Genomic DNA, 288,358 nt, shown 5'->3' with positions numbered 1-288,358 from the left:
TATAACTTAGGTATCGCTTCAATTCCAAAAAAGTCCAGCAATTATCTTTTCAAATATTTCTTCTCCCCTATTCTTTGTATTCATGCTTCTGGAACTACAATTACACATAGAAATGCATTTTTCATTGTAACCTCCACTCTTCTCTTCATATTTGCAGTTTTTATTAATAGATATCTGTGCCACATAATGGATGGTTTCCTCAGGTCTATTTTCTAATTTATACATTTTCTCTTCAGCTGTCTATTATTCATTGTTTAGTTTAGCTGTCTCCTATTAATTACATCAAGCATTTTTGACATTAAGCGTTCTTTTGTTTCCAGAATTACTTTTTGGTTATGTTTAAAATAAGCCTATTGTGTTTTATAATATCACGTTCTTGCTTTATGGTTTTATTCATTTCTTTTAACATTTTAAGTATATATTATAAAGATTCTATTACCTTCCATTGTTAGGCAGCAAATCATCTGTGTTTGCCATTCTTCCTTTAAAAAAAATGGCTGAATCTTTTATTTGTTTTTAGCTATTTGTTTAAACTCACATTCAGTGCTGACCATTCCTGTGGGTGCTCTGAGTGCCCTGGTGCATGGAAACACCCGCACAGAGGAGTCCATGCTTGCTTTTTCCAAGAGATCCATGGGTTCTACCCACCCAGGACCAGCTTCTGTTACTTGTCAACGTAGGGTCCCTGATCTGTGTACTTAGCGTGAGTTCAGGTGACCACACCTGTGAAGTACAGGGAAGTGCAGGGTTTCTTTTTCACCCTTGACCTCACCAAATGTCAGGGTTCCCTGTGGCTTCCCCAAGTGAGTAGACAACAGTCTTCCATGACTTCACGTATGGGGCAGCATTTTGTAACCTGTGGATTTATGCAGCTAGCTATCTTCCAGTCCTCATGCACGCTGACCATGGCCCCAGCTACCTGTCTGCACAGATGTGAAGATCCATCTCCCCCCATAGTCAAGCATCATTCTGATTTTGTGTTTCATCTTTTTGCCTGAGGATTTCTCTGTCTTAAGAAACTCAGCTCGGCCGGGCACGGTGGCTCACACCTGTAATCCCAGCACTTTGGGAGGCTGAGGTGGGTGGATCACAAGGTCAGGAGATCGAGACCATCCTGGCTAACATGGTGAAACCCTGTCTCTACTAAAAGAATACCAAAAAAAAAATTAGTTGGGTGTGGTGGCGGGTGCCTGTAGTCCCAGCTACTCAGGAGGCTGAGGCAGAAGAATGGCGTGAACCCGGAAGGCGGAGCTTGCAGTAAGCCGAGATCGTGACACTGCACTCCAGCCTGGGTGACAGAGCGAGACTCCATCGCAAAAAAAAAAAAAAAAAAAAAAAAAAAAGAAAGAAACTCAGCTCTATAAATAAACCTTTATTGTTACTGTTGTAGTTGTTGTGGCTGTTTGATTGATCTACCATGTGTATGCATTGGAAAAGGAGGACGGCCTTTCCTGTGTCAGCTCAGCTTGCGGCACTGACCTGAAATCACTGATTAACTCTCAGCACCCACTGTTATCAACAGCGAGCAAAATCCCTGGGGATGGAACACACGGAATGACTAATCCTTGATTACAATAAGGGGAGTAGGAAAGGTTGGGACAAGAATGCCTAATTAATATAATGGGTTTAACCAACAGGATTTAAAATTTTAGGTGATAAAATTTCAAGTCCATTGGCTACCTCTCTAGCCTTTTGCTGACATTTCCATTCAACATGATTCAAAAACATGCACTGAGTGCATAATTTGTGTGCAATATCTGTTGTGGCTCTAAAAATAAACCAAATGAGCTGAGGAGGTACCTAATACCTATGAGTGATAAGGTAGTACACAAGTAATTAAAACCTGAGATTAAATGTATTAAGTACTCAAAGCAAGAAACTCTGTGTTATATGAGTACAAGGAGGGAGACGGTGTTTCTGGCTGAGGAGTTGGAGAAAGCTTCATGGAAGATGGCAAGCAACCTTTATGACTGTTTGGATTGCAACTCCTGGAAATGCATAGAAGATCACATTTACAAAATATAATGTAAAATGATAAAATATAAATAAGATTTTATAAATGAAGTAAAATAAAATATGAGCAAAGGGGTAGAGGTGAAAGCGGATGGGATGTCCAGGGAGCAGAAGGCAGTTTGCTTTCACAAGAACAAAGGGACTTCAATAAGAAGAAAACAGAATATGAGGCCGGCTGCAGTGGCTCACACCTGTAATCCTAACACCTTGGGAGGCCGAGGTGGGTGGATCACCAGGTCAGGAGTTCGAGACCACCCCAGCCAGCCAACATGGTGAAAGCCCACCTCTACTAAAAATACAAAAAAATTAGCTGAGTGTAGTGGTGGGCACCTGTAATCCCAGCTACTCAGGAGGCTGAGGCAGGAGAATTGCTTGAACCGGGAGGTGGAGGTTGCAGTAAGTCAAGATTGCGCCACTGCGCTCTAGCCCAGGCGACAGAGTGAGATTCCATCTCAAAAAAAAGAAAGAAAAAAATAGAATATGAGCTTTAAAAGGCAGATCTCTTTTTAACTGCAAAAACACTTCACGAGACAGTAATCGTGCTTTTGGTTTCTGTTGATTAAATATACACAATGATAAAGAACTGGGCTCAGTAAATACTTTAAATGTAGAGTTGACTAATCCTCATGCAACCTTGCACATGTTTTTAAAATTGGGTAAATATGAGCAAGACAATGATTCAAAGTAAGACAAGCACAGACCCCATGCAGTAACTCCTCAGCCTGCAAGTTGGGAATACTGTTTTAAAATGTCCCATGATCTACCCCGAGGTTTCAATATCCCTGTGTACCCCATCAGAGGACTTGACCAGGTAAATCAGTGGCTAGAATTTCAGGCAACTGCACAGAGAAATTTTTAAGCAAAGAGTCTTCCTCTTACCCTAAAATTTGGCATGTCCTGCCAGGATTTAAGGCCACCAGCCTGTTCTCTTTAGGTCAGGGACAGAAGGAGGAAAAACAAAAGAAAGAAAATGGGAAACTGTTTCAGGGACACAAAGCAGAGAGGGGGCAGGTGGAAGGTGGGAGAGAGAAAGCAATTGCAGAAGGAATACTCCCTGCCCCATCCCACTATTAGAGGTCAAGGCCACAGACACAAATCTCCTTCCCATCTGCCCTGTGACTTACTACCTCTCCAAATGACCCTTTCCCATCCTCTTTTCTCCCTCCAGCACACACATGCACCTGTGTGCGAACACACACAGCACTCCCCACTGACTCTGGAGAGGCCCAGAGAGGATGCATCAAAGTGAAACTAACTACAGTCCCTTCGGAGCTGCTTATCAGTCATGCCTAATTCCCAAGTTACATCGTAACCATGGTGCATGCAATTGATTACATGTTTGATTAGCTTTATTGTAAGTTTCCTTTAACATCAATACTGAACTCTGTTCTGTGAACTCAGCCTTCGTTGTCTGGGGTGCTGTGGTTACTGGAAGGGGAAGGAAGGGCCAAGGCTCAGGTAGTCACATCCAAAGGAACTGCCTGCAAACAAACCAGCCACGCTGGATTTAACTGATGGAACCAAGGGTTGGGCAGTTCTAGAGACAGGGAGCAAAGCCAGGGTTTTGGAAAGTACGTAAATACTGAGACCAGGGAGGGGCGGGAAGAGGGCAGAGCAGGATGGAGACCCTTTCTCAGCAGGGACAGAGCAGGAGCAAAGGTGAGGTGGAGGCAAGGCCCAAGCTGATTCCACGTAGGGCACCTGGGTAGGGGTGTGTACTTATGAAACTGAAATAATACTGGATCCAGGAGAAAAATGTAGTATATTTGAAAAGATTTGGAAATGGCAAGTGTGCTCTTCAGTGATTAGAACCGGAGGAAATGCACCCATGTCCACAGCAGCCTTATCATAGCAGCTGAAAAATGGAAGCAACCCAAGTGCCTATCAATGGATGATGGATAAACAAAATGTGGTCCATCCATGCAACGGAACTGGATTCAGCCTTAACAAGGAAGGAAATTCTGACACATGCTTCAACATGCTTCACATGCCTCAACATGCTTCACATGCCTTGAGGACGTCATGCTAAGTGGAAGAAGCCAGTCACAAAAAGACAAATACTGCATGATTCCACTCATACGAGGTCCCCAGAGTCATCAAATCCATACAGACAGAAAGCAGAATCGTGCGCGCCCAGGGCTGGTGGGAGGGGAGAGGGTGACATGTTTAACAGGGACAGGGTTTCAGTTTTGCAGGTGACAAAGCTCACGAGCTGGATGCTGGTGGTGGTTGCACAATCGTGTGAATGGACTTAACACTACTCAACTGTACATTTGAAAGTGGCTAAGATGGTTACTTTTGTGTTATCTGTATTTTACCATAATAAAAAAAATATCTAGAGAGAGGTTGGGATGTTGGGAAGAAGGTGGCTAACGATCCTTTAAAGGGGTTCACAGAGGTTCCAGTTGAGGGTACGGGCGGGGGACATCTGTACCCGAGTGACTGTATGTCCTCTCCCCATTCCTGCAGTAATTTTGGCTCTGTTCCTCCACCAGCCCTCCCCTCCACATCCCCTCTTCCAGTTCCAATCACAGCAGCCTGATATTCCAAGAAGGCACAAGGCAGGCCGTGAAGCTGGAGTTCAGAATCATTTGGTGGGCTGGGTGTGGTGGCTCACACCTGTAATCCCAGCATTTTGGGAGGCCGAGGCGGGCGGATCACGAGGTCAAGAAATCGAGACCAGCCTGGCCAACACTGTGAAACCCCGTCTCTACTAAAACTACAAAAATCAGCCGGGCGTGATAGTGTACACCTGTAGTCCCAGCTGCTCAGGAGGCTAAGGCAGGAGAATCACTTGAACCCAGGAGGCGGAGGTTGCAGTGAGCTGAGATGGCACCACTGCACTCCAGCCTGGGCAACAAGAGTGAAACTCTGTCACAAAAAAAAAAAAGAAAGAAAAAAAGAAAAAAATCAAAACAGAATCATTTGGTAAAGGGTAAATTAAAATGTAGCAAAAAGGGGACCACGTTGAACGTGAAAAATAAATGTCTTTGGATATTTCTGTAAATAACCATTTTCTTAAACGTCTACCATGTGCTATTCTGAACTGCTTTGATGTTAAAAAAAAAACTGTATTGTTGTAAAAACGTGAACATTGAGAAATACTTTGCATTATATCCTGGCACCTTGGTGTATATGATCTAACTTGACACTCGCCGAAGCTCAGTTGGAGAGGTCAAAGCCTGTCAGTCAGGGCTGGTCTGAGCCGAGCTGGCACCAGGGAGCCCAGGCTGCCCACAGCGTCCTCGAGTGATGGGAGCCCCCGACTGCGCCGAGGCCCTGGCATCCAGGCCTGCTTAGCGCTGATCCATATGTCTCTCCCCGACACTTGGCAGCTGCTGAGTGGCTTTAGATGGTAGTGGTGGGAGTGATTAATCATCCCAGTGCACCTTTGATCACATTTTAATAAAATCATAAATCAATACCTGACAGTGAGCTAAGTCCTCAGAAGTCATGGGCAGTGGCACCAGAGCAAGTGCCAAGCCAGACATATGTTGGAGCAGTCAGGGACGCCCGGGCATAGAGCAGGATCTAGCAGACGAGGCCCCACCAGAGTGCCTGGAATTCATAATGACATAGCCCATCCCTCACCCCGCTTTCTCTGGAGAGCTCAGTGCTATATTTGATGTTACCATCTGGGCTTGGGGTTCGATTCAGCCTGTAAGCACCTGTACAGCCACCCCTGTTGATAAGACATTGAAACCTTTCCATGCCGGATGATAAACATCCACAGCCCCAAACCCCTAAATGACCTTCCCAACCCAGCCATTCAAACCTTTGACCCCATAGACCTCAGCACCATCCAGCAACTAAAAGCTTAAGCTCAGGCCCAGCAGGGGCTCCGGAACCTTCTTTCCTGCACTGGCAGAGTCCTTTCTAGAGCAGTTGCTTGGCTGTCCCGAGAGTTGGATATTTTTAATATCATCCCACCTGGGCTGCTATAATTTAAATCACGCAAATGAAAGCAGATTAGCCTAAAAAGATGCAGAAAGGAACAAAAAAGTTAATTCTGACATATGAGTATTCCTATACAAGAATTTTATTTGCAACACTTAGAAAACTCCATTTATCGGTCTAGAAATATACTCTTTTGAACAAATGTGCACAGTTTTTTTTTTTTTTTAATGTTTCTAGCATCAGACTGGCTTCGCTTTGGAGTTGCAGTATTTGTAGAAGAGACGAATAACGATTTTCTGCCTGTCCCCTGGCATTTGACATTCCAAAGTCCTATCTTCTATGTCCTCTCAAAAAATTCCCAAAAAATCCAAAGATAATATAAGTACATAATTCCAAAAAATAAATGTAATGCCTTACTTTATTAAAGGAGCTATAAATAATTTATAATAAAATGGTGTCTGTTTGATGTTTGAACACAGCTATCCCCAAAATAATAAACTATATTGTCTGGCACATACATATAATGAGTACATTTGGATTCTGGAAAAATAAGACTAGAAGCTAATTCATTTAAGTACAGAAAAGCAAAAGAGAAAGGTAAGGGCAAACACCAGAATAAAAGCCGTTTGAGTTGGCATATAAAAAAAACAATCAAAAATACTCTGTGCTTCAAGGACAGAAAACCAAACACCGCATGTTCCCACTCATAGGTGGGAACTGAACATTGAGAACACCTGGACACAGGGTGGGGAACATCACACACCGGGGCCTGTCATGGGGTGGGGGGCTGGAGGAGGGATAGCATTAGGAGAAATACCTAATGTAAATGACGAGTTAATGGGTACAGCACACCAACATGGCACATGTATATCTATATAACAAACCTGCACGTTGTGCACATGTACCCTAGAACTTAAAGTACAATAAAAAAATAAATTATAAAACAAAACACTCTGTGCTTATATGTAAAATGGAATTCGGCTCTAGGCTCAAATGTTATAAACAAATTTTGCACAAATTTTGCACCCTTGCATAATATTTTAATGTCATGCTCAACAAGAACAACTCTTTCTTGGACAGTGCCGTTCTGCACATTGAGGGACATCCTTGGATCTTATCCTCTTAATGCCCATAATGATCCCTTGGTGTGACAATAAGGAATGCCCCCACCAATTTCCCAAATTCCCTTAGAGGGTGTTATTAGCCCCAGTGTGAATCCATAATCCAAATGGACACCATGGAGACTGAGACCTCACCTCCTAGTGACATGTTTGCATGAGTGTGCCATGACTGTCCACAGGGCTTGGGTGGGAGGGAAAGCCCAGCCTTTTCTCCTGATGCCGGATGTTGGAAGAAAAGGGAAAGGCAGAGAATCACGTTGAAGGTTAGGTTTCAAGCTTGAGTGACCTGGATAGTGGTGCAGCCAGCAGTTGGCTGAAGTCAGCTCACACCAGTTCACTAGAGCCAATGGTGTGCCGCTCCTTCCAATGCCACCTTCAGTGACAACATGTGACACCCTCAGAATCAGCCTTGGTGGAAGTATTTACACCGAGGAATTCAGGGTATGTTTTTCATGAGCCTGTTAACGTGAGGAGGAAATTTGCTTCATCTACAATCCCTTTTCCCTCTCTCTCTCCCCAACCAGCTGCCTCCCAGACACCTCTTCCACTGCAAGGGCAGAGCTGGGGGTAGACCTCCGGCAGCAATGTTCTAAGCTAAACACTTACCAGCACACCATGCGAACAGCCATCAATATAAATGAGTAAGAGAAGAAGGGAATGTTTTAGGAGAAGATGATGAATTCAGCTGTAGACATTTTTTTTTTTTTAAGACACAGGCTGTAACTCTTCACCCATGTTGGAGTGCAGTGGTGCAATCATAGCTCAGTGTAACTTCAAACTGTTGGGCTCAGCCTCCCAAATACCTGGGAATACAAGCAGTCACCACCATGCCCAGCTTAATGTTTTATAGAGACAAGGTCTTCCTGTGTTGCACAGGCTGGTCTCTAACTCCTGGCCTCAAACGATTCTCCTACCTTGGCCTCCCAAAGTGCTAGGATTAAAGGCATGAGCCACTGTGTCTGGCCGGCTTCAGACATCTTCAGTTTGGGGATGACAGTGTTGAATGACTAGTTAGTCTACAATTCACTTAGTAAAACAGAAATTCTTGCCAGACAATTCTCATTTTTTCTGTCCTAGAGAATGGGATGACTGCTGTGGTCCAAAGCTTAGAACATTGCTTGCTGGAGGTCTAACCCCAGCTCCACCCTTGTAGCTGGAAGAAGTGTCTGGGAGGCAGCTGGGTGGTGAGAGAGAGAGAGGAGAGGGAAAAGGGTTGTAGATGAAGGAAATCCCTTCCTCATGCTAATGGGAATTGATAAAAACCATCCTCTTGACCAAACTCTAGTCCAGCTCCTCTGAGCCCTCTCTTTAACCAGGCCTCAACTTTGGCTATAAAAACAGCAGACACTCAGCACAAAAGATTTCATCCCCATCCCCATTCCATGCTAAAAGACTTAAAGGACACTAACAGCATTTTTTTTTATTATTATTATTATACTTTAAGTTTTAGGGTACATGTGCACAATGTGCAGGTTAGTTACATATGTATACATGTGCCATGCTGGTGCGCTGCACCCACTAACTCGTCATCTAGCATTAGGTATATCTCCCAGTGCTATCCCTCCCCCCTCCCCCCACCCCACCACAGTCCCCAGAGTGTGATGTTCCCCTTCCTGTGTCCATGTGTTCTCATTGTTCAATTCCCACCTATGAGTGAGAATATGCGGTGTTTGGTTTTTTGTTCTTGCGATAGTTTACTGAGAATGATGATTTCCAATTTCACCCATGTCCCTACAAAGGACATGAACTCATCCTTTTTTATGGCTGCATAGTATCTAACAGCCCAAGGTCAAATCCCTGGTACTGCTAAAGTGACCCTAGCACTGCTAAAGTGCCTGCCTGAGAAAGCTCAACGTTGCTTGGAGGGTTACTGTCCGTTCCAGCTGATATCTGGTGACAGGCCCTGGGAAGCCCTTACGGCAGCTACTGCATAAAGCTTGCAGTTGCACATCCTTTCTCTCCCCCTTCGTGATGATCTTCCACCACCCAGAAGGTCTTCTCAGATACCTGGGGGCTTCTCTCAGAAATGCAAACATTCAGAAGAATATCTCCCACTCTCCACCTCCAGCCCAGTGGGCTCCTTGCTCTAATCAGCACAACCACCTCCTGTCACAGATGTGAGAAGTTTGCTTCTCCTTTCAGACAAGCACCAGGTAACAAACCCAGTCTCTGCTGGAGCCCAGCTCACCTGCCCCCTTTCCCTTTAGGGCGCTCCGTCGCCTCTGCACAAATCCCAGTTGCATTCCGACCTCACTGCAGCACCTGCCCCATTGCAAGGGTCACTACTGAGTAAAGGCCACACTCCCCCTTTAACCAGCGCCTGGCTTTATCTCGCGCAGCATTCCTGTCCTTTCCCAAAATGCCACACTCCAGGGTTCTTGTTTTGTGGTTACTTTTTTCTTCCACTACTGCCCTTAAACAGTGCCTGGCACAGAGCAGGCTCTTAAAGAAGTCCTTTTAAATGACTGAATGCGCCAGGTTTTACGTCACCCAGAGTCCATTGATAGAGAAAGGCAAGAGGGGATACAGACACACCCTGTGCCCCACCCACTCAACTGCCCCGCCAGACCAGGCAGTGCCCCGGGAGCAGGAAGACTCACTCCGAATGGATCTGGAAGCCTGCAGGACACACAACCCAGGGTGGCCCCACACGGGAGCTGCTCCATAATGAAGCTCCCCACTGTGTTTCCATTCATCATTGTCTGGGACCGGCCTGCACTCACCAGCGGGAGAATATTAAGTTAACAGGAACACATTCAGCGCTGGTGTAAATTAAAAGCCAAATCATTCTATAATCAAATAGTCATTATTCCAAAAGGAATGACTCACTGGGAACACTTTTATCGGTATTTATTGCCCCATTATATTATAATGGGCTATTTTAAAAAATACATTATATTGATTAGAACCCAGTGTTGCATTCAGACAAAATCACAGAGGTCCTGTGTATATTTTCATTTATCCTATAATTTATTGCTCGCTGCTCTTTTATTTTTCCCTGAGCTGCAGGAACAGTTCAGGACACAAAGATCTATTACCCTCCCCGCCAGGGAGTAATACATGGGGACTCAATGAACCAGTTTTGAATTGGGCATTATTCTTCACTATACTTAGGGAAATCAAATATTGCTACTGAAATGCACCTCCTGTTTTCTGGGATTGAGAACACACAGCCTCTACTTGCCCCACAGTGGGGAGGAAACAGAGTATTCAGGCCACTGTAATTGTGGAAGGAGTCACGGGAAGTGGAGACAGGAAAGGCTGTGAGGAGCCAAGGGAAAGAGGCGAAGAGAAAGGCGGACAGGAGAGAGGACGAGAATGAAAGAGAAATCAACAGGGGGAAAGAGAACAACAGGCAGAGGGAAAAGGAAGTAAGTTTGCTGAATTCTATATTAAGAAACTGGTAAATGTCCTGTAGGTCAATAAAACCATAAACTTTGAGGTTATCTTTGCTATTAGTCAGAAAAAAATGAGAACCCTTTGTCAGATTTCTGCAAGTTAACCGCTAATTTTACAGGGTTGTAAAACACCTGGGTCTCAATCAATTGCTAGTGAAACACAATTACCCTTCCCATGAGTCAGATGACCTTCAGGTGGACATGATATTCACAGGTTGTGAAACCATGTTTTGCCCTTTTTCAAATGTTAGGCTACTTTTTCCTGAAAATCCTCTGCATGAAAAATTCTACCGCCCTTAGTGTGTCTCACACAAGGATAACTTCAACCCAAGCTGTGTTCAACCTGGCCTCCAGGTCCCTGTCCTTAGGGCGGGACCCATCCTCTGCTTCCCGAATAACCAACACTCCTTTCCATTGCCCAGAAACCATCCCTGCTACCTCGTGAGGAATTAACTTTACCCAAAGAAAGGCCTGACCTCTGTCCCAGGTCCTGGGAGAAAGTCCCTGAACTCCTAGAAGGTCCCAAGCGACAGGAGTGTCTGTTCACGGTGGGCCCCTCCAACCATCTGGCAGTTTATACCCATGGGGTGACTCAGGGTGGGGCCAGCCAGAAAGAACAGCCATATCATTCGAGGATTGGTGCTTTGAGCTGTGTGACATCTGCTGACATGGTTTGGATATTTGTCACCCCCCAAATCTCATGTTGAATTGTAATCCCCAGTGTTGGAGGTGGGGTCTGGTGGGAGGTGACTGGATCATGGAGGCGGATTTCTCACGAATGGTTTAGCCCCATCCCTTTGGTGCTGTCCTCATGATAGTGAGTTCTTACAAAATCTGGTTGTTTAAAAGAGCATGACACCTTCCTCTCTCTCTCTCGCTCCTGATCCAGCCATGTGAAGTGCCTACTCCTGCTTCACCCTCCACCATGAGTAAAAGCTTCCTGAGGCCTCCCCAGAAGCAGATGCCACTATGCTTCCTGTACAGCCTGCAGAACCTTGAGCCAATTAAAGACACAGGCATGCATATGTTTATTGCGGCACTATTTACGATAGCAAAGACTTGGAATCAACCCAAATGCCCATCAACGACAGACTGGATTAAGAAAATGTGGCACATATACACCATGGAATACTATGCAGCTATAAAAAAGAATGAGTTCATGTCCTTTGCAGGGACATGGATGAAGCTGGAAGCCATCATTCCCAGCAAACTAACACAGGAACAGAAAACCAAACACTGCATGTTCTCACTCATAGGCGGGAGTCAAACAATGAGAACACATGGACACAGGGAGGGGAACATCACACACTGGGGTCTGTTGGGGGGTGGGGGACAAGGGGAGGGAGAGCATTAGGACAAATACCTAATGTATGCAGGGTTTAAAACCTAGATGACGAGTTGATAGGTGCAGCAAACCACCATGGCACATGTATACCTATGTAACAAACCTGCACATTCTGCACATGTATCCCAGAACTTAAAGTAAAATGAAAAATAAAAAATAAAATTAAATAAATTACCCAGTCTCAGGTATTTCTTTATAGCAATTCAAGAACAGCCTAATATATCAGTTCAAACTGAGAAGAGAAGGGAAAACGGAGGGGAGTTTGCCACAAAATCAATGATTCAATCACCCATGCCTAGGCGATGAAGCCTCCATAAACTCCCCGGACTCAAAGCACAGGTGAGCTCCCAGGTGCAGAGACTCTGCACCATCACACACCCACGCTGAGAGGGTGATGGGAGCCCCCAGACTTCATCCTCTGCGTCTCTTCCTTTGGCCGGGTCTAGTTTGTATCCTTTTGCGACAATGAAACTGTGATTGTAAGTACGGCACTTTCTTGAGTTCTGTGAGTTCTTCTAGTGAATTACTGAACCTGAAGGTTGTCACGGGAACCCCATATTCCTAGCCACGTGGTCTGAAGTGAGGGTGGTCCCTGATATCCCCAATCTTGTGACTGGTTTCAGAGACTTAGGCCAACGTGGCAGTCTTAAAGTTTGTGCCCTGAACCTTGAGTGTCACTAACTCTGGGTACCTTCTTTACTAGTTATCCTTAGGTACAGAGCAAATCAGCACACACTTGGTATAGCAGGACCAGCCGCAGCCAAAACTCCTCAGACACCGGATTAAAGAAGTGGTCTATTCGGCCGGGAGCATCGGCAGACTCGCGTCTGAAGAGCCGAGCTCCCCAAAAAAGAAATCCTTGGCCTTTTTAAAGGCTTAAAACTTTAAGGGGTCCACGTGAAAGGTCGTGATAAATCGAGCTAGCATGGGAAACGAGACTGGGGTCTACATGCATCAGCTAACAGAACAGAAAGTTTTGCGATGCTTTTTCATACAATGTCTGGAATTTACAGATAACGCAAGTAGTTTAGGTCAGGGGTTGATGTTATTATTATTACTTTTTTAACTCCTAGGGCCGGGTGGTGGTGCCAAGGTTGTCTGGCTATTTATCTTATTTTTGTTTCTTTCCAACTTTTTGCTTTCTCTCTTTCCTCCTGTCTTGTGAACTAGGCAAGGTCGGGGGAGGAGGGCAGCAGGAGTAGTAGTGGTCTCCTTCCTTACTGGTAGTTTAAAACAATGCACGTATATTATGACCCAGTTTGTCTATCAGGAATCCAGGCACGACTCAGCGGGCTCCTCTGCCGCACCAACGTATCTCATCGGGTTGCACTCAAGGCATCGGCCAGGGCTGGAGTCTCATCTGAGGTCTCGACTGAGGCTTCGCCTCTGAGCTCACAGGGCCGAGAGCAAGATTCAGTGCCTTATGAGGTGGGGCGAGATCTCAGCTCACTGCTGGTTGCTGGCTGGAGGCCACCTGCAGTTCCCTGTCCTGCAGGTCTCTGCATATGGCAGCGTGCACCATGAAAGCCAGCAAAGAGGCCGGGTGCAGCGGTCTGCATATGTCAGTGAGTATCATTAAAGCCAGCAAAGAGGCCAGCTGTGGCGGCTCACACCTGTAATCCCAGCACTTTGGCAGGCTGAGGCGACAGACTGCTTGAGCTCAGGAGTTTGAGACCAGCCTGGGCAACATGGCAAAACCTCGTCTCTACAAAAAATACAAAAATTAGCTGGGCAGGACATGCACCTGTGGTCCCAGTGACTCAGGAGGCTGAGGCTGGAGGATTGCTTGAGCACAGGAGGTCAAGGCTGCAGTGAGTGGTGATCATGCCATTGCACTCCAGCCTGGGTGATAGAGTGAGACCCTGTCTCAAAAAAAAAAAAAAAAATCCAGCAAGGGAGCGAGGCAAGAGAGTCAGCCAGCAGGACAAAATGTGTAACATCTTCTAATCTTACATAACATAATCATGGAAGCAACATTTGATTGTTCTGTGGAGGGCAGGGGCTTCCACAAATGAGATACTGGTAAGTGCGGATAAGGGGCCCCTCAGCATCTGGCTGCTACACCTTCCATCAGGGAACTCCCAGGTTGAAACCATTAAAACTTAATTTAAACCACGGATGACCCAGAAGAAAGCCTAAGTCTGCAGAGAGAAAGTCTGCTCACTCAGTAGCAGCCCACCCTCTCCCTTCCTCCATTCAGCCCTTGGTTTGAGGCCCAGGGATTTGTAAGGAAGATGGACCTGGACATAAGTCTCAAGACAGCAGGGCCTCGGCCATCAGGGTTCATGTGAGGTCCCATTCTAAGTTCTGAGGACATGAAGACGAGTAAAACAAAGTCTGTCCTTATAGGCCCAAAATGCAAACTTCAGGCCAAGGGACGCGTCAGTCAGTAGACACCTGGGGAGTAACAAGATGTGTTTTAGAAAGAGAATGTGGGCTGGGTGTGGTGGCTCACACCTGTAATCCCAGGACTTTGGGAGGCCGAGGCAGGAGGATTGCCTGAACTCAGGAGTTCGAGACCAGCCTGGGAAACATGGCAAAACCCCGTCTCTACTAAAAATTCAAAAAATTAGCTGAGCATGGTGGCCGGTGCCTGTAGTCCAGCTATTCAGGAGGCTGAGGCACAAGAATTGCTGAACCCAGGAGGCAGAGGTTGCAGTGAGCCGAGGTTGCAGTGAGCCGAGATTGCACCAGTGCACTCCAGCCTGGGAACCAGAGGGAGACTCTTTCTCGAAAAAAAAAGAGAGAAAAGAAAGAATGTGGGTGGCAATGTGTAGGAGGGACTACAGTATTTTTCATCTTTTTGAAATTATTGAGAATTTCATTTCTGTCTTCAAGCCAAAGTCCCTGAAGTCCCTGAAGCCAGGAGATCCTCCAGAAGGAGCAGACGTGGAAAGACTGAGTCTTCATTCCCCAGGTTGCCCCAGTCCTGTCGCCTCCCCTGGTGCCACTGTCCCACCCAGCATGACTGCTGGGAAAAGCTGGCATCCATGCAGGACAGCGGCTTTCTGCAAAGACACATTCCAGCCGTAATGGCTCGACATCAGACTGGGTGCCCGGAAACACGCCATGCATCCTTCTCTCCGAAGACGACTCCAATAATGAAATTGTTGGAACCGAGGGGGCAAGAGGAGGCCGTGAAGTCGCCTCCTTGTCGTACAGATGAGAGATAGAGGCCCAGACAGGAGAAGTAATTTGCCCAAGGTCACCTGGCTTTTACTGCCAAGATTTGTCTACAAGCCAGTTGTTCTGCGGGCTCCCAGGCAGGGCACTTTCTGCATTTTTATGATTGTAGAGGAGCACTCGCCCTCGGCTTGGCCCTGACTTCAGTTATCCGGATTAATGGCACCGGGAGGCAGAGGTTGCAGTGAGCCGAGATTGCACCAGTGCACTCCAGCCTGGGAGACAGAGTGAGCACCGTTCTGCTGGACCCAGACACACTCCGTTCCACGTGTGGCAGCACGGAGAAATAAACCCTGTGGCTGCATGCAGCCCGGCCGCTGGGGACATTGCCACCACACAGGGCGAACTCTCCAGTCTCTCCCAGCCCCCAGGCATCCCTCACGAGGCTGCCCCGGGGATCTGGGCCTCATGCTTCTCTGAAGAGCAAAGTTGTTTTTCTCTCTTGATGTCCCTTCCTCCTCCTCTCCCTCTGGTTCTTCCCTCCCTCCTGTTTCTATTAACCCCCACACTAAAGAAAGCTCATTTTAATTATTTTTATACTCAATTTTATAATTCCAGTTTTTAACGCTGAAAACTGAGAAGAAAAACATTTTAGATTTATCTCTTTTTAAAACACTTTTAAGTTGTTTTTACATATACAATAACTTCATTTGCATTACAAAGGATATTCTTAATTTATTATTTATTCCCTGAGGTTTAATCAGTCTCAACAAGAAGTCTCCCATTCACGTCCTGAAAATCAGTGCAAAGCCGCTTATTACTGAGTATGAATGCATTAATCAGATACTTTTCTGGTATTTATTCAACCCACAACTATATATACTGATTGCCCACTATTCAGGTCAAAGCTTATTAAGTGGATGAGTCTTATTTTCAGGAAACAATTTGCCTCTTCTGATAGAAGATCCCTCATGTCTCCAGGAAAGCCTCACTTATTTAATAATAACTAATACAAAATAAGTTAAAGATGCTGTTAGAAAAAGGCGGGAAATGAGCAATCAAATGTCCTAACAGAAAAATAACACTCACCAAAAAAAATGCTGCCATAAAACAATTAAAAATAGTGACCTGATATTTCCTGTGCTTTTTTTTTAATCTTAAGAATTGCCCCTATTAAGGAAAAACATCAGGCGGACGGACACTCAGTTACTCAGGAAAGAGCATGAGATGGTAAGAACAAGATGAAGCAGCAGTGGGCAAACTGGGAAAATAAGTTGGAGAAGAAAATAAAATCATTGCAGAAATTAAGATGAAATTGGAATGAGACCAGGGCAAACCACAGGCATAGATACTGGTACAGCCACTAAGTGATACGAGGGATAAAAAGTACACAAGTGATAGAGTGAAAAGAAAAACTGAATCATTATTATTATTCTGAAATGGAGTTTCGCTCTTCTTGCCCAGGCTGGAGTGCAATGGCGCGATCTCGGCTCAACGTAATCTCCACCTCCTGGGTTCAAGCGATTCTCCTGCCTCAGCCTCCCGAGTAGCTGGGATTACAGGCATGTGCCAGATTACAGGCATGAAATGAGAATTTCATTTCTGTCTTCAAGCCAAAGTCCCTGAAGTCCCTGAAGCCAGGAGATCCTCCAGAAGGAGCAGACATGGAAAGATTGAGTCTTCATTCCCCACATTGCCCCAGTCCTGTCACCTCCCCCGGTGCCACTGTCCCACCCAGCATGACTGCTGGGAAAAGCTGGCGTCCACGCAGGACAGCGGCTCTCTGCAAAGACACATTCCAGCCGTAACGGCTCGACATCAGACTGGGTGCCCGGAGACACGCCATCCATCCCTCTCTCCGAAGATGACTTTAATAATGAAATTGCTGGAACCGAGGGGGCAAGAGGAGGCCGTGAAGTCACCTCCTTGTCGTACAGATGAGAGATAGAGGCCCAGACAGGAGAAGTAATTTGCACAAGGTCACCGGCTTTTTTTGTATTTTTAGTAGAGATGAGGTTTCTCCATGTTGGTCAGGCTGGTCTCGAACTCCTGACCTCAGGTGATCTGCCCACCTTGGCCTCACAAAGTGCTAGGATTACAGGCGTGAGCCACCACACCCAGCCCCAAAGACTGAAATTAAAACGACTAGACAGAATAGAATATATGCAGAAAACAAGTAAAAGCAAGCCGATGCATGCATAATCAAATTCTTTTTTTACAAAAAAAGAAAATCAAAATAATGGAACAAATTAAATGTATAATCGAAGAACTCTTTCATAAAATAAAGATTTTATGTATACATTTAAAAGAAATACAATGTAACCAGGGAAAATTAACCCAGAATTGTTGACCTTACAACATGGGCTATTAAAGTTATTGAACTTCAAAGATTAAAAAGGAATCCTTCGTGCAGTCAGACAAAAAAAGTCACTTCTAAGGGAAGAAATTGGGCTTGCCTCAGAAAAATTCAAAGCCAGAAGACAATGTAACAACACACACTAGGCCTTCAAGTACAGAGAGTGTAAGCCAAGTATTTTGTATCCAGCCAAATGGTCCTTCATTCATAGATGACAGACAAAAGTTTTTTAACAGGAAAGAATTCGAATGATATTGCTCTTATGAGTCTCCTTCAGGAAAGTGCTGGGGTACGAAATTCAGCTAACCTGAAGATTGGTTAGGAAGTTAAACCAGACAGGCCAGACACAATGACTCATACCTGTAATCCCAGTGTTTTGGGAGGCCGAGGTGGGAGAATCACTTAAGTTCAGGAGTTCAAGACCAGCCTGGCCAACATAGTGAGACCCCATTTCTACTGAATCAAAATTTTTTTTAAAAGTTTTCAAAGGAAAACTAAACCAGACAGGCTAACAAAGAGCCTTGGCTGCATTTAATTGTAAAATAAACGCTAAAACATACATGAGGATTAGTGACAGAGCAGAATATAAATATTATGGGTCCAGCAATGTAGAAATGATGCACAGAATAAATAAATAGGAGTGGAAGAGGAAAGAAGGTAGACGATAGAAAAGGTATACTGGCCAGGTGTGGTAGCTCACACCTGGAATCCCAGCATTTTAGGAGGCAAGGCAGGTGGATCACTTGAGGTCAGGAGATCAAGACCAGCCTGGCCAACACGGTGAAACCCCATCTCTACTGCAAATCCAAAAATTAGCTGGATGTGGTGGCATATGCCTGTAATCCCAGCTACTCGGGAGGCTGAGGCAGGAGAATGGCTTGAACCCCAGAGGTGGAGGCTGTGGTATCAATGAGCTGAGTAACAGCTGTGATTTGAAACTCCCAGGCCAAGTAACAAAAGAACAAAGTTAACACTGAGAAAAATAACATTAGCTACAATTAGGTGAGGGTGGGTGGAGGAGAAGAAACATGATCCTTTCCTTACGGCTTTACAAGGGGCAGGGACTAAAAGAGGAAGGTGGTCTATGCAGTTACCATTCTAAAGACAAATAAAAAATCTTCCTGTTGGAACTTCACAAAACACAAAACAAAATGCAGACGACACAGTGAAAGACTTATAAGAACAAATAGCCCAAACGTCCATCAGCAGGAAAATGGATAAACAAACTGTGGTGTAGTCACGTAACAAAACATACTTGGTACTAAAAGTCTGCTCATGCAACACACGGGCGACTCTCTCAGCCATTCTGCTGAGCAAAAGAAGCCAGACACAAAAGCGTGTATGTTCTAGATTCTACTTACAGGAGGTTCTGCAGCAGATCGACTAATCGAAGGTAAAAAAGAATAATAATAATAATAATAGCCATTCTCTCACTGTGGGAGAAATCAGGGCTGGTTGTGAAAGGCCGCGGAGAACTTTTGGAGAATAGAGATTGTTTACATCACTCTTTCACCCAGGCTGGAGTGCGGTGGCATGATCACCCCTCACTGCAACCTTGACTTCTTGGGCTCAAGCAATCCTCCTGCCTCAGCCTCCTGAGTAGCTGGGACTTTGGCATGGGTGATTGAATCACTGCTTCTGTGGTAAACTCCCCCTCCACTTTCCCTTCCTTCCCGTGTTTGAACTGATATATTAGGCTGTTCTTGCACTGCTGTAAAGAAATACCTAAGAATGAGTGATTTATAAGAAAAGAAGCTTGGGCCGGGTGCAGGGGCTCACGCCTATAATCCCAGCACTTTGGGAGGCCGAGGCAGGTGGATCACGAGGTCAGGAGATCAAGACCATCCTAGCTAACACAGTGAAACCCCATCTCTACTAAAAATACAAAAAATTAGCCAGGTGTGGTGGGGGCCACCTGTAGTCCCAGCTACTCGGGAGGCTGAGGCAGGAGAATCACTTGAACCCAGGAGGCAGAGGTTGCAGTGAGCCAAGATTGTGCCACTGTACTCCAGCCTGGGCGACAGAGAGAGACTCCTTCAAAAGAAAAGAAAACAGACTTAACTGGCTCACGGTTCTGCAGGCTGTACAGGAAGCATAGCAGTGTCTGCTTCTGGGAAGGCCTCGGGAAGCTTTTACTCACGGCAGAAGGTGACGCAGGAGGAGGCACTTCACAGGGCCGGAGCAGGAGCAAGAGAGGGAGAGGAAGGGGCCATGCACTTTTAAACAAGCAGATCTCACAAGAACTCACTCACTATTGCGAGGACAGCACCAAGGGGAGGTAATAGGGCTGTGGGCTTCGTGGATCTGCACATTTGTAAAAGTTGCAGACCTCAGTCTTGGTGTAACTGGCATGATAGGAGGAATGCATCTCCCAACCTATCGCCTTTACAACATCATTCCCCAGTTAGGGAGCCGCTTTCTGTTCACCACAGAGCCCCACAGGAGGGTGGCACAGAGGCCACTGGCGGTCATCTCCCTCTTAGCATGGGGCATGTGATGAGCTTCCTGATGGAAAACATGGTCCGAAGGCAGATTCTGAGAGGAGAGGACGGAGGCAGGGAGTTTTCAGAGGCCAGGGCAGAACAGAAGAGGTGGGAAGTCCTGGAGCAATCTCTAGCTTCCTCGCAGCATTTATTCAGACCCATAATGAGGGATTTGAATGTTTGGGCCAAATGTGTCACATCCACAATCCATTCCTTTATTTTCTATTCAAGCACTTGTTCATTCACACTTCTGCTCACCTACAAATAATTGTGTACCTGCCATGTGCCAGGAATGGTCATAACTAATGAAAACAGATGGAGATGGTAACAGCAGCACACAGCTGTCTGTTCTAATGGAGCTCACAATTGTGCATGGGCACGTGTGTGTGTGTGTGTGTGTGTGTCAGGGCAGCGGGGAGACCACCATCACCCAATAATCATACAAATAAGTAGAAGATTACAGTTCCGGTACAAGCGATTAAAACAGGTGCACAGGGCTGTGAGAACTGAAACCTGAAGAGATGTGGAGGAATTAATTCTGCCCAGCTGCAGAGGGCACAGCACAAACCTGACTAGGCAGGTCCCTTTAGGCCACATTGTGCCAAAGGATGGTGTGTCCAGCACAGTTTTGTTTGTTTACTTTAAGTTCTGGGATACATGTGCAGAATGTGCAGGTTTGTTACATAGGTATACCACATGTGCCATGGTGGTTTGCTGCACCTATCAACTTCTCATCTAGGTTTTAAGCCCGGGATGCATTAGGTATTTGTCCTAATGCTCTCTCTCCCCTTGCCCCCCACCCCGCAACAGACCCCAGTGTGTGATGTTCCCCTCCCTGTGTCCATGTCTTCTCATTGTTCAACTCCCACTTACGAGTGAGAACATGCAGTGTTTGGTTTTCTGTTCCTGTGTTAGTTTGCTGAGAATGATGGTTTCCAGCTTCATCCATGTCCCTGCAAAGGACATGAACTCATCCTTTTTTATGGCTGCATAGTATTCCATGGTGTATATGTGCCACATTTCCTTTATCCAGTCTATCATTGATGGGCATTTGGGGTTGATTCGAAGTCTTTGCTATCGTAAATAGTGCTGCAATAAACATACATGTCCAGCACAGTTTTGGCAACTAGTCTCTAGTGGTGAAGCTCACAGCTGAGAGGATGACCGCAGTGACTCACGTAAAAGGAAAGCCAAAGGCTACAGAGGGAAGATGCTCTGGAGTCAGAACACCTGGGGCACACCTGGCTTCCTGCCCAAGCTCTGCCCCTTAATCACCATCTGACCATGGACAAGTCACTCAGCATCCTGAGCTTCAATCCTCTTATCTCCGAGCCTGGACTATGCACCTCACAGGGTTTTGCGTAAATTAAACCAGGTAGTGTGAAAACACTCAGACCAGTCTCTAGGACAAGGGAGGAACTCGATGACTGTTGACTAAATCTGATCAGCACCCTTCCACCCCAATGGAATAGGTCACTCTTCCTATGCCACTGTCCTTTCCTCCATGCTGCTTCCTTCCATCAACTATCACTGTCTCTTTGGAGGCTCCTTACAATTAGTGGCTGTGTTTGCATTTTGAGGACTCACACCTGGGACGAGTTCCTCATCCTGACACTCGATGCCTGCCACATTCTGGCCTGACTTCCTCTGAAAATACAGTCTTTATCCTGATGAGGAACTGGGGTCTTCTTGTTCCTCAAGATGTTTGCTCCTTCCCATCTCTGCTGAGTAAAGTGCCATTGAGCACCTAAAGGTGTGTGACTCTGCGTTCAGCACTGAGGGATAGAAAGGAAGTGTCAGAATGAGTCCATGCCTCCAGGGAGCAGAAACACACCAGAAACTCTGGGTGATCAATTGAATGTCACACTGCTGGGCCTGACTGATCCCATAGCACTGGAAAGAGAGCACCCAAGAAGGAGGACAAAGAAGGCTTCACAGAGGAGGAGGCTGAGCTGCACCATGACACTGAGGTGAGATCAGGCAAGAGGAAACAGAAGGATGTGAAGGCAGTTTCAATGCAGCGAAGGCAGAGGGTTGTGCAAGAGCTTCTATCACTGTTCGGCATGTGCATGAAGAGGCGCTGGGAACCAGGCCCTGGTGGGAATGAGGACCCGCTAGGGGGTGTCTCGCAGGCCAATCAGAAGCATGCTGCCTTCCTCTCCACCACCCCAGTAATAAAATGGAAGAAATAGAAAGTGACTCTCACAAACTCGAGCTGGACGCATTTCCGAGGGACTGAGTAACTCCCAAATTTGAGGGAAGGGCTGAACAGCCAAACCACAGGAAGACGGAAACTAGACAGTCCTGGCCAAGCTCCCATCGCTCTGCACAATCACCAGGGTCCCAGCTCCAGTCTGCGTGGCCACCGCTCACCATTCCCGTTCCCAGGAGGACAACTGTGATTGGCCTGAGATGGAAACAATGCTGTCCCCAAATCAGTCAGTGACCACAAGTCAGTGCATGGGGAGGACAAGAAGGCTCAGAAACCATGAGCGTCTCCTGTGTACTGGGGCAGTTTCCAGGGAGTAAGTCATCATTGGCTGAGGAGACCCCCTGCACAGGCGATCTGCTGCACCCCAGGTCAAGGCTTAGCTGAAGCCCTGCCTCTAGTCAGGGGAGGGCACATATCACCATCTCCCCATAATGACTAAAGAGGGAAGAGTGCAGCCTGGGGTGATGAGTGTGAAGAGGCTGATTTTATGGACAAGCTAAGACTGGACCTTCAGAAATAAACCCCCTCTTCCTGCGGACCCACAAGTGGTCTTCTGGGAAGCACTGGATACCTGCCAGCCACAGAAGGTTATCAAGACTGTGCAAGCCGGGCACAGGAGTTTACAGCTGTAGTCCAAGCACTTGGGGAGGCTGAGGCGGGAGGACTGATTGAATCCAGGAGTTCAAGACCAGCCTGAGCAACATAGCAGGACTCTGTCTCTTAAAAAAAAAAAAAAAACTATTCTGAAAAAGAAAAATATTTTAAAATCATACCTGTGGCAGCATTTAGTTAGGAAAGCTCAGCTTATTTAAGTAATATTTAATTTGATTGTGAAAAAGCTTATTTATATGTTGTCTCTTTTCCTATATACTCAGTATGGGTTTTTTAAAAAGATAAACTTACGCATATTAAAATCTTAATGAGGCTAGGTGCAGTGGCTCACACCTATAATCCCAACACTTTGGGAGGCCGAGGTGGGCAGATAGCTTGAGTCCAGTTGTTTGAGACAAGCCTGGGCAACATTGTGAACATTTTTTTTTTTGTAGAAACCCCACCTACCAAAACCAAAACAAAACAAAAACAAAAATTAGCCAGGCGTGGTGGCATGCACCTGTAGTCCCAGCTACTCAGGAGGCTGAAACAGGAGGATCACTTGAGCCCAGAGGTTGAGGCTACAGTGAGCCATGATCATGCCACTGCACTCCAGCCTGGGCAACAAAGTGAGATCCTATCTCAAATTAAAAAAAAGACTTCATGCAGTCAACCAGGACACAGCCTCTTCCCCGCTGCATTTCTCTCTGGGCTGGCAAAGCTGTCTCCTAATGCCAGCAAGTCACTTGGCTGGGGATAGAGCTCAGAGCCCTGCTGGCTTCTCAGACTGTATAACCGTCACCACCAGAGTGCCCAGTCCACGCATCTGCATGGAGCCAGCCAGCGGCATTTCCAGTACTTTCTCATTCTCTAATAGCATTATTTCCAATAAGTCATAAAAAAAAAACTTTTGAAATATGTTTTTGGGAATATTGAGAAAAAGCTACTTTCTAAGTAAGGCAGTAGTAAAGAGAGGAGAGAGAGGAATATAAAAATAAAAATAACTGGCATTCACATAGACTCATGTATCATGCAGAGCACTAGAATGGAGGACATTTCCCAAGGTCACAGAGTAAATTATTAGAAGAAATGGAACCAGAGCTCTCCTTTTCTGACCAGGTGCCCTCGTGGAACTGCTAAACTTGGCTCATTGAGAATCAATGAAACAAGATCTTTTTCTATTCCTCCGTTGCTTTCCGTCCTGTTTCCCAGATTCCTCGTTGAGAATCCCAGGCTTAGGAAGCCCTGGGACACAGCACCCCAGTTGAAGTCACCCTTCTCATGGGATCAGCTGAGGTCTCACCTTCTATTTAAAGCCATTTTCTCTCCACGAGGAAAATCATCTGTGCATTCATCCAAGATGTGAGCACACAGTCCCAGGGGCCCTCAGGATGGTTCTCCAAGTAGCCTCGAACCGACCCATTTCTCTCCTTTTTCCCAGCATGTAGCTCTCAGAATAACTGTAAGATGTGCTGGGGATGTAACATCCTGAGACAGGGAGGAACTGCCTGAAGCAGCCAGGCCTTGTCCTGTTCCTCCTAAAGAATATCAGATCTTGAGTTAGGGAGAGGCTGCCCGGGACAGCCCCGGCTCCGTGCCTGCCTCCCCTGGGAGCAGGATGTCCTTCAAAGCTTTGCCCAGCCCTGCACTACATTACCCAGGTGGGCTGTTCTTCAGGGTCCCTCGGCCGTGGTCTAAGTGGGGCACACGCAGTTGAGACTCCATCAGCCCCGGGATAGCCTTCTTGAACCTTGGGGGACAGGCTCACAATGGATCTGAGACATCTTCTGTCCCTGGCTGCCAATTTCTAAGGAATACCCACCTCACATAGCTGGTTTCGTGTGAGCGTGTTTTGTTTCACAGACTTGGGCAGTTGGTAAATCTGTAGCCCAAGATGGCATGGGCAGAAGCGATTGGACTCCTACTCCTGGAAACTGGCAGGGTGATGATCTTCGCTTTCTACCCTGTCTGGGAGTCCTCCCTTGGGATTAGTGATTAGCAAACCTGCTCTGCACAATCCCGGGGTCCTGTTTTGAGATTCTACTTGCTGCGGGGACTTTGAGTACCAATTATGGCACCGGTCAGGATGCTGACGGAAACAGCATGCTTGAATAAAAGCAAATGAAGAAGGTTTATGGGAGGGGTACCCCCAAAGTTGCTGGCCAGGTTAAGGGAAATCAACAAAGGAAGATGAGTGAACCTGGAGCCCACATCTTTAGGAAGCCATGGGCATTCCTTAGCCTGAGATGGAAGGGGAGGGCTTGGTTATCCGAACCTAGTGAGAGCTGTAACTGTTAGAAAAGGTGGAGCCCAAAACATCAGGTGGAGAAGGGCAAACATTGCCATACTGCAACCCAGCAAAGACGTCCCAGGGCGGTACATAGCCTGGCCTCTCCTCCCTGCTTTCCACCTCCTGTCGGTGCCTCTCGTTGGTGGAATACAACGCGAAGCCACTGGACAAAGGAGCCTGAATGTGTCCGGAGCCCAGCCTTACACGGTGCAGAGCGGTGTGTAAGAATGGAGGCAGGGAGAATGGATCTGGAGAGACAAGCAGAGCACACCCAGCTCAACAGCGAAGTCGCCAAGCCCAGCTCAGTTACTTTATCCAAGTCACAATTTCTCTGGGCCTGTATTTTCTCTTCTACACAATGCCTAGCACACAGCAGTTCCTCAAACAGCAAGCGTTTGCTGAATGAGTGAATGAATGAATACACGGATGAATGGGCAGGGAAGCGGCCCCTGTGATCCTGAAATGAGTGGCACCTCCGCCTCCACCCGACAGCACTAGCACCCCACTCTCATCTTGGGTTGTTTTGCACCTTCCTCTCCCTTTGTCAGTATCTAGGACCTGACTATATTCAATAGTCATCTGAGCCGTGGATGCTGCAAGTGAAGGGGATCCATGCCAGGCCTCGGTGTTAGGATGGGTGGTAGAGCCAGGGTCCCTCAGGGCTCACAAGCATGTGCCGGGAATCACACCAGCCAACACTCACCAAAGGACAGGAGGAAAAGCCACCATGGGTGGGATATCGAGGGTGGCTCCCGCTGGCTCCCCCACCACTCCTGGTGATGTTCTCCCCACGACTGTCTTATAATAGGACCTGTGGCAGTCCTGGGGAAACACCAAAATGACGGTGGGGAGCTTTGTGGAACATCGTAGGCCCAGATCCCTACAACTAGATAGGGCCAGACCCACCCATGATCCCTGAGCCTTAGAAGATTGGTGAAGACCCTGAGTTCCCAGAGAATGTTTGCTCGTTGTAAATATGTCTCTGGGAAGGATGAAATGTCCTCCGCAACCATCACACAATAAAAGTTGGCTGAACAGAAATGCGTCTGTTGAAATGGGTGGAAACCCACAGTGCAAGGTTAAGGACTGTCCTGGGCAATCCCTGCTGCCTCTAGCTGGGCCCATGGGACAATGAGAAGTGAGGGAATGAGTTCTGCCTCTAGAACAGGAGACATTTACACCCTGGCACCTGAGCTTTGGGTAGTCTTCCTGTGGAGTGGAAGCCCTGTGCTAAGTGCCCAGATTGGCCCCAGCTGTCTCTGTGAGGGCACCTGCACAGTCTGGGGGTCTCTGGGACCCTGGTCCCCTCTGACATGAAAGTTTTGCTCTGGGGTATGCTCCCTCAAGCCCCCAGACTCATTGCCTTGTAGAAAGATATTAGATGGCCAAGCTCCAGACACTGAGGGAAAGGCAGGTATTTGTGCAGTAGCTACCTCAGCAACGTTGGTTATAACCAGCCCAGCCCAGCTTGTAGGACATGAATCTGAGGTAGCCAGTCAAATGAAAGGCATGTTGTAATTACTATTTTGTTCCTATGCGGCACTGAAGCTGTGACTCTCGCCTTGGGGTGATGTTAGAGGCAATGGGGTGATTTCGAGGAAAGATACTCTGGCCCCCAAATTCCTACTGCAAATGCCTGAAATTCCTTCTTTTCAGTTTCAGCCCTTTGGCTGAGGGCCAGAATAGTAAATCTTTGAATAATGTTTGTCTTCCATTAGAGCCTTAAAAAGTCTTTCAATAAATTCTTATTGCTTGTATTTCTTTCCTTGGGGTCCTGTGAATTGTATCTACAACCGGGTCCGAGGGACTGGTAAGAACTGCTAGGGAGACAGGCACATGGTCCACAGTCATCCACCCCCTCTTCCTCGGGAGTAAAGCTGTTCCTTCAACTGAAAACACTTCCTTAGAAGCCACATGGCAGAGACACAGGTAAGTGATGAAAAAGCGCACCGCTGTTTTAGAGACACAAAGTGTTGTATTTTGTGAGGACACCCAAAGTACCACTTGTGTAGACCCACAGCAGGAAGGAGTGAACGGAAAAGTAGCTGAGACAGGTTTCAATCAGCTCAAGAAGTTTGTTTTGCCAAAGTTAAGGATGTACCCGTCACACGGCCTCAAGAGGTCCTGACAACATGTGCCCAGGGTGGGCAGGGCACAGCTTGATTTTAAACATTTTAGGAAGAAAAGAGACATCAATCAATATGTGTAAGCTGTACACTAGTTAGGTCCAGAAAGGCGGGACAACACGAAGCCTGGGAACTTTCACATCACAGATAGATAAGGGACAAACGGTTGCACTCTTCTGAGTCTCTGATCAGCCTTTCAGTGAATATGCAGTTCACAAGTGAGAGAAGGTAGAGGAAGAGTCACTTGTGCCTTGGTCTGGCTCAGTGAATCTGTATTTTTCCATGAATACAGGGCAGAGGAAGTCATCAGACACACATTGGTCTCAGGTGAGCAGAGGGATGACTGAGTTCTGTCCCTGTTTGGCACCTGTGAGGATAAGCTGTCAACTCACATTGCCAGGATGAAATTCCACACAACTGTTTTAGGGTAAAGCTCTTGAGGCATGGCTGGGCACAGTGGCTCACACCTGTGATCCCAGCACTTTGGGAGGCCGAGGTGGCTGGATCACTTAAGGTCAGGAGTTCAAGACCAGCCTGGCCAACATGGTGAAACCCTGTCTCTACTAAAAATACAAAAATTAGCTGGGTGCAGTGGCTCATGCCTATAATCCCAGCTACTTGGGAGGCTGATGTAGGAGAATCACTTGAGCCAGGGAGGCGGAGGTTGCAGTGAGCTGAGATCATGCCATTGCACTCTAGCCTGGGTGACAGAGCAAGACACTTAAAAAAAAAAAAAAAAAAAAGATCTTGAGACCCACAAGGATTCCCTGTGAGCAAATGGTGAGGGAGCTGTGCAGCTTTTTATGTTTGTAGCCGTCTTATTTAGGAATAAAATGGGAGGCAGTTTTGCCTGAAGCAGTCCCCAGCTTGACTTTTCCTCTTGGCTTAGTGATTCTGGGGTCCCAGCATTTATTCTCCTTTCACAGAAGTGACGAATACCACAGGGTGAAGGCGGTCTCTTTCTCTCTGAATCATTTCTGTTTTTACTGAACGTCTTGCTGCACCACTTGCTGATTTCGGCGTTGTCTGTCCTTTTGTGTAAAGCATGGCGGTGTACTGAACAGAGGCTGAAGCTGTTCTGAGACACACAGGGAGTCACAGTCATCCTTGCAAAGGGCTGCTGGCGTTTCCAGCGAGGCCGAGGGCCTTGCGGTGTGAGATGGAGGGTAGGCCGCAGTGAGGCCACAAGCAGCAGGAAGGGACCCCAGGAGCTTCTGGCCTCAGTGGCAGCAGAGCTGCCCCAGGCTCGGAGCAAAGGGTACAAGTCAGGGGCATCTACGCAGAGACCCTCAGAGCCACCGGACTTTCTGACCTCCAGTATTGAAGCAAGGCCACTAAAACCCCGTGGAATCATCCATTGCATTTTTGCTGAAGCGGGAATTTGAACCTTTTATACCAAGAAGCTGCAGCCAGGGAAGGAGGCTGTCAGCAGGGGACACAGCCTGGCTGACTTTCAGCTTCCACACCGCATCGGTGCGTGGCTGCCGGTCTCCAATTATTGTCACAAGTGCATTTTACGAGAAAAGTTGTGTGATAAAATTATATGAGGATTGAGGGCATTGTCAGGACACTTTTAAACGTGCCTGCAATTCGTATATTTTGCTCAAATTCAACCCACGTATTCTAAAATTTATTAGGAATTCTCTTACCAACTTATAAGAAGCCCCAACCTAGAAACGGCCACCAGCATTCAGGCTGGATTCCTAGATGAGAGCAGAGCTCTGAGTGACTGACCATCTGGCTGTTAGGAAGACCCCAAGAAAAAAGTGAAGGAGATGCAGGTAGTGACTTAGAAAACAGAAACATAACCCTGGAGAGTGGAGAACTAAGTTCTTTGAAGTCTAGAAAGAAACAAATCTTTTTTTTTTTTTTAAGTTCTGGGATACATGTGCAGAACGTGCAGGTTTGTTACATAGGTATACATGTGCTACGGTGGTTTGCTGCATCTATCACCCTGTCATCTAGGTCTTATGCCCCACACGCATTAGGTATTGAGAAACAATTTTTTTTTTCTTGAGATGGAGTATCGCTCTGTCGCCAGGCCGAGTGCAGTGGCACGATTCTGGCTCACTGCAAGCTCTGCCTCCCGGGTTCAAGCGATTCTCCTGCCTCAGCCTCCCAAGTAGTTGGGATTACAGGTGCCCACCACCACGCCGGGCTAATTTTTGTATTTTTAGTAGAGGCGGGGTTTCACCATGTTGGCCAGGATGGTCTCAAACTCTTGACCTCATGATCCGCCCACCTCGGCCTCCCAAAGGGCTGGGATTACAGGCATGAGCCACCATGACTGGCCGAGAAACAAATCTTTTAAGAACCAAAACCTAACAGCTGATGAATTGTGGGCCCCTGGCACCAGCTAGACAGTGTTTCACAGAGTCAGCCGTGCCACAGAGGGTGGGACCAGGCCCTATTCTGTGGCACCACATAAAAGCTCAAGAAGTGTTTCCTGTGGGATGAGGAAGTGTGGGGGATGAGGGAGAGAGTTAGGGAGGGAGGGGGAGAGTCTTTACAAACATATGTATAATATTTAAGAGAGCCTAGAAAAATGGACAACCTGATAAAAACAGACTAGATAATTCCCATCCTGAGCCCCTGTGCACTGGTTAGTATTCAATAAATGTCTTCAATGATACATATTTTTTAAATTACAACACTTTAACAAAACACTTTTCAAAGTTAGCAATGTGGCTGCCTTGTGTTGCCATGAATTTTACTGCCATGCACTAGCATTGTGACTTCATGTGCAGCCTTAGTTAGCCTCCCCCAACTTTGATTTTGTCACCTTAAAGAAAATATTAGGAAGTAATGCTTCCCTGTCTCATTGGGCAAGGTTGCTTCAGGGCTGTAATGATGTACGGGAAAGTGCTTTGTAAATGATCAAGCCACGGGCAAGTACAATTCGCATTGCTAAAGTCCATAGCATATGTGTTGAGCCCCCAAAACCTTACAACAGCTAGCACAATAATATGCACATTTTAAACATTCAATTAATAGTCCTGGATAGGATTTTTATTTAATCAAATTAAAGGTCATGTGGCGGCCTCAATAATAGACTGGTCGAATCTGTGAGCAACATGCAAAGCCTTTTCAAATCTGCAATTCACAGTGGGGAAATCTTTAGTCATATTTTATAAAGTAAAATTTCTCATCTATGATATATATTGAATTAGTCATCTTTGGGAATGTATATGTGCATAAGGTACATATTATATTTTGAGAATAAAATTCAAGCCTCCTAATTTTAACCTCAGCGTCAACTTTAAAAAAGGAAAGGCCAGGTAAGGCACAGCCACTATTTGCATGTAAATGCCTGCCCTGTTTGAGTTCTTCATTAGTCAAAACAAGGTCATGTAAAGGTCTTCATGGTGGGCTCACACTGTGAAGACTTGGTGGTTTAGGATCTTCACTGAGATTTGCTGCCAACTGCAACAGCAACCACAGCACCTGATATGGTTTGGCTGTGTGTCCCCACCCAAATCTCATCTCAAATTGTAATCCTTGTATAATCAGGGGAGGGACCTGGTGGGAAGTGATGGGATCATGGGAGCTGATTTTTTTTCATGCTGTTCTGGTGATAGTGAGAGTGTACTCACAAGATCTGATGCTTTAAAAGTGGCAGTTTCCCCTGATCTCTGTTTCTCTCCTGCTGCCACGTGAGATGTACCACGTTTCCCCTTCGCCTTTCGCCATAAGTTTCCTGAGGCCCCCCAGCCATGCAGAACTGAGTCAATTAAACCTTTTTTCTTTACAAATTAACCAGATTCAAGTAGTTCTTTGTAGCAGTGTGAAAATGGACTAATACATAAAATTGATACCAGCAGTGGAACACTGCTATAAAGATAACTGAAAATGTGGAAGCAACTTTGGAACTGGGTAACAGACAGAGGTTGGAACAGTTTGGAGGGCTCAGAAGAATACAGGAAAATGTGGGAAATTTGGAACTTTCTAGAGACTTGTTGAATGGTTTTGGCCAAAATGGTGATAGTGATATGGACAATGAAGTCCAGGCTGAGGTGGTCTCAGATGGAGATGAGGAACTTGTTAGGAACTGGAATAAAGGTGACTCTTGCTATCTTTTAGCAAAGGGACTGGATGCATTTTACCCCTACCCTAGAGATCTGTGGAACTTTAAACTTGGGAGAGATGATTTAAGGTATCTGGCAAAAGAAATGTCTAAGAAGCAAAGCATTTGAGATTTGACCTGGCAGTTTCTAAAAGCATATAGTCATATACATTCGCAAAGAGAAGATCTAAAATTGGAACTTATGTTTAAAAGGGAAGCAGAGCATAAAAGTTTGGAAATTTTGCAGCCTACCATGTGGTACAAAAGGAAAACCCATTTTTTTCTCTGGGAAAAAAAAAAAAAAACTCAAGCTGGCTGCAGAAATTTCCATAAGTAATGGAAAGCCAAATGTTAATAGCCAAGATAATGGGGATAGTGTCTCCAGGGCATTTCAGAGATTTTCACAGCAACCCCTCCTATCACAGGCCCAAAGGCCTAGAAAAAAAATGGTTTTGTGAGCTGAGCCTAGGGCCCTGCTGCTCTGTGCAGCTTCAGGACATGGTGTCCTGCATCCCAGTCACTCCAGTTCCAGCCATGGCTAAAAGACAGCAAGGTACAGCTGAGGCCATTGCTTCAGAGGGTGCAAGCCCCAAGTATTGGTGGCTTCCACATAGTATTGGGCCTGCAGGTGTGCAAAAGACAAGAGTTGAGGTTTGGGAACCTCTGCATAGAATTTAAAGGATGTATGGAAATGTCTGGATGTCCAGGCAGAAGTCTGCTGCAGGGGCAGAGCCCTCATGGAGAACCTTTACTAGGGAAATGCAGAAGGGAGATGTAGGGTTGGAGCCCCACACATAGTCCCCACTGGGGCACTGCCTAGTGGAGCTGTGAGAAAAGGGTCACCATCCTCCAGACCCCAGAATGGTAGATCCACCAACAGCTTGCACTGTGCACCTGGAAAAGCTTAAGGCACTCAACACCAGCCGTGAAAGCAACCATAGGGACTGAACCCTGCAGAGCCACAGAGGCAGAGCTGCCCAAGGCCATAGGAGCCCACCCCTTGCATCAGCATGCCCTGGATGTGAGACATGGAGTCAAAAGAGATTATTTCAGAGCTTTAAATTTAATGGCTGCCCTGCTGGTTTCTGGACTTGCATGGGGCCTGTAGCCCCTTTGTTTTGGACAATTTCTCCCACTTAGAATAGGAATGCATGTACCCCCACTGTCATTTGGAAGTAACTAACTTACTTTTTATTTTACAGGCTAATAGGTGGAAGGGATTTGCCTTGTCTCAGATAAGACTTTGGCCTTGGACTTTTGAGTTAATGCTGGAATGAGTTAAGACTTTGGGGGACTATTGGGAAGGCATGATTGGTATTGAAATATGGGAAGGCATGATTGGTATTGAAATATGAGAAGGACATGAGATTTGGGAGGACCCAGGGACAAAATGAAATGGTTTGGTCTTGTGTCCCCACCCAAATCTCATTTTGAATTGTAATCCCTACATGTCAGGGGAGGGACCTGGTGGGAGGTGATTGGACTATAAAGGCAGTTTCCCTCATGCTGTTCTCATGATAGTGAGGGGGTTCTCATGAGATCTGATGGTTTAAAAGTATGGCACTTCCTCCTTTGCATTCTCTCTCTCTCTCTGTCTCTCTCTCTCTCCCTCCCTCTCTCTCTCTCTCCTGCCACCATGTAACATGTGCCTTGCTTCCCCTTTGCCTTCTGCCAGGATTGTAAGTTTCCTGAGGCCTCTCCAGCCTTGCAGAACTGTGAGTCAATTAAACAACTTTTCTATATAAATTACACAGCCTCAGGCAGCAGCCCCAGTCAGGGACTTATAGATAAAACTCCCATCTCCCTGGGATAGAGCACCTGGGGGAAGTGGCGGCTGTGGAGGCAGCTTCAGCAGACTTAAACCTCCCTGCCTGATGGCTCTGAAGAGAGGAGTGGACCTCCCAGCACAGCGTTCAAGCTCTAAGGGTCAGACTGCCTCCTCAAGTGGGTCCCTGACCCCCATGTATCTTGACTGGGAGACACCTCCCAGTAGGGGCCAACAGACACCTCACACAGGAAAGCTCTGGCTGGCATCTGGTGGGTGCCCCTCTGGGATGAAGCTTTCAGAGGAAAGAACAGGCAGCAATCTTTGCTGTTCTGCAGCCTCCGCTGGTGATACCCAGGCAAACAGGGTCTGGAGTGGACCTCCAGCAAACCTGCAGCAGAGGGGCCTGACTGTTAGAAGGAAAACTAACAGAAAGGAATAGCACATCCACTCAGAGACCCCATCCGAAGGTCACCAACATCAAAGACTAAAGGTAGATAAATCCACGAAGATGGGGAGAAACCAGTGCTAAAAGGCTGAAAATTCCAAAAACCAGAACACCTGATCTCCTTCAAAGGATCACAACTCCTCCCCAGCAAGGGAACAAAACTGGATGGAGAATGAGTTTGATGAACTGGCAGAAGTAGGCTTCAGAAAGTGGGAAATAACAAACTCCTCCGAGCTAAAGGAGCATGTTCTAACCCAAAGTAAGGAAGCTAAGAACCCTGAAAAAAGGTTAGACGAATTGCTAACTAGAATAACCAGTTTAGAGAAGAAACTAAATGACCTGATGGAGCTGAAAAACACAGCACGAGAACTTCATGAGGCATACACAAGTATAAATTACACAGTCTCAGATTCTTTTGCACAGTAGTGCAAAAGCAGACTAATACAACGCCTTTCCAAGCCCTTCCAAGCCTCGGTCTTGCATCAGAATTAAGCCCAGCCTCATCAGTGGGACATTGAAATCTTCCATTACTTTAATTCTTGCCACGTTGTCCCCAGAAGCCCTGACACCACCCTTCCGGGCTTTGTGTAATAGACTGATTGACTGATGGGTTGATCGATTCAGTTAGAACCGGAGACCCCACAAGGAAAGCACCAATCCCCAAGCACACTCATGTGTCACAGTTTAAAGGTTGACAGAAAAATGGACCCAAATATAATTTTCAAGAGCTTTCACCCTTGAAAGCAAACAGCCTATAAAAGCAGGTTTATTTTGCCAACCCCAGTAACTGACACTGCATCAGCAGTTCATCAGGGGAAGAGGCTATTTTCTTGTGACCTTGTTCAAGACCCTGTTAAATTGGTGGCAAGTACACAGATAATAAAGCATAGGGGTTTACAACTGTCCTGACTGCTCCTGCTGGGACAATGTTGTTTCCTTCAAGTCATCGCCCTCTCAGTGACTGTGACGGGAAACAATCCAAACCCAGGATCCAGATCCAGGAGAAGGGAGAAAAGTCAGCGCAACCAACCGAGCCTTGTCCCCACTTCCAGCCCTTCAGTTTTCCCAACACCTTTTCCTAATCACATGACTTCCTCATGTAATGTCTTCACTGGACCCTTCCTGTGGCACTCACAAGCCCCACAACCTGGTCACCATCTGACTTCCAGCCCCTCCTGTGACAGAGACACCCTAAGCTTCTGTGGGCCTGGCCTCAGGCCTGTGCCCTACGCTGTCCTTCGGTCATGCCACTTGCCTGCCTAGAATCTCTCCCTCCTTTTCCTTCGCCTCCTGAAATTGTGTATAAACCAGGGATGTGTTGGACGTTGCTTTTGATCCTCAGCATCCTTCACCCTGCACTGGAAATAACATTTCCCAGACCCCTTGCCAGCCAGATCCCAATTTGATACCTCCAACGAGAAACTTGTGCAGGACTTGGCAGGCAGGATAAAAAGAGGATGCCATTATTCTCAGTGGCTTGGAACTTGCAAGATAAACAATCACAGGCTCTCAGTTCACCTGCTGGTGCTGTATTGACAGCATTCATTGGCATCTTCAACATCTCTGGGTGTCCTCCCAAGACTCTCCCACTTTGATGCTATTAAAGGTATGATTTCCAGCAATCTCTACACTTCCAGATTTCCCGAAAATAACCTCCCTTGTCTTCACTTCCTCAGCTTTCCAGTGGTTGTTTAATCTCACAGTTCTCAATATCGAGTCTCTTCCTACTTTATAAATCAAAGTTGCTTCTCTCTTCTGGCTGATCCTAACGGAGAAAGTGGAGAAATTTGAACATTTTTAACAGCTAGTTTTAGAAATGCTTTTAGGAAGAAGATCTATTTGCTGGGAGGACCTCTTGAAAAGTACTTAGAGTAGAAGATGAGATATCCAGGGTCAGATGTGTAGATGGAATCTTTTCTCTAGAGAGTCAGGAGGTGATGGAAGAGGAGACAGGCTGGAGCCAGAAGATGATACTACCTCCCCAGAACCTTCAAATCTTCAGTGAACTAGAGCTTAAGAACAGCATACCACAAATATATTTCTTGTAGACAGTAATTTTAGAAGTACCTCTGTACACAGGAGGCCCAATGGAGCTGGGAGAGCCTGAGCCTGGGAAATCAGCAAGAATCCCGGAGGAGGATGTTCTGCCCAACTCCCCCGCTTAAGTGCCAGGGTCCTGCTGCTGTGCCAAGTTCCTGGGGGCTCACGGCCCACCTGCCCACAAGTTCCCATTCTCTTCCCTCAAGGAGCTCTGCATGACCTTGGGCCCTGCCTGTTGTCCAGCCTACTCTGATCAATTATTCCTGGGTAAATGCTGCCAACAATGTGTGCCTTCTTCCACAAGCATTCTGGAAATGATAACTTAACCCAAGAAGAGTCAATTTGATGGAGACATTTCAGGTACAGCTTCAGGTAATGAGAGATAGTTGGGACTTTCTGGTATCCATAAGGCCAAGTTACGGACAACTCTTAAGCATGGAGAAATTATTATAAACTGTAGAGAGAGAAAGCATTAACAATAAAAGCAACTGATTGAAACACTAGGGGACATCAATGAACAACGCAGTATATGCTCATTCCAACACTACGCACCCCACATGACCCCACAGACATATTTACCCAGATCCAGAGGCTCTGCTTGGAGAGTGTGCACATGGATGAAAACTCCTTTCCCTAGAAGGACACTTCTTGCCGTGAGTTGCCATGCGGGTTATTTCCTCTGGAGAAATCCGTTCTGAATTTGGTGGTAACTGACTTCACCTTGCTAGAACCAGGGCACTTCTGACTTCACAGAATCCCTGCCAACACTACTAAATGCAGATAGGTAGATATAGGTAACCCACATGTCTCTGGGGCACCTTTTTCCCCAGACTATGTGCTATGGAAGATTTGTTATGAGACGAGAAGAGTTGACAAATTTAAATAAGTTTGGAAAATGCTCCCTATCTCACCGTCATTTCACAGATTTACAAGGTACATTAGCAAAATACAGACTAGAATCAAGCAATAAAGAAACGCTTTTAATTGCCAATTGTCTAATGCTCTCTAATATTTTCTAAGCAACAAATCCTTTCTCAAAGTGTCCTGTGAAACAGGGATTCCAAGGATCCCTCTTTTGGAAACTACTCCGGAGCAAGTATGGTCTAGGTTTTATGAACCCCTGTGCCTGTTTACCTGCCCCCAACATTTGGCAAATATTCCTCTAGAAGAGGAGAGGCTACTCTGCAAGTTGTAAAATATATGTCTCATCTCCACAAGCTGCAAGCAGCTTCTCCCATCCCTCCAGACCAGAAGTTTGCTTAGACTAGGCATTTTGGAGGCAGGACATCTATTTGCCCTCTTGTCTCCAGAGAAGTTGACCTCTTCCTTTAGACTGTCAAGAAACTGGCCAACAGCCCACAAGATTCAGGGACAAAGGTGAGGCTTTATTTATTATGGAGGAGCTGAGTAGCCTTCTACGTGTTTTTACTTACAAATATTAATTCTTGGCCGGGCACGGTGGCTCATGCCTGTAATCCCATCACTTTGAGAGGCCAAGGTGGCTGGATCATTTGAGGTCAGGAGTTCAAGACAAGCTTGACCAACATGGTGAAACCTGGTCTCAACTAAAATACAAAAATTAGCTGAGCATGATGGTGGGTGCCTGTAATCTCAGCTACTCAGGAGGCAGAGGCAGGAGAATCACTTGAACCTAGGAGGCAGAGGTTGCAGTGAGCCAAGATCACGTCACTGCACTCCAGCCTGGGCGACAGAGTGAGACTCCCTCTCAAAAAAAATAAAAATAAACAAATATCAATTCCTTTATTTATTTTAATTTCTTTTTATTCTAATATAGTAGAGATAGAGTCTTGCTATGTTGCCGAGGCTGGCCTTAAACTCCTGGCCTCAAGCAACCATCCAGCCTTGTCTTCCCAAAGTGCTGGGATTACAGGCATGAGCCACCAAGCCCAGCCTAGTAATCCTTTTAATCCTCATGGAAACCCTATATGGTTGTTAGTCAGTTCAGGCTGCTATAACAAATTAGCGCAGACATAGACTGGGTGTCTCATGAAGAATAGAAATTTATTTTGGCTGGATTCAGTGGCTCATGCCTGTAATCCCAGCACCCTGGGAGGTCAAGGCAGAAGGATTGATTCAGCCCAGGAGTTCAGGACCAGCCTGGGCAACATAGTGAGACCCCATCTCTACACAAAATTTAAAAATTAGCCAGGTATGGTGGTGCATGTCTGTACTTCCAGCTACTTGGGAGGCAGAGGTGGGAGAATCACTTGAGCCCAGGAGGTTGAGGCTGCAGTGAGCCGTGATCACGCCACTGCACTGCAGCATGGGTGACAGAGCAAGACCCTGTCTCAAAAAAAAAGTACAAATTTATTTCTCACAGTTCTAAAGGATGGAATTCCAAACTCAGGCCACCAGCATGGTCAGTTCTGGTGATGACCAGAACCTCCTCTGGATTACAGGTGGCCAACTTCTCCTTGTAACCTCACATGATGGAAGGGATATGGGAGCTCTCTGACCCTCTTTTAGTTTTACTTATTTATCTATTTATTTTATAGAGATGAGGGTCTCACTATGTTGCCTCAAGAAATCCTCTGGCCTTATCCTCCCAAAGTGCTGGGATTGCAGGTGTGACCCACTGTGCCCAGCCTGAGGTCCCTTATGTAAGGGCACTAATCCCATTAATGAAAGTGCCTCCCTCATGACCCAAGGGCCTCCCAAAGGCCCTGCCTCCTAACACCATCACTCTGGAGGTTAGGATTCTCACACACAAATTTTGGGGAGACACCAACATTCAGGCCATAACAAACGTCTATTCCATTATCTTCATTTTGCATATTAAGAACCTAAGGCCCAGAGAGGCAAGTAACTTGCCCAAAGTCACACACCAAGGGGCAGGGCTGGGATTCGCCCTCAGAAGAGCTAGCTTCTAAGCCTGTTCCTTCTAACCAGGAAGCTTCTTCTAACAGCTGCTCCTTGGACAGCCTTGGTTGGCTTCAGTTAATCACCCTTTTGCCCCAGGTTAATTGAGGTGTAATTTACATACAATATCATTCACCCATCTTATGTGTTCAGTTGTACTGTTTTGGCAAATATGTAGTCATGTAACCACCATGACAATCAAGATTAAAAACATTTCCATCTCCCCAAAAGCTCCTCCATGCTCCTTCACTGTCAGCTCCCTCTCTCCTGACCCCCCAGAGCAAGGCAACCACTGATTGTCTATGGCTATCGTTTCCTCTGTCCGATGAATGGAATCACGGTACTTTTAGTGTCAGGCTTCTTTCACCTGCTCTAACACTCCTGAGATTTATCCCTGTTGCCATGTGGCCAATGGTGCACTCTTTTTCATTGCTAGATAGTAGTCCATTGGATGGCTACACTAAGATCTGTTTACATGTTCTATTGTTGGTAAACATTTGGGTTGTTCCCAGTTTGAGCTATTATAAATACACCTACTGTGAACATTCACTTACAAGTCTGTGTGGATGTATGTTTTCATATAGGATGGCAGGATCATGTGATAAGTATTTTTTTTTGAGACACAGTCTTGCACTGTCACCCAGGCTGGAGTACAATGGCACGATCTCGGCTCACTGCAACCTCCACCTCCCGGATTCAAAGGATTCTCCTGCCTCAGCCTCCCGAGTATCTGGGATTACAGGTGCCCGCCACCACACCCAGCTAATTTTTGTATTTTTAGTAGAGATGGGGTTTCACCATGTTGGCCAGGCTGGTCTCAAACTCCTGACCTTGTGATCTGCCCACCTCAGCCTCCCAAAGTGCCCGGCCCATGATAAGTATTTTTTAACTGTAAAAGAAACTGCCAGATTGTTTTCCAAAGTGGCTGCACCATTTTCCATTCCCACCATCAATACATGAGAGTTCTGCTGTTCCATGCCTTCACCAAAGCCTAAGTATTGTCTGTCTTAAATCTTGCCATTCTAGGTAGTGTAAGGCATAGATCAATGTGTTTTTAATTTGCATTCTCTGATGACCAGTAATGCTGAACAGCTTTTCATGTGCTTGTTGACGATTCCTGTGTCTTCTTTAGTATAGAGTCCATAAAAAAAACCTTTTGTTCATTTTATTTGGCTGACTTTTATTATTGGGTTGTAGAGTTTTTTATATATTCTGCACTAAAGCAAAAAAATAGGTTTTTAAAAAAATATCTTCTGTACACATATTCTCTCAGCCTTTGATTTACCTTTTCATTTTCTTCGCTGCACCTTTCTATGCAGCAGGCTATATGAATTTTTTCCACTTTTCAGTTAATATTTTTTGTGGTTGTTCTCTTTGGCACAATGTCCAATCCAGTGTAACAATATTTTTTTCCTGCTTTCTTCTAGAGGTCGTATAGTTTTGACTCCTATAACTAGGCCTCACTCAACCACTCTTGGCTATCTTCAGCCACTCATATATGAACACAAACATGTACATCCTGAGATCTGACTGTTACGGAGAAAAGATTTAGGAATAACTTATTCACATATCATACTTGCCCTGATCACAAAGGCCCACTGACCACAGCTACTGATGCACAGATCTGCAGTATATTCTGCCGAGGACATAATTTTCTTCCGCTTTTGAGTATCTCTTCCATCTGGATGGATGGATGGATGGATAGATAGATAGATAGATAGATAATGTAAATCACAAAGCATCTGGCATCTGAAGCAGGTCCCAATCAGTCTAGAGGTTTATTTTGCAAGGTTGAGAACATGCCCAGGAAAAACAGACACAAGTCACATGGGATCTGTGGCCTGTGCTTTTTCCAAAGAGGATTTTGAGCACCTAATTATTTAAAGGGGAAAGAATGAGCAGGAGGGGCAAGAGGAACAGTCAATTATGCATTCATCTTACACTCAGTAAATCTGCATCTTACAAAAAACTGAAGCTGGACCCCTTCCTTATACCTTATACAAAAATTAACTCAAAATGAATTAAAGACTTAAATGTAAAACCCAAAACTATAAAAACCCTAGAAGAAAAGCTAGACAATACCATTCAGGACATAGGCATGGGCAAAAATTTTATGATAAAATCACCAAAAGCAATTGCAACAAAAGCAAAAACTAATAAATAGGACCTAATTAAACTAAAGAGCTTCTGCACAGCAAAAGAAACCATCATCAGGGCAAACAGGCAACCTACAGAATGGGAGAAAATTTTTGCAATCTACCCATCTGACAAAGGTCTAATATCCAGAATTTACAAGGAACTTACATAGATTTACAAGAAAAAAACAAACAACTCCATCACAAGTGGGCAAAGTACATGAACAGAACACATCTCAAAAGACGACATTTATGTGGCCAACAAACATATGAAATAAAGCTCGACATTACTGATCATTAGAGAAATGCAAATCAAAACTACAATGAGATACCATCTCATGCCAGTCAGAATGGTGATTATTAAAAAGTCAAGAAACAACAGATGCTGGTGAGGCTGTTGAGAAATAGGAATACTTTTACACTGTTGGTGGGACTGTAAATTATTCAACCATTGTGGAAGACAGTGTGGCGATTCCTCAAGGATCTAGAACCAGAAATACCATTTGACCCAGCAATCCCACTACGGGGCATCTACCCAAAGGGAAAGAAATCATTAAATAAAAAAGACACATGCACTTGTTTGTTCACTGCAGCACTATTTACAATAGCAAAGACATGGGATCAACCCAGATGCCCATCAGTCATAGACTGGATAAAGAAAATGTGGTACATACACACCATGGGATACTATGCAGCCATAAAAAGAATGAGATCATGTCCTTTGCAGGGACATGGATGACACTGGAAGCCATTATCCTCAGCAAACTAACACAGGAACAGAAAACCAAACACCACATGTTCTCACGCATAAGTGGGAGCTGAACAATGAGAACACATGGACACAGGGAGGGGAACAACACACACTGGGGCCTGTCAGGGGTCAGGGGGAGGGAGAACATCAGGATAAACAGCTAATGCATGCTGGACTTAATACCTAGGTGATGGGTTGATGGATGCAGCAAACCACCATAGCACACATCTACCTATGAAACCTGCACATTCTGCACATGCATCCCAGAACTTAAAATAAAAAAATTTTTAATCTGCATTTTACATACAATAAAGTTAACATCAAGTAGAGGAAGAAATTAAATATACATTTGTCTCAGGGTAGGTGGAGGGATAATTTCTAGCCTTGTCTTTGTCCCGTACCTATGAAGATAAGCTGTTAATTTACATGTTAGGGGGAAGGAGGCCACCTGGGGAGATATGTGGCCTTCTATCTTTGCAGCTATCTGTTGAGGAACAAACGGAAGGCAGTTTTTTGCATGACTCAGTTCCCAAGCTTAACTTTTCCCTTTGGCATAGTGAGTTTGGGGTCCTGAGATTTTATTTTCCTTTCCCAAATAGATGGTGGATAAATAGATAAATAGATGATGGATGGATAGATTAGATAGATGATAGAAATGATAAATAAATAGGATACATTTAAATATCTCTTTTTTCACAAAAGCCCTCCTGACTTCCGTTCCTCTTATCCCAGGGCAATGGCACAAGTTAATGGGTTCTTAGTATTCTTTGAAGGAAAGACCTTAAGAAATAGGATAGCACCAATTACACCACCATTGATGGATAGCGAGAGGGTGCTGGGTTTATTATTTACCTTCTACAAGCAACAATAGCATTTTATAAAATTGTTATTTGTGATTTGAGAAAAATTCTAAATTTAGAAGATTGATTTATACAAAAATTACTATTGCCATTTTGGTCATGTCTTTTATCTTCTTAGTGGTTTCAAACACTAGTAGAAAACTAAAAAATATATATGATTACATGAAGCACAATTCCTTTTTATTAATTTGCCTAAACATTTTTTTTAACACGAAATGTGGAAGATCTTCTCTTTGCTCCCCTTTCAGTCTAGCATGAACACCAAAGCATGGACAGCCCTGAAGATGGTCTCTTTAGGGGATCCATGAACACCTTGAAGGCTGCAGTGAAAGTTTACGTTAAGACCAAGTCATTAGCAAGTGAATTGTTGGGAATAAACGCTCAAAATCCTAAGGAGATTGAACATTCAAACAAAGAATTCTTAGCAAAGCAATTTTACTTCCGTGCAGAGGGGTGCCTCCTTGGCCAGTCACCATGAGAGCACACCCGAACAAAGAGGCATGAGAGCCTTTATTCCTGATGCAAGTCCTGCCCCGCACCCTTTCCCCATTGGCCGGGGTCGGGTCGAACAATCTGAACTAATCCTGGTTGGCTAGATATTTGAACTTTCTTTAGATAAGGTGAGCACGTAAGGGAGAGAGGGGGAAAAAAAAGAGGAAGGGGTGTCTGCAATGAGCTAGAGAGCTAGTCTCCTTTCCAAATAAGGAAAGGAATGGGAGCTGGTACTGATAAGCCTGTACTGTGGCATGTCCGGGCATGTAACAAAGGCAGAAAAGAGAAAAAGGAAAAAGGGGTGGGGGGGGGCAGGGTACTACCAATTAAAGAAGAAAGGACTGATCAGGCTGTGTGAAGGGAAACCTCATCATATTCCACAGCTTGATCTCACTCACACCAGAAGATACTATTAAAGTTGTGCCAAAAGCCTTGAGATTTAAGAAGTCTGCAGAAGGGAGGCCTGAAAATACTGGTCTCCTTTACAGTTGTAAAATTATAACCCAGGTAACAAACCTGCACACGTACCCCCTGAATCTAACATCAAAGCCAAAATGATTTAAATAAATAAATAAAACTGTAAAAATAAAGAATTTACAGTTGCTAGGGTGTAACTACAGTTTTATCCTCCCCAACAAGAGGAAGAATTCCAGGACCCAAGGAGTTAGATGGTACAAAAGGCAACCAGTCAACAAGACACCTTAGCAGTACCAGCTGACCTGTCAGGATGGTCCGTGTTGTCTCCAGGAGGCACCAATAATGAAATCACAGCCCACCCCAACCCCAAGTGAGATGCTTTCTTGCTTTGATCTCAGGACAGAGAGCAGGACAAGTACCCTAAGGTCTTCCAAGGTACATACCCTGCATTTCTTCCATTTGTGCTGCCTCCAACTATTTAAAGTCTCTATTTAAGGTGTTGCCCATAGGCCAGCATCATCAGCATCACCTGGGAGCTTATTATAAATGCAGAAACTCAAGCCAGACTGAGTTTAGCCAAACTCAGCGCAGAAGAAAAATTGCACTGGGCAGAGGTTAAACAGGGTAGGGAGACTGTATTCAAGAGTATTGCAATCAGGGCCAAGACAAGTGCAATAGAGGAGAGAGAATAAACTCCACTCTGCTGAAACAGAAGGCAGGGGACTTTGAGTGCTGGGTGAACTAGTGGAGAAGTCTTGGAGGATGTTATGGGAGAGACTGGTCAATGTGATTAGGCATCTGTGTTTGCTAATTGGAGCTTATCAAAGTTAGGCTCCCACCCTCCCAGAGAGACTGGACAGCCACTGGAGACCTGTCTTCCTTGATGATTATATCTCAAAGAGATGGCTCCTAGGTCCTTGAGAAAGTCACTCTTGGGTTGTAAAACTGGCAAGAGGCTGGAAGAAGATTTACATCTCAAAGAATTTACAATTCCAAGTTTCCTAAAGTAAATGTTCTAAAGAAAGGGAGGTCAGGGACCTATAGGAGGAAAAAACCTGTCTAAAGGTCAGTCCAGCTGAGGGAACATGAAGGCTGCTGTGGTTACGGCTACAGACATACTGAATCAAACTCTGTGGAGACAGGGCCCAGGAATCTGTGTTTTGGCAAGCTATCTGATTGTTTCAAAGGGTGCCAACTTCCAATTCTTAAATACAATAACCAGAGTAACTAGGAACATGGTATATTAATTTGCTAAGCTTAACAAATGTCATTCTTTGTTTCCAGCCTTATTGAGGGGTGATTGACAAAAATAATTGAATATATTCATAGTGCACTTCATGGTGATTTAAGTATACCTTGTGTAATGATTCTTGCAATCAAGCTAATTAACACATCCATTGCCTCACATAGTTACCATTTCTGTGTGTGTAATGATACCACTGGAGATCTATTCTCTTAGTAAATTTCAAATATAAGATACATTATTACTAACTATAGTCTCTTAGCAAATTTCAAATATAAGATACATTATTACTAACACCATGCTGTACATTAGATCCCCAGAATTTATTCATCTTATAACTGAAAGTTTGTACCCTTTAATCAACAACTCCCCATCTCCCCCGTCCCCAGGACCTTGACAACTGCCACTCTACTTGTTACTCAAAGTGCAACGATTTTGATTCCACATATAGGTGATGTCACACAATATTTGTCTTTGTCTGGCTTATTTCCCTTAGAATAATGTCCTTCAAGCTCATTCACATTGTCACAAATGGCAGGATTTCCCTTTTTTTAAGGCTAAATAGTGCTCTCATGTGTATATATATATATACTACAGTTTATTTATCCATTCATCCATCAATGAACACTTAGGTTGTTTCCACAATTTGGCTATTGTGAATAGTGTTGCAGTGAAAACAGGAGTACAGATATCTCCTGGACATACTGATTTCATTTCTTTTGGATATATACCTAGCAGTGGAATTGCTGAGTCATATGGCAGTTCTATTTTTAATTTTCGATGAATCTCCCTAATGTTTTCCATGATGACTGTACCAATTTACATTCCCATCAACAGTGCACGAAGGCTCCCTTTTCTCCCATCCTCACCAACATTTGTCTTTTTGGTAACAGCCATCCTAACAGGAATGAGGTGATATCTCATTGTAGTTTTGATTTGCATTTCTCTGATGACCAGTAATGCTGAGCATCTTTCATATACCTGTTGGCCATTTGTACATCTTCTTTGCAAAAATGTCTATTAATATTGATATGGTTTGGCTGTGTCCCCACCCAAATCTCAACTTGAATTGTATCTCCAAGAATTCCCATGTGTTGTGGGAGGGACCCAGGAGGAGATAACTGAATCATGGGAGCCAGTCTTTCCCATGCTAGTCTCATGATAGTGAATAAGTCTCATGAGATCTGACAGGTTTATCAGGGATTTCCACTTTTGCTTCTTCCTCATTTTTCTCTTGCCGCTGCCATATAAGAAGTGCCTTTCACCTTCTGCCATGATTCTGAGGCCTCCCCAGCCATATGAAACTGTTCAATTAAACCTCTTTTTCTTCCCAGTTTCAGGTATGTCTTTATCAGCAGCGTGAAAATGAGCTAATGCAAAGATCCTTTGCCCATTTCTTAATCACGTTGTTCAGGTTTTTTTGGAGGTGACACAAAAGCACAGACAATAAAAGCAGAAACAAACAAGTGGAACTACATCAAATTAAAAAGCTTCTGCAGAGCAAAGGAAACAATTAACAAAATAAAAAGGCAACCTATGGAATGGGGAGAAATATTTGCAAACTGTATCTCTGATAAGGAGTTAATAGCCACAACATATAAGAAACTCATACAAACTCAATAACAAATGTCATTTTGATGAACTATCTTCCCCCACAAAACTATCTTTCCCTAGTAGGCCAAGGGGAAAACCTCAGGGATGATATTTCCATATTAAGGAGATAATTCTGAAGCTGGAATTTGGAAGGGCTTGTTTTTTGTGTGTTTCATTTCATTTCAATGAGAACTCACCCAAGAAAATTTACTATCATTCAAACAGGAATTTTCCTTGGGACTCTAGACGCGCACACCTTGGTAAAGGCAATTCTTTTTCTTTAATGTTCTGTATTGCTTTTAGTACATTAAGGGTATTACTTTCCAAGTGCTACAGGGAGATGTTCTTTATAGGTTCAGTAAATCACAGGATAAGAACTAATTGAAACTTGCTTGCATACCTTTGTGGGCTAAGTCTTGCAACAGGAAAGCAATCAGCCAGCAATTAAAATGCTAATACAGGGCTCACCCCAGTTGGGTGCTCTTGCCAAAATGCGTGGGCAGCTCCAGCAGAATTCATAACAGCCAGCTTGGACTGGACTTAATTTAGAAGCCATCGATTTACCAGAGTTGCAAATAACACTGCAAGAGCACTTTGCCAATGAAAAATAACGGTGACAACAACGATAATAACAAAAGAACAGTTTGTTATGATGCAAAGCAAATTATTGTCAATGATCTGAGCCTAGTCAGCTCAGTTGTTCAGGATTTAGTACAAATAAAACCAGCATCTTGGGTTCATCCCCTAAGGCTTGCTCTCCTAGGGATCCAGCCCCTGAGCAAAGCTGCAGGTACCACATTCAAACATTCCAGACCGGAAAAGTGACAGAGGCGTGTTGAAGTGGGTCCATCTTATGGACTCTGGGGTTGAACTGACCTCAGTTCAAATACTGAATCTGCCACTTGCTAGCTCTTGGTCTTTGTCAAGTTATTGCTATGCTATCTGCCTCAGTTTCCCCATCTGTATAATGAGGATATTAACAATACCTGCCTCATAAAGTTACGGTGAGAGTCAAATGTGAGAATGTATAGCAGTTAACATAGTGCTGGTACAGAATGAGTGTTTATAAAACGAGTTCTTGTTGCCACTGTCATTATTCATCTCTCCGGACGATGCCCTTTCTCAGGTCCTCACCCTCACATGCTCTGTGCATCTGCCTTACCTGCTGCCCTTTGCCTTGTACCTCTTATTGGGTTTTCTTCCCAAAGCCCTCCATGGCTGCTTCATTGGGAATCAATATTCCCACCTCACCCCTGTTTAGGAAGACCCCTTGGCACTGTGTTTCACAGCCTGGGGCAGGATCCAGATGGTCCCACACCCAGTCTGGCCTTAGAGTCTCTGTCAAGGCCTCTGGGTTTCCAAGCAGGGAGCTTAACAGGTTCCTATCAAATTTCCCTCTTACTGAGGGCAACTTTAAGAGCAACAGATTTACATAAACTCTAGTTCAATTCAACAAAAAAATAAACAGAGTCCATCATGATGGGTGAGGCACCGTGCTGGGCAGGCTGTTGCTGCCCTTTGTAGCTCTCCACTCTGAAATCAGATGGTGCAGTAAACAGGATAATGCCCTCCACACACGTACACAAAGGTGGCCATGTCCTAACTCCCATGACCTGTCACTATGTTACCTTTTGTGACAAAGAGAGCTTTGCGGATGGGATTACATTAAGGATCTTGAGGTAGGGGGATTATCTTGGATTATTCAGATGGGAATAAAAGGGGATTTGGACCCAATTCCTTGGTACAGCTGCTTTAACCTGTGCAGTCACATTTTAAATGAGAGTTCATAAAAATTGGTTTGTGATGCAAGAGTTTTCCTGGAGAAATTCTCAAGAGCAAAAAACTGAAGAATAGAATACATCAACTGACACAAATATATGGAAACTTCCCCCTTTTTTTCTGTTGCTTACCATTGTGAGTTAAATTGTGTCCTCCAGAACGATACGTTGACATCCTAAACTTCTCCCCATCACCTATGAATGTGACCTCATTTGGAACTAGGGTTTGCAGATGTCATCAAGCTAAAATGAGAGCATACTGGATTAGGTGGGCCCTAAGCCCGCCTGACTAGTGTCCTCATAAGGAGAGAGACAATTGGAGGCAGAGACAAATACACAGGAAAGAAAACTGTGACAACAGAGGCTGAGACTGGAGTGATGCATCTACCAGCCAAGAGACAGCGAGGATTACCAGCAACACCAGATGCTAAAAGGGGCCAGAGCATGACCCTGCTGCAACCTTGAGCCCACACTGCTGGCCCCCAGAACTATAAGAGAATCAATGTCTGTTGTTTTAAGCCACGAAGCTTGCAGTATTTTGTTATAGTAAGAACCTTCCCAGCTGGAGGCTTTAGAGAATACAAGTCCCTTAAGTTGTCTTGGCTACAGCTAATTCAGGCTGAAAGCTTCAATGTCAACTTCGCCCCAGGTAGGAAGAACAGCAGCAATAACAGCTGTCAAGCGTCCAAGCCATCCTACAAGCTGAGAGGAGCCCTCCTAGGTTGCATCGTCCCACTAAGTACAGCCAGAAATTACTGCCTGATCAGCAAGTTGACCCTCTTAGTTTAAGAGAAATAACTCATAAGAAAGCAGCTGCATGATGCTGAGACCCAGGGGATGGCTTTTCTTCAATACTTTTCAGCCCTATCCCACTCTACTGCTTCTTAAGAAACTAAAATTGTCTAGATTCTTGGAGCTGAGGTTTAAGTGACACATATTTGTCACGAACTGGTAACCTCAGGCACATTTCTTAACCTCTTTCTCCTGGGTTTCTTCATCCATAAAGTGAAACCATAACAATGGCTCTTCCTACATACAGGCTTGGTTATAAAAATCAAATGGTCATGATATTTTTACACAGCCATTAATTATTTGAGTTACATTGCATCTACCCTGGAAGATCCTGAGCAGGGGGAAATAAGCACATTCAGAAACAGTGCTGGATCAATCGTGGATCTGTGCCCTAACAAAAAAAGCTCTATGTGATTTTCAGCCCAGACTTGTGATTTGATTCACCAAGAGTTTCTCCACTTTTTCTGCCTAAGCCACCCACTTTAATGTTTCCTTCCTTTGGGGATCTATAAAGCTAATACTATTTTAATCAGTATGATGGTGAGAGGTGACGGTTGGGGATATGTCGGAGTTGGCAGCAGCCAATGGAACAGGCGTTCTGCAAAACAAAGACAGGAACTATGCACCAGCACCTTCTCATCTTCCCTTCCTCCTGGGGCCCCTGTGTTTACCCCATCCTATTCCCAGACACATATCCTAACACTCTATCTACTTAAAGTAGTATATAAGTGATTGCTCTTAACTAACACCTTACTTGAAAACAAGGTATTACTCCTCCCACTCTTCTTAGCTCAAGAAAGTTTCTCTGAGGACCTAATATCCTCTGTTCTTTTTCAAATTGACATATAATAATTATACATATTTAGGGGGTAGTGTTAATACATATATGTATAGTGATCAGATCAGGGTAATGTAGCATATCCATCACTGCAAATATTTATTATGTTGGGAGCATTCAATATCCTCCTTCTAGCCATTTGAAACTATATCGTATATTATTAACTGTAGTCATCCTACAGTGGTATAGAACACTAGAAATTCCTCATATTTAGCTGTAATTTTGCATGCTTTAACAAATCTCTCCCTAACCCCCACTTCCCCCTACCCTCCCCAGCCTCTAGTGCTCTCTGTTCTACTTCTTCTTACTTCTATGAGATCCACTTGTTTTTAGCTTCCACATATGAGTGAGAACATGTGGTATTTAACTTTCTATTCCTAGCATATTTTACTTAACATAATGTCCTCCAGTTTCGTGCTTAGTGCCACAAATGATAGAATTTTGTTCTTTTTATGGCTTAGTATTTCATTGTGTATATATACCACATTTTCTTTACCCATTCATCTGTTGTTGGACACCTAGGTTCATTCCACATCTTAGCTTTTGTGAACAGCACTGCAATAAACATGGGGGTGCAGGTGTCTCTTCGATGGACTGATTTCCTTTCCTTTGGATAAATGCCCAGTAATGGGATTGTTGGAGCATACGGTAGTTCTATTTTTAGTTTTTTGAGCAATCTCCATACCGTTTTCCATAGTGGCTATACTAGTTTACATTCCCACCAACAGTGTATAAGAGTTCCCTTTTTCTCCATATCCTTGTTAGCATTTGTTATTTTGTCTTTTTTTTAATAGTTATCCTAACTTGGATAAAATGATACCTCATGATGGTTTTGATTTGCATTTTCCTGAGGATTAGTGATGTTGAACATTTTTTCATACATTTCTTGGCCATTTGTTGTCTTCTTTTGAAAAACATCTATTCAGAAAATTTGCCCATTTTTTTTTTTTTTTTTTTGCTGTTGAGACATTTGAGTTATTTCTGTATTCTCAATATTGACTCCCGTCCCCCCAGCTTTTGGATGAATAGTTTGCAAATATTTTCTCCCAATCTGTAGGTGTCTTTTATGTGCCAAATCTTTTTAGTTTAATGTAATCCCATTTTTATTTTTGTTGCCTGTGCTTTTGAGGTCTTATTCATAAAATCTTTTTCCAGACCAACATCCTGAAGCATTTTCCCTATGTTTTCTTCTAGTAGTTTTATAGTTTCAGGTCTTACATGTACATCTTCAATTCACGTTTTTTTCCCAAGAGAGAGTTCTTGGATCTCACGCAAGAAAGAATTCAAGGTGAATCCATAGAGTAAAGTGAAAGCAAGTTTATTAAGAAAGTAAAAGCAGAGCAGCCTAATTCATTTTGAGTTGATTTTTGTATAGGGTGAAAGGTAGTTTTATTTTTCTGCATATAGACTTCTGTTCTTTCACCTGGGCCTTATGAAAAACATTGTCAAGCCCCTTCTTGATAATAATCTGTTGGGTCAATTTTCCTTATACAGGGATAGGTGGGATGCAACCCTTGAGCAGGCAAGGAGACAATCATACAAAGAGAGGACTGGTAAGTAGAGAAAAGGACCAGAGGTATAAGCATTAAGGAAAAGGTAGAGAAAGAAGCCTGAGAGAAACAGGCAGCAGAGAGGTTACAGTGAGATCCAGCTAAGAGTGGTGGAACAGAATCCACAATAGAGTTTAAATCATAAATGAATAAAGTTATAAGAGATCATATTTCTAACTATCAGCGCTGCAGAGATTTAAGTGAATAAGAGAAAGACTTTAGTCTCAATTTTCTAATTAAAATCTTCCAGATGTCAGGCACAGTGGCTCACGCCTGTGATCCCAGCACTTTGGAAGGCCAAGGTGGCTGGATCACCTGAAGCCAGGAGTTCACGACCAGCCTGACTAACATGCTGAAACCCCATCTCTACTAAAAATACAAAACTTAGCCAGGCATAGTGGCAGGCACCTGTAATCCCAGCTATTTGGGAGGCTTAGGCAAGAGAATCACTTGAACCTGGGAGGCAGAGGTTGCAGTGAGCCAACATCACGCCATTGCACTCCAGCCTAGTCAACAGAGTGAGACTCTGTCTCAAAAAAAAAAAAAAAAAAAAATTCCAGAAACTACAGTCTTGATTTTAAATAAGTGCTTAATAAATGTTTGAATAAGTGAACAAAACCAATCACATATTACATACATATGACCATGGAGTAGCTCATCAAAGTATAAGAATGTCTACCATATTAATGGAGGCTCAACTCTCTGGGATCCTGTAACATTAGCAGAGCTAGAAATTGTTTTCCTATCCACCCAATCAAAAAAGCATAAATAGAAGGGTCCTGGGATGAGATGGTAAAAAGTATCTTTAGTCCTGAAAGAGTAGGGACATTCCTCATGTAATCATCAACCTCCTCAATGCATCTGTCTCCAGGAAAGTGTCTTTCAAAACTACAGACCCCTCCTCCAATACTCTGCAGTGACATGATCTTGGCTCACTGCAAACTCCGCCTCCTAGGTTCAAGTGATTCTCATACCTCAGCCTCCCAAGCTGAGATTACAGGTGCGCCACCACACCTGGCTAATTTTTGTATTTTTAGTAGAGACAGAGTTTCACCATGTTGGCCAGGCTGATCTTGAACTCCTGGCCTCAAGTGACCCACCTGCCTCGGCCTCCCAAAGTTCTGGGATTACAGGCATGAGCCACCATGCCCGACATAGGTAGAAAATACTTCTATATCAGTATAATTAACAATTTCACGTGGAAATTATAAAAATGAGGGGAAAGGAAATGTCTGGCAACAAAGAAAACACATGTGAAGCAAATTTTAAGATTAATAATTTAGAAAAGGGGAAGGCTCCTGGAGACCAGCATGTCAATGATGAATTCATGAGAGAGGGGAATCTGGAGTCTTGGTCAGGTCTTAAGGAAAGCCCCATCCCCAATCTCCCAAAGTCCTGCCCTATAGATGCTCTTCCCAGGCACCTGCTACCAAGAGAATTCCTCAGTTTGATGCATAAGGTTATCTACCCAGGCTGGGATACACTCTCCTCAGGGTGCCCGCACCACCCTCTACACCCTGCTATTTGGACTAACTCCATTTGTTGTTAATCTGCCTCTGCTACTAATGGGCAAGCATGCCAGGAGCAGGAATCCTGTGTTTTTCATGCTTGTCTCTCCAGTCTCCACCATCATGTCAGATACAGTCTCTATAGATGCTTGAGTAGAAATAAGAGAACAAATACCAGCAGCTCCTCCTGCCCCCCATGAAAATCATACCTTTGTGATTTCATTTTCGCTTTTGAAGCCAAAATGATCAACTCACTGGCTAAACAGTATCCTATCCTGTGATGCCATCTTTTCTAAATTTCATAGATTTCTGTGCTTATCAATAATTTAAGTGGCTTCTGTAGCAGTCAGGCAAATAGTGGACCATACTGGTTGAATCCAGACAGAAAAACAGAGTAGCCATCACCAGGAGACCTTAACTGAATTGTTCACGGAGCTAAACTAATAATCTCTCCTTCCACCACAATTCCCACTTCTCTACTTCCAGAAGAGAACATGGAGACACTGGTAATCCAACAAATGACCTCAGGCTAATTAAATCAATAGTCCCTGCAAATGAGGTTTTTAAATGAAAGTGTTTTAAAGACCTTTAAAAAACTGGGATTCATTCCCATTGGGGCTAACATTTGAGGATAAATGCACAAGTAGGAGAGAGGAAAGGAAGGAAACAGAATCATCTTCGGTCCTCTAAAAAGTCAATTACCATTGGAAAATGCGAAACAGAATATGTAGAGATTCTCTTCTATTCCACTGAGCATGCATAAATGCTTTCTTGATGCTTATCAACCATGCAGGAATCAACACTGAACGCAAACGAGAGTATTTGTCTTCCTATAGTAAATATGTATACACATGATTTTGTTTCTCAAAAACTATTATGTCAGGTCTATCTGGTTCTAAAGGAAATAAAAACTACTATAAAGAGCCTGCTGTATTACATCCTATTGCCACAAAAAGAAAACAAAAATAGGCTGATTGCCTTACTGACTCTGGGCCAAGGGCCAATGTCCTTGAATGTGTTTGACCTTGAGAAAATCCCTTACCCTTTCTAAGCTGCAATTTATTCATAACATGGAAATAGCAACAGTGCAGTAGACAGCTCACAAAAATATTATACATGGATTTAAAACTGTGCAACCTTAAACAAAGGTGATAAACTTTAGGGATTCCAAAAGGCGTATTTTTTTCACATCTTAACATCTCTGAAATCAGGGTGTCTTATAGTCCTGCAATCACTGTCAGCTGAGGAATGGTGCAATGGTATGAATGTACATGTTCCTCCAAAATTCATATGTTGGAACTTAACCCCAGAAGTGATTACATTAAGAGGAGGGCCTTTGAAAAGTCATTAGGCCATGAGGACTCCACTCTCAGGAATGAGATGAATGCTCTTTAAAAAGAGGCTTCAGGGAGCTGTCTGGCCCGTCCATCTCTTCTCCATGTGAGCACACAGCGTCTGCCCCTCTCTGGCCCTTCCTCCAGGTAAGCAGACAGCAAGAGGCTCCATCTATGAAAAGAGTAAGCTTTGTGAAGCAACAGAGGCCAAGTCTGCTGGTGCCTTGATCATGGACCTCCCAGGCTGCAGAACTATGAGAAATAAATTTCTCTTCTGTATAAATTATCCAGACTAAGGTGTTCTGCTATAGGAGCACAAAGGGACTGAGACAGATGGTCACACCATGGTTGTCATTGGGGTTTGTGGGTGTGTAAACCCTAACTTCACCCTGTATTCACTTCTGTTGATAGCATGCAATGTCTGTACCACGTGTTGAGTTTAATTCCTAATAAAATGAAACCACCTTTGCAAAATTATGACAGTAAGAGAAATTTGACATAGTTGACTCCATCTTGCTTCTGACCTCCAAGCTATTCTTGGTCATTCCTGCATACAGGCCAAGCTAACTTTGGGAGAAATTTAGTTTATAGTTTAATCTTAAGGCAAGGATGATAATAGCCCTCCCCAAAATGAAATCACCTTTCTGAAACTAATGAAAGGCCACAAGGTTCGGATTATAAGAGGGGCTTGAATTCTGCTAAGAGGTAGGTGTAGTTAAGAGATAACCAGCCATTGTTCTGAGGTCACAAGATTTGTAACACAATTGGTCACACAATTTGTAACTTCCCCAATTACTCCTGTAGATAACATTACTATTATAGAATCTAAGATTGGCCTTTGAGATTTTTTTTTTTCAGACTTGTGCATTCCTGAAGACTGGCTGCCTCCACCTGAACCTGAGACTCATGACAACCTGTCCTGCGGTCCCACCCAGAGGCAGACTCAGCACCCGAGGACTGTTTTCCACACCCCTGTGATTTCCTCCCCAACCAGTCATCACTCCCCATTCCCTAGACCCCTGCTCACCAAATTATCCTTGAGAAACCATACCCCAGCCTTCAGGGAGACTAATTTGAGTACTAACTCCAGTTCTCCCACATGGGCCAGCCTCACACCAATTCAACTTTCTTTACTGCAATGCCATGGTCTCAGTGAATTGATTTTGTCTGTGCAGCATGCAAGAGGAATCCACTGGGTGATTACAAAATGTCTTCAAAAAGATGACAGGTGGGAGGATGGGAGGACACAGGAACTCTGTGTACGTCCTGCTCAACTTTTCTATAAACCTAAAAATCCTCTGAAAAATAGTCTATTGACTAAAAAATTACTACCTTAAGAAAAAGTGACATGGTTCCACATTAAACAGAACGCTATTGGGTACTCAGAAAGGCGTGGAAGCAGAGCAGCCAGAAATAAATGTGATATTAGCAAAGCAAATATTCATCATCGGAGAAGGAGCAACCAACCTCAAAACATGCACCAGCAGTGAGAGAGACTTGAAAATCTAGGAGAATCAAGAGGAGCAGTCCTTCTAGAATGCATTTTTCTGTTGTTTCATTTTTTGTTTTTTTGAGACAGAGTCTCACTTTGTCCCCCAAGCTGGAGTGCAGTGGCAAGATTTCAGCTCACTGCAACCTCCACCTCCTGGGTTCAAGCAATTCTCCCATCTTAGCCTCTTGATTAGCTGAGATTACAGGTGCCCACCACCATGCCCAGCTAATTTTTGTATTTTTAGTAGAGATGGGGTTTCACCATGTTGGCCAGGCTGGTCTCGAACTCCTGACCTCAGGTGATCTTCCCACTTCAGCCTCCCAAAGTGCTGGGATTACAGGTGTGAGCCACCATGCCAAGCCTAGAATCCATCTTTACTGATGCTCTTCAGGGCATAGAGGACATTACCGTGTTTGCAGCCCTGGATATTAGTGACACGAAGTCAAAAAATGATTCTAAAGCATCAGATACTGGATGAGAAGACATCTCAGGACTATCCTAACCAATTTTACTTTTTTATTTTTCAGACCTGCACAGAGTGATAATTTTTTAAATTTGTCTAAGTAAGGCTAAAATATGTCTTTCAATAAATACAAAATTTCTAGTAAAGAATTATGTTGTTTAATTGGCACATTACTTTTTTAGTGAGACAAAAAATAAAAAGCTCCTTATAGCATAAAATGACCTGATTTCAGTGAAAGATCACACATGCAAACAGAGACACATGGAAATGAAACTCTGTCTTTATTCCAGTCACAAAATTTGGGGTAGGGATTTGTTTGTATGTGTGAAGTAGTTTGTCTTTAGTCAAAATAGTAATAGTCAGTATCATACTCCACGTAATCACTGGATTTTGGAGAAAATTCATGTTTATATAGGAAATCAGATTCTCCATTGGATGATGGAGTTGACACCACAGAGGATATTCAAAGGCTCTAAGAGGAAAAATATCTAACTTATTTCTAAGCCACGGCAATACCATTAAAGTTATTACACAACATCCCACATGGACATTTGACAGGAATAAAATTTGTTTGGATGCCTACATTTTAATCTGTCTACTTTTTAAAAAATAATCGTATGACCTCATACATATCTTAAAATGAAGAAGTATCTTAAAGGGGCCTCTTCAAACTCTCCTCTCCTTCTCCATACCATTATTAAAATCTTCTAGCAAGAGCATTGACAAAGAGGCCAAAATTCTATACCCAGGGTATTTGATGTTTGACTACTGAACAAATCCTAAAGCCAAAGAAATAAACAGTAAAAATTTTTTATTTATCATAAGTTCAGTGATAAAAATTTTCAGAAAGGCAGTTGGACATAGCTTAAAATTACATCTTAGCAGATACAGATATCTACTAAGTCTAAATCTCTGTATTAGCTTCCTATGGCTGCTATAACAAATTATCACAAACTTTTTGCTTAAAACAACACAAATTTATTATCTTATAAATCTGGAGGTCAGAAGTCTAAACTGGGTTTCACTAGGCTAAAAACCAAGGTGCCAGCAGGGCCAGGCTCTTGTTTCCAACTTCCAGAGCCATGCTCTTTGCCCCCTTTGACTCGTGGCCTCTTCCTTCATCTTCAAAGCCCAGCAGTGCAGCATCTTGCTTCAAGCATCACATGGCCTTCTTCTTCTGTAGCCAAGTCTCTCTCTGCCTCCCTCTTAAAAGGACACTTGTGATTGCAGTTAGGGCTCACCCAGATGATCCAGGCTAATCTCTCCAACTCAAGACCCATCACTTAATTACATCTGCAAATGCTCTTTTGCTATATAAGGTAACATTGACAAGTCCAGGGATTAGGACATGAATATCTTTGGGGAGCATTCTTCAGCCAACCACACTCCCCTACAAGACAATGAATGTATAAGGGGTAAGAACTGCCTTTCCAACTCCATCCACAGGACGTTGTAAGGTTACCAGTGCTCAACCAAGTTTGCCAGATGAATGCATTCACTTAACTACCCATCCTTCTACAATCACCACCTTAACTTTTGAGTTTCCATAGCTAGTCTTTGACTTTTTTTTTTTTACAAATATATATTTGCCTTATAACATATTTTGCATATGCACTTTAAAAAGCATTGGTGAGGCGGTACGTGGTGACTCAAATCTGTAATCCCAACATTTGGGGAGCCTGAGGCAGGAGGATCACTTGAACCCAGGAGTTTGGGACCAGCCTGGGCAAACTTTATAAAAAAAGAAAGAAAGAAAAAAAGTATTGGTGAGCCATTTGTTTTTATCTCAAAGTTTCCTTCAAACTCTCTGGCTTTTGGTGATTTCAGAATAGGGATTTATTTTTCCCATTTCCTTCTATCTTCTTTGTTTTTCCATTCATCCTATAAATTTTTCTCAAAACATCTGGCCCAGGGTCACCAGGCCCTCCTGGAGAAGCCTAATCATGTGGCTTCCCCCAATCAGAACTAGCCTGTATCATATTTCAATTGCCAGCCAGTTTAATCATCCCTTCTGTCGGGAAAGTTAGGCTTATGGATAAATCAAAGCAGCTTTGCAACAAAAGTCAGGGACAGTATAACTTCCCGGGAAGAACTTTGCCTTGCAAATATATAGCTTTCTCCATCATAAACAAGGTCACCAACACTACCTTTCACCTTGATGAGAAATTCAAATTTTCAAAAGAAAAATATTGCCCTACAGGTAGAGGAATTTTAGCCAATCTTAGAGTCTTTTAAAAATAAAAAACATAATTTCTCCATCATAAATTTGTTCTGGTTAACCCAAGAAGACCTGTAGTGTTTTATTTGTGTAACCAAACATCTTAAATCTCACTGCTGACTACAAGTCCCTAAATCTAACTGTTTTTGCTGACAAGAAAGGAAAGTCTGGAAGGTTCAGATTCTGCAGACATTTTTCTTGGCTTTGGTATTCCTCACCAGTGGCTGCCAATTTGATGCTGTCACCTTTGATCACTTTGTTTGTTTGGCAGGAGACTGTGAAAAAGGACGACTTGTGCCCCATTCATCCTGTGAGTCTGAACCATGGTCAGCAATGCACGAAGGAAGGAAGGCAGCAAGGGCCAGGAGAGGTGGGGTGCAGGGCTGCGTGCAGGCTCAGGGAATCACTGCACCATAAATACATGTGTGGCAGAATACATTTCTCAAAAGTGTCCACAGAATAAAAATATCTCCCAGGCTCTTCTAGGATCTTACCCTTCCCCATTGAGAGAGGAAGTCTATTTACCTTGAAGATACAAGGGACTTTAACTGCCTCAATGAATAGAATCCAAGAGAAATGATGCTGGGTGACTTCCAGAGCAGGGTCATAAAAGGCAATGCGCACTCTCAAGCACAAGTTGTCTGTGCTCTTGGAGCCCAGTGACCATGTTGTTTTAAATCCAAGTCCCCATGAAGTATGTTCCATCTGAGAGTCCCCGCTGAGGTGTCAGACAACATTCAGCAGCAACTACCAGAGTGAGTGAGTGAGTGAGTGAGGCTTCTGAAGATTCCAGCTCTGGTCTTCAACCTGCCCTCACTGATGGTGAATGGAGTAAATACAAGCTATCCCCATCAAGACCTGCACAAACTGCACACGCATGAGTGACATGGCTTGAATCTGTGTCCCCACCCATATCTCATGTTGAATTATAATCCCCAGTGTTGGAGGTGGGGTCTGGTGGTGGGTGATTTGATCAGGAAGGCAGTTTTTCATGGTTTAACACCATCCCTCTAGAGCTGTGCTCATGATAGAGTTGTCAGGAGATCTGGTTATTTAAAAGTGTGTAGCACCTCCCCACTCTCACTCTTCCTCCTGTTCCAGCCACGCGAGACATGCCTACTTCTCCCTTTGCCTTCCGCCATGATTGTAGGTTTCCTGAGGCCTCCCAAGAGGCCAAGCAGATGCCGGCATCATGCATTCTGCACAGCCTGCAGAACTGTCAGCCAATTAGACCTCCTTGATTTATAAACTACCTACCCATTCTCAGGTATTTCTTTATAGCAATGTGAGAATGGACTAATACAATGAGCAATATAAATGGTTGCTTTTTAAGCCACTAAGTTTGGGGTAATGTATTACACAGCCACAGTAAATGGAACAACATGGAGGCTGGAGACCAAGATAGGTCAAAGCAAGGCCCATGGGCAGAAGACAGGGGCCAGCAGAACAAGCCAGCAGGCAAAGCACATCAGGAAACAGGGTAGTGAGCCAAAGTTGATTTTGAAAGATCATGGGAACTGGAAAGAACATGAGGCCAAGAATCCTCTTCTATTTCTCCAACTTCAGGAAAAATCATTTTCATGCTGAAAGCCTATTTTTATAATCGATGACTACTTATATGTGGGTTAAGAAATTTTAGGCTGGGCGCAGTGGCTCACACCTGTAATCCCAACATTTGGGGAGGCCAAGGCAGGAGGACAGCTTGAACCCAGGAGTTCAAGACCAGCCTTGGCAACATAGCAAGACCCCCATCTCTACCAAAAAAAAAAAAAAAAAAAAAAAAATTTAATTACCTGGGCATGGTTGTGCACACCTGTAGTTCCAGCCACTTGGAAGGCTTGAGCCCTGGAGGTGGAAGATACAGTGAGCTATAATCACACCACTCCACTCCAGCCTGGACAACAGAGCAAGACCCCCATTCTCAAAAAAGAAAAAAGATTTTAAGTCTCCAAAGTTAAGTTCCTATTTTATATGACGAAACAGCCAAGTTTTTGCAAAGGTCATGATTACATTACCAGTCCATTGTTATATCCCATTTCTCTCTCCTAAGCTCCAGGTGGCACCTGCCTCTGCCTGACCCACAGGTACCTCAAATTTAGCATATGAGAATGAGCTCATCTTCCTACCTCCCTCCACAAGCACTCCTTCTGAATTCCCTATCTCGATTAGCGGCACCACCATGCGCTTCATTTGTTAGGCCAGAAAATGAAGTGGCATCCCAATTTCCTCCCACTCTTTCTTCCCAAATGTTACCAACCGTCAAGTCCAGAGAGGTGCCTCCTTACCTCCTGTTTGCCTCTCCTCCCCACTCACAATGCCAGGACCCGGTTCAGGCATTCATTTTCACTGAATTTGCTGAATTCTCTCATCCCCCCTGGAGTCCCTGCCTCTACTCTCTCCTCTTTTTGGCCCATTGGCCATTTCTGTGCAGAATGACCTTTCTGCACAGAAATTAGATCAGTCATCTTCTTGTTGAAAGTCTTTCCTGAGTCCCTATCAGTACCAACATAAGACAGAAGAACGGCAGGCAGGACCTTTCCAAGGTGGGTGAGTCCTAGCTCCATCTTCAGTCCCACCCCTGTCTCTCCTGTCTCAGGCTGTGGTCTCCAGGAACAGACAACATGCCTTCTCCGACTCTCCCATCCTTCCTGCCTCTATGCTCTCAGGCTGTGCCCTCCAGGAAGAGACAGTGTGCCTTCTCCGACTCTCATATCCTTCCTGCCTCTGTGCTCTCAGGCTGTGCCCCCTAGGAACAGACAATGTGCTTTCTCCAACTCTCTTATCCTTCATGCCTCTGTCCTCGGGCTGTGGTCTTCAAGAACAGACAATGTGCCTTCTCCAACTCTCCCATCCTTCCCTGCCTCTGTACTCAGGCTGTGGTATCCAAGAACAGACGATATGCCCTCTCCAACTCTCCCATCCTTCCCTGACTCGGTGCTCAGTCTGCAGCTCTGCTGAGTGCCTTCCCTGCCCATATCCTCCAGGCAAGCTCAGCCTCACACCCAGTCCCATCCCAAATGCCCCCCTTATCAAGCTCAGCTTGACTCCCTTCATTGTACTTGAGTTGCCTCCCTATGATCTCGCTATCATCAGAGCATCCATTTATTCTAGTACATGTGCAATCAGATTTCAATTGTCTGCCTGCATGCCTGTCTTCCAACAAGATTTTAAGCTTCGAGAGTTCAGGGATCATGTATGTTTACCTGTATCTCCAGTACTTAGCATAGCACTTCTTCACATACAATAGGCCCTTACAAATACTTGATGCTTGACAGAAATAACAAGAAAAATAAAACCCACAGAAACTAAAAAGGATTGAAAGAAATAATGTATGAACAAATGGATGAATAAATGAACGAGCATAGAAATGGGTGATGCTTAAGAAACTGAGCCAAATGCTGGCTCTGCCATTGAGTTATTTACAACTTGGACTCTTTGTTTCCTTTCTCTAAGCCTTAAGTCCTTCATCTTACAGGGAGAAACTGGGGATACCTTATCCTCAAATTCCCTTCCAGTTCTCACTTCATAGGAGCGATGAGAACTCCCTCAGCTGGACCAGAGAGCACTGCCCACAGAAGTGGTTCCCAAACAGCCAATCATTGGAATCACCCGGGAAGCTTGTGAACACCTGAGACTCCTAACCCCAGCACAGACCCACTGAACCACAACCTCACAGAGGGGACGTGAGTGTTTTGAAAAAGCTCCTCAGATTACCCTGAGGCTCAGCCAGACTCCAGAAGCCTTGGACCAGCAAATACAGCAGGGTGTCTCAGATATGATCACTTGCAGACCCCAGAGAAAAGGCTTGATCAAATCTGCACTGAAAGTTAAATAAAGAGACCAGTGGAACAGGACAGATAGTCTAGAGAATGACCTATAAGGACTCCCTGAAAACACTGGTATATTTAGAATGATGGTTAGCCGAGAGCTTCTATCTCACTGCAGTAAAGCAGGGCAGTGTGTGGATGGCCACTTCTGTGGGTTGAATGTTTGGTGACAGAAACCCAGCCAGAAGAAGCAACGTAAAATGGCCCCAGTAGGAATTACAATTGAGAAAAAGGTTTTTTTAGAGCTCTATAATAAAAAGTTGACTTAGTTAAAACTGACGTTTTGTTGATATATGTATACATATATACATATACATACACAGCCTTAAGGCCTCTGTTCTGTCTCTGTAAAATTTCTCCATCCACTGGATCCTGTTTCTTCATTTGCTTCTGCCTGTCCCTCCTTCCTCTTGCCACCCTCAGTGTCACAGGTAGCAACTATCTGGGCCAGCGGCACAGGCAGTAAAGGAATTTACCAAGATAGTCGTAGGTAAAGAAAGGCAGATTATCAGAGAAAGTGCAAAGTTGCAAGAAAGCAGTGGGCAGATCAGCAAGAGAGGAGCTGAGTTCCAGGAGACAGAGGATTGCTGGGGATTTTATAGGATGATGCTTGTGCTGGAGAGGGCTACACGCAGTTCTGATAACCCTAAGGTTGCAGTGAGCTAGCTTGCATTCTTCTATCAGCGAGGTGTTTGTTTGATAAGTCGAGGTGTTTGATGATAAGTTGGGTGGGAAGATCATGGGTCATGTGAGTTATCTGTGCAGGAGGGCTACGTGTCCTGGACCATTAAGAAAGGCAGACTTACAGCTCATCTGCTTTTTCTTTTTGCTTTCCCCTGCTCCCACCAGCCTGACACCTCTTCTCTAATTAGGACTGCATACTCAATGCCATATGAGGGACCCAAAAAGGGAAATTTCTGACAGCCTGGGATCCCTTGGGGAAAATGGAACAGATACCAGACTCTTTCTAGAAGGATCATTGGTTTTTCTTCATGGAACTCCAAGAGTCATAAGTGGACAGATAAGACTCTACTGCCTTTTATATTGCTTTTCCTGATCTCTTTGGCTTTGGGGATACCAAAGACTGGATGGTACCATGAGTGGATTTGACCTCAACGCATGTGTGGTGTCTGGCAGTGTGATGGCAGTGAGAGCTTCAGTGCTGGGAGTAGCTGAGGACAGTTGTTTGCAGGAGATGGTCATTGCTGCAGGAGGCTGCTTGGTTCTTTGGACATTTGGATAAGAAAAGCAGGGTGCAGGCCCTAAAAACTGCATGCCTTCTTGGCCTTGTTCTTTAAAGGGCTTCACTATAAAGCTATGATCTAATTAAGAGACAAGCCAAGTTGAAAAGACAACTTATCCATTTTAATCATTCAACCACATATGGTTGGCTGGTAAATAGCTTATTCTGATACAAGAATCTTGGGTGCGTATGGAAAGATTGTGAAAGAGGGTGTCTTGCATCAACAGCTGTCTTATTTATGATATATAAGTAGAAATACAGCAAATGTTGTTGGAATCTGTTATTTTAGTACCATTTCTCTAATAAAGCTAAGTATTTTAGAGGGGAAAAAAAGACCACTTATCAAACTAAATCAGTCTTTGAAACTCTTTGTAGAAGAAATTTACATCTTTAAAGGAAATCTCCATTTGTAAGGGCATCTCTGTCACTGCACTTAAGCCACTAGGAATGTTCACTATGGGAAGACAATGGCTTAGAGTTTACATAAGAAACCTTGCTTTTGTTTAGATCCGAGTCCTGTGTCTTTGAGAGGTAAACTTTCTATCTTGTTTCTCCTGAGTCCTGCCTTTGGAGATGCATGGAACAGATATGCAAGAGATTAATACTCTAAGATAGGGAATAAACTTTTTGAAAACTGGTGAGTGAAAAGTCTTATAAATTCATAAGATCTGCTTCTGTGCATCTGTTATATGCTTATATACATACATATACATCTGTTATATACATACATATAGACAGATGTATATAGCATCTGTCTATATGCTTATATGTGTCATGAGTATGTGACATTTCACTACCAAAACATATGAAAGGGCTCTAATCAATTGGCTTAAGGAAAAATCAAGTGCTTAAATCAAATTTTTATTTTAAAAAATAGAAGCTAGCTCAAATATCTTTTAGTTCATGTGACTTTGGTAATCTTTGGTAAATAAACTAGTTTCAAAATTCTCTTGAGTAATTTGAAGTCTTAAAGTCATGTTAAACTAAGTAATCCTGAGACCACAGTATTGCAGTAAAGTTTAACTGACAGAAGGCCAACCCACACAAGAGAACTGGAGTTACCACTCAAATCAGTTTCTCTGAAGCCTCGGAAGTTAGGATTTTTATGGACAATTGGTGGGCAAGGGGCTAGGGAATAGAGTTGCTGATTGACTGGACATGAAATCACAGGGGTGTGGAAAATGGTCCTCGTGCACTGAGTCCACTTTTGGGTGGGGCCACAGGACAAGCTGAGTCATGAATCATGAATCTGGATGGGGCCCATCTGAAAAATATCTCAAAAAGCAATCTTAGGTTCTGCAGTAGTAATGTTATCTATAGGAGCAACTGGGTAAGCCACAAATCTTGTGACATCTGGCCACATGACTTCTGAGCAGCAAGGGGTTATAGAAACTATACCAACATTTATCAGAACTCAGGCCCCTTCCATAATCCTATTCTTGTGGCCTTTTATTAGTCTCATGAAGGTGATTTTCGGTCCCTAAGCCAGGAGGGGATTAGTTTGGGTGGGGGACTATTAGCATCCTTGCTTTCAAGTTAAACTATTATTGGCAGTGGTGAATCCATATGGGTCTTCAGCAACTCAATTCTTGCCTCCTCAGAAGAAAGAATTTGACTGAGGGCCATAAGGCAGAGTGAGAAACCAAGGCAAGTTTTAGTGGAGGAGTGCACATTTATTAAAAAGTTTTAGAGCAGGAATGAAAGGAAGAATACTTGGAAGACAGCCAAGCAAGCAACTTGAGAGAGTTAAGTGCTCTGTTTGACCTTTGACTTGAGGTTTCATATGCTGGCATGCTTCCAGGATTGCATTACTTCTCCCTTGATTTTTCCTGGGGGCAGGCTGTCTGCATGTGTACTGGCCTGCCAGCACTTGGGAGGGGCCACATGCACAGTGTGTTTACTGAAGTTGTGCAGATGCTCATTCGAGGCCTTCTTCCCTTACTAGCTGAGCATTCCTAGAGGAAGGTCATATACTGGTTAAACCCTGCCTCTTTGCCTTTTAATGCATATGCTTGAGCCCACTCACCCAGCTCCTGAGATCTTACTGGGAAGCCGCTAGCACCAGCTTCAGGTTTTTTCTATCTATTAGGAGATTGCCTTTCTCTGGCACCAGCTCTAACCAATTATTATTTTAAAGAGCCAGCTTAGCAATTGCCTATCACCTGATGGTCACCTGACATTCCTGCCCTGCTCATGCCTGCCTGACTACCTACTGTATGTAATGCAACCCTCCCTATAAATGCCAAGTGAAGCACCCTAGATGATGCAGTTGATATGTTTTGTATGCAAGCCGTGGGGGATTTGCTTTATGATGACAGGGACTTTCACCCAGGGAATATGCCTGTTACCCAGGTCATGGTAAGTGCTATGGTGAATAGGGCCCCTTCTATATGGGCACCTCATGTTATTCTGGCAGAATCTAACAATTGGAGAAGCCTTATCTTACAAATGCTAATAAAAATATTAGGTTAATTAATGAGAGGGAAGAGTCATGGACCTACCCCAACAGGGTAGAAATATGTATACAGTTATTAAGAAATGCAATGAATAAAATGGAAACCGATGAGGTTAAACAAAAGGTCTTAATACAACAATACAGAAGACTGGGTGAACCAAAGGGAGCCCCTGCTGGTCTCCCAACACTAAGGGGCCCCAAACAAGTTTTCTGTATTTACCCCCAGATTAGAGATTTCTCTTTTTAATTAGAGGGCAAAGATTGCAATGAGAAAGCTGACCAACAACTGTCTGGGGCAATGTTGATGTCAAGCTAAGATTGACAAAAGGGTCCCCAAGTCTCTTGGCTCAACCACATGACCCCTGAGCAGGAAGGGATGATAAAAACCATGCCTACATCTTAGCAGAGTTTTAAGAGTTGCTGGGGACCCAAACCCTTTTTCACAACAGAAGGTAAAATGGTCTGGGGGTAGATAAAAGAAGTTCCTAGGACTGGAACATAAAAATGTAAGGGTTGATAGGATTATGAAAGTGAAAATGTTTACACAGGCTTTATGGAGAGTAGTTTTGTCTTCTTTAGTTAAACAGTCTCTAAAAATGGATATAGTATCCAACTGGGGAATGTTTCCTCTACCTGGTACTATAAAACAGAAGGTATGGGCCAGACGCGGTGGCTCACGCCTGTAATCCCAGCACTTTGGGAGGCTGAGGTGGGCAGATCATGAGGTCAGGAGTTCTAGACCAGCCTGGCCAACATAGTGAAACCCAATCTCTACTAAAAATACAAAAAATTAGCCGAGCGCGGTGGCAGGCACCTGTAATCCCAGCTACTTGGGAGGCTGAGGCAGAAGAATTGCTTGAACTCAGAGGGCAGAGGTTGCAGTGAGCCAAGATTGTATCACTGCACTCCAGCCTGGGCAACAGAGTGAGATTCCATCTCAAAAAAAAAAAACAACCCAGAAGGTATGTAAAGCTGCCCTGTGAAAAATATTAATTAATATTAATTGGACTAAATGGGAACCAGTAAGATTGTCCAAGCCCACAGAGAGTGGAGAAGCTGAAGTGCTGGTCAGGACAAATTCTGCACCTGGTGGCCCTTTGTGGAACATTTACTGGGGCTTACAACAAAAGCCTATTAGCGCCTCCCAACTTTGACTACTGGTACTTTGGACTAGAGCAAGGGTCCCCAACCCCCAGACCGTTAGCCAGTACCACTCTGTGGCCTGTTTGGAACTGGGCCTCACAGCAGGAGATGAGTGGCAGGTGAGCAAGCAAAGCTTCATCTATATTTACAGCCGCCCCCCATCGCTCGTATTACTACCTGAGCTCCACCTCCTGTCAGATCAGCAGCAGCATTAGATTCTCATAAGAGCAAGAACCCTATCGTGAACCACACATGCAAGGGATCTAGGTTGCATGCTCCTTATGAGACTCTAATGCCTGATGATCAGTCACTGTCTCCTATCACCCCAAGATGGGACCATCCAGCTGCAGGAAAAGAAGCTCCGGGCTCCCACAGATTCTACATTATGGTGAGATGTATAGTTATTTCATTATACATTACAATGTAATCATAATAGAAATAAAGTGCACAATAAATGTAATGTGCTTGAATCATCCCAAAAACATCCCCCCGACCCCAGTCGTCCATGGAAAATTTGTCTTCCACAAAATGGTCCTTGATGCCAAAAAGGTTGGGGACCACTGGACTAGAGAATTTCCACTTGAGGGGCACTTACTGCCTTGCTATGAGATGTTAACTGAAGCTACCCTTATCCTAAGAGGAACAGCAATGCCCAAAAGGGTTCCATGATAAGACGGACATGGTTTACATAGGATCTTGATACCTGGGGAGGGCACAGAGGAGATATTCACAAGCAGGAGGCCTTTTTCCCCTAGGAACTGTGTGAGGAGCTGCTGGAATTTACAGTGCCTGATAAATGCCTCTCACGTGACTGACAAAGAGCTGTGTGGTTGGTGGAGGGCAGCTCCAAGGTAAATGGACAACATCTTGTTTAGAAAGCCGCTACTGTGATTGAAGATGAGTCAGGAAAATCTTTTTCCTTTTGAGCTATTTATAGCTATTTATAGCTCAAAAGGAAATATGGTATGGGTATCCACCATCTTGTCTCACCACTGCCCGAGACACAGACGTGGCTTCTGTTAGTAAGTCCCTATTAAACGTTTCTTCCTAAGGTGGGGGAAAAAGAGTCCTAGACCTACAGGTATACTAACTTATCACAAGTTAATTTCCAGCACAAGTGCCCCTGGAAGACCAGCCCAGTTAACTGGACACCTGTGTGGGACGTGATAAGCCTCATCTTCCAATTTGTACAGCATATAAAACTTGATTCAAATTGGATCATAGACGTAACTGTGAAAAGTAAAACGCTAAACCTTTTAGGAGAAACACAGCAGAATACTCCCATGGGGGAGGGAAAATTTCTTACACAGAACACAAAAACCTCTAAACATAAAAGACAATATTGACAAATTCGACTGCATCACAATTAAGAACTTATTTTTTCTGCCCCATTCTCAGCAACTAAAAAGAAACTTTTATTCACCAAAAGATACCACTAAGAAACTGAAAAGGCAAGACATAGACTAAGAGATACATATATTTGACAAAGGACCTGTGTACACAATATGTAAAACTTCTACAAATCATTAAGAAAAAATCAAATGACCCACTTTTTTAAAGTAGGTAATAGACTTAAACAGGCAATTTACCAAAAAGGATGTCCAAAAGGCCAAAAGCATATGACAAGTTGTCAGTATCATTACTCATCAGATAAATGCAAATTAAAGCTACACTGAGTTATCACACACCCACCAGAATGACTAAAATTAAAGACTGACAGTACCAAGTGTTGGTGAGGATTTGGAGCAACTGCAGTATCTACTGATGCTAAACATGCCATTACTCTATCACCCATCAATACCACTTTTAGATATATGCCCAACAGAACTGAGTGCATACGACTGCCAAAAGTTATAGCCATGAATATATTACAGCTTTATTTATCATTTGCATAAAACTGGAAACAAATCAATTGCCTATGAAGAGTAGAATGGATTTGAATTATTGTGACATAATTATACACTGGTACAGTGCATAGCGATAACAAACTGGTCTACTCCATGCACAGCATGGTTGAATCTCATAGACATAATCATGAGCAAAAGATGAAAACACAAAACAATTGTACATATAATGATACATAGAGGTAAAACTTATCAAAGGTGAGGAAAGTCAGAAAGCTCTTTATCTATGGTGGGGAACTGTGCAGGAAGAAAAGAAGAAATAGTGCTGACTTAGGAAAGAGCCACAAAGGAGGCTTCTGGGTGCTGTAAGCATTACTCTATCTTGATCTCAAAGTGGTGGCTATGCCGATACACACACACACACACACACACACACACACACACATATACACACACATCTATATATATGTACACACACACACACATATATATACACATATATATGTACATGTATATATATATATCTCCTTTTCATTTAAGATTTGTACCCTTTGCTATATGTAAGTTATACTTCAAAATAAATATTTTAAAGTTAAATCTTATCAATTTAGCACATTACTTGGCCTCAATATTAGCATAAACTCAAATTTAGGCAAATTTAGGTACCAAAGTTGCACAGCAGTACATAGTTATAAGGCGTAACCCAGGGACCCGGAACATGCTCATGTCTTTTAAGATTGCAATTAAAATGAAACCACAAACACATTTGCTTTATAAAATTCACAGGCCCCTGAGAATACAGCACATACTGCCAGGATGCTGTCCATTCTGGTTTTGGAAATATTTAGAAATATGGCCTAGCATTCAAACTACTGTGGTCAGCTGCTTATGAGATCATTAGCACCCCCTCCCAGCCTTGGCACATCTTGGCACAGCCCCATGTTTTGTCTTTGAGGGTGCTGTCAGGGGTCATTTTGAAGATAAAAGCATGTTAAGTTTAGTCCCAAACTTCATTCTCTATTGTTAAAATTTAACCCTGGAAATACCTAACTTTTTCTCAGCAGTCCTTGTGGTTCATTAATTTACCTAAATCAATGGAGCAAAAGAGAAGAGATACAAGAGAAAGAGCAAGTCTAGGCTCTGACTCCTGGCCATCTGACTGCATGGGTTGCTCCAGACTCCAGCAGAATCAAGAATTCCCAGACCTCATCAGCTTAGTCGGAAAACTTTCTCAACTGGATGGCAGGAAACATGGATTCAAACCCTGTTTTCTGCTCGCCCTCACTGGGTTTTAGCTTTTGGACCTGGAAGACAGAGATGACAGCACTTGCCCCTACTGACCTCAGTTCAAAGCAATGATAAAAAATGAGACATCTTTTCAGAAGCAAGGTTGCTTAGGGTGATAATACCATCTTCACTGTCATCTCCACAAGGGTGGAATTGGTGAGATTAATGGACGCAGATTGGGCATCATTGTACACCTCTGTAAGAAACCAGGTTTAAATACTATAAATAAGTAACTTGCCCCCAAAATAATGGCTTTCTTTTACTTAATCCCCAATGTGATAGTAAAAATAATGATTATTTTACTGGTAAAAAGAAATTTTAATTTTAATAGGAGCATTTTTAATACTGATGCTCCCCCATGTTTTTTAAATGATCCCATTGACAAAAACTACGTCTTCCTGCTTCTTATCGTCCAATACTCCCCAGTGCGATCAATAGCACTTAAATGGCACAGTGCTGATGCCTTTACTGACTGTGGCTAACTGCCACTGCCATAAAGTCACCCAAGTCAAGTTTGCTTAAAAAGACTCTAAATCACTTGTCTCAGGCAAGTTTTGGGGAACTTTAGTACCTTAAAGTGTTTTATGAGAAAGAAAACAAAAAAGGATTCCAGCAACTATAATTTTAGGACCATCTTATACACAAATCCCCCCAGAAGGGTGTAAAGCCTGACATGGAAGAAGGTACATGGCAATGTGGCCCCTCCTACTGTTATTGCACATCTGTTGATACTTCCTTTTATCCTTAAAGTTTTGGCAACACACGTGTTGTCCATTACATGTACATTTAGGGTTGTTATGTCTTACAAAGAATCGATCCCTCTATCATATGCCATCCCCATTACCCTTGGTAATAGCTCTTGTTGTGAAGTCCACTGTATCTAAATTAATATAACTATTTCAGCTTTCTTTGAGTTATGTTTTTTAATTGTTATTATTATTATTATACTTTAAGTTCTGGGGTACGTGTGCAGATTGTGCAGGTTTGTTACATAGGCATACACGTGCCATGGTGGTTTGCTGCACCCATCAACCCGTCATCTACATTAGGTATTTCTCCTAATGCTATCCTTCCCTTAGCCCCCTACCCTCCAACAGGCCCCAGGGTGTGATGTTCCCCTCCCTGTGTCCATGTGTTCTCATCGTTCAGCTCCCACTTACGAGTGAGAACATGCAGTGTTTGGTTTTCTGTTCCTGTGTTAGTTTGCTGAGAATGGTGGTTTCCAGCTTTATCCATGTTCCTACAAAAGACATGGACTCAACCTTTTTTATGGCTGCATAGTATTCCATGGTGTATATGTAAGTCATGTTTTCTTGGACTATTTCTTCTATCCTTTAACTTGTCTACATCTTTATGTTTAGAGTGGGTTTCTTGTAGACATCATACATTTGGGTCTTACTTTATTATTCAGTCTGACAATCCATCATCTCATAATCTGTTTAGACCATTTATACTTAATGTAATTATTAATATGGTTGGATTAATATCTACCATCTTAGCTGTATTCCATTTGTTCCTATGTGTTGTTTTATTTTCCCCATTTTCTGCCTTTAGATTAATTTAATATTTTTATGATCACATTTCATCTTCACTATTGGCCTATTTATATCTTTTTATTTTGTATGGTTGTCCTAAGGTGTACATCTCTTTAATGAATTAGATCCTACCTTGAAATATTATGCCACATCCTGTGTCATGTGAGGACCTTAAAACAGCACACCCCTAATTTCTCCCTTCTGTCCTTCGTGCAGCTGGCACATATGCTATAAATGCACAACAAATTGCTATTATACTTGCTTTAGACAATCAGTTGTTTTTCAGAGCAATTAAAAGAAGAAAAATGAATTTTATATGTGCCTTTATTTATACCATGTCTAGCACTTTTCAATTATTATTATAGACACAAATGCAGTCACGTTGGGGGTTACAGATTCAGCGTATGGGTTTGGGAGGGACACAGGGCAGTCCATAACACGCAGTTTCTGATGAGTGATCTGCTGTAATTTTTATGGTTCCTCTGTATGCAATGTGTCTTTATTTCTCTAGCTGCCTTTCTCTTTGTCTTTGGTTTTCACACTTTGAATAGGCTATGTTTAGCTTTGGGTTTTTTTTATATTTATCCTTCTTGACTTTCTTAGAGCTTCTTGGATCTGTGGTTTGATGCCCACCATTAGCTTTGGAAATTCTCAGCCATTATCTGTTCAAAAATTTTTTCTTCCCCATTCTCTCTCTCTTCTTTTGAGATTCCAGTTACACCTATTTCATGTCATTTCATATTGTCCCACAGCTCTTGAATGTTCTATCCTGTTTTTTGTTGTTGTTGATTTGTTTGTTTTTAGAGACAGGGTCTTGTTCTGTCACCCAGGCTGGAGTACAGTGGAACAATTATGGCTCACTGCAGCCTTGAATTTCTAGGGTCAAGTGATCCTCCCACCTCAGCCTCCTAAGTAGCTTAGCTGGGACTACAGGCTTGTGCCACCACATCTGGCCAATTTTTTTATTTTTTAATTTTGTAGAGATGGGGTCTCACTATGTTGCCTAGGCTGATCTCAAACTCCCAGCCTCAAGTGATCCTCCTGCCATGGGCTCCCAAAGCATTGTGATTACACCCATGAGCCACTATTCTGTTTAATTCGTTCATTTTTCTTTTTTTTTTTTTTTTTTTTTGAGACAGAGTATCGCTCTGTTGCCCAGGCTAGAGTGCAGTGGCATGATCTCAGCTCATTGCAACCTCCACCTCCCAGGTTCAAGCAATTATTTTGCCTCAGCCTCCCAAGTAGCTGGGACTACAGTTGCACACCACCATGACTGGCTAATTTTTGTATTTTTAGTAGATTCAGGGTTTCACCATGTTGGCCAGCCTGGTCTCAAACTCCTGACCTCGAGTGACCCACGCACCTTCACCTCCCGAAGTGCTGGGATTACAGGCATGAGCCATCGTGCCTGGCCTCTCTTTGTGTTTTGATTTGTGTTATTTCTATTGACCTGTGTTTAATTTCACTCATTCTTTCTTTCTCCAGCTGTATCAAGCCGGCTGGTAAGCTCTTGGAGCATTTCCATTTGACTTTTTTCTCAGAGTTTACCTACCCAATCATGCACATTGATCACATTTCCCACTAGAGCCTGTAGCATAGCTTCTAAAATGTCTTATCTATAGTTCTAACATCTGTTTCATGCCCCAGTTTGGTTCTACTGATTGCCTTGTTTCTTAGTGTGTGGTTTTTTCTTGCTTCTTTATGCCTCATAATTTTCTGTTGAAAGCTAGATAGCTCGTGTAGACAGTAGACAACAAGGTAAATAGGTTTTATGCCCAGAAATGGGCCTTTTGCTAGGCCTTTAGTGTGTGGGCAGGGAGTTAGCTGAACTAGTTAGGACTCTGCGTGGATTGCAGTTTTGTTGTGACTGTGGATACCCCGGTACACCACAGACTTCCAACCCCTTTAGTGCCACCTTGTGTTTAGGGCTGGGGCTGGGTCACAAGACGTCAGCTCTATTCTCAGCCTTGAGTCTTCTTTTTGTGCTCACACGGCAAAGAGGGTCTTTCCATGCTGTGATGGTTAATATTGAGTGTCAACTGGATTGGATTGAAGGATACAAAGTATTGATCCTGAGTGTGTCTGTGAGAGTGTTGCCAAAGGAGATTAGCATTTGAGTCAGTGGGCTGGGAAAGACAGACCACCCTTAATCTGGGTGGGCGCAATCTAATCAGCTGCCAGCATAGCTAGAATATAAGCAGGCAGAAACATGTGAAAAGAGAGACTGGCCTCGCCTCCCAGCCTACATCTTTCTGCCGTGCTTGAACATCAGACTCCAAGTTCTTCAGTTTGGAACTTGGACTGGCTCTCCTTGCTCCTCAGCCTGCAGACGGCCTATTGTGGGACCTTGTGATCATGGGAGTTAATACTTAATAAGCTCCCCTTTATATCTATATATTTATTCCATTAGTTCTGTCCCTCTATAGAACCCTAATACACATACCCTTTCCCTGTCAGCTTTGCTTGTTACTCAACACTCAGGCTGGCAGGAGGCAGAGGGGTGCATTTTCTCTTGTTCTAATTCAGCCTACGTCTTAAACAAGACTGTGTCCCTAGTTCTTGGGAATGGGGTCTTCTCAGTGACCCTACCCTGCTCCTGGTGGCAGGAGATCGCTAATGGTCAGAGCCCAGGATGCGTTCCTACCCCTCCCTCAAGGGAAGAGGGTTTTTCCCTGTCCCCTGCCCTCCTGATGCAGGGGATCTTGGCTAGGGTTCTAGGGTAAGGGGGTTGCAGCTTTCCCCTGTGTGGCTTGAGGCTTTTTCTCTGCAGGGGAGATGGGGGAGGAGGACCCAGATGGGGGTCCACTCTGTGCTGCAGCACCTGGGTGGCCCCTCCCCAGGTCGGCCGGCCGTGAGGCAGGCTTCCTTAAGACTGTCTCCCTGTCGCCAGGAGGTCTGGGGACAGAGTCCATGAGAGGGCACAAGTCCCCTGCAGCTCTCAGGGGGTTCATATTCTCATGCTAGCCCACACTAGGCTTTAGCAATTCATTAGAAATGTGAATTAATTCCTTCAGACTTTCTCATAGGTGTCTGGCAGCATCTGCTCGAGGCAGACAAGTGCTCATGCCTCTTCTCTCCTTAGACATCCTTGTCTCCCCTGAGGTTTCAGGTTAGTCGGTTGCCCTGTGACTTAGCTCTTTAATGAATTCAAGAAACATTGTGAATTTGGAGATTGTCAAACAATTAACTTTTTTGTTGTTGTAAGAGTGGGAGTAACATTCTTTCCAGCTTCCTATAGCCCAAGCGACAGCAGGGGTAGCCTTCACGGAAGATTATTCTTTCTTAAATAATAGTCTTAAAGAATAGTCTTCACTGCAACTTATAACAGTAAAATAAATAAATGGTAAAAACTTAAGTGACTATCAGAAGGGAAAAATGTTCAGCCTGGGCAACACAGTGAAACCCTGACTCTTAAAAAATAAAAATAAAAAACAGCTAGGTGTGGTGGTGTGCTGTGGTCCCAGCTATTTGGGAGGATGAGGCAGGAGGATCACTTGAGTCCATGAGTTTGAGGCTGCAGTGAGCTACGATCACGCCACTGCACTCCAGCCTGAGCAATAGAGTGAGACCCTGTCTCAAAAAGAAAGGGGCTGGGAGGGGGAACTTAAATAAATTATGGTACATTTTGGGGGACCAAGGCAGGTGGATCATCTGAGGTCAGCAGTTTGAGACCAGCCTAGCCAACATGGTGAAACCCCGTCTCTATTGAAAATACAAAAATTAGCTGGTGTAGTGGCGCGTGCCTGTAATCGCAGCTACTCGAGAGGCTGAGGCAGTAGAATCGCTTGAACCCAGGAGGCAGAGGTTGCAGTGAGCCGAGATCATGCCACTGCACTCCAGCCTGGGTGACAGAGTAAGACTCTGTCTAAAAAAAAATAATAAAATAAAACTAATTAATTAATTATAGCACATATATGCCCTGGGAAACTAAACCACATAGAAAAAAATTAAGACAGAGCTACATATCCTGGAAGAGAAAAAAGCCATGCTATAAGTAAGCAAATAAATATAAGTTACATAAGTGTGGAATAATGCTATTTAAGGAAAAGAAGAAGGCCGTGTGTGTGGACGTGTTCAGCGCAAGAAACACTCTGAAATATTAACACTATATTCAGTTCTGCTTGTCTTAAATCCTTGTCTTAAAAATGCACATTTGTTCCAATGTGTTTGACATATTAGGGAACAATTTGAACATAATGAGAATTTTGCATTTGCTTATTTTGTGATTTTGTCCACCAGAAACACAAAATATCTGCAGAAATCTGCTCCCAGCTTAACCAAGCACGAGAGGAACACACAGGACACGCACGTGTGCGCACACACCCTCTCAAGAATCTCCTGGCTGCCTCAGCTCACACCATTGTTACAGGCTCCATCCATCCACATTTGGTGTCACAACTGTCCTTCCACATCAGAGGACCCTCCCTTCCACCACTTCACGATCATTCACAAACTGAAATCTTTCTGACACGCGTGTTCACAAACAAAATTCCAACTTTACTTTTTTGAGACAGGGTCTCATTCTGTCACCCAGGCTGGAGCGCAGCGCTGCAATCTCAGCTCACTGCATCCTCAACCTCCGAGGCTCAAGCAATCCTCCCACCTCAGCCTCCCGAGTCACTGGGATTACAGAAGTCCACCACCACGCCAGGCTAATTTTTATATTTTTTGTAGAGATGAGGTTTTGCCATGTTGGCCAGGCTGGTCTCAAACTCCTGGGCTCAAGTAATCTGCCCACCTTGGCCTCCCCTGTGAGCCACCATGCCCAGCCCAACATTCAAGCTTTTTAAAAGTGCCATATTGATCGTAGCATGTTGTATTCCTAAACCATTTAACATGTAAACAATTGAGCTACTGTTTTTATTAAGTGCCATTTTTTTTTTTTTTTTTGAGATGGAGTCTCACTCTGTCACTCAGGCTGGAGTGCAGTGGTGCGATCTCAGCTCACTGCAAACTCCAGCCTCCTGGGTTCATGCCATTCTCCTGCCTCAGCCTCCCGAGTAGCTGGGACTACAGGCGTCCGCCACCACACCCGGCTAATTTTTTACATTTTTAGTAGAGATGGGATTTTACCGTGTTAGCCAGGATGGTCTTGATCTCCTGACCTCGTGATCCGCCCACCTCAGCCTCCCAAAGTGCTGGGATTACTGGCGTGAGCCACCGCACTCGGCCTAAGCGCCATATTTCTTAACATGTCACTGATAGTTTTGAGTGTTATTCCTCTAACTCATTTCTCATGGAAGCCCTGTCGCTTTTACTGCACAATTTTGCATAACATGGTAACTTTTAGGAATGCTTATAGCAGAATTGATTGTATGAATTCTGGAAATGAATTGGGAGAGTGAACAGAATGAATGTCTTGCTTTTTTATTATACATATCCATGTTACAGGTAAAATAAAAAACAAGCACAAAACAGTTGAGCAATAAAGGGCTAAGGAGCAGAGCCTCAAGTGTATCCATGCAGGCCATCTGCTGCACAACTCTGGGGAAGACAGACTGCCGTGTGCCCGGCGCCCCCAGAGGAGTGGCAAGGAAAACCCTGAGTTTGCAAAATGGTTTATAGTAGCCTCCTCTTAGAGACTGACAACACTCATCAGCATATTAAAGGCTCCAAGAGGCTCTCCAGCAAAGAAATGTGTGTAACTGTAATCAACCTGGAGATTCTAGAACATACATGACCAATGAGACACTTTTTTGGTAGCGCATCCATTACCAGCCCATGGGCTAGAGCACAGGGCTCAGTCAAAACCAACCCAGAAAATAAAGTCTGCCCTCTTGCTATGGAATGAGTGAGTGAATGAATGAGTGAATGAAAGTCTGAAACACAGAAAGAATAAATTTGGGTGGGATTAGGAAGAAAGTTGGGAAAAGAGGAAAGGAAACCAAATAAGGATGTTTTCAAGCTGCAGGCTTGGAACTTTTACCTGTTGCTAACTTTCCAGAATCCACTATTGGGCTCTGCTGGACAGAGTATCAGAGGAAGGAGGTTTCTCCTGCATCTGACTCAAGTTGGTGCCCATTCACTAGGAGCAACTCTTAGCAAATACATGAGTTAGGGTCACCTTTACGCTTGCTTTCAGATCAAAATATCTGCTTATTTGACTTGACAACTCCTGAGTCTCTTCTTGTGTCCACTGAATTTGCAGACATTTTTAAATTTTTTTTCTATTTTTATTGAGCTATGATAGACAAATAGAAATTAAATATATTTACAGTGTACAACATGATGTTTTGATAGATATATACATTGTTAAATAATCACCATGATCAAGCTAATTAACCTATCCATCACCTCACATTTTTTGTGAGTGTAGTGAGAATATTTAAGATCTATTCTCATAGCAAATCTCAAGTATACAATACAGTATGATTAAATGGAGTCACTGTGCTGCATGTTAGATCCCAGAACTTGTTCATCATACAACTGAACCTTTGTACCAGGTGACCAATATCTCTCCATTTCCTGCAGGAATTAGATAAATTTCCTCCAGGAGCTCAGCCTCACACACTTTTACAAATCAATGGGCTATGATTTTTCCTAACACTTTATGAAATAATTAGCCTTGCTAAGAAAGCTCCAAAGAGAATATTCTGAAATGAAGCCTGTAGACTGAGGGGCACTGGACCTAGTTTCTTGTGAAATATACTGTAGCATGGCAGCCATACTCAGGAGCAAAGCAGGTGGCATTTCTCAAGGCCATCAAACAAACCAGCCAGCGTGGCTGCCCCTCCTGGGGGCTTCCTGGCCCCCCTAAGCTGGCCAGAGCACTCGTGTTCATGAAGCTGAAGATCTGTTTTAAACCCCACAATTAAAGCTTCTCCATGGTCTCAGCTTAAGACTCAAGTGTCTGGAGTGAAACCATCTCTGAGAGGGAAAATGGAATATTTAAGCAGAAGTAACTTCTCAGGCAGCCTTAAATGGTTCTGCTTGAGGGAACACACCCAACCATACAAGAATGCTGCCCATTCCGAAATCTAAAATGTAAAAGGAAAAGAACCATTGTACTTGGACTGGGCGAGGTGGCTCATGCCTGTAATCCCAGCACTTTGGGAGGCTGTGATGGGCAGATCACTTGAGGTCAGGAGTTCAAAACCAGTGTGGCCAACATGGTGAAACCCCGTCTGTACTAAAAACACAAAAATTAGCCGGGTGTGGTGGTTCGCGCCTGTAATCCCAGCTACTCAGGAGGCTGAGGCAGGAGAATCACTTGAACCCAGGAGGCGGAGGTTGCAGTGAGCCAAGATCGCGCCACTGCACTCCAGCCTGGGCGACAAAGCGAGACTCTGTCTCAAAAAAAAAAAAAAAGAAAGAAAAAGAAAAAGAAAAAAAATGCTGTGTTCGGAGGCCCAAGTGAAGTAGGTTTGTTAGTTTATGTTCAGTACAATTTGGGGGAAACTTGACTTAGGTTGCAGTGCTGAGGCAGGAAAATAGGGTCTGGAGGCACGGAACCTAAGGCTGATTCACACTTCAGCTATGACAGGAGATATCCTCTCCATAGGGAGCACCCCGAGGAAATGACTTTGTAAGTTTACCACTTCATCCTCTCCCAGGGATGTACTTGGTGTACATAGGGCGTATACCGAGTAACCAGTGGAAACCTCTAGAGGGTACTTAAACTCCACAAAATTCTGCAATGGGGCCCTTGAGCCCCTATGCTGGGGTGCACTCCCATACTGTGGAGCATACTTTCAATTTCAGTAAATCCCTTCATTCCTTCCTTGCTTTGTTTGTGCGTTTTGTCCAGTTCTTTGTTCAAGATGCCAAGAACCTGGACACCCTCCACCGGTAACAGCGCTTCAGAAAGAAATGACCAAAATTCTTATTTCTCAAGTTCGTTAGAATCTGGCCTCTGTTGCAGATATTACTGCAGATGAGGAAGGTCCCGCTAAACTGAAGGTACCACAGAGCAGATATCAATTGTCATCCCTCTTTGCCTACCCTTGGCCAGAGCTTACAGCCCGCAGATGATGCATAAATGTTTATTGAGTAAATGAATAAGTGAATGCTGCCTAGGTACTGTATGCCACCATGTTCTCACACATTACATCATTATTCCAATGAGAGCAATCTGGTCCCTTTTTTGTAATTTCTTTAATGAAACTTAACTAGACAGAAAATCGGGCATCACTTGGAGGGCAAGTCAGGTTAGAGGATGGGTTAGGAATGATTTTTTAGGGTTATTCCTAAATTTCCCAATAGGTCATTTGTTGTTGACTGCACAAAAGAGGCCATTGGGGATTATTGTTATCAGCAAATGTTCTGATGTCATTTAAATCTAGATTTGGTCCCTGCTCTGCCATTCATTGTGTTTGTAACCTTGGGAGATGCACAGAAGCCCAGTAAATGTCAGTGCCCTCCTCTGTGTGAACAAGAGCGGTACCCACCTCATGGGGCTAGTGGGGGGATGACGTGGCTGGCACAGCCGAAATATTTTGTGAAGTGTTTGGCACACACAAAATTCTCAATGCACATCAGTTATTATCAAAAAGTGTCAAGTTATGGAGCCAGCTAGCTGCTCTTCTACATGCCTTCAATGCTCAGAGCTCTTACAAAAAGGTGGTTAGACTCTTCCACTAATTATACTATTTCCCAGAAAGGAAATAACATGCTTAAGATGATTATTATTATGCTTATAATGTACCAGGACATTGTTCTGAGTTATAAATATTTTTAATCTTCACATCAACCCAAGAGATGTCTCATTGCCATCCTCCTTTTTTAGATGAGAAAATGTGAAAATAGAGAGATTAAGTAATTTGCCCAAGGTCACACAGCTTATAAGCAGCACAGTCTCACACCTAGGCAGTCCAGCTCCAGAACCTGGACCCTGACTCCACTCCACTCCACCTCCCCAATAACTTCTAGCATTTACTCCAACTGATCCGTTATCCCACACAAAGAAGACATGTTGGTATTGTTTTTATTACTCAGGAGAAAAAGAAAAGGCATATTATTTCCAGGCATCAGCCAGACCATTAGAAAAAACTCCATCTGTCTGTGCCTCAATCAGCCAGAAAATAACAAAAAAGAAATTCAAAAAAAGAAAAAAAAACACTTAAAATGTTTGATTGGCAAGATTTCAACATGCCTTAAGAAGGCCTCCAGCTAAAAATCATCTTTGGATCTAATCTTCAATTACAAAGGGACAAATTAATTCCCTCCAGACGGCAGCAGAACTTAAAAGTATCCCCACTTGCCTCATTATTTTTCAATCTAACTGAAAACAAATCAAAACCCTACAAGAAAATAATTTCAAATGTCTTACTATTGTGAAATCTAACTGCATCAAAAGAGCCATGTCTCTTCCATCTAATCAGAAATGGCATTTCTCCTTCCCCACACTGCCGGGTCAGAGTAAGGGAGTGGGCCTTCTGACACCCGACGTCCAGGTCAGGCAGCGTGCAGAACTGGACAGAACAAGGCTTCTGGGGCACACAGGCAAAGCCAGGCATTTGTTGTCTTGGGACTCACGCAGAAATTCTAAGGATGGCTGTAGCCAGGACATGGTAAGAGCCACGGGGCTAGAGTGGTGGGCAACACACAACACCAAGAGTGGGTGGAGGTGGGGAAGGGCCGAGGCGGGGAAGGGCCGAGGCGGGGAAGGGCCGATGGGAATCAGTGTCATTAGCAGAATCCAGAGATTCTGTAAAAGTCAACTTAGAACATGGAGTCAAGAGAGTTTCATTCATTCATTACAAACTATATTTGTTAAAATAGACGACCTTAACTTTGAGCTTATTTCAGTGTGGTGATGGATTTTTCATCCTAACTGCCTGCGGGGTTGGCACCTCACTTTGTAATCTACCTGGTCATGATTTTATTTCTATCTGGTTTGCCCTAAGAACTGCCTCCAGTGTTTACGTGCCCATACAGAAACACACAGAGAGTGCAGCACCACAAGAGTTGGTCAGATTTCTCAGAGCCTTTATTCTAGGTGTGTTATGGCCCTCCTAGGTAATGACAGGGAATGCATTTACAGAGTCTGCTATCATACCCTGGAAACCGTCTACTTTGCAGCACCAGCTATGTTAGTCGGAAAGCTCACATCATTTGCCTTGAGAAAAGCTTTCTGACAATGCACACACTTTCTTTTAAAACATGCTAAAGCATACTATTTTATTTCAGGGACTTAGGTTGTATTTTGTGTTTCTGAAATCTAGCACCTCTGCATATTTGAAAATAATGGGACATTTTTCATTGGATTTTGGAAAATTGTTCCCCATGTGTATTAGTCCATTCTCACACTGCTATAAAGACATACTAGAGATGGAGTAATTTATAAAGAAAAAGAGGTTTAATGAACTCACAGTTCCACGTGGCTGGGGAGGCCTCACAATCATGGTGGAAGGCAAAGGAGAAGCAAAGGTATGTCTTACATGGCAGCAGGCAAAAGAGCGTGTGCAGGGGAACTGCCCTTTATAAAACAACATAGGATCCCATGAGACATTCACTATCACAAGAAAACACAGGAAAGCCCCGCCCTTATGATTCAATTACCTCCCACAGGGTCCCTCCCATGACATGTGGGGATTATGGGAGTTATAATTCAAGATGAGATTTGGGTGGGGACACAGCAAACCATATCGCCATGGGATTCCAACCTCACTACAAAATGGGCAAACACTTGGTTAAGAATTCTTCCATATACTACTCTCCTTTATAAGTAAATGGTTATGGGAAGGACAGAAAGAACTATTTTAAAATTAGACTGAAGGAGAAAAACAAAATTATTGTTAGTTTCATCACAATTCTAGTTGTTAGAACAAAGTTAAACTCCCAAAGAAAATACTTGGACGTTTCTTTTTTTTTTTTTTTTTTGAGATGGGTTCTCACTTTGTCACCCAGGATGGAGTGCAGTGGTGCGATCTCGGCTCACTGCAAGCTCCGCCTCCCGGGTCCATGCCATTCTCCTGCCTCAGCCTCCCGAGTAGCTGAGACTACAGGCGCCCGCCACCACACCTGGCTAATTTTTTGTATTTTTAGTAGAGACGGGGTTTCACCATGGTGTGGATCTCTTGACCTCATGATCCGCTTGCCTCGGCCTCCCAAAGTGCTGGGATTACAGGCATGAGCCACCACGCCCACCCCCTTGGAGGTTTTAATTAAATATTTTACACATTTGAAATCTTGCAATGGTGCTTTAAGTGTCCATGTAGGCTGTGAACGGCTTCGTACAGATAGATAAAATTTTCATTTTTGAATGATGAAATGTGATAACAACACCTCCTCATCTTTCACTTGAAATCAAAATGATCACTTTTTTTTTTTTTTTTTTATAATTTAAGGATGGTGAACTTAGGGGACCAGAAGACTTCTAAATTGGCTTCTACACATCCAGTGATTTAAATGTAACTATTTTGTTGGGATTTTATAACTAAAATTATATTTGTGTGTATAACTAACTAATCTGTAAATTATAATAAATATGTTTGCAATTATTTAAATGTTAATATTTTGGTCCAACTTTTTAAAAAATAAAATAAAAATGATAATTGTTAATATGCTTTATGTTCCAAGCACATAAAGTTAATATCGTTTTTCCATCTCCTAGCTCCAGAGCTAGGAGATGGTTCAATCAGCAAGTCAGATAAGACTTGAAGTCTTATCTTGAAGAGATAAGGACAGGAAGTCAGCAAGGAAAACCGGAATTCCAGAAGGTAATTAAAAATTCAGTTATTGAGAGAAATCGGTTTCTTCAAAAGACCAGAGTGCAAGGCAGGACAGGCAGTACCAGGGAGCAGAGGTGTGGAGCCTGCTGCATGTGTCGCCCTTACTTACACCCTCACTGTGGTCACTGTGGTCACTGTCCTGATGGGTTCTTCCCCAGGAGACTTTCTCCAGACTAAGGCTCATTGAGAGCTGACAGAGCCTAGCACCTGAGAGATGCCCTGTCAGTCCTAGAGGATGGATGGGGGTCGGAGGGAGGAAGAGATGAGTTTACAAGCTAAGGATTGAAGGAAACTGGCCAAGGGAGTAAGACGGCAAGTCAGCTACTGGGTACCGAAGTCAACGGGGATGATTGTCAGAGAGATGCAAAGCAAAACCACACTGAAATACCATCTAACATCTGTCAGAATGGTTTTTATTAAAGTCAGAAAACAACAGATGTTGGCATGGATGCAGAGAAAAGGGAACACTCATACACTGTTGGCAAGAATGTAAGTTAGTACAACCCCTACGAAAACAGTATAGAGATTTCTCAAAGAACTAAAAATAGAACTTCCGTTTGATCCAGCAATCCCACTACTGGGCATCAACCCAAAGGAAAGAAGTCATTATATAAAAAAGACACCTGCACCCGTGTGTTTATTGCAGCACTATTCACAAAAGCAAAGTCATGGAACCAATCTAAGTGTCCATCAATGGTTGACTGGATAAAGAAAATGTAATATATATACACCATAAAACACTACACAGCCATAAAAAAAGAATGTAATCATGTCCTTTGCAGCAACACAGATGGAGCTGGAAGCCATTATTGTAAAAAGTGAACTATCACAGAAACAGAAAATCAAATATCACAAGTTTCTCACCTCTAAGTGGGAGCTCAACAAAAGGTACACATGGACATAAAGATGGAGAAAATAGACTCTGAGTCTCAGTGACCCCTCACTGAGAGAGTGAGGGGGGTGAGGGGGGTGAGGGTTGAAGAGTTACCTACTCAGTACAATGTCCAGTACTTGGGTGAGGAGTACACTAGAAGCCCAAACCCTGCCATTATGCATGCAGAACCCATGTAACAAACAAGCACATGTGCCCCGAATCTAAAATCAAAATTATTTTAAAATTCAGAGTGGAGCCAACAGTGGTGCCAATTTGATGCTGAACTCAAGAGGAATCCTTGAAACCCCAGGTTCCTTACCTTTAACCTGGAAATGATAAATTACTGTAGAGTTGCCATGAGGAGTAAATGTGATCAGATACTGTAAATGTTCAGCAGAGTGTCTGACTCACGGCAAACACTCGTGGTGGTTGTGCTGGTGTGAGGAGTGATCATGGTAACAACGGTAGTAGTAGTGGCAAAGGTAATGGCAGTAGTAGAGGGAGTAGTGGCAGCATGGTAGTGGTAGTAGTCATGAGGATGGTAATAGTGGCGACAGTGGTAGTGGTGGTGGTAACAGTTGTAGTAGTAGTGATAGAAATGGTAGGAGTAATGATAGTAGGAATGGTGGTGGTAAGAGTTGTTATGGGGTGGTAGTAATGGTAGTAGTGATTTTAGTATGTAGCAGCAATGGTAGTGGTAGTGGCAGTAATGGTAATAGTGGCAGTAGCAGTAGTGGTGGAGGGAGAGGTAGCCATAACTTCCCTGACACTCTCCTACCACCCTAGCAAGATTAAGGTAAGCCCCTAAGCAGGGGTAGCCCACAGATGGGAGAAAAGAGTGCAGAGAAGGTAAAAAGTAGTACTTGGAAGTCTTGTACCTAACCACTGTGATAACTAAATAAACAACAAAGAAGTCTATGTACAAAAATATTTATTTCAATATTATTTGAAGTTTTTTTAACTGTGTAATTGCAGGTCCACTTTCTATCCCTTTCTCTCTAGTCTCTATCTCTGGAAATTTGGAATAGGGGAGGAAAGTTGTTTTCCATCCTGTGGGAGCAGAGAACCCATTCCAATCCAAATGCTGATGAGGATGCAGAGAAACTGGGAACAACCTTATTACTGGTGGTAACATAAACCATACAGCCACTCTGGAAAATGTTTGAGCCATTTCTTATAAAACTAAACATGCACATATCACATAACCCAAAAAACATATTCTTGGGCATTTATCCCAGAGAAATGAAAACATGTTCACACAAAGAAACTTGTATGGAAGTGTTCATACCAGTGTTACTTATAATAGCAAAAACCTAAAATGGAGGGAGCATGGCAGACAGGAGGCAGGACTAGATTGCAGCTCTGACTTGGACAGACAGAGCAGCATATGGAAGCTCACACTGTGAATTTTTGCTCCAGGACGACTGCAGGAATAAATCAGGAAACCCAAGAGGACCCACAGACCCTCTGAAGGAAGTGGATGGCTCCTGCAGGACCCGGGAGACACCCCAAATACAGTGAGTGCCCAAACTGTGGAAGTGGGAAAGGGAGATCATCTGCCGCCACATACACACCCCTAGTGGGGAAACTGAAGGTCTAGATTACAGGAGAAGATTCTGACCCTGCCTGGAGCTGAGTCAATTTAGAGAGCTGAGCAAAATACAGGGGTAGAGGAAGCAGCGGCAAAAGCCCTGTGAGCTCACTGGGTCCCCTAGCAAACCATTTCTGCCTGGCCTCACAGGGGTCCTTCAGCAGGGTGGCCAGAGGCACTAGTAAAAGGCCACAGGGAGAAGGGAATCTTCAGCTGAACTTTGTAACAGTTTGAACTGATCAAGAAGTGTCCTGGCCAGAACTTGGGGGAGGGTATGAATCCGGTGTGCAGACTCCACAAGCAGGGGAAGAAGCAAAGCCATACTTGCATTCACAGCTGGGAGGTGGGTAGCCTGGGGCAAGTTCTCTGCCCTGCTTGCCCACTGTCTGGAAACCGACTCAGTGCTGTTGGTGAGGGGCACAGTGGGAGTGAGACCAGGCCTTCGGATTCTTTGGGAGCTGGGTGAGGCCTGTGACTGCTGGCTCTCCCTCACTTCCCTGACAACCTGCACGACACAATAAAGGCAGCCATAATCCTCCTAGGAACATAACTCCATTGACCCGGGAATGTCACCCCCATCTCCCACAGCAGCCACAGCAAGACTCACCCAAGGAGAGTCTGAGCTCAGACATGACTAGCCGTGCCCCCACCCAATGGTCCTTCCCTACCCACTCTGGTAACTGAAGACAAGGGCATATACTCTTGGGAGTTCTAGGGCCCTGCCCACCTCCTGTTCCTCCCCATAATACCATAGCTGATGTTCTCTGGAAAGTGCCACCTCCTGGCAGGAGGCCAACCAGCACAAAAATAATGCATTAAACCACCAAAGCTAAGAACCCTCACAGAGTCCATTTCACCTCCATGCCACCTCCACCAGAACAGGTGCTGGTATCCACAGCTGAGAGAACCACAAGATGGTTCACATCACAGGACTCTGTGCAGACAACCCCCAGTACCGGCCCAGAGCCTGGTAGACTTGCTGGGTGACTGGATCCAGAAGAGAGACAACAATCACGACAGCTTGGCTTTCAGGAAGCCATATCCCAAGGAAAATGGGGGGAGTACTACATCAAGGGAATACCCCATGGGACAAAAAATCTGAACAACAGCCTTCAGCCCTAGACCTTCCCTCTGACAGGGCCTACCCAAATAAGAAGAAACCAGAAAGCCAACCGTGGTAATATGACAAAAGGAGGTTCTTTAACAGCCCCAAAAAATCACAGTAACTCACCAGCAATGAATCCAAACCAAGAAATCCCTAATTTACCTGAAAAAGAATTCAGGAGGTTAGTTATTAAGCTGATCAGGGAGGCACCAGAGAAAAGTGAAGCCCAATGTAAGGAAATCCAAAAAATGACACATGAAGTGAAGGGAGAAATATTTAGTGAAATACATACTATAAATATAAAACAATCAAAACTTCAAGAAACAATGGATACCCTTATAGAAATGCAAAATGCTCTGCAGTCTCAGCAATAGAATCAAACAAGTAGAATAAAGAAATTCAGAGCTCAAAGACAAGGTATTTGAATTAACCCAATCCAACAAAGACAAAGAAAAAATAATAGGAAAATATGAACAAAGCCTCCAAGAAGTTTGAGATTACATTAAACAACCAAACCTAAGAATAATTGGTATTCCTGAGGAAGAAGAGAAATCTAAAAGTTTGGAAAACATATTTGAGGCAATAATCGAGGAAAACTTCTCCAGCCTTGCTAAAGACCAAGACATCCAAATACAAGAAGCACAAAAAACACCTGGGAAATTCATCACAAAAAGATCATTGCCTAGGCACATTGTCATAAAGTGATCTAAAGTTAAGACAAAGGGAAGAATCTTAAGAGCTGTGAGACAGAAGCACCAGGTAACCTATAAAGGAAAACCTATCAGAATAACAGCAGACTTCTCAGGAGAAACCCTACAAGCTAGAAAGGATTGGGGTCCTATCTTCAGCCTCCTCAAACAAAACAATTATCAGCCAAAAATTTTTTATCCAGTGAAACTAAGCTTCGTATATGAAGGAAAGATACAGTCTTTTTCAGAAGAACAAATGCTGAGAGAATTTGCCACTACCAAGCAACCACTACAAGAACTGCTAAAAGGAGCTCTAAATCTTGAAACAAATCCTGGAAACACATCAAAACAGAATCTCTTTAAAGCATAAATCTCACAGGATCTATAAAACAAAAATACAGTTTGAAAAACAAAAACAAAAAAATAAGTATACAGGCAACGAAGAGCATGACGAATACAATGGTCCCTCAGATCTCAATACTAACATTGAATGCAAATGGCCTAAATGCTCCACTTAAAAGACACAGAATTGTATAATGGATAAGAACTCACCAACCATCCACTGCCTTCAAGAGACTCACCTAACACATAATAAGGACTCATATAAACTTAAGGTAAAGGGGTGGAAAAAGACATTTCATGCAAATGGACACCAAAAGCGAGCAGAAGTAGATATTCTTGTATCAGACAAAACAAACTTTAAAGCAACAGCAGTTAAAAAAGGCAAAGAGAGACATTATATAATGATAAAAGGGCTTGTCCAACAGGAAAATATCACAATCCTAAACATATATGCACGTAACACCAGAGCTCCCAAATTTATGAAGATATTACTAGTAGACCTAAGAAATGAGATAGACAGCAACACAATAATAGTGGGGAACTTCAGTACTCCACTGACAGCACTAGACAGGTCATCAAGACAGAAAGCCAACAAAGAAATGATGGATTTAAACTATACCCTGGAACAAATGGACTTAACAGATATATACAGAACATTCCATCCAACAACTGCAGAATACATATTCTATTCAATGGCGCAAGGAACTTTCTCCAAGATAGACAATATGATAGGCCACAAAATGAGCTTCAATAAATTTAAGAAAATTGAAATGATATCAAGCACTCTCTGAGACCACAGTGAAATAAAACTGGAAATCAACTCCAAAAGGAAGCTTGAAAATCATCCAAATACATAGAAATCAAATAACCTGCTCCTGAATGATCACTAGGTCAAAAATGAAATCAAGATGGAAATCAAACAGTTCTTCACACTGAATGACAATAGTGACACAACCTATCAAAACCTCTGGGATACAGCAAAGACAGTGCTAAAAGGAGTGTTCATAGCCCTAAACACCTACATCAAAAAGTCTGAAAGAGCACAAACGGACAATCTAAGGTCACATCTCAAGGAATTAGAGAAACAAGAAAAAACAAAACCCAAACCCAGTAGAAGAAAGGAAATAACCAAGATCAGAGCAGAACTAAGTGAAATTGAAACCAAAAAAAAAAATGCAAAGGATAAATGAAACAAAAAGCTGGTTCTTTGAAAAGATAAATAAAATGATAGACCATTGGCAAGATTAGCCAGGATGAGAGAAAATTCAAATAAGTTCAATAAGAAACAAAATGGGAGATACTACAACTGACATCACAGAAATACAAAAGATCATTCAAGGCTACTATGAACACCTTTACAGGCATAAACTAGAAAAGCTAGAAGAGATGGATAAATTCCTGGAAAGGTACAACCTTCCTAGCTTAAATCAGGAAGAATTAGATACCCTGAACAAACCAATAACAAGCAGCAAGATTGAAATGGTAATTTTAAAATTACAAAGAAAAAAAGTCCAGGACCAGACCAATTCACAGCAGAATTCTACCAGACATTCAAAGAAGAATTGGTACCAAACCTATTGACACTGTTCCACAAGACAGAGAAAGACAGAACCCTCCCTAAATCATTCTATAAAGCCAGTATCACCCTAATACCAAAACCAGGAAAGGACATAACCAAAAAAGAAAACTATAGACCAATATCCCTAATAAACTTAGATACTAACATCCTTAACAAAATACCAGCTAACCAAATCCAACAATATATCAAAAATATAATTCACCATGATCAAGTGGGTTTCATATCAGGTATGCAGGGATGGTTTAACATACAGAAGTCAACAAATGTGATACACCACATAAACAGAATTAAAAACAAAAATCACATGATCATCTCAATAGATGCAGAAAAAGCATTTGACAAAATCCAGCATCGCTTTATGATTAAAACTCTCAACAAAATCAGCACACAAAAGACGTACCTTAATGTAATAAAAGCCATCTGTGACAAACCCACAGCCAACATAATACTGAATGGGGAAAAGTTGAAAGCATTCCTTCTAAGAATTGGAACAAGACAAGGACTCCCACTCTCCCCACTCTTCTTCAACATATTTCTGGAAGTCCTAGGCAGAGCAATCAGACAAGAGAAAGAAATAAAGGGCACCCAAATCTTTGTGTGACGACACAAAGAGGAAATCAAACCGTCATTATTTGCTGACGATATGATTGTCTTCCTAGAAAACCCTAAAGACTCCTCCAGAAAACTCCTAGAACTGATAAAAGAATTCAGCAAAGTTTCCAGTACGAAATTAATGTACACAAATTGGTAGCTTTTCTATACACCAACAGCAACCAAGCTGAGAATCAACTCAAAAACTCAACCCCCTTTAGAATAGTTGCAAAAAAAAAAAAAAAATTTAGAAGTGTACCTAACCAAGGAGGTAAAAGATCTCTACAAGAAAAACTATAAAACACTGCTGAAAGACATCATAGACAACACAAGCAAACGGAAACACATCCCATGCTCATGAATGGGTAGAATCAATACTGTGAAAATGACCATACTGCCAAAAGCAACCTACAAATTCAATGCAATTCCCATCAAAATACCTCCATTATTCTTCATAGAATTAGAAAAAACAATTCTAAAATTCATATGGAACCAAAAAAGAGCCCACATAGCTAAAGCAAGAGTAAGCAACAAAAACAAATCTGGAGGCATCACATTGCCCAATTTCAAACTATACTGTAAGGCCATAGTCACCAAAAGAGCATGGTACTGGTAAAAATAGGCACATAGACCAATGGAACAAAATAGAGAACCCAGAAATAAACCCAAATACTTACAGCCAACTGATCTTCGACAAAGCAAACAAAAACATAAAGTGGGCAAAGGACACCCTTTTCAACAAATGCTGATGGAATAATTGGCTAGCCACATGTAGAATGAAACTGGATTCCACATCTCTCACCTTATACAAAAATCAACTGAAGATGGATTAAGGACTTAAATCTAAGACCCGAAACTATAAAAATTCTAGAAGATAACATTGGAAAAACCATTTTAGACATTGGCTTAGGCAAAGATTTCATGATCAAGAACCCAAAAGCAAATGCAATGAAAACGAAGATAAATAGCTGGGACTTAATTAAACTAAAGAGCTTTTGCACGGCAAAAGGAACAGTCAGCAGAGTAAACAGAAAACCCACAGAGCGGAGGAAAATCTTCACAATCTATACATCTGACAAAGGACTAATATCCAGACTCTACAACAAACTCAAACAAATCAGTAAGAAAAAAAAAATCCCATCAAAATTGGGCTAAAGACATGAACAGACAAGCCTCAAAAGAAGGTATACAAATGGCCAACAAACATAGGAAAAAATGCTCAACATCACTAACGATCAGGGAAATGCAAATCAAAACCACAATGCAATGCCACCTTACTCCTGCAAGAATGGCCATAGTCAAAAAATCAAAAAATACTAGATTTTGGCATGGACGCAGTGAACAGGAAACACTTCTACACTGCTGGTGGGAATGCAAACTAGTTACAACCACTATGGAAAACAGTGTGGAGATTCCTTAAAGAACTAAAAGTAGATCTACCATTTGATGCAGCAATACCATTACTGGGTATCTACCCAGAGGAAAAGAAGTCATAATACAAAAAAAGATACTTACACAAGCATGTTTATAGCAGCACAATTCACAATTGCAAAAATGTGGAACTAACTCAAATGTCCATCAATCAACAAGTGGATAAAGAAACTGTCATATATATGTGCATATGATGGACTACTACTCAGCCATAGAAAGGAATGAATTAATGGCATTCACAGTAACCTGGATGAGATTAGAGACCATTATTCTAAGTGAAGTACTCAGGAATGGAAAACCAAACATCATGTGTTCTCACTCATAAGTGGGAGCTAAGCTATGAGAAACGCAGAGGTATAAGAATGACACAATGGACTTTGGGGACTCAGAGGGAAAGGGTGGGAAGGGGGTGAGGGATAAAAGATTACAAATAGGGTGCAGTATATATTGCTTGGGTGATGGGTGCACCAAAATCTCACAAATCACCACTAAAGAATATACCCATATAAAAAAACATCACCTGTTTGTTCCCCAATAACCTATGGAAATTTTAAAAAAAACACTAAAATGTCTTTCAATAGGTGAATGGGTAAACAAACTCTGGTACAGCCACACAGTAGAATATCCCTCAACAAGATAAAGGAGAAACTTTTGACACACATACAACAGCCTGGATGGATCTCAAGTGCACTACGCTTAGCAAAAAAAAAAAAAAAAAAAAAAAAAAGTCCATGGCAGTATGTAATGGGTTATGTACTATATAATTCCATTTATATAATATTCTAAAAATGACAAAAGCATAGAGATAGGGATGGGACTACTGGTTGCCAGAGGGACAGGGACAGGTGTTGAGGGGAATATGAGGGTCGCAGGAGGGAGCTTCTTTGTATTGATGGAACACTGATTTTGGTGAAGGGTCCATGAATCTATATGTGGGATAAAATCACACAGAACAATACACACGGACACACACAAATGAGTGCACATAAATAATGAAATCTGAACATGATCTGTTGTCTAGTGGCAATATTGTCCCTACATGGCTTTTCTGGTTTGGGTGCTGATCTATAATTAGATAAGATGTCAGCACTGGGGACAGCTGGGTGAAGGGTCTCCTTGCACTATTTTTGCAACTTTCATTAGTCTACAATTATTTCAAAATATCAAGTTAAAAAAGGATGCCTTCTGCCCAACTAAACTCATATAATCCAACTCTCTGCTTGACATTTCCATTTGGATATGTCAAAGGCCCCTCAAATTCAACAAATCTGGAAACCAAACCATCTCTGCTTCACTTGCTGTCCACCGGCCCCAAGCCTGGTCCTCCCAGCTCAGTGTCAATTCAATCCATTCTATCTAATGATGAAGACCAGAAACTCCACAGCTGTCCTTGACATCCCCTTGTCACATCCTCTTCCTGATATCTAACACATCATCAAGTCCTATTGATTTTAACCCCTAAATATCTCTAGACCCTGAGGGCTTTTTCCACTTCCACTGCCACCACCCTTGGCTGCCACCACCTCTCACGAGTATGACAGTAACAGCCGTTCAACGTGACCATCTCCATCCAGATGTCCTTATTCCAACTCATTCTGCAGAGAAGCAGTTTTCACAATGCAAATCCAAGCATGTCCACCTTCTGGTTTCAGTACTTCAGTCACTTCTAATTGCTCTTAGGATAAGGACAAACTGTTCCACACAGCCTTAGAAGTCCCAGAGGTCTAGCCCCTAAATATTTCTCCTTAATAGCCCCTAAATATTTCAGGGTGAGCATCCACTTACCCTGGCCCCACCAGCCCTGGCGCCCCCATCCAGTCAGCCTCCTTTGCTCCCTGGAATGCACTTTGCTCTCCTTGACAAGGCACCTCGGTGCCACCTGCTCCCTCTGTCAGAAGGTACCTCCCTTTTCTCCCCAACTGGTTGAGACCTGTTCTTCTTTCAGAACCCAGCTCAGTGGTCACTTCCCTGGGGAATCCCTCCATGACCACTGCAGCTGGACCAAATCCCCCATTCTTCTGTGGACCAGCGTTAAGTGCTAGTTTTTTGCATTGTTGTTTAATTAGGCGATGAATGTGTTCCCTCTCCCTCCTCCCCGGTCCATCTCTAACTACATGAACAGAAGCTGTGTCTTCGTCTCCCGTGGTGTACATTGCTAGCTGTGAGCCTGGCACCTACAGTCACGACATTGGGGCTTAATACTTATTTATTTTTAAAGAAGTCATAAGATAAATTCAAAATTGAGAGGTCCAGAGATATACGAAGTCCCCTTATGAGGATAGGTGAACTCTCAAGCAAGAGAATACCTTAACATACCTGAACAGATCCTGTCCTTAGAGAGAGGGTGAGAAGGGGCAGGCTCTACAGCACCAGAGTCATGGTGGCGGATGCTACTTCTCCTCACTTTTGTAAAGGGGAGAGAAGAGAAACCCCTGCTTCGTGAGATGGCTGCGTGGAATAATTGGTCCACACTCACTAGGGGCTTAGCCTGGAGGCTGAGTGTGGTCAGTGTTCTGTACATGTCAGCTTAGTTATTATCTTTCTAAACAAAACCACCCAATGAGATAATTAGGATAAGCATTCCTTACAGATGAGGAATCCAACGCAGGGCGATTAAATAATGTGCCCAAAACTACCCATAAATAAACGGCAGGATCAGCAGGAAACCATGCCGTCTGACTCTTTGTCCAGTGCTCTCTCCGCTTTCATCACCACCTGGTGTGGCCTCTAATTGTTGATGTGGGTCCTAAGATGCCTCCCCAGAATGACAAACAGCCTCCACCCTCGGTCTGGCCAGGACTTGCCTCCTCCCCATTCCTGTAGAGCTGTGCCACTTGCCCACAGCAGGTGTTCACTGGGAGGGAGGGAGGGAGGGAGGGAGGCAAGGAGGGAGGGAGGGAGGGAGTGAATGAATGAATGAATGAATGAACCAATGAGCACTTCAGGTGAAACTGAGATACGAAAACATCCACTGGGAGACTTCCCCTTCATCTCCCCACCCTGATCCAGTGGCTGTTCCTATTTGGGAATGTGGACTACTGTGATCAGATCATCTGATTCCAAGCCAGAAACCCAAAATTGTATATGCTAGCCCCTGAAATTTAAATGTTGGAACTAATTTTTTAAAGTTCTAGACATTTTTAAATGTGTGTACCGGCCAGGCACGGTGGCTTATGCCTCTAATCCCAGCACTTTGGGAGGTCAAGGCAGGCGGATCACTTGGCGCCAGGAGTTCAAGACTAGCTTGGCCAAGTGGTGAAAACCTGTCTCTACTAAAAACACAAAAATTAGCCAGGCGTGGTGGTGCAAGCCTATAATTCCAGCTACTCAGGAGGCTGAGGCAGAAGAATCACTTGAACCCAGGAGGCGGCGGTTGCAGTGAGCCAAGATAGTGCCACTGCACTGCAGCCTGGGCGACAAGAGTGCTACTCCATCTCCAATAAAAAATAATAAAAATAACAAAATGTGTGTACCAAACAAACATCATTGGATGGAACCTTATATCAAGAATTATGTCTACTTAACTAACCAGACTTCATTCCAACAGGTATCCCTTTTGATTTGTGAGATTCAAATAAAAACACCTCATTAATAATTAATAAATGTGCTACAAGTCCTGCTTTTGTTGCTTTCTATAATGTCCTATCTTCGCATTCCCCCACTCATTTCACCATTTTGCTCTCCAAGTCTCTACCAGAAAAGAAGATCCAAAAAGTGAGAAATATCCTGAAATATCGAAGCCCCAGGCCATCATGTGGGAGCTGTCGCCTAACTAGACATTGAAGGAAGGTCATGTTTGCTGAAAAGAAACAGCATGTCCATCGTATACTATAATCAGCTACAAATGTCTGTGTTTTCAAAGCGTAATCATTCTCACCCTGAGGAAATGGAAAAGTATCAAAATCTTGGAATCAGTGCCATCTTGCCTGGACTTTTTGCCTCTCAAATCAACTTCAGTAGGAGTGCCTGATGGTACCTGTAATGTTGACAGACTGGAAGGACAAAAGAAAAAAAAATCCTAGGCTAATTTTGAGCACCAGTGGAAAATATTTTTTGAAGTGAAAGGGGAATGTATTTAATAGGATGCTAAGAGACTATTAAACACAGAGGGGAAAAGATTTACTTTAAATAAGCTATGTATGTGACACCACAAAAGACCACTGCAACTCAGGAAAAAATGTAATGATTTCAATGGAGAGCCATTTAAGTACCTCTGCTCAGTTGAATCTTTGACTTCAGTTTCAGAACAAAGCCAAAATTATCTGACACTTCTTGTTCTTGAGTGAATTTCCCACAGCACTGTCCTGTGATTGGCTGGTCAGTACCAGGAACCAGGTTCCCACCGGGCTCAGTTCCAAAAGCTTCCTCACCCAGTACATAAGGGAGAAATGTTGGGAGGGGCTAAAGTCAGAAAGGAGTCCAGAAAATCCAATGACATAAAATGCTAAGACTGTGAAATGCCTGGGGGAGTCTATGCAGCCTGCCCAGGTCTCCCAGGAGATGGGGGTGTAGCTGCAAGATCCAAATGGGTATTGGTCCCAGCTGCAATTTGGTGTCATCTAAAGGCCATTGTCCTTTGGGGATTAAATATTAATAAGAACAGTTTTTGTTCCTGTGGTTGGCTGAGACTTCCAGGATCTCCCCATTTTAACTGCCCGATCTATAGAAAAGGAGTCACAAAAACGCTGGGGACATCGGGACTCACCACCATCTCTCCACTTCTTAGTGATACAAAAATTGCACCTGACAAAGTTAAACAGACAAGGAAGATTTTATTCAAGGCTATTGCAGTAGGGTAGAGAGGTCAGAGATGAGTCCGAACTCAACTCTGCTGAAACAAATGGCAGGAAAGTTTTTAAGAGCTGGCCAAGGAGGGACGGGCACAGTGGCTCATGCCTGTAACCCCAGTGCTTTGGGAGGCCAAGGCAGGCAGACAACTTGAGGACAGGAGATCAAAACCAGCCTGGCCAACATGGCAAAACTCCATCTCTACTAAAAATGCAAAAATTAGCCAGGCATGGTAGCAGGTGCCTGTAATCCCAGCTACTCGGGAGGCTGAGGCAAGAGAATTGCTTGAGCCCAGGAGGCAGATGTTGCAGTTAGCTGAGATCGTGCCACTGCATTCCAGCCTGGGCAACAGACTGAGACTCTTTCTCAAAAAAAAAAAAACAAAGCCAGGTGCACGTGTAGTGGTGCATGCCTGTAGTCCCAGCTACTTGGGAGGCTGAGGCAGGAGAATCGCTTGAGCCCAGGAGGCAGATGTTGCAGTTAGCCAAGATCGTGCCATTGCACTCCAGCCTGGGCAACAGACCGAGACTCTGTCTCAAAAAAAAAAAGCCAGGTGCAGGTGTAGTGGTACATGCCTGTAGTCCCAGCTACTCGGGAGGCTGAGGCAGGAGAATCACTTGAACCCGGGAGGCATATGTTGCAGTGAGCTGAGATTGCACCACTACACTCCAGCCTGAGTGACAGAGATTCTGTCTAAAAAAAAAAAAAAAAAGAAAAAAGAGTTGGACAAGGGGAAGACCCGGGCCATCTGTGTTTGCTAATCACCTTTACTCTAAGGGAAAGGAAACTCTCATATCCTCATGACAGTTAGTAGTTTACAACTTGGAGCAAGGTACCTGCAGAAGTTAGACTCCCACCTTCCCAGGGAAACTAAAGATAGGAATGCTATCTTCTCCTACAATCACATGTCAAAGGGATGGCTCCCAGGTCCTGGAGAAAGGCATTCCTGGGTTGTAAAACTGACAAGAGGCTCAAATGGGCAGACGGACAATTTACAAGTTTTCTAAAGTAAATGCTGTAAGAAAGGGAAGTCAGGGACCAAGAGTCAGGGAGAAGCCTGTTTGAAGTTCAGTGCCGCTGAGGAGGCATTGGTCACCTCAGTCCCCTCCGCTCTCCCAAGCTCAGTACACCTCTTGGGAGAACAGCCTGAGCAACAGCTAGTTGCATTATACCCAATGCGCACCATCATGAGGGACACTACCACAGGGCAGGGCTTTATTTGTTTCTCTTGTATTTGTCAGCAGAGCTGATCTAATGTGAAAGGATTTGGAAGTGAGCGAATAATTTTTCCTGAGGTCTCTTTTCTCATGGACTTTTTCTCTGAGGTCTGGCACAGTTTTAGGCTGGGTGGGGTGAGACAGTCACCTGCTATGATAATGCCTCAGACATATACCCAAGAAGATGTGAGTCCTTCCTTCTAGGACACACTCCACTGCAATTTCTGCTGCTATATGTTTTAGTCTTCTCTCAATTTAAGCAACTGTGATGTGTTTTGAATCACTTTCCTGTGAATATTTATCTGTAGCTTTGCTTATCATACGCCCCCTGGCCAATGCCTAAGATGCTCCTCCCGTGTTTGCTTTAACTCATCTTCCAAGGCCCACCTCCAGTTCCACCATAATCCAGCAGACTCCCATGGCCTTATCTACTCATCATCGGTTCCAGTCTCTCTTTCAAAATGGGCTCACTCTCCACCCTTCCGCCTCCCGTAACAGGTGATCTGCAGGTAAAAGGACAGAGACAAGAAGAGAGCATATGAAAGTATTGAGCAGAAAGTACAGATGAGGTCACATGAGTAGACAGTAGTCATGACAAAGCCAGCATCCAAGTCCTGTGTCAGATTGCACAAGCCCCGCACACCCCAACTCAGGACACAGCAACCCGGGGGTCAGGTGTGCCTCTCCACAGAGCCAAGCTCACCAGTGCTTGTCCAGCCCCAGATTTTGCTTTTCCTATTTTGTGGCTGGGCGCTCAAGCTTTGCTCCTTGCAGCAGGAATGAAGCTGTGTCATCAGGGCACCAGGACACCTCACCAGAGCTCTCAGAGGGCAGCTTCAGAGAGCCCTGAGACCAAGTCAGAGGGACCAAAATGCTCAGGGAACAGTCTCCACTTACCATGGTCCCGGGGCACGAGCTCCTCTAGGCCAGTTGCACAGCATGCCTGGGGAGAGGGTCAAGGCGGGGGCAACCCAAGGGGTGTGTGTGCGCATGTGTGTCCCCGGGGATGGGTGTGTGCATGTTATCATGCATGGGTGCATGTGTACGAGTGTGTCAATGTGGGGGGTTGTCCTGAGTATGTGTGTGCATGCCATATGTATGCAAAGGTGTGTGCATGTGTGCATATGGGAGGTATGTGCACACATGTAGAGGTGCTTGGGGGGGTGTGTGTGCGCACACGTGGAGACAGGAATATGCATGCATGTTTGTGGTCAGAAAGAAAGAAGAGGTAGACATTTAGAAACGCTTATTTTGGCCAGGAAACAATTGTCTGAAACCAATTTGGCCAAAAGCAAATTGGCCAATGTGATCTTTTTTTTTCAAAAATTAATATTCCCAGTCTCAAGTTTTTCAAGTTTCTTTGCCTTCATTCCTCCAAAAGTGGAGCTCAAGACAAAACTTACACACAGTTTATTTGGGATGTGACCTTGGGGGTGCAGGAGTGGAGAATCAAGAAGAAAGACCAATACTAGGACTGCTGAGAATTGACCCGAGCTCTGCCTCATGCTCCATCCTGCTGGAGGCTTCCGAGGAGCAGCTCAGAACGTGCTACAAAGTTGCCCACCTGAGAAGTGAAAGGCAGAAGTACTTATCCATAAACTCCACTTACCATGGCCCTGGGGAGTGAGCTCCCCTAGGCCAGTTGCACAGATATGAGTGCTTTCGGCAGCACCACAATGTCGGGGGAAGGTCCCTGGGCAGGAAGCCAGGGCCACAGTTGACACTTCAGGTGAGGCATTGTCAGAACAAAGCAGGAAAACCTGTTTGCCACAGCCGTTTTCCACCACCAGGGATGGACTCAGAGGCCGGGCCTGGGGATGGGAGGTGGTGGCCCAAGGTGCCTGATACAGCAGATGGTAAATCTTGCAACCCTTTACATGGAAAGGCATAGATGTGTCGATGAAGAGAAAGTCTGTCAAACACTTGAAGAGATTTATTCTGAGCCAAATATGGGTGACCAATGGCCCACGAAACAGCCCGCAGGAGATTGTGAGAACATGTGCCCAAGATGGTTGGGGCACAGCTTGGTTTTCTATGTTTTAGGGTGACAAGACACAACAATCAATACACGAAAGATGCACATCGGTTTGGTCTCAAAAGGTGGGACAACCAGAAGCTGGGCTTCCAGGTCACAGGCAGAATCAAAGATTTTCTGACAACTGGTTGAAAGAGTTATTATCTAAAGGCCTAGAATCAATAGAAAGGAATGTGTGGGTTATGACAAGGGGTTGTGGAGACCAAGGTTTTATCATGCAGATGAAGCCTCCAGGTAGCAGGCTTCAGAGAGAATAGACGGTAAATGTTTCTTATCAGACTTAAAGAGTCCATCAGTCTTAAGGTCTGTGTTGATGTTAATGCTGGTCAGCTGGGCCTCGATTTCAAAAGGCGGGAGGGTATTAATGAAGCAGGCCTGACTCTTCCTTCACATCATGGCCTGAATTAGTTTTTCAGGTTAACTTTGGAATCCCCTTGACCAAGAAGGAGAGCCCATTCAGATGGTTGGGGGTTCTTAGGATTTTATTAGTTCCTGCTGGTAACACTTTATGCACACACAGCCCAAGTGACTCCCATAGAAGCAGGACAAAGAGAACCATTATCTAAAAAGTAACACACCCACCAAACGATTTTCTTACTGCCTTCTGCACAGCAGGGACTGCGGTTGCCTCCTCTCCTCCCAAAGGCACTTCTGTGGTTGAAATGAAATAGAAGCAATTAAACAAATACAAATTACTGGCTCTTCGGGAGCTCCAGGGGTACACAGCAAAGCAAATAGGACCCTGGCCAGATGAGGGGAGCACCAGGAGATGGTGCAACGAAGCTCAACAGGGCACAGGCTGGAGAAGAGGTGTACTTGCCCACTGCTGAGTCCTGCTAGTGCACCATGGTGGTTTGGTACATTTCCACCCTCCAGAGGGAGGACCTTGGTGGGGCAGGCTCCAAGAGCCTCACTGCCTCATCTGTGTGAACACGTAGCCTGTAGGTAGGAGATGTGGTAGGGAAATAGAAATGAAATTTGCCTAGAAGATGGCATAGTGTAGGGTAGAAAGACACAACATACACACACACACACACACACACACACAAATATTTTGCCTCAGAAACTGTATTAAGTGTGAAAACACTGTTAACACTGTCCATAAAAGAGATCAGGATGCTTTCCAAGTCAGACTAACAATGGCCTCTTACTGTGTGATTGGAGAAGAGGAAATTATTACAAGCTTTTTTTCTATTAATTCTTCTACATAATATAATTGATAACACATCAAGCTTTTCCTTTAAAACATTCATCTTATCCATGTGCTTCATAGTAAGATATTCTTAGCCTGCTCAACTTTGGCTCACAGCAAAGCAATTATTTATTTTAACATTTGCATTTAAACCAAATGGTCTTAAAATTCATCAAGGCAAGATCTCCAATATCACAAAACTGAGGGCAATGCTATCTCAGCCCAGCTCTGTGAAGCAATCTGTCCTCCAAATAATGAGACAGTCTATGATCAGCACAAATTATAGCTGACTTTATTGTATGTTTCCATTTAGATATGATTGTAACACCATTAATGAAAAAATATCTAGCAGTTGGCTTTCTATCAACCATGAAGTCAACCTCAAGCAATTGTGAACCAAGAAAATTCCCTTTGCTCTAAGGACACTGTGTCCATTTTATTAGATCAAATGGTTTTTGGACCTCTAAATAAGGCAGCAATGTTCACTTTTGACAACATTGCTCACACAATGCAATGTGCACGGGGCCTGTAGCACCAGATAGCTTCGGTTGCAAAAGGTCCTCCTTCTCTTTCAGTAAAGCAACTGTTTCTTAAAGCAGCCAGAGCCCAAGAGCTCTTTACATTCAAGGGAACACTCCCTGGGTGAACTTCAATTAGTGGTGAAATATAATCCCGGATAAGTCAACGAGGATGACAGTTTATTCTTGTAGGACTTGAATCAATACCCCTGGAGCTCCCGAAGAGCCAGTAATTCGTATTTATTGTTTAATTGCTTCTATTTCATTTCAACCACAGAAGCACCTTTGGGAGGAGGGGAGGCAACCGCAGGCCCTGCTGTGCAGAAGGCCGTAGGAAAATCATTTGGTGGGTGTGCTACTTTGTCAGATAATGGTTCTCTCTGTCCTGCTTCTATGGGAGTCACCTGGGCTGTGTGTGCATAAAGTGTTACCAGCAGGAACTCATTATTGTCTTTAAACTACACACTGGCTTCAGCAGCTTTTGTTTTGCCTCCAGCACACTAGAATAGACCAGGGAGAACAAGATAAAGGTACTTCACGAAGACCACTAACCACTAATGTTGTTTTTATGTGCTGGGTCACTGTTACAAAACCCGAAATGAAGATATGTACTTGGGCATAACAAGCCCTGAGGTCAGCCTCACACTGACCTCGTGCAATCCAGGAGGCTCCAGGCTGTTGGAGTTCCTGCTTCCTGGAAGGATCCTTATGACCTATTTCCACATAAACTCATAGACCTGCAAGACAGCTTGGTGATCATCAGACTTTCTCAGTGTAGAAATGGGGAAGCCACCCAGATCATGATGGCAGGACACAACTCCTAGAAGCCAAATGTTCTGAATTCCCATGCTGGGCTCTTTTTCCTAGGACCAGGGTTTGAGAATTAAGCTCTCATTTCTCAGACACTACTTATTCGGAATGGGCATCCATTGAGGTTAAGGTCTTGGTATGATTTGGTTTTGTGTCCCCACTAAATCTCATGTCAAATTGTATCCCCAGTGTTGGAGTTGGGACCTGGTGAAAGGTGACTGGATCATGGGGGTGGTCCTTCATGAATTATTTAGGACCATCCCCTTGGTGCTGTTCTTGTGATGGTGAGTGGGTACTCGTTAACGAGATCTGGTTGTTTAAAAGGGTATCACACCTCCCCCCACCGCCCCCCCCCCACATAAGATGTGCCTACTTCCCCTTCACCTTCTGCCATGACTGTAAGTTTCCTGTGGCCTCCCCAGAAGCAGAAGCCACTATGCTTCCTGTACAGCCTGCAGAACCGTGAGCCAATTAAAACTCTTTTATTTATAACTTACCCAGATCGCTTCTCGGCCTTTTGGCTAAGATCAAGTGTATAACTTACCCAGTCTCAGGTATTTCTTTATGACAGTGCAAGAACAGACTAATACATGTCTGGATGCTAAAAAAAAAAAAAAAAAAAAATCCCAAAATCAATTTTTAGATTAAATATAAAACTTAGCTCTGAATTTCCTGTGAGTTGTAAGTATTATATAAGTAAATATAAAAGAAATGTTTGCTAAAATTAGAACTATCATACAGTCCAACAATCCCACCACTGGGTATTAATCCAAAGGAAAAGAAATCAGTAGATGGCAGGGATACCCATACTGACATGTTTATCATAGCACTAGTCCCAACAGCAAAGATGTGGAAGCCACCTACGTGTCCATCCACAGATGAATGGATAAAGAAAATGCGGTACTTATACGCAATGGAATCCTGCTTGGCCATAAGGAAGAATGACATCATGTCATTTGCAGCAACGTGGATGGAACTGAAGGCCGTTATCTTAAATAAGCCAAGCACAGAAAGACAAATATCACATGTTCTCACTCATGGGAGCTAAAAGGAACTTGACCTTATGGACATGTAACATAGAATGATGGATACCAGAGACTGGGAAGGTTGTGAGAGGTGATGGAGGAGGAAGAAAGGATAGTCATGGGTATAAATGGACAGATAGAAGAAGTTAAGTTCTAATGTTTGATAGCAGACTAGGGTGACTGTACTCAGAAACAATATTATATGTATATTTCAAAGTAACTAGAAGAGAGGACTTAAAATGTTACCAACACATTAAAATGATGAACACTCAAGGTGATTGATATGGTTAGGATCCATGTCCCCACCCAAATCTCATGTTGAAATATAATCTCCAATGTTGGAGGTAAGGCCTGGTGGAAGGTGTATTGGTCCATTTTCATGCTGCTGATAAAAACATACCCGAGACTGGGAAGAAAAAGAGGTTTAGTGGACTTACAGTTCCACATGGCTGGGGATGCCTCACAATCATGGCGGAAGGCAAGGAGGAGCAAGTCATGTCTTACATGCATGGTGGCAGGCAAAAAGAACTTGAGCAGGAAAACTCCCATTTTTAAAACCATCAGATCTCATGAGACATATTCACTATCACGAGAACAACATGGGAAAGACCTGCCCCCATGATTCAATTACCTCCCACTGGGTTCCTCTCACGACACATGGGAATTGTGGGAGTTACAATTCAAGATTAGATTTGGGTGGGAACACAATCAAACCATATCAGGAAGTGACTGAATCATGGGGGTGGATTTCTCATGGATGGCTTAGCACCATTCTCTTGGTGCTGTTCTTGTGACACTGAGTAAATTGTCATGAGATCTGGTTGTTTACGTGTGTAGCACCTCCCTCTTCTCTCTCTCCTTCTCTATTTGTAGTGCTGCTCCCCGTTCGCCTTCCACCACGACCATAACTTTCCTGAGGTCTCCCCAAAGCCCAGCAGATGCCAGCATCGTGCATCTGGTATAGCCTGCAAAACTGTGAGTCAATTATACCTTTCTTCTTTATAAATTATTCAGTCTCAAGTATTTCCTTATAGCAGTGTGAGAATGGACTAATACAGTGATGGGTACCCCAAATATTTAACTTGATCATTACACATTCTATGCATGTAACGAACACACAAACTCCACAAATATGTAAAGGAGAAAACAGAAATAGGTTTGCTAACAGTGTGAACAGATTGCAGTTTACTGAATTTAATAGAACAATTTTTTAATACAGAGGAATTGTTAACATACAATAAACCAAAATCAAATATAAACCCTTGTGAATCCATTCATTCATTAAAACAGAACCTTGGAGTTTGCACGATGAATACACAACACATTGCTAATCTCACTAGTGTTTTGTGTAAACACGAAGGTGACAACGGTTTGAATGAATACTATCACTCAGACTTGGCACAGATTCCTTCTGGCCTTGCCCCCATTCGCCTGAGTAATGAGTCTCAGCTGTATTTACATATACTTCTACCTATAATCACCCTCCTTACAAAAGATAGGTTAGCTCAGACATGCCCACACTTGGAAAAAGTTGAAAACATTATCGAGGCCTGTAACTAATTCAAGAAAACAAGGCTATCACAAAGCTATATATGTGTGTGAATCAAAAGTGGAGGTGGGAGAGTAAGTGCTTTCAGTTTCAGAGGCAGCACCAGTCACTCAGGCCCACTATAAAAGGGGAAACCTTCACATAGGATGGAAGAATTTGAAGAAAATGGGAGAGCTTTAATAGCAGAAAAGAATGAAGAAAGCACCCCAGGTAAGGACACAGACAAAAAGATTAAAAGCCATATTTAGGCAAGATACAATGATTTGGCTAGATCAGAATGTTCACATAAGTAACAGGACTTATAAAAAAAAAAAAAAAAAAAACTTTGTGGTGCCTTTTAAAAAAAGGCATGAGGCAAGGCGCAGTGGCTCACGCCTGTAATCCATGGGGTGGACCATGAGGTTAACAGATCAAGACCATCCTGGCCAACATAGTGAAACCCCGTCTCTACTAAAAATGCAAAAATTAGCTGGGCATGGTGGCACACACCTGTAGTCCCAGCTACTCGGGAGGCTGAGGTAGGAGAATCGCTTGAACCTCGGAGGCAGAGGTTGCAGTGAGCTGAGATCGCACCACTGCACTCCAGCCTGGCAACAGAGCAAGACTCCGTCAAAAAAAAAAAAAAAAAAAGACACGGGACATGAACGCAGTGAAAAATCACTAAAATATGAGTAAAATGGCAAGTCTACTCAATGAAGAAGAAAGAAAAAAATCACTTCACCAGAAAACTTAGACTTAGTAATTCGATTTAAATTGTGGTGACAATGACAGGAGTCACCAGTATATACATATGTCCAAACTCAAACTCACCACGTCATCTACATTAATTATATGCATGTTTTTTGTGTACCCACTACTCAATAAAGCTGGGGGTGGTGGGGAGAGAAGCACCTATAGGAATTCAGATTTATCAAGATGAATTAGCAAGACACTAGCGACTTTATAAAAGGTTTTTTAATTGACAAATTGAATACAATTATGATGTACAACATCACGTTTTGATACATTATGGAATGGTTAAATAAAGCTATCTAATGTATGCATTACTATATATATATATATATATATATATATATATATATATATATATATATATATATATACACACATTTTTTTCTTTTTTTTTTTTTGAGACGGAGTCTCGCTCTGTCGGCCAGGCTGGAGTGCAATGGCACAAGCTCGGTTCACTGCAACTTCTGCCTCACAAGTTCAAGCAATTCTCCCACCTCAGCCTCCCAAGTAGCTGGGATAACAGGCATGTGCCACCACACCTGGCTAACTTTTGTATTTTTAGCAGAGACGGGGTTTGGCCATGTTGGCCAGGCTGGTCTCGAACTCTTGACCTCAAGTGAGCCACCCACCTCAGCCTTCCACAGCTGCTGGGATTATAGGCGTGAGCCACCACACCCAGCCTCACATACTTACATTTTTTTGTGTGGTGAGAACGTTTCAAAACCTACTCTCTCAGCAATTTTCAAGTACACAATTCATTACTATTAATGAATAGCTGTCACCATGCTGAACAATCGATTTCCTGAGCCTATTCCTCCTAACTGAAATTCTGTATTCTTACAAAAGGTTTAAAAATAAAAGTTCTTTAAATATCAACGAAAAATAAAAATAAATTTAAAAATTAAAATGAGGTAGATGTCTAACTGACATAAAATACATTAGTAGTATATGAAAAAGCAATTTACAAACCATCATATACCATATAAGCCATGTATGCATTGAATATTACTAGAAAAAAAGTCAAGCCCATACATGGAAGTATTTACGTGGCTGGCCATCTGTATAGTGGTATGTCAGAACTTTTTACTTTTTTTAATTATTATTATTTGAGACAGGGTCTCACTCTGTCACCCAGGCTGGAGTGCAGTGGTGTGATCCCACTCGGCTCACTGCAACCTCCACCTCCCAGGTTCAAGGGATTCTCCTACCTCAGCCTCCCTCAGCCTGGGATTACAGGTGTGCACCATCACACCTAGCTAATTTTTGTTTTCTGTTTGTTTGTTTGTTTGTTTGTTTGGTAGAGAAGGTGTTTCACCACGTTGACCAGGCTGGTCTGGAACTCCTGACCTCAAGTGATCCGCCAGCCTCGGCCTCCCAAAGTGCTGGGATTACAGGTGTGAGCCGCCGTGCCCGGCCTTTACTTTCTTTAAATAACTTTTGTGAATGTTCAGAAATTCCACACAGTGAGCAGCTATTTGTTCCCAAATCAGCTATACGTATATACATACATATATGTACACACACACACATATGTATATACATATACGTATATATGTATATATATAAAGTTCCCAAATCAGTTCGCTTGCTGTCTCTATATATATACACATATTAAAAAAAGATAATTTTGTTTTTAATTAAAATTAAATTGCAAAATTAAATTGCAAAATTTAGCTCTGAGTTTCCTGCCGAGCTAAATGTCTCCCTTTACAGTTTTACTGCAAGGACAGGAAATTGGGCGGACAGTTGGCACCTTGCTCACCAGGCTGCGGGTCGGGTGCCACCTGCCAGCTCTTCCCAGCCGCACGTCCCTCCCTGCCGGGGCGCCCCCAAGCTGCTCGGCTTCTCTTCCCCGCGAGGGTCTCCCGGCGGGTCCGGGGGCTGTTCCCACCCACGTCCGCGTGGCGCCGCCGCCCAGTGGGGCCGCTGGACGCTCTGGCCGGGTAGCGCAGAGCCTAGACCCGGCCCCTAGTCCACCATGGGGATGGACTCGTGCGGAGTGCGGGAAAATCGCCCACTGTGGGGCTGCCCGGGAGGGGGACGTTGGGGCAAGAGGGGGCTCAGGAACGTCTGAAGAATGCGGAGCCCGGTCCTCGATTGGCCACAGCCTGCGGGAACCATGCGGCCCCCAGCGCCGGGGATGGAGCTGCCTCTGCGGACCCCGAGCCCCCACTCCCTGCTGGGGCCTCCGCCATCTCCAGCTGCGCCCACAGCTCCGCGGGCCTCCGGGTCTTTGCGTCGGAATCTCCAGCCCTGGGCGGCTCCTTCCAAAAGCCCCGCGGATCGCGCTCTGGGATCTGTTTTGATTCCACACCTGGGGAATCACCGCAGGGGCTCAGGCCGCGCCCCTACTCGCCTGGCCCGGCCTTGGCGAAGGGGGCAGAGATCAGCGACATCCTTCAGGCCGGCAGGCATTCACGAAGCGTCCCCTCTGCGCGCTCTCCAGAGACCCCGCCCCGAGGCGAGCGGCCCCTGGCCTGGGTCCCTCCCCCGCGCGCGCCCGGCCCCTCGGCCCTGCGATCCCCGCCGTCCCCCAGCAGAGGCCGCGCCCAAGAGAACGGCGGCCTCCACCGTTCCCTCTTCCCGGAACAGAAGCCGCCTCTCCCCTCTCCCTGAGACGCCGTGTGGCGCCCCCCACCCACCTCACTGTAGGGGAGGCTCCCGCCACCGGCCTCCCAGGCCCAGGGCAAGCCCCATGAACCACGCGGGACAGGAAACCGGGTTGTGAGCGTCCTTAGCCCAAAATGCCTTCTGTTCTAGAATCAAGGGGAGGGCGTCCCAGCTTATCAGAGTTGGCCCCTAAAACCAGCACGTCATATGAAAATCACCAATTGCCAAATGACTAAAATCCCTGAAAGGATTTCCCTCTTCCACATCCACAAACCATCCCCAGAAAATGCACCACAGCCCCTTGCCCTGAGAACTCGAGGAAGGCGGGCGCTGGCAGCCAAGTCAGGTGAATGCGGCTCCGGAGTCCCTTTGGCTGGGGGAAAACGGGATCTCACCTCAAGGGGGACGGGAATTAGGACGTCTGGGCCCGGAAGAGGGAATCGGTGTCCGTGAGTCCTCAGGATATCCACGCATGCTGGAGGAACGCTTCCACATTTGGACGCCCCCACCCAGCGGCCTCCGTGGCACACACCGCAGGGCGGGCGGCGAAGAAGTCCCTCCTGTTTTACTCTTGTCTGAAGGGTTCCCATCTGAGAGTGGGAATCCCAGCCACTCTGGAACCGCGTTCACCTGGAATTTAACCTTGTCTCTAACGGTCTCAGAAATTAAACTAAATGTTTGCCAGGCCCTCACCTGCACCATATCTGAATCTGACAAGCTACAGGTCGCCAGCCTTTCGGTTGCACGCAGCTTGCAGGTGTGAGCTCCCCCACTCTGCCCAGGGTCCACCTTACTCTGGGTTTTACAGTCTCCCCCCAAGTTCTGCTTTCCCTCGCCCGGGGTTACATGCAGAAAGGGAGAGCTCTTCCAGAGGGTAGAGACTCATCCATCCCAGGCTGGAAACCCCCAGGGGCCCTGGCACCTGCAAGATGCTGAGTCTTGCATGGGAAGCAGCAGGGCCTGTGAACCGCTCACTGACGTCACACCCCTGAGCCTGGTGTTGGAGACCAAAGAATTACCACTATGTTGATGCCACAAACAATAGCTGTTTGTTAGAGGACATTGCTTGGGAATTGTTGCAAGATAGTCTTGCTGCCGTTAGTCTTCCAAAACTCATATAGGTCATTTATCAATTAAATAATTTGCCCATGTGGACTGATCTCATCTGTCACGCTGTAGCAAGCTTTTGGGATTCTGAGCTGTCTCCCACTTGCACACATTTATGATTGTGTAATTCTGGTCCTGGGATGTGGGTGCTTCTTCCTATCTCTGAAGCTCTGGCTAAGCTTTGGGTGAAGGGGAGTTGAAAATGCACGAAAAGACGCACACACACTCAAGCTTCACCAAGCACCAGCCTTGTGCGGCATGCCGCGCCTGGCAGCACCAAACAGCTCCTGGGGACTGGCTGCTGCCACACACCCCGACGTGGCGGCTGGAGGAGCTGCTGGGATGGACCCACAACTCACATCACTCCCGTTAGGGTCATTCCAGTCACTGATGAAAGGGGAGACGGCCCAATGCAAAAGACCACAATTCCTCATCTCCAGCCTGCCCGCTCCTGGGAATGGGTGAGAGCTCACAAGCACCTGGGCATGAGCATGCAAGAGTCAGTCACAGAGCACAGGATGGGGGCCTGGGAGGCCTGCGGGCAGCCCAGTCTCCACAGATGAGGACCCAGCTGCAGAAAGTCCAACTCCTGCCCTCCTCCCACAATCAGGCAACAAAAGGTGGGAGTGTAAGGCCCAGGGCGCTTTGCAGAGTGCCTCGAGGGACTCCAGTTGTCAATGTCTGTGAATGCACAAGCCTGGCCCAAGGACATTCAATAAATACAGGTACTCACCCAGGTGACATAACAGCAGAGATACCCAAGAGGACTCGTGCTACCTCCCCCAGAGCCTGGAGCATAAAGAACACGCTAGAAAGCCCTAACTGACCTCCTTCTCATTCTGTGTCCAAAGCTACAGCCTCCCCACATCCTCACAACACTAAGCCACTAAGAGCCGCTCTACTCGGCCTTTATCGGCCCCAAAGCTCTAAAACCAGACAGAATCTTTAATATTGCCCAGCTCAACATTTCAATTTAGTAACCTTCTCTGATGCCAGCAAACAACAATAAAACTCAGAGGTCAGCTTAGGGTTGGCAGCAGGTGAGTTATAAGCCAGCGTTGGAGGGAGGGAAATAGGTAGGTCTATGCCCTCTGAGACCTTTCTAGACATTGCTGAGCTTTTACTCACCTGCAGCCTCAGCAGTACAAGGCATTGAGCGGGCAGAACCAGAGGCAAACGGCCTGGGCTCGAATCGCCCGGTGGGGAACAGCAGTCTTTGCGAGCCATCACCTCCCCTCCCTCCTCTCAAATAAATCTGATTCACATCGAGTCATTCACAGATTCACTGAATTTATCTCCCCAGCTAGATTGCAGAGAAGGGGTGGTGTTTGCTCCAGATAGAGTATGTTGAGTTGATACAGCTGGACCAGCTGTAAGGAATGGCCCTAATTGATACCCACGGGGTAGACAGGATGGAGCAGAGTCAGAATGCTTTGCAGGGGACCTATCAACCACCACCCTCCCTGGTAACCTGATTATTTGAAATTGCATGGAGCAGAAAGAGGAGTAGAGTTTGCCAAATTGTGTTTTCCAGAAATCAGTTTTGCAGGATATCAATTGTAGTAATGGGGGGGGGGAAAGGGTGTCATAATTTGGGAAATGCAGGGTTTGTGGTGCTGGTTATCATCGTTAAGTGGAGGCTTCTGAAAGCTGTTAAGATACAAATGTGCATTGTGAAGCTCCATTAAGCAGGCAGCACCCCTCCCACGGCCTCTGCGGCTGCTGCTCTGACCTGCGGCACTGCGGTGGCCCCACACTGGCCCCTCGCCTGACCTGACCGTGGCCTGCTCTCTTCCACCACCACACCAGCCCGAATGATGCTGTCCGATCAGAAGCGCAATGAACTCACCTTTCTGTTCAAACCCTCCAGAAGCTTCTCAAGCCACTTGAGAACAGAGCTAAAAGCTTTACCTTGGCCTGGAACACCTGCACACGTTGCCCTCCCTCTTCCTTTTTTTTTTTTTTTTTTTTTTTTGTTGTTGTTGTTGTTGTTGTTGTCGTTGTTGCTGAGACAAAGTCTCACTGTATTGCCCAGGCTGGTCTCAAACTCCTGGGGTCAAGTGATCTGCCCGCCTCAGCCTCCCAACGTGCTGGGATTACAGGTGTGAGCCATTGCACCTGGCCCCTCCCTCTTCCTCTTGCTGTTTCTCAAACCCCCAGGTTGATTTGTCCACCAGGTCCTTTGTCCCGTCCCTCAACCTGGATGCTCATCCCCACGTTGCCCAACTGCTCATCCCTCACCTGCGTCAGCACTTCCCCAAGAACCCCCTGTGCAAACTAGCACTGTCTCCATGCTCCATCTCCCACCATGCTTTCTTTTTCTTCTTCATGCCAACTACTGCTTAATAGAACACGATCTGTCTCTCTCCATGAGAATGTGAGCCCCACCAGATCAAGGTCTTGTTCTTGTCCACGTTGTTATTTCCAGCACCTACCAGTGCACATATTAGGGATTCAATCAATGTATATTTGACAACAGCGTCCATATCACAGGTTCTTTCAGAAGGCTGGCATTCCATTTCCACTCTTCCTGGAAGTTAGAAAAATCTTAGCTCTTGCCCCTGCCATGCTAACCCCTGTGTAGCTTTGGGTAAGTGACTGCACCTCTCTATAAAGTCAGAGGGTTGGGCTCAATCCGGAGTCACCAGCTGAATGTCCTCAGGGGCCAGCAAGGAATGACACTGTGTGATGTAGACAAGGGGTCAGACAAGAGGGAGTGGTAGAGACTGGGGTAAACTGGAGAGTCTACATGAACACCTAAAAATATTTAAAAATGTTAAAGGGCAGCCTACAAGAAATACTTCTGCAGCCCACAAATCAGCAATGCTACGGCCACACAGTCTCTAAAGCTCACTTTACATAAAACTTCTCACTTCCAAGATTTCCATGAACTGGGACAAATCATTCCCTCAAAGAAATCTGATTTCATTTGGTTGTCTGCAATATAATTTATTGTAGGGTACAGGTTTCAGGGATCCCCAAAGTAGCTGGAGAAATAGGCACAGAGGTCCTTCTAGGGATCTCAGCCAAAGGATTCTATGCCCTTCAGCCTAGTGACTCCCATTAATGAGACGAGCTACCATGCAAGCACAGACTTCTCCTCTGTTCCTCCACTCTTGGCTCAGTCTCTAAGTGCCTGCTTTCAAATTCCTATGGGAGGATCCTTTGGGCCTATCTCAGAGCCAGCTCCAGAGCAGCAATGATCCAAGAAGGGCCAGGACATGAAGTCCAATCCTAGCCATATGAGCACACTTATTAATTAGACAGCGTGATATAGTTTGGCTGTGTCCCCACCCAAATCTCATCTTGAATTGTAGCTCCTTAATTCCCCTGTGGTGTGGGAGGGACCTGGTGGGAGATAATTGAGTCACGGGGGCGGTTTCCCCCATACTGTTCTTGTGGTAGTGAATAAGTCTCACGAGATCTTCTGGTTTTATAAGGGGAAATCCCTTTCACTTGGTTCTCATTCTCTTGCCTGCCGCCATGTAAGATGTGCCTTTCACCTTCGGCCATGATTGTGAGGCCTCCCCAGCCACGTGGAACTGTGAGTCCATTAAACCTCTTTTCCTTTATAATTACCCAGTCTTGGGTATGCCTACATCAGCAGCGTGAAAACAGACTAATACACAGTGGATGGGGGTGAGCAACAGAACTTCCCAATACAAGATCAAACTGGACAGTTTCAAGTTTCTGAGTTATATTTTCTCTGGACATTTCTGGTTTTCCATCTTTCTATTGGCACCCTCAGGCTGTAGTTCCTGCTTTCTTCCCCTCCTAGCTCGAAGATGGGGTCTTTCCTGGTGCCACTCTGGTGGGCATGGCTTCCCACCAGCACCCGAGGGGCTGCCTGCCTCTGTCTGGCTGGCATTTTTCTGTTGGGTGGGAAGGGAGCCTTGGCCACTGAGCACATGGATACAGCGTTCTCCTGTGACCAGCAGTTTTGCCTCCTTGTCATTCATTCTCAGCACATATGAGATGTCATGGGACTTTATGAGTGCTAAATCAGTTTTATTGGCCATATGATTTGATTGATCTTGTTAGACCTGACAAGAAATCAATTGGAAAAAAATATATGTACCTTCCCGGAATGTGCTCTCCACTTTAAGGTAAAAGAACAATCTAACACTCAAAGAGGAAGATCCAAGAAGCAGCCTTGGTAAAATATCACCATCCTTGTGGCCTGGAAAGAGGCTACTTTATGACCTCCAGAACCCAGAAGGAAATGAGGAGGGAGGCAGATGAAGGGGACTCCATAAATTTAGGAATGTCACCTGCAGAAGGCCCTGAAAGCTCAGAAAACAGGAGCTGCACTGTGCCCAGATGTTCTCCAGGCTCCTACCACAAACACCAGAGACAATGGCATAGCCATGGAAGTCACAGGAAAGAGACCTGAGGGGACCCCTGGGGAGGTGGCAACATCAACATCCACCAGCTGTCCCATGTGATAAAAAGAGGAAGGTTGTCTTGAATCACAGTCATGCTGACTCTGCCATTCTCTGGCTGGGTGACCTTGAGCCAATAATTTTCCCTCTCTGGCCCTCAAACATGCTCATTCATAAAACAGGGACAGTGCAAATATCACACCAGACAACCCTGCAGCATGGCGTGAGGCTGACATGAGATCACATGTGCAGAGCACCGCATAGCTGGGAACATACCAAGCCCCATACACGCTCCTTGCTTCCTTGAGGTGCCAATTATGAAGGTTAGTCCAGTATTGATTCAACAGAGAGGCAGAATGACCCAGTGGAAGGAACCAGGCTGTGGAACTTAACAGACCAAGGTTCAAGTGCGGATCCTGACAGCATGACCAGCTGTGACTCCCTAGGCCACTATTTCAACTTGGTTTCTTTGTCCATAAAATGGCCCTGTATCAGAATCACCTGTATTGCTTGGCAAAAGTTCCCATTTCTGAGGCCGGGTGTCTGTAATCCCAGCACTTTGGGAGACCGAGAAAGTGGGATCGTTTGAGCTCAGGAGTTCAAGACCAGCCTGGGCAACATAGCAAAACCCCACCTCTCAAAAAAAAAAAGTTAACCAGGCATGGTGGAGCACGCCTGTAGTCCCAGCTACTCAGGTACTAAGGTGCGGGGATCACTTGAGCCCCAGGAGGTCAAGGCTGCAGAGAGCCATGATTGTGCCACTGCACTCCAGCCTAGATGACGCAGACCCTGTCTCAAAAAAAAAACAGTCCTGATTTCTGGGTCCCAGGCTCACAGAATCAGACCCTCTGGGGGTGAGACCCTACACACTAAATTTCTAACAAGCTGCCTCCACCCCCACTCCGGGTGGCTGGATTGCGCAGCAGATTTGAGAACTACCAGGCATGTTACAGGCAGGCTGGGAGCACTGGCACTGGCTCTCCAGTGGAGTCTTTCATAAGAGGGGCTGAATTACCAAAGGTCCCTTGTAAGCCCCCAATTTACCAGTCAGACATCTACGCAGGGGCTGCAGTCACCTCTGTGCCCTTCCCATCCCTAGGCCTCCCTATCCTGCTGCCAGGGGGACTCTGTGGGCTTGAAAATAAAATTCAGGGGAGCTTTTCGAGACTCCGACATTTCAGAAGTGAAAGGTGGGAGGAAATTGAAAAGCAAGAGCAATCTCCTCCCTCTGTGGCAGACACTCACCACCCCGACCACTGCCGACACTGTTCTCTTCATTCCATTCCCTTTCTCACGTTTAATCCTTTTGGTCAGATAAGACTTTAGAAATTAATCCTTAGAGTCTGATAGGGTCATTTTACAGGTGAAGAAGAGATTAAGAGATCTAGGGATTCTGGTTTTAAATTAATTTGGGTCTTTAGCAGCAAAATTCAGAACAAATGAGAGATTAATATTTTCAAAATGCAAATGTCTAAAGAATTCAGGGGTTGTGAGTCAGTCTCACGTCTCTGTTAAATGGACAATTGAGCACCTTTTCTCTAAGCCTCCTCAACAACTGTGACAATGGGGGTGAATGGGGAGGTAGATGGGGAGAAGTAGCTACCTGGAACACGGGACACGTCTCGTGACACCAGCCTGGGTGGAGTGCCAGAGTGGGATGGATGGATACGAAAGGTACCCTGAGGGTTCTAGGACAGTGTTAGGCAGGAGAAGAGTGGGCTACAAGGTAAGATGGGCTGCGAGGAAAGAGATAAAATGATTAGAATGAGAACTTCATCTAGATTCTTTGGCAACAATGAGACGCTACTACACACCTATCAGAATGGCCAAAAATCAGAACACTGACATTACCAAATGCTGGGGAGGGTGTGGAGGAACAGGAACTCTCATTCATTGCTGGTGGGAATGCAAAACGATACAGCCACTTTGGAAGACAGTTTGACAGTTTCGTATAAAACCAAACATACTCTTACCATATGATCCAGCAATCTCACTCCTTGGTATTTGCCCAAATGAGTGAAAACTTAGGCCCACAAAAACCTGCACATGAACATTTATAGCAGCTTTCTTCATAATTGCCACTACTTGGAAGCAGTCAAGATGTCCTTTGGTGGGTGAATGGTTAAATATACTGTGTCGCACCCAAACAACAGAATATTATTCTGCACTAAAACCAAAGTGACTTGTTGGCTGGGTGAGGTGGCTCATGCCTGTAATCCCAGCACTTTGGGAGGTGGAGGCAGGTGGATCACTTGTGGTTAGGAGTTCAAGACCAGCCTGGCCAACATGGTGAAACCCCATCACCACTAAAAATACAAAAATTTCACTCCAGCCTGGGCGATAGAGCGAGACTCCATCTCAAAAAAAAAAAAAAAAAAAAAAAAAAAGATACAAAAATTAGCCAGGTGTGGTGGTGCACACCTATAGTCCCAGCTCCTCAGGAGGCTGAGGCAGAAGAATCGTTTGAACCTGGGAGGCAGAGGTTGCAGTGAGCCGAGATCATGCCACTGTACTCCAGCCTGTCTTAAAAAAATAAAAAAGTGAGCTGTCAAGACCTGAAAATACATAGAGGAAACTTAAATGCATATTGCCGAGGGAAGGAGGCCAATCTCAAAAGACTACATACTGTATGATTTCAACCTTATGGCAGTCTGGAAAAGGCAAAACTATGGAGACAGTAAAAGGATCAATGGTTGCCAGGGGTTGGCGGAGGGAGGGAGGGGTATAGGTGGAGCCCACGGGATTTTTAGGGGAGTGAAACTATCCCATATGACACTATAATGGTGGATACATTTGTCTAAACCCATAGAATGTACAACACCTAGAGTTAACTCCAATGTAAACTGTAAACTTTAGTTAATAATAATGTATCAATGTTAGCCCACCAATTGTAACAAATGTGCCACATGAATGCAATTATTATATTGCATAATTATTATATTATTGGATAATATAATAATATTACATAATATTAATATATTAGTAATAAGGGAAACTAGGGGTGGGGCTTGTATAGGAATGCTCTGTCCTTCCTGCTAGATTTTTCTGAAATCTAAAACTGATCTTACAAATAAGCTCTATTAATAAAAAAAGAAATTAGGGCAGCCATGGTGTTTCACACCTGTAATCCAGGACTTTGGGAGAATCACTTCAGGTCAGGAGTTGGAGACCAGCCTGGCCAACATAGTGAAACCCTGTCTCTACTAAGAACACAAAAATTAGCCAGCCATGGTGGCACATGCCTGTAATCTACTCGGGAGGCTGAGGCAAGAGAAACGCTTGAACCCGGGAGGCAGAGATTGCAGTGAGCCGAGATCGCACCACGTCACTCCACCCTGGGCAACAGAGAGAGACCCTGTCTCAAAAAATAATAATAATAAAATAAATAAATTAGAAAGAATACACACGCAGAAATTTTTTAAAACTGTGTTTGAGCTGGCCCCGTACCCATTAAAAGAAATAATTCTTTCATCCCCAAGTCCACAAACTCAGGCCAGGACTATGCTTCCCGCAGCTCTGCTGCACTGTCTATGGGGAAGACTGTCAGCAGGTAAGCATCACTGGGAACAATGGATCTTTGAGCAAAAAGATCTGGGCTCCAAATGACCAAACTGGAACCAGTCTTCAGAAAAGCAGCTTGGTTCAGAAGTAGCCCCAAGGTGCAGATGTGGAAAGCGGTTTTCTCCTAACAGGAAGCATAGGAAGATACCTGCCTCCTCCGTTATTATTAAATATTTACCCAGGAAGATGGCGGGGAGAACATCACATCACTTTTCAGTTACTCCCTGGGGAAGAAGGCTGAGGGCCTTCTCCACATGGAGGTCTTGGGCCTGGGAAAAGCCCTCTCTGCCTTTCCAACCAGTGGACATTAGAGGAGCAGCCTGTGGGCCCGGGGTGAGTGGAGCCCTTGGTTATAAGTGGGAGGACAAGCTGGCCTCCTGCACTCAGCTTCCTGGGTACCGCACAGCCACCAACAGCAATGGCCACTCCTCTGCTCTGTCCCAGCACCCCAGCCTGGCCAAGAATAAGAGGAAAAAATGAGGAGGAGGAGATGAGGGGAGGGGGAGGAGAAGGAGAAGGAGGGTGAGAAGGGGGAGAAGGGAGAGGAAAGGAAAAAGTGAAAAGGAGGAAGAAAAGGGAGGAAGGGGGAAGAGAGCAACAAGAACAGCATCTAACATTGGTTGAGCTCTTACCATGAGCTATTATCATTGTTTTAAGCACTTTACATATATTATCTTCTTGACAACCTGGTGAAACAGGTACTATTATCTCCATTTTATGGTTCTGGAAAATTGTCCAAATTGGAAAATCCTGGGGTGATGCACTTCTATTCATAGCAACCACGATCTTTTCTTTGCTTCTTTTTATTTCAGTAGCAATTGAAGTTTGCATGGGTCCTTCTATCACTTTCACGAAGTCCTGTCCCCCCTTTCCTTACTGTTTTCTCGTTTCTGACCTGAGATTAGAGATTGTCATGGGTTGTCCAGGCCCAGTCAGCTCCCATGACTAGTGGCTCCAGGTTCCACAGACCACCTGTGGGTGGGACCATGCCTTTCAGAGGATGCCTGCAGCTGAGAGCCACGTGTGGCCTGATTGGCCCATCGTGGGCCTTCCAGGTTCTACGTTATGTTCTCTAGATCACTCATTTTTGCCATACTTGAAATCAGATGGCCTAGGCTCTGATCTTCCTGAGCCTCATTATTCCGCTGATAAAATAAGAATAATAAACCACGCCTTGAAGGTCATGCAAATTGATTACATTCGACTGTGAAACTACTTTGTAACCTTCAATGTTCTGCACAAGTAAGGATGATGATGGTGCTGGTGCTGAAGGTAAGAATAATGATGCTGCTGATTGTGATGACGGTGATGATGATGATGGTGGTGGTGATGATGGTGTTGGTGATGGTGGTGGTGATGATGGTGTTGGTGATGGTGGTGGTGATGATGGTGTTGGTGATGGTGGTGGTGATGATGATGTTGATGATGGTGATAATAATGGTGATGATGATGATGGTAGTGATGATGATAGTGATGATAATGATGGTGATGATGACGGTGATGGTGGTGATGATAATGATGATGGTGGTGACGATACTGACGACAGTGATGATGGTGGTCATAATGATAATGGTGATGGTGATGATGATGATGGTGATGATAGTGATGATGATGGTGATAATGATGGTGATGAAGATGGTAATAGTAATGATGTTGGTGATGATGGTGGTGATGATGATTATGGTGATTGTGATGATGATGATGGTGACAATGATGGTGATATGACAGTGGTGATGGTGATGATAGTAATGACGATGATGGTGACAATCATAGTGACAATGGTAATAGTGATGATGTTGGTGATGATGGTGGTGATGGTTATGATGGTGATGATGATCATGGTGACAATGATGGTGATGACAGTGATGATGGTGATAGTAGTGATGATGACAATAGTGATGATGGTGGTGATGATGATGATATGATGGTGACAATGATGGCAATAGTAATGATTATGATGGTGGTGATGGTGATGATGGTGATGGTGATGATAGTGATGATGGTGACAATGATGATAGTGATGACGATGGTGATAATGATGGTGATGATTATGATAGTGATGATAGTGGTGATGGTGATGATGGTGATGATGGTGATAGTGGTGATGGTGATGGTGGTGATGATGATGGTGATGATAGTGATGATGATGATGATGATAGTGGTGATGGTGATGGTGGTGATGATGATGATGGTGATAGTGGTGATGGTGATGATGATAGTGATGGTGATGATCATAGTGGTGATGGTGATGATAGTGATGGTGATGGTGGTGATGAAGATGGTGATGATGATGATACTGGTGATGGTGATTATGGTGATGATGGTGATGATGATGGTGCTAAAATTTAGGCGATGTTTCCATGCCCCAATTGTCTTTTCTTTTCACCCTCTTTGCTATTATAGGGCATACCTTCCCACATACCTGTCTTTTCATTTGGGACAGTCTCATTTCCTTTTATTTCCCCGTTCCTAATTTTGAATTTTCTCCAGCAGCACATCACAGTCCTGTTGTCCTCTGTCATGCACCCTCTTTGGATGTCTCCCAAATGCAGTCATCAGCTTCCTTCATCTCCTCTCTTTGTCTTGTTTGTCTGTGACAGACTTTAGACTGTGGCGTAACCAGGACTGGAAGCAAGATCTTTATATTACTCTCCTGCTGCCTCCCTGAGCCCACAGCACAGAAATGTGTGTCATTCGTTCCCAGCTGGGCTACCTCCCCATGATGTCCCCTCCCCTCCCCCCAATCAATTTGTTAGAGGCAAAGACAGAGTCACTGGTTGTGGGTGCTCAAGTCTTATGGTGGGAGTGGGAACAGACCCCCTGCCCCTTTCTATACATAATGGTAAAGGCAAGTGTTGTGAAAAAAAAAAAAACGGTGGCAAATTAACTTTGAAGTTTGTGTTCCTTAATGACCTTCTTTTATCCATCAAGTTTCAAATGCTGGCACCTTCTGCATACCTCACTTCTAACTGACAGAGCCTGGAATTAAATGCAGCTTTAGGCTCAGTTGGTGCAAAAAACAGTTATCTGTCTTCCAGCAGCCTTGTGGAACACCACATTTCTCACCTGCTGCTGCAGTAATGAGCCACACCTACTGCATACATCTGGAAGACTCAGGTGATACTCGGTGGAGAGTGGCCTCTCCACTGGGCTGAGACTCAGGAGAGCTTGGTTCTCCAAATCACTACTCTCTTCAGAACACAGTTTCTCTGACTGTAAAATAAAGAAGTACTTCCTACTGAAGCCTCTAGCTCCCTGGTCCACATTCCTCAAGTCCTAGCTCAGGCTCAGCAGTCCATGTAAACCTACAGCCTGAAGCAAATACTACCTGGTATACACACACGCCCCAGCTCACACACATACACACACCACAAACACACACCAGATGCATACACTAACATACACACTACCACCCCCATCACCTCACACACAAACGCAACACACACTAACCACACACATACACACACCAACTCACATACACACACACCAGACATACACACTAACACACACTAACCCCACACACACACACAGATGCACACACTAACGTGCACACAACCATCACCTCACACACAAACACAACACACACTAACCACACACACATGCATACACACACCAACTCACACACATACACTAACCCACACACTAACCACACACGCACACACACACACCAGATGCACACTGTAACATACACACTACCAGCACCATCACCTCACACGCAAACAACACACATTAACCACACACACACCAACTCACACACTAACCGTACACACACCAGATGCATACACACACACTACTACCACCATCACCTCATACATGAACAACACATTAACCACACACACACACGTATACACACACCAGCTCACACACATACACATACACACCAGGCATACACATTAACCACACAAGCACAGCAGATACACACACTAACACACACACTACCACCACCATCACCTCACACACAAACACAGCACACACATTCACTACACACACACACCTGCGCGTGGGCATCTGTGCGCACATCCCGCTGGAAATTAGAGGGTAACCAAGGATGGCCTGGGAGGAGGAAGGCCTCCGAGAGCAACCCTAGGGACGCGCACAGAAGGGCAGCTCTCTACCCCTCCCACACCCCACACAGAATGGTCCCTGAAGGTTAAAGAAAAGGAGTCGCATAGGCTGAGCTCATCAAGGCACACGGTGAAACCTGCTCCCCTCTGCAGCGGCCTCCTGCCCTTGGGCCCCACAGCCAGCAAGGGAGCCACCTCTGGTCTGCAGGGGGATGCAGCCAGCTCTGAGACAGCCTCATCCATGGTCCTGGGAGGCATCTGCAGGGAGCTGTGGTTGGCGCGTGCCATGCACCATTGCTGACCGACTTATGAACTGAGGGCCACCTCTCCCCACACCACAACCAGCCTCCTGCCAGGGCCCTGAGAGCCAGGCCAGCCAACACCCCCCCAACCCCCGCCCATTCCAGGCAACCCTGGCTGAGTTAAACATACTGTACAGTGGATTTCACTTTCAGCCAGTGTGATTTGTCACAAAGGTATTTTTCACTAGGTGACAATATATGCCAGTCAAAGGGTGGTCACCGACTGAGTATACTGGTGCTGTGGATAAATCAGTTGCTTTGTGTCTGGGTGGGGCGGCGATCTGTCAGAGTCGACGGGTGCTAGATCTGGTTCAGTGGCTGATGTATGTGAGTCCGGGTGATAAATCTGGTCTGGCAGGTCGTCTATTTCTATTTCCAGCGGGTAATTACACTTTAATGTGTGATATATCCTTTTCGGGGTGAGGTGTATTAAATCCCTGATAACTGCGTATTTACCTCCCGTGTTATGTATGCATACAGCCATTAATATACATTTCCAAGTTTCAAGCACCCACTTTAGCATGCCAAAGATCCCTGGCTCTTTCTGAAGTTCAGGACTGAATGGCACCTCATAAAACGCCACTTCATTAAGAATCAACAGGAATAACCCAACCAGAAACATTTTTTATTGATGAAGGTTGAACAGAGAAATATCAAGTTCACTCATCACTTTTCACAGAGGAAGGAGACAATGAAATCTTTATTGGAAAGTTCTGTGTGTCAGGAATGCACTTCATCTTGTCGGGGAAGCGCAGCCAGGAAATATATGGCCCGATAGGAATCATCAGCACAGGAGGAAGCCCCAACCAAACACGGCGTCTCAGCAGCTTCCAGGGCTCTGTGTCCAATGGCTTCGACATTTCCATTCCTTGGTGGCTTGTTTTTGTCAGTCAGTCTGACATTCAGTGCCTTCCAGAAGCCCTTGGATGCTGAGAGAGTTGAGCCTCTTGAGTACCCTATTCCCTGCCCCACACTGAGATGGCTCCAGGTGACAGATGCCTGCCAGGCACGAGCACCTGTGGAGGGCTGGGGAGAGGGACACGTCAAAAGGAGACGCAGGCCCTGTGAAGGGAGGCCTGGGGTGATGTGATGCCACAGAGTCCTCTCGTACCTGCAATTAGCCCTGGGAGGTGGCCACCCCAGGGAGGGGTGACCGCAGTGGCAGTGACGCCCCCGCAGAGACAGAACCTGACAGCCCCGCCCCCAGCAGTTAGAGCAGCAGATCCCTCCTGGGGGTGCTGGGTGTCGCATCTCCACACCCCCTACAAAATACACAAAGTACATGCCACTAGCTCTAATGAGGCTCTTGGCAGTTTCCCAGCAATTTCCGTTTCATTCGACCTTCAGAATTTGCAGAAAGAATGCTATGAATGCACTCCTAATGAGAAGGATAGAGATCAAGGTCAAGCACCTTCATGAAGCCAGTGAGCTCGGTTTCCAGCACCCCATTCCCCTCCCCGTGATTTCCCCTTGGCTCCCCCAAAAACTCACCCTTCCCATGAGACCCTAGTCCTGCCTGTCACCAAAGAAGGATGTAAACATGAACAGCATAGGAGAAATGAAGAAAAGAATCTTCCCTAAAAGCCAGCACAACCTTGCAAGCAGATGGGAAGACCGTGCTGGGTGGGCTGGGAGCTGGCCACAGCCGGTAATTATGCTTAGTAATTAGTACATTCCTGACACACAGGATTTTCCAATAAAGATTTCACTCTCTCCTTCCCCTGTGAAAAGTGGTGGCCACCTGAACCTTCATCTTTCCTTGAAGTTCTCAATGTATGTATGTATGTATTTTTAGGGACAGAGTCTCTCTGTCCCCCAGGCTGGAGTGCAATGCTGAAATCATAGCTCACTGCAGCCTCGAACTCCTGGGTTCAAGCAATCCTCCCGCCTTGGCCTCCCAAAGCATGAGGATTATAGGTGTTAGCCACTGCACCCGGCCTAGATTTTGATTTTCCAAGGCTATCAGTTATCGGAGTAGAAACACCCTGCTCCTCCTACAAAGCTGTGATGCAGGAAGAGAAAAAAACAAAGAACCTTTTCTTCTTTTCTCTTAGACCAGCGTGCCTCACTGCAGGCCTTGCTGACACTGGAGCCCTGAAATTCCTTGTGTGGGGCCATCCCGTGCGTCATAGGACATCCAGCAGGTCCCTGGCCTCCGCCCACTAAATGCCAGTCACACCATCAAAACTGTCCCCAGACATGAGTTAAATGTCTCCTGGGAAGCAGAACTGTCCCTAGTTGAGAACCACTGCCTTAGGCTAATTATTTTCTGATGGAACATAGCTAAAAACTAATGAAAGGCAAAAATGATAATTATGGAAAACATGAACAGCATAAAAATAACCAATCTGAAGTCTAAGTTTACTTTCCAAGAATCTCATTCAAATCCTCAAAGAACTTCATGACATCCAAATGCCCTCACTCCAGGGCGGCTGCGATGCAGCTCTGGTGGCACAGGCTGCCTGGCGTCCCCTCCCCTGTGCCGTCTCTTCACATGGGAGCAGAGTACCCGTGCTCTTCTCGACACTGTCAAGAAGCAATGCCTGCTCCCCAGTTTAGAAAAATGTGTTTTGAAAAGGCAGAGGAGGTGGAGAAAAGAAAAAAGTAAGAAGAGGAGGAAACTGTTATAAACATTTCAAAGATTTCAAAGGCAAAATTATTTTCTCTTTAATAACTCATAATTACCACTATGCAGCCATAAAAAAGAATGAGTTCACGTCCTTTGCAGGGACAAGGATGAAGCTGGAAACCGTCATTCTCAGCAAACTAATGCAGGAACAGAAAACCAAACACCACATGTTCTCACTCATAAGTGGGAGTTGAACAATGAGAACACATGGACACAGGGAGGGGAACATCACACACCGGGGCCTGTCAGAAGGTGGGAGGCAAGAGGAGGAGAGCATTAGGACAAATACCTAATGCATGTGGGAATTAAAACCTAGATGACGAGTTGATAGGTGCAGCAAACCACCATGGCACATGTATATCTATGTAACAAACCTGCACGTACTGCACATGTATCCCAGAACTTAAAGTAAAATTAAATGAAGTTAAATTTAAAATTTAAAAACTCATAATTCCCATCAGTTTAATACAAGTATTTTCATTTTTGTATATTCCTATCCAGCATGGGTCCAAGTGCATGTGTATTTTTATGTAAGCATACATCAAACGCAAGCAATGTTGTAGCCTGATTTTCTCACTTAACCTTGTATTATAAGCATTTTCCCATGACGCTATATCATTTTTTTGGATTATAATTCATATTAGTTGAGCAATATCTCGATAATGGCAAATCAGCTGAGCTAAGCTGGGTTTTGCTGGGATGATCATCAGTTCTGGACTGTCCATTGAGGTTTATCTTGTGCTCACGCGGAGCCCACTGTGTCTGGGAGACTGTCCTGGCGCTGTACTGCAGGTGACTGCTCACGACACAAATCGCTTGGGTCTGGTGGTCCTTCCCTCTGAATGTGACTTCCAGGCTAACTGCAGGAGGGAGGGGAGCATAAAGAATAGCACACCAGTTTTTCCTGCTTCCCCCTGGGTGACACAGTCACTTCCGCTTCCAGTCCATTGGCCAGAATCTGTCACCTCCATGGGGCTGGAAAATAGTCTTCCACGTATCCAGGAAGGGAAAAAAGGCTGGAGCTACCTGAGCCCTGATGCTGCCTGACCAACTTTAGCTTTGCCGTAAATGAACTCTTCGTTCCCAGTGCTGACCTTTGTTTTCAAAAGTCAAACTTTGATGAACCAAACTCCCCATTCCCTGTAGGAGACTCTCAGTCACTTAAATCTTTGATCTCAAACATGTCGGTCCTCAGAACAGCCAGGGCGAAACTCTGAAGGGACGGGGTGAAGCCTGGGAATCCCCGTTTTTAAAGGGCTCGGTGATTCTGCTCACCGGCCAGGCTGGGGACCACGACTTGAGTCCCAAGTCATCTTCAAGGCTACAGTAATTGTGCTTCTCCACTCCGATCTCCAGTGATCCATCAGATGGATTCCTAGGCTCACGGCTTTCGATCTCTGGTGGAGCCTGAGAAATAATTACAAGGAACCTAACCCAAGCATCGATTGAACCCTGAATAAACAGGATGCACTGTGCATACAATTTCAGAAATATATGTAATGCTATTGTGATTTATCAAATAGAGATTCACTAAGCACATTCCTAAATATGTAGTGTAGTTCTGATTTTATAAATTATTTCAAGATAGACTGTATCAGTCGGGGTCCCAGAAGGAAATAAATGGCACACTCAAAGGGGGAGATTGAAGAGTTTAACAGAGGGAATATTCCTAAAGGTGCGGGCAGGGTTATGAGACATCAAGAAAAGACGGCGAGGCTGTCAGAGCCAGTATCAGTGGAGAATCTTATCATCCCCAGTCAGAAGGGGTGAGGGAGGGAACAGTCACCGCAGCCCAGAGAACAGTTCTGAAGGTTTTCCTCAGAAACAGATAATCGGATTTCCTCAAATATTCTTTCTGCATCATTGAGATCATCATATTTTTTTATTTTTTAATTTGTGAATATGGTGAGTTACACTGATTTTTGAATGTTAAACCAACTTTACATTCCTGGGATAAACTCCTCTTGGTTGTGGTATTAGGGTTCTCCAGAGAAACAGAATGAAAAGAGAGAGCAATTGATCAATCAATAGATCGATCGATCAATAGATAGATGATTGATAGATAATTGATAGATGATAGGTAATAGATGATACATGATTGATAGAAATGATAGATGACAGATAACAGCTGATAGGTAGATCAGATAGAAGATAGATAGATAGATAGATAGATAGATAGAGGATTTGCTACGGGAATTAGCTCACGAAATTATGGAGACCGAGAAGTCCCACACTATGCCATCTGAAAGCTAGACACCAGGAAAGTAGGTGATATAATTCAGTCTGAGTCCTAAGGCCTGAGGGGAAGAGGAGTGGTTGCTGGTGTAAACCTCAGAGTCCAAAGGCTGGAGAACCTGCCGTTCTGACGTCCAAAGCCAGAATAGGGGATAAATTGGCCCTGCTTCTACCCAGGTCCTCCGTCAGATTGGATGGCGCCTCCCACATTGGTGAGGTGGGTCTTCCTTACTCAGCCCACTGATCCAAAGGCTAATCTCTTCTGCAAACCTTCACAGGCACACCCAGAAATCGTGCTTCACCAGCGAACTGGGCGTCCCCTAACCCAGTCAAGAGAACATCTAAAATTAACCATCATGGTCATGGTGGGGATATATAAATTTATACATATAATTAACATATAACTAGATAAATATACAATTTTTATATATTTGTAGATTCGCGTTACTAACATTTGAAAGCATATGTGCCTCTGGGTTCATGATGGATAATGACCGGCAGCTCCAGTTTCTCGTGAAGCCTCTTTCTGGCGTAGGAATCCATGCAATGCTTGTAATGCTGGCCTTATAGAGTGAACCGGCAGCTGTTCCCTCCTCTTCAGTTTTACGAGTTTGTGTAGAATTCATATCATTTCTTCTTTACATTTTGGTACAATTCACGAATTGAGCTATAGTTTTCTTTATGTGAAGACTGTTAATTACAAATTCAATTGTTTAACAGACTCAGGAATATTCAGTAGATCTAATCCTTCCTGAGTCAGTTCTGATAGTTTGTGTCTTCCAAGGAATTTTTCAATTTTATCTAAATTGTAGAATCTTTTGGCATAAAATTGTTCACAATATTCTCTTATTATCTTTGTAATGTCTGCTGAACCTGTAGGATATTCCCTCTTGTTCTGACAGCGGTAACGTGAGCTTTATCTCTTCATTCCCCAAACAGTCATGCCAGTGATGTATCAACTGTGTTGATCTTTTCCAAGAACCAACTTTTGGCTTCATTGATTTTCTCTACTGTTGATCTTCTCTCTATTTCACTGATTTCTGCTCTTATCTTTATTATTCCTTTCTTCTACTTACTGAGTTCCATTTGCTCTTCTTTTACTAGTTTGTTAGGAAAAAATCACCTGTGAAAATGTAATTTCTGCATTACACTGAAAACATTCTCCTATTTGCCACTTGCATATGGTTAATTCAAGTTATAGCAACATGCACTGTGGCAAAACAAAACATTCTGTCTGCCAAAGGGGACAGGTTTCCTTTAAGATTAAATTGAGGCCAGGCGCAGTGGCTCATGCCAGTAATCCCAGCACTCTGGGAGGCTGAGGCAGGCAGATCACAAGGTCAGGAGATCGAGACCATCCTGGCTAACACAGTGAAACCCCGTCTCTACTAAAAATACAAGAAAATTAGCTGGGCATGATGGCAGGCACCTGTAGTCCCAGCTACTCAGGGGGCTGAGGCAGGAGAATGGCATGAACCCGGGAGGCAGAGCTTGCAGTGAGCTGAGATCGCACCACTGCACTCCAGCCTGGGAGAGCGAGACTCCATCTCAAAAAAAAAAAAAAAGATTACATTGAACACGCTCTGTGTCCGATGAGTGTAACTAACACGCTCTGTGTCCGATGAGTGTAATCCTACAGAGGATATGCAGCCTCCATCCTCAGGGAGCTTGTCCTCGTTACCTCCCCATGACCTTCAATCTACATCAACTCATGCTTCCCTTAAACGTTAGTGATAAGAAATTGTATATGTTAGAATATGTCTGTTACAGCAGATCACATAGTTCTCTGAGAGTTATGAACAATGTTTGCCATGGAAAATTGAATTCACTTGCCAACCTTGTTACAATTAAATCAGTAACTATGACCTAACCAATCTCTTGAGAATGAAATTACCTTTATATAAACTGAATACATTATCTTGCTAGCTTAAAAATATCTTAGATTATGGGTCTAGGCGTTTCTTATTGAAAACTAAACAAGTAAGGTTTAATTGGAGGTATGAGCGTTCATTTCAGAAAACAATGTGAAATCTCGTTCCCCACCGTGAGCACCTCGCAAACGGGCACCCAGTGAAAGTGTCTGGATCCGATGGTGGCAGCAGCTCTCCTCTCTTTAGGAGGTTTTCTCCAAAGCCTTGGAATCCTCTGGCACCCACGCATGCGGGCTGGCCCACAGCACAGGACAGTGAGCTGCAGCTCGTGGGGTGCAGTAACCCCCACCTGCCCACCCGCCCGCTAGGAAGTCCCTCCTGTTCTTTTGGTCTCCGCAGCTCTCTCAGGTTTTCCTGCACTGCCCAGGGGGACTGGCTTCTCCCTATCAAGCTGCTTGCCTGACAACAAGTCACATCATCTTCAGGAAGCTTTGGCGCCAGGAACCACACAAGGCTTTCTCTTTGCGAGTAGGTTTGATGTGATGAGGAGACATAAAGAGAGATGGTGGAACCATCAGGCAGGCTGTGCTAGCCTGAGAGCACAGGAGTTATGTGAAGAGAAGGCTTGGCCCCATCTCTGCTCCGCAGGCATCAAGTTTGAGCCTCAAGAAGTTGCAGTATCAGCTCCTTTTCAACACCATTGTCTTAGTGATGTCGTCACAATGACCCTTCCCTGCTTCTGCTCCCCATTCCTTTCCCTGTGCCTCTTTCCTTCAACCACCGCCAATCAACACCACCATCTTCTCAGAAAGAAAGACATCATTTGTGTCTCTCTCGCAAGCCCTACAGACCTATGAAGGTAAAGGAAGCTGCACACATATTTCTTCTCTCTTCCATTTTATAGGGAACATCTTAAACCAAAAGTTATTAAGCATTTATAGTGAGCCAGGCACTGCTGAGCATGGAAACTCATTTAATTCTCACAAGAATCATATAATGTACATACCATTATCGTCTCCATTTTACAGGAGAAGAAACTGAGGCACACAGGAGGTAACGTAACCTGCCAAAGATCTCCTGCCTGGCAAGAAACAGAGCTGGGACTGGGTCTCAGTCTCCCAGAACTCCTACTCAGCCCCACACTGCAGGTTATATGTTTTTAATATCACTTCAATGTATGTTATTATCTATCTAATTATTGAAAATATTATGTTGATAGATAGTGGAAAATATAGAAGGACACGTCTATGAGTGCCATTATTCTCCATGACAGGATCCATGCTGATCCCTGTGGCCTCCTGGGAACTCATATCTGTCACATAAAGCAAGAACTGCCAGGTGCCTTCCAGTTCTACTGCCAGCCCGCAGGCCAGAGCGGGCCAGTGGTCTCCGCGACCTCGGATTTCTTGTTGCCACCGCAGGCCGTAGGCGGTGTGGTTTTGGTCATGGCACGGTCAGAATGCCCACACGTTCTTCGCCGCCACAGCACACGCCCACGGGAATTGACAAGCCAAAGCCAAGCTCCCAGCCAGGCTGCTTTACAAAGGTCGCCCGTCCTGTCTGTCGTAACGCCAACTTCATAAGGTCAGCGCCGCCATCGTCTGTCACCCTGGCCTGCTACTCACCTAACGAGGTGCTGCAGTGAACAGGTGACAGGCAGGTGCGGAAGGAAAGCCCTGGGAGAGGCGACACAGAGGACGGGACACGGCTCGGAATGGCGGGCGGCATGCGGCCTGAGCGGGATGGTGTGGGGCTCACCCCATATCATCCGTAATGGGACGGAAAGTCTTCCCTCGGGTGTGACGGCCGCCCCAGCGGATGCAGCAGGGATTCTATTTTGGAACAGAGACGCCCACCTCTGGTTCAGATGCGACCTCCTGGAATATTCAAGCACCTGGGCCAGGCCCCAGTGCTGCATGTGTGACACACAGACCTACCCCACGGCCACCTCAGGCCTGAGGACCCTCGAGACCAGCGCCGGCCACACACCACACGGGCAGGGCAAAGCTGAGAGGCATCCTCTCCCTTCCTCCACCTCACCCAGCACACACCCTGCCGTCAGATCCCTGAGCCCATCCTTCATCCCTTCACCACAAACTCACCAACCTGCCCACAGTTTCCAAGGCCCGCTTCCCCCGGAAACGTGTGGGCATGTAGCTCTCCCAGGAGTGTGCCCAGCCCTCCACTCCCTACAGGAGTGCCCACGGGCTTGGCACCCAACCTGCTCTGATCGCCTGCTCAGCTGCCCCACACTGCCCTGCCCTCCACTCCCAGCACCATCCCTCACAGAGCCCTGGCATCACCCAGCTACCCGGGGGCCCAGATTCAGCCTAGGCCAAATCCTACAGCCCCCATGAGCCTCGGACGCCTTCTCCATACCCGTCAGCCCTGCTTTCAGGTCCCACAGGACAGATGGGCCCCCTCGCTCCCTGACCCCCACAGCCCTGCCCTCCCCAACCACACATCCATCCACCTCTCCACCCCTCTCCAAGCGTAGAAGTGAACAGAGTGATGACGATTCAGGGAACCTGGTGGCCATTTTTAGGGACACAAATAAAATAAACCCAAAAGCAGGCGGAGTGGAAACACGGAGCAGTGGCTGGGGGGTATGGGGAGGCAGTGACAGTGGGAGGCCACAGTGGAGTCGTTCTGAGAGTGACGCAGCCAGACGTGATTATCTTTCCTGAATCTGATGTACCTCATGGTGAGGAAGGGGACAGGCCCAGGAGGATCCTTGCATACATTAGCTGTTAGCTGTGAGAGTCGCTTCAGAGGTTCCCAACAGAACACTCTGGAAGCATATAGTTCTACAGGGGAGCTGCAGCGTTCTCTTGTTTCAGAGCTGCTCAGGTCAGAAACGCAAACACTTTGAGCTTCTCTGATGAGGCACGAGGCCCCAGGGCCCAAGGGGCAGTGGCTCCACTACAGAGGAGAGAGCCGAGTAAACCAGGGTGATTTAGTTCCTACATGTGGCCCAGGCCTGCTCCAGCTGCACAGAGCTGGTTCTTACAGGCTCTGTTCTAAATAAATCATCCTGCAAAACAGCCTGAAACCAAAACAGCTTCTGCAGCTCTAAACTAGAACGTTTGGACAGGTGATTTCGTTTTTTAAAAACAGTCCAGCTGACACTGCCAGATGGTTTCCAGACTGCAAAAAGAACCTTTGCAAACATATTCCTAAAGCCACACAGCCTCCTGCCCTTTTGCCCCAGAAGTCACTCTCCCATGCGGAAAAAATTGCCCAGGAAGGCACTGAGTCCTCTCCGGGTCCCTGCTAGGGGCCCAGCCCTGAGACAGGCATGGAGGGGGAAACACAATCTGACCGCGTTTCATGCAGCGCATACTAGAACTGCAAATGTCAGACGTATTTTACATTTTCCCACCTGAGAAAAAGTTATTAGCTCCAAGCATGACTGAGAAAGTTTTTTCATTTAGGAAAGGACACAAGAGAGGCAGCTGGAGTCCTGGTTCAGGACAGGGCCACTGGGCACTGCACCTCCAGCTCCTCACCAAGAGAAGGTGCAGGGAAGAGATGGTGTGGAGACACTGGAGGCCATGGGCTGGGGTGGGCAGGTGTCTGCAGGGAGGGAGACGGATCCACAGGTCACACAAAACCACCCCACCAGAGTACTGCCGGTCACACCTGCTCCATGTCCCTCTCCCCAGCATGTCACCCCTGACACTGAGCTGGTTAGGGAATGAAATCCACACTCACACGGTCTCAGGAGGTCTGCTGTCACTTTTACAAATTATATACATATAGACATGAGAGACATTGATGTTGATATGGGCTGGCTGTGTCCCTACTCAAATCTCACCTTGAATTGTAGCTCCCAGAATTCCCTCCTGCTGTGGGAAGGACCCAGTGGGAGATAACTGAATCATGGGGGTGGTTCCCCCATTCTGTTCTCTTGGTAGTGAATGAGTCTCACGAGATCTGATGGTTTTATAAAAGGAAACCCCTTTTGCTTGGCGCTCACTGTCTCTCTTGCCTGCTGCCATGTAAGATGTGCCTTTCACCTTCCACCATGACTGTGAGGACCTCCCACCCACAGGGAACTGTGAATCTGTTAAACCGCTTCTTCTTGACAAATTACCCAGTCTCAGGTATGTCTTTATCAGCAGTGTGAAAACAGACTAATACACATGTCAATATAGACAGAGCTCTAGATGTACACATAAATACAGATATAAATATAGACGTCGGCATAGGCACAGATGTAGATAAATATAGACATAGACCAAGGTAAAGGTGATGTCCTTTTCCCCTTTACTGTGTGTATGTCTGTGTGTGTCTGTCCGTCCCCATAAACCTGCCCCCCGCCCCCGCAATCATCTGTCCCTCTCTCCACCCCTCCCCAGTGTACAAGTGAATAGAGTGATGACAACTTGGGGAACCTGGTGGCCGTTTTTCAGGACACAAATAAAATAACAAACATAAAAGAACGTGCGAGTGGAAAACATGGAGTGGTGGCTGGAGGGGGAGCGGGGAGCTGAAACCACCTTCTGAGCAGTGGCAGGGAGAGGCCACCCCACGGAATAGTGCTGGGGCGGAGTGATGCAGCCTGGCAGAGAGAGACACACAGTAAAAGGGAAAAGAACATCAGACCTTGTCAACCATTACAGGTTAAACTGTGTCCCCCCAGCCCCCAAAATTCATATGCTGAAGTCCTAACCCCCAGCACCTCAGGATGCGAACTTATTTGTACACATGGTCTTTGCAGAAGTTAAAATACGGGCAGTAAGGGCAGGCCCTACTCCAATATGACTGGAGTCCTTATAAAATGGGGGCGTCTGGACACAGACACCCAGCAGGGAGGGTGTCAGGTAGAGACGATGACGGCATCTACAAGCCAAGGAGAGAGGCCTCAGAAGGAACCAGCCCTGCCCACAGCCTGGTCTTGAGCATCAGGAGCTGCAAGGCAAGAAATCTCTGTTGTTAAATTAAAGCATCCAGATTGTGGTGCTTTGATATGGCAGCCACAGCAAAGTCCAGTGCAGGCAGATAACAGGTCCTCTACTAATATCTGAAGGACTAATAAATCATGTAATGGTTGCTACTTGGGGAAGCTCCTAAAGGGGACTGAAGCGCATGGTGCTTCTTTGTCATCCTTTTCTCATCTTCAGGAGCAAGTGGGCCTCACCATCTGACCCTGGCTCTGAAGCAAGGCCCAGCCCAGGTACCAGCATTCTCCCGGGACAGGCCCTACACTGCGCTCAGGAAGTACACAAAGCACCCACACGTCCCTGAGCTTTGCTCCCACTGGCAGGAATCCTGCTTACTTGTTCTTTCTTGTGGGTACTGTTAAAAGAAAAACTTCAGCCAAATTAAATTTAAAGGAGTTTAATTGAGCAATGAATAATTCATGAATCGGGCAGCCCCCAGAATCACAGCAGATTCAGAGAGACTCCAGGGGTGCCTCGTGGTCAGAACAAACTTACAGACCAAAAAAGTAAAGTGACCTACAGAAATCGGAGGTGAGGGACAGAAGCAGCTGGACTGGTTACAGCTCGGCATTTGGCTTATTTGGACACAGTCCGAGCACTCGGCAGGGAATGACTGGTTGAAGTGTGGCTGCTCCGATTGAGCAAGACTCGGTGATTGTGACAGGCACACACTCCTAAGTTAGGGTTTCAATCTTGTCTACCTATTAAGTTAGGTTGCAGTTTGTCCACAAGGACTCAAATACAGCAGCACAGAGTCCTTTTCAGGACACATTTAGTTCGCTCTAACAGTACAGATTAGAGACAAAGAAAGCTGTAACTGGATTTCTCCAAGGTGGACATTTTCTGCCCAGAGAAAAGTAATAAATCAGGGAGAAATGCACCCTTTGTATTCCACAAAAAGGCAAAAGGAAGTTGTCCTTGGTGTCCACCTCGCATCTTTGGTTGTCTGAAAATGCCTATTTGCCATTACTGGAAAGGTGGCCAGGCTTCCCTCTGCCCGTGGCCCTGTGCCCAAGCTCCAGCACCTCAGGACAGGGTGCTGCTCAGACACCTGAAGGTCCCCACTTCAGCCGGGGCCGAGCGCCGCACTCCATGGCATATCAAGAGCACCCCACAGGCTGCCAGCTTCTGTATCTTGGTTTCTTGAAGCATCTTCCTTATCGTGATTAAAGGAAGCCAACGTCAGATTGGATCTATCCACACAGTACAGGCAGCCCCAAAGATGGCACAGCCTGTGGTTGAGGAATCTACAGGGACTGCCGGCAATGCCACAGGATGGGCTGTGGACACACAGGATTCTGCGAGCCGGGCTGTGTACTGCACACCAGGAGGTCTGGTGGAGTTTAGGAAGGGAGAAATCCATGCAAGGGAGATGGGATCCTAAAGGCCCAGGAGCATTTAAATAGGCAGAGAGGAGAAACTGAGGCTTCCAGCCATCAGTGGAGACCTTGCTTCCCATCCCCCAGGCTGTGAACTGCGTGATCTGAATGGTCTTTCTTACTTAAGATGCTCATCATGCTCTATGCTTGAATTCCTTCCTACTCCCAGCTGCCCCCCACCCCCGGCTACAGAGCAAAATTGCCACTCCTGAGCTGCACTCAGGCTCTTGACAACCTGTCCCCAAACTCCACCTCCTGCTCATCTCTCCACCTTCCCTCACCACCATCCCCACTCTCTGGCTACAGCGCTCAGCTTCCTCTAGCCCCACCCGTCTGTGTCTTTGCCTCTCTGTACAAGGCCATCTGGGAAACTCCTACATCCTCAGAGGTCCTTAAAGCTTCAGCATTAATGTGACCCCAGAGTGGAGGCTCCGATGCCCATGGAAGCCCCTCTGGATTCTCCCATGCTCCAGGTGTGCACACCTCTGGGCTGCTGGCTGTGCCGCCATCACCTGGCTGCATCTGCCTCCTTTGCAAAACTGTGAGCTCCTATGTCAGAAAGGTTCCAGGAAGCCAACTCTGAGTGGAGATGAGCTTACAGGGGGTATACTGGGGGCTGCTCTTGGGATTTGCAGGAAGGGAAGGGGAAAGGAAGAGAAGGGAAAGGGGCCCCACTGGGCCAAGGGAGAAGTTGCCTGTGGCTGTGACGCAGTCTGAATGGAGACCTCAGCCGATGCTGCGAGGCAGGCATGGAGGCAGAGACAGCATTTTAGAATTGTCCAGGTTGAAGCAGGAGGCGGTGATCTTACTGCCCCTTTTCCCCACACTTCAACTAGTCACTGACTTCAGGAAGTGGGGGTGGCGAGGGGTGGGGGTTAGGGTTAGGGTTAGGGTTAGGGTTAGGGTTAGGGTTAGGGTTAGGGTTGGCTCTCTGCAGCCCAGGCAATCCCAGAGGGAGCCAGCAGCTGAGAGCTGTCTGCTGGGGGACCAGCTCTTTATTCTGGACAATCCGGGTGACACATCACAGCATCCACCACTCCCCAAGGGTAAAGTCTGACTCACTCAACTTTGAAGTCTTATTACTTAGGCACGATGTCTTTAAAAATGGAATATGACAAATTTTTGTCGCCTTAAATTAAATATCCTCCCATCAAGGGCTTTGCTTTCCTCTCATCATCTTCAGGAAAGCAGACCTCGCAAGGCTATCTCAGGTGTCCCCCGAGGCCAACGCTCACTCCCCAGGCTCTGATCTCCAAATGCCCAGCTAAAAAGGAGCAGTGGATTTCACCTGCTGCCGAAGCCTCTGGCTGTGGAGCCTGTTGGGGACAAAGCACGCTCACATTTCTCAGATCGCGAAGGGCCCAAGGCGGGCAGCACTGCACACGTTTCCAGAGCCAGAGCTCCATGCCCAAGACATGCAGAAGGCATGAAAGTCAAAAGAACATATCCCACCCAATATCCTGGCCCCAGTGTTTAAAACCCGACCGACACAGATTACATGCTCTTTTGAAAAGAACTTCAGTTAAATCTACTGGTCAATTTTAGACTGCTGTGGAGGCAAAGTGAAAAAGATCTGCCTGGTATCACAGCCCAATACTTTGTCGTCAGTAATCTACAGAGGGTCAATGCACTAAGCCTGAGGCTGCACAGCTATAAATCGCCTTTGTGGAGTCATAAGCTAAGTCTGGGGCAGATGCTGGCCTTGGGGGAGCCAGCCTGGAGGAGGAGGTGCGATTGGTGTGCGCTTGGGCTGCATCCGTGGAAGCATCTGGAACACTGGGCCTTTGACCTGCAGCGACCACTCCAGTGAGAGCCCTGCAGTCCCAAGAGGTGGCCACCTCCTCGGAGCCCCCAGCCGCTGTCATCCCATCCTCTGCTCTTGATAACAGACTTTATGTGCACGTGTATTTATAGGCAAACATGTTGTCTATGCTCTGAGGGGGAGGAGCTGTGTTTTTTCCAGCTCTCTCTTTGGATGAAAAGTGCCTGAAGTCACAAGTGTCATTCCTCTACATCATCACACCAGTGGGGCACGCCACCATTTCCCCCCAGTCCTGCAAACTGAGAACCACGCCAGGATTAGCCCCAGGCTAAACCACCCAAAGCTTCTACCCAATATTCAAAGCCCCACCCAATACCATCTTTTCCCTCTCTTCTCTGAAATTCTACACCATTTATAGATAGATCAGAGCCCTCCACCTTGATTGCATATTAATTTTTACAGTTTCCTTTGTGTGAACTATTTCCTCGATCATTAAAATTATGAAATCCTCCAGGTAGACAATGTGCCGAATCTTCCTTGTCCCCACAGTGCCTGGCACAACGCTGGGTGTCTTGGCACTCAGGAAAGCGGGCCGTCAGCTTTGTGTCTGATCAACAGATAGAGATGGGGAGCCAGCCCCAGTCAATGTGGAGTGGGGAGCACGTCAGGAGAGGTCCAGCCAAGGACGCAGCTGCCGTACCCCAGGCTTGCACACTCTGGTGCAGAGCCAACATCAGAAAACACGGGATGAAGGCAGCCACGGTGACGGGAAGTTAGCGTTGCCATGGGGGTGGGGAGGGGGCTCACCAGGTGGACATACCTGAGCCTCACAGTGGGGGCCCCCTCCCTCCACTCACATCCTTTCCTGAGCCTCTGTGCTGGGGTCCCTCAGGTGCAACCTGGAGACCCCGCTTAGCTAGGGGTGGGTACAGCCCAGGGAGCTTAAACCTGGGAAGATCCAGGGCTCAACGTTAGATAGCAAAACACACCTCCTCAGCCTCTTTCCTCAGCCGTGTGGACGACTGGCCACATGTCTGACACATCGGAACCGTCCACCCATCCTCTGGCATCATACCCGATGGCAGAGCTTCCCAACAGGTGTGTGCCGGCATCCCAAACTCTGTTCACCTTTCAGTTCCTAAGCCTGTGACCTCCTTCTCTCCTCCCCTCCTCCCCTCCTGCCAGGGAACCTCAGTGTTACCGGGTGTTGACAACAGCCAGGAAGACCTCCACCGACACTCTCCGGAGTCACCGCTGTGCCCTCTCTCAACCCCAACCCAATACACATGTGCCCACTCACTAATAATCAAAGGCGTTGGAGAAATGTTTCTAAAATCATTACCCTCCATTTAAACACTCAAAGCCTGACATGCTGCGCAGCGTAGAGAATCGTCATGAGACAATCGCTGCAAATTGGCACAGCAAGTTCTTCATTTCCAGGCCATCCTGTGTCAATAAGATATTAGCTGCATCGCAGCTGCAAATGTCTGCATCAGCTCCACTGGTTCATTTACCACAGCCCTATTTTAACCCACGAACGTAAAAGCTTTCCGAGACCCACACACACCTTCATGCCTTCCAAAACAGTGAGTCCTGCTCGGCTTCCAGCCCCACCTTCAGCCACACCGTGACTACTAAGGCCGTGCTGAGCTCGCCTTCTTCCTTACCATCAGTAGACTTTTTTTTTTTTATTTATTTTTTGAGACAGGGTCTGGCTCTGTCACCCAGACTGGAGTGCAGTGGTGCCATCTCAGCTCACTGCAACCTCCACTTCCCGGGCTCTAGCGATCCTCCCATCTCAGCCTCCCAAGTAGCTGGGACCACAGGCACGCGCCACCAAGCCTGGCTAATTTTTGTATTTTTGTAGAGACGGGGTCTCACTATGTTGCCCAGTTTGGTCTCAAACTCCTGGCCTAAAGCCTAAATCCTCCCGCCTCGGCCTCCCAAAGTGCTGGGATTACAGGCCTGAGCCACCACGCCCGGCCCCAGTGGCTATTTCTGTAACTGGTGGGCAGCTGCTTCCTCCTCCTTCGCACTTGTGGATCTGGTGTGCAAGGAGAGAGACGCTGGAGACTGTGAGAGATCACAGGCTCTGGGAGAGGGAGGCTTGGCCTCACAGCAGGGAGCTGGGCAGCGGCCTGACGCCACAGTCGTGGTCCAGGGCATTCGGGGACCCACTTCTCAGCACGGTCCTAACAGCTGAGGGCTGCTGGATTCGCGGCCAACAGACGGGTACAGCGCCCAGGGTCTGCGTCTGGGTTCTTGTTTCCAAAGAGCGCAGAGGGGCTTATGGGCACGTTTACTCCAAAGGCAAAATCACAAAATCCTTCGCTCTCTCAGCCAAATCCCACGTGGTTCATTGCTACTGCACGTAATGAAAAGATTTTAACATCACTTAAAAGGGCTGCTGCAGGCCGCTTTTGCTCCATTCCTTCAGATTTCAACCCAAGGGACCTCTGAGAATGAACAGCCGTGCATGGGTTCAGGACTTTAAACCCCCAGCGCTCTGCAGGCAAAGGGCGGAGCGCGGCTGCGGCCCCGACGCGGGCAGGAGTGGGGGGCGCGCGCCCTCTGGCGTCCGCCTCGGGGACGCGCGGGCCTGGAAACTACGGCCCAGGTCAGAGGCGCCCACCGAGGGCCGGGGCGAAGGGGGAGCGCCCCAGCCTGCAACCCCCGCCCTCCAGAACCTTGGGGGGCAGAGCACAGAGCAGAAGGCACCCGGCACCCAGAGGGGTCCGGGCCAAGCATCCCCGCGTCCCCTCACCGCGCCTGCCACCAACCTTGACCTCAAGTCACAGCCTCCATTTGGAGGCCTGGAAACCGGGTTAAGAAAGCTGCTGAGGTTCACCCAATTCAGAATCCACATCGCTCTCCGACTCTTCCGGCAGGTTTCACAAGCACAGCTGTGAACGAGTAATGAGGAGAGCGCATGGAAGGCGGAGCGGGGGTTAGGAGGGCAGGATGCGGGCACCGGGCCGGGTGGGCACACTGACAAGGGAGAGGAACCCTGAGCTCTCGGTGAGATCCAGGGCGCTCGGTGAGATGCAGGGCGCTAGGTGAGATGCAGGATGCTCGGTGAGGTGCAGGGTGCTCGGTGAGGTGCAGAGTGCTCGGGGAGATGCAGGGCGCTCGGGGAGGTCCAGGGTGCTAGGTGAGGTGCGGGGCGTTCAGGGAGGTTCAGGGTGCTCGGGGAGGTGCAGGGTGCCCTGGGAGGTGCAGGGTGCCCTGGGAGGTCCAGGGCACTTGGGGAAGTGCAGGGCGCTCGGGGAGGTGCAGGGCGCTCGGGGAGGCCATGTAGGGAGGAGTTGAGTTCTGTAAGGGGGAGTCATGTTCATATATTTATCATCACTCATAAAACCGTTAAACTGCAAACTGAAGATTAACCTACCCAATCAGTAATTCATACAATTCCACAACACACACATTTTCTTTTTCTTTTTTTTTTTTTTTTTTTTTTTTTTTTGAGACAGGGTTTGGCTCTGTCACCCAGGCTGGAGTGCAATGGTACCATCTTGGCTCACTGTAGCCTCAATGTCCTGGGCTCAAGCAATCCTCCCACCTCAGCCTTCCCAGTAGCTGGAACTACAGGTGCACACCACCATACCCAGCTAATTTTTTGTATTTTTTGGTAGAAATGTGGTCTCTCTAGGTTGCCAGCCTGGTCTTAAACACCTGGACTCAAGTGATCCATCTGCCTCGCCCTCTCAAAGTGCTAGGATTACAGATGTGAGCGACCACACCCGGCCACACATTTTCCTCCAAAAAATTAGGTTAAATCCATTAATGTCGTCTACCTTTGCAAGTATGGTGGCCAGATTAAACAAAGAAAAATACAAGACACACACGTCGTTTTTAATTTCAGATAAACAATGAATAATGTCTTAGTATAAGTATGTCCCATGCAATATTTGTGCTATAAATATCATATGGGACACGCTTATGCTAAAAAATGACGTGTTGTTCATCAGAAATCTAAGTTTCTGCTGGGCGTCCTTTTATCTGCAGTTCTATTTGCAGGCTGGCTCGGGCAGTGTTCTGGGCTCAGGAGTGGCTTTAGGGTGCTCTACATGAGGACTAGAATGTGGCAGGAGTGTGGGAAAGGGGTAGCAAACAGTGAGAGAAACAGGAGGAGTACCCAAGAGAGTAACGAGTCACCCCTTCAGAGCCAGTCTACATATTTGACCAGTGCAGGTAGGAAGAAATTACTTTTCTATTCATAAACATGTAACAACTCTTTGTATTCCAAATAAAACATGCATTAAGTACCCTGAATGTAATATATCATTTTTCCCTATTTGGAGTTGCTGGTGATGAATTATTTTAAAGGTAGTCTCTGAGATGTGTGAGGCTATTGCTTTGTTCATCATGGACAAACAAACATGGGGAGACCAGAGGCACCTGGCCCTGTGTTTCAGATTATTCACATATGGTCTCAACGTATATCAGTGCCTTAGGCAGCTTCCTGGCAAGCCCATCCCTTAATCCACTATGAACAACATCTCATTACACAGAGAGGAGCTTATATCTTTGCCTGGACAATGTATTGAATAATATAAATATGGCACATTAGTTGAGCTGGTTTTGCCGAGCTTTTTCTTTCTTTCTTTCTTTCTTTAACTATTTTTATATCTCTCTATGCCTCACTTTCCGCATCTGTAAAAACAGGGCATCCACAGAGTTTGTGAGAAGTAGAGTCACTGATACATGTGAGGCACGTAGATCCACACCCAGCACAGTAAGCATTCAAACCAGCCGGTATCATTATTATTATTTAAAAACAATGCAAGACAGCATCCAGGGGAAGATAATCTTTCCAAGTTTAAGCAGAGTTCTCATGTTATTCCCCTTTTCCAAGCTGGCTTGGTCAACATCCAAAAACCTCCACCCCAAGATTCCTGGTCCAGCCAGGGGGGAAAGTCTGCAGGCAGCTTTTACTAAGTGACTTCTATCATTTGAAACTTCACAGGTCCGGGCTGTGGTGGCAAACAGACTATTTTGTTTTGGTTCGACAGGCATCGGCATTTGTGAAGATTTTAAATATGAACACTGTACTCGTTTGCTAGTGCTGTTGTAACAAAGAGCCACAGACAGGGTGCCAGAAACAAGAGCGGCTTCTTTCCTCGCAGTTCTGGAGGCTGGAAGTCAGAAATCAAGGTGTCGGCAGGGTGGGTTTCTCCCCGGGGCCTCTCTTCTTGGCTTGTAGATGGCCGTCTTCTCCCTGTGTCTTCATGTGGTCGTCTGTGCTGCATGTCTGTGTCCCAATCTCCCCTGGTCATAGGAACACCAGTCCCACCAGGTTAGGGCCCACCCTGATGACCTCACTTTAACTTCATTACCCTTCATTACTCTTGAAAGACCCTATTTCCAAAAGCAGTCACATTCTGAGGTCCTGGGGATGAGGATGCAACACATGGATCTGGGAGGCACCATTCAGCCCACAGAGGTGCCTTTGCATGCCTCAGTGCACTGTGGGGGTGCTACGGGGACATGCTGTGGGGACACTGTGGGGACGTGCTGTGGGGATGCTGTGGGGATGCACTGTGGAGGCAAGCTGTGGGGACGTGCTGTGGGGACACTGTGGGGATGCTGTGGGGGTGTGCTGTGGGGACGTGCTATGGGGACACTGTGGGGACACGCTGTGGGGACGCCCTGTGGAGGCGCTGTGGGACAAACTGTGGGGATGTGCTGTGGGGACAGGCTGTGGGTACGCTGTGTGGTCGCCCGTAGGGACACCGTGGGGATGCACTGTGAGGACGCTGTGGGGACAGGCTGTGGGGGCACTGTGGGGATAATGTGGGGATGGGCTGTGGGGACACCCGATGGGGATGCTGTGGGGACGCCCAGTGGGCACGCTGTGGGGACGCGCTGGGGCTGCTGTGGGGATGTGCTCTGGGGGCGCTGTGGGGATGCCATGTGGGAAAGCACTGTGTGGGCGCTGTGGGGACGCCCAGTGGGGACGCTGTGGCCCTGAGTTCGCACAGACCCCACCCATTTAAATCCTGCCTCCTGCACTCGCTTGCTGCTCAGTCATATGCGAGTCAGCCTGTTTCCTCATGTATAAAAGGACGATGAGAATATTAAGCCCAGGCTGGGCCAGGTGGCTCACGCCTGTAATCCCAGCACTTTGGGGGGCTGAGGCGGGTGGATCACCTGAGGTCAGGAGTTCAAGACCAGCCTGGCCAACATGGTGAAACCCCGTCTCTACTAAATTGCAAAAATTAGCCAGGCGTGGTGGTGCGCGCCTGTAATCCCAGCTACTTGGGAGGCTGACGCAGGAGAATCACTTGAATCCAGAGGGCAGGGCTTATAGCAAGCCAAGATCATGCCACTGCACTCCAGCTTGGGTGACAGAGTGAAACTCCGTCTCAAAAAAAAAAATAAAAAATAAAAGAATACTAAGTCCACAGGTGGATCTGTAGATTATATGACCAAACCTCCACGAAGCAGCCAGCTTGGTGCCTGGCACACAGCAAGGATGCAGAGATGCAAGCCCTGGTCTCTGCCGTCTTGAGGAATTGTACTTCTGTCGCAGGGGTAATGAACTGCTGAGAATCCACCTGCTGCAGTCTGTATGCTTGTGTCTCCCTCAAAATTCACATCTTCAAGCCCTCATCCCCAGTACGATGGTATTTGGAGGTGGGGTCTTTGGGAGGTGATCAGAGTTAGATGAGGTTACAAGGGTGGGGACTCCCTGAAGAGATGAGTGTCCTTATAAAAACAGAAACACAAGAGGTCCTTCTCCCTCCCACCCTCCCACCAGGCCCTGAGTGCACCCACCGAGGAAAGGCCATGTGAGGACATAATGAGAAGACAGCCTTGTGCAAGCCAGGAAGAGATCTGGTTTCCAAATGCCACGGTCCAGATCTGCCCGGTTTACAGCATTCAGCAGCTCAACCTTCATAATGCATGAAGACACAACCTTCATAATGCAATTTCCCTAACTCAGTGGTTGTCAACTCTGGAGCACCTTACAATCACTCTGCTAATCTTAAAAGATGGTGCCCAGGCCAGGCACAGTGGCTCACGCCTGTAATCCCAGCACTTTGGGAGGCAGAGGTGGGAGGATCATCTGACGTCAGGAGTTCAAAACCAGCCTGGCCAACATGGCGAAACCCCATCTCTACTAAAAATTAAAAAATTAGCCAGGCATGGTGGTGGGCACCTGTAATGCCAGCTACTCGGGAGGCTGAGGCAGGAGAATCACTTGAACCCAGGAGGCGGAGGTTGCAGTGAGCCAACATCGCATGATTGCACTCCACCCTGGGCAACAGAGCAAGACTCCATCTCAAAAAAAAAAAAAAAAAAACATAGTGCCCAAGCCTCAAAAACAGACATCCAGGCCTATGGAAGAGAATAGAGAGCCCGGAAATAAATCCACACAGTCACAGTCAGATGGTCTTTGACAAGACCAGGAACACACGCTGGGGGAAAGGACAGGCTCTTCTACAAAGGGTGTTGGGAAAACGAGAGCCACATGATGAATAATGAAACTCACCTCCCTCCATCTACAAAAATCAACTCAAAATGGATTAAAGACTTCAATGTGAGACCTGAAACTAGACATCTACTAGAAGAAAACAGTGAAAAAAACTCCATGGCATTGGTCTGGGCAATGATTTCTTGAATATGACCCCAAAAGTAAAGGAAACAAAAACAAAATAAAAATTTAAAAGACACAAAAATCACGCAGAAGCTAGCAGCTAACAATCAAAAAAGCTCCTGACGTATGAGGTGTCAGACATCCAAGACCATTGTCCACTTCTCCAGTGCCAGGTCCTCCTTTGTTTCCAGGCCCCTCGGTCCTTCACTTCCTTCCAGGCCTGCAGTGGCCCTGCTCATACTTCCCAGCAGTCAGCAGCCACCGTCACAAGGTCAGGCGTGTCCCAGGAGCATCAGAGCAATGCAGACCCAACGCAGGACCGCCAGCCCTTTGACGCAGCATGGGGTGGGGCGGGATGGAGGGCTGGATGGACAGAGTAGGGCCCCGGCCCAGCGGGGCACCCTCGGTGGCAAGGGCTGCAGATCCTACGTTGCCTTTCTTGGCACATTCTCCAAGATATTTCAACGATGACTACTTGGGTTCAAAAGTGAGCAAGCCAATTCCCCCAGTGCCCGAAGGCGCTGGCATCTGAGCCTGCTGATTGACACTGGCTTCACCTGCACTAGGAATTCCCTGATCTCCTGTCTTTAATAAGCGATTCTCGAAAGGTCTTCATTACTTCCTAATTGTCGGAATTCATTTGCTTCATTTTTCTGGTTAAGAAACATTTAAAAAATTAATCTCCAACCTTGGGCTGCCGTTAATTTAAAAGCTCCTCCACACTTATTAATGACATCATCTGTTCTATCAATCTTACCCCACAACCACCAGTGCCACCCGTGTGCACGCACACACTGACACACACACACACACACACACACACACACACACACACTGATTTCAAAGTCCTTCCTTTGCTCTCTCTTTCTGGTTAAAAATTTGATTCACCAAGCACAGTGGCTGATGCCTGTAATCCCAGCTCTTTGGGAGGCCAAGGTGCGCAGATCACCTGAGGTTGGGAGTTCAAGGCCAGCCTGACCAACGTGGAGAAACCCCATCTCCACAAAAAATACAAAACTAGCCAGGCATGGTGGCGCATGCCTGTAATCCCAGCTACTCGGGAGGCTGAGGCAGGAGAATCACTTGAACCCGGGAGGCAAAGGCTGCGGTGGGCTGAGATCACGCCACTGCACTCCAGCCTGGACAACAAGAGCAAAACTCCATCTCAAAAAAAAAAAAAAAATTGATTCTTTCATCCATCCCATAACCACTGTCACTGTAATATCTACTTGACTTTTATTTTTTAGCTATTTATTTTTATATATTTAGGAGGTAGGAGTGCAAGCTTCTTGCTTGTCTATATTGCATAGTAGTGGAATCTGGGCTTTTAGTAGATCCATCTCTCAAAGAGTGAACATTGAGATTTTAGAGGTCACTCTGTGAACACCAGAATTGAAAAAGGGCAGGCGGGCACACCCTCTCTTTCAAAGAACCCCAGGCTGCTCTGGGATCGAGTTCACAGGTGGCTGCAGGTCCACTCCCAGCTTCCGACCTCCCTGCAAGGGGTGCCGTCCTTGCCTCTCTCTCTCTACAGTTCCTGGAAAGCTGTCATGATGGCGAGGTCGTGGGAAACTAGTCGGACTCCACCCCGCCTCGGCCCGCTTACCGCACCCTGGCCTCCAGGAGCTCCCACTGAGGGTGTGGAAAGAAATGCTCCGCCCAGATCTCTGCTGCTCTGTGTCTCATCCCTCCTGATATCCACCGTAACACTAAACACAGCACTTGGGCATCAGAAGCCCACAAATATTTGTTGAAAAATTAATTAGACGGTACCTAACATGAGAATGTCCATTTGTTTTATTAGTCAACATCCACGAAGAATATCCACTAGAATTGGAACAGCAAGCACGTTTCCTCTCAAGTGCTGACTCCAATCATCACGGTCCCCCCAACTTGCAGATGATACTGAAGCTGCATCTGGCACCAGAAGGAAAGAGCATCGGCAGCGGCTACAACCCATCGCCACCCTGGGCCCGAGAGAGCAGTTGGTGGTGCGGGCAGTGTGCCAGTCAGGGTTCTCTTGAGAAATGGAACCAATAGGAGACAGAGAGAAAAAAAAATATACACACAGATTTAGACATAGATGGAGAGGGAGAGATGCTAAGGAATTGACTCACGGCATTGCGGGGGCTGGCAGGACTGGACAGCAGACTGGAAACTCAGGTAAGAGCTGATGGGCCAGGCACGGTGGCTCATGCCCGTAATCTCAGCACTTTGCAAGGCTGAGGTGGGAGGATTGCTTGAGGCCGGGAGTTCGAGACCAGCCAGGTCAACATACAAGACCTTGTCTCTACAAAAAACTTACAATTAGCTGGGTGTGATAGCTTGCACCTATATAATCCTAGCTACTCGGGAGGCTGAAGCAGGAGGATCACTTGAGCTGAGATCAGGCCACTGCACTCCAGCCCGGATGGTGGTGTAAGACCCTGTCTCAAAAAAATGTTGAAAAAAAGAACTGATGATGACTGATGTTTCAGCATCCAGTCCAAAATCTGTAGGGCAGCCCAGCAGGCTGGAAACTCAGGCAGGACTTCGATGTTAATCTTCAGACAGGATCCCTTCTTCCCCAGGAGCCCTCAGTTTTGGCTCTTATGGCCTTCAGCTGATTGGGTGAGGCCCACCCATATACGGGAGGGTAATTTCCTTTACTTAAAGTCAACTGAGTGTAAACATTAATCATATCTACAAAATATGTTCACAGCCAGGCATGGTGGCTCATGCCTGTAATCCTAGAATTTTAGGAGGCCAAGACGGGAGGATCACTTGAGCCAAGGAGTTCAAGAACAGCCTGGGCAACACAGTAAGACCCCATCTCTACAAAAAATAAAAAATCAAAAAATGTGTTGGGCATGGTGGCACATGAATGTGGTCCCAGCCACTCAGGAGGCTGAGGTAAGATCACTCGAGCCTGGGAGGTCAAGGCTGCAGTGAGCCATAATTGTGTAGCGCACTCCAGTCTGGGTAACCGAGTGAGACCCTGTCTCAAAAAAAAAAAAAAACCAAATATATATATATTTTGGTTTATATATAAACCAAATACATAAATATATTTATATAAATATATATTTATAATATATGTATTATATATCTATATTATATATATTTATAATATATGTATTATATATCTATATTATATATATTTATAATATATGTATTATATATCTATATTATATATATTTATAATATATGTATTATATATCTATATTATATATATTCATAATATATGTATTATATATCTATATATGATAATATATATTATATAAGTATAAACCAAATATATAAATATATATATATATTCACGACATCTGGAGTAACATTTGACCACACACCTGCACAGCCTAGCCTAGCCTGGCCAGGTTGACACCTAACATTAACCATCACAGGTACCATTAATTTTCCATCCCTAGTGTAGAAGTGCCTCCTCATCTAATCTGCTGTACCTCTGAGGAACCCTTCAGACAGTGCTGATGACATCCATCCAACAGGTTCTCAATGACACCACCTCTTCACGGAATATGGAATTCATAAAGCTGATGCTTGATTGTAGAATTTAGAAGCCTTGAGGACTTTGAGAATTCAATCAGAAAGTTCCTTGAAGCCCAAAGACACATCAGTGTGCATGAGTTTATCCCGATTTCCCGGGAAGCCTCCCATTCACAGCCTTCAAAGTCAACAGTTTCCTCCCCCATAACAGAAAAAGGGGAAGCGGGAGAGAAATTTAAAGAAAAAGGGGAAATTCATATCCAATGGGCACTAATGGTTTAATGTGCCAAAATGAATTGATTTTCTGTTAAAAGCCAAAAGGCAGCAGTTAGACTCAGCACGCCTTCCCTTGCTTATGGTCGTGTGCGTGGTAATGTATGGATGCAACACAAGTTAATTGGTTTTGTTGGGACTCACCAAAGAAAAAATTGCAGAATCCAATTGCTACTACTAATTAGAATTTCCAAGCGCACCATTGTAAAAACCGATTATCCACTTCCTCGGTCATTTTCTAATCTTCTTGATCAAATTTATGCACTCAGTCTCTCTAGTAAACCCCCGAATACAGCCTTCCATCAAATCTGTATAATTAGTGCACCCTGCAGATAGCCGCAGATTTTCTGCCCTGGCTAACAGTTGGGAACCAGTGAACGTCTCTGTTTGCTCACCTTTCTCTCTCCAACCTGGGAGAGCCCCAGTTAAGTCTCACACCCTCCATAAGACTTTGTCCAATCATGGAGACCACATGGCCTCACATGGTTTTGGCCCTGGAGCCCCTCCCCATAGCCTCGTTTGACATTGGTATGTTGTGTTGTTTAGCACGTCGTGACGATAACTTCTCCCTGCATCAGAAATGCACATTTTTAGAATAGCGGCTGTGTCTTCTATCCCACTATTTTGGTCAACAAATGCTCCAAAAATGATGCCCCTTTAGACGGGCATCTGCCACACTCTAAAAATCGTCATAACAAAAGTCATTTGGCAGATACCTGACAAAGCACTTCTCCGTATTATTATCCTCTTGGGTGGTCCCAATACCCCTGTGCAGTCGATGTCTCTGTCACACGTGTCCGTGTGAAGAGACCACCAAACAGGCTTTGTGTGAGGAACAAGGCTGTTTATTTCACCTGGGTGCAGGCGGGCTGAGTCCTAAAAGAGAGTCAGCGAAGGGAGATACCGGTGGGGCTGTTTTATAGGATTTGGGTAGGTAGTGGAAAATTACAGTCAAAGGGGGTTGTTCTCTGGTGGGCAGGGACGGGGGTCACAAGGTGCTCAGTGGGGGAGCTTCTGAGCCAGGAGAAGGAATTTCACAAGGTAATGTCATCAGTTAGGGCAGGAACCGGCCATTTTCACTTCTTTTGTGATTCTTTACTTGCTTCAGGCCATCTGGATGTATATGTGCAGGCTTGGGCTCAGAGGCCTGACAGTCTCATTTTATCAACAGGAAAACGGAGGATCCTGCCTCCGGTTACAGAGACAGAGGGGCTCACCCTGGGCTTGACCTCCAGTTCTGACCTTCAGAACACACACTCTGCTCTGTCACAGGAAGCAGTGAGGGCTGGGATTCCCTCAAGCTCCAGGTGCACAGGCAGGTGCAGGAGTCAGCCTCTAGCCTCCCAAGCCACAGCTTCTACATTGTGAAGAATCAAAAGTAACTAGATGGGGGCCACCATGTGCCCCTGGTGTCAGCCTCCCCGTTCCCCAGCCTCTGCCCTCAGGCACCTTCTGCCTCCTGCTCCCCTGGTTCATCATTTGTCACTTCACTACTTCAAGGAGCTCATTGTCTCCAATGGACATTTGCATAAGTGAGTAACTGTAAAATTTAAAACCTTCATCTATCAAAAAATCCAGTCACAGTAGGTAGTAAATTTTACGAGGTATCAATTGGTGAGTGGGGGAGCGGGTAGAGACCACCATGGAGTGCCCAGCACCCTGCGGGTGCCTCTCCTGCACCCCTGCCTCTCCTGGCACACCCCCTGCCCATGCGCACCCCTCTGCCCGGCTCCTCCATGCTGGGAAGGGACTCTGTGATGCACGGCAACCTCAGCCTCTCGCTGCAGCTCTTCCAATGACCCCTGCAGTCAGCCCCAGGACACACACGGCTCTGTCCCTCACCACCTACCCTGCCAGCCTTCTTCCTGTCTCTTCCCAGTGAGAGGCCCTCAGCCATTAGACCAACAGCCCTTCTGGATTTAACAGGGACCAGTCCAGCGTTTCTCAAACTTAACGTGTACACAAGTCACCCTGCAGCCTGTAACATGAGGAGCTGGGTTCAGTAGGACTGGTGGGGCCTGAGAGCCCTCATTTCTAGCAAGTTCCCAGGAGATATCAATGCATCGGCTCCACACAGCACGCTCAGAGCCGCAAGGATCCAGTCTCAGAGACGACCATGCTGAGGGCCAGTGCTTCTTCCCAGATGCGTAACCAAGAGCCTCGGGAAGACTTAGGTCTTTTTCTTTCTTCTCCTCCCCACCCTTTAAGATCCTATGCTACCAGTACCAGTAGAAGAGTTAAAAGATCAAGCGCAGTTTGGCAAAAGATCAAGCGCAGTTCGGGTGCGGTGGGTCACACCTTTGGGAGGCTGACGTGGGTGGATCACATGAGGTCGGGAGTTTGAGACCAGCCTGGCCAACATGGTGAAACCCCATCTCTACTAAAAAATACAAAAATTAGCCAGGCATGGTGGCGTGCACCTGTAATTCCAGCTACTTGGGAGGCTGAGGCATGAGAATCACTTGAACCCGGGAGTCGGAGGTTGCAGTGAGCTGAGATTGCACCACTGCACTCCAACCTGGGCAACACAGCAAGACTTCCGTCTCTTAAAAACGAAAGAAAAAAATAAAACGATCAAGCACATGCACAGATGATACTGAACTACTTAGACCCCAGTGCAGCACAGACCCCACGGATCCCAACAGGTGCCATCCATCAGCCAGCAGCCCCGCCAGTGAGGGGTGGCTCCACACCAGCCTCGGGCGTGCACTTGTGCTGTGGCGGGTTGAACTGTGTTCCCCCAAGAAAGATATGATGAAGTCCTAAACCCCAGTACCTGAAAATGTGATGTTATTTGGAAATAGGGTCTTTGCGATGTAATTAAGATATAAGATGAGGGTCATACTGGAGTAGGGTGGGCCTTTAATCCAATATGCCTGTGTCCTGATAAGAAGAGAAGAGACACAGAGAGAAGGCCCCGTGAAGATGGGCACACAGAGGCAAGACGGCCGTGGGGCAACGGAGGCAGAGATGGTAGCTGCACAGCCGCAACCACAGAGTGCCAAGGACGGCCACAGCCCCAGAGGCCGGGAAGGTACAGCGCCAGAGGCCGGGAAGGTACAGCCCTGCCCACACCTGGACCTCAGACTTCTGCCTCCAGGACTTGAGAGAAGAAATTTCTAATGTGTTAAGCCCCCCAGTTTGTGGCAGTTTATTACAGCCACTCTAGGAACTGATACAGTTGCTTCATTCTGTTTTGTTTGAAACAGTCGCCATAGGAAGGGTGATGAGGAAGGAGATTGTACTGTGAGGTTACAATGAAGGCTTCTTCCAGTTATTTCACCCCCTTGCTCGACTCTCAAAGGGCCGGAGGAGACAGAATTGGCTATGTTCATAGGGCATTAAAAGCCAGCAATGAGCATTATCCAGGAAAGCACTTAGTTTCCTTAAGATCAAATGGAAGAAACTCAGAAACCCATCAGAAAGGCAGAGGGACATGTCCCTTCAGCCACCCAGGCTGTTCCAGAAAATGGAGCTTCATGAGATACATGTGACACACAGGCAGAGGTGCTGAGCCCAGGGCCTCAGAGGGGAGGCCCAGCCCTCTTGCACTTTAAAGAAAGCAATCTGTAAAGATGGAGCCTTCTGTCCAGTTCAGCTGTGGTGGAGGCTGTTCATTACCACCCCATGTCCACTCCCGTCTTCTTTCATGACAAACACTGATTCTTACCTGTGCCATTGCCACCAGCTCAGTGACTACATTTACCACCATGCCCAGCAGCGACTTGGTGCCATGTGACCCAACTCTAGCAAGAGTAACTCTGTGAAGTACCCTAAAGGGGAGGAGGCACACCCCTTTTGACACTTCCTTCTTCCTGCTGACCTCCAGCAGGCATGTCAGCTGGAGTTCCAGCTGTCATTTAGGGCTATGAGGACCAGGACTACAATCTAGGGTTGGCAGGCCAGGACACCGCAAGGAGCAGAGGACCCTGGGGTTCATGGAAGCTCTGAGCATCCCTGGATAGCCCACCCAGAGAAAAAAACAAAACCTTATGTATTGAAACTACTGTTGCTGGGCACTGTGGCTCATATCTGTAATCCCAGCACTTTGGGAAGCCGAGGCAGGAGGATCACTTGAGCCTAGGAGTTCAAGACCAGCCTGGGCAACATGGCAAGACCCTGTCCCTGCAAAAAAATGTAAAACTTAGCTGGGTGTGGTGGCACATATCTGTGATCCCAGCTACTTGGGAGGCTGAAGTGGGAGTATCACTTGGGCCCAGGAGGTCGAGGCTGCAATGAGACATATTTGCACCAACACTCAAGCCTAGGCGACAGAACGAGATCCTGACTGAACAAATAATAATAGTAGCCATTATGGCTGGGTAACGTGGCATCCCATTGTGGCTTTAATATCCCCAATGACTGGTGATGTTGAACATGTTTTCATATGTTTGTTTATTGGCCAATTGTATATTTTCTTTTTTTATTTTTATTTTTTTTTATTATTATACTTTAAGTTTTAGGGTACATGTGCACAACGTGCAGGTTTGTTACATATGTATACATGTGCGATGTTGGTGTGCTGCACCCGTTAACTTGTCATTTACATTAGGTATATCTCCTAATGCTATCCCCCCTCCCCCCACCCAGTGTGTGATAGTCCCCTTCCTGTGTCCAAGTGTTCTCATTGTTCAATTCCCAGCTATGAGTGAGAACATGCGGTGTTTGGTTTTTTGTCCTTGCGATAGTTTGCTGAGAATGATGGTTTCCAGCTTCATCCATGTCCCTACAAAACACATGAACTCATCCTTTTTTATGGCTGCATAGTATTCCATGGTGTATATGTGCCACATTTTCTTAATCCAGTCTATCACTGATGGACATTTGGGTTGGCTCCAAGTCTTTGCTATTGTGAATAGTGCCGCAATGAACATACATGTGCATGTGTCTTTATAGCAGCATGATTTATAATCCTCTGGGTATATACCCAGTATTGGGATGGCTGGGTCAAATGGTATTTCTAGTTCCAGATTCTTGAGGAATTGCCACACTGTCTTCCACAATGGTTGAACTAGTTTACAGTCCCACCAACAGCGTAAAAGTGCTCCTATTTCTCCACATCCTCCCCAGCACTTGTTGTTTCCTGACTTTTTAATGATTGCCATTCTAACTGGTGTGAGATGATATCTCATTGTGGTTTTGATTTGCATTTCTCTGATGGCCAGTGATGATGAGCATTTTTTCATGTGTCTGTTGGCTGCATAAATGTCTTCTTTTGAGAAGTGTCTGTTCATATCCTTCACCCACTTTGTGATGGGGTTGTTTTTTTCTTGTACATTTGTTTGAGTTCTTTGCAGATTCTGGATATTAGCCCTTTGTCCAATGAGTAGATTGCAAAAATTTTTTCCCATTCTGTAGGTTGCCTGTACACTCTGAGGGTAGTTTCTTTTGCTGTGCAGAAGCTCTTTAGTTTAATTAGATCCCATTTGTCAATTTTGGCTTTTGTTGTCATTGCTTTTGGTGTTTTAGTCATGAAGTCCTTGCCCATGCCTATGTCCTGAATGGTATTGCCTAGGTTTTCTTCTAGGGTTTTTACGGTTTTAGATCTAACATTTAAGTCTTTAATCCATCTTGAGTTAATTTTTGTATAAGGTGTAAGGAAGGGATCCAGTTTCAGCTTTCTACATATGGCTAGCCAGTTTTCCCAGCACCATTTATTAAATAGGCAATCCTTTCCCCATTGCTTGTTTTTGTCAGGTTTGTCAAAGATCAGATGGTTGTAGATGTGTGGTATTATTTCTGAGGGCTCTGTTCTGTTCCATTGGTCTATATCTCTGTTTTGGTACCAGTACCATGCTGTTTTGGTTACCGTAGCCTTGTAGTATAGTTTGAAGTCAGGTAGCGTGATGCCTCCAGCTTTGCTCTTTTGGCTTAGGATTGACTTGGCAATGTGGGCTCTTTTTTGGTTCCATATGAACTTTCAAGTAGTTTTTTCCAATTCTGTGAAGAAAGTCATTGGTAGCTTGATGGGGATGGCATTGAATCTATAAATTACCTTGGGCAGTATGGCCATTTTCACGATATCGATTATTCCTATCCATGAGCACGGAACGTTCTTCCATTTGTGTCTTCTTTTATTTCGTTGAGCAGTGGTTTGTAGTTCTCTTTGAAGAAGTCCTTCACATCCCTTGTAAGTTGGATTCCTAGGTATTTGATTCTCGTTGAAGCAGTTGTGAATGGGAGTTCACTCATGATTTGGCTCTCTGTTTGTCTGTTATTGGTGTATAAGAATGCTTGTGATTTTTGCACATTGATTTTGTATCCCGAGACTTTGCTGAAGTTGCTTATCAGCTTAAAGAGATTTTGGGCTGAGACGATGGGGTTTTCTAGATATACAATCATGTCATCTGCAAACAGGGACAATCTGACTTCCTCTTTTCCTAATTGAATACCTTTTATTTCTTTCTCTCGCCTGATTGCCCTGGCCAGAACTTCCAACACTATGTTGAATAGGAGTGGTGAGAGAGGGTATCCCTGTCTTGTGCCAGTTTTTAAAGGGAATGCTTCCAGTTTTTGCCCATTCAGTATGATATTGGCTGTGGGTCTGTCATAAATAGCTCTTATTATTTTGAGATACATCCCATCAATACCATTTTTTTAAAAAAATAGAGACAAGGTCTCACTATCTTGCCCAGACTGGTCTTGAACTTCTCCTGGGCTTAAGCAATCCTCCTACTTTAGCCTCCCAAAGTGCTGGGATTACAGGCGTGAGCCGCCACACTGGCCCTGTATGTTTTCTTTTGAGAAATATCTGTTCATGTCGTTTGCCCACTTTCTAGTGGGAATGATTCTGGGGTCAACAATAAAATCAAGAAGGAAATTTTTAAATTTTTCGAGATGAATGATAATAGTGACAAGTTATCAAAAATCTCTGGGGTAAAGCAAAAGCAGTGCTAAGAGGAAAGTGTATACCACTAAACGCCTACATCAAAAAGACAGAAAGATCACAAACTGATAGCCTAACCACTGTTTCTTTTTTTGGTTTTTGTTTTTTTGTTGTTGTTTGTTTGTTTGTTTGAGACACAGTCTCACTCTGTCGTCCAGACTGGAGTGCAGTGGCGCGATCTCAGCTCACTGCAACCTTCACCTCCTGGGTTCAAGCAATTCTCATGCCTCAGCCTCCCAAGTAGCTGGGATTGCAGGCGTGCACCACCACACCCAGCTAATTTTTTGTATTTTTAGTAGAGATGGGGTTTCACCATGTTGGCCAGGCTGGTCTCAAACTCCTGGCCTCAAGTAATCCACCTGCCTTGGCCTCCCAAAGTGCTGGGATTACGGGCGTGAGCCACCACTTCCGGCCCTAACTCACTGTTTCAATTATGTGCTGTGGATGGCAACTGCCTCTTAACTTCCTCAAGCAAATCACTGAGGTTACAAAGGTCAATGGAAAGATGGTCAAAATAAGTGAATTATTTTATTTACAAATAAAAACTCCATTCTTACAGCAGCACGATATAGACACAGAGGAAGGAAAATTAGGCCTCTACACCCAGTATTTTTTTTTTTTTTTTTTGAGAAAGGGTCTCACTGTCGCCCCTGCTGGAGTGCAGTGGTGCAATCTTGGCTCACTACAACCTCCGCCTCCTGGGCTCAAGAGATCCTACCACCTCAGCCTCCCAAGTAGCTGGGACCACAGATGTGCACCACCACACCCAGCTAAGTTTTAAATTTTTGTAGGGATGAGGTCTCACCATGTTGCCCAGGCTGGTCTTAAACTGCTGGCCTCAGGTGATCCTCCTGCCTCAGCCTCCCCAAGTGCTGGGATTACAGGCATGAGCCACCACACCTGGCCTACACCCAGTATTTTTAACCAACCTCCTCCACCTCAGAAAGCTTGTTTGTAGATAATTGGAGTCATGAAATGGGAATATTTTCTTACTTGATTGACAGCAATCATTACTCACCCTGAAGGAGAGGTTATAGAGCTACTGCAACAAGAGCGGTTTAAATTATTTCTTTTTGGTTTTTCACTGCTTTAATCCTTGGATACATCTCATATTTCAATCTAATAGCAAAATGGAGCCTTTGTCTTCAGTTGGCCTGGGCTGTTTCTGCTCCTGGTTCTTAGTCACTGGATAGCATTTTGATTTCTAAAATTATTTTAAAATTTGATCCTACAAAGAATATACTTTAACTAAATTTGGAACTAGAGTTTATATCTCCATGTATCTCATGACAAAGGGGACAGGAGGGCCCTGCTACTTCCTTCCCACACAATCGTTTTTCTTTTTCCTTCAGTTCTTCTGTCTCTTTCCATATTATTCTGACTATCCTTTGGTTCAGCCTCTTTTGTGCCTCTGCTGCTTCCTGGGAGGAACTCAATTTGCTTTTAACTGTGCTGAAGACAGTGTGCAGGTCTTTTAAATAAACACAGGAAATAAAGTAGCATAAAGTAGAACCAGAGTACTGGCAAAGGAAGGTGGAGAAAGAGCTGGGGTCAGAGGCAAATTAAAGAGAACTGGAATTTCAATTTCTTTCTACAAGAGGCAGCACCATGGGCAACCCACCAAGAGGGCACCATCTACCCAAGAGGGCACCATCTACCCAAGAGGATAGCCATTTACTCCACAGAAGAGCATCTACCCAGGAGGGCAGGTGGAGGGAGTATCTTCCTGACACATTCATAACCACAGGTTGACAACAGAAGTGCCTGTTGCAGGCCACAACCAAATACTTTTAATAAGCATAGAAATATAATGAGATGGAAATTTATACCCAACAGAATTCCAGGGAGTTTCTCCTCACAAGAGAAAAAACTGTGTGGGCATGAGACTGCCCTTCCGAGGGGTTGTGGGCTGCAGCAGGGAGGCCCGCGTGCCTGCAGCGGAAGGCAGGTAGGTGTGCGATGATGTGCAGATGTGGGAGAGGACAGCGAGGGCAGTGGGTGGGAATGAGGGGAAGTACAGGAGGCAGAAAGAGGAAAGACTTGGGAGTCGTACTGTGGAAGTTGTTGCATGTAGCAAGCTCAACTCCCGGCCCAGGCACATGCCTGTGGTTCTCGTACAATCTGTATAGGAAGGCCAAGGTCACTTCCCAGATGATTTGCAGCTACCATTCCACATGTGACCAGGGCCTCCAGGCAGAAGTCAGTGTGAAAGGGGGCAGCCCACACAGGGAAATTAGATCTCGTGGCAGCCACAGGTGGACACCTGGAGCTCTCCTCCAGCAGCTGTGGAAGGGGTTTTCCCATCCCAGCTCTGGCATTGCAAGTGGGGAGCCCAGCGGGGGATCAGGTGGGGTTTCTGCATTTCTGGGTGGACATATCTCCTGCCTGGTGTGCCCCTGGCTCGGTGGCATATATGCCATGTCCCTGCCCTCCCAGGTATGCTGAAGCCCCTAACACTCTCTCCCTTAAAAAGCTAACTTGGGCAGCACTATTTACAATAGCAAAGACATGGAACCAACCCAAATGCCCATCAGTGATAGGCTGGATAAAGAAAACGTGGTACGTATACACCATGGAATACTATGCAGCCACAAGAAATAAAGAGTTCATGTCCTGATTGTATATTTAGAAAACCCCATCATCTCAGCCCAAAATCTCCTTACGCTGATAAGCAACTTCAGCAAAGTCTCAGGATACAAACTCAATGTGCAAAAATCACAAGCATTCCTATACATCAATAACAAACAAAGAGCCAAATAATCAGTGAACTCCCATGCACAATTGCTACAAAGAAAGTAAAATACCTAGGAATCCAACTTACAAGGGATGTGAAGGACCTCTTCAAGGAGAACTACAAACCACTGCTCAGTGAAATAAAAGAGGACACAAACAAATGGAAGAACATTCCATGCTCATGGATAGGCAGAATCAACATCATGAAAATGGCCATACTGCCCAAAGTAATTTATAGATTCAATGCTATCCCTGTCAAGCTACCACTGACTTTCTTCACAGGATTGGAAAAAACTACTTTAAAGTTCATATGGAACCAAAAAAGAACCCGCATAGCCAAGACAATCCTAAACAAAAAGAACAAAGCTGGAGGCATCATGCTACCTGACTTCAAACTATACTGCAAGGGTACAGTAACCAAAACAGCATGGTACTGGTACCAAAACAGAGATATAGACCAATGGAACAGAACAGAGGCCTCAGAAATAACATGACACATCTACAACCATCTGATCTTTGACAAACCTGACAAAAACAAGCAATGGGGAAAGGATTGCCTATTTAATAAATGGTGCTGGGAAAACTGGCTAGCCATATGTAGAAAGCTGAAACTGGATCCCTTCCTTACACCTTATACAAAAATTAATTCAAGATGGATTATAGACTTAAATGTAAGACCTAACACCATAAAAACCCTAGAAGAAAACCTAGGCAATATCATTCAGGACACAGGCATGGGCAAGGACTTCATGACTAAAACACCAAAAGCAATGGCAACAAAAGCCAAAATAGGCAAGTGGGATCTAATTAAACTAAAGAGCTTCTGCACAGCAAAAGAAACTATCATCAGAGTGAAAAGGAAACCAACAGAATGGGAGAAAATCTTTTCAATCTACCAATCTGACAAAGGGCTAATATCCACAATCTACAAAGAACTTAAATTTACAAGAAAAAAACAACCCCATCAAAAAGTGGGCAAAGGATATGGACACTTCTCAAAAGAAGACATTTACGCAGCCAACAGACATATGAAAAAATACTCATCATCACTGGTCATTAGAGAAATGCAAATCAAAACCACAATGAGATACCATCTCACACCAGTTAGAATGGCGATCATTAAAAAGTCAAGAAACAACAGATACTGGAGAGGATGTGGAGAAAATAGAAACACTTTTACATTGTTGGTAGGAGTGTAAATTAGTCCAAGCACTGTGGAAGAAGACAGTGTGGCAATTCCTCAAGGATCTAGAACTAGAAATACCATTTGACCCAGCGATCCCATTACTGGATATATACCCAAAGGATTATAAATCATATTACTACAAAGACATATGCACATGTATGTTTTTTGTGGCACTATTCACAATAGCAAAGACTTGGAAACCCAAATGTCCATCAATGATAGACTGGATTAAGAAAATGTGGCACGTATACACCGTGGAATAATATATAGCCATAAAAAAGGATGAGTTCATGTCCTTTGCAGGGACATGGATGAAGCTGGAAACCATCATTCTCAGCAAACTATTACAAGGACAGAAAACCAAACACCACATGTTCTCACTCATAGGTGGGAGTTGTACAACAAGAACACATGGACACAGGGCGGGGAACAATCACACACTGGGGCCTGTCGGGGGGTGGGGGGCTGGGGTAGGGATAGCAGTAGGAGAAATACCTAATGTAAACGACAAGTTGATAGATGCAGAAAACCAACATGGCACATGTATACCTATGTAACAAACCTGCACGTTGTGCACATGTACCCTAGAACTTGAAGTATAATAAAATAAATAAATAAAGAGATCATGTCCTTTGCAGGGACATGGCTGAAGCTGGAAGCCATCAACCTCAGCAAACTAACACAGGAACAGAAGACCAAACACCGCATGTTCTCACTCGTAAGTGGGAGTTGAACAATGAGAACACATGGACACAGGGAGGGGAACATCACACACCGGGACCTGTCAGGGGGTTGGGGGCTAGGGGAGGGAGAGCATTCAGACAAATACCTAATGCATGTGGTGATTAAAAACTAGATGACGGGTTGATAGGGGCAGTAAACCACCATGGCACATGTATACCTATGTAACAAACCTGCACGTTCTGCACATGTATCCCAGAACTTACAGTAAAATTTAAAAAAAATTAAAAATTTAAAAAGCTAACTTGGATTCCGTAGTCTGTAACTAAAACCCTGAGATGGTGGGAAAGTGGAATATTTAAAATGCTGTATTTTATATGCAAACTCCTGCCCTGTTCCTTCATGAATTCTAAACTAAATCTCTGTATTCAAGCTTTCTGGAGTTGGATCTTATTAAATTTGAAAAATCAAGAAGAGAAGCAAGCCTTAATGCAGGTATTTCTTAAAATCCCTTTCCTACCTATTTCTTCAGTTAACATACTGTGTTTTCAATACATTCTATCTGTAGACAAGCAACATGCTTTGCAAATGGAAAGTGAGAAAAATACATTGTGAAGGATAATCTCAGTCTTTGCCAAAGCACCGTGACAGAACTCTAATAGAAGACTCTTGGAGAAAATGACACAACCTATAAAAGTAAAAAGTAGACGAATGTTGTGTAAACTTATCAAGAGTTTATAACAATCCTTGCCTAAGATCTGTGGACACAGTGGCTCTTGAAATCCTGTCTTCACCTGACTGACTCTCCGGTTTCCAATAGGACCAACGTCCAGAGAATGGTTTCTTCTTTCCCTTATCGAGGCCAGATCCTGAAGCTGGGCAGCTCAGACGCTACTCCTGATCCCCATCCCAAGCAGACCTTTGCAGGACAGAAGGGTACCATCTTTCCAGGAAGCTGTCTTGCTAAGCTGTGCTCTCAGAGCATCCCAGTAGACATCTCTTACGTACCACAGCAGACCCAAATGGCCTCACCTGTCCCTTCCTGAGGCCACCGCTGCAGTAACCAGCTTCCTACAGGTGCAGCTGGCAGATATTGCCTCCAGCCCACCCCATGTACCTTCACTGCCACCCTGGCCTCCCTGCTTATGTGCAGGAGAGCACGTCACAGGGACCTGAAGGGCAAGTTCCTGGCATGTGTGAGATGAGACATGGGGCAAACTTTGAGCGGCGGGGGGGCCGAAGGAGTGGATAACACTCCCTCCTCTCTCCCCAGCAAAGGGGTGACTCTGAGACACAGTCCACACGGCTTCCAGGCGGTCACAGCACAGACCCAGACAGGTCACAGCATAGACAGATAGTCAGGCAGGTCAGAGCAGGCATCCTGCGCGGCCACTCCACCATCCCTCCTGCGCGGCCGCTCGACCAACCCTCCTGCGCAGCCACCGGACCACCCCTCCTGCCCAGCCACCGGACTGCCCCTCCTGCATGGCCACCGGACCGACCCTCCTGGGTGGCCACCAGACCGCCCCCCCTGCCCGGCCACCAGACCACCCCTCCTGCATAGCCACCTGACCGCCCCTCCTGCCCGGCCACCAGACCACCCCTCCTGCCCGGCCACCAGACCACCCCTCCTGCATAGCCACCTGACCGCCCCTCCTGCGTGGCCACCAGACCGCCCCTCCTGCATAGCCACCTGACCGCCCCTCCTGCCCGGCCACTGGACCACCCTTCCTGCATGGCCACCAGACGTCCCCTCTTGCATGGTCACCAGACGTCCCCTCTTGCGTGGCCACCAGATGGCCCCACCAGACCGCCCCTCCTACATAGCCACCTGACCGCCCCTCCTGCGTGGCCACCAGACCGCCCCTCCTGCATGGCCACCTGACCACCCCTCCTGCCCGGCCACTGGACCACCCTTCCTGCATGGCCACCAGACGTCCCCTCTTGCGTGGTCACCAGACTGCCCCTCCTGCGTGGCCTCTCAGCACTGCCCTCCTCCCCGCCCACTCCATTCCCTGTGACCACATCCACAGCAAAGCCCTGCACTTCAGTCACCGCCTCATGCGCTGCATTCTGGGGAACCTGGAGCTGAGATCGTGTGGCCCCCAGAGCCACCGCTGAGAGACAGCAGGTAACACGACCCCACACATACAAAAGTCACGGCTGCCACAGGTTGCCCAGGAGTCTGTCATTGTGGGATCCAGCTCTAGAAGGAGAACCTGGGCCAAAGACATTCTTGGGAATTCATGAATTCCCAAGAATCTGAGCTAACAGTTTCATCAGTAGTGAGTGCTAGAGTGAAGTCCTGCTATGTTAGGCCCCGCTGCGTCCATCCCCCTCCTCTTGGTAACTGTACTCTGATTATCAGACTCCTCAATGGGTTCACGGGTGTCAGGGGAAATGGGCTGACCACCACAGCTGCAAGACTGGGACCTGCTGGGCTTGGGCCCTGGCTCTGGGGACTGGTTCCGTGACGGGTCATGAATGACACACAGGTGATTTCTGGGGCATCTGGGTAAGAAGCCTGGCTGCACGCTGACACAGTGGAAGGACGGCCTCTCTCCCTGGGGGTGTGGTGTGTGACTATGAGGCCTAGAGCAGCCATTTTGCCGCCACGAGGGTGTCTATCCTGAGGATCAGTCAATCCCCAGAAAAGCAGAGCCCTGGGACCCTGGGGAAGGCTGCCAGGCGCTCTCCCCTCTCGGCCATGCTCTGAACGGAAGTGGCGGCAGCAACAGGAGAGATTCTGGAGCTGGCTCTGTGTCAGGCCTCACAGAGACAGGCTCAATGCCCCGGCTCACAGGGCCCTCTCACCAGGGAGGCAGCAGGTGGCCAGATGCAAGCATACGGGGTGCAGTACCCCCCAGGTGACCCCCAGGGTCAGGAAGTGCGTTTGCCCCAAGGGTGAGGGCATCACCTGCGTCCCAACTCAAGAAACCGGCCCTGCTCCAGGGCCATCCGAGAGAACCTCCACTTAAAAGCTGGCGCTGCTTTTCTAGAGCCCGGGCCCTTCGCCGCTTGAGAGGAGCTGCACATTAAGTTGGAGAAATCAGGGTGCGACCTGGAGGGCAAGGCGGGGAGGAAGGGTCTGGACAAACACTGCTGTCCTCGGATCTCAGGAGCACAAGGCGTGACCACTGGGATTCACTGTAGGATGAGAGAGCCTGGCTCTCCCCAGAGGCTGGCAGTGCTGGCTTTCCTCCCTCCTCCTGCAGAGACCCTCCCAGATCCTGCTGCAGAGACCCCCGGCTCTGGATCATCCTGCAGAGACCCTCCCAGATCCTGCTGCAGAGACCCCCGGCTCTGGATCATCCTGCAGAGACCCTCCCAGATCCTGCTGCAGAGACCCCCGGCTCTGGATCATCCTGCAGAGACCCTCCCAGATCCTGCTGCAGAGACCCCCGGCTCTGGATCATCCTGCAGAGACCCTCCCAGATCCATGCGCCCCTTGCCTGGGCCTTTTCTTCAAACCAGAGCTTTCCATTCATTCCTTTCTCCATCAGACACTCGCTGAGCACTTCCACGCTGGGCCTTGTACTGGAGCTGCAGAAAAGTCGTTCTCTAGTAGGACTGATAGATAAGTGGGGGCCCCTAGGATCACCTCACTTCTGACCCCAGCTGTGTAGCCTGGGGGCCCCAAGACCACCTCACTTCTCACCCAAACTGTGGACCTTGGGGGTTCCAAGACCACCTCATTGATGAAACTAACTGCGGAGCTTGGGGGTCCTCAGGACCACCTCACTTCTGACCCTGGCTGCCTTCCATGTCCAGCCCTGGGAGGTCAAGCCAATAGAGTGTGGCCCAAGGTCCCCACTATAAACACCATTGTCAGCGCACACTATCTAGGGGGGCCTGAGGTGCTCAGGTAACAAAGTGCTCCCGACAGGACACCCCAGTGGCCTGGGGACCAACCTCCCAGGGACCAAAGGTCAAGGGCCAAAGCCAGGCGCTCTGTGGGCACGGCTAACCGTCTACTGCATGGTCCGTGAGCAGTGACCACGGTGCAGTGTGCCGGACAGTTAGAGGTGGGTGCAAGAGAACGCCTCGCCCCTGAACCCAAGGACCCCTGAACCATGCAGCAGGAGAAGCAAAAAGCCCTTCCAGGCAGACCCGCTGTGCTCTAAGTCATGACTCAAGTGTGAAAGCCTAATGGATGACTTAAATAATTAAATCATATTCTTCAGCACATCATTGCGTCTGTCCTCTGCTTTACAGGGAGAGTCAGGAACTACCATGGCCCAGCATGCTGTGGCTTATTTATCCCAAGCCCTTCGTCTCAACCACTTCTCCCAGAGGAACATGGTGCTGTCAATAACAGGCATCAGTCAGAACGCCCCAGAGGTGCTGAGGGGCTTGGCACAGGTCCTCGCTCTCGGGAAGGATCCAATTTCATAGGTGGTGACAGGTCGGGGTGGGCTGCGCCAGGCCGGGTCCTCTCGCCTGTGTGCTCCTCTGCACCCCAGGATGGCATCGCATTTTGAACAATATGTGCTTCCGGGAGACTGTGGCTTATCTGGCACCAGCCAGGGCTTCACGGGCGTCCAACCGATGGAGTCACACGCAGACCCGACACCCATGCTGAACACCTGCTCTGCCATCTTGAAATTCTGAATCATTTATAACAAGAGGCCCCGCATGTTCCTTTTGCACCAGGCCTGCAGATGAAGTGCCCACCCTGAGACCCGTCAACAAGAAGCTGCTGGGAGGCCTTGCTGTGGGGTGCATGGTGCTGACTGCACAGAGGAGACCTCAGAACAAGGTCCTGCCAGGGAGCGGGAGCACCACGAGGTGGTAGACGGGGCAGGATGGGCACCACAGCGAGTCCGTGCACCAGAAGGCACAGACGAGTGCCAGGGCATGCTGCTGGCCCTCAGCAGGACTGGGCAGATCTGGGGAGGAGCATGGCCTGTGCTGACCCTTCCATACCTGCAAGGTGCTGAGGGGCTGAGAGGAGTGGGCTGGACCCACCCTGGGGATGGGTGGAAAAGGAAGTGCTCCCCAGAAGCAAGACGCCCAAATCCCTTAGGACAAGAAATGCCTGTGTTCCTCTGCCCCCACTCTGCATGCAGCCCTGCAGACCACGGTTCTGGTCACGTTCCGAGGTGCTAATACCAAAAAGGCCATCAGGCTCTGGGAACTGGGCCAAGCCGTTTCCATGTGTCTCCCCTGCTAATCCCTCCAACCACAAGAAGTGCACATCCCTACTCTCCTTAGAGTAAGGATGGAGAGTTAGAGTTACAGCGACTGGGTCACTTGCCCAGAATTGGCCGGTCAACACTCAAGTCAACCTCAGGAGCACTGAGGGTACCCATCAGTTCCCAGGAAACAGGAAGACTCGCGTGCTTGATATTAACAACGTGGATTTGTCTTGCCGTGAGTTGAAATGCATCCCCCCAGAACTCATATGCTGAGGTCCTAACTCCCAGGACCTCCGAATGTGACCTTATTTGGAAGTAGGATCATTGCAGAGGAAAGTAATTGAGATGAGGTCACACTGGAGTAGGGTGGGCCCTGATCCCATATGACTGTGTCCTTGTAACAAGAGTAATTTGGACACAGAAGCAGACAGGCACACAGGGAGAACGCCACATGCAGAGAGAGCGGGCGATGCTGCCACAGGCCAGGGGACCACCAGAAGCCAGGAGGGGCCCGAGACTGAGCCTCCCCCAGCGCCCTGAGTGGGAGCCCAGCCCTGCCCACATCTTGACCTTAGACTTCTCACCTCCAGGCTGTGACAAAATAAATTTCTGTTGTTTAAGCCGCCTAGTTTGTATACTTTGTTACAATCGCCCCAGGACACTGATACAGGTCTCCTCAACTATATTCAAAATGTTCTTGGTATCATCACATTTTCCAGGAGGGTCATGGGCATGGAGCTCCTCATACCCACTTTAAAAGCCATCTCAGGCCAGGCCAGTGGCTCACGCTGCAATCCCAGCATTTTGGGAAGCTGAGGTGGGTGCATCAGGCTGGGCGCAGTGGCTCACGCCTGCAATCCCAGCACTTTGGGAGGCCGAGGCGGGTGCATCACTTGAGGTCAGGAGTTCAAGACCAGCCTGGCCAACGTTGTAAAACCCCAACTCTACTTAAAAATACAAAAATTAGCCGGGCGTGATGGCTGCACCTGTAATCCCAGCTACTCAGGAGGCTGAGGCAGGAGAATTGCTGGAACCCGGGAGTCAGAGGTTACAGTGAGCCGAGATCGCACCACTGCACTCCAGCCTGGGCAACAGAGTGAGACTCCATCTCAAATAATTTAATTAATTAAAATAAAAGCCATCTCAGGCCCAAGGCAGTGGAATGCTTCACCCAGACCAGAGAGCACGTCAGGGGCGAGTCAGGATTAGCACACAGGCCTCTGCCTTAATTTGAGGCTTTTTTCACAAACCCACAAGGCCACCATCAGGAACCTAAATTCTGTTAAAGAAAAATGTGTGATATGGTAGAAAGGCATTGAAGGTTTTATCTCAGTAAAGTAACAGCAGTATCACAGCACAGATTCAGGATTGAGGCCTTCAACTTTTGCATTTTGAGTCAGAAAAATGTAGAATGGAGCGGCCACACCTTATTCAAACTTCCACTTTTCAAAATGAGACTGAATACACAAATGGACAATGGTAGATTGTATATAAACAATCTACCAGGAGCATTGAGGGTACCCGTCAGTTCCCAGGAAACAGGGAGGCTCGCATGCTTGATATTAACCACATGATATAAACAACGGTAGACTGTAATACTGACCCACAGTCTGCAGCCCAGGAGGAGAAACTGTGACCTCTGCAGCAATCGGCCCCAAATGCTCAGGACTTGATCGGTGTCTTCCCGCTGCCCTCCTTTTAGCCACCGCTTTCAATTTCGGACCCATCAGAGAACGGTGCTCTCCTGACCCATCACACAAGGGCCTGACTGTGGCGAGCCGGCCTACAGCTCCGCGTGCCTACAGCACCCCCTCGGCACCCCGGAGCTTCCCTCTTCTCCATGATGCCTCCTGCTCCCGTGCCCCCAGGAGCCTTCGCCACGCGGGCAGGACGGCGCCCAGGCCCTTGCAGAGCGGGCTTGGAGGGAACAGCCTCTGCCTGCGCTCACGGGGCCGGCGTTCATTTATTCCCACACAACCATGTTTTATCTTCTTTATGACAGATTATTTTTCCCAGAACTAAAAGGAAAGCCGTTTTCATTGTTAATTTTCCTCTGCTTTCTCTGAAGAGGTGCTGCCATGAAGCAAAATAGCCAGGGGGGGCAGCAAGACCACCAGAGTCCCCACCGCAGTAAAGCAGCGGCCCAGGAGGCTGGGAACAGCAGCGGTCACCCGAGTTCCGAATCGAAATGGCCACGACACGGAGAAACTCTGTCCACAAACACGATGCCCACTACTCACAAGAGGTGAGTCCGGATACCACAATGTATCTACTTTTATCATATGCACGGAAGGAGTTTGTTTTCCCTAAGCAGTGGACACTTCAGCTGGGCACAGCCGTGTGCACCAGCTACTTATGAGGCTGAGGCGGGAGAATCACTTGAGTTCGAGAGCAACCTGGGCAGCACAGGGAGACCACGAAGAGAGAAGGGAAACAGGAAGGGGAAGGGGAAGGAAAACAGGATGTGGGGGGGGAGAAAAAGGGAAGGGAGGCCGGGCACGGTGGCTCATGCCTGTAATCCCAGCACTTTGGGAGGCCGAGGCAGGTGGATCACTTGAGGTCAGGAGTTCGTGACCAGCCTGGCCAACGTGGTGAAACCCTGTCTCTACTATAAATACAAAATAGCCGCGTGTGGTGGTGGGCATCTGTAATTTCAGCTACTCGGGAGGCTGAAGCAGGAGACGCTTGAACTTGGGAGGCAGAGATTGCAGTGAGCTGAGATTGCACCACTGCACTCCAGCCTGGATGACAGAAAGGCCATGTCTCAAAAAAAAAAAAAAGAAAGAAAAAGAAACAGGGAAGGGAAGGAAAATCTGACGTCACAGTGATCACAGCCACACTTACCAACTCCCATTGGTTAATGCTGTCAGAATCACCAGCATCTGTAACTCCTTTCCCTCCGGGGTGTCTTGTTTATATTTGAAATGGAATTCCAGTAGATGGAAATTATATCCTTTTCTAAAAGAGGCTGCTTAAGTGCATTCTGAAGAGAGTAGTAGATTGAATTTCTCTGTTATCTTAGATGATGAGTATGAGCATAAAAAAGAAATGAAAAATAACAAAAAGAAATGCCAAACAGTCCATTTTGTTAATTATAATCTTTCTGCTAGGTACCAAAACACCCTCTGTAACTTCAATTCTCCTTATGTATCACTGACCATCAAAAGCACAATAATCATTTCTCCTTGGTCCACAGTAAAATATTCCAAAGTAAAACAAAAAAATCCTTTTTAGAAACCAGCTTCTCTCTCTCACTAAACACAGTCCACTTACACAAGTCCCTCCACAGATGCCCCATCTGAAGGCAGCGCTTCATGGGGAGCCCCATACGATGGCTCCCTGACTCTGCGATCTGGTCTGGAGATGCAGTGGCCCTGACTCTGCGGTAGCACCGACTCTGAGTTCTGGTCTGGAGGTGCGGTGGCCCCGACCCTGCGGTCTGGTCTGGAGGTGCAGTGGCCCCGACTCTGTGATCTGGTCTGGAGGTGCGGTGGCCCCAACCCTGCGGTCTGGTCTGGAGGTGCGGTGGCCCCGACTCTGCGATCTGGTCTGGAGGTGCAGTGGCCCCGATCCTGAGGTCTGGTCTGGAGGTGCAGTGGCCCCGACTCTGCGATCTGGTCTGGAGGTGCAGTGGCCCCGACTCTGAGGTCTGGTCTGGAGGTGCAGTGGCCCCGACTCTGAGGTCTGGTCTGGAGGTGCAGTGGGACGCACCAAGGCTCTGTGCCAAGTCCCCGCAGGCTCCTGCTCAGGACACAGTGCAGCTCAGCACATTAATGACAGCTCTCACAGCCTCGAGGAAACAAATGTTTCCCTTTGTTAGCCCAAAGTTTCCTAAACACATCTGACTTGGAGCTAGATTTTCACATCTCTGCTGTACCAAGGGAAGGCAGGAGCGGCTGCTCCATAGGAAGCCATGGTCCCCCGGGCCAGGACCGAGTAATCGGTGTTGTTCCCCTCCACAAGGTCACCGGTTTGACTCCTGTGTAACAGTGGACTTGACTGTGTCTTATGGACACAGACTGGATTCTAATCCCATCAGCCCTTTCTCATCACAAGTCATCGCCTCCTGGTAAAAGGGGAGGGTGGGGAGAAGTGAACTTGTCAGTCTAGCGGTCTGTAATTCTGTCATCCCCACAAACCCATCTCTAATACTGGGGAAAATGGACACCAAGTCCAGTTCCTGGTCCATTCAAACTGGCCACGCACATCACCGGGGGGTAAGGATGGAGCAGGTGCAATTCCAGTGTTCACAGCCCAAGGCTTCCCAGAGCAATCTGCTGTAATGGTAGAGTTTAAATTAAATTATATATAAACACTCAAGATGCATACCTCTTTGTGTGAATGCATCATTTGTTTTATTTTTAAGAAAAGGGAAAAAAAACTGAAAATCTGTCCCTGGGTGTGGTTACTAAGCCCTATCAACATTACTGTTATTTCACTTCCAAGGGAACTCAAGCACCTACTTTACTCTGTCACAAATATACAACTTCTCAGAGTACTGGCACAATAAACTTAGTACACACATGATTACTAGTGGTTTAGTGATTAGCACTAAATTACAGAGGACACTCCCCCGGGAAACGATGCTGTTCATAAAATCTCAGCACAAGGGCTGTCAGCTCTTTAAAAGTCACCTGACTGTAAATCAACCCGGACCTGAACTGCACATGACCAGAAAGTTTATAATGCTATTAATCTATGCCATTAGGGGACATTAAGTTACGTAGAGTGTGGCAATCACATTCTTAAACTCTAATTCAGGAGAGCTGTAATTATATCATGCAATAATGTTTTGATTACCCATAAAGTTTAATTTATCATGGACATAAGACCTAATGAATAAATATGTAAAACATGCTAATTCAGCTCAAGAAAATGATTGCATAATCAGAAATGCCCGTGCAGTATACCAACCTAATTAAGATAAAAGATGTCAGTGAAAAATATCAGTCATTTGCACCTTTAGAGCCCACAAAGTTACTTCTCCAGCCAGCATATTCCTTTTTTTTTTTTTTTTTTGAGACGGAGTTTCGCTCTGTCGCCCAGGCTGGAGTGCAGTGGCGCGATCTCGACTCACTGCAAGCTCCGCCTCCCAGGTTCACGCCATTCTCCTGCCTCAGCCTCCCGTGTAGCTGGGACTACAGGTGCGCGCCACCATGCTCGGCTAATTTTTGTATTTTTAGTAGAGACGGGGTTTCACCGTGTTAGCCAGGATGGTCTCGATCTCCTGACCTCGTGATCCGCCCGTCTCGGCCTCCCAAAGTGCTGGGATTACAGGCTTGAGCCACCGCGCCCGGCCGCCAGCATATTCCTAATTAGTATCTATGTGTCTAGCTCTTTCTCTATGCTGGGCTATATCCTAAGTTCTTCTTTAATAGTTCTCAAATACCCCTGTTCTGGACAAATCACAGAAGCTTTTTTCCTACAAAAGAAATAAAGCAGAGTTGCGGGTGGGAGAGAAGACAAACTACTTCTAAATCTAGCAAGAGAAATGATCTTATTGGTACTTTACATTTTAAAACTAAAATCGAGCCACATCCACTAGCTACATATTTTGTTACACTAAACCTCAAAAAGCTCATTCCCCTCCTTCAGCTAAAGGTTGTAGTATGTTACCCTTCTGATTCTGGAGTCCCTTCTCACATCCTTTATTAACTGCCCAGAAGGAGACACACAGTTCCTCCATGGCTCCCGTGCTGTATCTACCAAACCATACGACCTGTTTGCTGAGGCCATCTTTCTGGAGCTGCCGTTAGAAAGCACAAGAGCAGGCCAGGCACAGTGGCTCATGCCTGTAATCCCAGCACTGTGGGAGGCCGAGGCAGGTGGATCATTTGAGGTCAGGAGTTTGAGACCAGCCTGACCAACATGGTGAAACCCTGTCTCTACTAAAAATAAAAAATAAAAAATTAGCCGGGCATGGTGGCATGTGCCTGTAGTTCCAGCTACTCGGCAGCCTGAGGCAAAAGAATCTCTTGAACCCTGGAGGCAGAGGTTGCAGGGAACCGAGGTCACGCCACTGCACCAGCCTGGGTGACAGAGCGAGACTGTCTCACACAAGAGCAGCATTCCCATACAGCCTGTGCAGCCCACCTCACCTCTCCTCCTCCAGGTCTGCTCCATGACTCTAGAGAAAAGCTCCACCTCTCGGGCAAACCTTCTAGGTGTGTCTATGCAGCACATATCCAGGCACCCACTCTTCCGTTAAAAATCTTTTCATGGCCGGGCACAGTGGCTCACACCTGTAATCCCAGTACTTTGGAGGCCGGGGCGGGCGGATCACGAGGTCAGGAGATCAAGACCTTCCTGGCTAACACAGTGAAACCCCGTCTCTACTAAAAATACAAAAAATTAGCCGGGCGTGGTGGCCTGTAGACCCAGCTAGTCGGAGGGCTGAGGCAGGAGAATGGCGGGAACCCGGCAGGCAGAGCTTGCAGTGAGCTGAGATTGCGCCACTGCACTCCAGCCTGGGCGACAGAGCGAGACTCCGTCTCAAAAAAAAAAAAAATCTTTTCATGTGTCCCAGGACTTTGTTCTTAGGATAAGGACCAAAATGCATAGCCAGCCCCATGTGGACAACTTCACCTCTTTTCTTGAACATCCCGCACACTCGGCCTTCTTTCTTAAAAAGCCAGGCAGGCTTCCTTCTGCTCCAGGCATTTGTCTTAGTGACTCACTAGACGTTGCTGACATTTTGCTATATCTGACCTACAGAAACAGCCATTTTAAGCTGTTAGGCTGGTGCAAAAGTAATTGCGGGTTTTGCCATTAAATATAATTGCAAAAACCACAATGACTTTTCCATCAACCTAATAATATATGCCTCTTCCTGCACTGCTGCCCCTCCACCTCGTGGCCTGGCGGCCTCCAGTCCCCTGCAGCTCTCAGCTCCACCTCCCCTCGGCGCCTCCTTCGCACCCGTCGCTCATACCCCATTCCGGGCCTGCTGTGAGTTTCCTGGCACCCTGTACTTCCTCTCACGGGCCTTTGTGGTTTGTGATGATATAGCATGACTCTGGAACCCACGCACGTCCCTCTCTTCTGCTGGGATGGAAGCTCCACATCATCAGGACTGTGTCCTCCGACGAGCACTTGGTAAACAGGCGACCCAGAGCTGAGCAGGCGTTCGATAACTGACGGCTTTTCCTTCCGTGCATGGAAGGCCCCGGAACTGTGCCGTGGCCGCAGTTCCACATCCACACGTCCAGCCCCTCACATCAGCTTCCTCAGTCGCCCCTCACAGCTCATCTTTCTACCACATTCTCATTCTGAGTGGCTCAGAAATGTGGGATCCTGGGACCATGAACTCCACTACTGCTTGTTACCATCGTCTCACTGGGTGAAGGGAAGGAAAGAGACAGAGACGGAATGACTGACGTGAGCAAAAACGGAGGACCAGCCAATGGCAATGCCAGGGCCTGCACTCAAGATTCTGGGTGCCCCACTCTCTGCTCAAGCCCCCAAGCTCCTGCAATACAATTATAAAAATGGCATACAGCTCACTACGTCAAAAACACCTCATCATATGGTCACTATTGCCAGTCACAAATGAGAAGCAGAAAAAAGATGACTCAAGGCCAACGTACATCTGACCCCTAAATATTAGAAATACAGCCAATGTCCTACCATTTAAATTTTGCAGGCCAGGCATAGTGGCTCACACCTGTAATCCCAACACTTTGGGAGACTGTGGTGGGAGGATCACTTGAGGCCAGGAGTTTGAGGCCAACCTGGGCAACATAGCAAGACCCCATCTCTACAAAAAATAAATTAGCCGGGCATCGTGGTTTGGGCCTGTAGTCCCAGCTACTCCGAAGTCTGTGGCAGGAGAATCGCTTGGGCCCAGGAGATTGAGGCTACAATGAGCCATGATCACACCACCACACTCCAGCCTGGGCGACAGAGCAAGACCTCGTCTCAATAAACAAACAAATTTTGCTTGACATCATAAACCCTTAGGTTTATAATTATTTTTTTAATAATTTAAAGCTGTGTTCTTTCTTACTGATTAAAACATTTAAAAACTTGAAATTCCTAGCAACAATATGACATTAACAACTATATACATATATGATTATACACACATACACACGCACACAGAAAAAATAATCCACGGCAGTCAAAACTAAAAATGAAAAAATCAAAGCTGAGAAGTCAACCTGCAGAGAATGAGCCACGGCTTACTTTTAAGAAACCAATATAGGGTAAAAGGAGCTAATATTTTAAAACTAAAAAAAAAAAAAACTTTCACAGTGATACTAAGATCAAGCTATAGTTTCTTTTCCTCTTTTTAAAAAGATTTATTTCTGTCTGACCAAGTGAAATTGAAGTAATTGCCAATTAGAACCCCATGCAATTATTTTGCCAATCAAGTTATATTTCTATTTAACAAGGGTGACAGATACTTTTAAAAGAAACATTATGAAATATTATTCAATTAAGTAAAGAATTATTTAATAGATAAATATTCTTAATGGGCCTCTCTTGTGGTTTTCAATAAGCTTTGCACTTGATTAACCCCACAAGCCTGTCTGGCACAATCGTAATTTCTACAAATGAGATATAAAGGAGGGATCATAAAGAACGAATTAATCACCGAACGATCTGCACTTCAGTCACACGAGAGCTCATTATTCATATGAGTAAAGCTGTGGAATGAGCTACGACTGCCATAAAACACAGGCACATCTTCAAGGATTCTGCAGGGTGATTGCTCCACCGGCCTCTGGCTGGCGGCACAGCAGACGCAGGCAGGCGGCAGCCTTAGACAAGCTTGATCCTCTACTCTTCAGGTTCCCAAAACCCTCCTGAAGTCCATGCCCAAGAGTTAGATTTTATGATACCATTAAACTCTTAAGGTAACGATAGCTACATCCTGGGTGCTCACCGTCCTACAGTTATCCAGACACACAATGTGTCTCAGCACCAGAGCACACGCAGCCCAGGAAAACCAGTGATGCCTTCTTCTTGTCGGATAGGAGCTTAGTTAAGTGTCTACGGGGCACCTACCAGACCTTGTGAAGGCCTCGGGGGTTCCCAAGATAAGCACCATACGGCCCCCATGTTCCAGGACGTCAGTCCAGCGAGGGACACAGGTGTCATTGGTGCATTGGTAAAGGAGGGGCTGTCTTCTACACACAGAGGGGCAGCAGCAGAGGAGGGTGAACATCCCGGACAGGCAAGAGCACTCCAGGGAAGGGAACAAACACCTCCAGGGGGGCCACTCAGGGCACCTTCCACCATACTGCCCCCAAGTGGCAAGGCTATGGAACATGCACAGCCCAAAACAGAGACATCCTCATGTGGCTCAGATGGGATGACTTGGTCTGGAGCCTAGTGGGGAGACAGCTGCCATGCAGGCAACCCAGGGCTCCAAGTGGCTTCCTTTTCCTTAGATGGACGATAAAAGTGATTCAATCATATCAGCTACAGTGGTAAGAAAAGCCCCGTGAGTCTGCATTCTACAACTACATACTAGTATCTTTTTTCTAACCCTTTCTTAATGGAATTCCTAAAGGCAATACAGTTCATGAATCTAAAATTCCCTTTTCCTATGCTGAAAATTTTTTAAACACAATTTTGATAAGTAGAGCTCTTAAGACACAGCAACTGCTTTGTAACAGAATAATAATAATGGCTAGAATTTATTGAACACTTACTAGGGGCTAATTATGGTTCTAAGCACTCAGATTAACAACCATCTTGTATTTGCCTTGTAACATAAAGCCAGTGCACCTGATAAGACATGTATTAACAAAGCGCTGTGAACAAAAATGAAAATAATTTTACATCTAAACATCCCGCATCAGTAGCTTCCTGGAACACGTTACATACCAAGGGATCTGGATTCGAGGGGGATTTCCAGCTCCCCATGGCCATTTCCAAACTCTTTCTACTCTACTATCTGATGAAGTCATGCTGCAGATTCCTATCACTGGGTTTTACCACCCGGTCTCTCACCAGTTGCTATGACCTACTTCTACAAGACTGGAGAAAATAGATTCAATATGACTTCTCGGTGTCCTGGCTGTGTGGTTTTGGCATGTTGTTGAATTTCTTTCAGCCACAGGTTTCCTGTCTGGAAAATGGGAGTAGCAATACCAACTTCATAGGGTTCGGTTCAGGTGAAAGGAGGCTACACAGCATCACTCCCAACGTGGGGTGACTCTCGGCGCAGTGCCCAGCTCACGGTCAATGCTCAGCTCCTTGCCACCCCCGAGACTGAGGCACGACTTCAGGCAGCTGGACCAGTCTTACTTTCATCTCCACCCCCACAGCGTCCTGCGTGAGCCAGCACCCACCAGACAACCTATCCAATGCCCTTCTCTCAAAATTCCCTACATTCTTCCATTTCCAGTGAATTTAAACTCTACACAATCACCACTTCCATGACCCTGTTATCACTGAGAGGTGCTCCACCTCTGAAATCTTAATCAGTATCGTTCTTCAGGACCACAACCTCCTAACCTTGAAGCCCAGGGCCGCCAGTCCTCAGACGCCTCCATTCCTCCCAATCTCTCATCTCCCTCTGCTCCCACCCTACCTGGAGTCCGTGGTCCCTCATGTTAGCAGCAGAGAAACCCCGTCTACACCTGCCTGCCCCCAGGACACCTGCCCCACCCATCATCACATTTGCCTGGCAAAACCCAAACCCCAACCCCTAAGAAAGCCTCGCCTTCTTCCCTCCTCAATTTAGGCTACATGGAAATGGAAACTCAATCAGAGAGAGTCCCCCACCCACCTGCAGTTGGTCAACGCAAGCACCAGGTGCCTTCTGCGTTTACCCTTCCTCCCTCTGTAAGCGATGCGGTCACCTCCCCCGTCCTCAGCAGCCCTGATTGGCTCCTCTTCTACAGACCCCACTTCAGGAGTCTTTTCTCTCATTTTTTCCCCAACCCTCACCATATGCAGAAACAAACTCATAAGCTTCATGTTACTTAGTCTAATCTTGGCTTAAAAGTTCACGAAACAGAAGTTAAACCCTCAGGAACAGCTGATGAATATCCGCAAAGAAGTGAGAGGCTGTTTCCTCAGGTGTGTTGGAAAGAGCAACTCTGAGCCAGCGGTCATATCATCTTAGAAAGGTAATGTTTGTTAAATATTCACATACTAGTTGCCAGATTTTTTTTTTAAGTTAAGGCCGTTCGTATCATATTCTCACCATCGTAAAGCTGAGTTTATGTCTAAATCTGTTGAATAGGGCAAAGCAACTTCCTGCACTTTTTAAGAAGGTCTCACTCTGTTGCCCAGGCTGGAGTGTGTGGCATGACCCTGGCTCCTGCAGCCTTGAGCTCCCGGGCTCAATGGATTCTACCACCTCCACCTACCCAGTAGCTGAGACTACAGGTACTCACCACCACACCTGGCTCCTGCACTATTAAAAGGTTTAATAGTCCTAAAGACTGTAGACTTATAATTTTAGAATTTAACGAGTGTATTTGATGAAATATTTTTTACAGAAAACTGCTCACCTGGAGTTGTAGTTTTGTCATAGGAGGTCGATTTTACCCATCAACTCTAGGAATACTTAACTCATTTCTATATTATGATCTAACTCATTCAACCTGAACAAAAGGTATGTGCAGATTTTATCAAATTTACTAACTGTAAACATTTTTCTTCCTTATAAAATGACGGGTGCACATGACCATCACAGTTCATTTCTATCTATAGTATCTGCCAGGCTCACTGAATAAACAAAAAATGATAACTCACCTCTATTAACAGGAAAAGGACCATTACAATTCTCCCACAGATGAGCAAACAGAAAATAGGATCTCATTTGCTTGAGGAACAGCCAGAATTGGTATTCAGATCTTTTTGAGTCAAAAACCCTTCCTTCTGCTCATAAGCCTTTCAGATCCAGCTACGCTGGCATTGCCTAAGGAGTTTAAAAACAAAAAGCAAAAATTGGATGCCTTCCCTGGGGCTCCTATTCTGATTCTCTTAATTTGGGATGGGTCTTGCCCAGGGTTGAGAACCACAGCATCATACCTGTCACATTGTAATGGATCATTCTGTCCTGTCAATGTAGGTTTAAAACAAAATGTTCTCGGCCTGGCACGGTGGCTCACGCCTGTAATCCCAGCACTTTGGTAGGCCAAGGCGGGCAGATCACCCGAGGTGGGGAGTTTGAGACCAGCCTGACCAACATGGAGAAACTTCATCTCTACTAAAAATACAAAATTAGCCGGGCATGGTGGTGCACGCCTGTAATCCCAGCTACTTAGGAGGCTGAGGCAGGAGAATCGCTTGAACCCGGGAGGCAGAGGTTGTGGTGAGCCAAGATTGCGCCATTGCACTCCAGCCTGGGGGACAAGAGCAAAACTCCATCTTAAAAAAAAAATTTAAAAAAAAAATATATATATATATATTCTCCCACAGTTCTTTAAGTTGACAAACAGAAGTACAATCTCAAAGCTAATCTTGTACCAAAGAAGGCACAGGGAAGCTTTGGGTATCCTGTGGTGGAAGGACAGCTCATACAGCTCTAGCTTAGCCAGGCTGCCACAGCACTGACATACAGAGTGGTGTTATTCCCAGGGTTTGGAGAAGGCGCAACAAAGCACCTGCCAACGCACAGATGCAGAGCAGAGGTGGGAATGACGGTGCCCACTGTGAGATGTGCAAAGCATGCTGAATCGGGCGGGGCAGGGTGGAGATGGGAGTATCAGGTAGGTCCCTGAATAGCACAGAACTAAGAGGAAAATGGCGTTAGAAGGAACGGCTCTCGCTGCCACGTTCAGGGTGCAAAGGTGTGACTGAAGGCAGGCAGACCAACCGGGAACTTGATGCAATAAAATGGCTGGAAGATCATGAGAAGCCAACGGTACAGCAATCCCGAGAAGCAGCAAATCCCCCAAGGGAATGCAGAGAAACACTACGGATGAGGGGAGAACCAGGTGGTACCAGACTCTTGACTGGGGAGACTGAGGGCCTAGCACAGTGACAGTATCAGAGATTCGGTCAACTGAGGTTGGTAAACTCAGATTTCACCATACTGAGTTCAATATTAAACTTATTTCTAAACTCAAATAATAACATAACTTTTTTTTTCTTGTTTTTGTTTTATTTAAGACATGGAGTCTCACTCTGTCACCCAGGCTGCAATACAGTGGCTCAATCCTAGCTTACTGCAGCCTTGACCTCCTGGACTCAAGTGATCCTCCTGCCTCAGCCTTCTGAGGAGCTGGGACTTCAGGCGCACACCACTGCACCTGGCTACGTTTCTTTATGAAGGCAAATTTTCTGAGAACAAAACATATTTCATTCACCTCCTTTGAGAGTGAAACTAAGGAAAAAATTTTAAAACAGAACAAAAAAAAAACATACTTCACAACTTAGAAGAAATACCATAAATAACAATTTTTAAAGTAACATAATTATAAGAATAATATGAAGAGTGAAATCAACCTAAATCTATTAATTGAGCAAATTACCTTTCAAGCTAGCAGTCCATTCAGCAAACATCAGAGTAGTTACTGAAAGCTTACAGTCATGAATCCTGAACTTCTAGGAAGGAACATCAGAAATCATTAGGCACTCCTTCCCACTATACCCCAGATTCAAAAACCATCTCTGACGGGTTATCCAGACCCACGATACCCCCAGCGATGGAGTGGTCACTGCGGGGCAGGCAGCCCACACCATTCGCGAAAAGACATTTCCTCCCACAAGCTGAGTATTAATCAAATTCTCCAATGATGTAAAACAATGTCAATATTCTTTAAAGGAGGCACAGCGACAGGGAGAAAACCAACAGACCACCACACTACAGCAGAAAGATATTTACAAATATTCTAACAGCTTTTATTACAATGGTGCAAGGAAGTATTTCATCCAACACTCACCGACAACAAACCATCATCTTCTATAAAACAGCTCCAGAAAGTTCAAACAAAAAAAACTAAAAGATACATGTATCTGTAGTAATTCTCATACATTACTGTTTAGTGTTCAAACTTCATGTCACTCCAATAAAGTATAATCATTTTCTAGCAAACATGTGGCAAAAAAGTTTGCTGTTTTATTTGTTTGCCTATAAACATATCAGAACATGCCTCACAATTAAAAACTTTGGATTACAGCACTCCATAACATCAATATCTATTCGTGCTTAGTATCAGCCAGTTGTACCAAATACCATAAAATACAAAATGATAGGAAATATAAACATCGATTTGTATTTCAAGTTTAAACATTTTATTTACAAAAATAGGCTGGGAGGAAAAGGGTTTGCGCCCCCACATTCTCTCCTGGGACCTAACGATTTTGCGCCATTTTCTAATGTTGTTTTCTCTAACAATTTTCAAAGTCACATTTGGATTCCTTCAGAATTGTATTTGTCAGCTAGCAGCTCGGAGGAGGAGGAGGAGGGAGAGCGAGGGTGAGGAGGGCGGGAGAAGGAGGAGGCTGGCAGACAGCGGTCGGCACACGGATAAATGGCTTTTACTGAAGGGCCCGCGCCGCGCCTCATGCACCGGCAATGCAAGCACGCTGCTGGGCAGCAACACCGACGTCGCTATTTACAGAACGGCGGCCTTCTCTGGGTTCTGAAGGACACTTGTTCCCCAACGTGACACCATCGAACGACGCGTTCAGGCAGACACTAGGACATGACTCCAAAGACGGGGTTGTGGCGGCAGATGCTGGGCCCGTACTCTTCATAGTCCTTCTTGGTGTGGCAGACCTGAAAGAACTCGGGCTACGAGAGGCAACAGGCAGACAGAAAGACACTCATTTCAGAAGAAAGTCAAGGGAACCAGCTACCAAGCAGGCAAGACACTCTCCTCATCCCGGCCTCCACCCTCCCTCCCAGGACCGCTGCTGCAAGATTTTACCTCTCTGATGTACTAAACTACTAAATGGGGAGTTATTTCACTTTTTAGAAATTTCATCAGCCTGTATCTTCTTAGGACCAACCAAATGCCGGTCCCCCACTAACAATGTGTGAGCTATTCACAAATGTGAGGGGGAAAAGTAATAATTATTTGGAAAAGTCACTGGAATTAATGATTAATGCAGGACTTTTTTAGATTATTTTTGGATGCCACTTACCATGTTTTCTGTAACCCCTAATTAGCAAGGACACGTGATAAATGTGTTGTGTGATTATTAAGATATAGTTTATATCGGGCCGGGCACAGAGGCTCACACCTGTAATTGCAGCACTTTGCGAGGCCAAGGCAGGGGGGTGGATCACCTGAGGTCAGGAGTTTGAGACCAGCCTGGCCAACACAGCAAAACCCCATCTTTACTAAAAATACAACAAAAAAAAATGAGCCGGGCATGGTGGTGAACGCCTGTAGTCCCAGCTACTCAGGAGGCTGAGGCTGGAGAATTGCTTAAACCCGGGAGGCGGAGGTTGCAGTGAGCTGAGATCGCACCATTAAACTCCAGCCTGGGCGACAGAGTGAGACTCCATCTCGAAAAAACAAAAAAGATATAATTTATATCTTACAGAATGGTCTGTTTAGAGCCACACGATTAGGGCACACACTATTTCACCTTCGTAGACAGTATTTACCCAAACTCAACCGAGAGCACAGGAATGGAGACACAGAGCCCTCGAGAGAGGGACTTACAGTCGAGGCCAGCATGGAGCCTCCGAACCACACGGCGTAGCGCTGCATGTGATGCGTGACCACCTGGACCTCCACAGGCTTCGGCTGGAAGAGAAAGCAGCTCTCACTTACCCCACACCCACAGACACATGTGATCTAATCATCCCCCGGCTGACGAGACCACAGCTGCACCCAGGGCCGCCCTCCTCTTATGGCACGAGCACCACCTCACACCCAGCACTCAGTGACTCTCCGCCCCTGCTGCCAAATCCCCCTAAGACCTACCAGAATCCCAGCCCCCAGCGCTCAAAGGAACACAGTGCACCCGGCAAGCAGCACCTCCCTCTCACAAGGCTCAAAGCGCTAAAGTTCAAAAGCACAAAATCCAAGCAATTAACCCCACTGCTTTTTTTTTTTTAACCTAACATATCAGATGTTCTGGCACTGTAGAGATCATCCCAAATAAGATTAACCATCCTCAAAATAATAAAAGAAACTGTGCTTTTCTGGCCGGGCGTGGTAGCTCGCACCTGTAATCCCAGCACTTTGGGAGGCCGAGGCGCATGGATCACAAGGTCAGGAGATCGAGACCATCCTGGCTAACACGGTGAAACCCCATCTCTACTAAAAATACAAAAAATTAGCCGGGCTTGGTGGCGGGCACCTGTAGTCCCAGCTACTCAATAGGCTGAGGCAGGAGAATGGTGTGAACCCAGGAGGCAGAGCTTGCTATGAGCCGAGATCTCACCACTGCACTCCAGCCTGGGCGACAGAGAGAGACTCTGTCTCAAGAAAAAAGAAAAAAAAGAAAAGAAACTGTGCTCTTCCAACAGTGGACTCGTGGGATCTCTTCCTTGCGCCCACTGCCCCTATCGAAGCCCACTCTTGGTTAGAAGCCCACAGTGATCACCAGCTACTTAAGAATTACTATCTTGGAGGAACGCCTTGTAACTCCCTGCTAACATTAGTTATTTTCATTTAATGAGAACATTTCCGAAGGACATGAAAGATCCTCACCATAAATTAGTCCCATCTCCTTGGGACACTGGTCATTATACCCCATGCCTGATCTCTTACGACACAAAAGGAAACTGCTGGCAGGCATGGCCAGGGAGAGTGTGAAGCTGCCGTTGCTGTGTCACCAGGACCATCAGTCTGAACTACCAGCCTGGAAGGACCTCAGGCAGCAAACCTCCATGGTCATGTCACAATGCAGCTCAGAAAGCGATGAACACTTGTTTTTATTTTACGCGGCCCAGACAAGCTCCTTCGGCTCTGTGTCAGGAGGGCCCCGGTCAGGCCTGGGGCAATAGCCCCAGGCACTGCGTGGAGGCCTCTGGCTCCTACCTTGATCCTCCCGCCGCTGAGCTCCTCGCTGAGCCTCAGCCTAGCATCCACCACTCTCTTCAAATCCCTCTGCAGTCGGCGTCCGAAATCCCTGAACATGGTGGAGCCTCCTGAGAGTACGACATTCTACAAGACACAAAGCAGAGGGAGCCCTGGGTAAAACCGCCCGCCCACAGTTCCGGGAACCACCCACAACAGAACTCCCACAGGTCCAATCGCTTGTGGGCACGACACATCGGCCCTATGAAAGATGCGAACAAAAGCAAACTTAATGCTATTGGAAAAGTGTAGATTTTTTTTTTATGGAGACAACAATGTGCCACAGATGGCTCCTTAATCCTTTCCTCAATTACAGCAAAGCAAAAACAAGGCGATCCTGCTCCCTCATGCTCCCCCTGCCAACCCCTCACATAGACCAGGAAGCCAAAACAAACAACAGAAACTGTCCAGCTGACTTGAGCCAAAATAACACCAGCTCTCCCCTGGTCCGCCTTAACCATCACTGGGGGAAAGTCTTCTAATGGGTGCTTGAAGCTTCTCAGAAGGACAATCTTGGGAAGAAAGCATCCAAGTTACCGGAAGGAACATTCTCAGATGAGCCACCCAGCCAGCACTGCCCTCCAGGGCCAAGACTCGCTCGGTGGCCACCCCAGAAGCTCGGTGGGGGGCTGAGGAAGGGGAAGCACTCGCCTGTCCCGCTCCGCCTGCCCAGAACCCGAACCAGCCCTCTGTCCAGCATCTCCGCGTTGTCAACCCTGCCCACCTGTCAGTCATCCATACCGTCAGCTCCTGACCTGCAGCCACTGACATCCTCATGGTTTGACGGCCCAGGTCACCCGAGCAGCTGGTCCTCTTCTGATGTATGTCAGAGGCCACAGTGGCCTCACCTACGTCACTCACCTCTCGCCCTCTCACCATGGGGCACTGCATCATCTCACACCCTCACAAGATGAGGAAGGGTGAGTATGGTACAGAAAGGTATTTTTAGACAGACAGAGAGAGACCACATTTATATAACTTTTCCTACAGTATATTGTTACAATAATTATTCTACTTTAGTAGTTACTGCTGTTCAGAAGTCTCTTACTGTGCCTAATTTCTAAATTAAACTTTATCATAGGTATGTATGTACAAGAAAAAACACAGTATATATAGGATTCGGTACTATTTGCAGTTTCAGGCACCCACTGGAGGTCTTGAATCATATCCTCACTGACAAGGGGGACTAGTGTATCTCCTGATTGAACTTTCTTAGAGAAAACACCTTATGTGAAAACTACATAAGGAAATTAATCCTTCAAGGAGTCAAAAAGCCCTATTTCCTTTAAGACCCTCTAAATATGTTAGCTCTTCCCGAGTTCCTGAGCAACTACAGAGCTCTCTGCTTTCAGGCACTCCTCCCAGTCAGCTCTGAGTGTGTGAACAGTGAGTCCCTCAACAAGTTTACAGGTAAGCAGAAGTCACAGGGAATCAGCACGGAAAAAAAAATGCACTTTTCTGTCCCTAGCAACCCAGGTTCTAAGTTATATGATATGAGAGTAGTCTGTTCCTGCTTACTGCTGTTCTGGGGAAAGACAGCCAGGACTGACTACAAAGGGATCATTTTTCTCTCATGCCAGCTCCTAGAACTGCTGTGACAGCACCCACGTGGACTCAGGATTAGAGATGGTGAAGTCAGAGCAGGAAGAATGAAACGGGGCAGAAGCCACAGGAAGCCACCAGTGATCCGGCCTTCCATTTGGGGAAGCCACAGTGATCTGGCCTTCTACCTGGAGAAGTGACCAGTGATCTGGCCTTCTACCTGGAGAAGCCACCAGTGATCTGGCCTCCTACCTGGAGAAGCCACCAGTGATCTGAACTTCTACCTGGAGAAGCCACCAGTGATCTGGCCTTCCACCTGGAGAAGCTGGCCTTCCACCTGGAGAAGTGACCAGTGATCTGGCCTTCTACCTGGAGAAGCCACCAGTGATCTGAACTTCTACCTGGAGAAGCCACCAGTGATCTGAACTTCTATCTGGAGAAGCCACCAGTGATCTGAACTTCTACCTGGAGAAGCCACCAGTGATCTGGTCTTCCACCTGGAGAAGCTGGCCTTCCACCTGGAGAAGTGACCAGAGATCTGGCCTTCTACCTGGAGAAGTGACCAGTGATCTGACCTTCTACCTGGAGAAGCCACCAGTGATCTGACCTTCTACCTGGAGAAGCTGGCCTTCCACCTGGAGAAGCGACCAGTGATCTGGCCTTCCACCTGAAGAAGCTGGCCTTCCACCTGGAGAAGTGACCAGTGATCTGGCCTTCCACCTGGGAGTGCCACCAGTGACCTGGTCTTCCACCTGGAGAAGCCACCAGGGATCTGGCCTTTCACCTGGAGAAGCCACCAGTGACCTCGTCTTCCACCTGGGATCTGCTCCAATTCTACCGAGTGTCTGTATAGAGAAATTTCACCTCTGATTACCTGCCAGCAGCAGATGTTAGATAAATCATGTAACATGCTGTAGCTGCTCCAGTTGCTAAGGTGAAAGACTGTCAGGGGCTAAAGAAGCCATGTCCAACCCTTTCACTGCAACAAGTGTTTTGCTTATCCACAGTGGTGAATACCAAAAACATTATGCACAGGACCTTTTTATTAGCTTGTCAACTGTCATTAGTGCTAGTGTATTTTATGTGTGGCCCAAGAGTTTCTGGCCCAGGGACACCAAAAGGTTGGACACCCCTGGGCTAAACCTTCTACAGTGGCTTGGCCAGGGACAGAGCCTCACAAAACTGTGCCACAATATTTTGTTATCAGCTTCAAGGTCAAGGCTAATATATTGTTAAGGGAGGATCTGGGCTTGGCCTTCAGGGCTGGGAACCAGGGCGGTTCTGAGGCCACCCTTCAGGGCTCTCTGCAGCAGTGAAGCGATCCTCCGGAACCCCCACCCCACCCCGTTCCTTGGTGTCGGCCCCACACTTCTACTCACAGGGAACAGCCCTGAGCATAGCAGACCCCCTAAAGGGTACCCATGCCTTACGGGGACTATCTGATCATGAACACACTGAATAAAATACCTGGCAATGGTCTTCTGCCCTGAGAACTCTGCAGTCTGTCCTCATCTGGGGGTTTCACTGCTATGTACTTGTTTGCTTTCTCAAAACTCTGTCGGCGTGGCCAACCAAGGAAACCGCTGTCACGTCCATTTCTCGAGAGGCAGCCCCCTGACGCCCCTCGCCACAGGGAGACCATGAGGTCACTGGGCACCTGCCTTCTTGACCCATTTTAAGTCTAGTTTTCAAGCCAACATCCTGCCCCAGGATCAGCATCATGAATAATCACTGTTGTCCTCTGTGACCCTGTGGAGAAATCTCTCATGACCAACCTGAGAGCGCCTGGCTCCTGTCAGAGTCTAGGGACCATCAACCACAGCTGCAGCTACGGGGGGGTGGCAGCTGGAAATCACGTAAACAGGGTTATATTCTGATCCCTGGCTTCCTTCAGATGGGTCTTGTGGCCTGGTGACTCTTTCAGACACACTGCATACCTAGTTACCATAATATCAAGAATCATAACTTAAAAGCATGTTGGTATTTTGATCATCTCATCTTAGAATAAGCCTCAACTGACCCCTGGTCCTGCTCTCTCATGATTGGCCACGCTGGCCGATGATATTCTGGAGAGACAGACCCTGGCTTATATCCAATTAAGAATTAAGTGAGGACTGGGGAAGAACAAGGATGGGTCAGTGCTTGGAATTAGACATTTCTAAGGGCGCTTTTGCTGAGGTTTTGGGGTTTGTTTTTTTGTTCTTTTGCTATTGTTTTTCATTTGCTTTTTTAAAGCCCACCACAGACAACTCCTTTAAAACTTTTCCAGGCTAAGATTCCTCCAGCCTCGCTCTCTGGCAGGGAATGCTGCAGCCTTGGTCTCCTAACAGCCCATATGTCAGGGGATCCCAAACAGTGCCCCAAGGAAGCCTGGGGTGTCTGAGAGCTGTCCCTTGGCCCACCGCAGTGTAGGAGAGGGGCCACAGGGCCAGGTTCCCTGACTGTCACCCCAGACTTGGTGAGCTCATCCTTCCCAAGACGACTGTCGAAGACGCGGGTCTGCTTCTTACTGTAACACCCAATGGCCAACACAGCACCGTGGGCACACCTGCTGCCTCATCTCCACGTTCTGAGCTATTGTTATTCTGAAGGATAATCTGAGAGGTACATAGTCCATTCACACCTCTAAGTCTCCTAAATTCTATCACTGGATCCAAAAGTCCCAGGGGAGTGCTCCCTGTCTGCTCAGCATTCCTTCAGTATTCACTCACAAGACTGTTCACCCTCTGAACTTGCACCGCGAGCCATTAGAAGACACGGCGGGAAGAAACGCGCATCATTATCCACTGTAGGGATGGGTGAAGGAGGTATTCCTAGTGAGGGTCTAAAGAAGAAATTTCTCTCAGGTCTCAGTGTCAGAAAAAGCTGGGCCTCTTCGGAAAACCCACTGGCCTTAATCATATGTCCCAGGGGCCCTGTGTCTGCTGAGCAGCTCAGAGCCACGAGGGGCCTCTCCCACAGCTAGGTGCGACCACAGAACTGTGTGCACGGGCTCTGTCCTCATCTGACCCTGCTGCGCTCTTCTGCCGCCCTGACTTCTCCTCACCCAGATTCCTTCAGCTACTTCATCCGTGTATATTGGATATACTTTCCTGCCTGTTTCAAATTTTCCACACTAAAAGGCAAGCAGGCAGGAGGGGGCAGGGGTGTGGGTTTCTAAGGACAGACAAATAGGAGAGCTGAAGCCCAGCTGCCTGATCTTCAGGCAAAATACAGTTAATTGTTCAACGAGTTTATGAAAGGATGCTGGGTTCTCATTTTGAATTCCTTTCTTCCTTCAGTAATTGAAGGACAAACTTCAACAGCCTAAACATCCCTGTGATGGGCAGCAAACATCCCACTGCATTCAGCAGGCAGTTGCTGTGTTAAAGACACTGAGCTACAGACGCGAAGAAAACATCACGGTGAGCCCTGCGGAGCGGACTGCAGCCCCGGGCACTAGAGCTCACTGCAGACTACAGCCCGGACACTGGGGCTCACTACAGACTACAGCCCGGGCACTAGAGCTCACTACAGACTGCAGCCCCGGGCACTAGAGCTCACTACAGACTACAGCCCGGACACTGGGGCTCACTGCAGACTACAGCCCGGACACTGGGGCTCACTGCAGACTACAGCCCGGGCACTAGAGCTCACTGCAGACTACAGCCCGGGCACTAGAGCTCACTGCAGACTGCAGCCCGGACACTGGGGCTCACTGCAGACTACAGCCCAGGCACTAGAGCTCACTACAGACTACAGCCCGGGCACTAGAGCTCACTGCAGACTACAGCCCGGGCGCTGGGGCTCACTACAGACTGCAGCCCAGGCACTAGAGCTCACTGCAGACTACAGCCCAGACACTGGGGCTCACTGCAGACTACAGCCCAGGCACTAGAGCTCACTACAGACTACAGCCCCGGGCACTAGAGCTCACTGCAGACTACAGCCCCGGGCGCTAGAACTCACTGCAGACTACAGCCCGGGTGCTGGGGCTCACTGCAGACTACAGCCCGGGCACTAGAGCTCACTACAGACTGCAGCCCGGGCGCTGGGGCTCACTACAGACTGCAGCCCGGGCGCTGGGGCTCACTGCAGACTACAGCCCAGGCACTAGAGCTCACTACAGACTGCAGCCCGGGCGCTGGGGCTCACTACACACTACAGCCCGGCACTAGAGCTCACTACAGACTACAGCCCGGGCACTAGGGCTCACTACAGACTACAGCCCGGGCACTAGAGCTCACTACACACTACAGCCCGGACACTAGAGCTCACTGCAGACTACAGCCCCGGGCACTAGGGCTCACTACAGACTACAGCCCGGGCACTAGAGCTCACTGCAGACTACAGCCCGGGCACTAGAGCTCACTGCAGACTGCAGCCCAGGCACTAGAGCTCACTACAGACTGCAGCCCGGGCGCTGGGGCTCACTACAGACTACAGCCCGGGCACTAGAGCTCACTGCAGACTACAGCCCCGGGCGCTGGGGCTCACTACAGACTACAGCCCGGGCACTAGAGCTCACTGCAGACTACAGCCCGGGCACTAGAGCTCACTGCAGACTGCAGCCCAGGCGCTGGGGCTCACTGGGATGCTTGAAGATGTCTCAACCTCCCCAACCTAGAGATTCCTAAAAGTTCAGAAATGTAAACAGGGAACTTTAAAACACATACTTTGTCATTCTGAGGATCTGCATCTTTATAACAATCATTTGAATGTTTTAAATGCATTCATTTCAGATTTTTCTTCTAAAAAGCAATTCTATTTGTTTCCTACACTAAAAATAAATAAATAAAACAAAAATCATTTCATGGCTGAATCTTTATTTTCACTTAAGAAAATGCTCAGGAAGACAGCTGCAGGTGGAAGCTACGACTATGCTGAGCTCTCAGCGGGGGCTAAGGCAGGCAGGGCCCTGGCCGATGGCAGATCATCCCTCAGGTGTCCCTGTACTCCACTTTTCCTGAGCGCCGGGAGAGCTGCACACACCACCCCACGAGCAGGCCCCTAAAACAGAGCCAAGTCACTTCAGGAGTGGCATCCATCTCAAGAGATTCTGTGAAGGGAGGTCACAACCCAGCAACAGGCGGAGGCCAAACAGCCCTCATTCGCGCTGCTCCTTTGCGATTCAGAATCCCTGCTTCCTCACCGTGAAACGTCATGGGAGCTCCAAGTGTCCAGCTCAGCACGGAATAGAGCTCCTTGCGGTCAGCACTCTGCATGGGCACCATCAGCGTGGCCACAGACAGTGAACTTTAAAAACTAGGCAACAAATAAAACCTGAAGACAACACTGCATGAATACTGGCAAGATTCGGGATGGCCTGTGCCATCAAGGTGCTTCTGGAGAAGTTAGAAAACTCAGAAAGGAACATCATGAGCTCAGAAAGTACTCAGCAAATGAGAAGAATGTGGAACAGGAGAGACAGAAAAAGGGCAAAAAATGAAAACACTAACTGAGGGGTGCTCTGAGTCCAGGTTATAACGTATATTATATTACCCAGCATATACTGTATATAAATGTATATTAAAACTTCAAAGCAAAGACAAGTTGAAGAAAACAAAAGTCCCTAAACCGAGTCGATTAAGACACTCACAGTTGCAGGTGGTGGATAAGACAGCAACGGACCCCACTTGGCCATGGCAAGTGGACAAGATGGTCTCACCAACCAGGTCGACCACTGTATGAGAGCTCACCGGTTGTACTAATTTCCTCTAAATCCTCTCAGATTTACTTCTGGCCTAGAAGTAGATAATCTGTATCTGGTAGCATTACAGGCTTTTTCTGTTGACTTTGTTGTGGTAGAAAATAGATCAAATACAAAAGAGGACTTAACAAATACAATCAGACTCACATTAAATCCTTGGAGTGATACCCAAACTGAACAGTAACTCCACCTCCTTAAGACATACATGGGCTCTTGTGCATAAGGCTCTGTAATAATTTTTACCACTGTAATCAAACTAGGTCACCAAAAAGATAGTGAGAGATAAAATTTATCCTCAGAAAACTTCAAAAAGGCCAGTTTACCCAGCCAAACTGAGAGCTGGATTTCAGACAATAAGAAAGAATTTGTAACAGACGACATCATCATAAAACTTTGTTTCTTGAAATGGTAAATGACCATTACATCTAGAATGGCCATTTAGTTTTCAGATAAATTTCTATTTCAAATAAACGTAAGCCTAACAACCTAGATTTTTTTAAATCACTATTATGGCTATTTTAATACATTTAAATTCCACTTTTATGTAAAAGGCAAATATTAAGCCAACAAATTAATGTAATAGATTTTTTTAAAAAAACATTTTATTTAAAAAAAAGTTTTTTAGGTCTGGCGTGACGGCTCATGCCTGTAATCTCAGCACTTTGGGAGGCCGAGGCAGGCGGATCACCTGAGGTCAGGAGTTAGAGACCAGCCTGGCCAACATGGTGAAACCCCATCTCTACTAAAAATACACAAATTAGCTGGGCATGGTGGCATGCACCTGTAATCCCAGCTACTCAGGAGGCTGAGGCAGGAGAATCGCTTGAACCTGGGAGGCGGAGGTTGCAGTGAGCCGAGATGGCACCATTACACTCCAACCTGGGCAACTCCATCTCAAAAACATAAAAATAAATAATTTTTTAATTTAGAAAGAATTTCAAGCTCAGCAAAAGTGATACACTCTTTATTCAGATTTACCTACTGTTAACATTTCTGGTAGAGTGTTTTTATTTATCGTTTGCATGCATTTATTCTGTCCCCTCCCACATGCACACACATCTAGGAGCGGGGAGCATCTGAGAGTAACTTATATACATCATGGCCCTTTACTACTAAATAGTGTGTATTTACTAAAACTGAGAACATTCTTTTACGTTACCACAGTACAACTGCCAACTTCATAAACTTAACATTAATACAAAACTTTAATCTGCTGTTCCTATTCCCATTTTGCTACTTGATTTATTAATATTCTTTAAGGTATTTTTTTCTCTCCAGTCCAGAGTCCAGTGCAGGGTAAGACTGTGCAATTACTTGTCATGTCTCTGTAATAGGTTTTTTAACTAAAAAATTATTCAGTAGGGTATGAAAATAAATGTTTATTATAATACTTGAGAAGTATTACATGATCTTGAGTTTCCTTCAAAGGCATTATATAAATTCATTTCTTTTATTCACATAACCATACAAACAGTGCTATGCATATGTGGTCAAATGATTTTAGACAAAGTCATCAAGATACTTCAATAGGGAAATAACAGTCTTCTTCAACAAATGATGTGGGAATAATTGATATCCATGGAGTGAGAGGATGAACATTTATTTACTTTCTCATTTCATATACACAAATTAACTCAAAATTTATCACTGAGTTAAATGTAAGGGCTAAAAGTACAAAATTTCTTTGAAAAACCATTTTTTAAAAACTTCGTAATTTTGTGGTAGGCAAAAATTTCTTAGCTAGCACATAAAAAAGCATGAACCATAAAAGAAAAAAGTTGATAAATGGGCTTCCATACATTTCTGTTCTTCAAAAACCACCAAGAATATGAAAAGACAAGCCACAGACTAGCAAAAAAATCTGCAACACATAAATCTGACAAAGAATTTGTATCCAGGATATCTGAAGAACTCTTACTATTGAGTTGTCACTTAATAAACAAATCAGTTAAAATTGGGCAAAAGATTCAAACGGACATTTCACAAAAGAAAATATACAAATGACCACTAAGTACAGGAAAAGACAGTCAACAACATTTGTCATCAGGATCATACAGCTTAAATCCACCACACACCAAGTTTGGGTTAAGACGAACAACTGCAACTCTTGTACACTGTTGGTGGGAGGGTAGATGCTGTAAGTACTTTGGAAAAACTTACCATACAACAAAGCAACTGCACTCCTGGGTACTTCCCAAGGAGAATAAAACATATCCAGCAGACACTCAGTACATTTCCAATGTTCATAGCAGGGTTTTTTGTAATAGCTAAGACTGGAAACAACTCAAATGTCCACCAGCAGGGGACGGCTGACTTGTGGCACAGCCGCTCGCTGAGGCTCTCCCAGCAGAAAGAAGGGTCAAATGACATGCACACCTCAAAAGCACCGAGTGAAGGAAGCCGGAAACAGAGAACACGCGGAGCACTCCATTTCCAGCAGCCCCCCATTATCTGCGGCTCCCGCTCCACGGTGTCAGTTACCCATGGTCAGCCACAGTCTGAAAAGATTAAATGGAAAATTCCAGAAATAAACACTTTGTAGGTTTTAAACTGCGCACCATTCTGAGAAGCATGATGAAATCTCGAGCTGTCCCACTCTGTCCCGCTTAGGGCACGAGTCTCTTCTCTTTGTCCAGCATGTCCACACCGTATATGCCACCTGCCCTGAGTCACTCAGTATAACACACTGTTATAACTGATCCATATTATTATTAGTTATTGCTGCTAGTCTCTTACTGTGCCTAATTTATAAACTTTATCAAAAGTATGTATGTACAGGAAAAAAAGATCGTATACAGAGGGTGTGGTACCATCTACAGTTTCAACCATCCACTGGGGGTCTTGGGACGCATGCCCCATGGATAAGAAGGGACTCCTGTATATGAAACTTCGGGAAGTCAAATCCCATCTACAGTGATAGGAAGCAGATGGGTGCCTTCCTGGAGCAGGGGCTGAGGAACTTCTGCCAGCGATGGTTCCCTTCTGTACCTTAACTGTGGTGATTATCACGTTAAGTATGTAAACTTGTCACATCTTTTCAAACCGTACATTTAAAATGGTTCATTTGACTCTACATAAATTATATCTCAAAGTTGAACCTTTTAAACAGAGCAACATAATACCAAGTGATGGCAAGGGGCCACTCTGAGTTGAGAGGGCAGGAATGGCCTTGCTGAAAAGGTGGCATCGGGGACTTAAATGAGAAGAAAGATGCCCTAAAGAGGGTGTACATTTGGCCAATGTGTACAGTCTCTAACTCTTCATTTCTCAATGTTCTGTAACTGTGTGAGGACATAAGATTGAGCCAAGTCGCCCAATTTTATTTTAACATTTTTAACATTGAATCCCCCATAGTTGCTATGGACAACAGGAAAACAATATGCACTATACTTCCAGGCCTTTCCTAAAAGCAAACTCCAGCTCCCACCCTAGTTCCACGCCTTGCTTTGTGTTCAGAAATTCTCATGTGAACCAGTAAACTCAACAAACCCTTTACTATTTAAGAAGGAACAACCCTTGATCTCTACTCACTCCTCCCCAAAGTAACGGTCCACCCTGTTCCTTCCGCCCTCTGAATACACTCCTGTTGTCCCCACCCTCCAGCCCAACTCCTCCCCACTGGCAAATGTCCTCTTTCACACAGACACACTTTACAGAGGACTCTGGGAGAAAGCGAGAGCTTCTGTGCCCCAGGCCAAATAACAGGTTTAAAACTCGTGTTTTGCTCCTGCCTGAGCTTCGGAACACGACAACTACCAGCAGATACATCCCCACGTCCACTGTCTACACGGATGTGGCACACACAGCGGGTTCCGGATCTGTAAGAACGCAGAGTTGGTGAGGTCTCTTGCACACGCGCCACCAGGCAGGCTGCCGTCCTACATGTCTCCCGCCAGCTCTGCCCAGATACTGTTTCTACATTAATGCTGCAAAGTGCTCTCATTTTCATCATGTTGAGCTTCAGCCTAGAATTACTGAACTGAACTTTATCTCTATCCACAGAAGAACTACAGCCTGCGGTTAGAAAGGTCCCTGTGTGGGCACGTCCTGGGGGAGGCCGGCCAGAGCAGAGCTGTCCCGGACGGCGCCTCCCAAGGACAAGGTCGAGGGAGCTGGCTCGTACTTCAGCAGCCCCTGAACCGCCCGGCCCTAAGCCGTCCTGCACCACCCATGGGGCCGACTCCCGGCTGCAACTCTTTCCCCTCACCCCGCCGCCGACAGCAGAAGTTTCAGGGGACAAGGGGGACCTGCCAGAGCGAGAGTGGAGGGTGGAATACAGTCTAAAAGGAACATACAAGTGTTAAGTGACAGGCTCTATGGAACTGCCGGAGCAGAGCCCAGCAGAAGACAAGCGTTTAAGAAGACAAAGCAGTAGAAACCCCGTTTTCCTGACAGGGCGTTCGGAGCCCTTCACAATCTGACCCCAGCCTACTCCCTGGAGCCAGGTGGGGATGCCCAAAGGCCTCACACTCCCCCCGCTGTCTGGTGCTGGGGCCTGAAAGAAGCAGCAAACCCCCCACCCGTGGGCTCCCACGCCCTCATCTGTGAAGACATCACCAGGCCGCTCGCAGGTCTGAGGGGAAATTAGAGGGTAATGACGTCAGCACCGGCCCAGGGAAGGCAGGACGGCGACAAGCACAGTGGGTTCTCTTGTTTGGCCCTCTCCGCCCTGGGCCATGCAGAGGCTGGAGCAGGGCCAGGTCTACACCCGGTCCGTCCACTCCTCCCTGAAGCCGCCACTACACACAGCGCTCGGTAAGCAGGGGCCCTCCCCAGGCATCGTGGAATGAACGAGGAGCATTTCACTTGCTCTACCCTCTGGAATAAAAGGGGGTCAGTAAGGGAAAAAAGACTCCAGCAAGTAACTCAAGAACCAGAAACAATAACTGACAATTTCTGATTAAGTCCTTGGACTCTGGTAACCTCCTAATGTTTCTCCCTAGTGCGCGGGTTCTCAATCAGGGACAATTGTGCCTCCAGGGGACATTAAGCAACATCTGGAGATGATTTTGATTGTCAGGACTGGGTGGGGGTGGGAAGGTGCTACTGGCACTTTGTGGGTAGAGGCCAGAGATGCTGCTAAACATCCTACAATGGAAATGTCAACAGCACCAAGGCTAAGAAACCCTGCCCTAGTTAGCGCTGAGCAGTAAAACCAAAGGTGCCTGTACACCAGCAAAGAGGGCCACTGGGGAAGTGGTGTGCCACTCTGCAGCTAACCCGAGATGTGCAGGAGTCCCAAAAGGCAGCGGCTGCTCAGGGCAAAAAAGCAAAGGAAACCAGGCAAAATCCCTGGGAACTTTAAAAATAGAAAAGTCAATCGGCTAGAGGCCGCAGCGGGTGAGGAATCTGCTGCCCTGGCCTGGATGTGGAGCGCGATTCCAGAATATCACTTGAAGTCATTTCATGGAATACAATCACAGTGCTTACGCGCTGCCTGACACAGCTGAAGGCAATTCCACACACCAACTCCTTTCACCTTGCCAAAAATGGGATAAAGCAGGTACTATTCCCATCCCCATTCTGCCGAGAAGGACGCTGAGGCACAGTGAGATCAAGTAACCTGCCAAAGTCACACAACTGAACAAGCAGTAGGCAGGGCAGAACACACACCTGGCAGTCTAGAAGCTCTCGGTCACGTGGCATCCACACCTGCAGACCTCATGCTCACCACCATGCAGGATCCACGCACTCAACACACATGGGCGCCACCCCCCGCCCCGCAGCCCATGTGCTCAGCACAGCGCTCTAACCACCAGTCCACACTGCCTCCCTTCCTGTGACACAGAATTCGGACCCCACCTTGTATAGACCAATTTGTAAAGTAGCTCTCCCTGTGCTGAGCTGAAATCTGGTACCCACCTGGCCCTGGTTTCTCTCTTTCCTTGGCACTGCTCACCGTCTAGCTGCCCATCACATGTCCCAAGACAGCCTCATGCTCCCTGCCAGGTCGCAAGTCAAACAATGCTACTTCCCTCAACCATTTCTCACCGGTCATCTTTTCAGGAACTCTTGCTGTTCTGGGGATGCTCCTCTGGATATACTTCAAAACCCAACAACAACCCTCTTATAATGTGGACTCCCCTCCACAGCAGCACACAACACCCATCAACACAGCATGTCTCCCCAGGACAAACAGAAAGACTCTGAAGCAGTGAAGTGGAACCCTGGCCTTGAGGGCCAATCAACGTCAAATGACTTGCCATCTCCTAATAGAGCAAAAAGTGGTCAGTGGCTGTAAAAACCTCTACATCTGACACAGTGGGAAATGGAGGAAGCATTACTACTTTTTAAATTATTATTATACTTTAAGTTCTGGGGTACATGTGCAGAACGTGCAGGTTTGTTACACAGGTATACACGTGCCACGGTGGTTTGCTGCACCCACCAACCCGTCATCTACATTAGGTATCTCTCCTAATGCTCTCCCTCCCCTAACAGGCCCACCAACAGGCCCGGATGTGTGGTGTTCTCCTCCCTGTGTCCATGTCTTCTCATTGTTCAACTCCCACTTACGAGTGAGAACATGCAGTGTTTGGTTTTCTGTTCCTGTGATAGTTTGCTGAGAATGATGGTTTCCAGCTTCATCCACGTCCCTGCAAAGGACATGAACTCATCCTTTTTTATGGCTTCATAGTATTCCATGGTGTATATGTGCCACATTTTGTTTATCCAGTCTATCAGTGATAGGCATTTGGGTTGGTTCCAAGTCTTTGCTATTATGAACAGTGCTGCAATAAACATACGTGTGCATGTGTCTTTATAGCAGAATGATTTATAGTCCTTTGGGTATATACCCAGTAATGGGATTGCTGGGTCAAATGGTATTTCTGGTTCTAGATCCTTAGTCCCTTTGGAGGAAAAGAAATGAACCCATTCTTACCACCAACCACCATGTTGCACATGACAAACAGAAAATCAAAAATTAAGTGTTACAGTAACTGAAACCAAGGAAAACCTTTCTCGTCTTAACACTCAACTACAAAAGCATACCTCCCCCCTCGCCCAGATGAAATGGAAACACTTTAATGGAAGGGTTATTTCCATTCTAAAAGTTACTTTATACAAGGAAAAGGAAAAAGCCCTAGACCCAACTTCGCAGGCTTCACAGCCCCTCACACTGTCAGCATCCCTTTCCTGGTGCTTGAAAACATAAGAAATAAATTAGAGAGCAAACCACAACAAAGTCGGTTTGAAGCCTCTCAGCCATGCCTACGACAAACCATTTCTCAGTGTGACAGGTACCGTTATTACCAACACACAATCCAATTTTCTCTGAGAAAATGACATGGTTGAGAGTCTGCCTCTCATTCCTAAAATGTATTCAGCAGGAGTCTTGATGGAAGATTAAACACAAGGAGATGTCCCCCGAGCAGCTGAGGGGCGGGATCAGGAGAGAACAGACTGTCCCCACTCATTTTCTTAGTACCCCTTCTCTAACTTTAGCTAGCTTGCTTGCATCAAAGTAAAATTGGTTTTCTAACTAGTCTTTTATGAGGATTAAAACGTTGTCTGAGCTTATTATTTTTCAACTCAAGTGACTATCCAGAATTACTCTGATGGCTTAAATGTGGCTTACAGGCGTCATTTGCTTTGGTTTCTTATCACCTATGCTTGTTTCACCTTCAGAGTGAGGAAAAAGCAGAAAAAAAGAGAAATATGTGAAATTACCAATAAATGTATTCTTTCCAACTCATCTCAAAGTAAAGCAACAGTGCTTACTCTAATAATTCTGTACCTCAGAAATATACACATTTAGCCTAATAGTGTCTTTTTTTTGTTTTTTTGGTTTGTTTGTTTTTTTTTGAGACAAGGTCTCACTCTGTCACCCAGGCGGGACTGCAGTGGTACAATCCTAACTCCCTGTAGCCTCCACCTCCCAGGCTCAAGCAATCCTGCTGCCTCAGTCTCCCAAGTAGCTGAGACTACAGGTGCATGCCACCATATCCAGCTAATTTTTTTAATTTTTCTTTTGTAGAGATGGGGTCTTGCTATGTCAACCAGGCTGGTTTCCAGCTCCTGGTCTTAAGCAATCCTCCTTCCTCAGCCCCCTAAAGTGCTGGGATTACACACATGAGCCATGAAGGCCGGCCTGCATTCTTAATCAATTTCCACAAGGAAGAGTAAGTAAACATTTTTCTAAGAAATAAAGAAAAGATGTCATAAATAATAACATTTTAACATTTTAAAATAAAATCCCTTTACTTACAGAAAAGAAGCAGATTATCCCACACAGCAGTCTGAAAGAAAGCTCTCATCAGCGAATCTAGCACAGACAAAACATTTTAAAATGCCCTATTCATCTAATACTGTTTTCAAAGTAATGACAGAAATAGCATACATCACTGCTTTATTTCACTGCTTATAGAGCACAGACCAACCTTTTTTTTTTTTTGAAATAGGGTGTCCCTTTGTCGCTAAGGCTGGAGCGCAGTGGTGCAATCACAGCTCACTGCAGCCTCGACCTTCTGGGCTCAAGGGATCCTCCCACCTCAGCCTCCCAAGTAGCTGGGACCACAGGTGCGTTCCACCACAGCTGGCTAATTTTTTTGATAGATGGGGTCTCCCTGTGTTGCCCAGGCTGGTCTCAAACTCCTGGGCTCAAGCAATTCTGCCTTGGCCTCCCGAAGTGATGGGATTACAGAGGCGTGAGCCCCTGCACCCAGCTTAACATGACTTCCTAAAATCAGATTCTGAACTCAAGGTTTGTTTACTTTCGCAGTTTAACAAATATTTACTGAGCCTATCTTTTGAAATACTTCTTTCAGTAAGATTATAGAGTTGGTCTTCAAATCTAAAGTCAAACCCCCCAGACAGCAGACAAAGGCCCCTCAGGTCTCACCCCAACCTGTACCCCCGCCCTCCGGCCTCCACATCTCTGTGGTCTTGCAGACTCTGAGCATCTCTGAGGGATGTCTCTAGTGCCTGGAAAGCCCTCACTCACCACCTCACCAGCCTGGCAACCCCTCCTTCCCTGACTCCTCTGTGAGAGCGCAAAGCCCCCAGGCCCCATAGCCTGCCGTGCCTCTCGTTCACCAGGTCAGCAGCATTTACTGAGCACCTCGCATGGGCCAGGAGTGTTCTAAGCACCACGGGTCAGCAATGAATCTGACATATCAAAATGGTCGCCCTCTTGAGATGTGTTTCGGGTAGGGAGACAGAACTATTAAGTATAAATAACTAAAGTATGTAGCAAATTAGGAGATGAATGTTATGGAGAAAAAAATAAAGCAAGGCTGGGCAAAATGACGTGGGAAAAAGCGCCGAGGTGCAGTCTAGAGCAGGGTGGTCAGGACGCCTCACTAGAAGACGGCATTTATTCCACTTCACCCATAATGTGTTTGTTACCAACTGAAGGTTTGAGGAAACGGCACCAAGCAGGTCTGTCAGCGCCATTTTCCCAAAAGCACACGCTCACTTCGTGTCTCTGTATCAGCATATTTTAGCAATAACATATTTTTAAATGAAGGTATGTACACTGGTTTTTTAGACATAATGCTATTATACACTTAAACCATAATACAGTGCAAACATAGCCTTCATGTGCACCAGGAAACCAAAAAGTGTGTGTGGCTCACTTCATTGCACCATTCACTTCACTGGGATGGTCCGAAACTGAACCCACAAAATCTCCAAGTTATGCCTGTAGTAATATCTATCACATATCAAGCACTACACTTCAGCCTGTGTAAGGGTGACCTAATAATTCCATGAGACGCTTACGCCTGGCCCATCCTGCACCTGAGGACGCAGGGGCTGGGGAATGAGTGCAGTCACGATGCTAGGAAGCGGCTCAGCCCACGTGGAGACCCACGCGGCTTGGCCCTGACGCCTATACTCTTAACCACGACAAACTAAAAATAATACTGCTCAAAACGCTTCCCACAAAAGCCAAAATCCAATATGATCGATTCTAAAAAAAAAAACACTTAATTCAGAAAACAAAGTGATCCCTTATCACTTTTGATACAGTGTGAGAAATCAGCAGATCTCCTGGATGACGTTCTGGCGGTCAGCAGTCTTCTGGACACTTTCTGGACACCAGCCCACAGTCATTCCCTCCCACAGCCCACTCAGAACTGCAACTGGAAATCCAAACGCATTCAAAAACTGGCTAAGCCAGGTCAGCATTTTAGCCAGAAAGTATCTGCTTCACTCGCCAGCAGATTCTCAAATCACAATCATTTGACTCAAAAAGCACCATTAGTTACAGACTCCAGTGTATGCCAGATTATGCCAGAAAAGCATACATGTCCTGGTAATGCAATAAATCTTGACCTAAGCTAGAAGAGTGTCAAAAACCTAAATACAGAAAAAAGAGTTGGTATCGAAACAGACACAGCATGGAGCATCAGGCCTCATTACAAATCATGTTTTTAAAGAATTTCAATCGCTTAAGAAAGGGCTCACAACATAATGCTGTTAATACATAGCATATGAAACATAAATACAACAGGACATATCTATCTACCTATTTACAGTTCATGAAAATAAAAGGGAAAGATGAAGTAATAACATAAACAGCGACAACCGGGCGCGGTGGCTCACACTTGTAATCCCAGCACTTCGGGAGGCCGAGGCAGGCAGATCACCTGAGGTCAGGAGTTCGAGACCAGCCTGGCCAACATGGCGAAACCCCGTCTCTACTAAAAATACAAAAATCAGCCAGGCGTGGTGGCGGGCACCTGTAATCCCAGCTACTTGGGAGGCTGAGGCTGAAGAATTGTTTGAACCCAGGAGGCAGAGGCTGCAGTCACTGGAGATTACACCACTGCACTCCAGGCTGGGCGACAAGAGCGAAAACTCTGTCTCAAAAAAAAAAAAAACAAAAACAGCGACTACAAAGGAGTAAATTCTCCTTTGTAAAAGTGTTTTTTTACAATTTAGAAAATCTCAAATTTTCTAAATTGAACATGAATTTTAGATTGGAAATCATGCACTCTGCTCATCTGTAGAGTCTAAGTTCTCTTCGGTGAACCTCTGACCACCCTCCTCCCTTCAACCCCGTCTCACGGCACACCTTGCTTCCCACCCGGGGTCAGCCACCGTCTATTTATTCAGTTCACTATATCGACTGAATTCCTCAATAGCCCGCAACCTTACCTTGCCGGATAAATGTATATTTTATGATGCCAAATAAAAATCTCCATTTTAAACCACCTCTGCAGATGGAAAGGCCCTGTCTTTATGCTGGTAAAGAATGTCACAGCACATACCATTATAAACGCCACACGTAACCCATTCATCTCCTGAAATTTATGTCAGAAAGATTGGAAATAAAATCTATATTAACAGCAAGTGCTTAATATCAAATGCGGTATTAAAAATAACAAAAATTTTCATTCCTGTAATACTAAGAGGCGCTCTTCTTAACTCCATTTAACAGACACACAGTGCCACCTATCAGCCATCCTCTGTAACTGCAGGTGCAAGGTAAAGAACCGCTCACAGACACGCCTTCCCCTCTCCCTGCTATTTACATGCCAAAGACCACCACAGGTTAAGAGGACAGCCCTATTAGAAGCCCCTGCTCTTTCTATATTGTGTTCTTGAAAAGTTTTACTTCCTTAGGAACTGGAGCTTTTTACTGCTGAACTGAACCCAGGGACTGCAATCCCAGCGAAGTCTGAACAAATCTGTGTCTAAAATACGGGCTGTTATGATACCCAACGGTGTCCTAGGAGAAATCCAAGCCAATCTCCAGGTCCAGCCCTCAACGGCCGCCTGATGGGAAGGGACATAACAATTAATGGCAAATTTCTTACAAGGATTACCCACACGTCTTCTTTCCTCTAACCACCCCCTCTTCGGCCTGCAACTGCTGTGATTTGGCCTCTGCCCAGCTTCTCTCACAAGGCTGCTCACCCCTGTGTGGTGAACCCAAGGGCTACCTCTTGACCCTCATCCTGTGTGACCTCTCAGTGCCACTTAACAGGGCCCCCTGGCTTCTAGAGTTTTCTTTCTCTTCTCAGGCGACTCCTTCTTGACTTCCGTGACAGTTAATTTTGTGTGTCAACTTGGCCAGGGCACAGCACCCAGTGATTTAACCAGACACTAACCAAGGTGTTGCTGTGAGGGTGTTTTGTGGATGTGGTCAACATTAAGGAAAGATGACCCTCTATAATGTGGTTGGGCCTCATCCAGTCAGCTGAAGGTCTCAAGAACAAAAACTGAGATTTCCTCAAGAAGGAATGCATTTCCCCGAGAAGGAATTCTGCCTGAGTTTCCAGCCTGCCAGGCTTCCTACAAATTTTGGACTTGCCAGCCTGAAAGCAAGCCAATTCCTTACAGTTTATAGATAATGTAGAGATAGAGATAGTGGCCAGGTGTGGTGGCTCACATCTGTAATTCCAGCACTTTGGGAGGCTCGAGCCCAGGAGTTCAAGACCAGCTTGGTCAACACAGCAAGACCCCATCTCTTAAAAGAAAAAGAGATCGTGAGATACCCGCTATTGGTTCTGTTTCTAAAGAGCCCTGACTAACAATCTCTCTGCCCTTCTTTCTCTGCTCATCCTTAAAAGCCTGACCTTTCTGCTGGTTCAGGCTAAGGCCGTCTTGTCCTCACCTGCTACTCTCCCTTGGTGACATCCATTTGCAGACCTTTTATTTCTGTGAGCACACCTTTGGTCCTCAAATCTCTATGTCTGGCCCAGACCTGCAAAGCCTCCAACCTACAACTGCAACTCAACATCTCCACCAAACTAGACCTAGTCTTCCGCTGCCTCAGAAGGGTGCCCCGCTCCTGTATCTCCTGTCAGTAAATGACCCCCCACCCTCCTAGATAAGCAGCAAGAACCCTGAACCTTTTCCTCCCACTTGTCAAGCTCTCACCTATGCTCTGGAGCCTCTCTCCTCTCCCGGCTTCCTCCATGAGCCACCTACAGCCATTTCCCAATACGGGCACTGTCCTGCCTCCGCGTGGTTCTACAATGGCCTTCCTAAATCCAGACTCCATCTCCAATCCACATCCCCTGGTGCAGCCCAAGCACTTTTCTAGAACTTAAGTTGGGTCACATTACACTCCTGCAGAAAATCATCAACACCCTCAGGATAAAATCTAACTCCATGCGAGGCCCCTCCAGGTGGATATGCCTGTCTTTCCTCGGAGCCCCAGTTGATAATGTTGGCCCCTGTGCCTTCCCCATAAGCCCTGTGTAATCTGGCCCCAAGCGCATCCCAGGCTTCACACTCCCCATTCCCATGTTCAAACATGAGGTCCAGGGAGGCTAAATTCCCTCCAGACCCACAGGATTGCGCTACTTCTCCTTCACCCTAGTGCTGCACACAGATCCTGCTGCTGGAAAACCCTTCCCCTCCCATGCTGCATTCCCTGCACTGACCAGGTCACACCAGCCTTCACTCCGACCTGAGTTGATCTGAGTCGTCCTGTAGGACGGCCATCAGCCACATATGGCAATTTTAACTCACAATAGTTAAAGTTTAAAACGCTGTTCCTCAGCTGCACCAGTCACATTTCAGGGGCTCAGTGGCCACCCTGGGCAGCACAGAGACAGACACTGCCATCACCACCGAGCACCACTGGAGAGCACGGACCCAGATCCTCACACTCCTGTCCACACGGAGGCCCACCCTGGGCTCTTGCGGCTCTCCCAGCACAGCCCTGACATGCCCTGGCTGCTCAGCGCCCGCAGTGGGACCTGGCGCTCTGCAGGTGCTCACTGACATTACTCGATGTTGCCACAGTGGCAGAGCTCCGCCATCCACATCTCCACCAGCCTCCCACGGCAACAGGTGTCTTAATGTTCTTGTGAGCTGGGCAAGTCAATGTCCAATTTCCAGTTGTTAACATCAGCCTTCCCTTCCCAGTAAGACAAAATCATGCCATTTGGGGATTTATCAACAGGAAGCATCAAATAGAAGTTATGAGGAATATTAGTGTGGAACTGGGGCTAAAAGAGCAGAGCTCTGGAACCTTCTCTGCCCACTAGCCTGACCAAACCAGAGCAGCTACCTTTTTATCTGTTCAAATATTACACTTCAACCAGGACTTCATCTGAATAAAAGACCTATTTGAAAAGATGAAAAAACCAATGATATGTATTTTTTTCTGATTTTCTCTCTCCAAATATTAAGGTATTTAAACATACTCTTAAACATTAAAAATTAAAAATAGAGCCGGCGCAGTGGTTCACGCCTATAATCCCAGTGCTTTGGGGCTGAGGCAGGATGATCACTTGAGGCCAGGCGTTTAAGACCAGCCTGAGCAACAGAGCAAGACCTCAACTCTACAAAAAAAAATTTTTAATTAGCTGCAAGTGGTCGCCCACACCTGTAGTTCCAGCTACTTGAGGGGCTGAGGTGGGAGGACTGCTTGAGCCCAGGAGGTCGAGGCTGCAGTGAGCTGTGATCACACCACCGCACTTCAGCGTGGGCGACAGAGCAAGGCTCTGTCTCTCAATAGTAAGTATTTATTTATTTTATATCTATAACTCATTTACCCTGCAACAGGCTTCTCTAGTTTAAAATGCATTAACATAATTATATATATTCAATTCAAGCAATTTGTTACAGAAAAATCAATCCCTTTGCTATAGCAGGATGTATTTACATCTGCTTCACAAACTTCATGAAGAGTTTTTAACAACTCCCAACCCACTGCTGGACCCAGACTGCTGGAGCAGGCTAAAGATATTTTATTGCTGGCCCCACCCTCCCTCCTAGGTTTGTTTCCCACTACCTTCCCCACCACCGTAGGCTCTGGTCAAAACAGGCACCGCAGGCATCTGCCCACTCTCCTTCTATCTGCGCTCATTATCTTCCCTCCACCTGGCCTGTCCACCCACCCCCAGCTCTGCAGGCCAAGCTCTCAGACTCAGCTCAGATGGCAGCTTCTCAAAGACTTTCTTGATCCCCTCTAATTAAATGCAATCTGTCCCTTCTCTCAATTACCATAATTTGCATGATTCACTTTAATGACATTTAGCTTGTAGTGGTTCCCATTAGAGTTATTTCCGTATTTTTAGCTTTTTTATAAGCTCTTGAAGGCAAGAACCGAATCATCTCGTACATACTTAAATCCCCTAATTTAACAACAGTGTCTTGTACCTAGTAGGTACTCAAGTACCTCCTGAATAGAACTGAGAAGTAGAAAGACATCCATTACATTACAAAGCAATTCAAACTGGCTTCCCCCTCAAGTAAAGCGTGCAAGTTACTAAACGCTGGCTGATCCAAGAGTGGGCTGGCGCTGATGGCGGTCCTCAAGTTAGAAGCACATTAGAGTCACCTGGGAAGCTTTTACCATCCAGGTGTCCAGGCTCCACCCAGCCCAAGCCCAATTACATCAGAATCTCCCAGGGTGGGACCCAGACTCCGGTCCATTTTACAGCTCCTGGATGAAGCCCACGGTGGGCCCAGGCTGATTTTCACCTGCTCTCACACGGAGGCTTCCCCGCAGGCCCCACCCCTGTCATTTCTGGAGGCGGAACACATAAAGCAGATGTGTAAATACCCTTCTCATCTACACGTCAGACGGAAATAAAAATCGGACAGATGATGGCTACTTTCATCTAAAAAAACTGTTTTGCTTGTTTAAAGATTCTGAATTTTTAGTCAAACTCACAGAAGCAGAGAGTGGAATGGTAGTTACCAGGGGCTGCGGAGTGGGGAGATGTTAGTCAAAGGGAACAAACTTGTAGTCAGAAGATGGGCAAGCTCTGAAGGCCTAATTCCAGCATGGTGAGTACAGTTAGGAAGAGGGTACGGTGTAGTGGAAATCTGCTGAGAGGAATCTTACATATTCTCACTGTACACACTGAAAAAGGTAGCTGTGTGAGGTGATGGATGTCTTCATTAGCTTGATTGTGGTAAGCATTCCACGATGTACATACCTGTATCAAATCATCACACTGTGCACCTTAAATATGCACAATTTTCCTGCTCTTGATGTGTGTGTGTGTGTGTATATATATATATACACACACACACAATTTTTACTTGTCAATATACCTCAAAAATATACCTATTAAGTACTCATAAAAATTAAAAATTATATTTCAATAAAGCTAGGAGAAAAAACCCCCACTGGCCCAGACGAGCACCTCAAGGCGCAGGTGTGGCAGAGGGAGAGAGACGACCTCTTCTGAAGCCAAAAGCACATCTTCAGGGCACCCACTCTGTTGGTCTATGTGGCTAGCACAGCTGACCAAATGAGGCTGTGGAACCAGTGAAAGCACACAGGTAGCCGAGGTCAGGAATCGGCACCATCACTCCTGGAGAGTGAGCGTCTTACCCGGCAAGAGTGGCCCAGCAGGTTGGAAGCACTGCATAGTGAACCAAGAGGAAAGGCACACCCCTAAGACACAGGAATGAGCGGCCGTCCAGAGAAAGGTGACTGCGTGCTCTGCAGAAGTATTTGCAGCATGTCTTCTAACCAGAACAGTGTTTTAGAATTATTTTTAAAAACCCACAGACCTACTGATCTGTGCACTTGCTAACACAGACGATTCGGGGCATGCTCTCCACCGCACTAAGGAGCAGGAGTTACAGAAGGGAGCGTAGCAGGGAGTGCACCGAGCAGGAGCGAACCTCGTCAGTGCAGCTTCACTGCTCAGACGCTGCTTCTGGAGGGACCCTACTCCATCCCACACAGCGAGAGTCCATCTGGGAGGGCTGACGGCTTCCAGAAACCAAGTCAGCAGGAGCCCTAGAGTAGTGTGTGACTCTACCCTGGGCTGTGAGCAGAGCTCGGCAGTGACTCTTCCACAGTCTTTCCTAAAGGCAGCACTGACTTGCTGAGGAACTAGCAAAGGCCACGCCTCAACATGCCCCGCCTGAAGAGGGTCCGCAGATAATTATCACAGGCCAACCCGGACAGTATTAGAACGAGGCTTCCATAAGTAACTCCTCACATGTCTACAACAGGCTCTCTCCTGCTTTTGTAAATAAAACTTTATAGGAACCCAGCCACTCCTAGTCGTTCAACACGGTCTTCGGCTGCTCTGGCAGAACTGAATAAATGCAGCACAGACCATACGGCCTGCAGAGCCAAAATGATTCACCATCTGGCCCTTTACAGAAAAAGTTGGCCAACTCCCGGTCTCATATCACCATGGGGAAAAAAAACACTACAGCAGCTGTTACCTGGCAGGCTAACGCACAGAAACGGGCATTCTTAGGCCTCAATATTAAACTTCAACTTAGTCATCAAGACCCATACTTTGGAAAGAAGTCCCTTTCTTCGTGGCTACAGGAGAGGCAGTGGTGCCCACCAAACATTCTATCACCCTCCCGCTTCCAGTGCCCGGTGGAGGCTGGCCCACGTGACGGCCCGGGGAGGAGGGGTGGAATGGCGCACCAGCTGTCTCCTCCCCGGCAGCGGGGACCTGAGGCGATGTGTTCCAGAAGGGCAGCCACAACACGGTGGTGGAGCCTACTGCCGACCACACCAGACGTGAACCACGTGCAAAGAAATAAACCTTTGCTGCTGAACACTGAGATTTTGGATTAATTTTTATCATAACATATTCTGGTCTACTCTAACTTAGGTGGCAAAGGAGGTGACCTCCTTTGTGTCTCTCCTTTCCCACAACGGGGTATAGAGTTCAGCTATGTGACAAACGAGAAAGCATGGCCAGCCCCAGGACATTCAATCCTTCCACCTCTCAATCCTACGTGAATTCTCTATCACTTGCAAGGCACTCATAACACTGGAGAGGTCCTGTTCAAAAAAACCAAGACGGCTGAGGGAAGACAGGATTTATTCTGCACAAACTTGACAGCCAGGGCCAAGCTACACCCTTCTGAAAGCCACAGAGAAGAAATGATTATCCTAGTGACAAAGTGGTCAGGGACAGGGTTTCCCTCTTTGAAGAATAATCTTGCCGGCTATGGTGGCATGTTCCTGTAGCTACTTGGGAGACTGAAGCAGGAGGATCGCTTGAGCCCGAGAGGTCGAGGCTGCAGTGAGCTGTGATCACGCCACTGCACTCCAGCACGGGCAACAAAAAGAAGAATCCTCTTCCCTCCGCATTTTACATAATTTTCAGTGTGATACAGTGGGAAAAGCATGAGTTTTCAAAGATGCGGGAAACGGGCTTAAAAGCCAACCGTGCCACTTGGCAGCCACATGATCTCACCTAGCACATAACCCAGGCGCCTTTCGCCACCTTTTCCCAACTCTGGGGCTCAGTGTCATTATCTACTAAATAAGGGGCTCCATCTACATGGTCTCCAAGACCATCTCTGCTCCAAAACTTCTATAAAGTCCAGGGAGCTAAACTGTCAAACAAGAAAATTCCCACCCCGTGAGGAGCAATCTGTAACTGCTGGCAGTTTCCTCTGCTTTATGATGGGATTAAGATTGAACAGTGTTCCCTGCTGCTGCTTTCACTGATGAGGAGACACAGCTAATGTCAGGTGGGATTGAAGTGGGAAGGACATGACCCGCTAGCTTTCTTCATTTGCATACTCCAGTCTCTTTCTAGTTCCCCTTTCTTTGTACTTTGTATTAGACAAGTGTTTAAGAATATGCAGCAAAAACTGAACTGTAATTTGTTTACACCCTCAAAAGTTATCTAAACAGAAAAAAATTTTAATTATAAAAAAATCTTAACAGTAAAATTTCAAACAACTTTAAAACACAAAATGGAGAAAGTAAAAGTTATCCATCATTCCACCCCAAAGATATTTTATTTACTTTAAGAGTTTAGCATACATAATTCAAAAAATACGCAAACTATATATTTTATATAAAATGAAATATATGTAAATTTTACAAGTTCCTTTTTCACTTAATATATACTATAGCTATCTTTTCATCTGAATTTATATTGATTTACCTCATTCTTTTAAAAAGCTACATAGTATTCCACGGCACAGGTGACGCAATGCTGAGTGCTGTCAGTTGAGCCTGATTCTCTTCTCTGTACAATTCAGCGACCTGAGTCTGAGTAAGGCGAGTGAGTCATGCCACTGAGCTGACGGCGCGACTCACTCAAGCAAAGACTGATTAAAGGTGCAGGAAGGCTAATTGCCCATCACCTCCTGCTCACCATCTCGGGCTGTCAGTAGGATTTCTTTTTACTCAATAATCATATAGACTAGATTTTCCTCATTCCAGGTTTCAAAATTCCCTGAAATCTAAGAATTTTGAAAAAAATCATAATAATACATGAGCATATTCTATCTGACTGTCCCATTTTGGGCTCTAACTTCTATGTGATGACACCACATTGGCACCAAACCCAAATATGCATGAAACGAAACCAATGGAATTCACGGAAAGCATGGGGGAGGGCACCGCTCTTACTTTCCATCGATATTTGTGGCTAAAACTGTCCACCTTAAAATATATCTTGTCAGATAATAATAAAATATATTTACAATACTGAAATACTTCCAGTTGGCCGGGCATGGTGGCTCATGTCTGTAATCCCAGCACTTTGGGAGGCCAAGGCGGGTGGATTGCCTGAGCTCAGGAGTTCGAGACCAGCCTGGGCAACATGGTGAAACACCGTCTCTACTGAAATACAAAAAAAAAAATTCGCTGGGTGTGGTGGCGTGCACCTGTAGTCCCAGCTACTCAGGAGGCTGAGGCAGGAGAATTGCTTGAACCCAGGAGGTGGAGGTTATAGTGAGCTGAGATCGCACCACTGCACTCCAGCCCGGGTGACAGAGCAAGAGTCCGTCTCCAAAATAAAATAAAATAAAATAAAAATTCTAGTTAACTGAGTCATATTTCCATTTTCTCTTACAATTATATTGTCTTTAACAAATCCTATGAAACAGAAGGTGAAACAGGGATATTTACTAGTAATAGACAGTAATACCGTCTTCTAAGAATTATGGGCCTTTAATTGTGGAATGAAATCAAAGTACCTTACCCAGGCAGCTCATACCTTATACAGCGGGCGCCGCACATCGATGGGGCAGTTCTGTATTACTTCATCAACAACATCTGAGATGGACTCCATAAAGTCTGGGTTGGCAAACTGAATTGTGTATCAATATAAAAGAAACATTACACATTTCTCTCAAATAGAACAACATGCACACTTCTTTAAAGTAACTTTAACAAATATACAATTTATTATAACTTAAAAGAATTCACATTGGAATGAAGGATATGTCAAATGAATCCCATGTGACTACAAGTGCGTGGAGCGGTGATGACACATTTCTCCTCATGAGGTAAAATGTATGGATTTAGTGAAGAAAAAATACCAACAACATCACAGACAGACCACCCCCACCCCATGAATACACAGTGATTCAGTCTACTAAGAGCAGTGGAGAGTATGTGCACGATCTATGTGACACGCAGTGAGAAACATGACTTTGACATATCATTTGACAATATTCGTATTATGAGAAAATTAGTATATAAGGAAAAAGAAATAGGTTCAATGAAAGATTAATTAAACCTGGTCTAGAAGATGCAGGGAAGTGTTTTGTTTAATGAGAAGGGTTTGTTTAACATGAAACAATCCACATGATAATCATGTTATTGAATAAACAGCCATAGATTCAATTCCATAAGTTAAATAAGCTAAAGTATAACAAATTCAACTCAATTACATTTCATTTGAAATATTTTAAAAAATCAAAGTAAGCTTGAATGTGCACTCTCAGAGGAAGGAGGAGGATATTCAGTTGCTCACCAGCTGTTCACTGGACATTTGACTGTTCTATGTCCATTTCAAATCAACATATTAAAAGTGAGCATTCACTAGATTATCATTATTATTTTATTATTCAGATTACTAGCGAGGAACACATTCTATGCTGTTTCTCTGTACAAAATAGTCATATACACATCTAAAAACAAACAGCAGTTTGTAACCCACCTACTGAATATAAACTGAATTAGCCAGGAATATATACCAAAATATAAATAAAATGCATTATATGTAAATCTTAAAATGTGCCTCTTAATTACTGCTTTCTGCAAAAGCACTAATAATTCCTTATGACTACTAGTTAAAATGATGACATTTCTAATTCTTAAGATTATCTAAATAATAGAAATGCTGGCCTTAGACAGAAGCTTTACCTAACTTGCAGCAGGGAATAGAGCAGGACCAACTGTCCAGGGTTAAAATTAGAAGTTAGGAAGGGCAATCACCAAAGATAGAAAGGTTACATATTATCCCACTCTTATGCACAGGCAACCTCCATATAGGCCTTGAGAGTAGCTACTTGTAATGCTGGCATGTGACCACCCACAACCCTTGGAGATTACTTTTAATTCTATTGTCATCTATTGCTCCTAAAAGTCTTCCTATTTGTGGTATAACCCATCCTTAACTATTAAAACAGATAACCAGCTCTACGGAGAGGCAAACTGAACAATCTGTCAAGCAGACAAACTGCACAGGGGATGCAGAGAGACCGAATGACGGCCACCCTGCTCACAGGCCCTTCGCTGGGAACTGCTCTTTCTACACTCTGGGTGGCAGTATCGCTCCATCCCACACTTGAGCACACAAAAAAGGAAACATCTCACCTCCGGGTGAAAGAATATTTCAGGTCCCAGGAATCTTTCGTAACCAACGTCTATAACAAACTTCTTCTGGTTGATCGCATTGATACCCGTGTACTGTTTGATCCACTTCCGGGGATCCACATCATACTTGGCAAATTCCTTGACTATATCGGGGCAAATGTAACAGTATTTCTCCTGCATACACACACAAAGATGTTGCCAGGCATTAACAACTGCCCAGTGTCTCTGCCCTCAGACAAATAACCAGGAAGCCCATGAGCAAACACACCCTGGGATCAGAACCGCCCCCACCGTAACTCTAGTGTGGATATGCATCAAGCCTCACATTCCATCGTCTTTCATGTTAGACATGGTTACACTTGGACTTCGGACAGGTAAGTCTGCTTTCTCTGCAACTCAGCTATTAATCTCAGCCTTGGTCTATCCAATTCTATCGCTATCATATCTGAAATGATGTCTACAGGTGTCTAGAAAGCACCTCGTCTTGCCTTGTTCCTCTCAGATGCCTCCTATGGCCTGCTCTGGCACCTCACTGTGGTCCACACTGGACCAGCGGACCCGTGCTGCAAGCTCAACTACCGAGTGCGGCACTGTCTACACCCTAAACCTGACTGCAGCGGCTTCTTTGGGTCCCATTTGGGTCCCAGCACGCCACAAGCCGGGTGGCCACTGTCAACCTGCTGGTTGTTAATCTGGTGTGGAGCTGGCCACAGCACTGTCATCAGCTCCACTGACACCATCTCTTTGCCTAGAGACAGTGTACCTTGTTGACTGGGTATTCTAAGTCCCTCAATCAACACAGATTTATTGTCTAGGCACTTGGGATACACAAGGTAGCGAAACACACAGATCCCTGCCAAGATTACACTCTAGCTGGGAGTCAGAAAACAATAAGCAACCATAATAAGTAAATGACATGGTAGGTTATAAAGTGATAGGTCCCGGGGAAGAAAGGAAAAGCAGAGTCAGGTGGGAGGACTGAAGCCGCCAGGATGCTGCTGCTGCTGCGAGAGAAGTCGCTAACGATTCCCGCCCTGCACCGACAGGCAGCCTGAGGGATGCGAAGTGTTTCCTGGGTATCTGGTAAGATGAATGTTCTTGGACACCTTTGTGTTGATATGTGTCCTTAGAGCTGGCCTCCGCATAGCAGCAGGTGACCCCCAGATACTTGCTGCCTACGGGAAGCACGAGGTGGGCCGCCCAGCTGGCGCTGAGCACACCGTGGAAGGAATGGCTCTCTCAAGGACCTCCAAAGACGCTCTCGTGGTATTAAGTTTAAAGTTTCTTAGCATCCCTGAAACATATTCTAATGCCATCTTCTGGGTATCTTGGATATACTCTAGCGGAATTTTAAGAAGACTGACAGGCAAGAAGTGCTACACAACCCTGTGTTCTTTGATGACACAGAGAAACAGGGTCAGCTGATTACAACCTCAAATCTACCAAGACTGGAGACAAAGGCATTCAGTTCTCCTCACAGGCCTGGTCAACATCCTACAGCATCTCAGCTTACTTAACTCAAATGCTTGCTAGGAAATGTTTCCATTGAGTTGGGTGCAGAGTAACAGGCTTAACCTTAAGGTTCAGGATTCATGCTGCAAGGGTGGTGTGCTCACGTTACACACTCCCTCAGGCCTGTTCACAACCACAGAAGGCCATGGCAGTAAGGGGAAGCGGGGGGAGCTCTAAACCACGCCTTTCAGGATCTGTTCCTTCAAAGAGAGAAGTGAGGTGAGAACTAACAGGGCTACCCCACACAGCAGGGCCAGGGCAGCTGACTCGGAGGCTATGAACAGTCTCTTTTACTCCCAGCCTTCACAGGGGGGAGACACACAGTCACATCGAGCACATCAGCCCAGATTTCAGGGTCCAAATTGGAACCCCAACAGCCCGTGTGGAGAGTTGAAGGCCCAGCATGAGGGTCAGGAAAGCCCCTCCGTGGCAGTGTTGCTCAGCAATCCTGGCGGAAATAGGGAGGACTCAGACTCACTGGAGTGGACCCTGGGCGTCAATAACAAAAGGCTCAATTCTTTTTTTTTTTTTCTTTTTTGAAATAGAGACGAGATCTCGCTATATCACCTGGGCTAGTTTCGAACCCTGGCCTCAAGCAATGCTCCAGCCTCAGCCTCCCAAAGCCCTAGGATTATAGATGTGAGCCACTATGAAGGGGCTCAATTCTGACTTACATTTCTAACAGATTTGGAGTGGCAAGGGAGCTTGGATCAAATAGTCAAATATTCTTCCATGGAGGAAAGGCAAAGAAAGGAGAAGGTGACCCCTTAGGAAATATTTTAGTCTAAAAAAGAATATCTAATGATACCTCAGGAAACCTTCCCCTGAGATGGAAGGGACCACGTCTTCCCCACATCACCATTTCAGCGCTGAGAGCCCCCTTCCCAGGAATCTCTGGTCCCAGGTAAAGCAGGGCAGGTCATACCCAACTGCAGAGCCTGCCTCATGCCAGTGCCTCCTGACCTAAAAACACCTCGGGAATCATCTCTGGTGCTTCCTTTCCTTCAGCCAGCCTCAGTTACGAGGTGCTGAGAAGGGAGGAAGGCAGTGAGGAGAAGTGTGGGTGTTGGGCTCACCCCCATCAAGCTCTGCTACACTCAGAAACTGTGCCATAAAGGAAGAAGATGCTTATGGCCACACGTCACAGCCACACCTGTGTGTGAATTTTGTGCAATAGCTCTGGATCCTAGGGTGGCAGTGTTCTGCTGCTGTGGTCGCCTCCTGATTCTACAGCGAAGCATGGAGGCAGTATGGAAGGAGCCCTCTGGTAGATGAGGCTCCAGCAGTGAGGCTCCAGCTGAACAATGCTGCCTCTGCACGCTGGTACGCTGCACCAGCTACCAAGCTGTTCTCAGTGACAGCTGAAACCTCAAAGCATCTAGTTTGGAAGAGGTTAAGCTTTACATCTTCAGCCCACTTAAGGGGTAAAACAAATCAAGCCCCACATTCATGGGAAGGGGAGAGGAAGGAAAGGAGGAGCAGGGATGATGGCACCAAGGGGAAGTGTCCAGAACACCATCTCTCTCACCCCCAAACCGGCCGGTTTCCCATCTGTTTTTACCTTAATGGCTTTTGCGGTCTCCAGTGACTGCTCAGGAGGGATTCCCACCTCCCTCTCCCTTAGCAGCTGTTGAATGAAATACGTAATATCTCTACCTGCAATCGGGATGTGTTTGATGCAGCTTCCAATTACATAACCTTCTGCCTAGGGAAGAAGAGGAGGCAGAACAGCTGTGTTAGTGATTTCGTGGTGGAGAGCAGCCTGGACTCACAAGGTTTCCTGCCTCAGCCTCCCTGTCTGCCCCTCATGGCACTGACAAGCATTTACATAATCCCCACCCTCTGCAAGCTCAGTACAGAAGGTCTTTCAAAATGACTGCATATGCAATTCCATTAATATTCAAAATTCCAGATTATTCCAATAACCTGACACTCTCTAAAAGCAACCAAAATGATTTCATTAGGAATATGAAAAGAAAAACCACATAAGATAGTTCATTTCCAAAAAGAAATGCTGTCTGTAAGAACACTAAACCCAATAGGTTCTTTCCCTGATAAAAAGGAAAAAGTTTTATTTATAAATTGTTAAGCCAACTATAAATCTACTTACGTTTAAAAGTCAGCAATTTGGTTAATACACAGGGCTTAGATTCTAACAACCTGGACTCAAATCCCAGCTCCACATTTGCAAGTTTCACATGCTTCAGCCTCAGCGCGTTTGTCCATCGTATGAGGCAAACAATACCCTGCTGGGGCCAATGATACAGTTCAGATGAAACTGCGTGTGTCGAGCACACAGCACTGGTTTTGGGGGCTGGGAGCCTCTCATTCCACTGCCTCCCTAAGCCAGTGAAGGCATGTCTGTGAGGGGCCAGGAAAGGAGGGTGACCACGCCCTGGGCCGATCAATGGCAGGGCCAGTGTCAAGTGTCCACATGCCCACAGCAATGATGGGCCCAAAGCTCCCTCATCAGCCTTCCTGTGGGCACAGACCTGCCACAGGAGCCACAGGCTTGGACACACATCCAGCTTGTTCTCCAGGGGATGAGCAGGATGCTGACCGTCAGAGTGGACAACGCCCACCGCTGGATCATCCGGTAAAGACACTCAGGTTTCACGTTACAGCACATCACAGCTTCTGTGCCACAGTCCCCAAGTGAGACAGAAGGGAACAGAAGTGAAACGCTGACTTCATTTTACAGATGTATTCATTCTAATAGCTGCACCTAGTCACCAGTAAAGTTGCAAGAACAACTTACTGAATTCCTCCTATGGTTTCTTTCTGATATACGTAACTTCTAGAAGCAAAAAAAGTAGCCTTTCTGCAGAGTCCAAGTATTTGTAAGGTATTTTAAGATGGAGATAAAAGTATAAATTACTAAAACTCAACTTAAACCCATAAAAATAATATTAGCTTTCTAATACATAAACTATTCACAATTATTATATTCTATGCATTACACGTAACATTTTCTAAAATACTGTTAAATAAATATCAGCTCATGACAGTGGTAAAAATATTAAAACAAGATACATGTCCAACAACAGAAAAATAAATTATGTACTTCTTAAATGTATTTTCACAGAATATTTAACCACAAGAGAAAAAAACTAGGGTTAAATTAATACGCAAAATATAACCTTAGGATTGTATTATATGTAGAATCCCAAACCAGACATGAGACATTCCAATTGTGTTTAAAGTGTGTGTGTGTGCACGCATGCGTGAGCACACGTGTCTTAGAAAAAGAGCTTAGGCCGGGCATAGTGGCTCACGCCTGTAATCCCAGCACCTTGGGAGGCCAAGACAGGCGGATCACCTGAGGTCGGCAGTTTGAGACCAGCCTGACCAATATGGAGAAACCCCATCTCTACTAAAAATACAAATTAGTCAGGCATGGTGGCGCATGCCTGTAATCCCAGCTACTCAGGAGGCCGAGGCAGGAGAATCGCTTGAACCTGGGAGGCAGAGGTTGCAGTGTGCCGAGATCGTGCCATTGCACTCCAGCCTGGACAACAAGAGTGAAACTCCATCTCCAAAAAAAAAAGAAAAAGAGCTTAAAGACTATACAGCTAAAAGTATTAATACAGGTCTTTGGGTGGCTTTAAAGGTAATTTTATTTCTTCAAATTTGTCTATTTTATCCAAATTTTCAATGACTAATGTAATTTTTACAGCTGGAGGAAAAACTGAACTAAGATACGATTAAAAATCTTTTCAAACAACTTTCTTAGTGGGCCTGGACACACTGTGAAATGTATTTTCTTTCCTTTTCCTAAATCAGACATAAGAAATAGGCAAAGAACCAAAGGGGGTGCAGGCCAGGGGCCTACGGGGGCCTCATCTTGGATCTCAGCAGCACAGCTCTCTGAGGAAACGGAAGCCTGAGTTCTCCGTGAGTGCTCTGCACCCAGGGCACTAACTCTTCTCAAGATCCACAGAAAGGAGTGCTGAGACTGGCTTGAAGGGGGCTCAAGTCTAGAGCACACTTCACAGGGCAGGGCAGCCACCTCTCCTCCCCACAGGAAGGACACGTAGCCAGGAGTACAAGGTATGGGGGCGGGAGGCTGGCTTTTTTCTCCCTGACTGTAGGCCCATCGACCATTAAGCCTTTCCTCTGCAGTGATACCTAACCTTCAAGGAATTAAAGGCATTGGTATTAGTACGTCACCCCATCACCTTCTCAAAATGAAATGGTGACCATTTTTTCAATTAAATTAAATGATTTTTGAAAATCCTAATTTGCATTTTAAAAGAGCTGTGTGTATGTAAATATATACACATACACACCCCCCCATATACATATGCAGAAACATTATCTGTAACATAACAGAAGTAACTAGCAATGGTGGTTCCTGAGGAGGAGACCTCAAAGGAGAAAGACCAGGATGAGTATGACTTCCCTCTGAATACCCTCTTCAGACACTTCCGATACATTTTCCAAAAAAAATGAATTTAAGATAATTCCTTTAAATAGTCCATTGGACCAAAAGAAAAATTCAGAGATCTCTTGAAACCCAAATTAGGAATCACTTCTCTGAAACCAAAAAGCGGCATTGCAGAGCCTTCTGCAAGCCAAAATGTACAATCTCCCCTTCTTGGCTTTTAAATTTTTTTTTTTTTTGAGACGGAGTTTCGCTCTTGTTGCCCAGCTGGGGTGCAATGGTGCGATCTCGGCTCACTGCAACCTCCGTCTCCCGGGTTCAAGCGATTCTCCTGCCTCAGCCTCCCAGGTAGCTGGGACAGGCATGCGCCACCACACCTGGCTAATTTTGCATTTGTAGTAGAGACAGGGTTTCTCCATGTTGGTCAGGCAGGTCTCAAATTCCCGACCTCAGGTGATCCGCCCGCCTTGGCCTCCCAAAGTGCTGGGATTACAGGCGTGAGCCACCGCGCCCAGCCCTTAAATAAATTTTTAAAACAAAAAGCAATTTTTCCAAGCTTGAGCTGGTTGCCATTCACATCTTTTCAGAGAACACAGATGTGCTCCTTCAAATGGCCACGCACTGCACCTACAAATTCAACATCCAAAACGGTGTCTATCTCCCAACATGTCGGAATAACCCCAGAAAATGTTCTTGTTGATGTTACACCCACGGGGATCAAGCAGAGGCTCTGAAGATCCAGAGACATCCTGGACATTCTCTGACATTCTGACTGTAAAAATATGCCACCATGAATTGAAAATTGCCAAAGCCACAATAATTGGCCATCCTTTTCATTCTTTCCCACATACTTGGGGAATTCCTTTATATAAGGTGGCAAAAAATAAAAAACTTTTATTATCTTTCTAAGTACAACTATCATCTAAATTGTATTTCCATTACAGAAGAGGTTTTTTTTTTTTTTATTTCCATCCTTACCTCGAATCAGGTGTTAAGCCTACAGAGACTTATATATTAACTATTCTGCTTACCACTGGGATAACATGGGTGACTCCATCTCCGCTGTCAATGACTATCCCCGTTAACGTACGTTCACCCACTTGTCGAGATGTCCAAGATGCCGCCAAGGCCAGCACTGCCTGGAGAAAAGACATGAAAACCGCTCGCACATAGGAACTCTTTCTAAAGCCACCTGCCTGCTCCTTCCAGGTCCAATCAACAAACTCTCTTACTTAATATGTCTGAGTAACTCTTTCCTTTTCCTATCCATCCTCTAACCCCTGTCCCTCAAATTCCAATTCAAACTTGGACAACTAACACGAAAATGTTGAGTACTTACAACTATAGGAGTCAAGTTTTCAATAAAGAAACGTGGCTGACTGTGGTGACTCATGCCTGTAATCCCAAAACTTTGGGAGGCTAAGGTAGGCAGATCACTTGAACCCAAGAGTTCGAGACCAGCCTGGGCAACATGGTGAAACCCCATCTCTACAAATAATACAAAAATTAGCCAGGCGTGGTGACACGCACGTGTACTCCCAGCTACTCGGGAGACTGAGGTGGGAGGATCCCTTCATCCCAGAAGGTCGCAGCTAGAGTGAGCCATAATTGCACCACTGCACTCCAGCCTGGACAACACAGTGAGACCTTGTCTCAAAAATAAAAAAAGGAAAGAAAAAAAAAAAACTAAAGTTTTACAAAGAAAAGCCAGTGAAAAAGATATTTCATTATAGAATCATAAGATTTTAATTTCTAATTCATTGGTTTCCGGCGTGGGGCCACAGATTGGCAATGAGGTCACTTGTGGAGTTGTTTAAAATACAGATTACTAGGCCTCACACCCAGAAATTCTAATCTGGAAGGTACAGGGTAATTTTTCAACCAAAGAAAATGTTGCCCCAAAGGGAACATCTGACAATATCTGGTACCATTTTCTTCGTCGGGGCGGGGAGGCTTGAGGTGGGGCTGCTGTCTTCCAGTGGGCAGAGGCCAGGGATGCTGCTACGCTCCCTGCAATGCACACGGCGGCGCCCACAACAAAGGACTACCCAGCCCAAAGCACTGAGGGTGGAAAACCCTGGTCGAAGACGAAGCCCAAAATCTGTGCTTCTAAAAAACATTCTCCAGGTAAACTTGCTGCACAGACCACTTCGAGAACCACCAGTCTTATGTCTCCTGAAGTGTTTCCCTAGGCCATGGAATATAAGTAACTTAGCCGGGGGAAGATCTGTAGTTAAATAAATTTGGAAGTGCTAGAATACATAGATTTCGACACAGGAATCCTCAGAGCCTGGACTGTGCTGATAGGCGCTGTGAATCAGCCCGAGAAAGCTGCAGGATGCAGCATCGCCCAAATTCATCTTTCTATGGAACTTTTCCTCCTCCTCCTCCTCCTCCTTAGAAGTGACTAGTATTATGCAGAAAACATTTGGGCAACACCCATCTCATTTATTCCCCAAAATTTCAGTCAATTCCCTTACATAAGGTGGCAGGCAAATAATGACCAAATGCAACCAAAAAATATCACACCAAGAACCGCAGCTTCAGAACAAGTTCTGCGAGCTCATGAAAACACAGGGTCCCTCAGAATCAAGTACACTGGGACTCATAAGAGCCCAAAATCGGAAAGGGGAAACCTCTAAAGGTAATTATTTTGTTTTTCTGATCAAAGTCAAAGATGCCAAAAGAAGAAGCACATCTACACCTATATCTTGTCACCCAGATAAAAATGCATTAGACTTTAATGCACGTAAAAAGAGCCAGACGACGTCTATACCAAAAAATGGCATCAAAATAAAAAGAAAAGTCATGGGACACGTTCCCTATAGTCCTGAATGGCATGGGGACGGGGGAGGGAGTGGAAAAAGGAAGGGCACACAGCGCAGTCTTCCAGCGGAGAACCTTGGGAAATACCATTTCTTCCGCTACTAGACAGCTCAGGTGCTTTAGGAATCACAAACGTAACTGGTTTTACCTGAACTGCAATGTAGAGTCCTGGTACGTTAAATGATTCAAACATAATTTCTGCAAGATACTCTCTGTTTTCTGGTGTATTGAGTGGAGGTTCTGTCTGTAAGAAAACATTCACTATATTTAGTGTTTACCCGAATTTCATGTAAATACATCAGAACCATAAACAGGTTAACCTGAAAGTATGTTAGCGAGGACATTATACAATTCCCTAATTTTACAGACAGAGGATGCCCAAAGTGTATTAAAGAAATCTGGCCATGGGCCTTAAAAGCTTTAAGACGTCAGAGTAAATACTTCTCTGAAGGCCTCTGTTCTTATTACCCACCCAAATTAGAACAAGTTACAGAAAAAGAAACTCTTATCTTCAATAACGTAACACCTAAACACCCCGAAACTGAATATCCCAGAAGCAAGTTGCCAAGGGCTATGAAAACACAACCAAGACGAGTGAGGACATCAAAGGCGAACCGGTGACTTCAGGTCTCAGCAAAGGAGAGCCAGAGGAGCAGCAGCAAGCCCTTGCTCAGGACAGGCCGGTGTGAGGAGCCACAGGGTGGCAGAGCAGGCAGGGTTAGGCCAAGCACCCTTACAGTCCAGCGGCAAGGGAAGAGTCCAGGGCAGATCACAGCTTCCCCCAGACGCTGCCCAGGACCTCCCCAGCCTACCCACACGCCATTAGTCCAGAAGAACTCTGCTCATTCAGAGACGAGTAAGGGGCACAAAGAAGCCAGCCAACAGTGATATAAAAACACTCAAAGAGAAAGAAAAGGGACAGAGAAAAGAGGAAAAACAAATGGCAGACAAAAACACATATCCAGGGGCAGGCGTGGTAGCTCACGCCCATCATCCTAGCACTTTAGGAGGCTGAGGAGGGAGGATCACTTGAGTCCAGGAGTTTGAGACCAGCCTGGGCAATATTGGGAGACCCCACCTCTATGAAAAAATTTAAAAGTCAGCCAAGTGTGGTGGCACATGCCTGTGATCCCAGCTACTCGGGGGCTGAGGTAGGACCACTTGAGCCTCGGAGGTGAAGGCTACATGAACCAAGATTGTGCCACTGCACTCCAACCTGGGTGACAGAGCAAGATCCTGTCTCCAAAAGACCGAAAAAAAAAATATCTGGAAAAATATTGAAACAAAGCAGATAAAAATTGCCAAGAATTTCCAAAGACATTTCCAAGAATCCAAGTATCTATTTTAAAACAATAACCGTCATCAAACAGGACAAAATGACAGACAACAGAAACAGAAAAAGAATAAATAAACTTGATTTTTCTCATTCAACAATATACTATGAACATTTTTCCTTGTCAACAAATATGGGTCTATATCTCGTATTTAAAACTGAAAAAATAAAAAGTCTCTGGACCTTTGGGCAAAACGTATACATTACCCTTTATTATGAATGAACTGTGCTCCCCCTACCTCCAGTTCATACATTAAAGCCCTAACTCCCAGTGTACTATAATTGGAAATAGGGCCTTTCAAGAGGTCATCACGGTTACCTGAGGTCATAGGGGTGGGGCCCTAATTTGACAGGACTGGAGGAAGGTCTTCTAAGAAAAGGAAGAGACACCAGAAATCAGTCTCTCTCTCCTATTCTCTCCCCACTCTACGCTCACACAGGGGAAAGGCATGTGAGGACCCAGCAGGAAAGGTGACCACATACAAGCCAGGAAGAGGGCTGCGCCAGGAGCCAACCCCGACGGCACCTCGACCTTGGACTTCTAACCTCCAGAACTGTGAGAAAACAACGAACTGTCTGCTGTTTACGCCACCCAACCTGTGGTATAAACAAAATTACAGCAGCCGAGTAGACTAATACACCCCTACGACAGGGAAAGTACAATCAGCCTCAGCCTTCAACACGGCTACATTTAACACTAGGACACATAGGGCCACACTTAGAGTCTTCAAGGGAAGAAGGTACGACCCAAGAATTCTATATCTGGCCACAGTGTCAATCAAGTATGTTACAAAATCAAAATATCTAATATTTGAGATGATGGATATGCTAATTACCCTGATCTGATAACCACACATTATATGTATCAAAACTTCACTCTGTACCCCATAAATATGCACATTATGTGTCAATTTAAAAAAAAACAATAAAATAAAATACTAAGGAGAAAAAATATATATCCTTAAACATACAAGAACTTGGAAAATTTCATTCCCATGAGCCAAAATGTATGGGTTCATGAACTATTAGAGGATAAACTTTATCCACTCAAGAAGAATGCAGAAAGTCCAGCAAAAGACTTACAGTGAGCAATGAAGCCATTTAAGATGTAGGAATAAAGACTTTTCTTTGGCCGGGCACGGTGGCTCATGCCTGTAATCCCAGCACTTTGGGAGGCCGAGGCGGGCGGATCACCTGAGGTCAGGAGTTTGAGACCAGCCTGACCAACATGGTGAAACCCCATCTCTACTAAAAATACAAAAATTAGCCAGGCATGGTGGTGTGCACCTGTAGTCCCAGCTACTTGGGTGGCTGAGGCAGGAGAATTGCTTGAACGTGGGAGGCGGAGGTTGCAGTGAGCTGAGATCGCACCACTGCATTCCAGCCTGGGCGATGGAGTAAGACTCCGTCTCAAAAAAAAAAAAAAAAAAAAAAAAAAAAAGACTTTTATTTTCTGGGAATTAAGAACAGAATGTAAATGTTATAAATTTTAATGGAAAAAAATGTTATCAAGTTGAGCAGTGCACAAGGAAAGAAGGAGAGAGTGTAAAGACACTTGCCTCTTACAGTGAAATCAAAAGATATTATTTAAAACTGATAAAGTATCAGAGGCATTAGTAAACATAAAGTTATAAATGTTAACACTGGAATAAGTTTAGTGACATCATTAATCAAAAGCAGGTGGTGGAGAGAAGGAAGGGGAGGCAAGAACATGTGGCAATACCAACCTGGTCACTGATTACAGCAGGAAGGAGATAGTTACCCCTAAACAAATACAGGGTAAATATATCAAATTATACTAAAATATGCAAACATGAGTCCTTTTAATTATTACCAAGAACACACACCCAATAAAAAGCAAAGAGAAAAACAAGTCTTCAGTTAAAAAATACTAATACATAAATAAAATACATTAAAAACATGAAGCATAACATTTTTAAAAAATAGTTAAATTAAGACCAAACGTATCTGTCACACAGTAGCATGCCATACCAGTCCGATTAAGAGATGTGAAGTCAAACTGACTGGGATCAAATCCCAGCCTTCCACTTTACTAGGCTTGGTAAGCTATTTCCTCTCTCCCTGAGTCTCCTCATGGGTAAAGTGCAGGTAATTAGTACCCCACTCAGAGAGTTGGAAAGATTAAAGGCAGTCTAAATAATGTGCTTAGAGCAGTACTGGATACACAGATGTGTTCAATGGAAGTGAGTTGCTATTACTAAAATTATCAGCAAATACAAATGGGAAATTCAACTACTAAAAGTCTCTCAGTTAAAAACAAAAACAAAATCAAATTACATTCTGAGGTTAAGAGACCCAACTAAAACAAAGTAGCTTGGAAAGGTAAAAAGTCAACATTGTCTGTATCAGAAGATCAGAAACAACCTAAATACCCATCACTAAACACTTTGGAACAATTTAAAAAAATGAACTCTATGAAGAAACAATCTCTATGATGAATTGTTAAGTGAAAAAGAGGTGTCTCCATTCCGTATACATTTTTAAATATCCTTCTGCTTCAACAATTTGTAATGAAAACTTTTTTTTTTTTTTTTTTGAGACAGCGTCTCACTCTGTCAACCAGGCTCAAGTGCAGTAGCCCAATCTCGGATCTCTGGGAGACTCCACCTCCCAGAATTCAAGCAATTCTCCTGCCTCTGCCTCCAGAGTAGCTGGGATTACAGGCACATGCCATCACGCTCAGTTAAGTTTTGTATTTTTAGTAGAGACAGGGTTTCACGATGTTGGCCAGGCTGGTCTCGAACTCCTGACCTCAAGTGATCCACCACTTCGGCCTCCCAAAGGCTGGGATTACAAGGCGTGAGCCACCATGCCAGGCCAAAAACTATTTTTAAAAAACAAGGTGTGGTAGCCGGGTGTGTGCCTGTAGTCCCAGCTACTCAGGAGGCTGAGGCAGGAGGATCACTCCAGCCCAGGAGGTCGAGGCTGTAGTGGCTGTATGACTGCACCTGTGAATAGTCACTGCACTCCAGCTTGGACAACATAGAGACCCCCTCTCAAAAAACAACAACAAAAAAAAAAAAAAAAAAAACAGGCTGGGTGCTGTGGCTCACACCTGTAATCCCAGCACTTTGGGAGGCAGGGGCAGGTGGATCACCTGAGGTCAGGAGTTCAAGACCAGCCTGGCCAACATGGGGAAACCCCATCTCTGCTAAAAATACAAAAATTAGCTGGGCGTGGTGGTGCACGCCTGTAATCCCAGCCAGTCGGGTGGCTGAGGCAGCAGAATTGCTTAAACCTGGGAGGCAGAGGTTACAGTGAGCTGAGGTGGTGCCACTGTACTCCAGCCTGGGCAACAAGAGTTAACTCCATCTCAAAAACAAAAAACAAGGTGGAGGGAGAGGGGAAATAATGGGGACTCGTTCAATGAGTACGGAGTTTCAGTTTTGCAAGATGGAAAAGTTCTAGAATCTCTTACACAACAGTGTGAATATAGTTAACATTACAAAATTGTACAGTTAAAAATGGCTAATAGGGTACAAATAGTATTAGGGTTTTTTTTACAATTTAAACCAAAAAAAAAAGTTTAATTCAAAAATCCAAGGTGTGCAACAGTATGCATATTGTGTTACCATTTGTGTAAAATAAAACTGTGTGCTAGCTGGGCGCAGTGGCTCACACCTATAATCCCAACACTTTAGGAGGCTGAGGTGGGCGGATCATGAGGTCAGGAGTTTGAGACCAGCCTGACCAACACAGTGAAACCCCGTCTCTACTAAATATACAAAAATTAGCCAGGCGTGGTGGCACATACCTGTAGTCCTAGCTACTCAGGAGGCTTGAGGCAGGGGAATTGCTTGAACCCGGGAGGCGGAGGTTGCGGTGAGCTGAGATCGTGCCACTGCACTCCAGCCTGGGCTACAGAGCAAGACTCCGTCTCAAAAAAAAACAAAAAAAAAAAAGAAAAAACAAAAACAAGTGTGTGCTAACCCATATGCCTACACACAATCACCCCTGGAACATGAACAATCAGCTGGCTAAGAACGGGTAAGGGCGGCTTCCTCTAGGCAGGAAAGAGGCGAGGGGGGCACGCTCCCTAGAAATCTTCCAGCACCTTTTCAGTTCTGCACTGTGTGTGCATCACTTCTTCAAACAACAAGCAAGCAAATCTACCTACCAACTAGCCTGGCACTTTAAACTCTGGCACAGCAGCTGGTGAAAAGTTCAAACACACTGCCCCAAGTAAGTTTTAGTCACTGTAATTAGAATCCATCAATTCCTGGATGGGAGAGAGGAAGCCATCTCAAAATGTGGAAGGGAGAATAATGAAGTCATACTCAAACACAGGCTGCAAATAGGGAACCTAAAAAGCACTCCACAACATGGTATTTATTTCAATGCGCCTACTCGGGCTGAGGAGATTAAATCTGCTAATAGCAGTGAAGTGCCCAGAACACAGTTAGAAGTATAAATGTTAGCGATTACTACTTTAGATTTCCTTCATTTAAAGCACATGAGTAAGAGATGCAGATTCCAATAGTAGTGTGTACAATCTCTCTCTTAAGCTACCTCCTGTCGATCTGAAAAGTGGGCCTAATAACATCACCTATCTCAGAGGGTTGTTGGTGGCATTAAAAAATGAGTTAATACTTGTAAACACTTAGAATGGGGCTGGGCACATAGAAGTACTCAATAAACAGCCATAATAGCCAATATTGTATCTCATCCCAGAAGAAATAACATATTAACTAAAGAAACCTATGTTTCTCATCTTGAATAGGAACCCAAGCATAATTATAACTGAAATAAACAAAATATTTAAACTGAGTAGAGGTGGGGAAGTATCAGGAGAGAAAGGTTAAGAAGGTATGAAGATTTCTGAGTAGAGCTGGGGAAGGTTTCTTGCCTCCCAGCAAAGAGCTGCCTATTTAACCTGAAGCAAAAACAGACCTGTAGGAAGACATCACCAACAAGAATCAGATTAACCCTGGCTCCCTGCATTCTCTCTGGGTCTAAGTTCAGTGTGAAATGATGATACAAATAAATCCCAGATGGATGAAGATTAAGTACAAACATCAAAGGAAAATGGGTTTTACCAACATACAAATTTAAAGTTATGGATGTCCAAATGAAATAACCAAAAGAGAAAGGCAAAAAATTAACTGAGTAAAACTAACCTGCTGCAAATATAACAACAAAAGAAGCTTTCTATCTTAATTATATGAAAGCTTCCAGAGAATAAGCAGAATGTGGTATCTATGTACAATGGAATATTATTCAGCCTTAAAAAGAAAGGAATCCTGGCACATGCTTCAACATGGATGAAGCTTGAAGACGCTAAGTGAAGTAAGCTGGTCACAAAAGGACAAATACTATATGATTCCATTTATATGAGGGCCCTAGAGTCATCAAATGTATAGAGACAGAAAGTAAAATGGGCATTCCAGGGGCAGGTAAAGGAGTAAAGAGAATTCGTGTTCAACGGGGACAGAGTTTTAGTTTGGGAAGATGAAAAGGCTTCTGGAGACAGACGGTGGCAATGGTTTGTGAATGTGCCTAATGCCACCAAGCTGCACATTCAAAAATGGTTCAAATGATAAATTCTGTTATGTGTATTTTAGAATAAAAAAAAGTTAAGTAAAAACAAAGTTCATAGAAATCACAGCAACAAGAAAAGCAATAAAACAACGATACGTAAAAGAGCACAGGGCATGAACAGACAGCTCGCAAAAGAGGAAATACAACTAACTAATGTGGAAAAATGTATAAGGTCAAAGTTATCAAAAATGCAAATGTAAAGCATATGGCAAATTTTAATCCATTAAATGATCAAAAATAATATTAATGCTGACAAGAGTACAAAGAAAGCAAGCCTCTTGCGCGGTGCTGACAGCAGTCTGAAATGGCACACTGTGCAGAGACTAATAAATTACTAACACTGCTGAACTCCATAATCAAACACTGCTAGTTCTTTTTAAGTAAAAAAGACTCGAAATACAGGAAAAACTGTATGCACAAAGATTACATTATTTCTTATAAAACCAAGAAAATGACTAAAAATAGTGGAACTGCTAAGCAGGAAATACCTACTAGACAGATTATCATATAGCTGTTAAAATAAGGGTTATGAAAACTGTAAGGAAATGAGGAGTATAATATTGGGTGTAAAATCATTTTAAAAATGGGTAAAAAGATTAAATGAAAATATACTAAATGTCAACAGTACCTATGTTAATGTGATAAGACTATAAAAAGTCCCATAGATATCTTCCAAATTTTCTATACTTACAATTCTACTGTAGTGAAGGGGGAAATGATCTCTATGTGAAGTGTTAAACTCCGAGTTATGGCTGTGGGGCAAGATCACACAAACTCCTCATCTAACTTCCCAATTTCCTAATGTATTTTATCCACAGACAGACTTACGGCAGCAAGATGGCAATGCCAAGCAGGAGATGCAGCACATCTTGCCACAGCTTCCTCCTGGCCAGAGGCTCCCTAACATGGGTGACACTCTCCACATAGGTAAAATCCAGCCAGAGTTGTGAAAGCAGCTGAATCTCTCCCTTGCTACTGTCTTCATGCCTTTGAGTGACACCACTATGACAGGCATTGTGAGTTGCTCTTACCAACACTGCAAGTTTGTGACTGACAGACCACTGATCTATGATGGGAAATGGCAACAGGCCCAGAAAAAAGCATTTCCCAGACTTCCTTGTGGACAGGGATGACTAAGTAAGTAAGTTCAGGCCAGTAAGACACAAAAGCTGGAGTATGGTTGCCAGGAAAGCTCCTTACAAAGCTGAGGTAGACTCAAGTAGTAGACTTGCCTCCTGCCCTTAACACCCTCCTCCTTCCTGGAACACAGAGGTGATAGCTGGAGGTGCAGTAATCAACTGGTGATCATGAGGCATCCTTAGAATGAAAGCCATATATTCAAGACACTAGAGTAGAGAGATTGTTAGCCACACCAGAGAGCTGCCATATCAGCACTGGACTCTACTGCAAATTTATTTAAGAAAAATAAAGCCTTAACTTTTTTAAACTACTGCTTTTATACTTCTATTACTTGCTGCCAAAAACACTTCACCGTCTTTGAAGAATTAAAATCTATGTATTTCCATTTAAGGGAACATTTACAATATAATGATGTTCTCCTGGTTCTTGAATCAAAATCGACGTTATTCAGGCCACATCCTTATGGGTTCTGAGGACCACAATCACAAACCCTCCATCTTCCTCAACCTCCCATTTCATCTCTATCCACCACTATTGATGTTATAATTATTCCTTTAGGAGACAAATGTATTATTCTCAAACTATTATTTATAACAAGATCTAAATTGGAGACGTCCAGTTTTTCTGGGTTTTTTTCTCTCTTTAAGACTAGTCAAGTGCAGCAGTGAGAAGAAGAGAAAGAGAATAATCTGGTTTTAAATATAGAAGCAGATGATCAAAGCATCAATGAATGCAAGCTACATAAACATTTTTATTCATAACAATGGTAAAATTATCACCTGGTATTGATTTAAAAATGAATAATGACTATCATAAAACCAACCCATATTTCTGGATAAAGACAGAAAATTGAACACATGTATCTAATATTACTCCACCTCCATGCCCCTCTAAAACTACAGTAAAGAAACATTTTTAAAAATACAAATCCTCAAGGAAGCGAGATAGGAGAGGAGGCGACAACATACTGGAAGCTGGAAAGTACGTGCAGGAGGTGACTTAGCAAATCCAAGAAAGCTGACCTCTACACTGGCTAGGTCTACACTGGCTAGGTCTACACTGGTTAGTGAAGTGCACAAGGCAGGTCTAACCATTCTCAAGAATTCAGGAAGGAAACTAGGACATAACGCAATTGTGATTCAGATGTAGGGCACTGCTATGGCTAGCATTTTTTTATTTCACCAGGTTCATGAGGAAAATGATTTCACAGAGCACTAACTTTACCTAGAGATTTCAAGATAATCATGTATTCGTAGGTTCATCTCTAAAATACCATGGATGGTACGTTTTATTTTTAGTAATCAGAGTTAATTTTCCATCAACTATCAACACGTGAATGCTACTGACTCCTACATCAACACCTGCTGCTTGGAGCTGGCTGCTCCTCGGCTTCTTTACCTGTGTAGCCCAGTCAGACGCTTCGACCTCAGCATGTACAAAACCAAACTCTCCTTCTTCCTCCTCCCTCCCTCCCTCAAGTGAGTTTCTTCTCATGTTTCCCATCTTAACCAATCACATTATCATCCATGCACTGCCCCATCTCAAAATCTGAGTCATCCTAGATTTCTCTCTTAACTGCTACCAATTCTCATCACTAAGACCCATCAATTCTACCTCCTGTATATCTCTGCTAACTATATGTAACTTACCCCAACCAACTGTACATGCTCCAAAAACACAACAGCATACAAAAGCTAGTGAGGGTACAAGCCAGAACAATGAGGCCAAATATGAGAGCAGGCGAAATAACTCCATGAGTGATACAATGTCTGCCCGGGCTCCTTAATGAGTACTGGCTCTGGAAGCCTGATTGCTCAATACAATGTCTGCCCGGGCTCCTTAATGAGTACTGGCTCTGGGAGTTTGATTGTTCTCAGGCGGTCTCAGCTTCAACATACTGGGACTGGGAGCAAAGTGCTGGACTGAGGGCAACCTAACAAACAATGCGTGCTTCCACACACCATACTGTACTCCTAAATGTAAGTCAACCACCCCAGCTGGTGCAGAAGAAAGTTCCTCCACGCTGAGGGAAAATCCATATTCTCCCACTGACTCAGAGCTGTATAAACTGGCCCTTCCTGAAGGATTTTCATGGGTGGTTTTGACTATACATATCTCCTTACATAATTTTAAGAACCTCGCAAATGACAGAACTCCCCTCCACCCACTCCTGCCATTCTCACCCTACGCCCTCCTCGGAGGCACCTGTCACCTCACATGGGGTCATCTTCAAGACTCTGTGTGCCAGAGGTGTCTGCCCACAAAGTCTCCCTAAAACACAAAACTGGCCACGTGGCTCTCACTGTCTACACTGCGCAAAGGCTGCCTGACCTCCTCTCTCCACACTCCCCCGCTCTCGTCACCCTAACCAAGTCAGGTCCTCAGAATCACCACGCCCTCTCATTGCTGGTCGTCTGCATGTGCTGCTTGTTTGCTCTTGCAGGATTTATATTCAAAAAGTTTGCAAATCCCTTCCGAAGTTCTAATTCAGTTTCCACTCAAGAGCACTGCATCTCTTTGACATCTCTGAGTGCGTTCTGAGCTCTGGGCAATGCAATATTGGGGAAGAGTGGAGTTCCCAGGTGCTCAGTCCACATAACCAGTGTAAGCTGAGTCTCTGCACCTCCTTGAAAACAGTCAGTGGCAAGGAGCTCATTCTCTCTGCATGTTCAGATGACTGGGCACGGCCATCAGAAAGGATAATTCTGTGAGCTCCTGTGGGGTCCATCATTTGGGCCTCTCAAGACTCTCTTTAAGTCTTCAATTCACTTTGATGGCTTGGTCTTAAATCTTTCCACCTGGTTCACTCCCCTTTAACTATTCCATTAACATACGGTTAAGGACAAATACCTGAAGGAAATTTACCATTCTCATCACTTCCTCAACCACAACATGCAACAGAATGACTTGCAGAATTCAAAGCACAACACATGTAATACGATATTTTCTTATCTTTTTAATAATAAACCTGATTGTTTTTGAACATTCATTGCAGGTGCCCATTTTTAGCAAATGGCCTTTTCCATGTTCACACCAAACCCCTCCAATTCCATCCTGGCAAGTGGTTACATTTTACTATCTCATGTATGCCAGCTAAATCAGAAGAGTCCCCTTTAATAAAAATTCCTGTGAGCTGTGTGGTGGTCCATATTTGCTCCACATGCCTAAGATTAGATGTCCCTCTAAGTAAAGCAAGAACTCCTGGCATGGGAAGCTGAAGTAGACAGAAGGAAGCAGCTGGGCTCGGTGCCTGCTCCTAAAATCCTATCCAACAGGTAGTTTATGTGATATGCTACAGAAGGAAAAATGCCAAATCTGACAGGTGGGAATCTGTGATTTGTTTTGGCTGTAAAGACAAAGCCACTCACACACAGTCAGTTTCTTGGCTCCATTTGCTCCACATAAACAACTGTGGGCCGGGTATGGTGGCTCATGCCTATAATCCCAACGCTTTGGGAGGCTAAAGTGGGAGGATCACTTAAGCCCAGGAGTTTGAGGCCAGCTTGGACAACATAGCAAGACCCCATCTCCACAAAAAAATTTTTAAAAATTAGCCAGGCTAGTGGCTTCTACCTGTGGTCCGAGCTACTCAGGTGGTTGAGGTGGGAGGATCAACTGAGCCCAGAGTCCGAGGCTGCAGTGAGCTAGGATTGTGCCACAGAACTCCAACCTGGACAACAGAGCAAGATCCCATTTCTAGAAAAATAAAATACAGAGCAAAACAGTAAAATAAAATAAACCACTATGGATGTACAGAGAAAACAGAGTGGCCTGTGAAATGCAGTAGCCATACTTGGCAATTTCAGCTGTGAAGACACAGCCAGGGAAAAAAGATCAAAGACTGGCTTTAATATACATTAAATACATATATTCGTTATAGAGTTATTCCATATTTAATAGTTATTCCATTAACTATTAGCCTTATAGTTAAAATATTTCTTATACCAGATAATTCTTAAAAACACTTCATATCCTAACATCAGAAAGAATTTTATAATTGGATCTGGGACCATTTGACAACGTACTTGCATGAAAAAAAATCCAAACCTAAATTATGCAGGTTTAATACGCAGCTTACGTCACATGAAACTGCCCTCTATAAAGCAAGCATTCTGTACATATAATTAATTTTAACTTGATGAAAAGAGCATCTCACGGAAGAAAACATGTAATGTTGAGTAGAACCACTAGAGAACGAGGAGATATTTCTTCTCATTTATCTGTGATGTTTCATTTCATTTGAATGAAATCAGTTAAGTATATAATTAGGGCCCATAACTCAGTTCAGTTTTATTTTACAGTAACATTTAAACCCTAGAAAAAAACAACATCTTGACCTGGTTTCCTCTGCTATAAGTGGCAATAATTACAATCATCTTGCTATGTCTCAAGAAAACTAAAGTAGGCAGTTGGTTTATCCAAATCCATTCCTCCTTCTATTGTCCTTGCTTTTGGAGGCCTGTTTAGCTACTTACCCTCCTCTAGGGTCCAGAACATCAGACAGGTTCTCCTGGTCCCCACTCCAAGGAGAAAGTCTTCAAGAATCTAAACCAGTCACAGTAAATCCATTCCTATTGCTCTAACCAGGTTAGGCATAGGCAGATGGGGCAAATGTGCTGGGAAGGTTTCTGGGAAAGGGTCTCTAAATTCTTAAAAAGTGCAAGGGAAATCTTCTATCTCTGTATGGAAATGTCCAAAGAGGTGATCTAGGAATTTGGCAGCCACCCTGGACCCAGGGGGAACAAACAGAAGAGCTCCAGCTAGTGCCCTAGGCTGCATGTGCAATTCCATCGCTGAGCTGCTAAAACAACAGCCCTAGAGCTGCCTCACTTGGGCTTCCTGTTTGGTGAGCTAACAAGCCCTTTTTGTTCTGAACATTTTTATTGAGCTTTATTTTCAAAAAAGCAGCCTGATTCATGCACATATCTTTAGAAGAAATTTAAAACGCCCTAGAAAAGAATATCTTCAGTTTAAAATCTAAGCAATTTGGAATTTACAGGAATATATTCCTCTTAGTTCCAGTTACTCACCATTAAAAAATAATGGTCCTCAGGTTCAGCTCGAAGATATTTAAAAACCACTTGCTCCATGAACCTTTCCATAAGATCCCAGTCTTCAATGATTCCATGTCGTATCGGCCACTGGAGGAAGAGACACCAGAGTTGTCAAGCCTCAGTTCGCAACAATAAGAGCAACAGTTTAACAGTGGCACAGAAGAAACTGTGTTATTAAGAATAAAGGTATCCTTCTTATTGCAGTTTTTGTTAATTCTTGTAAAGAAACAACAGCATTTGGAAAAAAAAGATTAAGTTACATTATTGTTCATATTCTCCTCCACTCATTTCCACAAACAAAGAATCACCTTAACAATGACACGGAGGCAGGCCAGGCACAGTGGCTCACGCCTCTAATCCAACGCTTTGGGAGGCCAAGGCAGGAGGCTCACCCGAGCCCAGGAGTTCAAAACCAGCCAGGGCAACATAGCAAGACACTGTCTCTACAAAAAATTAAAAAATCAGCCAGGCTTGGTGGTGCGTGCCTGTAGTCCCACCTACTTGGGAAGTTGAGGTGAGAGGATTGCTTGAGCTCAGGAGGTCGAGGCTGCAGTGAGCCAAGACGGCATCACAGCACTCCAGCCTGGATGACAGAGTAAGACCTATCTCTAAAAAAACAACAACAAAAAATACAATGAGGAACCGATAGAAAACTGCAGCTAATTATCATACAATTGGATCTGGAGCTTTAAAAAAAAAAAGTCTGCTTAAATAACGTTAGTGTTTCTTTTTAATTAACCAATCTGCAATTTTCCCTCATCTGACAGGTTAGTCAACCTGTCAACAATTTTCCAGAGGAGGGGATCTTGCTTTCATGTGTGACCTGGTGTTTCCTGAGTCTATTCTGCATTCCAGGGATCTGTTAATTCCCTTAATTCTCCAATCAAAAATACCCCCATTCAAAACCAACCATCACCACCACCTCTATTCAAACATAAGAATTCAAACATAACACATTCTACAACTCGCAAATACAACTTCTAGATGACCATTTTGCATTACTCATCCTACTACTCTACACTTAGAGAAGCAAACACCTGTCGGAAATTTACCTTTGTAGCATATGTAGGTTTATCGATGGCTTCATCTCCTATGAAAAAGTCAAGGTCATCAACTCCCCTCAACACTCTCCTTTGAGCTTGGTCAACTACCTTTGCTGACTCTCTGATGGCAATACCTTAAAAAAAACACACACACACAGATTTCTATCACTATCCATATCTATTTAAATGATCAAAAGGGATAATATCCTTATATACACACAAGTAAATTTTCATTGTTAGGGCTCCATGTGGGGTGAAGGGTGCTCACAGAAAAGACAATGTCAATGAGTACATAAAATAATACAGAAGCAGGCTATTCTATTCTGGTATGATTTTCAGAATGGGACAAAGGAAATGAGCTGCTCTACTTTTATACTGACAGAAGGTCCATTGCAAAATTTCTCAGTTTTATCTGGAAAAATCCCTCAAGATAGTAAGTGAAATGCCTATACATCAGTAGGTTCCAAATTTAAAATACAATATAGAAGGGGACAAAATTCTGTACAATACAGAAAAGGAGAGTAAACTGAAAAATAATGTCTATAATAAGACTCTACATCACATAGCCTTAAAATGTACTTTTAGTCTTGTTACAGGAAGAAAAAAAACCGTTAAAATTTATCCCATTAAAAGGATAAATTAGAATGTTATTGGTTAATATCTGTAGCCAAAAAAAGTACCATAATCAAATAACTATTACATAAAAATTCCAAATATTAATGGCTTTATAATTCATTATTTTAATAAGATCTTAATCTTAAATATTTGGGAATATACTTAGCAGTAAATAATCATATCAATTCACTCCAGACAGCTAATGAAATGTGGAGGGCATCACAAAGATTCCATTTTCCATTGAAATTTCTAACTCCTGCTCACACTCTTGAGCTCTCCCATGAGCTATTTTCATTCATCAGGTCTCGACATCAACACCATCTCCTCACTTGAAGGCTTCCTTGACAACCTGCAGTTCTGCACACGTGTTTGATGCTTCCACTGGCCCTTTTATACCTGCATTAAGGCATTTTTCTGGATGAATTACAATTGTTTAAGATCAGTCTACCAAACTATAGATTCCTTGACATCAGATAACCCCCATCTTTAACTGTCTCTCCAGTGGGAGGCTCTGAAGTCAATAACTAATAATAATAATTAAAGTTTACATTTATTGAACACTCTGCTAAGTGTTTCCTTTTGCACACTATTTTATTACATCCTCACAATAGCTTATGAGACAGGTACTATTATCTGCATTTCACAGAAAGGGAAGCTTAACAATCTATCAAGGTCACACAGCTTCTAAGAGACAGACAGGATTTGCACCTAAGCAGGCCACTGGCTATCAGAACAGACATTAGAGAAATATTTGCTAAATTAACATTTTACTCCACTAAAATATTTATTGTGGGTTTGAAAAATGGTCAAACTATACCTAAATAATTCTAACATAAACCTAATTCCATAAATATACTAATGGCTTCTCACTGTCCTTAATGTATTTCTGATGAAAGTACGACTCTGTAGCTATACAAATGTAAATGCTAGATAAAATTTCTCTGAATCAAAATCTTTGTGACTTACTACCCAAAGTGAGGTACAGAGTCAGTACAGTCCTTATCAAAATACCAATGGCATCCTTCACAGAAACAGAAAAAATAATCCTAAGTTCACATGGAACCACAAGAGACCCCAAACAGTCAAGGGAATCTTAAGCAAAAAGAAGAAAGCTGGAGGGATCGCACTACCTGACTTCAAAGTACACTATAAAGCTACAGTAATCAAAACAGCATGGTACTGGTATAAAAACAGACATATAAACCAGTGGAACAAAGAGCCCAGAAATGAATCCATGTATTTACACTCAACTGATTTTACACAACGGGCAAAGTGTAAATGTTACTGGAGAAACTGGATATCCACATGCAGAAGAATGAAAATGAATGCTTATCTCTCAACCATATACAAAAATTAACTCAAAATGGATTAAAGACTTACTTCAATGTAAGACCTGAAACTGTGAAACTATTAGAAGAAAACGGTAAAATGCTTTATGACATTGGTCTGGGCAAGGATTTTTTTGGACAAGACCTCAAGAGCACAGGTAACAAAAATAGATAACTGGGATTACATCAAACTAAAAATCTTCTGCACAGCAAAGAAAACAATCAACGGAGTGAAGAGACAATCTATAGAATGGGAGAAACTATTTGCAAACTATCTACCTGACAAAAGATTAATAATCAAAATATATAAAGAACTCAAACAGCAATAAAAAAACAAATAACCCAAGTGAAAAATGAGCAAGAGACCTGAATGGACATTTCTCAAAAGAAGACATACAAATGGCCAACAGGTATATGAAAAAATGCTCAACATCACTAATCATTGGGGAAATGCAAATCAAACCCACAATATCAATCAACTCACCCCACTGAGAATGGCAATTATCAAAAAAGCAAAAGATAGTAAGTGTTGGTGATGATGTGACAAAAAGAGAACCTTTATACACTATAGGTGGGAATGCAAATCAGTAGAGCCATTATGGAAAACAGTATAGAGGCTCCTCAAACAATTAAAAATAGAACTACCATACGATCCAACAATCCCACTACTGGGCATATATCCAAAGGAAATGAAATCAGTATGTTAAAGAGCTATCTGCACTCCCATGTTTACTGTAGCACTATTCACAATAACCAAGATCTGGAATCAACCTACGTGTCCATTAACGGGTGAACAGATAAAGAAAATGTGGCTTTATAAACAGTGGAATACTATTCAGCCATTTAAAAAAAAAAGGAAATTCTGCCATCTGCCCACAACATGGATGAACCTCGAGGGCACTATGTTAAGTAAAATAAGCCAGGCACAGAAAGACAAATATCACATGGTCTCATTCATATGCAGGATCTTAAAAAGTTGATCTCATAGAGGTAGGCTATAGAATGGTGGTTACAGGGGGCTGAGGCTGTTCGGGGATGGGAAGGACAAGGAGATGTTGGTCAAAAAATACGTAACTACAGTTAGATAGGAGAAATAAATTACAAGAGATCTAGCATACAACGACGTGACAACAGTTAATGACGATATATTGCATTCTTAAAAAATGTAGAGTACGTGTTATGTGCTCTCACCACAAAAATGATGACTATATGAAGTAATGCATTTGTTAATTAGCTAGATTTAACCATTCACAATGTATATATACTTCAAAACATCATATTATACACGATAAAAACACACAATGTTATCTGTCAATTTAAAAAATTAAAATCAGAGCCAGCTGTGGTGGCTCATGGCTCATGCACGTAATCCCAGAGACTCAGGAGGCTAAGGCAGGAGGATAGCTTGAGCTCAGGAGTTTCAGAACAGCCTGGGCAACATAGCAAGACCCCATCTCTAAAAAAGCTAAAAAATTAGCCAGGCACAATGGCACACATGCCTGTAGTCCTAGCTACTTGAAAGGATCACTTGAGCCCAGGAGGTTGAGGCTGCAATGAGCTATGATAGCCCCACTGCACTCCAGCCTGTGCAACAGAGTGAGACCCTATATCAAAAAAGTTTAAATTTTTAAAAACTGTTTTTAATTAAAAAAATTTTTTAAATCCTTGTGACTGAATTTCAGGAGAGAGTAAATAATGTTTCTAGGCCGGGCACAGTGGCTCACACCTGTAATCCCAGCACTTTGGGTGGTCGAGACAGGCAAATTGCTTAAGTCTGGGAGTTTGAGATCAGTCTCGGCAACACGGTGAAAACCCGTCTCTACAAAAAAAAAAAAAAAAAAAAAAAAAAAAAAAAAAAAAACACAAAAACTAGCCGGGAGTCCCAACTACTTGGGAGCCTGAGACAAGGGGATTGGGAAATTGAGGCTGCAGTGAGCCATGATCACGCCACCACACTCCAGCCTGGGTAACAGAACAAGACCCAGTCACAAACAAAACAAACAAACAAAAAACAGTTTCTGATATGAACTAATTTCTTCAAACAGTCCAGCCAAGTTAATTTTTCTGCACAGCTACTTCATGAATGAGCACACAGACTCTGAAGTTATGAAAACCTAGGTTTGAGCACTTACTAGTTAGCTGACTTGAGGAAAGTTATTATTAACCCTCAGTGCTCTCTCCTCCAAAATGCATATACCACTACCTATCAGGGTGGTGAGTATTAAATGGAACAATGTTTACAAAGTGTTTAGCAGAGACTGTGGTAGAGAATAGTACTCAATAAACAATATTATCTATACCAAATTGGAGACCAAATTTGTGACTGGCGGAACTGAACAGGTACCCAGATACAACCATTCCAGAGAAGAACTGAGAAAAATATTATGTTTATCCAGCAATTCCACTTCTAGAATTTCATTCTAAAGAAATAATCATTGAGTAAATAAAAGTATATACACAACAACACTCTTTGTAGAACTAATTATAATAGCAACAAATTGAAGGAGGAAAGTTAACTGACCTGAAATCAGAGATCAGGTAAATAAATTATATCAAATCCTTAGAAAGAGCTGCTAAGGCCGGGCGCGGTGGCTCACGCCTGTTATCCCAGCACTTTAGGAGGTCGAGGCGGGTAGATCACCTGAGATCAGGAGTTCAAGACCAGCCTGACCAACATGGTGAAACCTCATCTCTACTTAAAAATACAAAAATTAGCCAGGCATGGGGGCGGGCGCCTATAATCCCAGCTACTTGGGAGGCTGAGGCAGGAGAATCACTTGAACTTGGGAGGCAGAGGTTGCAGTGAGCCGAGATCGCGCCACTGCACTCCAGCCTGGGTGACAGAGCAAGACACCGCCTCCAAAAAAAAAAAAAACAAGAGCTACTAAGTTGCCTTTCAGAATAACCACAGTATGACTCCACTTCAGACAGAGTTGCACGGGTGTGTTTAATGTAAATTCAGAAAAATAAGATGGCCAGACAAAAGATTAATACTGGTTAACCATGGATGGTAGAGCTACTGGTGACTTTTGCTTCTTCTACTGGATATATTGGTTTTTCAGCTATTAAAAAGAAGCTAAACAAACATAATAAAAGTAAAAGCTAATCTTTTGTTTGTGAGCTAAAGCATTTACCCTGTTACCTCTCAAAGTCATTTACCTTTAATGCCTCATTTCCAAATGAAAAGTTTTCAAGGTAAGTCAGGCTATAGAATTTTCTCAAACAGAGAGCTATTAAGCTAGCTAGAAATTTATATTAGAATTTGTTCCAAGACAAATTAATAAACATATACAATTATTTCTAAAAGTAGATTATCTGGAATCTCCAATTTACTACAAATGAAGAATAACAACACAGCTATAAGAGTGAATTTGAGGCCAGGAGCAGTGGCTCACGCCTGTAATCCCAGCACTGTGGGAGGCCAAGTTGGGCAGATCACCTGAGGTCAAGAATTCAAGACCACCCTGGCCAACATGGTGAAACCCCATCTGTTCTTAAAATAAAACAAAAAATACAAAAATTAGCTGGGTGTGGTGGCCCATGCCTGTAATCCCAGCTATTCAGGAGGCTGAGGCAGGAGAATTGCTTGAACTCAGGTGGCAGGGGTTGCAGTGAGCTGAGATCATGCCACTGCACTCCAGCCTGGGTGACAAAGTGAGACTCCATCTCAAAAAAAAAAAAAAAAGAGAGTGAAACTGAAGCCTTTTTCTCAGAAGGGCATCTTGAGGTAACAGGATAAAAAGGTGAAAAGAAAAAGACACAGGGCAGAAATCACTTTCCCCACCTCCTTTTCTCATTGCAACTCACTGCCACATTTAAAGTCTCAAAGATATCAAATTATAAACAAGTAAAGGACAGAACTTCAGCAGAACTGAAGAAAGCACGAGTGAAGTGGAAACACGGGCTGAAATGAGAAGTGAAGAGGACATTGGAGATCTTGGGCTGAACATGGGCTAGAAAAGTCTTGTGGGCCACGACGACTGAGGTGATCTGTAGAAATAGATAACATCCATCTCTGACCACACCATTCAATGGCACACTGACTGACACCACACAGAACCATCTGATGTACAAGTTTGGTATTCCAAAGGGCCACTGCCAATGTGCCAATACAAGTGACAGATCCTATCCTCTAGGCAAGATCAAACTTAATTGTGTGTGAATCCAGAATTAAACTGTCAAGTCAATATAAAAGATTGTAAAGATAGCCGGGCACAGTGGCTCACGCCTGTAATCCCAACACTGTGGGAGGCTGAGGTGGGCAGATCACAAGGTCAAGAGATCGAGACCATCCTGGCCAACATGATGAAACCACAACTCTACTAAAAATACAAAACTTAGCTGGGCATGGTGGTGCGCACCTGTAGTCCCAGCTACTCAGGAGGCTGAGACAGGAGAACTGCTTGAACCCAGGAGGTGGAGGTTGCAGTGAGCCGAGATCACGCCACTGCACTCCAGCCTGGCAACAGAGCAAGACTCTGTGTAAAAAATAATAATAATCAAAAAGAATAAAAATAAAAATAAATTAAAACACATATACACACACACAAAGTATACTTCTTTTAACAACTATAGAGGAAGCAACTGTATCCATGCAAGAGAATAAAAGTATATAGAGCTTATATTCCAAATATTTTGTCTATACCTATGGAACAAGATGTGGCCCAAACAGTTCTTATGAACACAATGGAGAAATCTGTCTAAATAATCTATGTCACCCAAGCTATCTCTAGTACAGCACAACATACCACAGTCCCCACTTCCACCCCAGCCCAGCAGTAACATGGAGCTCCTCCCCAAGTGAGTGTCAACAAAGGCCAAAAGGAGAACCTCAACTTTGACCCCCACACTGGCAATAATGAAGTGGTATCCCCATTCCCCTGCTGGAGTAGTGTCAGAAAAGACTTGCTAAAACACAAAATTAAAATAAGAACCTCATAACATAATACCCAAAGTATCTAGGTTTCCACTTTAAAACTCTCACCATGGCAAAAACCAGTAACATCTCAACTGAAAAGAGAAAAGACAATGAATAGACAATGCCACCGAGATAACACAGACATTATAATTATCAAACAAGGATTTTAGGAGCCATCACAAAATGCCTCAATGAGCAATCTCAAATACTCTTGACTCTTGAAACAAATGGAAAATAAAAGGAAGTCTCAGCAAGCAAATACAAAGCCACAGCAAAGAAACAAGATATAAAGACAAAACCATATGGAAATTCTAGAATTAAAAATCACAATAACTGAAATAAAAATCTTAAGAGATGGCCTCAACAGAAGAAAAGGACAGAGGAAAGAAACACTGAACTTGAAGACAGAATAACAGACATTACCCAGTCCAAACAAAAGAGAGAAAATAGACTGGAAGAAGTAAAAAAAAAAAAACAGAGCCCAGAGCCTCAGGGACATCTGGGATATATAAGAAAAGATTTAGCATTTGTGGATTACAATTCCCAGAAGGAAAAGAGAAAGAAGGCAGGACCAGAAGGTATGCAAAGAAACAATGGCTAAACTGCCAAATTTGGCAAGAAAAAAAAAAGGGAAGAGAAAAAGAAATAAACTAATAGATTCAATACTGAACAAACCCCAAATAAGTTAACCCGAAACAAAACAAAACAAAAAAAATCCATTCCAAAACACATTATACTCAAACTTCTAAAAACTAAAGACCAAAAAAAAAAAAAAAAAAAATTCAGCTTCTAAGGACATTTCTCATCAGAAATCTTGACACATACACACCAAAAAAAAAGGTACCACAACATTTTTGTGCTGAAAGAACTGTCCATCCAGAATTCTATGTTCAGCAAAAATATCCCGAGAATAGAGCAAATCAAGACTTTCCGTTGAAATAAAACTAACACAATTTGTCAACAGCACACCTACTTCAAAAGAATGGCTTGGGATGTTCAGGCAGTCCATTATTTTTGTTGTTGTTGTTTTTGTTTTTGTTTTTTTGGTTTGTTTTTGAGATGGAGTATCGCTCTGTCACCCAGGCTGGAGTGCAGTGGCGCAATCTCAGCTCACTGCAACCTCCACCTCCCAGGTTCAAGCAATTCTCCTGCCTCAGCCTCCCGAAATAGCTGGTACTACAGGTGCACGCCACCACACCCAGCTAATTTTTGTATTTTTAGTAGAGACAGGGTTTCACCATGTTGGCCAGGATGGTCTCAATTCTTGACCTCATGACCCGCCTGCCTCTGCCTCCCAAAGTGCTGGGATTACAGGCATAAGCCACCGTGCCCGGCCTATGTTTCTTTAATTAAAAAAAAATAAATAAATATTAAAAAGAATGGCTAAAGGAAGTTCTCTAAAGAGAAAAGAAATGATAAAAGAAGGAATTTGAGTACATCAAGAAAAAAGAAAGAACAATGGAAAGAGCAAAAATATGGATCATAATTATTTTCCTTTTCCTCTTGCGTTTTCTAAATTATGTCTGGCAGTTGAAGCAAAAATTGTAACTGATGTGAATCTCATGAGATTCAATGTATATCGAGGAAAGATTTAAGACAATTATATTAGAAATGGGGGGCCAGGCACAGTGGCTCACACCTGTAATCCCAGCACTTTGGAAGGCCGAGGCAGGTGGATCACTTGAGGAGTTTGAGACCAGCCTGGCCAACATGGTGAAAACCCATCTCTACTAAAAATACAAAAATTAGCCGGGCGTGGTGGTGGGCACCTGTAATCCCAGCTACTCAGGAGGCTGAGGCAGGAGAATTGCTTGAACCCAGGAGGCTGAGGTCACATTAAGCTGAGATCACACCACTGCACTCCAGCCTGGGCAACAAAGCGAGATTCTGTCCCAAAAAAAGGCACACACTGTATGAGTAGTAGCATTACTGCTGAGTAGTATTTAGTGTATGATGTACTACTGTCAGTTTAAATATTAATCTATTGAAGAACATATATTATGGAGATGATAAAATTATAGAGATGAAAACAGAGTAGTGGTTAGGAACAGTAGAGGGAGAGGAGTAAGTGTAATTATATAGGAATAGCACCAGAGAGATCTTGGTAGTGAGAAAATAATTCTGTAACTTTATTACAGTGGTAGTTCAAGGAATCTACAGGTAGAATTACAATGACATAGAACTATACACACACATTGTACCAACATCCGTTTCCTGGGGCTGGTCTGTTTTTGTTTTTATTTTTTAGAGACAGGGTCTCACTTCTGGTTATAATATTGCACTACAATTTGTAAGATGTAACCTTTGGGGGCAAAATAGGAAAAGTGTACACAGGATCTCTCTAAACTATCTTTGCAACTTCCTATTAATCTATAATTATTTCAAAATAAAATATTTTAAATACAGAGTTTATAAATGACTTAAACTAGAAAATAAAACACTTCAGCTATAATGATGAATCAAAACTAAAAAGATTAAACTTAGTAATAAAGAACAATGGGCCGGCACAGCGGCTCACGCCTCTAATCACTTTGACAGACTGAGGCAGGTGGACAGCTTGAGGCCAGGAGTTCAAGACCAGACTGGGCAACACAATGAAACCCTGTCTCTATTAAAATTACAAAAATCAGCCGGGCATGGTGGCACACGTCAGTAATCCCAGCTACTTGGGAGGCTGAGGCAGAATTGCTTGAACCCAGGAGGTGAAGGTTGCAGTGAGCCAAGATCATGCCACTGTACTCCAGCCTGGGCGACAGAGCAAGACTCTGTCTCAAAAAAAAAAAAAAAAGAACAATTATTTTTTCTAACAAGCTCTGCAGTCAAAAAAAATTGTGTTTGGGTATAGGATTATAGGATGTGGGTTACCAAGAAAAGACATGACTACTTTCCTAAATGCCAAAAAAGCCATCTGAGGGCAATCTAAGGAAGGTTATCGAGAAGACTGTATCTAAGGACTTAAGACACAGATACTTCAGAACATTTGCTACAACAGTTGAGAGACACAACAATAGTAATTTTTTAATCCAGTATATTTCTCAAAAGACTGTTAGATATTTTTACTAAAGCTTGAAGGAATAAACAATTCCTATCTTATGCAAACTGTTCCAGAGAATAAAAAAAGAAAGCTAACAAACTCATTTTATGAAGCCCATATAATCCTGATACACAACCAGACAAAAACAAGAAATCAAAATTACAGTCCAATCTCACTTTTGAATATTGATGCAAAGTTCTCAAGTAAATATTTGCAATTACAGTTCAGCATGTACTTCATATTTCATAGCCAAGTAGGATTTATCCCAAAAATGAAATAATTGTTCAATCTGGACAAGGTGGCTCATTCCTGTAATCCCAGTGCTCTGGGAGGCTGAGGCAGGAGGATCACTGGAGGCCAGGAGTTTGAGACCAGCCTGGGCAACAAAGAGAGACCCCCATCTCTACAAGAAGAAAAAAAAGAAAAGAAATAACTGTTCAATATTCGAAAATGTATTAAAGTAACTCCTCCTATTAAGAGTAGGTGGGGTGGCTCACACCTATAATTTCAACACTTTGAGAGACCAAGGTGGGAGGACTGCATGAGCCCAGAAGTTCGAGACCAGGACAGGCAATATAATGAGACCCCATCTCTATGAAAAATTTAAAAATTAGCCAGACATGATGGCTCCCATGTGTGGTCCCAGCTACTTGGGAGGCTGAGGTGGGAGGATCTCTTGAACCTGGAAAGTCAAGGCTGCAGTGAGTCATGATCAAGCCACTACACTCCAGCCTTAAAGTACAGTGCCTCAAAAAAAAAAAAAAAAAAAAAAGAAAGAGTACAAATGTCCAAAACCATATGATCATCTCAATAACAGAAAAGCTTTGACTAAATGTCAATACTCACTGTCATTCATGATTTTTTTAATTAAAAAAAACCCTCAGATTAAACTAGGAATAGAAGAGCACTGTTTTAATCTGAAAAAGCATTTCCACAAAAACCTACAGTTATCACTAGTAGAGTACTATAATAAAATCCCATTCTCTTTAAAGTCAGAAAGTCAAAAAAGCACCTGCTGTCTGCAGTTCTGATCACTATTTTAATAGAAGTTCTAGCCAACACAGCAAGACCAAGAAAAGAAACACGAAGTGTTAGAATTGGAAGAGACAAAATAACCACTATTTGAAGGCAATACAATAGTCTGCATAGAAAACTTTAAAGAATCTGCAGACTGTTAAATAAGAGAGGTCAATAAAGGTTGCTGGATTAAAAAAAAAAAATCTTACAAACCTCAGTAACATTCCCATATGCTGGCAATTATGAATTAGAAAATAGAATTTTTAAAATATTTTGACGACAGCAACGAAAACTTAAAGGTACCTAAAAATAAAGCTAGCAAAAACTATGGAAGAGTTGTCTTGGGGTTTTGCTTGTTTTTGAGACAAAGTCTCACTGTGTCACCCAGGCAGGAGTGTAGTGGCACAATCACAACTCACTCCAGCCTCGATCTCCTGGGCTCAAGCAATCATCCCACCTCAGCCTCCCGAGTAGCTGGGACCACAGGTGAGCGTCACTACACGTAGCTAATTTATTTTTATTTCTGGTAGAGACAGGTTCTCACTATGTTGCCAAGGCTGGTCTCAAACTCCTGGGCTCAAGCAATCCTCCCACCTCGGCCTACCAAAGTGCTGCAATTACAGGTGTGAGCCACTGTGTCCAGCCCTCTGTGTACGAGTGTAAGGGCTTTGTTGTTGTTGTTGTTGTTTGTTGTTGCTGTTTGTTGTTGTTGTTGTTGTTGTTGTTGTTTTGAGACAGCGTCTGGTTCTGCTGCCCAGGCTGGAGTGCGGTGACGCAATCTCAGCTCACTGCAACCTCGACTCCCAGGTTCAAGCAATTCTCATGCCTCAGCCTTCCAAGTAGCTGGGATTACAGGTGTGAGCCACCACATCCGGCTAATTTTTGTATTTTTTAGTAGAGACAAGGTTTCACCATGTTGGCTGGGCTGGTCTCTAACTCCTGGCCTCAAGTGATCCACCCACCTTAGCCCTCCCAAAATGCTGGAATTACAGGTGTGAACCACTGCGCCTGGCCTGTAAGAGCTTTTTAAAGAATACTTTAAGGCCAGGCGCAGTGGCTCACTCCTGTAATCCCAGCACGCTGGGAAGCTGAGGTGGGTGAATCACAAGGTCAGGAGTTCAAGACCAGCCTGGCCAACATAGTGAAATCCCGTCCCTACTAAAAATACAAAAATTAGCTGAGCATGGTGGCGTGCACCTGTAGTCCCAACTACTCGGGAGGCTGAGGGCAGGAGAATCGCTTGAACCCGGGAGGTGGATATTGCAGTGAGCTGAGACTGTGCCACTGCACTCCAGCCTGGGCAACAGAGCAAGACTCCATCTCAAAAAAAAAAAAAAAAAACTTTAGAACATTAGAACACTACTGAAAAACACGAGAGACATGAATAAACAATAAAACACATATACCATCTTCAAGGATAGGAATACTCAATTCCTATCCATGAAAGTCAAATTTGACGTCAAATTTTTCCCCAATTAATCTATAAATAATAATCAAGGCCGGGCACAGTGGCTCACACCTGTAATTCCAGCACTTTGGGAGGCCAAGGCAGGAGGATCATGAGGTCAGGAGTTCCCAGACCAGCCTGGCCAACATGGTGAAACCCCATCTCTACTAAAAATACAAAAATTAGCTGGACGTCTCTACTAAAAATACAAAAATTAGCTGGACGTGGTGGTGGGTGCCTGTAATTCCAGCTACTCGGGAGGCTGAGGCAGGAGAATCATTTGAACCTGGGAGGCGGAGGTTGCAATGAGCCAAGATCACGCCATTGCACTCCAGCCTAGGCAACAAGAGTGAAACTCCATCTCAAAAAAATAAAAATAATAATAATAATAATCAAAACCCCATTATAATTTTCATGGAACTTAAGCTGATTCTAAAATGAACACTAAAGAGTAAGAGCCAAAGCTATTCTGAGAAAAAAAATGAGTAGGAATCGAACCCACTAGATTAAAACATGATAAAGTAATAGTGTTTAACACTGTGAGTATGGAACGTACGGAACACAGATAAATACATCAATGAAACAAAAGACACCGAAAACATTCCCAAGCATAAATGGTACCTCGATATGATCAAAGAGGTGTGCCAAATGGGAACACACTCTTTAATAAATAGTGTTGGGACAACTAGCCTTCCGCATGGAAAACAAAATTACCTATCTCCTTCACACCATACTCACAAATTAACTTAAAATTTTCTTAGAAAAAATATAGAAAGTCTTTATGACTTTGGAGTAGAAATGCATTTTTTAAACAGAAACAAATTATAAAAGAAAAAGACTGAAAAGTATTACTATATCAAAATTTTAAATTTCTAGATGATAAAAGATAATTTTTAAAAATGTCATAGAATAAAAAAGTATCTGCGAAAAATTCATATTTAACCTCTACAAAGAGTTCCTATAATTCCATTTAAAAATGCAATAGAAAAATGGGCAAAGATATGAACAGGCAATGAAAGGTGCTCAACCTTACCAGTAATCTGAGAAATAGAAATTTTTTGAATGAGCCATCATTTTACATTCATTAGACTGACCAAAATGTAAGTCACACAATACCAATTATCAAGAATCTATGAAACAGAAACTCTCACACACTGCTGATGGGATATCCATCAGAACAGCCTCCTGGAGGAGTAACGTGGCAATACCTAATTAGGTGTTGCCTAAGGATGAAGGGGTGTACGCTCTGTGACAAAACAATTTCTGATTATTTCCTCTCAGGAAACTAGCAGATACGCATAAGGAAATTTTTACTGCACCATTTTATATAACAGAGAACTGTGAAAAATGCCCAAAAGGAAAAAAACTGTTGTATATTCACGTTAGAATTCTGATGTGGATCTGTATGTATGATAAAAACATAATATTGAGGGTTTTTCTTTTTAAAGACCATGCAGAAAGTTATTTACAGTGTGATACCATATTGGAAATGTATGAACTCACAAAACAATGTATCTTTGTACATGTAATATATGGATAAAAATGGAGTAGAAACACAACCAGAAAATATCCACCAGAGGAAAGAAAAGAGGAAAAGAAGAGAGGTCTGATACTCAACCTATAATGTGCCATTTATTCATTTACTCTGATACAGAGATGAAATATGCAGTAATGACGTGTTCATTCTTGGTGGTGAGTCCATGGGGTTTTTTGTGTGTGGGGTTTGTTTGTTTTTTGTTTTTTTTTTTTTTTCGAGACGGAACCTCACTCTGTCCCCCAGGCTGGAGTGCAGTGGTGCAATTTCGGCTCACTGCAACCTCCACCTCCTGGGTTCAAGTGAGTCTCCTGCCTCAGCCTCACGAGTAGCTGAGATTACAGGCACCCGCCACCATCCCGGGTTAATTTTTGTATTTTTAGTAGAGATGGGGTGTTGCCATTTTGGCCAGGCTGGTCTCAAATCCCTGACCTCAGGTGATTCGCCCACCTTGGCCTCCCAAAGTGTTAGGATTACAGGCGTGAGCCACCGCGCCCAGCCCACTGTTATATTTTCTAGCTGCAGCCTAACTCTCTTCCCTAGGCCTTAAACCTCTTCACACCTGAACTCTTCCAATATTGAATGTCTAAAATGTGTGCCCTTTTTCTCAGCCCCTCGCTGCTCCTCCTCTAGCCTCTTTCTACACCACACATTCTCTGATCACCACACATTCTCCGCCTGAAGCTGCGGCAGGACCACCAATATCCTCCAACGACTTAAGAAAAAAAAGTAGGGAATAACTTTCTTCAAGCAACCAAGCAAATTCTGCACAGAAGCTCCAACAAACCAGACATAAGCAGAGCTGCCCCTGGAGGCAGGGACGGGGCTTGAGGATTCTCTAGTCCAGTGGGCCAGGCCCCAGAGAGAAGCCTCAAAAACAGTCTGAAAATTCCTGGTATGCAAAATAAAAACAGAATTCCTTAAGAGGACACTTGCAAGTCCCTTGCCACCCAGTCCTTCCCCACAGGTCTCCACCTCCTGGCGCTCTCCCCACCATCCCACAGCACCCCTGCTTCTCCACACCCCCACAGCACCTCACCTCCATGCCACGCAGAGAAAGTCTTGCTCCAGCACTCAGCACACACATCCACACACTTGCACAAAATGGTTCCACTCCCAGCCCCAAGACACGCAGCAGGCCAACTGTCCACGGTGACCCAGGGCCTCACTTCCACATCTCAGTATCCTCACTTCTGCCCGAACATCTTCTAACCTTGACTCCTGGGGCCCCTCTTGCCTCTCTTCTCTCTCTTCTCTCTCCTCTCTCTCTCTCTCTCTGTCTCTCTCTCTCTCTCTCCCTCCCCCTCCCCCTCCCCCCTCTCCCCCCTCCCCCTCCCCCTCTCTCTCCCTCCCTCTCCCTCCCTCTCCCCCTCCCCCTCCCCTCCCCCCCCCCTCACAACAAACTCAGCCCAACAATGTAACTGTTCTTTTACTCCCACCTCTTTGACATTTGTATTATCCTCCTAGCTTCTGCGACTGCTAAGGTTCTGACAGCTGCAGCCTGAGAGCTCTCCTGCTTTTTGACAGTGAATGAAATCCTGATAATAACTGTCTTCGCTTCCCGTCTCTATTAATGATGACAGGTTAAATGGGGCAGCCAACTGAATGCTACCGACAGCTTTAAATGGCAACACATTAAAGCAAAAGGTGCAAGGTCAGCCTTTTATAGCTGTCGCACTTAACAAGGTTAAAATCTAATCTTCTGCTTTGAAAAGTCAGGGAGTTCAATTTATCAACTCAGCATGGAATGATCAGGTTCTGGGGCATTCACATTAATGAAATTCACAAAAGACTGATTCATCCTACAGAACACCAATTGTCATGGACTGAACCATGTCCCCACAGAATTCACTACGCAGAAGCCCTAACCCTCAATGTGACTGTATTTGGAGATGAAACTTTTAGAGAGGTGGTTGGGGTAAATGTGGGGTCCCCATCAATAAGAGTGGTGGCCTTATCAGCAGAGAAAGAGACACCAGCGAGGTCCCCAGCAACCCCACACACTGACACAGAGATGAGACCATGGGAGGACACAGAGAGAAGGCAGCCCTCTGCAGGCCGTGGAGAGAGGCCTCACCGGAAACCAACCCTGACAGCACCTTGATCTTGGACTTGCAACCTCCAGACTATGATAACATTAATTTCCCCAGTCTTTAGTATTTTGTTATGGCAGCCCAAGCACACTAAGACACTCATTTCTGAATTCAAAATGAGGACACAGCAGACCAATCATGCCTGTCATCAGGATAACCCATTCATGGCAGCAGAGCGTTTAGATCTAGAAAATCACATTCATGGCCAGTTTTTCAGCAAGCAAGGAACCGGAATGAGGTTACTTAAATGTTCTCAAAGAATCTGGAGTCCGCTTTCTAGTGATGTGAATACCCACATTCACCAAATAGAGCTTTAGCCCTCCCCGAATAAGCACTAATCAAGCACCTTCTCTCCAGCTGTTTTTTCCCTGTCGACGTTCCCCACTGTTCACAAAGCCTGTTATTACAACATCGTGGCCCCCTAAAAACTTACAATTTCTAAAATCACAACTTATCTTATTAGAGCTACATGTAGAGAACAGAGTTTCACTTTCTCTTGATTAATACATCCTACTCTTTAGAAAACTGTTTCCAAATAATAACCTGAAATACAGATAGTTCCAGGGAATCCTATCTTTTTTTTTTTTTGAGACGGAGTTTCACTCTTGTCACTCAGGCTGGAGTGCAGTGGCACGATCCCGGCTCACTGCAACCTCCACCCCCCAGCTTCAAGTGATTCTCCTGCCTCAGCCTCCCGAGTCGCTGGGATTACAGGTACTTGCGACCACACCCAACTAATTTTTGTATTTTTGATAGAGACGGGGTTCCAACATGTTGGTCAGGCTGGTCTCGAACTCCTGACCTCAGCTGATCCACCCGCCTCAGCCTCCCAAAGTGCTGCGATTACATGCGTGAGCCACCACGCCCAGCCAAGAATCCTATCCTTTAACAACCGACTAACCTCGGGAAGACTCCTACAGGAAATAAAGAGTGAGTAGAACGCCCCATGCCAAACTGCAAGGACACTTCTGTTATTCTCTACTGATTAAAACTTAAACAAAAACAGAATACTACTAAACACAATAAAAACAGTCATCAGGCCTATCATTTCCACCAAAAAAAAAAAGAATCTTTCGATAGAGTGAATAGTGTAGTACAAGAGATATTCAGTCCATTAAGTTACTAAGCTAACAGACTGTATGTACTTAAAATTACAAATTTACCTTAAAGACCAGATATACTTTTTCTAGGCAGTTCAGGCATTTATAATTGAATAAATGGACCCTGCTGACTATCCAAGCTGAGATTCCAACGACAGTGACAAGGGGCTTTATCAGAATGGAACAGAAGGACTAGAAAGTTGTGGGGTAACCAGAACGGTCTTCTAAAAGAAGATGGTAAGTACATTAATATACCTTGAAAAACAGAATCAGAACACTTAGAACAATTCTGAGAAACACAAACCTTTATAAACCCAAGGATAGAGCTTTACTTACATGAAGGAATAATGAACTGGGGCTCAGTGTTGCCTGCGTAGCCAAGCTTGGTATACCTAAAAGCACAAAGTCATCAACACATGTTTAGATAATAATACTCTCGTCTATATTGGATTAATGTCTTTTATTATAAGCTCTCCAAGTCCTAAAATAGCAAGCCTCAGAATACTCCTTGAAATTAAAAAAAAAAAAAAAAAAACTTGTGATCACTGAGAATCAAACACTAATTTCAAAGAAAGCAGTTTTGCAAAAACTTAAAATATTATGCTTGTTTCTAGTAGAAAAAAAGAAACACATATATACTAACATATAAATTACATTTATGCATCCCTAATAACTTTAAAAGTGCTTTTACACTCTATCTTTACAAAAACCCTGTGAAGAAAGTAGAAATTATCCCTGTTTTGCAAATGAGAAAAGGGAGGCACTGAGAAGTTGATTAAACTGCCCACATTAGTGAACTGCAGAAAAAGAACTCCCATCTACATATGCAGGCTAATTCCAACACTGGCTCTCTAAGAAGTGTACTTACTTCCTAGAACTTTTATACAAACTTCCTGAACTTTGCGGGGTGGGGGGCGGCGGTTAGAAAATGATTATATAATTTTCTTAAAATGTCATGGCATATGTCTAAGAAACAGCTACTGCCGTCTCCTGAGAATCATCTGACAAGAGCATCTCTTTATCATCTCATTTCAGAAGGAGCCCATTTTCTGTCAAGACACTGCATGATAGATTCCAAAAGTCTTAACTAAAACAAATGCCAAAATACTACTATCTGTTCCAAAAGCATTTGCTAATCTCCTAAATATAAAAGGGGGGGTGGTGGGAAAAAAAACCACCACTCAGAACCATCTGCTGGAAATAAAGTTGAAACGCGGTAAGTAAATCGAGAAGACTCATCAGCGCTTCCTTTCTTATTAGGACTACTCTAATTAACAGTAACGTCTGGACAACCAAGCCGTCATTCTGTAATAATGCTTATTATTATTATTTCAACACTGCTAACACCAGCAGTGTTGAAACTAACTTTATTCATTCAATTTTAAAAATTATTTCAATATGCTTAATATTAAATTTTTGATCCGGTAATATTTCTAAATTCTAATAAATTAATTTTACGATTTTTAAGTATGGTTTACCATATGCTAATTTTACTATTTTTGAACACACAGTGAATGGATAAGGTCTGGGGAAACCAAAAAAAAACAAGTCAGCTCCCCTCAAATCACACATTGCTGCTCAACTTCCACAGGACCTGAGGTCTTCGTGCCACAGGAGCCAGGGCAATGCCAAGTCCTGAGACTCCTCAGGCCTACAAGGAGCTTCTGGAGGCAAGACCCAGGTGAAGCCCTCTCCAGCTCCACAACTCAAGAGCTGGAAACAGAGTACAAGGCCAAGTGGACCTACCACAACTCCACTCCGGGGTTCCACCTACAAGGTAGAATTCAGAGCCAACCAAGAGCCAACCCAGGGTGGAGGCAATAGAGAGCCTGACCTTTAGAATTCCAGATCCTTCCCAATTTTAACATATTTCTGGAATTATATTCCAGAAAATAAATATAAATAAGTGAATTACTAACCCAAGGCTAAAGATGCCTATGGAATCCAACAAGCAGACCAGAAATCACTAAAATCATCAAATCTGTGTCTTTAACAAGCTACATCAGCTACTTCCCACAAAAATGATGCACCTTATGCTTAAATAAATCCACCTTCCCACACTGTTAGACTATGAGTTCCACACGCTGCCCAGAACAGGGTCCTTTCTCATGGTTATATCTACACCCCCGGCACAGTGCCTGGCACATGGCAAATACTCCAGAAATAACAGCTCAATGTATTCTCACCAGTTGTAAAAAAGGTAATCATTGTCAAACCGCCAGCGGAAGGACCAATATTTGCAAGAGGGATGCTGAAAGTCAGAAAAAGAATCTGATGGAACCAGAAAAAAAAAATCACAGATATCATCTCCTACAATCTCCTACTTAAAGAGGAGCAGTGGTCTATGTGTAATGGGTTTCAGAAAAAAAAAAAAAAAAAAAAAAACCACTGAAACGAATATGGTAAAGCGTTAACATTTATTAAAATTAGGTGCTAAGTTTCATTCAGGCTATTATATCATCTTCGTATTTTGAGTATCCTATACTGGTTAAGATCATGCACTTTGGCACCACACTGAGTTCAAATCCCAGCCCCACTATTTGCCAAATGTGTATCTTTGGGCAAGTTACTTTACCTATCTGTATGTCAGTTACTATAAAATGGGGATAATAGACTGAGGCAAGAGGACCCGTTAAGCCCAGGAGTTCGAGGTTGCAGTGAACTATGACTGCCCCACTGCCCTGTAGCCCGGGTGACAGAGCGAGATCCTGTCTCGAAAAAAAAAAAAAAAAAATCTGAAAAGTTAAAAAAAACAAACAAAAAGCAATTTGTTCTATATCCCAAGTGATAGCATTCATTCTTCCCACTGTGCACCATGGACAGTTTAATTTGTATAGTGGTGAGAATGAAATGTATGAAACAAATGGTAAATCTAGTAGATACCTGATAGGCCTTCAACAACTATGCCTCATTTCCATCCCAAAGTTTTGTACCCTGAAATCATAACTATGGCCCACAGCAGGAAAAGGTCAGACTACAAAAACAGACTTGAGCACTGTTAGGCTCACAACTCTAAAATTCAACTAAACACTGATGATACGACTCAGCAACAGCTGCTGGAATGTTCAGATTCTTAAGTCACAACATTCTTTTAGACAGTATAGTCTTGGAAGGAGGTCTCTGTCAAAGTCACACGGGTACCTTAAGTATCAATGACATTAAGCCAACAATGATTTTCGTGACCGAGGCAAACTAACATGAAGATATATTAATTTTTTTTTTTTTTGAGACAGAGTTTCGCTCTTTCGAGCAGGCTAGAGAGTGCAGTGGCGCGATCTCGGCTCACTGCAACCTCCGCCTTTCTGTTTCAAGCGATTCTCCTGCCTCAGCCTCCTCAGTAGCTGGAATTACAGGCGCCTGCCACCACACCCGGCTAATTTTTGTATTTGTAGTAGAGATGGGGTTTCACCATGTTGGCCAAGCTGGTCTCAAACTCCTGACCTTGTGATCTGCCTGCCTCAGCCTCCCAAAGTGCTGGGTTACAGGCGTGAGCCACCGTGCCTGGCCCTAATATTCTTATGTGTTAACAACTTACTATGAGATCCTTACCCTCCTAGCAGAACTGACGTTATTTTTAAAAACACTGGCAAAAGCACAAATTCTTCAGATCACTTTATTCTAATATAATATCTTTCCATTTTCCTGGGCTATTCCTTATATATTAATAGTATCAAATGCACTTGAAGTTTTGTTACTTTGAATAATCATAATGTAACAAACATCAAACAAAATCTGAGACATTCAAATTTAAAATTTTAATAAAATCTGCACCAACATAGGCTCATCCATCACTAACTTCAATGACAATCTATTAAATATAACTCAGTAGATGTCATCTAAAAAGTACGCATCCTCAAATTCTTTCCCAGGAGGAGAACTCAATGCTAGACTGGCCTGCCCCATTAGAGATGTTAACATCACAGCTCAATGCCATGAAGAGCAGGACCAAAAAAACAAAAGCAAAACACAATTCTTAAATATGGCAAGTGCTCAAGACACCATTTACCAAAAAAAGAAACGTTCCCTATTTCAACCAGTTTACTAGCTAGTAACAATGTAGCAGGCACTGTACTAGTCACTGAGCCATACTCAGACTGAGGATAGGGGAGGCGGGTGGACATGGCCCAGGTCCTCAAAGTGTTCCTCAAAATGTTTACCTATTAGTTACAGGACTTCAGATTGAGTTTTCCAGTTGTAGCATGGCTTACTTTACCTGGAAGGCAAGTTTAAGATCTGGGTAGGCATCAAGGAAGAATAAGCCACATGTGGCTGACCAGATCACCTGGGAAACTCCGGAAACAGATTCCCAGGGGCTGTGCGCGATTCACTAAATGGGAATCTCCAGAGAAGGCTGGGCATCTGTGTTCTTAACACCCCTCGCTCACCCGCATGGTTCTGGTGGTCAACCAGCTTAGAACTCACTGACCTCAACTACGCCACATGAAGTCACCTTTAGCATTTTTATATAATGCAAGCTTCCTCACTGTCACATTATACCACAACCTTCTTCCACCCACCACATTTAGCACGATATGTCTATAATACTGAAGTTTAATACTGGTCAGAAGTTCAGAAGAAATAACTCATATGTCCTTTTTTTTTTTTTTTTTTTTTTTTTTTTTTTTTTTTTTTTTTGGAGACACAGTCTCACTCTGTCACCCAGGCTGGAGTACAGTGGTGTGATCACGGCTCACTGCAGCCTCAACCTCCTGGGCTCAAGTGATCCTCCCACTTCAGCCTCCCAAGTAGCTGGGACCACAGGCACAGGCCATCACACCCGGCTAAGTTTTTTTTTTATTTTTTGTACAGAGGGGTCTTCCTATGTTGCCCAGATTGGTCTCAAACTCTTGGGCTCAAGGGATCCTCCCACCTTGGCCTCCCAAAGTGCTAGGATTATAGGTGTGAGCCACCGAGCCCAGCTACCAAATGCAGCAATTTTGTCTTATTATTTAAAACACTGTGTGTTTAGGTACTCTATGAAAAAAAATAATGTAGGAAATGCTTTTCAATTCAAACTATGCAATTAAGAAGTAGTGAAAAAAGGCCAGGCACAGTGGCTCACACCTGTAATCCCAGCACTTTGGGAGTCTGAGGTGTTGGATCACCTGAGCTCAGGAGTTCAAGACCACCCTGGGCAAAATGGTAAAACCCCATCTCTATACTAAAATACAAAAAATTAGCTGGGCATGGTGGCACGTGCCCGCAGTCCCAGCTACTCAGGAGGCCGAGGCACAAGAATCGCTTGAGCCCTGGTGCCACTGCACTCCAACCTGGGCAACAGAGTGAGACTCTATCTCAAAAAAAATAAAAAATAAATAAAAAAACATAAGTAGTAAAAAAAAAAAAAAAAATCTAGGCTCAATCCAGGAAAGTAAAAAACTTAAGCTAAAAAGGGAAAGATTCCTTAGGAAGAGATAATGGCAGAAAAAAAAAATCTCAAACCAAAATAAAATGAAACACTAGAAGAATCCTTATTGAAGCCAGAATTAAGCCAAGGAGATCTACTATCATTATTCTGATTTTACACTGTTAGGAAGAATTAGATATTACAAATCAAAAAGAAAAGAGTAAATGAAAAGGATTTTGGGAAGAAAGAGGAGATTAAAATTTAATTCTTTTTTTTTTTTTTGAGACGGAGTCTTGCTCTGTCACCCAGGCTGGAGTGCAGTGGCACAATCTCAGCTCACTGCAACCTCCACCTCCCATGTTTGAGCGATTCTTCTGCCTCAGCCTCCTGAGTGCTGGGACTACAGGCGTGCACCACCACGCCCGGCTAATTTTTGTATTTTTAGTAAAAACGGGGTTTCACCACGTTGGCCAGGCTGGTCTCAAACTCCTGGCCTCAGGCGATCCACCTCGGCCTCCCAAAGTGCTAGGATTGCAGGCGTGAGCCACCGCGCATGGCAAATTTCATTCTTTATAGATGATAACTGTATACCTTGAATAACTAAGGAGATTAAGTGAAAAACTAAAGCAATAAGGGAATTCAAAAAGATGACCAGTTACTAAATGAATAGACAGAAATCAACAACTACCCTGTCTAACAATAAGAACATATAATGGATGAAAACATCCCACTCAGAATGGCAACAGCAATAGAATGTTACCCTTAAGAATACACCACATAACTACATGAATAAGCTATTACTCCTACCCTTAAAAATAATATTGCTCTTTAAATAAACTCTCTACATACAAGCAGACAAACAGAGACATGCCTTAATCTTACACAGGAAGAGTCCGTTTTGTTTTTTTTGTTTTTTGTTTTCTGGTCAATTGGTTCAGGAGGAGGAAGAGTCAATATTTTTTAAAGAAATATTGAATATCACTAAATCTACCTACAAATTTAATGCAAAGCCATTCAAAACTGGTGCTAATACTGAAGGTGGTGGTAAATTATACACAGGTGATAGTAAAGGGTTAAAGAGCCATTATAAAGGGTCACATTAGCTATCAAAAATTTTAATGCACATACCCTATTAGCCAAATAGTGCCTTTCTAGGAACCTACCCCACATAAGTATTTGTACATGTATGCAAAGATATACACACACAAAAATGTTCGGTGAAGCACTATAATAGCAAAACCACCACCAGAACCTGGAAACACGCAAAATAGAGGATATATTAAATAAATTATATTACATCCATTCAATAAAATTCTATACAACCATCAAAAATGAAGATGTATACTTACTGCCATAAACGGATGTATAATATAGCTTGAAAGTGCTTGAAAACAGTATATATTTATAATGTGAGGCCAGCTTAATAGGGACACAATGCTAGGTTCAAATCCCAGCACCAGCTATGTGATTTCAGGCAAGTAAATTAATCCCTTCATTCCTTGGTTTCTTCATCTCTAAAACCTGGGTAATAATCCCTACCTCAGTGTTAAATGTTGCCATTTTTGGATAATATTTCCTAATTCAAAAGAAGTAGGATTTCATGGTGCAGTGATTTATTTACTTATTACTGAATATTATTTTTTGTATACTAGTGATCTCTATTTCTCTCATGAATTGTCCTTGGATAACTTTTCTACTGGAGTTTTAGTGCTTCTTATCAATTTGTGTGAATGCTTATACACTGAGGATATTTGTGCTTGCTCATTACATTGCTAATTTTTCCCAGCTTGTTGTTTACCTTGTTATACATTTTCTGCAATATAAGTATTTAAACAGTCCAGGTGATCAAATCTACCAATTATTTTCCTGAATAATTTCCTTTATTATGTTTCTACTTTGAAAGTCCCTCTATATGCTAAAATGTCATATCATTTCTCTTCCACTTTTATATATATATATTTTATCCCAAATGGGAAGAACTACACTAATCCAATTTTCCCAAACATATGTATATAAGCATTCAAGACCATCAACTTTGCATTAAAAGCCCTTGGTTTTTTTAACACTACCTTCCCAAAGCTAGCATGATGGAGGTAGGCACTACTCTCAAAAATACATAAACTATACTTACAGATTGCCAGCCATGTTCTCAAACTCACACCACCTTCCATGAGTCCCTTAACTTGTCTGAGACCTTTTCTCATACAGAAATCAGGAAAGACAGAAGAGGAAGCTATGGAAGCAGACCCAATCAATAGCTGCATAAAGCACTACCAATAGTTACACGTCTGCCTTTTAAGCAAAGAATATGTTATAGCTCAAAATTCAAAGCAATATAAAAAGGTATCCCTTAAGAAGTCTTACACTACCTCATTTCTGCCTTCTATCCACCTTCTATTCCTGTGTATCTTTCCAATGCTTCTCTCTGTACATACAATATATTATTATTTGCCCCCAATTTTTTTTTTTTTTGAGACGGAGTTTCGCTCTTGTTGCCCGGGCTGGAGTGCAATGGCGTGATCTTGGCTCACTGCAACCTCCGCCTCCTGGGTTCAAGCGATTCTCCTGCCTCAGCCTCCTGAGTAGCTGGGACCACAGGCATGCACCACCACGCCCAGCTAATTTTGTATTTTTAGTAGAGACAGGGTTTCTCCATGTTGGTCAGGCTGCTCTCAAACTCCCGACCTTAGGTGATCTGCCCGCCTCGGCCTCCCAAAGTGCTGGGATTACAGGCTGAGCTATCACGCCCAGCCTGCCCCAAACATTTTAAACAGTCCTTGCACGAAGACTCTTCCACTTTACTTGTTAAATGCTCCTATCTTTTGACAGCAGTAATATGTAGACTTTTCAGTTCTGCAAAGTCATGAAAATTAACCTACTGTTGACTCAACATATTTATATATAATTGAAACTGCTCTTCCAACCATGTGTCTTAAGCAGAAGGTAATGACCCTAAGGTCAATTAATTTATGTTTGAAAGTACAAATGTTACATCTTAAAACAGTGTTTTACATCTTTTTTTTTTTTTTTTTTTTTTTTTTGAGACAGGGTTTCACTCTGTCACCCAGGCTGGAGTGCAGTGGTGCAATCATAGCTCATTGCAGCATTGACCTCCTGGCCTCAAGCAATCATCTGCCTCAACTTCCTGAGTGGCCAAGACTATAGGTGCACGACACCATGCCTGGCTGGTGTTCTCAAACTGTGTCCTGTGAGAAGTTCTTTTGATTGAGACCCCTGGTGAGGTCCAGTCTCAAACCCCAAACTTCAATCATAATAGCTCTACTCCCTCCTAAGATTTTTCACAGTTTAAATATGGCTTTGATAAAAGTAAAATTGTTCCCAGACCCTAACAATAGTTTTAAAGCAACGCACAATCTCCATATTGTGCAATGTAAATTACATGACCAATTTTTTAATGCTCCTTGGCTTGTTTCATAGAAAAGCATAGTCTCTATAGAACGAAGAATTCAATATATAAAGTTCAAACTTAAATATTTTATCCAAATCCAGTATCTTTGCCTGTCCTTAAATTTTCTATTTCTCCTTCTGAGTACTTTTTTTTTCTCTATGTTACTTCGTATATATAAGATCATAAAGCACACTGCCCTTTTGTGGATTCTGAACATTATTGTAAGGTAAACTCTGACTTCCAGTTAAAGTGTTTTAAAAGTGTTTTAACTGTTTAAATGATGGACTAAACATATTATCTAATTTCACTCTTTCCCAAAGCCCCACTAAAACCAAAGCAAAACAAAATTTTAAGCAATTATTTTAAAAATTAAAAAAAAAAAATGTAGGCCAGGTGCAGTGGCTCACACCTGTAATCCCAATACTTCGGGAGGCCGAGGCAGGCGGATCACCTGAGGTCGGGAGTTCGAGACCAGGCTGGCCAACAGGGAGAAACCCCATCTCTACTAAAAATACAAAACTAGTCGGGTGCGGTGGCGCATGCCTGTAATCCCAGCTACTCGGGAGGCTGAGACAGCAGAATCGCTTGAACCCAGGAGGCGGAGGTTGCAGTGAGTTGAGATCACGCCATTGCACTCCAGCCTGGGCAACAAGAGCAAAACTCCATCTCAAAAAACAACAACAAAAAAATTTTAAAGCAATATTAAACCATGAGGATGTGGAGAAAAGAAAAGGTGACAACAGCAAGATTTTGGCCCTGAAAAGCTGAGGACCCATCGTGCCTGACTTTAGAGATATAAGAAAGACAGCAGGGGCAAGAGCTGAGAACGAGCCCAACACACTCCCTAGATCCTTAAAGGCTCTGGAACTCGTTGGTGCCCAGGTACCTGTGGGACTGGAATAGGAGGGCTGAGGAGCAAGTGTGGACAGCCCAAAATACTCAGGCCATGGTGAGACCCTCTCCCGCCCCACACTGCTGGGCACTTGCTCCTCCCTGGCTTCAGCCTTCTCCAGAAGTTTTCTGGAATGTGTAAAGCAAAGGTTCTCTGCACCCACAGTTAACTGGCAGGGTCAGAGTACAATGATAAAATCAAACATTTTTAAATAAACCAAAAAAATAACAATTAAACCCTTGTTTCATTTAATTTTTTTTTGTTTTGCAATCAAATAATACTCACGCTTTCTTTTACTGTGCATTTGCTTGGCTTATTTTTGAACCATCCTTTTGCTTTTTTTTTAGAGACAGAGTCACTCTGTTGCCCAGGCTGGAGTGCAGTATCATGATCTCCACTCCCTGCAACTGCCACCTCCCGGGTTCAAGCGATTCTCCTGCCTCAGCCTCCTGAGTAGCTGGTATTACAGGCATCCACCACCACACCCAGCTAATTTTTGTATTTTTAGTAGAGACGGGGTTTCACCATGTTGGCCAGGCTGGTCTCGAACTCTGACCTCAAGTGATCCACCCACCTCGGCCTCTCAAAGTGCTGGGATTACAGGCGTGAGCCACTGCGTCTGGCCCCTTTTACTTTCTTTTTTGAATTTTTTTCCAACCTTTTACTTTCTGAATGAATGACTTATATGTAACTACCATAGTTTTTGTTTAGTACAGAAAGTGAATTTAGTTGAGTCCATGCCAGGTGAGGTCATCTCAGGTGCAACAGTCTTACTCTTGTTTTAACTTTTGTACTATTCCTTGTTGTTGCCTGTTTCCTTTTACTCTGTAATCTATTTTATTTGGTTGCTTTTCTTCCTCTCAATTTTACTTTTACATTTCAAAGGTATACAAAGTCTGTTTTTAGCATAATAGCCTTCTCAATTTATCAATTTCAAAAAAATGAAACAGTATTCCTTAACTACATATTCTGAAAGATACGACAATTAGCACAGTGGTATCTCCCACTCCCCAGCCCAAACCTAACCTAATCCCCCATGATATTGTTGACTTTCAGGAAATTTTGCTATGGCATGTTATCATTGTGTTGACATTTTTAAGGTTGAGTCGGTATTTATTCAATTGTTTTTGCCTTCTGGCTTATTTCTCCAAGAAAGATTATTCAATTATTGAAGCTGGTATCTTTATACTTCAACCTTTCTATTTCTGGAGCCCTCACTGATTCATCTTTCAGTTGGCTGGGTTATATCTGCAAGTAGATTTTTCAGTGAGGTTTATGAATGCCATTAATTCCTGAGCTTTTGCCCATTTGCAAATGTCTTATTATGCTGCATTTTAATGACATTTCAATCCAATCACATTGTCTTCCTTCTTGCCCTAACTCCCCTACTCTTGTTTTTTCCTTTTGAGCCAGAGTCTCGCTTTGTCACCCAGGCTGGAGTGCAGTGGCGCAGTCACAACTCACTGTAACCTTGAACTCTTAGATCCACACCATCCTCCCACCTCTGCCTCCCAGGTTACTGACACCACAGGCACGCATCACCACACCTGGCTTTTTCTTTTAGGGGGCAGGGGGACAGAGACAGGGTCTTGCTATGTTCCCCAGGCTGTTCTCCAACTCCTGGGCTCAAGCAATCCTCCTGCCTTGGCCTCCCAAAGTGCTGGGATTACAGGCATTAGCCACTGTGCCCAGTCCCCCTACATTCTTAAGCATTGCTTCATCATCTTTTGGCACATTACACTGTTGAAAACCCCAAGACTAAGGTGATTTTATTTTTTCCATTATAGGTGGCCTGTTGGCTTTTTTCCTGCTTAAATATGTGTAGTATTCTTTTATCTTTCAGGGGTTTGTTTTGTTTTGTTTTTGAGATGGAGTTTCACTCTCGTTGCCCAGGCTGAAGTGCAATGGCGTGATCTTGGCTCACCTCAACCTCTGCCTCCCAGGTTCAAGCGATTCTCCTGCCTCAGCTTCCCGAGTAGCTGGATTTACAGGCATGCACCACCACACCTGGCTAATTTTGTATTTTTAGTAGAGATGGGGTTTCTCCATGTTGGTCAGCTGGTCTGACCCCAGGTGATCTGCCCACCTCGGCTTCCCAAAGTGCTGGGATTATAGGCACGAGCCACCGTGCCCGGCCTATCTTTCAGGTTTTATAAATTAACCAGGATACGCTTCCATTTTAATGACTCTGAATTTTTTACAGTTCACAGTGAGTCCTTATATTAATATTATATGATCTTTCATTATATTCCAGGAAAACTTTGTCTTTTATTTATTAATGTTACATCTGTTCCACACACTCTGTTCTCTTCAGCAGGAACACCAGCTCTGACTACAGTAGATGCCTTCTGGATTCTTCTCCCACAGCTTCAATCTTCTCTCTAATCACCATGACCTCTTTGTTCTTTCCTACCGTGGTCTACGTAATTTCAGGAAGTTGATCCTCACATCAGTGATTTCAGAACCACTGGTACTACCTCATGTAACCTCCAACATGCTTTTAATTCCTGAAATGATTTTAGTTTTCTATTTCTTTCCTTATGGATGTCAGCTGACCTCCATGTCCTCCTTTTAGCTTTCTTTAATCTTTTAAAATTACTTCTTTGTTCTTTTGTTTTATTGAGCTCATGTTGTCTAAATTTAAGAGCAAAGTGGCTTTATCTAAAATTCCATTCTAGCCAGGCACAGTGGCTCACACCAGTAATCCCAGCACTTTGGGAGGCTGAGGCAGGCAGATCACCTGAAGTAAGACCAGCCTGGCCAACATGGTGAAACCCCATCTCTACTAAAAATACAAAAATTAGCCAGGCATGGTAGCAGGCACCTGTAATCCTAGCTACTCGGGAGGCTGAGGCAGGAGAATGGCTTAAACCCAGGAGGCAGAGGTTGCAGTAAGCCGAGATCAAGCCACTGCACTCCAGCCTGGGTGTCAGAGCGAGACTCTGTCTCAAAAAATGAAAAAAAAATAAAATTCCATTCTAATTACTGAAGTACTCTTTCCAAAGTATACTTTTTCATCTATTTTTGCTTGTTATGTTTCCTTCCTTATTTTCTGTGCATAGTCCCATGATGGGTCCTTTCTGCTTCACACTCAGCTTTGAATGGGTGCAGGTCTCCCTGGACCTGCTTGCTCAACAACAACTCGTTGCCATGCTTACAATGACACTGAATACAATGTCTTGAAATCTCTGTGTAGTCCTCTGGTTGTTTAGAAGAATTGGCTGAACAGTGAGCAATCAGAGCCTGAACTTGGGTATACTTTCCCACTAATTCTACTAAATCCTTTGTTCTGGGCGTATATCTAATTCCAAAGTTCATTGTGGAGGACAGGCGGGTTTAAGGGGAAATGCCTTATCTTAGATATTAGCAATTCCTGATCAGATATAAGCTGGTCATCCTCACAGATTTTCTCCTTTAGTCAAACAAAGTCAAAGAACATAATGACACCATTACTACATGATCCCTCTTTCAGCCCAGCATGCCCTGCTATATTTTAGGATGGAAAGGAGCTGCTGCCAGAATATGCTTCTTTGGCAATGGTCTATTCATCCATCAGCTCCTAGCTCTGCTGTAACGACTGTGAGTAGTACCTTCAGAAACCTATGCTTAGACACCTGCAACCAGCCAGAGATGGGCGGGGATGCCACATCTCTGTATCCTCCTGCAAATGGATCCACACTTCACTGGAAATTTCATAAAATGTGATATGAATTTTAGCTGTTTTCTTCTCTATTTTTGGTTAGTTTTGTTCATTTTTAGGAGGTTCCAGGAAGTAGTGTTACATGAATGTATATTTATAGCACCATATGCCCAATAAACTATTAAAGAATCTTTTAGTATGAAAAGGATATAAGACATATGGTAAAATCAATGCTACAGAGAACTTTTCCTAAATGAAGCTTTTATGGCAGTTGTAAGGGAAAGAGTATAGTAATTTATGGCTCTGTCCTCTATCAATACAGGTCCAATGCAACATGAAAAGAATGCACATAAAATATAATAAATTTGTTGACTACTAATAATTTTTTTAATTAGAAGTAAAAGGCTTTTTTTTTTTTTTTACAAATCAGATGCTGAAACGGAGAAAGGGAGAGAGGAAGAAGAGATGCAAGCTAATTTCATAATTACTCATAGTTGGGAGCCAACAGAAAACAGCCACAAATAAAAGGACTATATATAATGATAACAATTAGACAAAAATACAGTCTGCCCTAAAGTGCACCAAAAAAGATATTAATAAAATAAAATGGACTACATGGCAAAAGATGTTTAAATACATATATATGTAAATATTGCAAAACTGAGGCCAAATATATCAATCATATCAATACATATAAATATGCTTAAATCACCTATCTATGAGTATAAATGAGCTTAAGTCATCCAACAAAAGGCAACATTTTCATATTGACTAAAAAGCAAAACAATATTTTGGGTACAGACAATTCAGAAAGAATAATAAAAGGATGGAGAAATATATATATATCTATATCAGACAAACACAAGGAGAAGCAAGCAGGGATCACACATCTTGATATCTGACAAAGTACAACTCGGCTGAGAAAACAATTAGAAGGCTACTTGATATGCTAAATCAACAACTCTAGTGAAGAGACAAGTTATTTCTATCTAGATAACCAATATGGCAGCAACAACTTTCATAAAGCAGAACCCACAGAAAATGCGAGGAGACCTTAATAGGTTACTAACAATAGGAGGCCTTAGTATGCCATTCTCAGTCCATGACAGACTAGGTACACACACACACAAAAATGTGAGCCCAGACATGGTGGCTCACCCCTGTAATCCCAGCACTTTAGGAGGCAGAGGCGGGTGGATCACCTGAGGTCAGGAGTTCGAGACCAGCCTAGCCAACATGGAGAAACCCCGTCTCTACTAAAAACACAAAAATTAGCCAGGCATGGTGGCGGGTGCCTATAATCCCAGCTCCTCGGGAGGCTGAGGCAAAGAACTGCCTGAACCCAGGAGGTGGAGGTTGCAGTGAGCCGACATCACGCCACTGCACTCCAGCCTGTACGACAGAAGGAGACTCGGTCTCAATTAAAAAAAAAAATTGGAAGCCCTAAATAACATAATTAATAAGGTAGTTCATATAGACACATTAAACTCAGAACTTATAAAGATTGTATCTCCTAGCCAGGCGCGGTGGCTCATGCCTGTAATCCCAGCACTTTGAGGGGCCAAGGTGGGTGGCTCACCTGAGGTCAGGGGTTCGAGACCAGCCTGGCCAACATGGTGGAACCCCGTCTCTACTAAATATAAAAAATTAGCTGGGCGTGATGGCGGGCGCCTGTAATTGCAGCTACTTGAGAGGCTGAGGCAGGAGAATTGCTTGAATCCAGGAGGTGGAGGTTGCAGTGAGCCGAGATCGCTCCATTGCACTCCAGCCTGGGCAACAAGAGTGAAACTCTGACTCAAAAAAATGAATACAAAGAACATTCGCAAACCCTCTTAGGCCACAATAAGTGAAAACAAACAAACAAACAAACAAACACCAGAACTATCCCACTAAAATCAGGAATAAAATAATAATGCCCACTAACTCCACTCTGATTTAAATTAACATTGCTTTGGAGGTAATGGCCTCTGCACTGTGTCAATAAAAAAGCAGTTAAGAGTCCCTAAAAATGGAAAGGAAGAGGTAAAACAATCTCTTTTGCCAATAACAGGTTTTGGTTTTTATTTTTGAGACAGCGTCTGGCTCTGTTGCCCAGGCTGGAGTACAGTGGCTCAATCTCAGCTCACTGCAACCTCCGCCTCCCAGGTTCAAACGAGTCTCCTGCCTCAACCTCCCATGTAGCTGGGATTACAGGCGTGTGCCACCACGCCCAGCTAATTTTTTTGTATTTTTAGAAGAGACAGGGTTTTGCCATGTTGGCCAAGCTGGTCTCAAATTCCTGGCCTCAAGTGATCTGCCTGCTTCGGCCTCGCAAAGTGCTTGCAATTACAGGTGTGAGCCACTGCGCCAGGCCCAATGACAAGTTTTTATATCTGAAAATCCCTAGGGATCAAGGGAAAAATTTATACAAATAATATGAGCATTCTGTAAAGCAGCACGTTATAAAATGAGTAACTACCATGAAAAACCACCATGTAATCTAGGAATGAAAAAACTAACAATCTTCATATATTCAAGAAAAACAAGATAAAATGGAAGAGAAGGCACCATTTATGATAGCAAAAAAAAATCAAATACATAAAGTTAACAAGAAATCTACCTGCAGAAACACCACAATATTCCTAAAAGACACAAAATAGACTTGAACTAATGGAGAGATAAACCATGTTCTTTGATGGGAAGACTCAGTATTATACAGATAATGATGCTCATTAAATTAATTTTTAAGTTTAATAAAATCCCAATAAAAATGCCATCAGGCTTTCTCTCCCAGAACTAGAGAAACTGATTACAAAGATCACTTGGAGGAACAACAATCGAAAATACATGGGAAAGCCCTAAAAAGGAATTAGATGGGCAGGGGAAGCCGGCACCATTAGAAATGAAATCATTCTAAAGAGCCTAATTAAAACTGTGTGGTGCTGCTATTATGAACAGACCAATAGACTAACTCAACACAATACAAAATCCAGAAAGAAACACAATTGCATAGACAAATGCAGCATATGATAAAGGCAGCATCTCCAGTCATTGGGTTTTTTCCATAAATTATGTTGAGATAAACAGGACAGCCATAGCCACACACACACAAAAGTGGATCCAACTGGGTCCATTCTTCATACCTTATCTCAGGATAAATTCCAAATGAATTAGAGATTTAAATGAAAAAAATGAAACCATTAAAAAAAAAAAAAAAACCTACCAGCTGGGCACAGTGGCTCACATCTATAATCCCAGCACTTTGGGAGGCCGAGGCAGGTGGATCACCTGAGGTCAGGAGTTTGAGATCAGCCTGACCAATATGGTAAAACCCCCTTCTCTACTAAAAATACAAAAATTAGCCCGATGTGGTGGCATGCACCTGTAGTCCCAGCTACTCGGGAGGCTGCAGCAGGAGAATCGCTTGAACCCAGGAGGTGGAGGTTGCACTGAGTGGAGACTGTGCCGCCGCACTCTAGCATGGGCAACAGAGTGAGACTCTGTCTCAAAAAAACAGAAAAGAAAAAGAAGAAAAGAAACCACCATGTAATCTGGGAATGAAAAAAACCTTTCTTAACTATGACTCAAAATCTAGAAACAATAAAGAAAAGATGAATAAATCCGATTGCCTAAAGAAAACAAACTTTGCATGGTAAAAGACAAATGATAAATAGGGGAAATATATTTGCAACGTATATCATTAAGGGTTAATATTCTCTATGTGCAGAAGAAAGTTAATGGGCCTGAGACTGCTGTCTCTTAGAAAGTCCTGCTTGGAGGAATGGCCTTTAATTGGTATCTAGGATCTTGGAGTTCAGGCGTTCCCACCATTCCCTAAATGCTAAAAGTAGTTCACTGCTCCTAGAGTGGCAAACAACGTGGTTTATGCCAATGCCTTGCTTTCCTTCTGGGACTCTGGAATTCCGGCACGTGCTATGCACAGGGTGCCTGCATGACAAGTCCCCAGTGAAAACCTTGGGCCCTGTGTCTCTGAGGAGCTTCCCTGGTACGGAGCATTGCACACGTGTTGTCACAGCCTGATGCTGGAGGAATTAACTGCATCCTGCACGGCTGCACTGGGTGAGGACTCGGGAAGCTTGCCCCGGTTTCCTCTAGGCTCCACCCCACATCTTTTCCCTTGGCTGTTTTTGCTTTGTACATTTTCACCGTAGTCCTGATTCCTCCTAGCAAGTCACTGGAACTGGGAGTGGTCTGCGGAACCCCTGAACAGACCTTAATACATGAAGAGCTTCTAAAAATGAAGAAGCAAAAGACCAAAACCCCAGAGAAAAGTTAGAGAAATGAAGAGACCGAAAAAAATAAATGCGAAGATTATCATAATCATGAAAGTGGGTTGTTAAAATATGAAGTTCAGCCTTCTCTCGTGCTCACAATCTCACCCACTCTTGCCCTTCCTTCTTCCGCCATGGGATGACACAGCACGCAGGGCCTCATTAGATGCTGGCACCATGCTCTAAGACTCTGCAGCCTCCAGAACTGTGAGCCAAATAAACTTTTTTTTTTCTTTTTTTAAGGTGTGCACTTTTACTGAACTGGTCTCAAGTCAGTGTACAGGTATGCCCTGGATGCCTCCACACTTCCACCCACTCCCAGGGAGACCAAAAGCCTTCATACATCTCAAGGTAGGGACAAAAATGGGGACCATGATAGCTGATTATTCAAAATAAAACAAAAAGTATTAAGGTGAAGATTTTTTTAAATGTTGCATTACATAATTTACATGAAAGCAATCCTGTAACCTCCCCTTTGTGGACTCAGGAGAGAACTGGGCCGTTCTCCTGAGAGAAGTGGGGTGGCTTTTGGGAGGGCAAGGGACTTCCTGTAACAATGCATCTCACAATATGTGGAATGACTATTTAAAAAAAAAAAAAAAAAGCCAGGCGCAGTGGCTCATGGCTGTAATCTCAGCACTTTGGGAGGCCCAGGCAGGCAGATCACCTGAGGTCAGGAGTTCAAGACTGGCCTGACCAACATGGAGAAACCCCGTCTCTATTAAAAATACAAAATTAGCCGGGCATAGTGGCGCATGCCTGTAATCCCAGCTACTTGGGAGGCTGAGGCAGGAGAATCACTTGAACCCGGGAGGCGGAGGTTGTGGTGAGCCAAGATCGCGCCATTCTACTCCAGCCTGAACAATGAAAGCAAAACTCTGTCTCCGGAAAAAAAAAAAAAAAAAAAAAAGGGCCAGGGTAAGACCCAGTCTCAAAACAAAAATAAAAATAAATAAGTAAAATAAAGAACAATGTACAATCAAGGTCCTCGGCCACACTGTAGAACTTTGGAGGATGCTCACTCCAACTAACTGCTGTCACCTTCACCATTCTATTCTTTTCTTTATAAATTACCCGGTGTGTGGTATTCTGTTACAGCAACACAAAACAAAGACATTAAGATATCATTTATTCTAGGTTGGTAATTTTACAAATTGGCAATAGGCTCTATTGGTGAGTCTGTAAGACACAGGCATCCTCACACATTACTGGTGAGAATGCACACTAATGAGTGTAATTTGACACTGCCTAGCAAAATTACATATGCATTTGCCCTTTGACCCAGAAATCCCATTTCTAAAAATCTAAGCCACAGATACTCAGGCAAAAAATACAAAAAGATATCCTTGCTTTATTTTTTCTTTTTTTTTTTTTTTGAGATGGAGTCTCGCTGTTGCCAGGCTGGAGTGCAGTGGCGCGATCTCAGCTCACTGCAACCTCCGCCTCCTGGTTCAAGCGATCCTCCTGCCTCAGCCTCCTGAGTAGCTAGGACTACTAAAATTAGCCCACCAGTGTGCCCGGCTAATTTTTTTGTATTTCTTTTTTTTTTTAGTAGAGACGGGGTTTCACCGTGTTAGCCAGGATGGTCTCGATCTCCTGACCACGGGTCGTGATCCACATCCTCGGCCTCCCAAAGTGCTGGGACTACAGGTGTGAGCCACTGCGCCTGGCCAGAATGCTCAAAAAATGAAGACATGTCTAAAGAACATGGAAGGCCAGGTGCAGTGCCTCACTCCTGTAATCCCAACACCTTGGGAGGCAGAGGTGGGCAGATCACCTGAGGTTAGGAGTTCAAGACCAGCCTGGCCAACATGACAAAACCCCATCTCTACTAAAAATACAAAAAAACAGCCATGCGTGGTGGTGTACACCTATAATCCCAGCTACTCAGGAGGCTGGGGCAGGAGAATCGCTTGAACCCGGGAGGCAGAGGTTGTAGTGAGCTGAAGTCACACCACTGCACTTCAGCCTGGGCAACACAGCAAGACTCCGTCTCAAAAAATAAATAAATAAAAAATAAAGAACATGGGAGTCAGCCTGAATGAGCTTCACTTGGCAAAATCTGGGACAATTTAAGCAATAGATAACCCACTGACAACAATGAGGACGGCATAATGGATTATCATTCTTTGAACAGAACGACAACTCATACAGACAATAAACAAATGAGGCCTATGGATAAGTTCTTCCTTAAAATAAAATGTTAACTAATAAATGGAGACAGAATAATAGAGTTCAAAAATCACCATTTTGCAACCATCACCATAATTAGTAATTCAGGCAAGAATCACCAATGGGCCAGGCACAGTGGCTCACGCCTGTAATCACAGCACTTTGGGAGGCCAAGGCGGGTGGATTGCTTGAGATCAGGATTCAAGACCAGCTTGGGCAACATGATGAAATCCCGTCTCTACCAAAAATACAAAAAGTTAGCCGGGCATGGTGGCTCATGCCTGTAATCCCAGCTACCCATGAGGCTGAAGCAGGAGAATTCCCTGAACCTGGGAGACAGAGGTTGCAGTGAGCAGAGATTGTGCCACTGCACTCCAGCCTAGGAAACAGAACAAGATTCTGTCAAAAAAAAAGAAAAAAACAAGAGTCACCAATGGATACTTAAACTAATGGATGAAAGTTTAAGAATAGAGTACTTACATAAAATATTCCCCCACAAATGACTTTTTTTTTTTTTTTTTTTTTTTTTTTTTTGAGATGGAGTCTCGCTCTGTCACCAGGCTGGAGTGCAGTGGCCCGATCTCGGCTCACTGCAACTTCCGCCTCTCGGATTCAAGTGATTCTCCTGAGCAGCCTCCAAAGCAGCTGGGACTACAGGCACGCACCACCACACCCAGCTAATTTTTGTATTTTTAGTAGAGACGGGGTTTCACCATGTTGGCCAGGTTGGTCTCGAACTCCTGCCCTCAGGTGATCCGCCCGCCTCGGCCTCCCAAAGTGCTGGGATTACAGGCATGAGCCACCGCGCCCAGCCAAATGACTTATTAATTACAAAGAAAAATAGTAACTGAACAGTGAAGAAACCTCGTGGACATCACCCTCTCCAAATGATCCAAGTGAACTTCATCAAGACTGAGGCGAGTCCCTATCTTAAGCCTTTCGATGGGATGCACTAAGAAGGATCAACAGGACTTCTGTGGTAGTCCTGACAAATATGCATATCCTGTATCTATCACAGAGAAACACTAGGTAACAACTGGCTGTCAAAAATGCCAACATCTTGAAAGACAAAAAAAGGTTAAGAAATTATTCCAGATTAAATTAGACTTAAAAGACATGACACCCACCAGATGCAATGTATGCCGCTGATGGGGAGGTCTTTCATGGGTGACATTCCATAAAAGACATGAATCCATACTGTATATAGGATACTACTGTATGTATGTTAAATTTTCTGATTTTGATGATTGGAATGTGATTCTAGAAGGGAAAATGTGTCCTCAGAAAGTACGCATTCAAGTATTTTGATATAAAAGGGTATGATCTCTGCAACTTACTCTCAAACAGTGCAGGAAAGTAATAATAATATGTATGGACATACAGAGAGTGACAAAGCAAATGTTAACAGTTGGTAAAACTGGAAGAAGAGTATACAGTAGTTTTTTGTTCTCTTCCAGCTTTCAGTAGATTTGAAATTATTTCAAAAAAAGTTGAAAAATGCAAAAGACTTCATTTGAAAAGTTTGGCTCAGAGAAGTGAGACCGGAGTTGTGAAATATTCTCTGAAAACTATGCAGCCTAGTCATCCCTTTAAATAGATGAAGCTTTATTTTTGGACTCAGCAGATCCCTTTGTCCATATTATCCTGGCCTCCAGCACATCACTGCTTACTCAGGTAGTCTCGGGGTTTACCTGAGGAGGATTCAAGGATACTGGGATGAAATTTATTTGTAAAAAATACTGTTTATCACACTGTCCAATAAATCATTAGTGCCCACTATGTATAGCTCAATGCTTTTACAATTTAGTACTACAAAAAAAGGCTTTTTTCACCCAAGAAACAGGTATTTCTCTTGATTTCTGATGACAGGAATTACATAACCATGACTCTTATGATGTTGTCAGACAGGAAGACTAAGGTCGAATGTGCGGACCAACTTCAGCAGCCACTGGGCTAAAGCTCAGGGTGACTTCCTAGGTCCGTTCTTTTCCTTTGGCTTGGTTATTTTTATCTGAATTTTACCACTTTTTGTCCTATTTTGAGGCAAAACTAAATCCAAAAATCATTTTGGCTCTCTGGGAAATGTAAGAACTACTGATGTGCTCAAGTTGGTAAATTCGGGCTCTTTCAGGCTCCTTCTGGCCATACACTCGATATGGGGAATTCATATGGAGATTCCCTGCCACCGTTTCTAAGTCTTGACACCAACTTCTGAAGCATGACTTTGGGCCACAAAACAATGATCTATAGAAGTTGAATCTCCAAGTTAGCCAAGTTACATTAATCACTTACCTCAAAAGGTCAAAACTGAGCACGACATTTTAGGTATTTATAGCAAGAAAGATGAGTAAGGTCCACGACTTACTAATCTTAAAGGTATGACAACTCTGTGAGCATTATTTTATTGCTACTACCAAGAATTCCTTTATATTTTAATAGTTCTGCAAGACTAAAACTACAAAGCAAAAATCTCACATGCAAATGTGGAAATGAAAAATACTTTCACCCACTGGTTTCACTCTTGACACAACCAGACCTGAGGGGACCTGAGGTGAACCCATTGGGGGAGGGCATGAGTTAAGGGTGTCAATAATTGAGGGAGGGGAGCTGTAGTATCGACAACGCTGATTTTGGCTTGTGTTTTAGGTAGAAAAGCAAGTTCTAAAATAAAGAGCTACAAAGCTTGATATGACGTGTATTTCAAAAAGAATTCACACAAGCAAAGAGGATTTTTCCAGTCCACAACCACTTCTGGTCGCTTCAGCAGCAAAAGGAAGGAACTAACAGTAGGAGATGGACTGTAGCAAACTAAAGAAGGCACCCCCACAAGGTTGTCAAGGAAACCAAACCAAGTGCATTTTTCTATAGAAAAGAATCAAGGGTAAGGTGAACATGCCATGTTACATTTTGTGGCAAAAATGATTAAAATCCCTTCTTGAAAAAAATCGCTAAGAGACCAAATTTACTTCCAGGCTATTTTACTAAGCACTACACCCATAACGCAGGCAGGCAAGCTTGTATTCCCAAACTACCAGCTACATGGATTCAGCAATCACCTTACTACAACCAGCTAACTTGGGTCACCGATACTTCAGGGCATTTCCTAAGATCTCTTTTTAATAGCTTAACGGCAACGAAAGAAGTGGTCACACTCAAAAAGTTAAAAACAAAAACCTCTACCACAATTCCACAAACATGCTCTCCCAAATTTAGGGTATTTTTCAAAATGGAGTCTTTTTAAACACATCATTTTTCAGCGAAAAGGCAAATCTATGCAAACCAAAGGGACAGCTTGGCCTGAGTGTGCCATTTCATACTGGAAAAGCGCAGGGAGGGCAGTAAAAATGGTATCAAGTTGGGAGATCGATGCTATTCTCTCCACAAGTAGGTGGTAAAGAATCCTCAGCCAGGAGGAATGACACGCACACGCGGGGACAGAACGAGGGCCAGTGCTGAGAACGCTGGAAGGCAGGGACACCGTTCACTAGGAGATGAGTGACGTTAAAGGATCTGCAGTGATGATCTGTGCCTCACGCTGGCGAATATTCCTAGGAGGGGAGATCCCGCGCTCCCGGTGTCCCTCAGGGTGTCCACCCCGGCGACGGCCGGAGCCGGGCTGCGGGTCCAGGGGCCCGGCCACGTGGGCGGGGGAGGCGAGGAGCGCCGGGCTCGCTCAGAGTGGGCACCGCGTCCCTACCCTCCGTGCTTTTCCTCTTGTGGCCCTTCCCGGCAGGGAAGAGGGGGTTTTACGACGTCAAGGCAAGGCTTGGAGGGAAGCGGCGGCCGGCGCCCCACCTGCCCAGGTGATCGCGGGGCTCAAGCCCGGGGCGACGGACGCAGCTCGACCTCCAGGCGAGGTGGACGCCAGGGGCCGGGAGCGGGGCCGCGGAGGAGCGGGGGTGGGCGCCGAGCTGCTCTTACCCGGTGCCACAGTCCACCACGCAGGGAGGCAGGGAGCCTGCCATGCTCGGGACGCGCGGCGCTCGGCCCCGCCGGCAGCCCGAGAGCGCCCCGTCGCCGTCCGCTCCGCCGCCCGCTAGCCCCGCGCGCAGCGTCTCCCGCGAGCCGCCGCAGCGCCGCTGCCGGGAGCCCGGATGCTCGGCGGCCGACACGTGACGTCACTCCCCGGTCGGCCAATCAGAACGCGCGCACGCCCCGCCTCCCCCAACACCCCCACCCCCACTCCGGCGCGCCATCTTTAGTGCTGGCAGCGAGGCTTCTTGGCCCCATACGTCCAACCTTGCTGCTGGAGAGATTGGGGTTTATTTTTAACTGACTTACATGAACGTGACCCCATTTCCGAGGCCTGGCGCCTTTCTCCTCCTGTAAGTCTTCGCTCGAATGTCACCTTGCGAGGGAAGTTGTTCCTGATCACCCTGACTATGTCCCCTACCGGTACTGTATCCTCTGTCTCAACAATCTGTTGGTTTCATTCCTAACCCTTAAAGCAAAGTGTTTATATTTTTATATTTATGTATTTGTTGTCTGCCTCCCCTACTGGACTATCAAATCTTCTAGGATAGGGCTTGAGTCTGTCTTAATCACTATTGATGAGCAGCAGGTGCTTAGCACAGTATTTGGTGTACCTGTGGAAGTGCCCAAATGTTTGTTGAATGACTGAGTAACCTTCCCCATATAATAAAAAAAAAAAAAAAAATTAGTTGGAATTGGCCGGGCGCGGTGGCTCACGCCTGTAATCCCAGCACTTTGGGAGGCTGAGGGTGGATCACAAGGTCAGGAGTTCCAGACCAGCCTGGCCAACATGGTGAAACCCCTTCTCTACTGAAAATACAAAAATTAGCCGGGCGTGGTGGCGGGTGCCTGTAATCCCAGCTGCTCCGGAGGCTGAGGCAGGAGAATCGCTTGAACCTGGGAGGCGGAGGTTGCAGTGAGCCAAGATCGCGCCATTGCACTCCAGCCTGGACAACAGGGCGAGAGTCTGTCTCAAAAAAACAACAAAAAAAATTAGTTGGAATTATTATACCTAACACGGCCTAAATTTTTCTAAGAAGAAAAATCTGCAAAACAAATGCTTGGCCAGCCTTAAGGAATGAATGGCCTTAGACTGAGTAAACCACACCAAGATCACTCCTGGAAAATGTTTTCAAGTGTCGAAGATGGGATGATCGCCCAAAAGTTCTTACTGAAACCAAAGAAGGCAAACACCACCTACTATATTATAAAGGTACTGAGAGTCCCACTTGCCACTTGCTTCCTGCTTCTTGCCCGATCGTAAATTCTTGATACTAATTTTTTAGGAGCTTTCTGGAAACATGTATTTTTTTGTTTTGTTTTGTTTTTTGAGATGAGTCTCACTCTGTCGCCCAGGCTGGAGTGCAGTGGCGCAATCTCGGCTCACTGCAACTCCGCCTCCCAGGTTCAAGCAATTCTCCTGCCTCAGCCTCCCAAGTAGCTGGGATTACAGGCACCCACTACCATGCCCGGTTAATTTTTTGTATTTTTAGTAGAGACAGGGTTTCATCATGCTGGCCAGACTGGTCTTGAGCTCCTGACCTCGTGATCTGCCTGCCTCAGCCTCCCAAAGTACTGGGATTACAGGCATGAGCCACCACGCCCAGCCAAGACATGTTGTTTTTACAGGTACTTAAAACATTGTGTTTTTTACCTAGAAGTAATAGATACGTTGACCACTCCTAGGTAACCCATCATCATTTCTTTTTTTTAACTCATAAGTACCCATTAAGGCCCAGACCTAGAGAATGTTCAGGAGAACTGAAGAGAGAAGCAAATGGGAGGAAAATAAAAAGGAGTAAGTGTGGAGGAATCCCAGTTTAGAAGCCCAAGGCTGGGGTTAAAGATTGGCTGGCTTGCTTTGTGTTTTGCCAAAGCCCTGCCTTGGTCCCTTTTCTTTTTCTTTTCTTATTGCTTGTTTCTTAGAGACAGGGTCTCACTATGTTGCCCAGGCTGGAGGGCAGCGACTATTCACAGGCATGGTCCCACTACTGATCTGCATGAGAGTTCTGATCGGCTCCATCTCTGACCTGGGCCAGTTCACCCTTCCTTAGGCAACCTGGTGGTTCCCCGCTCCTGGGAGGGTGCCATATTGATGCCAAACTTAGTGCAGATCCATCATTCTGGGTGGCACAGAACTCCTGGGCTCAAGGGACCCTTCCACCTCAGCCTCCCGAGTATCTGGGACTACAGGCAAGTACAACTGCTCCCAGCCCAGCTCCCATTTTTTTCACGGCCCTAGCCTAAACATAGATTAATTCTAAATTACAGACTGTTGACACTGCCATGTCTTTTATTTTATTCACTTAACAAACATATATCAAGCGCCTACTGTGAGTCAGGCTTTGTGTTAGACTGAGCATGCAGCAGTAAACAGGATGTTCAGAGTATCTGCCCACAAGAGTCCAGTGGGAGATAGCAACAGTAAACAGGCAATTACAATACAGTGTAGTCAATGCTAAGACAGGGCAAGTCCAGGGTGCCCAGAAAGCCATAGAGGGGCTGACTTGGGAATCAGTAGAAACTTCTCAAAGCAATGATATTGAAGCTGAAACCCAGAAGGTGGGCAGAGTAGCTAGGTGGAGGAGACTGTAGGGTGGAAGAGTGTTTCTGGGATGGAAAACATGCACAAAGCCCAGGAAGAAAGACCTCAAGGCTTGTATAGGACCCAGCTACTACACCAGGGAAGAAGTCTTTACAGGAATTTGGGACTGGCTAGTAATAAAGGGTGTGCGATTTCAGGGAGCATCTTCTCTGCATAGGACTCATTGGGATTGATGGCCATGGTCAGCAGCTGGTAGAAAACAAAAGATTTCCTGACCTCAGTGATTTCCTCTAGATACCACTAACCCTTGATATATCAAAGGTGTTTTGTAGGCAGATAACAGAAAACCTAACTAAAAGTGGCACAAGGAAAGAGCAAATTTGTTATCTCGCACAATAGGAAATCCAGTGACTCCAGGATAATTTGACCATTCGATGGCATCATCATGGGCCTGTACGTTCAGCTCTGCCAGGGCCCTGCGTGTTGTCGTTTGTCCTCAGCTTATCCCATGCAGTGTTGAGACGGCTGCAGCCCCTCCATGCACCAAAATCATGATGGACAAAAACAGTGGAAGAAATGCCCCATCCTGATGCCCTTTCTCAAAGGCAGTGGGAGGAAATGTTTCCGGAAGTTCCCAGCTGCTTCTCTTCTTGTGTCATTAATCAGCTCTTTTTCTATTCTTTTTCTGGGGTGGCCATGACAAAGTAGAACAAACTGGGTGGCTTCAACAAGAGATATTTATGCTCTCACAGTTCTGGAGGCCAGAAGGCCAAATGCAGGTGTCAGCAAAGCCATGTTCTCTCGAAGACTCTAGGGGAGGATCTGTTCCATACCCAGCTTCTGATGGCTGCTGGCAACCCTTGGCATTCCTTGGCTTGTAGGTGCATCACTCCAATCTCTGCCTCCATCATCACGTAGCATTCTCCCTGTGTCTGCATCTTCACATGGCATTCTCCTTATAAGGACGCCAGTCATATTGGATTAGTGCCCACCCTAATGACCTCATCTCAACTTAATTACATTTGCAAATATCCCGTTTCCAAATATCACATTCACCAGAGCCAAAGGTTAGGATTTCAGCATGTTTCTGTAGAGACACAGTTCAATCCATAATTCCAACCTGTGCCAAAAGCAGTCACTGGATGGTTTATTCATATTCATACATACATAGCATTGCCAGCATCGAATGGTGTTTATTCCAAGTTCATTTGAGAGTGGTGCTGGGATGAGGCAAGACTCAGAATAGTAATTATGAAATAGTCACACCTGATATACTGAACTGACTTAGATTATTGAAGAAGACCCCCTTGGGCTGGAGAGGGGCCTCATCTCCTCTGAAATATATGGCTGCTAATACCTGACTGAAATTGGGTTTGATCAACAAGAAGAGGAATGGCCATTGTGTGAAGACACAGCACTGTCTTGTGAGAACACAAGAAGGTGGCTGTCTGCGAGCCAAGAGGAGAAGCCTCACCAGAACCCAACTCTGCTGGCACCCCGATCTCAGACTTCTAGCCTCCAGAACTGAAAAAAATAAATTTCTGTTGTTTAAGCCACCCCGTCAATGGTATTTTGTCATGTCAGCCTGAACAGTCTAAGACAATTCTCTGTGTATTCTTCTGTGTTATTCTTCTTAGACTGTTAACTCCTATACATCAGAAACTGATTGCATCCATTTTGACAGTGCCTAGGGCAAAACACCCACAGAGGTATAAACCTCATACTCTATAAGAAGCACTTCGTGGGGCGTGGTGGCTCACACCTGTAATCTCAGCACTTTGGGAGGCCGAGGCGGGTGGATCACCTAAGGTCGGGAGATCAAGACCATCCTGGCTAACATGGCGAAACCCCGTCTCTACTAAAAATACAAAATTAGCCGAGCATGGTGGCACATGCCACCAGCTACTCAGGAGGCCAAGGCAGGAGAATCACTTGAACTCGGCAGGCGGAGGTTGCAGTGAGCTGAGATCGCGCCATTGCACTCCAGCCTCGGCAACAAGAGCAAAACTCCGTCTCAAAAAAATAAAGCACTTCAAGTACTATCTTTATTAATTATATTGCCAAGGAGGTTTGCCCTCTTCAATATACTTTACAAAATTCCTGCTACTAAATGCATATTAACCTAGGAATCTTTTCTCTGAGTAGCTCAGCCTGCTTTCTGATTTATGCCTTAAATTCAACTTGTCATGAGAGAAGCGTTTTAGTTGGCTTTTGTCAGCAGGAAGAAGCATCTCTTTATTGTACTTCTACCCAACAATGGCATCCTACTCCACCTGCTGCCAACAGTCAGAAACATGGAAACCCGAACACCTCCCATATACAATTCCGCATCTCCTCTAGCAGACGATGTGACCGTTTCACAACTACTATCCCAAGTACTGCCTCGTATCAGCACCACTCTCAAATGAACTTGTAATAAACACCATTCAATTCTGGCAATGCCGTGTATTTATGCATATGAAGACAGCTTAAGAACAAAATAATCAGGGCTCAGAGATTATCTATCTAATGGGATTTAGTGCATGAGTCCCCGGACAATGTGATCTTAATGTCCTGCATGTAACTAGTTGTGCTGGGCCAAGATGGAAAAAGAACCCAAAAACTAACCGCTGTCTTCCAAAACTGCCCACCCAGCAGCTCTGCGAATCTTAAATCTCAGAGCTGTAGGCAAGAGCAAGCTGTGTGTTCCCTGTTGCCATGAGGATGCAAACGAGAAAGGAGTACCAAAAAAATTAGAAACCCGTTCCTTTGAAAGTAGCTGGCATTCTCCTTTAAGAGGAAGGGTCTGTCACTGGACTCAATGGGCCTCGCTGATGTCTTGGCAACAGCAGGAGAAAATGGTCCAAGCAAGAGTTGATTGGCCGGAGTGTGTTGAGTGTGTTCAGAGAGTTAATAACAGACCCCAAACCACAAGTCTTAAGAAAATTACCGAGAGGACGGAACATATTCAGACCAACTCTGCTATGTTTTTTTCTCTGCCGAGGGCAATTACTCAGACTGTGACCCTCCACGCCCCCTTCTCTTCTTGCTTCCCTCCTATACCACTCAGCTGCCAAGGCCTGGTCATTCAACCCCACCGCTTCCCTTGTGTCTCTGTCCCCTGCTTTTCATTCCAACTGTCGCTCTTGCTCAACTGCTCAATAGCCTCCCACTAGTCACCCTGTCTCCAGGCTTTTGTCTCTACAAGAAATCTTTCAGGAAAATTATACTGCTATGAGGGACATCAGGACAGAATTCCAGAATGTATGTATTATGTCAGTCTTCTTTCCCTACAACCATCAGTGGTGTGTTATTCTTATGGAATTTGGTCCAAACCTTTATTATGGCATTCAAGGTTCTCTAAGATCAGATTCTAAATTACCTTTGCAATCTCATCTCACATTATGCCCCTTGGTACATCAGGACATACCAGACCACACACTGTTCTTCAAACCCTCTGTATTGTCAGGTGTTTGTGCAGGCCTCTGAATCTAGAACATTCCTCAGCTACCTCATTCTCATCATCCTTCAAAACTCTTTTCAAAGCTTCACCCATCCTTCCAATTTCAATTCACATCTGCTTCATTTATTCAACAAAATATGCTGAGTGCTTCCATGTGCCTCTCATCAGAATCAATCACTGATTCTATGCCCACTACTCAGAATCCAGAGATGAAATCTGGGGAGCTGCACTTTAATAAGTTCATCCACACTACCAGACAATATTTAGGGTTTGAGAGATAAACATAAAATTCTAAGCCCCACAACTGACTGAACAGACTCCCTCTTGGCCAAGGGGACCCCAGAGAAACTTTGAAAGCTGAGTTCCTAGCCATAATGGGATGTGATATGGTTTGGCCCTGTGTCCCCACCCGAATCTCATTTTGAACTGTGCTCCCATAATTCTCAGGTGTTGTGGGAGGGACCCGGTGGGAGATAATTGAATCATGGAGACAGTTTCCCCCACACTGTTCTCATGGTAGTGAATAGGTCTCACGAGATCTGATGGTTTTATAAGGAGAAACCCCTTTCTCTTGGCTCTCATTCTCTCTTGCCGCTGCCATGTAAGAAGTGCTTTTCACCTTCTGTCATGACTGTGAGGCCTCCCCAGCCATGTGGAACTGTGAGTCCATTAAATCTATTTATCAGCTGCACACAGTGTCTCACGCCTGTAATCCCAGCACTTTGGGAGGCCAAAGCAGGTAGATCACCTGAGGTCAGGAGTTCAAGACCAGCCTGGCCAACAGGGCGAAACCCTATCTCTACTAAAAATACAAAAATTAGCCAGGCATGGTGGCGGGTACCTGTAATCCCAGCCACTTGGGAGGCTGAGGTGGGAGGATCGCTTGAACCCGGGAGGCAGAGGTTGCAATGAGCTGAGATCACACTACTTCACTCCAGCCTGGGTGAAAGAGCAAAACTCCATCTCAAAATAAATAAATAAATACATACATACGTACATACATATCTATTTATCTTCCCAGTCTCAGGTATGTATTTATCCGCAGCATAAAAACTGACTAATATAGGGTGAAAGGCTGGACTTGGCTGGTTACACCCCCTCCCTTTCTAACTGCCTTTTGACTTTCTTCCCTAAAGGTAAACAGAAACCAGGCCTTTAAAAGATGCCACCACTGAGTTCAACCAAAGGCTAGACTGCCACCCTTCCCTTTTTACAGTTTGTACACAACTGAACAGCATTCCTTCCTGATGAGAGACCACCAACCACAGAGTGGTTTTGGCCAGTCTACACAAGGTGCACAGTGAGGGTTTTCCAGTCCTCTGCTTCACCTTTTGACATCAGAGTCCTGAAAATTCCACCCTGAGATCATGCTTTTAATGCCACCATTTTTTAAACATGGGACCCAGGGAGAAGCATGAAGCTCAATTGCACATGCACATGTTTCCCGTCTCATAAATATTCATGGCTCCACCTATAGCTTATTGAATATGTATATTCTGCCACTCCATTCAGCGTAAATCCCTGTCTCTTCTTCCAACTTTCAAACTGCCTATTTCCAGCTTCTGGCCAGAGGCTACACTTCCCAGCCTGTCAGAATGGGCCCCCTCCAGGCTGCAGCCCTTTTTGAGAAGTAAAGCTCTCCTTTCCAAATGTATGAACCTCATCATTCTTCAGTTGACAGTTTGTAACAATTTCCTATTCAATTCTTATGGAGAACTGAGTTACAATAATATCTTCATTTCCAAAGCATTTTCAGCACACCATTACATTTAATCTTCCTAACATTCCCACGAGGTAGATATTATAAATACCTCCCTTAATCAAATAAGAAAACTGAGGCTCATACTTTGAAAATTAGCCTAGATTAAAATTTAATTTTGTTCTGAGCACCTTCTTTAGGCTCTCTTGACAAAACAGGAACCGCGAAAGCATTGCAAAACCAGCATCTGGTAAGCAGAGGTAGAAATAGATGGTAGAGCCAGAAGGAATCTCAGTCATCAGTCCTTCAGACTAACCCAGTCCTTTTATCATTTTACATACACTTTTCTACTTTTGAGCTCTTTACCTTGAATGTTGTCTATTTTCAGTAACAAATGCCCATGAACTCCCATCAGGCAATCACTGTATGTCCTAGAGACTGAGTGGTATCCAACAAAAATTAAACTATTTTGCCAATAGGGAGTGAAACTGCTGAGTAGCATAAATGGGACTCCAGGCAATCTGGACACAGCATACTGCCAAAAACTAGGTCCAAATGTTTCTTGCCATTGTGCAATCTCACAAGCAACAGGTTTTGGAGGAGCTGGCTTTCCAAGGGTCTCTCCTCTCCTTATTGATGTTCATTCTAGAACATTATCAGAAGCAGGACAGCAGGAATTCTCATGTAATTATAGTAGAATGAATGAAGCAAGTCTGTGTCATTACAAAATTATCTTCACCAGATATTAACTTGGTCCATTCAAGCAGAAGTTGTGCTGGGAAACTAGGAGGTCACAGTGAATTGGGGGGAGCAACAGAGCAGGCACAGATGCAGGGAGGTAAATGGGAACCCACACTTGCTGCCTTAGACTGTTTCATTCAGCAGAACCTCTAGTTGCAACAATGTGTATCTGAAAACTGGGTGCAAAGTTACACTATGTTTCTGAGAAAAGACCTTTTATTAGAGGAATACCAGTCCTTTTAAACTACCAGGCCCAGAGAGGCACTGAAATGAAACAGTGATTGTGCCCTACTCTCCCCTTTCCGAGCTATATATTCATGTCTTGAAACAGCTTACTATTGCCACAAGTAGCTATAAATTAACCTAATAATGCCACACTGGACACTGTAACCCACAACCTACAGCTTAACAATGTAGAGCCCATCAATAGTTTATTTGATGTTAATATAAATTGTTGTTGGTAACAACTCAGGAATTGCCTTTTTTTTTTTTTTTTTTTTGACACTGAGTCTCATTCTGTTGCCCAGGCTGGAGTGCAGTGGTGTGATCTTGGCTCACTGCAAACTCCGCCTCCCGGGTTCAAACAATTCTCTTGCCTCAGTCTCCTGAGTAGCTGGCACTACAGGTGCCCAACACCACGCCTGGCTAATTTTTGTTTTTTTTTGTTTTTTTTTTTTTAGTAGAGATGGGGTTTTACCATGTTGGTCAGCCTGGTCTCGAACTCCTGACCTTGTGGTCTGCCCACCTCGGACTCCCAAAGTGCTGGGATTACAGGCGTGAGCCACTGTACCCGGCCAGGAATTGCTTCTTTTTTCCCTTTAAAAATCCACTTGTGGCCCGGCGCGTTGGCTCACACCTGTAATCCCAGCACTTTGGGAGGCTGAGGTGGGCAGATTGCTGAGGTTAGGAGTTCGAGGCCAGCCAGACCAACACGGAGAAACCCCGTCCTACTAAAATAACAAAATTAGCTGGGCGTGGTGGCACATGCCTGTAATCCCAGCTACTTGGGAGGCTAAGGCAAGAAAATCACTTAAACCCAGAAGGCGGAGGTTCCGGTGAGCCAAGATCATGCCATTGCACTCCAGCCTGGGCAACAAGAGCAAAACTCCGTCTCAAAAAAAAAAAAGTCACTTGTAACTGCTGCTAACCTGAGTGCAGATTCAGGGCAACTGAAATCTACGCTGTCGGGTTGCAATCCTCAAACTTGGCCCAAAAAAACTCTCTATTTAGATTAATTTTGCCTCAGCTTCTTCCTTTTAGGTCAACATTTCCATGTCTTACCCCTCTATTTTGTGTACTTGCCTTACACGAAAAAGTGCAAAGTGAATTCTCTGCAAGAGTAACTTGCAGAACAACAGATGGCCACTGAGTTCCTGATATCTGGAGCTGATAGTTAAGGTAAAAATGATACTGTATTTTTTTTCATTCAATTGTCACTTCATTAAAGATGGTAGAATTAATTACAAATTTAAACTGTAACCTGGTAATCTTTAGTCAGGCAGCAGGTTTTAATGAAGGCAAACTGCTTATTCAGAAGTGATCATGGAACTCAAATGCAGAGTAAGAAGGATGAGAAACATCTGACTGGCCAATAGATTTTGTGCTTTCACTCTATGAAATAAACTTTTCACTTTTAGGAGAGGTAAATTATAACTTCAGTAGACACAAACAGTCAACTGTTTCCAGCTGTCTCAATTGGGATAGATACATTTACATAGCTGGCTGTGCTTGAGCCTTCTTTGCCAGAAGCTTTAGGTCTTCAATGCACTTGGCAATTGTCTCCTTTTCCTGCTGTGCAGAGATGCTCTGCACCACGTACTTCTCCACCCAATTGATCATGTGCTCTTGTTCCTTTCAATGCATCATGTTCTGCACAGATATATGATAGTCCAGGCGATTCTTTACTTCCTTACATACTTTATACAGTAGTTCCTGGTAAGTAACCTCCAAAGCCATAGCAATGTTATTCCTCTGCACATCAAAAAGGTAATGGCGCTTCTGAACTAGTGCCTGCTGTGACTTCTCCAAATCAATTCCATCCCGGATTTGTTTGATGGGAGCCTGCTTCGCCTCTTCTAGTTGGGCAAGTTTTTGCTCATTGAGTTTACCAGCAAATTCTGCAACAGAGGCACCATATTTTTTAATTGCATAGACAGGTAACCCTACTACTGATATGGTCGAGAAGGTCTCTGCAATAATCACATATATTTCTTTGGATAAAGCATACAAGATAAGCCCAGTTCCGAGCACACAGGGTCCTGTTACACCGGCTTTAAGATAAAGAAACCTGAGGAATTCCTCAAGGATCAGTCCAAGACGAACTTTTCCTCCATTTTCAGGAAAAGGTGGTAGAGGGGCAAGGTGTGGCTGCCTGGGTGAAAGGTCCTTGTTGCCCACAATACCCCTGGACCTAGGAAGGCTGCATTCTTCAGAGAGGGGGCCACTGTGGCAGTGGCAGAAAGTTCCACCCGGGACAGCGTGGTCATCGAAGGTCCAGGCAGCAGTCTTAGCATCCCTGTGACCCCGACCGGAGACTCTGTCAGGGGCAGGAGCAAGATGGCCACTCACCAATACTGTATTCTTAATCCAAACTTTTTTTTTTTTTTGAGACAGAGCCTTGCTCTGTCGCCCAGGCTGGAGTGCAGTGGCGCGATCTCTGCTCACTGCAACCTCCGCCTCCTGAGTTCAAACAATTCTCCTGCCTCAGCCTCCCGAGTAGCTGGCACTACAGGTGCCCACCACCATGCTCAGCTAATTTTTGTATTTTTAGTAGAGATGGGGTTTCACCATGTTGGCCAAGCTGGTCTCAAACCCCTGACCTCAAGTGATCTGCCTGCCTCGGCCTCCCAAAGTGCTGGGATTACAGGCATGCGCCACTGCACCTGGCCCAAACATTTTTTTTTTTTTTGAGATGGAGTCTCACTCTGTTGCCCAGACTGGAGTGCAGTGGCACAATCTCCACTCACTGCAGCCTCCGCTTCCTGGATTCAAGTGATTCTCCTGCCTCAGTCTCCCGAGTAGCTGGGACTACAGGCGTGTACCACTGCACCCAGCTAATTTTTGTATATTTTTTTTTTTTAGAGATGGGGTTTTACCACGTTGGCCAGGCTGGTCTCGAACTCCTGACCTCATGATCCACCCGCCTTGGCCTCCCAAAGTGCTGGGAGTACAGGCGTGAGCCACTGTGTCCGGCCCCCAACATTTTTAATTATATTAATTTATACCAAGAAAAATGCATAAAATTAACTGTACTTGTTTTTTGCAGAATAAAAAGAGCCCACATTTTGAAATCTCAAAGACCTGCATTCAAAGCCCATTTTAGAAATGAGGCCAGGCGCAGTGGCTCACACCTGTAATCCCAGAACTTTGGGAGGCTGAGGAGGGCGGATCACCTGAGGTCAGGAGTTCAAGATCAGCCTGACCAATGTGGTAAAACCCCGTCTCTACTAAAAATACAAAAATTAGCCGCATGGTAGCGCATGCCTGTAATCTCAGCTACTTGCAAGGCTGAGGCAGGAGAATCGCTTGAACCTGGGAGGTGGAGGTTGCAGTGAGCCGAGATTGTGCCATTCCACTCCAGCCTGGGCAACAAGAGTAAAACTCCATCTCAAAAGAAAAAAAAGAAATGTATGTTTTTGTATGAGTAATTTAATATCTCTGAGCTTTAGTTTCCTTGTCTGTAAGAAAGGCTTTTTCTGAGTTGTAAAGTTAGTGTATAAAAATACCAAGGACTGGGCATGGTGGCTCATGCCTATAATCCCAGCCGTTTTGGAGGCTGAGGTGGGAGGATAGCTTGAGCCCAGGCATTTGAGACCAGCCTGGGCAACATGGCAATACCCCACTTCTACCAAAAAAAAAAAAAAAAAAAATTAGTTAGCCAGATACGGTGGTGTACCTGTAGTCCCAGCTGCTCAGGAAGCTGAGGCAGAAAGATCACATGAGCCCAGGAGTTCAAGGCTACAGTGAGCTATGTTCAAGCCCCTGCACTCCAGCCTGGGCAGCAGAGTGAGTCCTTGTCTCAAAAATGAATCAATAAAGTTTTTAAAAATAAAAATGCTAAGTAGTGTCACATGGCAAGTGTCCATATCATTACTGCCCTCATCCTCAGCAGCTGCCTTCTTCTAACTCAAAGGCGGGCCAATCTTTTGGCTTACCTGGGCCACACTGGAAGATGAAGAATTGTCTTGGACCACATGTGAAATACACTAACACTAATGGTAGCTGATGAGCAAAAAAAAAAAAAAAAAAAAAAAATCACAAAAAGAACTCATAATGTTTTAAGAAAGTTTACGATTTTGCATTGGGCTGCATTAAAGCCATCCTGGGCTGCATTTGGCCCGCAGGCCATGGGCCAAGCTTGTTCTCATTCGTGATTCTCTCAGCTTTAGATTTGTGTGGACAAAATCACACAGCTGTTTTTGGTTATCTGGATTATAACTAAGGTATAAAAAAAGATTGAAAGACACCTATCCTCAATATTACTAAGATTTGAGACATCTTTTTATTAATAGAAATGAACTATGTTGAATTTTTCATGTCCTCATACCTGCTCTCCCTTGTGTCCAAAGACACTTAATGGTCATGGTGCCAGAACTTCTGTAATTCAGAGCCAAATAGTCCATGTTGGTCAAAGATACAGGCTTTGAGGCCAAACTGCCTGATTTAAATCTCAGCTCTGGCTTGATGCATTTGTTACTTTAGGCAAGGTACTTAACCTCTCTGTGACTCAGTTTCCATCTTGTCAAAATGTAGGAAGTGACTTCACAGGGCTGATGTGAAGAATAAAGATGCAGTTTATTACCTTATTACCTTACAATTACCTTATTACCTTACAAGTTCGAGACCATCCTGGGCAACATGGCAAAACCCTGTCTCTACAAAAAAATTAAAAAATTAGTCAGGCATGGTGGCACGCACCTATAGTCCAAACTACTTGGGGGACTGAGGCAGGAGGATCACTTGAGCCCAGAGGTCAAGGCTGCAGTGAGCCAAGATCACGCTACTGCACTGCAGTCCGAGTGACAGAGTGAGACCCCATGTCTTAAAAAACAAAGAAAAAGAAAAATTACCACTGGAAAATGTTCCAGCCCCCTCTTCAGTGTTTGCTTGGAAGATGCTGTATTAATCTGTTCTCATACTGCTATGAAGAAATATCTGAGACTGAGTAATTTATAAAGAAAAGAGTTTTAATGGACTCACAGTTCTCCATTGCTGGGGAGGCCTCAGGAAGCTTACAATCATGGCAAAGATGAAGGAGAAGCAAAGATACGTCTTACTTGGTGGCAGGTGGGAGAGCCTGTGTTCGAGTGCAGGGGAAACTGCCCTTTATAAACCATCAAATCTCATGAGACTCACTCACTATCACAAGAACAGCATGGGGAAAACCACCCCGGTGATTCAATCATCTCCATCTGGTCTCTCCCTTGACGTGTGGAGATTACGGGGATTACAGTTCCAGGTGAGATTTGGGTGGGAACACAGAGCCAAACCATATCAGATGCCATGGTGACTGGGAGTGTTTTCAGTGACTTTAAGGGCCTGACCAATGCTTCTTTGAGTAAGACTGCTTTGAAGGTGCTCACCAGGAAGCCCACAGCTTTGTGCCTAATGCAAGGGCAAAGCCATACAGCCCAACCAGACATGGTGGTATGCACCTGTAGTTCCAGTTACTCAGGAGGCTGAGGCCATAGGATCAATTGAACCCAAGAGTTGGAGAACAGCTAGGCAACCTAGCAAGATCCCACCCTCCCCCCAAACAACAAAAAACAAAAACAAGCATACAGCTTGACATGGGCACTACTTGCTTTTAAATTGAGCTTATCTTTTTTTTTTTCTTTTTGACACAGGATCTTGCTCTGTTGCCCAGGCTGGAGTGCAGTGGGACAATCACAACTCACAGTAGCCTCACACTCCTGGGTGCAAGGGATCCTCCCACCTCAGCCTCTCAAGTAGCTGAGTGAGCGCTCACACTGCTCCTGCCTGCAGACCCTCTCCAATGCCCCTTTCACCATCTCTTTCTCAGCCTACCTGCCCAAGACTCACCGTCAGCCACCCAGCCTCCTTCCTCCTGGCAGCAGCTATCCTTTCTCTCTCATGAGTTAACTCTTCCCTCTTTCCAAAAAGATCCATCCAGCTCTAGAGTTTCTGCCCATCTCTCCCATTCTGGTCTGCAGGTCTCATTCCTGAGAAGGACAGAGGCATTTAGAATAGTAACTCAAACATTTCAGCCAAAATACTCCCCAAAGCTCCTTATTGAGCAAGAAAGAGATTACTAATAATTTCCCCATCCCCTAATTCCTATATAAAGATGAATACTGGCCGGGCGTGGTGGTTCACGCCTGTAATCCCAGCACTTTGGGAGACCAAGGTGGGTGGATCACAAGGTCAGGAGTTTGAGACCAGGCTGGCCAATATGGTGAAACCCCATCTCTACTAAAAATACAAAAAAACTAGCCAAGTGTGGTGACATGCGCCTGTAGTCCCAGCTACTCCATTGCTGAGGCAATGGAGGCTGAGGCAGGAGAATCACTTGAACCCAGGAGGTGGAGATTACAGTGAGCCGAGATTGCGCCACTGCACTCCAGCCTGGGCAATAGAGGGAGACTCCAACTCAAAAAAAAAAAAAGAATGCTTATGCCATCATGCTGCACATTTCTCTACCACGCTGGAACTGGTCTAAGTGTAGTTTCCCACTTTTGAAGTGGCTGAATCTTAATTTTCACAAAGCTGGATTCTGGTTCCCATGGACCCACCCACTGCAGGAGCTGGTAGCCCACAGTTTAGTAAACAAGATCCCCCTCGCTTTGGTGTGAATGTTGATATGGTTTGAATGATGACGTGGCATCCCCTCCAAAATTCATGTTGAAACTTCATCCCCAGTGCAGTGGTGTTGAGAGGTATGGCGTTTGGGAGGTGATTAAGTGAGGAGGGCTCTCCCCACATAAGTGGAATTAGCACCCTTACAAAAGGGCTCACTGGCTGGGCGCTGTGGCTCACACCTGTAATCCCAGCACTTTGGGAGGCCAAGGCGAGTGGGTCACCTGCTGTCAGGAGTTTGAGACCAGCCTGACCAACATGGTGAACGCTCATCTCTACTGAAAATACAAAATTAGCCGGGCATGGTGGCAC

General features: G+C 44.9%; 1 protein-coding gene and 2 pseudogenes across 15 annotated transcripts, besides 21 other annotated features; all 3 read right to left on the bottom strand.

Annotated features, from left to right (window-relative positions):
• Window positions 41,818-42,811: an enhancer, noted in NCBI's record as "OCT4-NANOG-H3K27ac-H3K4me1 hESC enhancer chr7:152686953-152687946 (GRCh37/hg19 assembly coordinates)". NCBI's record gives its function as "activates a minimal SCP1, AML or CMV promoter by ChIP-STARR-seq in primed H9 embryonic stem cells {active_cell/tissue: H9 hESC(primed)}" and the evidence as "EXISTENCE:reporter gene assay evidence [ECO:0000049][PMID:30033119]".
• Window positions 42,812-43,807: an enhancer, noted in NCBI's record as "NANOG-H3K27ac-H3K4me1 hESC enhancer chr7:152685957-152686952 (GRCh37/hg19 assembly coordinates)". NCBI's record gives its function as "activates a minimal SCP1, AML or CMV promoter by ChIP-STARR-seq in primed H9 embryonic stem cells {active_cell/tissue: H9 hESC(primed)}" and the evidence as "EXISTENCE:reporter gene assay evidence [ECO:0000049][PMID:30033119]".
• Window positions 45,679-46,429: an enhancer, noted in NCBI's record as "OCT4-NANOG hESC enhancer chr7:152683335-152684085 (GRCh37/hg19 assembly coordinates)". NCBI's record gives its function as "activates a minimal SCP1, AML or CMV promoter by ChIP-STARR-seq in naive and primed H9 embryonic stem cells {active_cell/tissue: H9 hESC(naive and primed)}" and the evidence as "EXISTENCE:reporter gene assay evidence [ECO:0000049][PMID:30033119]".
• Window positions 61,665-62,539: an enhancer, noted in NCBI's record as "NANOG-H3K27ac hESC enhancer chr7:152667225-152668099 (GRCh37/hg19 assembly coordinates)". NCBI's record gives its function as "activates a minimal SCP1, AML or CMV promoter by ChIP-STARR-seq in primed H9 embryonic stem cells {active_cell/tissue: H9 hESC(primed)}" and the evidence as "EXISTENCE:reporter gene assay evidence [ECO:0000049][PMID:30033119]".
• Window positions 62,540-63,415: an enhancer, noted in NCBI's record as "OCT4-NANOG-H3K27ac hESC enhancer chr7:152666349-152667224 (GRCh37/hg19 assembly coordinates)". NCBI's record gives its function as "activates a minimal SCP1, AML or CMV promoter by ChIP-STARR-seq in naive and primed H9 embryonic stem cells {active_cell/tissue: H9 hESC(naive and primed)}" and the evidence as "EXISTENCE:reporter gene assay evidence [ECO:0000049][PMID:30033119]".
• Window positions 63,416-64,291: an enhancer, noted in NCBI's record as "NANOG-H3K27ac hESC enhancer chr7:152665473-152666348 (GRCh37/hg19 assembly coordinates)". NCBI's record gives its function as "activates a minimal SCP1, AML or CMV promoter by ChIP-STARR-seq in naive and primed H9 embryonic stem cells {active_cell/tissue: H9 hESC(naive and primed)}" and the evidence as "EXISTENCE:reporter gene assay evidence [ECO:0000049][PMID:30033119]".
• Window positions 137,110-137,676: an enhancer, noted in NCBI's record as "H3K4me1 hESC enhancer chr7:152592088-152592654 (GRCh37/hg19 assembly coordinates)". NCBI's record gives its function as "activates a minimal SCP1, AML or CMV promoter by ChIP-STARR-seq in naive H9 embryonic stem cells {active_cell/tissue: H9 hESC(naive)}" and the evidence as "EXISTENCE:reporter gene assay evidence [ECO:0000049][PMID:30033119]".
• Window positions 137,677-138,244: an enhancer, noted in NCBI's record as "H3K4me1 hESC enhancer chr7:152591520-152592087 (GRCh37/hg19 assembly coordinates)". NCBI's record gives its function as "activates a minimal SCP1, AML or CMV promoter by ChIP-STARR-seq in naive H9 embryonic stem cells {active_cell/tissue: H9 hESC(naive)}" and the evidence as "EXISTENCE:reporter gene assay evidence [ECO:0000049][PMID:30033119]".
• Window positions 138,026-138,185: a silencer, noted in NCBI's record as "silent region_18838". NCBI's record gives its function as "represses an Ori minimal core promoter by ATAC-STARR-seq in GM12878 lymphoblastoid cells {active_cell/tissue: GM12878}" and the evidence as "EXISTENCE:reporter gene assay evidence [ECO:0000049][PMID:35858748]".
• Window positions 148,474-149,229: an enhancer, noted in NCBI's record as "H3K27ac-H3K4me1 hESC enhancer chr7:152580535-152581290 (GRCh37/hg19 assembly coordinates)". NCBI's record gives its function as "activates a minimal SCP1, AML or CMV promoter by ChIP-STARR-seq in primed H9 embryonic stem cells {active_cell/tissue: H9 hESC(primed)}" and the evidence as "EXISTENCE:reporter gene assay evidence [ECO:0000049][PMID:30033119]".
• Window positions 177,301-272,927, bottom strand: ACTR3B (actin related protein 3B). Of its 15 annotated transcripts, none has more exons than NR_146947.2 (12): window positions 272,753-272,927; window positions 249,437-249,492; window positions 232,024-232,148; window positions 230,948-231,058; window positions 218,034-218,129; window positions 216,091-216,198; window positions 212,332-212,380; window positions 209,164-209,337; window positions 207,557-207,649; window positions 180,428-180,553; window positions 179,102-179,185; window positions 177,301-178,221 (listed from the first exon to the last, which is right to left on the bottom strand). NR_146947.2 is itself a non-coding variant. In NM_001350942.2 (12 exons), exons 4-12 carry the CDS (start codon window positions 231,017-231,019, stop codon window positions 178,126-178,128), a joined length of 993 nt encoding a protein of 330 aa, NP_001337871.1. In that variant the 5' UTR covers window positions 231,020-231,058; window positions 232,024-232,148; window positions 249,437-249,492; window positions 272,627-272,927; the 3' UTR covers window positions 177,301-178,125. The 15 variants fall into 15 exon arrangements, 9 of the variants coding, with proteins under 9 accessions (NP_001337871.1, NP_065178.1, NP_001337874.1 ...); NR_146951.2 differs by having other exon boundaries at window positions 212,237-212,376; NR_146946.2 differs by lacking the exon at window positions 249,437-249,492 and adding an exon at window positions 220,946-220,982.
• Window positions 180,820-181,685: an enhancer, noted in NCBI's record as "H3K4me1 hESC enhancer chr7:152548079-152548944 (GRCh37/hg19 assembly coordinates)". NCBI's record gives its function as "activates a minimal SCP1, AML or CMV promoter by ChIP-STARR-seq in naive H9 embryonic stem cells {active_cell/tissue: H9 hESC(naive)}" and the evidence as "EXISTENCE:reporter gene assay evidence [ECO:0000049][PMID:30033119]".
• Window positions 180,820-182,370: a biological region, named in NCBI's record as "BRD4-independent group 4 enhancer GRCh37_chr7:152547394-152548593".
• Window positions 181,171-182,370: an enhancer, noted in NCBI's record as "BRD4-independent group 4 enhancer chr7:152547394-152548593 (GRCh37/hg19 assembly coordinates)". NCBI's record gives its function as "activates an origin of replication core promoter dependent on BRD2, P300/CBP, MED14 and CDK7 cofactors, and independent of BRD4, by STARR-seq in HCT116 cells {active_cell/tissue: HCT116}" and the evidence as "EXISTENCE:reporter gene assay evidence [ECO:0000049][PMID:35650434]".
• Window positions 185,384-185,971: an enhancer, noted in NCBI's record as "H3K4me1 hESC enhancer chr7:152543793-152544380 (GRCh37/hg19 assembly coordinates)". NCBI's record gives its function as "activates a minimal SCP1, AML or CMV promoter by ChIP-STARR-seq in primed H9 embryonic stem cells {active_cell/tissue: H9 hESC(primed)}" and the evidence as "EXISTENCE:reporter gene assay evidence [ECO:0000049][PMID:30033119]".
• Window positions 185,972-186,559: an enhancer, noted in NCBI's record as "H3K4me1 hESC enhancer chr7:152543205-152543792 (GRCh37/hg19 assembly coordinates)". NCBI's record gives its function as "activates a minimal SCP1, AML or CMV promoter by ChIP-STARR-seq in primed H9 embryonic stem cells {active_cell/tissue: H9 hESC(primed)}" and the evidence as "EXISTENCE:reporter gene assay evidence [ECO:0000049][PMID:30033119]".
• Window positions 186,841-186,984: a silencer, noted in NCBI's record as "fragment chr7:152542780-152542923 (GRCh37/hg19 assembly coordinates)". NCBI's record gives its function as "represses an EF-1alpha promoter that drives an FKBP-Casp9 reporter gene in an ReSE screen in HepG2 liver carcinoma cells {active_cell/tissue: HepG2}" and the evidence as "EXISTENCE:reporter gene assay evidence [ECO:0000049][PMID:32094911]".
• Window positions 272,076-272,125: an enhancer, noted in NCBI's record as "active region_26885". NCBI's record gives its function as "activates an Ori minimal core promoter by ATAC-STARR-seq in GM12878 lymphoblastoid cells {active_cell/tissue: GM12878}" and the evidence as "EXISTENCE:reporter gene assay evidence [ECO:0000049][PMID:35858748]".
• Window positions 272,301-272,595: a silencer, noted in NCBI's record as "tiled region #2063; K562 Repressive non-DNase unmatched - State 1:Tss". NCBI's record gives its function as "represses a minimal TATA promoter and a strong SV40 promoter by Sharpr-MPRA in K562 cells {active_cell/tissue: K562}" and the evidence as "EXISTENCE:reporter gene assay evidence [ECO:0000049][PMID:27701403]".
• Window positions 272,301-272,875: a biological region, named in NCBI's record as "Sharpr-MPRA regulatory region 2063".
• Window positions 272,356-272,875: a silencer, noted in NCBI's record as "silent region_18837". NCBI's record gives its function as "represses an Ori minimal core promoter by ATAC-STARR-seq in GM12878 lymphoblastoid cells {active_cell/tissue: GM12878}" and the evidence as "EXISTENCE:reporter gene assay evidence [ECO:0000049][PMID:35858748]".
• Window positions 273,126-273,285: an enhancer, noted in NCBI's record as "active region_26884". NCBI's record gives its function as "activates an Ori minimal core promoter by ATAC-STARR-seq in GM12878 lymphoblastoid cells {active_cell/tissue: GM12878}" and the evidence as "EXISTENCE:reporter gene assay evidence [ECO:0000049][PMID:35858748]".
• Window positions 274,728-275,017, bottom strand: RN7SL845P (RNA, 7SL, cytoplasmic 845, pseudogene; annotated as a pseudogene).
• On the bottom strand, window positions 282,651-283,789 carry ATP5PBP3 (ATP synthase peripheral stalk-membrane subunit b pseudogene 3; annotated as a pseudogene).

This window comes from Homo sapiens, chromosome 7 (genome assembly GCF_000001405.40).
Source record: "Homo sapiens chromosome 7, GRCh38.p14 Primary Assembly".
Classification (NCBI taxonomy): Eukaryota; Metazoa; Chordata; class Mammalia; order Primates; family Hominidae; genus Homo; species Homo sapiens.
Note: the sequence above shows the minus strand (reverse complement) of the source record. Positions and strands in the feature narration are given on the sequence as shown.

Bases quoted from the DNA above. Each gene is read 5' to 3' on its own strand.
- ACTR3B (NM_020445.6), bottom strand. From the start codon at position 272,796: ATGGCAGGCTCCCTGCCTCCCTGCGTGGTGGACTGTGGCACCGG. The intron at 209,338-212,236 runs GTAAAAACAGAT...GTGTGTATGCAG, and splicing joins AGACCGCAAAAGCCATTAAG to GAGAAATACTGTTACATTTG. The intron at 207,650-209,163 runs GTGAGATGTTTC...TACACAATTCAG, and splicing joins AAATATTCTTTCACCCGGAG to TTTGCCAACCCAGACTTTAT.